The 212,506-nt window shown below is 42.3% G+C and overlaps 11 protein-coding genes and 1 long non-coding RNA gene across 17 annotated transcripts; 7 read left to right on the forward strand and 5 right to left on the reverse strand.

The window, feature by feature from the left end:
- Nucleotides 1-10,628: 10,628 nt before the first annotated feature.
- On the forward strand, nt 10,629-14,364 carry LOC142996078 (high choriolytic enzyme 2-like). Its single transcript, XM_076146968.1, has 5 exons — nt 10,629-10,746; nt 11,513-11,630; nt 12,207-12,385; nt 13,014-13,095; nt 13,332-14,364. The coding sequence occupies exons 1-5, from the start codon at nt 10,629-10,631 to the stop codon at nt 13,465-13,467; spliced, it is 633 nt and encodes a 210-aa protein (XP_076003083.1). The 3' UTR covers nt 13,468-14,364.
- Nucleotides 14,365-19,588: 5,224 nt separating this feature from the next.
- Nucleotides 19,589-31,231, forward strand: serinc4 (serine incorporator 4). The gene is made up of 11 exons (XM_076146972.1): nt 19,589-19,705; nt 20,955-21,122; nt 22,050-22,228; nt 23,434-23,513; nt 24,029-24,122; nt 25,208-25,419; nt 26,270-26,365; nt 28,686-28,812; nt 28,985-29,097; nt 29,187-29,340; nt 29,920-31,231. Exons 1-11 carry the CDS (start codon nt 19,589-19,591, stop codon nt 30,125-30,127), a joined length of 1,548 nt encoding a protein of 515 aa, XP_076003087.1. The 3' UTR covers nt 30,128-31,231.
- A 2,836-nt stretch (nt 31,232-34,067) lies between these two features.
- On the reverse strand, nt 34,068-60,145 carry adamtsl5 (ADAMTS like 5). Of its 2 annotated transcripts, none has more exons than XM_076147034.1 (14): nt 59,809-60,145; nt 59,307-59,615; nt 51,561-51,636; nt 46,573-46,745; nt 46,394-46,454; nt 45,797-45,902; nt 44,934-45,061; nt 41,998-42,121; nt 39,376-39,462; nt 38,452-38,615; nt 37,112-37,307; nt 35,616-35,726; nt 35,205-35,276; nt 34,068-35,124 (listed from the first exon to the last, which is right to left on the reverse strand). In XM_076147034.1, the coding sequence occupies exons 2-14, from the start codon at nt 59,324-59,326 to the stop codon at nt 34,790-34,792; spliced, it is 1,653 nt and encodes a 550-aa protein (XP_076003149.1). In that variant the 5' UTR covers nt 59,327-59,615; nt 59,809-60,145; the 3' UTR covers nt 34,068-34,789. The 2 variants fall into 2 exon arrangements, with proteins under 2 accessions (XP_076003149.1, XP_076003150.1); XM_076147035.1 differs by having other exon boundaries at nt 59,803-60,145.
- Nucleotides 60,146-67,739: 7,594 nt separating this feature from the next.
- crtc3 (CREB regulated transcription coactivator 3) lies at nt 67,740-95,017 on the reverse strand. 2 transcript variants are annotated; one of them, XM_076146868.1, is made up of 15 exons: nt 93,782-95,017; nt 91,102-91,212; nt 89,563-89,693; nt 86,454-86,513; nt 81,232-81,294; nt 79,415-79,518; nt 75,857-75,895; nt 75,502-75,587; nt 75,113-75,162; nt 73,523-73,743; nt 72,423-72,658; nt 71,998-72,177; nt 71,771-71,854; nt 71,000-71,207; nt 67,740-70,491 (listed from the first exon to the last, which is right to left on the reverse strand). In XM_076146868.1, exons 1-15 carry the CDS (start codon nt 93,911-93,913, stop codon nt 70,286-70,288), a joined length of 1,911 nt encoding a protein of 636 aa, XP_076002983.1. In that variant the 5' UTR covers nt 93,914-95,017; the 3' UTR covers nt 67,740-70,285. The 2 variants fall into 2 exon arrangements, with proteins under 2 accessions (XP_076002983.1, XP_076002984.1); XM_076146869.1 differs by lacking the exon at nt 81,232-81,294.
- A 295-nt stretch (nt 95,018-95,312) lies between these two features.
- iqgap1 (IQ motif containing GTPase activating protein 1) lies at nt 95,313-131,384 on the reverse strand. 2 transcript variants are annotated; one of them, XM_076146856.1, is made up of 37 exons: nt 131,171-131,384; nt 129,522-129,624; nt 117,661-117,817; nt 117,261-117,338; nt 116,258-116,334; nt 114,609-114,676; nt 113,744-113,857; nt 112,866-113,044; nt 112,315-112,411; nt 112,031-112,188; nt 111,843-111,927; nt 111,588-111,751; nt 110,439-110,599; nt 110,200-110,324; nt 109,785-109,948; nt 105,979-106,069; nt 105,698-105,865; nt 105,354-105,496; nt 105,099-105,269; nt 104,896-104,979; nt 104,738-104,809; nt 104,196-104,265; nt 103,491-103,855; nt 103,181-103,344; nt 102,826-103,050; nt 102,006-102,146; nt 101,829-101,913; nt 100,601-100,833; nt 100,320-100,452; nt 100,073-100,175; nt 99,360-99,495; nt 99,150-99,237; nt 98,594-98,803; nt 98,353-98,513; nt 98,071-98,178; nt 97,397-97,505; nt 95,313-97,282 (listed from the first exon to the last, which is right to left on the reverse strand). In XM_076146856.1, exons 1-37 carry the CDS (start codon nt 131,214-131,216, stop codon nt 97,169-97,171), a joined length of 4,950 nt encoding a protein of 1,649 aa, XP_076002971.1. In that variant the 5' UTR covers nt 131,217-131,384; the 3' UTR covers nt 95,313-97,168. The 2 variants fall into 2 exon arrangements, with proteins under 2 accessions (XP_076002971.1, XP_076002970.1); XM_076146855.1 differs by having other exon boundaries at nt 112,315-112,414.
- On the forward strand, nt 129,817-132,309 carry LOC142995992 (uncharacterized). Its single transcript, XR_012961713.1, has 3 exons — nt 129,817-130,381; nt 131,431-131,535; nt 132,137-132,309. It is a non-coding gene; the product is annotated as an uncharacterized LOC142995992 (long non-coding RNA).
- A 1,327-nt stretch (nt 132,310-133,636) lies between these two features.
- Nucleotides 133,637-135,287, forward strand: cartl (cocaine- and amphetamine-regulated transcript-like). The gene is made up of 3 exons (XM_076146997.1): nt 133,637-134,003; nt 134,416-134,493; nt 135,098-135,287. Exons 1-3 carry the CDS (start codon nt 133,683-133,685, stop codon nt 135,203-135,205), a joined length of 507 nt encoding a protein of 168 aa, XP_076003112.1. The 5' UTR covers nt 133,637-133,682; the 3' UTR covers nt 135,206-135,287.
- Nucleotides 135,288-145,427: 10,140 nt separating this feature from the next.
- cart3 (cocaine- and amphetamine-regulated transcript 3) lies at nt 145,428-146,650 on the forward strand. Its single transcript, XM_076146970.1, has 3 exons — nt 145,428-145,643; nt 146,018-146,101; nt 146,237-146,650. Exons 1-3 carry the CDS (start codon nt 145,458-145,460, stop codon nt 146,342-146,344), a joined length of 378 nt encoding a protein of 125 aa, XP_076003085.1. The 5' UTR covers nt 145,428-145,457; the 3' UTR covers nt 146,345-146,650.
- Nucleotides 146,651-150,277: 3,627 nt separating this feature from the next.
- Nucleotides 150,278-155,028, reverse strand: cdkn2aip (CDKN2A interacting protein). 2 transcript variants are annotated; one of them, XM_076146867.1, is made up of 4 exons: nt 154,947-155,028; nt 153,419-153,668; nt 153,054-153,169; nt 150,278-152,484 (listed from the first exon to the last, which is right to left on the reverse strand). In XM_076146867.1, exons 2-4 carry the CDS (start codon nt 153,664-153,666, stop codon nt 151,904-151,906), a joined length of 945 nt encoding a protein of 314 aa, XP_076002982.1. In that variant the 5' UTR covers nt 153,667-153,668; nt 154,947-155,028; the 3' UTR covers nt 150,278-151,903. The 2 variants fall into 2 exon arrangements, with proteins under 2 accessions (XP_076002982.1, XP_076002981.1); XM_076146866.1 differs by lacking the exon at nt 154,947-155,028 and adding an exon at nt 154,675-154,939.
- On the forward strand, nt 154,949-161,683 carry tubgcp4 (tubulin gamma complex component 4). Its single transcript, XM_076146865.1, has 18 exons — nt 154,949-155,164; nt 155,645-155,773; nt 156,506-156,628; nt 156,709-156,762; nt 156,864-156,920; nt 157,394-157,473; nt 157,595-157,796; nt 157,892-158,057; nt 158,151-158,275; nt 158,383-158,433; nt 158,513-158,618; nt 158,738-158,845; nt 159,144-159,288; nt 159,390-159,567; nt 159,950-160,084; nt 160,792-160,908; nt 160,998-161,137; nt 161,457-161,683. Exons 1-18 carry the CDS (start codon nt 155,087-155,089, stop codon nt 161,461-161,463), a joined length of 2,001 nt encoding a protein of 666 aa, XP_076002980.1. The 5' UTR covers nt 154,949-155,086; the 3' UTR covers nt 161,464-161,683.
- A 9-nt stretch (nt 161,684-161,692) lies between these two features.
- tp53bp1 (tumor protein p53 binding protein, 1) lies at nt 161,693-174,254 on the reverse strand. 2 transcript variants are annotated; one of them, XM_076146864.1, is made up of 28 exons: nt 174,174-174,254; nt 173,708-173,923; nt 172,894-172,981; nt 172,717-172,801; nt 172,563-172,630; nt 172,315-172,440; nt 171,923-171,971; nt 171,665-171,825; nt 171,421-171,556; nt 171,226-171,320; nt 170,954-171,141; nt 169,467-170,580; nt 169,139-169,255; nt 168,827-169,018; nt 168,679-168,742; nt 167,973-168,062; nt 166,742-167,012; nt 166,564-166,632; nt 166,324-166,476; nt 165,858-166,075; nt 164,616-165,010; nt 164,188-164,379; nt 163,690-163,869; nt 162,772-162,963; nt 162,604-162,698; nt 162,309-162,505; nt 162,091-162,227; nt 161,693-162,002 (listed from the first exon to the last, which is right to left on the reverse strand). In XM_076146864.1, the coding sequence occupies exons 2-28, from the start codon at nt 173,885-173,887 to the stop codon at nt 161,818-161,820; spliced, it is 5,037 nt and encodes a 1,678-aa protein (XP_076002979.1). In that variant the 5' UTR covers nt 173,888-173,923; nt 174,174-174,254; the 3' UTR covers nt 161,693-161,817. The 2 variants fall into 2 exon arrangements, 1 of the variants encoding a protein (XP_076002979.1); XR_012961715.1 differs by lacking the exons at nt 161,693-162,002; nt 162,091-162,227; nt 162,309-162,505; nt 162,604-162,698 and having other exon boundaries at nt 162,866-162,963; nt 163,195-163,869.
- Nucleotides 174,255-179,721: 5,467 nt separating this feature from the next.
- Nucleotides 179,722-207,928, forward strand: map1aa (microtubule-associated protein 1Aa). Its single transcript, XM_076146854.1, has 7 exons — nt 179,722-179,971; nt 180,639-180,740; nt 198,002-198,084; nt 198,694-198,834; nt 199,898-206,831; nt 207,195-207,421; nt 207,773-207,928. Exons 1-7 carry the CDS (start codon nt 179,743-179,745, stop codon nt 207,926-207,928), a joined length of 7,872 nt encoding a protein of 2,623 aa, XP_076002969.1. The 5' UTR covers nt 179,722-179,742.
- Nucleotides 207,929-212,506: the final 4,578 nt, after the last annotated feature.

Here is a 212,506-nt window from a genome sequence, read left to right on the forward strand (position 1 = left end):
TCAGAAAATTACAGCAGCAAAATCTGTGATTTTGACTCCAAAAATCAAAAAAACACATTCATTCCTGAGGGAATGTTATAGCATTACATATATATACAGTATATAAAAAACAATCTGGCCCATCTAATTGTGGTGATTTCTCTCTTTTTCTCTCCCAATGACTGTCATACTTTTTTGATCTCACACCCTTACACACATTTCATGGGAGGTGTTCCTTCCAGGGTGTGCATGGGAGTGGTATCATCAGGGACTGCAATGGATGGATGGATGGATGGATGGATGGATGGATGGATGGATGGATGGATGGATGGATGGATGGATGGATGGATGGATGGATGGATGGATACTGTGTTGGGCTGTGGATCTGACCTGGTTCTAGTTCAAAGGAAAGAGGGGGAAATGAGGGATAAAAAGAGGATGTGTAGCAAGCAGGGATGGATGATAAATCATCTTATAGTGTCAGTCTTTAGGTGGTTCATGTTTCCTCCTTTCTCATTGGACACCTTCATCCATTTTTATAAAAACAACTTTTTTTTTTACTTGTTCTATATTCAAAACTTCAGCTGCATGTTGTCTGGCACATTGTCCACACTGTACGTGCATACAGATCCCATTTCCTTCCAATGTGTAAGTGAGACCAGAGAAATTATTGAACTCCTGCTTTTGCGGTAAAGAAATGAGGAGGACAAGAAATATTGACAGTATGTAAAAAGATGAAGAAGGTGTTGAGCAGTATCTCTCTCCCTCTGGGTGATATAACACAAGAAGAGCGCGTGATCGGTGGCTCTTAAGACTCCTAAGGGCCCAGCATTATTGTACCATAAGAACAGAAGTATTGAATTTGCTGCAGTCGCCCACCTTAGACATTTCTGCACTTTGTTTTTTTAAAGGAAGTGCAAAGGCTAAATGTGTGTGTGTGTGTGTGTGTGTGTGTGTGTGTGAGAGAGCTGACACACAGATACACTCTAAAGTTAGGGGGAGGGGGGGGGGGGGGGGGGGGGGTAGCTATTGGCTGGATCTGGGTCTCGATCTGCAACAGAGCCTGTCTGCTCTCATAACATATGCTCCATAATTGGACTCAAAGGAGCAAGAAGCTCTGCCTTCAGGCTGAGGATTATGCTGATATATGGCATATTTGGCCATCATAACATTCCTCAGTCATACCTCTGTACCTCTGTACCCATGCCAGTAAAAGAAAGAGAGAGAACATCCGGACAGATGGCCATGTTTGAGGAATCGTAGCACCAATCAACTTTTGTTTAATTTCAAAATAAATATTACTACACAGTAACTACCATTTTTACCTGTTTTACAATGACACGTGACTCTACGACTTTGATAGGCAGATATCTGTGTTTCGTCGATGGTTGCTATGGTATTTACTGTTTTTTATCACAGAGGCACAGCATCAAGATTTTTACCCATAATGTCTTGTTACCAGTGTTATGTTAGTGTATGCAGAATGATAGAGTCCACAATTGTCTCTTTTGCCAATGTGATGTAGGCTAAAACCAAGGGGAAAACAGAGAATGAATTCACAAAGCACAACCTTGGACCGAATTGCACTGATTGATGAGCCCCATTAACCCCCATTCTGTCATAGTTTTAATTATTATAATAGTCATCATATCATAATTCATCATTTTGTTTAAGCTTTACTGTACCTCTATATCAACAGAAATAATTAAATCTACAACAAAGCACACAAAGGTTTGGATCACCCACAGCAGAAGAAAACATCTGCCGTGTTTTTCACAGGCTTGATTCTCTCTCTGTAGCTTTCACATCCATTTAAATCACACACTGCTCCACTCCAGAGACTCAGGAGATCAAACTTCCGTCTCATCGTCACAACTAATTTCTGCCATCTTGTGGACACTCATCAAAACTACAACACAAAGTCTTTGATTTCGCCTACCCCGGTATTAAATGCTGCCATTGGCGGGGAATTGTAAATTACAGAGTACCTCATCATTGGCGTGTTTTTATGAAATAAAAAATGTTTTAGGAAATACTTAATCTTAGCTTGGTGTGCCAAACTTTTTCAGATTTTCTCCGCTTCACACTCAAGCTCCGGAGTTTCAAAGTCGCCGTGGTACTGATGCAACAGGACAGCGCAGGTGACGAGGGGGGATGGGTGCATTTGCTGTTGAATATCACACTGACAGCAGGAAGCAGGAAAGCAAACTCTCAACTTTTACCCGAGGAGGCTTGTTTGTAAAACTGTTGAAAGGTATATATTCCTGTATACTTAACAGCTTAACTAAGACTTTTGGTGTAATTTGAAATTGTTAAATTATGCTCAATGTTATTAATACAATGTACAAATGTAATTTTATACTTTAAATCTCGAAATTTTTGAGTCTCTGCTCGAAAATGGCTAATAGTAGCTAATAGCTTATTGGCTACGATTAGTTGTCATTGTGCGGCGTTTTATCAAATTGCAGACAATGAAGAGAAAGTCGACAGACATCTCTTTTTATTTTAAGAAGAGAGGAGAGACCGAGCCGACGGCGGAACGGCAGCAGAGGGCGAGGGTGAGGGGGTGGACGCGCAAACACCGGCAGCATCGGTAGGACGGCACAGTGACGACGAAGAAAAGGCAACAGCAATGGTCACAGTGACAGAAGAGACGCAGGAGGACTCAGCAAAATCAGCTGGACCAACAGGTGAGGTTATTACTGCGTGGACCTGAAAATTATATGGATGGCTCCGCTAGAGAGTAATGCTATCTGAATAAATGTGTGCTTATAGTGTGTCTACATTGAGTTAAGAGTCATGACAAATTCACTTTAAGCTTTCTGATTCATGTTTATTGGTAGTTGAGATTGAATGGTTTGAATAGAATTTTGTATAGGCTGATATTAGAGGTGTTGTCAATAATTACTTTGCAAAGGGGCTAGCTATTCATATTAGTATTATCATTTTTATATCATAATACCTGAGTAATCCTTGTTTCATCATAGATATCTCCCAGTCAAGAGCAGAGCAGCCCATGAAGCAACAACTGAAGAACTTCCCTCGAACCTACCAAGGGGATAGAAGACGGTGCTTCTCTAAAGACTGGTATAATGTATATAATTGCCTACCTATGTTGAACGCACTTATTGGAAGTCGCTTTGGACATAAGCGTCTGCTAAATGACCGTAATGTAATGTAATTTAAGTTTTCATTTACAAAAATATGCAGCAACAGAGAAATAAAGCTGTATTGAACAAAATTGCAGGCCAGTGTGGTATTTTTAAACTTGAATAGGCTTGTTCCCAGTAAATGTTTGGTTCAGTACTATTAATGTACAATACTCCTTCACATCAAGTTTTGGACAACTAGTCTATTTGAAAAACATTGACTTGACTAACACATACAGATACAAAACACATTCAAACAGGATTCTTGTGGAACTGTAAGTCTACTGTGCCGTTATTAGTCTATCTAGCCTTTATACAACAACAGCGTCATACGGCTTTTGATTTTGGTTGGCCCGCCCCTAGATTTTCAGTGGCCCCATCTGGCCCCCCCTGGGCAAAATTACTGCAGGCACCACTGAGGCCATGGTATACAGACGACGGTAAACTAAACCCATCTGTTTGAAATGTAATGGGGTAGGACACCTGGCTCATCAGTGTGCTGACTACCACCAACATGGGGGCAAGCCAACCAACACCCTCAACTCCATGCTACAGGGAAACTGGATGCTTCTACTGCAGTGAGCCAGGCAATAAAAGGTGTGTCAGAAGGCTTGAAGGATGGCATTCTAACAAAAGAGAGGTTCCTCATTTGTACTGTGGGCAAGTGTCCCGAGGTAAACATTAAATAGGTGCCTTTTAGATAATGTGAGAACACTGACAGAAGGGTTTTTCAAAGAAACCTACTACTTCCTACTGTACTTCCAAGTGGCTGAAAATCACAGCAACTAACAAACTACCAGAACAAACTAGACACAGGGGCTCTGTGGTTGACCATTCCCGAATGTGGTTTCCTGGTGGTGGATTCAGATTCGGCGCCACTCGGCATCATAGGGATGAATGTTGCCCAAAGGTGCCGACAAGTAGTCATAGCCAAGTTTGACAACACCCTGGAGGGAGGGCTAGACTCTGTTTAGAGAGAGGCCTTTAACCGAGTGCAAGGTAGTCGGAAAGCTTTCCACAGCGAGGGTAGCCTTTAGGCGCCAGGTTTATGTGCCCGCCTCCTCAGTAACTACCATCTATGCAAGGCAGAATCATGGATTCAATGTGTTGAGGAGGGTCCTTATGAAGTACGGGTTCAGCGTATCTCTGCTATATGTATTTATACATGTATAATGTATAATACACCTGTAAGTAAATGAGAATAACAATAATAGTTCTAGTTGGGTTTGTACTGACAATTTACCTTCATTCATTCTTGTGTAGATTTAACGTCCGAGAGCCGTTTTAAAATTTTTCTGCAACTTAATACCAGACAGAATGATAGGATGGTACAGAGCACGACAGAGAGACGCAGAGAGAGAGAGAGAGAGAGAGAGAGAGAGAGAGAGAGAGAGAGAGAGCTGTGAGTGCGGTGCGCAAAAAGATAAGTGACAGCTGGAAAAAAGCAGCATTTGGATGCATTTTAACAATTGTGACAACATAAAGGCAGAATTTGCAGAATTAAGCCGTCATGTCGAGCAGGGTCCACAAAAAACCATCCAACAGTTCAGATGGAAGAAAAAAGGCAGGCTAGCATGACTGCTACTGTCAGTGCTTCTACAACTGTTGGGATTTAGAAGCTCCACCCAGGCTCTCAATCCAGTGTGTGTTCTTCCAAACAGGAAAACATTCCAAAACTGTACGACAGAGAACGTGCTTCACTGCAAGTACATTCCAAAACTATTTTAATGACTCATGACAATAGTACCACACTCTCTGGCATCTCATTAACATCAGAACAGACGGAATGCATGTGAAATACAGATGACATGGGAACTACAGGGAATTCCCAGAATTAAAGGGAACGTGAAGGAAAATTGTGACAGTGATATGTGGACAGATAAATGTGAAATATGAAAGGTGTAGTATTGGTAAAATAGTAAAAAAAAAACAAAGTAATAACATTGTTTTGTTTTCTGTGAGATTAATATGATGTGAATTTATTAGCGTGAGCTTGACAAGCTGAAAACATACACAGAAAAAACATGTTCATGTTGCTGAGTGCATTTTGATACAAAATGTGAGTCTTGAGTGTTGGATATCAACATTTTGTAAATGTTCAGACAAAAGACGCTTATTCAGCTGGTTTGGGTGGAGAATCAGCCATGTGGATAAATGTTACTAATAATGTAAAACATGGGTAGCTCTGGGACACTTTTATTTTGTAAAAGTAGATCTCAGAGACCAAAAGGTTAGAGACCACTGCTTTAAAATAACAGGTCCAATTTGCTTTATGTTTTACCATTCTGCCTATCCCCTACCTACAGCTAGTATTATAGCTGTTTAACCATTGTATTAAACGGTCAGGGAATGAAGATCCCTAAACTGTAGCCCTGGTGACTGTTATTCTTTCTACATAGTAGAGTCCAGCTGAGTTCAGTTGATTCCAGACAGGATGCAGCTTATGATGCCAGGTAGCTCCGCTAGCTGAGCCTGACAAAGCTGTAACGTGCCTGGACTCACCTGGAAACATGCTGGCTAACAGGGGCTCTTCAAACAATGATTTGCTATTGCACGCGACCTCTAATGAGCACTGACATGGCAACACTTTATTCGTTTACTGAAATGTCAAATTATTTTCACCCAAGTAGTTGATTTCAGCATTACTCCAACAGTCTGAAGGTCAAACTTTTCAAGTCAGCTTTATTTCTATGGTCCCATACTACATACAATGTCTCAAAGGGCTTTTCAGGTCCACAACCTATTTCCTTACAGCCTGTCATGCCTCGTGTCTCCATTGCAGGGTGCTGTAGCAACCTCACAAACTCACACAAACTCTGGTGCAATATGGTAACATATAGTACACTGGCTTTTAGTGCACTGTCCTGCAAACTCTTTGACCTCTTACATGAACTGTGCAGATTCCCTTTACATCAGATTCATGAAGTGATTCAACGGTGACGAGCAGAGGTCTCAAACAATTGATGACGATGAACGATGTTATCTGGGCCTTTAAGGTTGCATGAGTACCATGGCCATGAAAAGATTTTTAAATATATTACTGCAATGTTAAAGTATATTCTTCAATGAAGTGTTATTTATCCCCAAGACCTTGAAAAACTAAAACTCAATTATTTCTTTAAATTATTTTTTTGAAAATGGTATGGGCATAGGACACAAAAATTGTCTCCTGCTATGAACTACATAATGCATTCCCCGACCTGACTCCCATCCCTGTGATCTTTCCACATAAGTTAGACTGCCTGTCTGTATCTTGTGTCTGTCCTTCCCAGCTACTCATGCTGTACGGACCCTCTTAAGAGAACTCTCATTTCTTCTTGGACATAAACGACACGAAAGACAAAGATTGGCTGGAATTCTTTATTCACCATCAGATGAATATTTTCCACGACAATACTTACTGATTGTAATAAATAACATAATAAATAACAGTCACCTATCCTCAGCCATAAACCTCACCCACCAATATATAATCCCCATCGGTGTGTCTCCCACATCCTTGTCCAGTAACCTACCCACTGAGCCCTCAGGGAATATTCATTGGCGCCGTCCTAACCAGCCTTAAGTCCAAAAACAAAAGACTATATTTGTCTTACACAAGAAGGAGGTAGAAAAAAGAAAAACTGCAACTGTTGAATTTGTTTAACAGTTTAGTCAAATTTGAATACAAAAACAAACACATAGTTTGTTTGTTAACTTGAGGCAAAACATTACATTACGAGCATTTGGCAGCCGCTTTTATCCAAAGCGACTTCCATTACATTACCACCCTACGCAGAGGGGGGAGCAATTGAGGGTTTGGTGACTTGCTCAGGGGCACCTTGGCAGGGACTCGAACCGGCGACCCTCCAGTTCCAGCTACTCCAGCTACTGCCTCCCCAAAACATCTAACACTATACACACATAATATACCCTATTTTCTTCATTGCTGGAAGGGAAAATAGTTTTCCAGCATCAGGTGTAATCCAACAAAGTGGATGTCACAGGTCCCCACACACTGATCACAGTAATTGATACACGGATACTAGTAATTAGTGGAGAATAATAAAGCACCGCATCCATTTCTTTTTTTTCCTTTTAATCACTGCTTTGGCCTGTATCCTGTATATTTCAGTTATTTCTCAATGATCTGCCTTAACTGTTAAAATGTATGATTAGGACTTCTTATACATATTACACAGTCGCCCAAAAATCATTCTAACTTTATGGGCGACCGTGTATATTACACATTTTGTTATTTTGCAGCCCTTTAACGACACACACACACACACACACACACACAAACACAGACAGACCCGCAGAGAAAAGCATATGCATATAAAGATGCATGAGTAAAGCTGAATATCTGGTCAAACAGGGAGAATAAAAGTGCTCTGCATCTATCCATGGTTATCCCTGTCGCTCACCAACAAGGTTAAAAACCAAACCATTATTTTATTCTATCGGCACCAAACCTTGAAAATCATCAAATTGATGACCGTTTTTTATATGCAAATATGTTTTTTCTGTGAAAAATCGTTTTGCAACCATCTGCATAAGCATACACCTGGGGTCTTGGGTTTATTTTGTGTTTGATGTCCTTTCCTTTCTCTCTTTGTGTTAAATGATTGCTGAAACGTTTGTCAGGCCCATTCCAGTTGTTATAAAGAGAAATGAGTGAAGTACCTGTTGCCCAATGTGGTGGGGAACTGTGGAGTTTTCCAGTACAGTGCAAAGGAGGTTCAATCTCGAGAGTGAACATTGAAGAAAGCTCAAAGTGCAAGGTCTGACTCTGTTTGGACAGAGGCCTTTAACCGAGTGCAAGGTAGTTTCGAAAGCTTTCCAAAGCGAGTGTAGCCTTTAGGCACCAGGTTTATGTGCCCGCTTCCTCAGTTACTAACATCTATGCTAGGCAGAATCATGGATTCAATGTGTTGAGGAGGGTCCTTATGAAGTACGGGTTCAGCGTATCTCTGCTAACCATGAGCAGGTGCCCATTTACCTCAAAGACAGCCAAAGACATGATAGTGGTTCCCACAGCCTACTAGACAGACTCCATATTGGTGGCTCACCGAAGCAACAAGCAAAGTAAGGTGCACTTTTGGTTCAGTATATAGATGTGTTTGCGGTTCAAGAGGAGGAATTAGGAAACACAGACAAAGTAAAACATGAGATAATAACAGATAACACTCCACATAGGCAACCATATAGATGCATACCACCTAACCAGTATAATAAGGAAAAGGAACACATCTCAGACCTCCTCCGGAGGGATGTCATACAAAAGAGTTCCAGCTTGACTCCCCGGTGGTTCACAAGGGAACCCGCAGGGGGAAAGGTTTAGCCGAACCCTCAGGGAATATTCATTGGCGCTATCCTAACCAGCCTTAAGGCTACTGATGCATGTCCAACAACAACAGGTAGAAACTGTAAAACTGCAACTGTTGAATAGTTTAGTCAAATTAGAATACAAAACAAACATATAGTTTGTTTGTTGACTTGGCAAAACACGCAACACAATACACACATAATATACCCTATTTTCTTCATTGCTGGAAGGGAAAATAGTTTTCCAGCATCAGGTGTAATCCAACAAAGTGGATGTCACAGGTCTCCACACACTGATCACAGTAATTGATACACGGATACTAGTAATTAGTGGAGAATAGTAAAGCACCGCATCCATTTCTTTTTTTTCCTTTTATCACTGCTTTGGCCTGTATCCTGTATATTTCAGTTATTTCTCAATGATCTCCCTTAACTGTTAAAATGTATGATTAGGACTTTTTTTACTTAATACACGGTCGCCCATCAATTTGGAATAATTCCAATTGATGGAACAATTGTACTGTATATATATATACACTGTTGCCCATAAAATTGGAATAAAAAATCATTCCAACTTTATGGGCGACCGTGTATATCACAAATTTTGTTATTTTGCAGCCCTTTAACCACACACACACACACACACACACACACACACACACACACACACACACACACACACACACACACACACACACTCACACACACACACACACACAGACAGACCCGCAGAGAAAAGCATACGCATATAAAGATGCATGAGTAAAGCTGAATATCTGGTCAAACAGGCAGAATAAAAGTGCTCTGCATCTATCCATGGTTATCCCTGCTGCTCACCAACAAGGTTAAAAACCAAACCATTATTTTATTTTATCGGCACCAAACCTTGAAAATCATCAAATTGATGACCGTTTATATATGCAAATATGTTTTTTCTGTGAAAAAACGTTTCGCAACCATCTGCATGAGCATACACCTGGGGCCTTGAAATGTTTGTCACGCCCATTCCATGTGTTATAAAGAGAAATGACCGAAGCACCTCTTGCCTGGGGAATTGTGGAGTTTTCCAGTAGAGTGCAAAGGAGGTTCAATCTCGAGAGTGATCACAGAAGAAAGCTGGAAGTGCAAGGTCTCTTATTTTGGATTTTGGTGACGTATGGATATAGAATGTGATTTAATTAATTGTATGGAATGTGTCCTAATTATTAGACTATGGATGATGTTGTCACCGGGAGCTGCTTAAAGAAGAAAGTAAGAGCCAGATGAGGGAAAGTAAGCTGGTCATTAGTTTACAGATGAAAGAAGAGAAGGGAGAAATTAGAAATGCCTGTATATGAATTGCTTGCACCTGGTATCCCAAGTACCTGGGAGCACACCTAATAACTTGGAATAAGGGATACTTGGATAAGTGGTATAAGGGCCATTGTAGGTCTAGCCCTTGTAGGTCCCTTGGCTAGAGTATTATCATTTGTACTCTATATCCAACATCAGTATACGTAAACGGTAAACGTCACTGATGCTCTTCTTCATGTCCATCTATGACTGCTTTTCAGCAAGAAAAATAACTAACAGGCTTCAAAATGTGACTATTCCAGAACTGAAGTTTGTGTAGAGGACGCCTTCATCATGATTCCGGTTTGCCTCTTTCTCCTCCTCTCGGTTTTGGCTCTTGCTCCGGTAAGTTTGTCCCTCACCACAAAGGTTATGATGTTATGCATATCAGTCCACTAAAAGTTATTTATGTTGCTATGAGACATGATGACAAAATAACTCTGCCAATGTTGTGTCTATGAGTTGCAGAGCACAGCCAGGGTCACACTTGGTGAGTTAAGTTTATATTTAGTATTTTCTCTTTCTATTGCTCTCATTTAATATCTAACATGTGGGTGCTTTAGAAATGAGTGTGCTATTCAACTGTTTCTGTAATGTTCTGACTTCTCTGTGTACTGCAGAACCAACAGATGATGCAATAATAAAAGTTAACGCCAATAAAAGTAAGTGGAATTGTACATGGAAGTTTTGTAGAATGTTGTCTATATAAAATATAAATGCAGGCGCAGAAGCAGCTGATTGGTTTTCCCTTCAGGTAAATTAATCCATTAATGCTGTAAAGCTTTAAATGTATGGTAGAAGCATTTATCAGTTGTGTTTGTGGATGAACATTAACTGTGAGTGTGTTGCTCTGCAGGAATGATGGGTGGTGACATTGCTTTTAGCGGCAGGAATGCGAATCCTTGCGCACTAAAAGGTTGCATGTGGCCCAAGACATATGGCTCAGTGTTCATACCCATCAGTATTTCCCAATCATATGGTAAGTCTACTATATGTACTGTAAACTCGAGAAGTAAAACTAAGCGGTGTGATTCTGAAAGGTAGAGCGATCGTCTATGGATCGTAAGGTTCCTGTTTCGGTTCTGGGAGCATGACGAAATGCTGTTGAGCAAGACACTGAACTCTGTCAGCGCCTGATGTGCAGGTTGGCACCTTGTAAAAGAGTATACGCCTGCCATCAGTATATGTGTGTGTGTATGAATGCATTTAACACCAAAATGTCATACTCCTTTCATGGCACGATATATATAAATTCAGGCTATATAACCATACCCCTAACGATAACCTTTACCCTTAAAGTGAATAAACATTTTGGGAATGTAGGTCTATAAAGTCCTTCAAGAATCTCCCACTCAAACTACCTTTGATACATACCATTGGCTCTAATTGTTCAGTTCTTCCTAACTTTAAACGATAAAAATGCCTTCTCTCCTCAGTCTTCATTACCTTCCTTTCTATTCTTCAACAAACTATAGCTACTACTTCTACTATTGTAAGCATAATTGCTCTAGTTCTCCGGTTTGATTCTGGGATCCTCCTAGGGAGTCTGTTGAAGTATTGTCTAGCAAGCCGCTGAACCCCTAATTACTGATGATGTGTAGATAAGCTGCTTGCATGGTATGCCAGTGCATGTAAGGTCATTGTAAAGTGCTTTGCATAAAGGGCTATACAAGTACAGATCTACAGATACAGTATAATCATCACATACAGTATGTGTGCTGTGCTGTCCTTTTGTGTATCTGCAGACTGGAATGAGCGCTTGATCATCATCAAAGCCCTGCGGAGCATAATGAAAAACACTTGCATTCGCTTTTTTTGGAGAAGAAAAGAACAAGATTTCCTCCACTTCTTCAGTGGTAATGGGTAAGAACACAGACTAATATTACAGAACAATACATATACACACTTTCTCTGATTCTCCAGAAACATACTCCCCATGTACAGCCATCTTTCAGCATATTCCAGGAGTTATTCTTTGAGGAAATGTTGTAATTTATCTCTCGGTTGCACCCACTTTTATGCATAATTAGGAGCACATTTCCATTTTCCATTTTGGAAGCTGCTTCATTTTTGTCACATCAGTGTGGCAAAACTGTGAGGGACACGCTTGTCAACATGACAGTGCCACATTAGTCCCAGTGACTCTCTCACACTAAACCTGTGTATAGGCGTGTTGGTCAAGCTGACACTGCACTCCTTACAGGATGACAGTGTTTCACATACATATGAGCCATGTTTGGTGGAGAGAGTCTCTTGATACAAAACCCGTGCTCTCTTAGTGCATAGACACTTTCTGACCAATTCAATCAAGGAAAAAATAATTTCATATTTCATTTGATTTAAATGAGACAATGAGTAATTATGCACTTTTTTTGCAGGAAGGTGACAAAGGCTGAATTCGGTTCCTACTCATATGTGTGTGCTCTGTTTGTGTGTCAGGTGTTGGTCGTATGTAGGTCGTCAGGGTGGAATGCAGTACATCTCCCTCAAGAAAGTTGGCTGCTTGTATACCGGGATAGTGCAGCATGAGGTCCTCCACGCCCTGGGCTTTAATCATGAGCAATCCCGCTCTGACAGAGACCATTACATCACTATCATTAGAAGAAATCTTTTGCAAGGTCAGATCTCCCTCAAAAACCTTCATACTATTAGTAGTTTGACCACTGTGGCACAAAACACTATGACACAAAGATATTGCTATAGCCACCATCTTGATGAAGCTCATTAAAAATGATGAGCTTTGTGGTTTGTGTGAGTCACAATTGTACCATCAGGTATACCGTATGTGTGAAAGAATCTGTTGAATTTGTTGGTGCTCGGTATCTTGAACATGGGAATGGGGATAATTTTATCTTCACCCTTAAACACACAGTCTGAATGAATTAGATTAGATGGTGATGGGTGTCTGATTAGGAACTGAACTGGTAAAAAGGATTGTCTTAATACATGATGGCTGAGTGGTATAATTGGAGATATGTGTACGAACTTTGTTCAGAACCACTTAATGTTCACATATAACTGTAAAGAAAGGGTGAGGGGATATCCTTGGTTATTAAAAATAACTAAAAATTGTTATCAAGGCATGAGAACTAGTCACCTTATAGGGCAATCATGGCGCTTCACTGGTGACCGAAGTGCAATGAAAAGACATGGTGAAAAGAGTTCAAACCTATTTGATTTCACCAGTGCACCACATAAGATAACTGACAATGCCTTGCTGAAATATTCTGGATCTTCACTTCACAGGAATGTTCAGGAACTTCAGGAAAGTGAACACGAACAACCTGGGTACTCCCTATGACTACCAGTCTATATTGCATTACGGAAGGTGAGTGTGTTTGAATGTATTTAGACATTGTTGCATTAGCAGGCTGAAGAATACTGATATATAGAATCAGAATTTATAGCAACTCACTGAAACAAATGAAAGCTTAAGAGTCAACTGTTAGATATAGAGCAAGCAAGAATTTATGGCAGGAGCTAGTGCCATGCTAAGCCCTTTACTACAGTGTACTTGTGTTAGTATGATTACAGTTGTGTTCATTGCCTTGTGTCTTGTCCTAGATTTGCTTTCTCCAAAGGACAAAATCTTCCTACTATTGTGGCCAAGGGAAATCCTAATATTAAAATAGGAGGAGCCACAGTGATGAGCAACAATGACATCAAACGGGTCAACAGACTCTACGGCTGTCGCAGATAATATAACCATTAGTAACATTCTTCATCATTTGTGTGACTGATAAATTACCCCCTACTAGTGACCAAATGTTTTGGGGGGCATTATCTGATTTTTATGGGTTTGATAGATTCGTCTAGAATCTGGATTCTTCTTCATAACTTTTCTGTAAAATGAGTGCAAATCATATCAGATTATTCATGTGTGATGTGTGATTTCAGAGCGAGTAAAGAGCGGTAAAATGACCTCTGATACGGTCAGCAGAAATAAGGTAGTAATATCACACTTCTCTGTGAGTGACCCATTCTGCGATGAGCACACCCAACATCGAGGTCATAACCAGAGCAGCAGAACTCCTGTGCTATGCTTTGTGTAATTGCCACATTGCTGTGTGCTAACTCCCCATGTATGTTCTGATCCCGGTATCACACATTTATGGTATGTGGGGAAATTGTTTTTCTGCTTCTTTATAACTCATTACATTGTAATTGGCTCTTATTGTCTCTGATTATTCTTTGTATTTTGTTTTGGCCCTAAAAATAGAAAGTTTATAGTGCTGAACATTCACTAACTGGGTTTAAAGATAACTATATGGAAACACTCGTCAAATAAAGGCTTTGCTTTGGTGCATTAAATCAGTAATATGTTTTTTTTACTGTATAAGAATGATTCTAAAAGCAAGAAAAGCTTTTATCTCCAACTGTATCTGGCATCCAGTGCAATGCAAGTATCAGTAGATCAGTGTTAAGATGTGTTGTTGCGTCTCACAGCTCGAAGATGCAGGTGTTTGTGCCCTGATTTGCAGCAGAGGGAGACATTTGTATGCAAGTAATACATAATCCACAGCACATCACACTTTGGTTGGTTTATTTTGATTTAAGCAGGGTTCCTCTTGAGCTATTGTAAGATGCTGTAGTGATGCTATAGTTATAAGGGTACATTACAATTAAGCATTTTTCAGGCCTTCAGACTTCAGACTTTCAGCCACCCATTCAGCGTTTAAAATACTTTGACAGCACTGCACTATAAATTCAGCTGCTGGAGATTTCAACTTCTAAAATATGAAATTTCACAAATCACAAACAACACATTTTTTCCTCTCTCATCTGTTAAACTGTAACGTGCAGTTTTTACTCTTTCTTTCTTCTGGTCCTAAATAAACAGCAGCTTCAAAGAATATGAAGAGGCTATGTTTTTTTTTATTTAATGTGGTCAAAATTGTCAAAAGACGCATCAAAATTCAAAATTCCTCCAAGCCCTTTTTACTTTCAGGCCCTTCTAACTCCCTCGTACTTACAGGTACAGAAACCATCCAAACATTTTCCGGGCCTTCACACTTCAATCAGGCACAAGCATTTGGCATAAATGATCTGCAATGACAAGACATCTTCTTCAGGAAATGCATTTCTAGTTATTCTTTACCTTTTTTGTAAACATGGCTTGGATTTCCTCCAAGTGTTGTTACACAAGCCCTTTGAAACCATACATGAATGCTCTCGCTCAAGAAGTGATTTACATCCTCTAATTTTCTTTTGTTTGCTGGCTTTGGCACTGCCTCCTCTTCCACAAGGCAGCAGCAATTATCTGAGAGTGAACGGGCCCCAAGGAATGCTAGGACACACAGGAACAGCCTGGATCACAACACATGTTTGACAAAGGGACCAAATGATTTATATCTACAGTGTTTCCATGAAAAATGTTTCCCTGGTCATATATGTGTCCTATATGTAGCCTACAGGTTCCATCAGGATGTGCTGTCTGTTGTTCACTGATGGCATTGTATTGTTCAAGCAATGCTTTCTTAGCATTAGCGCTCAGTGGTATATACAAGTGACCATAAACTCCACTAGAGATCAGCATTCTCATATTATCACCATGCATTGTTGGTGAAAACACACAGGCAAGCTTTAACAGATAGGAATGTTACTCTATCTGCTTTCTGGCAGATGTATGCCTATCCAGCAGAATGGAGGTGTCTAGCATGTTGACTTTCAGCCATGTCTCATACAGTCCCTCAGGTCAGTGTCACTCTGTCTCGTTCTCCATAGTCTGATATTATCCATATTACTGACCAGGGGGTGCACACTGGAGAGCAGGATGGTCATGGGAATGCCAGTGTTGGGACTCACTTTAATCCAATCCTGAATGTCTACATGCATCCTTCGATTCTCACAGCCCACCCCCTGTCTGCAGTAGCTGCAGGTGAGGTCATGGTTGCAAGGCCCAGTGCACAAGGCACTGTAGTCGCTGTGGAAGACTCTTACTGTCATATCTGTCCATTCTACCATATCCAACAATAATTGGCAGTGATAAAGTCAATGTGATGTTAAATAAGCTGCTCATGAGTCATCAACAATTATTGACATGAATTATCATTTGGCCCCTTGCACTTTCACTTTATTACAAAAAAACTTGTAAGTGCACAGAAACATAAAAAAATCATCAAAGATATCTGAAATCTTTGAATAAAGACTACACATAGAGCATTAGAGTTATTAGAAATAATAACTTTTCTTTCTAGAATTAGAGAATTTGAGTTCGATTTTGACACAGACAACATTTTTCCAAGCTGCTTGCAAAGACGCAGTAAGCTTGTGTCTCAAGATCACAAAATAGTGTACATGTTAAATTAAATGAGTAGAGAATGGCAGCAATTTTGCAACAAAAACCGAAAAATTAGGAACCATAACAAATGTGATGAAATGGAAGTTCAGTTGTTGCAGTATTATCAAAGCTGTAGAAATATTGCATACAACCCATTGTACAATTTGGTGCATAAAAGAAAAATGCTGTGAACATCAGATTTGGTATTTCTTTACATTACATTACATTACGATCATTTAGCAGACGCTTTTATCCAAAGCGACTTACAATAAGTGTGTTCAACAAAGGTAGATAAAAGAACTTCAGGTCACAAGAAATCGTAAGCGCATTTCCTTCCTAAACCAACAGCTAAGAGCATAACTAGAGCTAGAGTAGAAGTGCAATAAGTTAGGTACTATGATGAATGAGAAAATTAGAAAAGAAAGAAAAAAGGACAAATTAGAAATGAAAGATGAGAAAACAAGAGCATCAGAAGAGCTAGGACAGAGTAGGTGATGTCCTAAGAGGGAGGATCCGGGTAGTGTTTCTTGAAGAGATGGGTCTTCAGCCTGCAGCGAAAGATGGGCAGCGACTTCGCTGTCCTGACATCAGTCAGGAGATCATTCCACCACTGAGGTGCCAGAACAGAGAAAAGCCGTGACCGCATCGATCGCAAGCAGGGGACGCTGAGCGCCGGGGCAGTGGTCGGCCGGGGGTGTAGGGCTTGACCATAGCCTGGAGGTATGAAGGAGCTGTTCCTTTCACTGCCCTGTAGGCTAGCACCAGTCTTAAACTGGATGCGAGCAGCTACGGGGAACCAGTGTAGAGAACGGAGAAGGCAAGTTGTGTGGGAGAACTTGGGAAGGTTGAACACCAGACGAGCAGCAGCTTTCTGGACGAGCTCCAGAGGTCTGATGGCGGAAGCCTGGGCGCCAGCAAGGAGGGAGTTGCAGTAGTCCAGGCGGGAGATGACAAGAGCCTGGATCAGCACCTGTGCTGCCTTGTCAGTGAGGAAGGGACGAATCCTCCGGATGTTGTAGAGGAGGAATCTGCAGGAAGGCGTCACTGAAGCGATGTTTGCCAAGAACGACAGTTGGTCGTCCAGGGTCACACCCAGATTCCTCGCGGTCCGAGTAGACGTCACCACGGAGTCATCTATGGTGATGGCCAGGTCTCGGTGCGAGCAGCCCTTCCCCGGGAGAAGCACCATCTCAGTCTTGTCCAGGTTGAGCTTCAGGTGGTGCTTCGACATCCACCCCGAGATGTCTGCCAGGCAAGCAGCGATGCGCGTCTCCACTTGGGTGTCAGAAGGAGGAAATGACAGAATCAGCTGGGTGTCATCAGCATAGCAGTGGTAGGAGAAGTTATGGGAGTGGATAACCGAACCAAGAGATGTTGTGTAGAGGGAGAAAAGAAGAGGGGGAGGCAGTAGCTCAGTGGGTAGAGCTTCCGCTTGGGAACTGGAGGGTCGCCGGTTCGAGTCCCTGCCAAGGTGCCCCTGAGCAAGGCACCAAACCCTCAATTGCTCCCCCCTCTGCGTAGGGTGGTAATGTAATGTAAGTCGCTTTGGATAAAAGCGGCTGCCAAATGCTCGTAATGTAATGTAAGAGGGCCCAAGACCGAACCTTGCGGAACCCCAGTGGTGAGCCTACGTGGCTTCGAAACAGAACCTCTCAGTGTTACCTGGTAGGGGCGACCTGTCAGGTAGGACGCGAACGTGGAGAGCGCAGAGCCAGAGACACCCATTCCCTCAAGGGTAGAGAGAAGGATCTGGTGGTTCACCGTGTCGAATGCTGCAGACAGGTCCAGGAGAATAGTATATTATTTGTATTAAAGCCCAGACAAATTGTAACATTGTGACAAGTGCATACACAGTGTGAGTACACAGTGTGAATCAGTTGTTTTGCTTTAATGAACTTATACTGTGGAGTACTTAGTCCTGCTATGAATTACAACTTGATTTTCACTTCTGTAAATTAAAACATTGTTAAAGTTTGCCAGCAGGGCTCAACTGACCCTTTGCAACCGCTGTTCACTAACAACACACTCTGCTGTGTATGTCTGCTTAGGTTTGAATGCTCAGAGCAGCCTTATGTAAAGCTCTGCCAATAGTCGATTGTGGTCTGTGTCTGGGTCTATTTGATAGGTAATAAAATGAAGAATAGAACCAAGTCAAAACAGGAAAATTGTTAAATAGACATGTTTGACTCCTTAATCCTAAATAGCCTGGAGTCACAAGGATCAACTTGTACCGGGTTTGCTTTCTTTATGTGTATACATGTATATGCTATATTCTCAATTAAAAGATCAAAAATAGATTTCTACAATGTGATTTGGTGAGAGATTAATGAGGCTTTTATTGTGGCAGTCGGAGCCAACCGGACACACCCCGGCTTGGTGAAGGTCATCCCGAGTGAGAGGAGGACTCCACAATGACAGGATTATCCCGGTGCTCCTGCACACTAACCTAAATCTAATCTGACTTTCTCATGCACTCAGTCCTGTGTTTACTGAACAGAACGTCTCACTCCACTTATTTCTGTGTATATTCTAACCCAGCAACCTGCAACAAAACTGTGCATTTCTACTCTATACCAAGGCCAGCACTTCTCAAACTCAAACCAAAATTCTAGTTTTTCATCATTAATTATTTACTTCATGAATGGATACATATTTTCATTTATCCTCTGAAGAATAACCTAAAAATTAAAACTTAAGTTTCAGTTTAAAACGAATACAAATTTATTTTTTAAATGATTCACTGTCATCACAAACAGATGGATATATGGATTCCTGCCTCGGCACATTTCATCATAGATAGCTGTATATCCAGTCTGCCCCACTTCAACGTTTCTGGGTCGTACTGCAGTCACACTTGTTGGGATTATTATTATGATGGCCTCTTTCTCTGACTAACACATTCACAGTGGCTCAGAATTAAGAGGAGGATCGCTCAGGAGAGTCATGCATCAGAATGTAGAAATGACACCATGTAATTATGGGATTTTGTAACTCTGGATTAAACACAAGTGTTGCCCAATCCCACTGTACTGTGGGGTCTGTGTGTGCTGGATGGAGAGTGCTGGGGGGAAGGGAGGGACAGATTGGACTGACACATGGTCCCCGTCGACCTCCTCCTCCTCCTCCCCTCACAGACTCTCTGCATAATCTGAACGGGTAGGATAGGGCAGGATGGGGGAGGGCGCTGGGCATTCACCACCATGTCTCCCTCTTTTCTGGCAGCAGCCAATGTAGCTGCAGAACCAAAGGACCAGGATATGGACAAAAAAACAACCTATTCCCCTGTGAGGCTGGACGGGTGTTTGTGCTGAATTTCACAGCTACAGGGAGCTCAGGCGGACTAGATTTACTGGTAATCCACTTGACAGCATAAGGATCACAGCTACAAAGTGCTGGACTAAGATTTTTTGTGAGGGTTGTTTATTGGCATTAGACCTGTTACTCGAAAAAAATTCATGAAAGGAGTTGCTCCGGCCTCTAAGGATGTGAGGATTCCATCTTTGCAGGAGCTATAAGAAAAAGGTTTTGGAGCTGGAAGTCCATGGCCAAATGCAGAATCGTAGCGGCCGAGGAAAAGAAGTTTACAGGCACAATGTCCGCCAATCAGGGTATGAACAGTGGCGTCTACAGCTACTTCCTCAACATGGTGGCCTATCAGGTGAGAGCAGCTGAGTGTAAAGCTGGAAGAAGTAGCTGGAGTCCTGCAGGGAGCTGCTGGGGTTGAATGGTTAATGTTGTCAGTTAAATTACTGTTACCTCTTTACTTTTGAAATCAGATGCAATAAGTTGATTACCATAAAATCCTTCTATAATAAAAGAAGTGCCACATTCTTATTACATTATTTTTATGTTAAGTTTTCATTTTACCTTTCTGTACTAATCCACGTCATACCCCCTGGAGGTTGTGCCAGTTATGACATTGTTCTGGTCCCTTCCCCCATCAAATGTTTGTTTATTGGCTCATGGTGGTTAATTTGCTCTAATTATCTTACTTTATATTTTCGCTTGTTGCTGTTGTTTTTGCAGAACTTATTATGGTTTTCTGAACTTTTTGGTGTTATTGAGAGAATCGATTAGATTCATTTTGAACTCTTTGTCTACAGCAACATGAGGTTGACACCTGCCTGGTTAGACACAGGTTAGACACAGTATAATAAGAATAACACACAGGATTTGGTGCAACTGAGCAAAAGAATGACTAAAAAACATTTTTATGGAGTGCTGCTACAACAAACACCAAAACGAATGAAGTTAACCATGAAGTTGAGAAACACCATCAATAATATTATTATTATAGAATTTTCATTAAAAGAATGACGCAAAAAAAAGAGGCGTGTGTGAAGTAGCCAATGTCCTTGATAGAAAACCAATTTTATTCATTTTCAAGCAAAACCTGTTGCAATAGTTAGCATCAGCTGGCTAGTACTATTTACTGATAGCTAGCTAACGTGAATAAAGGAAGGCGGTGAGGACAAACACTGAGGATTCGTTATCGATGCAATGTCGCTATAAAATCACTTGCTCGCATCCTGTGTGGAACTGGCCAAAGACGAATGAGCAAACCCGCATCCATGGTCCTTCTTGGACACATTAGCAAGGCCGCATGTTAAAATGTGAACTCTTTACTTCTGTGTGTTCACCTCTGAGTCAGAGGAAGATCTGGTTCCAAACAAGAAATCACAGGACTTTTTGATCTATGATTTTTGCAGTCATGTGCAAAGAAAATGAACATACAGCACATTTACTGTACAGGCATCATGCGTAAGTTAAGAAGCCACAGTCGTGTGTCCAACTGTTTGTGTTGTAGAGAGTAAAGAGTCTCCCTTCTTCTTCCTGGTTTATGTGGACACATTGTTGCTTGATTGTGCTGTTTGAGCTCTGAGCTTTATTCCTTCTCTCCCCTTTAGATATGTTGCTGTTGTGGGCCTTCTCCCTGCTCGCTCTGCTGTGCCTTCTGTCCGCCCGTCAAATCCTCCACCAGCACTCGGGTTATGTACACCCTCTTCCACATCATGAGCTGTGCTGTCTCTTGCCTCATGTTGTCCCGCACAGTCTCTGAGCTGGTCAGGGAAAATGTAAGTACTGGATCTGACCCCTCAATCGATGATTCTTGCTAGACTACTGCAGTGATTGTCACTCCTTCTGCTGTCAGACACATTGCTTCCTACGACCTTTCACAGCATAATGACCTGCTTGACATAACACTACAGTGTGAGGGTGGTACCTTATTTCGGGTGATAATGGTTGTGTTTGTGTGAAATTATTCTGTCAAAATAAGGATGCCAGCAGCAATTTTTGACGGATGAATAGTTCAAATGGGAAACAACTGCAATGATTAATGCAGTTGATGAGTGAAAATTTGGACCACAGTTTGGCAAATTATGAGTTAGAAACACTTTCAGTTATCATGTTGGTTTAGTGTTTTGATCCCCCTGTTTTCTGATCAATGGGATTAAAACAGTTTGAGGCATTTTTGGAACACTGCCACTACCAGCAATTTGGACCAATCTCACACTGGTAACCACATGATCAGACTCCAAAACATCCAGTATGCGATGCAGGACCATCTTGTGCTTAGACAACCTAACCGAAACCAAACCTAACTTAAAACGAGTTTCTTCCCAACCACTGTTTACAGAGATTAAACTTGTTTGATTCTTTGCATTTTCGATGTCCCAGGGATGAACTCATTATATTTCTGTCCAGATCTGGATCCATCTCTTGGTATTGCTGTGTAGTAGCATTGTTTCTTTGCAGTAAGAAAGGCATCGGTTTGAATTCCATGCTGCCCTTGGACCAGTATATTCAGTGGACAAATGTATGCACTGCAGTGGGGGATCAATAAGAAAATCAGAGGAACAACACAAAGTTTGTCAACGTTTGTTTGGCCTTGATGGCGGTTGATACTGTATTGGGCATCTCCCCTGAGTTGATGCTGTTCTTGCAAAACATCCTATACTGAACTGTACTGGACTGTGAGGAAACACCTGTGTGTGTTTCAGGTGCCTTTCTTCAATGTGGTGTGTGACCAGGCACATGGTGGCGGTCACTGTGAGATGTTGGTGGGCTACTCAGCAGTCTACAGAGTCTGCTTTGGCACTGCCTGCTTTTACCTGATGATGGCGATGTTCCTCATAGATGTGAAATCCAGCCAGGACTTCAGAGCGCTCATTCACAACGGGTAAGTATCGCAGATGCTTTTATTTGCTTAAGTGTGTCTGACTCTCCGTACACTTGCAGGGTGTTATTTTAATGTCTTTTACATTCTGGCACTCAACATTGATTCCCATAAACTCTTTGTAATAATAGCGGACTCACCCTTTAAATACCTTCCTCCTGCCTGTCTTTACTCACCTGACCCATCCTGCCATCTATTTTTAGCTCCTCATTGTCACACTTTCCATTGCAGCTCTATCGATTAGTGCTGTGACGTGGCTGGGATTAGGATTTGACAGACTGGATTGTTGCTTCTCATTGACATAAATCCACAAATAAGACTCTTATCAGGCCCTGGGTGAAAGGTCTTTGGCAAAGGTTACAACTCTCCAGGGTCTAGAGAAGGTCAAGGAGTGGCACGGTGGAACTTTGTATGTTTGTCCAACACCTGCTGTCTTAATAAATATCAGACACAGTCATGTGAACATGCAGGTAGATTTTTTGGTGCTAAACTGCGTGGATCATTTAAGTGATGTGTAATATTTTACAAGCAAGTTTTACAAGCGTCATTCACTAATTAATGATAAAGCTAAAGTTTGAATAAGTGAATAATAATTGCTGTAGAAATGTTTCTTTAGAATGATTGTTACTCCTGTAAGTAAGCTTCCTAGTCTATGTAAATGCTTTCAGTGGGATCCCATAGATCCTAAACTGCCCTGAAAGCTTTGTTTTGATGGGTCATGTATGTCCTTAACATGTTGGAATCAACATGTCACACATGTTGCCAGTTGTCATTTGTTCAATGTTTGACCATCATACACCATGGCAGTCAGAATAGAACTGGTCTTGTCTTAAAAGTCCTAAGACACCCAATCACCACCAGGGTGCTGCAGCAAGGCAAAGGGAAAGTGAATCAGTGTGTCTTTGAAAGCACTGTGCATGAAAGCATTGCAAAATATTTAAAACAAGTCTAAAAGGAACATATTGTTCAAGATGAGTCCAAGAACAGGCACAGGATCTGACAATAATGTACATAAAACAAAATAATACACAAATAAATATTAATAAACCAAATATTAAGACACAAGGGAAGTCAATCAATGGAATGGGACATGAAACTTGCTGTGCTTTTTTTCTTGACCTTTTAATTCAAGGTTTGTTCATTTCTGTTCATTCAACTAATTTTCATGACTTCTCTCGTTTGTTGTCCCTCCTTGTTTTGAACCTCAGCTTCTGGTTTGTGAAGTTCCTCATCCTTCTTGGGATGTGTGCTGCTGCCTTCTTTATTCCCACAGAGTCATTCCTGCACGGTGAGCGCAAAACCTTCTTAAAGCCAGATTTGACCACCCCCAAATGTGGACTCCATAATTTACCTAAACCTAAAATAAAGATTTAAACAATTCCAGTTTTACTCTTGTGGAACATTTGTCATGTATCCCACGTGCAGTTGAAGCACAATCACACAAAAAGAATCAATCAAAGGGACAAGCGAAACAACCAGGATTAAAATTTGGGAATTCTGGATTGAAACAAAACTGACAAAAATCAGGGGAAATCAGGGGAAATCAGGGAAACTAAACCAAGCTCAAATGCACCTCTCTTTGAATCCCACTAGAGGATAGTGTAGAGTCACTGATGAGTCTGCTGATGAATCCCTGCAGGGCCTTACTGGGCCATAAAGCTCTGTAGTTTGGTATCAGTTTGTTTTGGGAACAACCTTTCACTGTCACACAACCTGGATATGAGATGCGTCGTGATTCACAGATGTCAAACCAAGATTACTGTTCTCTCCCCCTTCATTCTCCTCCTTTTCCTTTGCTCTTAGCTTGGCATTACGTTGGTGTCGTTGGAGGATTTGCTTTCATCCTCATTCAGCTTATCCTCATCACCGCTTTCGCACACACCTGGAACAAGAACTGGTAAGTGACGAGTGGCTGGACATTGCATCATCTCTGGCTCACCATGGACCTTTGCTTCTCACACACACACACTCACTCCTCCTCTTCCTCCTCCTCTTGGATCCCGATTCATGTTCTTTTAGGCACAGCTGGAAGATGCCACATTCCTTCCTTCCTTCCTTTCCCTCTTTTTCTCCTTCCTTCCTTCCTTCCTTCCTTCCTTCCTTCCTTCCTGTCCTTATTCTCTTCTCTCAGACTTGTCCTCAGTTAGCCAGCTTGTTCCCAGATGTTGTTTACTGTGTCTCTCCAGCTGTTGCCCTTGCTGCTGTGCTGTGAGCCGCCACTGAGCTCTGCTGTAATATGGCTCAGCTGCAGCTACATCAACTAAGAGGCTTAATTCAGTCTGGAGCTTTCCAGAGACAAACGTTTATTGCCATCACAGTCGCCTGAAGTTATTGTTCCCCCTCCTCCTCAAAAGCCACTTTCTCTGCCCCCCTGGGTGTGCAGGTCAGAAGACAATGTCAGGAATCTGTCCAAAAACACACAGTGAAAGAGCTACGTGTTTCTACTTCCATTTTTACTGTCTTTGATGTTGTCATTGTCATTGGTATGGCTGCCTTTGATTTTGGTGGTGTCATTGTCTCTTTTTTTTCATGTTGTTGCCTTGGTGTGTGTTGACAGTCTTTAAGGATGTTTTGAGCTTTGATGCTTTGATAATGTCTTTGTCTTTGATGTTACAGTCTTACATTTAAAAACAGTGATAGGGAGAAAGACACATTATTATGTCATTATTGTACTGTATATTACATTTCACATATGTGTGATGCAAACAATTGACAACAAACCAAATGAAGTCTGGCACCTGATGTAGGTTTCTGGTCCTTCCCCTGAGTCTCCAGTCATGCAGTCGACTCCCCTTCTACAGTCTGCCACACCCTTGTTGATGGTCTTGTATCTCCCACCATTTAGTTTTGTTCCTTACCCCTTTCTTAGTCTTAGTCCCTGAGATTACGCTGGTGCGGTGGCTTCTGTTTATAGCATGTGGCACAATGAACACACATGTCTGTCTGTGCTTGTCTCTGTCCCATTCTGTGTGCCGTCTTCAGGTTGACGGGTGCAGCTGAGAACAAGCGTTGGTACCTGGCAGTGATGTGTGCCACCCTCTTCTTCTACACCATCGCTACCATGGCCTTTACCTTCATGTACAAGTACTACACACACCCCTACGCCTGCCACTTCAACAAGGCCCTGCTGTGGATTAACCTGGGACTCTGTGGCATCATGTCCTTTATCGCAATCACGCCGTGTGTCAAGCAGAGTGAGCCGTGGAACACACACACACACACACACACACACACACACACACACACACACACACACACACACACACACACACACACTCACGTACACACGAGCAAGACTTGCATCACATCATGCATGGGGCCTCTCACAATTTCAACAACTGTTACTTTTTCAACAGTCTGGCAGTATGAGTTTCTTTCCCACTTTCTACTTTAACTGAAGTGAAGGATTCGAGGGTCTGGCGCCTTGTGTGTCTTTATGTCTGTCATCGATTCTGAGCTGTTAAATAACACTTAGTGCATCTCCAGCTATGCAAACATGGCTGTGTTGAAACTGGCGCAGATAATAATGATTAGATGTAAGCTAATATTATCTGTTTCTCCCCCTGTAAACCAAAGGTTGCCTCCTTTGTCTGTACATGGCAGGTCCTGTTATGAGTCAGAGGTGGTGTTAATCCTGTCTTTTATTCAACTAATATGAAAAGTACTCAAATGCTATTTAAATTTATTTTTCTTTTCTTTTTTTTTTACTATTTGTTTTCATTGAAGCAAACATTTTACATTACATTGCACGTACATTCATAGGATATTTTGGAGATAATTTTTTATACAGAAAGAGGGGGAAAGAAGAGAGAGAGATAGAGAGTAAGTCATCAGATAAAGGCACTAAAGGGCAGAGGATTTTACATGCAAAATTAGCGCTTGGTTTCAACACGAGAATTATAAAGATTTAATGGAACAGAACTTGTTTATTTTACAACATCCTCTGTGTTACTCCTGGTACTTAAGGACAGTTCTTACTATCTATCTCTTTCTCTCCCTCTCTTTCTCTCTCACTCTCTCCAATCTCTCTCTCTCTCTTTGCAGAACAGCCTCGGTCGGGCCTCCTTCAGGCCTCCATCATCAGCTGTTATGTCATGTATCTCACGTTCTCAGCCCTGGCCAGCCGTCCACCAGAGAAAGGTAATGACGACTTACCAAACTCTAATTCTTACTAATTGAAACTAAACCAACTATAAAAAGAGTAACACATATCAATCACATTCTCCCTCACATTTTGCACTATAGACAAAACCAGATGAGTGTTTCCCCTTTGAGTTGTGTGCTGATTTTCCCACACACACGTTTCGAATATCTTACATTTGTACATACAAATGAACAAGTTTGAAGAGTTTGTAGAGCAAGCCAAAGCTTTTTATTACTATTTCACGTGGAGAATTCAGTTTAATTTCATGCTTGATGTCTTTTACTTCATCATCTTGTTCTCATGCTCACTGCATTACACACACGCATGGCGAAATCCTACACATTTGACATTGCATCTGACACACGTAATGACTCACGTCTTGGCTCCAGGTAAGACAAAGAGCCTCTACATGACTGAGACATTAGCACATCGGCTTGACAGCGCCCCCCTACCCCCCCTCAACCCCATCTTATCTAGGGTTTACATCTAAATGGCGCACAGGGAAATATAGATACACATACTGGGATACTGTTGTAGTAAACATGAAAACACAGACACACATGCAAACGGATAACAGATAATCTGGGATGAGATGTGCTCTGACATGCTGCCTGCTGGGCTGGTGGCCTGTGGTGAGGCCGGACTGAAGGATATTTTACATTCCTGATGGATCCATTGACAGCATAATAGCAGAGGCATACAGCGTGGCAGTATCATTACATGTGCTTACACAGCTCATAAAGCGCAAAGTGCAACGTATCGTTCTGTAAAGTGATCACTCACTGGATTTACGGAAAACACTCCAACACTGTGCTGTGTTCTACTGTGACTGTTATGTGGTTGCCGTGGCTTTGGAGATGGTGATTGGTCTGTGAAATATCTTGAAAACTATTTGGATGGACCAGTAAATCTGGTTCAGACACGAATCCAGAAGTTATTTTAAACATTTTGACTAAACATCATGGTCCTTTCCTCAGGCCACATTTTCAGTTTTTTGGCCCCACTTGTGGTAATGATCAGAGTTCTCTTCATTTTTCATCCATCCAAAAAAATGTTACCTCTTAACATGCCGTTATCTAAGTTATCTACAGTATATATAGTGTGTGTGTGTGTGTGTGTGTGTGTGTGTGTGTGTGTGTGTGTGTGTGTGTGTGTGTGTGTGCAGTAGGTGTGTGGGAGTCCTGGGGCAGCACAGGACATTGCACCAACTTGTTGAGAAAATATGCACTCTCAGCCTCTTATAAAAACACCTTTTCAACACACAGTCACAGACTCACACTGTGTCATACAGCTTAACATGGTTGACTGCACTATTTTTTAATATTTAATTTCCAGTTACTGTGTGCATGTGTGTGTGTGTGTGTGTGTATGTGTGTGTGTGTGTGTGTGTGTGTGTTTCCCCACTTCAGCTACTTTAATTCAAGGGTTCTTTACCTGTCATACTATCATCATCCACTTAATCTCTCTCTCTCTCTCTCTCTCTCTCTCTCTCTCTCTGTGTATGAAAACAAAACAATGAGAGCCATCCTTGTTACTGTACTGTGTACTCTATTTTGCCTTTTCTGTCGCCAGAAGGCTTATTCTGCTCTGTGACTTCACAATATCTCACACGTCCACACCCACAGACACATGTACACACAAAAACACACACACACATACACAGGACGCACAAGTTTTGAGGGGACGAAAAATGTATGTGTGTGTGTGTGTGTGTGTGTGTGTGTGTGTGTGTGTGTGTGTGTGTCCTATACTCTTGAGTCCTGCAATTAGCCAGTGTTTTCTCTGAGCTCAGGTTCCCATTTTCTTTACACACTAGCAGTGCTCCTCACAGGAATCCACAGCCGGCTCAAACAGCCCTCTGGAGGTTGGGCCGGATTTGCAGCATGTGTGTGTGCGCGTGTGTGTGTGTGCATGTGCATTCAGTACATATTTGTTCAGTTTCGATCCCCTTGCCCCGGAAAGTATCCAGAGAGTGAGATAGTTACAGAAAGTGTGAGGAGGCCCTCTTTTACAAGAGAGAGAGGAATTTCACAGGAAATGAAAGAAAGAAAGAAAGAAAGATTGAGCTTCAGTTAATCTGAATTTATCTTGACTTTGTCTTTTAAAAATGTTAATAGATAAAACTGACTTTAAGTAAGGAAAATGAAATGAATATGAAATTATCTAAATTCAATAATGATCATATTTAAGCAACAGTGTTCAATGGTGCACTTTTCCAATTGCCAATTCTAGCACTGCAACATTAGCAAACAGATGTCAGTTTTAATGTGTGAGTATTGAACCTTTGCTTTGTTGCTGGTGTCCTCTCTGTGCCAGTGGTGTATCAGGGCATGAACATGACCGTCTGTTATCCAAACGTTGGACAAGATGGAATCCAGAAAGAAGGCAATGCCGTCGCCATCATCGGCGCTGCAATCATGTACTGCTGTGTTCTTTTTGCATGGTAAATATACACTAATGCTCAATGTTTGCTTTGAATGAACTGCACGTGTATGCAAATGTCTGCTTGTTCAAAAGAATCAATGATGTTGAATCAATGATGAAAACATTAATTCATTCTGGGCTGCATTAGAAATGATTTTGATGTCACTTGTTCAAATCTCACATTTCCTCAGTAATGAAGCATCCTACCTGGCAGAGATGTTCGGGCCATTCTGGATGATTAAAGTTTACCGTTACGAGTTCCAGAAAGCTACGTGCTGCTTCTGCTGCCCCGAGGAAGAAGAAGGTTTGTACTAAAATGTGATGAAATAAAACCATTAGTCAGATTGTATATGTAATACAAGAAATGCTCTGCTGATAAATGCATATTTACAGCCGATGAAGAGTTTGTGGTGGACGACGACAATAAAGGCTGTCAGAAGGTGATTCACAACGAGGCGCATCGAGTGGCTTACAGCTACTTCTTCTTTCATTTCGTCTTCTTCCTGGCTTCGCTGTACGTCATGATGACCCTCACCAATTGGTTCAGGTCAGTCAATGAAGGGCATGGTTTCACATTCTTAATGGCTTCATCTACACAAGGGTCTGCAGGTAAACAAGAATCAAGCAAAATGTGGTTACTTAGAGGGCCCAAAGGCTTGTAGTTCCCTTTCCTCTGTGAATCTTCAGCTTCTCTCAAGCTCAAGGTCGTGCTGGGCCACTGGAGATCATCTATAGACCAAGTCCAGTTAGGGCTGCTGCTGTTTTGTTGTTTCGGACCAGATTAAATCGACTGCAGTGTTAAATATCAGTATCTGTCATGTTCTAGTAAATTTTCCTAAACTTTTTGGGTTAGATCTTAAAGTCATTATGTTAAAGAAATAAAACAGGACTGTTTCCTGTCAGTTAAGGAAAATTCTTCTTTATGAATAATACTTACAGTCACATTGTCTCATGTAAATGCAAAATAACTTGAACTGAAAATATTTCACTAAAGTGTAGTGGAAGAGAAGTAGGACATCTCCCAACTTGAAGTAAACCAAGTACAAATATCACAAAACTGTCCATTAATATATGCCATAATATATAATATATATAATATATAATTAAGGCTGTGCTTCTCCTGCAGCTATGAGTCAGCGGTGCTGGAGACCACCTTCACCCACGGCAGCTGGTCTACCTTCTGGGTGAAGATGTCGTCCTGTTGGGCCTGTGTTATCCTTTACCTCTGGCTATTACTGGGCCCCCTGTGCAGCTGTCAAGCTGAGGCCAGACCTCGACGCTCACGCATCAAACGGCGCACCGCAACGCCTCGCCACGTCAGTGTCAGTGTATGACAGCGTGTGAAAGACTACACATGAGGGAGGTGGACTGAGAGGTCAGATAACTTCAGTTCTCCCTGCTGAGCCCTGCTGGAGGAGGGTTTTCAGGAATGGAGGTCAGAGGGATCGAGGTCAAAGACTCACAGTCCTCAAAGAGGGAACAATCAGAGGGCTCAGTGCTCTGTGACAATGTGGAGAGGAGGACAACATCCTGATGACATATGACAGAGACTGAAATTAAACCATCGAGGACTGGGGTTTGAGAACAGACTTACACAAATTGCCAAAGTGGGTGAGCTCTCAGTAAGGTGAGAGTAAAATAGATATAAAAGTGGTTGAATCTCTGAGTTGTTATTCTTACATTTTAGCAGTCATTTTTAGGAAATATTTTCCCTTATTGGCTGTCACAATATTTGTATTTTCATCTTGATAGGTGAAATAGTAAAGCCATCGTCCCATTCAGAAAAGATATTTTCAAATATTTCCTGAAGAGCTTAAACTATTTGTCCATCCAGCCTTCATCAGTGTGAGAACACACATATTTAAGAAATCACTCAGGTGTCTAGAATGAGATAGAGTTAGATCTAGAGACCTACAAAGCCTACTGGACAGTGCAGTAGAGACAAATTACATGTTGAAAAGACTGAAAGTGACAATTTTGTGCTCTTCAGTTTCTAACCTGATAATCACTTTCTTAGTCCTAATTTATTAACTTTTAAAATGACAATTCAAGAGAAAAGCTAGATTAGTTTAGACATTAACTAATATTTCCCAAATATGTGCAAAACAATTTGGAGGAAGAACATTATTTGTAAGTGTTGCGTGATAAATTCTGAGCCTGACCAAGGAAGTGAGCAAGGGCTGTTATATTTTTTTTCATAAAGTAATAATATGTTTTACACAGCCACTACACTTCTATGGGCTACACGATTATAACTCCACAGGTCCACAGATACCCAAGCCTCTGTGAGTACTACAAGATGAACAAAGTGCTGCAGCAGTGATTATGTTCTTGTCTGGCTGCTAGCCAAGATAGTGGCTTTGAGGTAGTTCAGTAACCACCATGTAGTGGATCTCCAAGTAGAATTACAGCTCATGCATGATGAATTCATGTAAAAAACAACAGGTAACAGGTAAATAAGCAGACAAAATATTTCTTATTGGCTCCAGCATACCCCATTTGTCAGATTTGGATGAACAAAAAGGCTTTAGTGAGAACGCATTGGCCTCAGATGAATATTTTGGACTTAAATGAAAGAGATAAAATCCTTCTAGCATTATTGGCACACGTGTGTCAAATCGGAGGGAGGTTGTGTTAAAAGAAGAGCAACACCTGTGAGTGTGGGTGGTCTTTGTTGGGCTCAGAACTTATCAATCAGACCTCATAGTTTGAAAATCCAGGCTTTGCAAAGATTTAGGTGTTACAGTTATCATTACTTGAAGATGTCACAATCAGTTGGTGCTTGGAAGGAGGAACATTTAGGTTAAGGTCTACTTTGTTTTTGCTTCCAAAATGAGCACTTTTTTGTTTACAACCTGAATTATAAGCTTCTACCTTATGTCCATCAGTCTTACAAAATGTATACTAATGAACAAGAAAAGGTTTAAGCCTTAACATCTTCTAAAAAGCATTCATACGTCAGCACAAAAATGGAGTCACACCTCATTTATGCAAATTAGCCCACAATTCCAATTTGCAATAAGCGTCTGCAGTGAATGCAGGGAGTTAAATGGTCATATTGTCGAAGCATGAAATAAAGGAAGGTGCTTTTATTTAATTCAATGCTAACAGACCAGAACACAGACAGGCAAAACCATTTCCCATTTCTCATCAATGGAGTAAGTTTTTCATTCATTTTTGATTGAGTCCAAAGCCAAAGAGAGCTAAAACTCGAAACATTCTCTCTGGATTTTCTCTCATCTCACTGAAATGAAATGAAATGCCTGACAGAGCAGCGACGAGGCAGCTAAACATGATGGTCTTATGAGGTCAACACGAGAGATTTGTGAAAACCTTTTTAAAATGCTTGTGATTTGTTGTCTTACAATATAACATGCATTTTTATGTTTCTATATGGTAAGACGTTAGTTGTGACTTTCCTGTTTACAAAAAAACCTGAATGAAGCCTTGAGGTAAAGTAGGCACGTCTGAGCGATGGACTGTATCTTTGTGTTTATCCTGATGTTGCGTATCCTCAGTGCGGTTTAACCCCCCCATGTCTGTCCTGAGATAAACTGAGCTGAAGGTCTGTGATGACTTTCTCACAGTTGATGAGCAAAGATTTGGCTCAAAGGACAGATGTTAGCTACAAACCCAGTGTCACTGTCAGTGGTTTAATGTTTCCTTTACAGTAGATGTACTGTTATTTATGTAAATAAAATGTTTTCTTACAAAGCACAGCTGGCGTCATGTCTGGTTTGGTCTGGTTAGGAGAAAAAAGCAGTTCAGGGGAAACCCTGAGGACCACCAAGGACGCAAACTGTGAAATGTGAAGCGGAAGAGGCTGACACACAATTGGATGCCAAGCTGACTGAAATGAAGGAGGACATAAACCCCTTCCATGAATGGCTGGGTGTGCAATAGGTACTTCCAGTGGGATTATACAAATGTACAACAAAGCACAAAGATGTGAGAGACAGAGACAAGGGAGAGAGACAGAGAGACAGAGTAAGATATAAGCGCAATGTAGTGCAGTCCTAATAGTGAGAGTCTCTCTCCTGGAGCAGCAGGTCATGCAGGCAGTCCAGGTAAGCAGGTAAGCTGATGAAGCAGGTAAGCAGATGGTGGGAAGTTAGATATGTTAGGATGAGAAAAATTGCAGGCTGGAAAGGAGGAGGAGAAGATGGGACAGGGGGAGGGGAAAAACTCTGGAGAGTCTGCCTCTTTAACGAGTGGAGGAAGAAAAGGAGTGCAGTATGAAAACACTCTTTGGGATAACAGGCCGGCCTGCATGCTGAGAGCTTAAGGTTCGCATGGGAAGGTAAGTGGAAATAAGGTCAGAAAGATACACTAGAGCCAATTTATGTAGTATTTTATAGGACTTTGAAAACAGCCCCTTGCACTGACAGGAAGCCAGTGTGGCATAGCGAGTTTTAGTCGGGAATCCTGCTGCAGTGTTTAGAATAGAGCAGAGGAGCTCATGCCAGAGGACATCACAGTGATTCAGTCTGGAAGTAACATACGCATGAATTAGGGTTTCAGCTACCTTGGTACCCAGATTCTTCATGGTTGTGGAGCATAGGGTGGGACCGTTCACAGAAAATTCAAGTTTCAATCTCTTCTTCTTTGGCCCCAAGATCAACATTTCAGTTTTATTGACCTTTTATTGACCTTCAGAAGTGGATATTCCATGACCTCATTCTTCTTTCAGGGAGCTGCTTCTTCCACCATTTTGATCTGTGTTCAATGGTGTGTGTGTGACTGCGCGCTCTTCTCGCCAGAGAAGCAAGACCTGTGAAATGCGTTGTCACATTTTCAGCATCTGTTTAGAGTTGACAAATCATGTGGTGTGTCCCTGGCACTTAAGACAAAGTTTGACAACAAATAAAATGTTTCAAATGCTTAACACATGGCACAAAGTTTAATTAGTAGCGGAGTACAAAGTCAATATACACTTTTGCATATTTGTAGCTAATCAGTGCCACACATAATATAAAATACTGTAATAATCTCTTTCATGTAAAATATCACGAGGCAAACCTGATTCATATGCTATAAATTGAGACTATAGACAGTGTGAGGGATGTTAAACAAGTGATGTGGTATGGTTTAAACTTATGTTAATACATAAATACATTATAAAGCAATATATTGTTAATATAGTATCTTGAGTAAAAGCTAAAAAGAAAAATCCTTCTAACCATGTTTAGTCTGTGTTGCTCAGTGTTTACCAGCTTTAATGGCGATGAGGTGGGTGTCCAGTTTCCACCATTTACTACTATTACACTTTCATTCTTTTTCCCAGAATGCAATCAACCTGAACGTGTTGCATTCAGCTGTAGGTCACATGCAGTGTTAAATAGAACTGGAAAGAGTAAGAAGAAACGAGTCCCCCTCACTCAAAATGCACCCAGAACTTCCACAATAGATTCCGCTCTGGTTTGATTAGTTTAGGAAGCTTTTGTGCTTTGATTTGTAATGAAATACTTTGAGGGTAGAACAAGGAAAATACAAACAGCGAACAAGCAAATGAAACCAAGAATGCAAAGTGCATCACCTCTACCTGTTTTAACAGTGAGAGTTCTGTTGGTGGACTTTTCTTAAGGCTTAGAATGCACACAAAAAAACAATATAAAATGAGAGTGAAATGATAGCTGTAGAAAAACAACAATAAGAAAAAATTAATGTAATTTCAGTCAATGTTCTTCTCTTTGGTATCTGTTTAAAGGTGGGCGTAAACGTCCACCTAAAGTGCTATTATATACGGTACAGTAAGTCGCTCAGGCTTTTAAATAAAGTTGGAGTCTTTTTGGTTTGTTATTGTGGCGAAGTTTGAATGGAGCAGAACTCAAGTTTGCCTTGTCAGACAGCCATCTTTCTCCAGTGTGGAATTCATCACCACATCTGATCATAAAGTCAACGAGTGAACCAAGCAACTGTGGTGAACAAAGCATCTGAGTCCGAGTTTCATTCTCTAACACACGCACACACACACACACACACACACACGCACACACTCATCCTCTCAGCTCTGCAGGCTGTTTGGGTCCTCTGTTGCTGCAGAGCCTTTCCAGTGGTTGCAGCAGTGTGTCCTCTCTGGGTTTGTACGGCACCACGTAGCTGTTTTCCTCTAGCAGGATGCGGTTTAACGTTTGCTCGTGATTAATGTGACGACGCACCATCAGGATGTACTGTCTTCCCTTCTCCACATGGGGGCAGTCACACACATTAGGGGCCCACAGGAACTCCCGGTGCTCCAGGCGGAAGCGGTTTCTGTAGGTGTGGATGATCTGGACGTCGTAGCGTGTTTCCTCGCCTCTGTACAGCTTCCCAATGACTTTGGCTCTGAAAACTAACGGGAGAAGAAGTTTTTATTACTTAGAAATTAAAGTTAGCCGTTTCCTGATAATTTCAAGCAAAGTTCACACTCACCAAAGTCCTTCTGACAATACTGTTTCTGCCGTTCTCTTCGACCTCGAACACGCCGACATTTCCCACAGTGCTCTGCCCCACAAAGGAAGCAGAATTCACAATTAAGCATGATTTCAACCCACAGACAGGGAAGGGCAGCATGAATGCAAGCAGGTTACTCACTGAAGAAACCACAAAGTTCGTATTCCAGATAGTTTAGGCTCAAATACTCACTCAAAAGCTAAACACTTAAATTACTGCAAGAAAAGATCAATTAGAAACTGACAGCAGCATCGTCACTCTGGTTGATCAAAGCTTTGACAAAGTCAATTTGCAATTAACTTTTGACTAAAATCACTTAATTTGAGGCAAAAGTAGTAAGCTGAGGAGTCTGGGACGGGACTGAGTGGGGTGGGAAGGTGGTAAACTTACTTCCTCGTGGGGGCTGAGGCAGCAGGTTTCTCTGGTTGTCCTCCCTCCCCAGGCGAGGCAGGATGGGCTGGTGGGGGTGTGAAGGTCTGACAGGCCAGCCTCCAGGGAAGACTGTGAACCACAAACATCAACTCTCTTCATCAGCTCAATCCCATCGTGCTTTTGTATAAACTGTCCTTCTCAGTGCAGCAGGATCAGAGTCTGGCATGATCTATTTAAATACCAGTAAAGCCATAAAAGGGAGAAAAGGCAGCAAAAACCTGATTATGTAAGCATAACAATGACGACAAAGTGTGAGCAATGAACAAGATGCTGGTGATAGTTAGAAGAACACACATTACTACACTGATTTTGGCATCTGATTTAGGTTTGGCCTGGAATTTCTGCATATTTATTCCAATTTCAACAGAATAAATTGTGACCAAACTCAGTGGGTGGAACACTTCACTGCTTACACAACAAATAATCAACAAACGGTTTCTGGCAACAATAAAAGTCTGTGTCGAATTGGCAAAAAGCCACAGCTGGAAAATATTACATGACAAGCTACTTAAGTTTATTACAGCATGGGACAGGAGACACAAGTCTTTTGAGGCAGGCCATATGGACAACACGCAGGCTGAAGGACACAAGCGGTACATGTGTACAGCGAGCTTATTGAGAGACAAAGCAGTTACATTCCTCTGTAGCTGCACACGCAAAAGCAGGTCGGCGTGGAGACCCATTTAATACTGAATTTAAATAGGACCTGAAGATGGATTGTTTGAATATGGTTAAGATCAGCACAAAGTAAGAACAAAGCTGTGACTCAATTCCTTACTTCCTCCATTTAAATCTCCAAACTATAAGATTCCCTTAACGCTGTGCTAGATTGGAGGTGGTGTCACAAGTGCACACGAGCACAGCCAATTATAAATAGACACAAATCTTATAAACCAGGCTTAACTTTCCCCTGTTCAATAGCTATTTCACTCCAACATTGACATTTTAGCCTAAATTTGATCAAAGTACAATGAAAGATATGGGGAAGCCTTCAAGAACCAAGTTCCCTCATTTATAAATGCCAACTTACGACCTCTTTTTTTCAATCTGTTGGTAGATTTCAGTCTTGTCAGTCTTAGTCATAAACTGTGCTTCTTCATCAACCATCACAGACACCGGCAGTATAAACGTCTCTTTAAGAATGCAGAGCTAAAGCAAAGAATTTAGGCACTCTTTGCCGATGTGACCTTTCCATTTTACTGTTGCAGCAGACCAAAGAAGTATAAAATGTGAAATCACTCCAAATGTGCACTTCTCCATGACCACGCAACATAATCAAAACACTTCATAATCAAAACATTACCAGAACAATCCAACAGTCCAAAATGGACCTCAATATGTCCAAACATGTTCCTCACTTACAATAACAAGACTTGTTGCTTTTTGGGGGGACAATTCACCTGGAGCCTCCATTTGTTTGCTAACTAAAAATGAACATAGAAGTGATGCCTTACACCAGTGGGGTTGGGCAGTGACTGATGGGGGCCTGCTGGTGGTGGTGGTGGCAGTGGTGGTAGGTGGAGCCCAGGGGAGGTAGCTGGCTGTGTGGTGAGCCTGACGCAGTGGACTCCTCCCATGGTAGAGGGCGTAGCGCTCTGGAGGCAGCCAGTACTCGTACTCAATCCCTGGGTTTCTGGCTGTCGACAGCACCTATACCCAAACACAACAAAGACTTTTTATGGACACACTCATATAACAAAGTCTCTCTCTTTAATAAAAGTCCATATTGCTTTTCAGCCCCACTCTGGTCTGAGTCAACAAGTAAGTCGCTATGAACAAAACACTCTCACCAGTAACTGATCAGAATGTTGCAGGTGGGAGAAAGAAAACATTTGCTTCGCATTATGTGAAGATGATGAGCTGGATTCAGATGGTTGAAGAGGAGAAACTCTCTGAGCTCATAAACCACAAGTTAGCCTTAACTCGTGCTCGCTAAGCTGGACCAGGTCTCCCATTTTCACAGCATCTTTTTCAGATAAGATAAGATATGATAAGATAATCCTTCATTCATCGCTCAACCGGGAAATTCATATTGTTACAGCAGCAAAGTGAATAGTGCAAAGCAATTAAGGGCATTAGGATATAATAAGAGCCTAATCAAATAATAAAAGTAAAAAGCCTAACAAAAGTACAAAAATACAACTAAGTACAAAAAAAATGCAATTCAACTCGGCCCTCCTTGGTTCATAGTCATTTTCCAACCACAAATCACATTCCAGAGCCACTCAGAGTTCATGTCCTCTAAAGGTCAATGCATGCAGGTGTTTCCATACTCCAAATAAACTAAACCATGCAGGTGTGAAAACAGCCTCACAAAAGCCCCATTTTGAAAAGACCTCACCTCTTAGAAACACACTTCATGACAAACTGCTTTCTCTGATTGTTTTCGGATTGTTTTTTGGTCTGAGGGAACTTTCAGTCAGTTGAAATATTTGTTTACTAAATAGCAGCAAACAGACTGGGTTTGTTGACAGTTTTGGACTTGTTTTGGAGCAAGAACCAATTTCTTCACAGTGGTTTACTTTCATTAAACAGGCTTGCTAAGATGCTCTCATTATAATCTGGTCTAGTTATAGAATAAACAATACCATGTACGTATTGTAAGCTAAAACTAATCCAAATCAACAACACGCATGAGATATACTAAATGCACACAGTGTTTTCTTTCAGTATTCATGTTGGAAATCAATGAGGATCCCAACTCAGTAGAAGTATACAAATCACCACTGACGTCAAAAGACCAACATCAACCTATTCTCAGAAAGCCTGTTCAACTCCAGGGAGAGCCTCTGACCATGAGATGGAGGTCCTCCTGGGTGGGTCCTGGCACCTCGAAGCTTTCCCAGGTATCTGCTGAGCGTCGGTACAGCAGCTTGGTCCCGGCCACACTGTACTCCCCTGGAATGCTGATCTTCCAGTTACCATTGATCACAAATTGGGAGCGACCATTTTGGAGTGCTGAGGTAATGAAGGAAGGAAAGATGGAAGGGATAAAAACAGAAAAGAATGAGTTATGTTGGTGCTGATAGGTGGAAAGGCTCTCGGGATTGAATGCCAGCGATGCATCTCTGTGGTACATCCAGTATGTGTGGGTCACGGCGAGGTAATGCAAACTGCTGGCATATTTCTGCAGTTTGGGGAAGAAACATGACAGCTGACTATATATGGAAGCCGTCTCCTCTGTGAAAAGGGATTTTCCATGACATGTAATGGAAACAAGTGCCCTCACCTGTCTCGCCCCAGTGGTCAGATACAGCTTTATGAGCTTCCCTTTCAAGATCAGTGTGTGCCATTTCAGGCTCTGTTTTATTTTGGACTCATAAACAAGGATTAGAATAGATGCCTTTGGTTATTATGTTGCCTGGAAAACACACAGCAGGTCCAAGGACCAGATGGGACTGCCGAGCCCCTCTTGTCTCTGGGGAGAGGGAGTGATCGCAAGAAGGGGTCTAGCAGTGGAGCCAGGGAGCTCATCTGAAAAAGACACTGATATATACACCACTGTGTGTGTGTCTGTGTGTGTGTGTGTGTGTGTGTCTGTGTGTGTGTGTGTCCGTGCGTGCGTGCGTGCGTGCGTGCGTGCGTGCGTGCGTGCGTGCGTGCGTGCGTGCGTGCGTGCGTGCGTGCGTGCGTGCGTGCGTGCGTGCGTGCGTGCGTGCGTGCGTGCGCGTGTGTGTGTGTATGTGTGTGTGTGTGTGTGCAACATGCTGAATCTTACCCAGATAGTTCCTGCTGTTATCAGTGACTCGAATGTGAGTGGCGCCAGCTGGAATCATGGTCACTTCATTGTATCCATAAGGCCCCTCTGACCAACACAAACAGTCAATTAGAGGCCTGGTTCTCATAGCTTTTAACTCACAGTTGTTTTTAAAATTCAAACTTTGAATTAAAATTAAATGGTTTTCTTTCAAACATGTAAAGAGTGAATGTGTCATGAATTGATGGAGGCTCAGTATGAAATAGTTGACATGCAATTTACTCCGGCATGTAGACGATCCATTGTAAGTAAGTAAGTAAGTGTGCATGTAAACATCACAAAACAATCAATCTGATCTGATCTTGATCTGAAATGATTGTCATGATACAAATCTACACATATGACAAAACATCTTTACAATACACTAAAGACACAGTGGATTCCTCACATCCAAAATATCTGCAGTAAGTCAGTAAGTGATACGACCAAAACTATATTAAGATTTTCCTTTCAAGCTTGAGTTCATATCTAAAAAGACTGAATTTGACTGACTGCCTTCTCATGGCTTCTTTCCTGACATCTGTCTTATCTCCTTATTCTTGTTTTATTTGATATTATTTCGATATATAAATATCTTTCTACAATACTATACTGTAACAATTTCACTATAATTATTTAGATTTGATCTAGAGAGCTTGCTGCAGGCTCCCTGTTTGTACTGCAGAATAAACTCTATGTTTTAACTTTAACTTTTACTTTAACGATCATTTGGCAGACGCTTTTATCCAAAGCGACTTACATTACATTATATTACCACCCTTCGCAGAGGGGGGAGCAATTGAGGGTTCGGTGCCTTGCTCAGGGGCACCTCGGCAGGGACTTGAACCGGCAACCCTCCGGTTTTTAAGCGGAAGCTCTACCCACTCGACTACTGCCTCCCATAACTAGAGTGTTCAAAGCAAATGATTTTCAACTTATTTGTCATCATCATTTTCCAACAATCAATAACCGATATGCAATCAGTAACGTATGATTTAGTAATTAGGATTCATCATGGGCCAATTATATTCTTTTGAAGACATTTTACTTAACATGGACCGTGGCAAAGTCTGTCGTTAAAAGTTATTATAAACCACTTATAACCTACAATGTCAGTAACTGTGATTAAAGGTGCGTTTATGAATGCAGAAAGACAATTTATGAATAAGCTGAAATCACAGCCTTTCATTAGTGGGCAATATTTCACTTGTGGGCCTAAACAAAGAGGCTGGGACAGCTCTGTTGTTCCCCTGCTGCTCTGCAGTGAAAAGCCACAACATTCATCACGGCTTCTGAACAGTGCACAACTTTGGGTTGCTCCTGCTAACCCATCTCTGAGGGAAACTATGCAAAGGGTTCATCTGCAGGGCCTCAGCTGTGAAGCGCTTTGACTCAACAAATGTCACAGCTACAGATGTGCTTTAGAGCAACATGATGAGCTTCAGACCGTCATCGTCTGACCTTGTGAGGAGCCCATTGGTGCAGCCTATCTCCATCAGTTCCCCTCCATTGGGAAACGCAGCTGCAGGAGGAGAGAAAACCTCCCAAGGCTGTTCAGTCACCCAAACAAAGCAGCCATTATCAGCCTGTTTTCTTCTTATTCAATCTGCGCTATTGTGGCCAGCTCTCCATCTGTCAGCTCCGCTCTGCCTATACACAGAAAACCATCTGAGGCAGGCAGTGGCAAGAGTTGAACCTGGGCCAAGTTGCACGCCAGAGGTGTCGACTAGGTTATGTTGGTAGGTTTGTGTTCCGACAGCGGGAATTAAGGAAACATGTTCATCTCACAGCTCAATTTGATTCACCATGATGACTGAAAGGGGACTGAAGACCCAGATGATCCTCCTTCATCTCTTGTTTTCCTGTGACTCTTGTTATGGCTCACATCATCCTGATTCCCTCACATTCAGGCCCCATTTCTACCTTGATATTAAAATGTGATCATATTCTAATCTATCACTACAAGCGCGGTGTAAATGCATCTCCAGCAGCTGCGACACATCTGCATTTCCCACTCCTTGCCTTTGTTCATTAAGTAATTTTGAATCGAGATTTGCAATGGTAACATGGACAGTTTAAAAAAATGCATTTAGAAAACTGATTTCTAATAACAGATTCAAAATGCTTGAGGTGTACCGACTGTAATAACAAAACTGCTTGCTGTGGACACCCTGACCCTGACTGAGCATTTCAAATAGCTTTCATGGCAATACGCCAAAATCTTGACTTTATGATGAAGAACATTCTGTTTCTCTGCCGCCAACTTCTCTTCACATGAAGCTCTTACACTGAAAACATAATGACTGCAATTGTAGAGGATCTGTTGTTAGTTGAATTTTCTTCTGGACGGCAGCCACGTCATTTTGTTTGGCAAAACTGTTACTGTGGTTAATGTTCACTTTATCAGAGCACAATAACCTCCGGACTAACACTCAGCAGGGAAAGCAAGAAGAGTTTCTGGAAAATACGTTGATCTAAAACTGCTGCAATCGATTCCTCATGGAGATAATGTTGTGATGATAGGTGTGTGTGTGTGTGTGTGTGTGTGTGTGTGTGTGTGTGTGTGTCTGTGTGTGTGTGTGTTAAAGTGTGTCACTGTCCTACCTGCCTCCAGATCGTTGCTCTGGTAAATGCTCTTGTGGTGCATGCAGGTGGTGTTTTGTCCTCCACACACCATGCAGGCATCCTCTTGCTGCTTTGAACCCAAGACAGAATCACAGCCAGGTCTCTGTATGACACACACACACACACACACACACACACACACACACACACACACACACACACACACATCACTATTTAGAAAATAACAATTTGATCCAATTAGATGTCTCTGCTGGAACTTGTTTCTCAGTGTGCTCTTACACATGTTCTAACCTTTCAGCTGCTTTAGTCTTTGCTGTAAAGTCGCATTAGCCCCATTCAGACATGGAATCTGTCACCTTGCTGTTCTCATCTATCTGTCCATGTACCTCTTGCCTGTCAGATATAGCTCTCTGTTATGGAAAAGCTCTTTAATAACTGTTTCAACATGACAGGACTTTGTAGAAAGAGCTACAACACTCAGAAAATATTTTACATCTGGCACACAATGCAGCAAGAGCAAAAGATTCCTAAATAGCAAGCATTTTGTAAAGAGAATCTCTTCAAATACCTTTAGCAGATATGTCATCAGATCCCTGTCATCATTGTCATTTGAGTGACAGGCAGAAGCCATACAGCAAAGTGCATATAATATAATATCTAATGTTTGTTGTGCATTATTGCATGTTTCTATGCATATGAATCAATTGCACCTACAGTGCAAGCAAGTAATGGCACACACACCGACTCCCAAACACACACATTCATAATCTAAACTGTGCTGCCTTTCCGGGAGGGAAGACTAAAAGGGACTCCACATGAAAACATAAACATGGAAATCTGTATATGTCCCCTAAACATAAACTGTGGACCAAAGCTTGTTTGATGTGATGCGTGATTACACAATCAGAAACCTGTTATTTTCTGTAACTGGCGTAAAAAACATTATCATATAATCACATAATCATCTGTTCTTGTCTTATATCATTATGGTTCCTAGAAATGTCTACTAAAACATTTTAAAGGGGCTTTTCAAAGTTTGGCTTGCATTTATGTTTGAGAAAAACAGTGACGGGAATGCGATCGTCAATGCAAATGCAAATCATATAAGAGAGGCACATATGGGCGACTGCCACCTTAAGACCTTGCAGACAGACTTGTCTTAGTCCACACACTCTTTAACTTTTTCTCTTTCTCTCCAACATTTACTTTGGGAAAAGGACAGCTTGGTCTTAAAGAGTGGAGGGCGGGCAGGAGAAGCTGTTTTTGTGAGGGATTGAAAGCCACGAAAAGGGGAGAGGGGATGAACCCAGTGGTTTATGGTGTGTGGAGAATCTGGTCGCTTTACAGATTACAGTGGGTGCTTTCTTCTCCTGCCTTCATCTGCCGCTTTGCAGAGAAAACCAATCAAAGGGGACGTTCCGTGGCAGGAGAGTAACAATCTAGAGAACCTATAATAACCCCCCAAATACCACTTAAAAACAAAAAAACACTCTCAGCATCTGTGTGTGCACAACAGGAAATGAATCCTCAGTGACTGGGTAGCAGGGAGCATGAGGGCCCCACTGAGAGGCCACCAAACACACTCATATACACACACAAACAGGCATGTAGGCAACATCCGCAGAGTTCACTTATAATAATGTCAGTATAGTATAGTCATATAGTATAGTAATGTTGTGGCAATGTTTGATACTGTACAATGCAAGGACACCATACCATACTTTTCACTACCTTATTTTCTCCTACCAAGAAGCATCACCAAACTTGCATTACAACCAGTGGCAGCCAGACAATAGAGACAATAGGGAGCTAATATCCCTGATCCCATTGATGTGTATGCTGCATTTTCCATACGCATTTCTTGTGCCTCGCCAACCAAAACTCAATATGCATGCACTGATGGGTGCAAATGTGCAAACATGTTGGCAAGACCAATCCAACTACTTTGACAGAGTGAGGAGCAGCGCGCTCATGACAAACAGAGATAAGTCACACACCCCTGGCATAGACAGACTGTCGGGCAGAGACGCCTTGTGTTTGCCTTCTCCATCAATATCGTGGATAATCATATAATTTAATGCTGAAAATACAGCACTTGCACACGAGAGCATCTCTATGGACACCCATCCCAAACACACACACACACACTCGTGTCCAATCTCAGTCTATGACCTGCACCTCTGGACGCCAGCTGCATGCTGCATCTGCTTCCTGTCTGTTTCCGGCCTCGAGCTGCTCTGACCTCAGCACCAAGCTCACAGGCCATAAATCTGCTTCATGCACCACACGCCACACATCAGCAAGCATACACTCACACAGGCTAATGCAAACATACGAACGCCCATCACTCCTTTGTCGTTGGTGTAAAAATAACATTGCCTGCTATGTGGGCCCTCATGTAGCAGACGTATGTGCTGTGTTTGTATACGATTACTCTGCGTGTGCTGGAGCACCCAAGATACATGAGTTCATGTGCAGCCAGATACATCTGTGTGGCAGTGAAAACCCAGAGAGGGACAAAGAGAAGGAAAGATTATACGCACGAGAAAAGCTTTTACATCCTTATTAACAAGAGGTCAGTTCTACATTCATCACTGGCTGAAAGATCTGATGTTTACCTATCATTTCATATTATGAGCTTCCTTTGATAAATAACATTAATTAGTTTATTTTAATGCTTTCAACATTATACCCTAGCTCCATCCAGAGTGAAATATCTCCACAACTACAGTGTGGTTTGTCGTGACATTAGGTTGAGAGAGTCATGGTCCCAGGGGGATGAATCCTACTGACTTTGGTGATCCATTTGGTGATCCTCACCTGGAGGTACACATTTTCTCTTTAGCTAACAACATCAACCCATCCCCATACATGACATTCCAATATGCTGTGCACACACACACACACACACACACACACACACACACACACACACACACACAGTTGTCTCTCACCAGACAGTGCCCATTGACACACACAGCTCCAGGGTCTTTGTCGCAAGCCGTACCATCCAACACTCGGCCAAAGTTGTAGTAGAAGTTATGACCCAAAGCCAAACAGCTCAGCTCGCAGGGGTTGGAGCCTGACGGGAAAAACACCTTGGTTTGTGTCTCATTACTTCATTATTAGAAGGCCACAAAAGCAGCAGGACAGGGAGGGAGAAACAGGCAGGGGTGAGAGGGGAGTCGAGGGCAGAGGAGGAAAGACACCAGGAGAGAACTCATAACACAGGAGCAATTACCCAACACCCAGCAGGCCCTCACAGAGTGGACATGAATGGCATGGCCACATGGAGGATTAATCAGGTGACATCAGGTGAAAACTATTTCATCAGGAAATAGTAGGAGAGTAGTGACTTTCAATCATAACAAGCCAGGTTACATCAGAGTCGAGTGTCGTTGGAACAAGGTTATATCTTCACACACACACACACACACATCTGTTGGCTTGGTTTTTTGGTGCAAATCCGGTTCCAGGGGTGGATTTCTTAACATTGTGACATATGGACTTTTATGTAGAACAATGCAGAAAATCATACATAATGTGTGCTATGATAGACTATCAATAGGTGGGATTCCTATGAAAAATAAAGCGATTATCTCCTGTAATTATTACCATCTATGTTTGATATCATCTCCCACTATCATTATTCTAATCATGGGACAAATTCTGTGGTGGCCTTGGTGGAGGTATGCTCTGCAAGTTGAGCTCAAGTGATTCTGGTTATTAGTGAAAAGAACATCTCTGTGTAAATACAGCTGCTGTCTATAAAGCCTCGTCTCTCCTCTGGAGCTGGAGACTCGTGTGTTTTACTAACCTCCATGGAAGGTCGTCCATCTGAAAGAGTTTCCAGCCACCAGCGGCCTGTCGTTAAAGGCAGCACACTGCATCTCTCTGAAATCCTCTGAGCCTGGAGGGCATTCCTGCACACACACACACACACGCACACACACAGGTGAGTCCCACCAACATGAGGCAGAGAGAATCAAGGGATTTGCATTCATTCACAAAGAGCAATGAGTTAATCACACCATGTAAACTGCCTCATGCACACATACACACATTCAAGTCGAAACATGCTGCAACCCATCTGTGTGTTTTTCCTTTAATCAATCTGGGCCATGGCGACTGGCTGTCCAACCACACCCACACACAGCCCAACACGTCTGACACACAGCCGCTGACCTCACTGCACATCTCAAATACAACAACTGCGGCTCAAACGCAGGAAATCCCAGCATGCAGTGCAGCAGAGACAGGTTAATAAATTCCTGATCACACCCTGGAGCCCTCAGTCAGTCCACCTGCCCTGAACACACATATATGACCAACCAGAGTAAACACCAGCCCTTGTTCTTTACAGTAAATCTTTCATACAGCAGAGCAGACGCAGAGGAAGTTCTTCCATGCTGACCTTGGTGTTGCAGATCTTATACTGCCTGGGATCTCCAGCACATGGCCCCCCGACAGGGTTCCTGGGACACAGAGAGGAGTTTTACTGGACTCAAAAAGCAAGAAAAGGTCATCATCTTATGTCTTATGTAGGAAGAAAGAAAGAAAAGTCTCATTCTCACACTTCCTTATCTTCCTCACCTGGTGATGCAGGTGCGTGTCCGCACTGAGGCTCCGCCCCCACAGCTACGTGAGCAGACTGACCACCCGCTCCAGCTTGCCCACTCGTTCTTGAAGTGCAGCTGTCGACGGGCACGCGCCAGACGTCTCAGCAAAGGCCCGGTGGAAGGACCCCACACAGACACCCAGGAGGACTGAGGAGGACAGGGAGCGATAGAGAGACACAGTCAGCTCTACCTGCTCTACACACAGCTGAGGAGCTGAATCAGGCGTGTTCACTTGATAAAGAGCTGGTGTCTCCAAGATCATGATTGGCTTAACACACTAGGGACCCATTGCACTACAATAGTGTTTCAATTTCAGTGTTGACTGCCAGAGTCTATTTAACTGCATGCTATAACTGAAAAATGTGGAAATTTCTTCAGATTTGCGTCTTGAATGCTGTAGATTAGATCACATTTTTGCGCGGGCGTTCGTGTCTGTATACATGAAGAAGAAACAGTGAGTAAATAGAAGGATTCAGTACTGAAACAAAGAAAACATGTTGTTTACTGCAAACTACACCATGTGTGTGCATTCTTGCCTCATGCCTCGTGCCTCGTGCCTCATGCCTCCTGATCTTGAGTCGGCTGAATATCGTCCAGAGTAAACAGATCACTTGTTACAGAGGCAGGCTCCTGAACAATTTTTATATCCCGCCTAAAGACGCATCTCTTTTCCTTACACTTCGAAGCACAGTGTCCTATTTGCAGGAGAGTGATTAGCCAACCCAGGTTTAGTTCAGGGCTTAGATAGACTCTGTCCACTCCTGGTCAGTGATAGTGTCAGTGTAATATGGGGCACATTAGCTGATTTTCTCTCTCCATCCTTCCTTAATCCGCTCATCTAACATCCCGTGACTGTACTGATCGCCTCTTTGGCCCATGGGCCCCACACCCTTGAGTGTGGCGTCCAGGGGTCAGCTGTTTTTCAGCTCGGTGGCTCCTGAGCCGTCTCGGCGATAAGATGGCTTCTATCCCAGAGAGATGCCGGGGCGTTCCACAGCTTCCTCTGCCCTCTACCATCTGCTTTGCCAAGCAAACCATCCTGCAACACCATCAGTTTACCTGCATACCTGGACTGCTCCCCCAAATACCTGCATGAACTGCTGCCCAAGGAGAGAGACTCTCAATAATCGGACTGCACTGTTTGGTGCTTTATCATTCTCGTTCTCTCTTTCTCTCTCCCTCTCTCTTGCATACTAATTCCTAATGCATGACTGGTTGTCCTTACTGCATTGCATGCCTTTTCTTGTACCTTTGTATAATCCCACTGGAAGTTCCCATTGCACACCCAGCCGTTAGTGGAGAGGGAATCTCTCTTGGAATTGCCTCTGTTGTGGGTCTGTAAAGCCCTTTGAGACATTGTATATGATATTAGAAAAGAAATATAAAGAAAATTGACTTGACTTGACATCAAACGTTGGCTCATCATTTTTTTTAAGGAGAGGACAGTTGTATTACATGTGATGCACATGTTCCTCACTTCACTACCTCCGTCACTTCTGACATTTTTACTGCCGCAAAAGCTGCAACACAAAGACCTTGCTTAAGCTGGAGCTCCAAGATTGAGCTTTCCACTTCCACTTTGTCTTAACAGGTACTGGCAGTCTTACTCCAACAAGATTTTGGGCATTTTGAGACAAGACATTGTGACTCATACTCTTGAGTCATAATGTAATGATATAATCAGCTATCATGAGTGAACATGAGTGAAAAACAGTGACCATGAAGCACAGTAGTCTAGTGTGATACTTCACTCACTAAAGCCTGTAACTGTGTCCTAGTGTGGCCCCACCTTAACAAACCTGATGTTATTTATAACCATGAATCAAACGTGGCCATTCGAATCTGTTTCAAGAGTCGCTGGTATGAAAAGAGAAAATCACTTGAGCCTGGAGGATCAGTGAATGAAAGTGATTAGAGAAATTAATATGGAGCATCTCGACCAGATTCCAGAATTCCTGCCCTGGAGGAGGACTGAAACAGGCAGCGTTCCCACCAGAGCTGCCGCACACACACACACACACACACACACACACACACACACACACACACACACACACACACACACACACACACACACACACACACACACACACACACACACACACCTCTTTACAAACACACCAGAGGCTGTTTCATCAGGAAGCGTGCTGGTTTATTGGTTTAGGTATGTTTCACCTAACAAACTCTCAAATAACTAATGGAATATTTATCTGATGCTTTCTGCACTGAACCTCTGTCTCCATTAATGTGGAAATGTTTGCAGCAAGATCCTCCAAAATCTTAAAAAGCACCTATAGAAATCACATGATAATCAGGAGTGTTCAGTAGGCTTTAGCTGCTCTCTCAGACTGCCCTGGTTGCAAATTCAAATCTAATTATAACATAATCTAAAAGATTCCAAAGCCTCAATAAAACATACAACACAACATTGCTGTCATTTGCTTGTTAACTTCTTTCACGTCACAGTGCTGACGGGTTATTTAGTGTGTCTTAGAAAAAACTCTTTCACTTCGTGACTCAGGCACACACACAGAAACGCACACACAGAAATGCACACACACATACGCACATGATCCATCATTTTCCATGGCAGGCAGGGTCACCTGAGGTTGCCCTCATTAGTTTTTACTGCTGGTCAAATTAGCGCTGACAACAGTTGGAGATGGAATGACTCGCATTCTGAATTAACACGACTGACCTCTCACCTTTACAATGCCCCCCCCCCCCCCCCCCCCCCCCCCAACCCTACAATCTCACATTAAGACAAAAAAAAATTCTCAACACTACAACAAGCGGACAAACGAAAGACCTTGAGTTCAGCTCTGAAATTCCCATCATGCCTTTCTTCTGTCAGCACTCTGAAGCCGATGACTGACAGAAGCTTCTTTGACTCTGAGGGACACAGGTGGACGACCCACAGCCTGTTTGGTGCAGTGGAGTGCAGACAGTGGTCACATTTACAACCATAAACAAAATACGTTTATGTGCATGATTAACATTAAGCTCACACAGGCTGATATAATCCATCTGCTAAATCTTTCAATGAATATCAGCAAACAACACGTGTCATATTGTCACCTAGTGTTTTGTATTACTGCACTGTGTAATTAACTTTTATTGTTTTCAATTTTCCCTAACAAAAACTTGTAACTTTACTGAGATTAACCCACTATACTTTTATGTCCTTACACATCCAGAAACGAGTCCCATGTGTCAGATGTGTGTTTATTGTTCTTTTTCTTTTACTTGGTTCTATTTTACATTTTATTCTTTGCGTTTCCCTTGTGGCACCACAAATGTGGCGCGACGTGAACTACATTTCCACATGGGAACAATTACAGTGCTGGTAGAACAACTAGCCACAAAGACAATAACACCATTGGTGTGAGGGTTTCCAACACTGGACTATGGCTTAAAAGCTTATTTTGCTTTGGTATATTTGTGTTTTTCCCAACAACAATGTAACTTGCCAAACTTCAAAACACCATCTCTCCCAACTGCAATTCTGATTAAGATTTCAAAAAAACAGCCAGGGTTTTGTCTAAATTGTAATTCAGACACTATAGGCAGATCACTAAAATATCACACAGTGTACATATAGAAAAGGCTTTAAATGTAATACCAGCTTGTGGTACCTTCATGTTCACCTGGTTTGCCTTCAGCCACGTTCTGTTAGCTTCAAGTTTCCTTTGAAGCTAACAAAGGTGTGTCTCACTGGTGGAAGGTAGCTTGTTCAATACACTAAAGGCTCTAATCGAGAAGGTCAAACGCACAGGTGTATAAATTCAAATCTATTTCATAAAATAAAATAGTAGGCACAGTTTAAAATGTAAATCATTTTCATTTGCTTTTTCCTCAAAGCAAGAAATGAAAACTTTAAGCATGTGTGAGTGTGTGTGTGTATGTGTGTGTGTGTGTGTGTGTGTGTGTGTGTGTGCGCGTGTGTGCGTGTGCATGTGCATGTGTGTGTGTGTGTGTGTGTGTCGGGGGGATTTCTATGCCCTTAGGCTCAGCCTGACAACAAGACAAACAGTGATGAAAGATGGACGCTGTGCTCGGCGGAGAAAGGCTGCAGTAGCAATCAGAGCATGGAGAGACAGAAAGATAGAGAGAGGACAGACGTCCCTTTCCCAGGCAAACTCTGCAAAAACAATCTATTCAGCACACAGACCTGAGCGACCAAACTGACTTGCTCACATCTGACACCAGTCAAAGAGCTTGATTATCGAAATGAGCTGGATATTCCTCTTTGGAACTTCACAGCAAAGGTTTTCCCAGCCCAAATTAGCCTAACTACCACATTTAACTCTGTCAAAGGTGAGACGGGGAGGAAAAGGTAAAGTTTAGAGGTTGTGAGAAAAGGCCTCATGTTCTGACAGGTCCTCAGTCTGGTGTAAATGCAGCACGGTGCCACTTGTTGAGACTGTGGCACCGTAGCTACTCACTCTGTATATTTGCTCTGAAAACAAAGACGGACATCACGATTGCTCACCGAGTTACGTACAACTTAAGACCTCCACTTATTGACATCAATGTTTAATAAAGACAAATATCATTGTTAGCCTCAGCACAGCATGTCTGAAAATAGTAGGTCTGGGGTGACTTTGAATTTTATTTTCTCCCGTGAAAGATGCTGGAGACGACCAGTATTCATGCTGTTAACATTTTGTAATGAAATCGATACCTGCAAACACAAGTAAATTGATTGTGTGCTTAAAGTCTGTGTGTAAACATCCAAACACAGTCGCCACAATCTCTGTATTGAATTGAGAATCGATTTTAAATCGGATTGTGATCCCAAGAATCAATCCCAATCAAAGCAAAGGTTTGTGTTAACAACCTCCAAAAGCTGAATCATTATGAATCAAACAGGGAAATTAGGATTGTTGAAGGTTCCATGAAGTACATTTAGCTGAGCTTGTTCTGTCTCTACGCGTGCTGATGTGAGCAGTTCGGACTTACACTCTGCAGGGAGGATGGACAGACGGGAGGGACCAGCAGCAGGATAAAGGTCAGTGCTTGGCACACAGTCAGTTTCCTGGAGACACGGAGAGAAACAAACACTGTTGTCATTCTCGCAGCTTACATAAGTCACACACACAAAAATGCCAAAAGAGAGTGGAGAAGAGTACGAGGAGAAGAGAGGAAAGCGAGGATGAGAGGGAGAAGAAACCCAGAAGACAGCAGACAGACTCTTCAAGCAGCTGCCTGAGCTCAGAGGTCTTGGGGTCATTGATAATATCTACAAATAAGCTGCCCTGCTACTGTGAACCCCTGTGGACAGGAGCCAAGGTCAGGAATGCCCCCCATCCTGCCTATATCATTAACTCCCTCTGCACAGCCTCCCCCAGCAAAGAAGGGCCCTATTACACAGCCACAAACCCTCCCTGTCCATATCAATGATCACAAGTACTCATATAAACATCTTCATCTGAATTGATGATTTGGATCTGGATCTGATCCTGATCATTTTTGATCTGAAATGTAATGGGAGGGACATTTGCTGACATTGGCACAAAGAAAATTACAACAACAAAAGATGCAATGAACCGCCAGTCATGTAGTCTCATTGGTCAGAAAGTTCAGCAGTACATTCTGATAAAACAGCTCCGCAGTAAAGCAGTAACAGACATTTGGCTCTCGGTGGAGAGCTGAATTCTTTCTGAATGTTTACCGTGGAGCATGTAAACAGGAAACATTTACGCTATCACTTCATTTAGTGCACATGTGAATACTTTGATGCCAATTGTCAACAGGATTAATCACATCCAGAATGAAATGTTGATATATTTTACTTTGAGTGTCTGTGTTGTGTACAGTCAGTGTTGTCAGTATTTTGAGTAATATCTTAACTGTAGACAAATATTGTACTCTAACGGATCTTTTGGCTTTTTTCTGTAAGGCTGGATGAGCTCTTTGTCCCCAGAAGAGAAGGCAGCTCCTCAAACAACAGGTACAATATGTGGATTCTACTGTGAACCCAAGAGCGAGATCTGCCTCAATTTGATTTTTTGGTGTTTTTGGTTCTGTGTCGAGGTTGAATTCGAATAAGATGTGAACACACTGGCAATATATATAGGACCACCATAAGGTTAGGCTGAACTCCAGAAAGGGCCAGTACTGCCCGCATTTACTGCTGATCATGTGTCAGCAGCCTGAGTCTCAGACCTGTGTGGTGCCTTGGTGGTGGAATGAGTCACCAAGATGGTATGTAGACATAACTACTCTGGGTACACCTTCACACTGTACTTGGACCTTTGCTTTGTCGCATTGACTCTCTCGTTGATTGTTGCTTTTGGAAAAAATCACTCATATGAATCGCTCATAGAAGCTCGGACATCTGAATAAATCTAAGCTAAATGTGAATATGATAGCAGAATAATTTGAGTGTCAGTGAACATTAGTGATCATCATATAGATCTGTTTTGGAAAAATGTTACATTTTTCATGCTGTTTGTGATCGAAGCCACAAGTGGAATAAATCTACACTGACAGGCTCAAAACAACCAAAACTGTGAGCCACCTTTAAGCTACAACCAGACGTTCAGACTGTGAGGATTGTCTTTGTTTGCTCAGATAATTGCCTCATCTCCTCTCTGTCCTCTTTCACCTCCAGGAGAACATAGTGAGTAGATGGATTCTTTGTCCGACTCATCAAAGGACAAGGGTAACTTCCCAGAAGTGCCAGTGAGTCTTAAAAGAAAAACCCTACTTTGACTGCTTCCTGGCATGGATTTGCTGACGGTGTGTCATACGTTTGAGGGCAGAGCAGCACATGTGCAAATGATATGGTCCATTTTGTGACAGCAGAAGTCTCTTTCCTTGACGTTGGATCTGTGTGCCCTGATTCAGTCTCATTAAGTCTGTTCAAACTTGCCAGCCAGAACACAGACAATCAGTTCAGATTTACTGCCAGATTTGTAGCATCATCGATTTAAATCAACTAGTATTGGACAGCAGAGAAGCCAAAAATGATGAGAAACATTTCCCAAGACAGGAATTTCCCAAACTATGCCAGGGTAGATGATGAGAGATGCACCCTCGTACGAAGCGCTGATGCACACGCTTACAATCTGCAGTGAGCTGTTCAGATAAAGCTTGACCAATATTGCTGATAAATACAGAACTCGCAATGTTAAGAATTCAAAACAAAAATCTGGATACAAACCTGCACCAGCCCTCAACTTCTTGAGTAATCCTGCTAACAAGCAAACAAACAAAGCAACAAACTGACAATGGAATCTCACAGAGCAGCTCCAAAATGACAACAAATCCCCCTGGCTCCCATCAGTAATGTAAGTGCCACGTGCGGAAGGATATTCTGTGTTTTGCACACTGTGATGAAGAGTATCTTGGTTGCAGATCGAATGGATTGAAACATAATTACCTCACCAGCACATTCATGCTTCCTCTCTCCCCTGCCCTCCTCTCCTCGCCTCTCTTTGTCCTCTAGCTTCTGATGTCTCTCTCTTATCTGTACCCCGACCGTAAACACAGCAGGTCCAAAGCTCTTGAAGTTGACTTTTGGCACAGTTGCAGGTCAGTAGCTGCCCCATCCAATTAAACGATAGCCATCGTGTTCACACTTGGCTGAGCAGCCCCTCCCTTCAGCTCCTGTTCTGCCTTACACCAGTGAATTCATCAGAGGCTTAGAGGAAGGACGCTTTGACCCAACCTCTGAGACACAGGCCTCATTTTACCTCCAGCATCTTATCTGCATGACTGACAATTACAAGAAGATCAAGGGAAAATATTGTTCCACTAGCAGCAACTAAGTTCACTTACAAAAGAGCTGTGCTTTTGCCGGTACTTGGAGTATTTACATTTAGCAAACCTTTTTTTTCCATTTCAGATATATAATTCAGTTATAAATAAATTATATATAAATTGTTGAAATGAAAATTCTCACTTTGCTGATTTGAACAACAGTGCATTTTAAAATCATAAAAGCAAAGTGAAAACTGCTACACGGCATTCAGATGTTTCCAGATCATCCCACAACCAAAATCCTTCAACATCCAACAACAGATAACATCAGACTTCCTCTCTTCCTCTCCTCTCTCGCCTCCTCTTCATTCAGTTCCTGATCTTTGGCTTCATGGGAACAGGAGAGCTGATGAAGTGTTTGGTCCCTGGCTGGTTGGGCCCCTAGGAGGTGAGCAGGGTCAGCCCACCTCCTCCAGCTCTCATTAAGACCATAGTAGCACATTAGGGAATGGCTCGGGGGCAGGGAGAGGGAAATGGCTTTAATCAATACGAGACCACTTGTTTATTTTGACTGACATTAGTGGCTCTGATGATGGAGGCCCCACCCAACCGAGCCCCATCCCCTGAACAAAGCAACGCTAAACTGCTGTGGGTGGGGGGATTTAGAAGGAGACTGGAGTCATTAGGTAAATGTGCTTTTATCTGAACTGAGTTGCACTTCAAAAACAAAGTGAAAGAATTAATTTTCTGCAAATCTTTCTGCATCTATCAGATGAACTGCATTATTTCACATCACAAACTGGATATTGAACATTTGTTTACCGAGTAGTAAAATGACCCTTGAACTGGGGGCAGGTGGGACAGATGGTCAGACAGGTGACAAGAAGATTACACACTCTCCTACACTGTGTCGTAATGTGACCGAACCCACAGACCTTTGCTGAAACAGCCGGGCTCTCACATTCCCACCCTGCACAAATAAACAACAGTTCCACGTCGTTATCATGCAATTAGATTGAAGCTATTATGGTGCCGAGACTGCAGTGGGAATCTGACCTTTAACTCTACCATCTAATCAGGAAGGAGTGATTAATTTTGCTCTGAAAAATACTTATCAGGCATCTCGGAATCTGCTTCCAAGAATTTTTGCAGACCAGCAGCTGCCATGTACATGCTTAATTAACCATGAGCGTCAATACAGCACATTGCAGAAATACACATTGAGTTTGGATTAACAGAGGGGATGACACCCCTGCTGCTATAACGCTGAGGGACAAATGATACTTTCCACATCATCTACACATTGTTTTTGTCATCCTGCAGATGTCCATGCACCTTGCGGATTTTCTTGGTGTAGATTTGTACACACAACTGCATATTTGCTGGAATAAACACTCTATGTTTTGGAGGCCAAACCTAAAGGCCAGCATCTGAAAGTACCTGATGCAAATGCTTCTCCTCGTCTATGCATTGCATCTCTAAAATCAATGTACCTTATATTCATGGTCCTTCTTTTTACTCAATAAGATTTTTACCACCTACTCGTTGCTATGAATACGCTGCCATGTCGGAATCCTTGCTGGACAATAATCAAGCTTTAAGGTTAATCTGATTTGTGAAAAACCTCTGAGCCCAAAAACACCCCATGGGAATCACTGCCTGAGTTGTTAACGGTGTCAGGTAGGAAAGAGTATTTTTCTGAAATGAACTAATATAAAATGTCTTACTTTAATTTAAAGTTAGGACAAAAAAGACGTGACTCACAATTTGGGGGGATTTAGGCCGTATTTCCTCCTCTGAGGGACTCGCTAGTTAAAAGCTCCAGTGACCCTGTCTTTGTCCTGCACTTGCTCTGAGTGGGATCCACAGAAGTCCCTTTCAATTGTCTTCTTACCCACTCAGTTAGTAAAAGCAATACGCCCTCCAAGCAGGGGCCAGTTTTGACCTTTAACCCCGAGAGATTTAGCTCTGACCCCCCCAGCTCAGTGGAGGGTCTGACAGTTATATGGAGCATGCTGCTGAATGAATTGACACAACCTTTAACAGATGTTCCCCTAGAGGATACGTGCTCAGCTCTGGCCCCCAACTGTGTATGACTATGAATGAGGCAGGAACAATCGACCATTTTTGACTGTGGTCACAATGAGTTTCATCAAAAACGAATGGAAAAACAACAAGTCTAAATTAGCTCCTGCACGCGAAGACAGTGAACAATTTTAGAAAATAGAGGCTGAATCTAACGATCAGAATTATCTGTAAACAAAGATAACGAAACCACTACATTAAAAACAGACATTGGCATCATAATGTGTTCATGTTGTCACACTGTCTAGACTCAGGCTCTTGCTCAACCATCCTGTACATCATCATAGCTAAGGGATTAGGAGATTATCTTCTTACCACGTTGACTGACACAGAGTCTCTCTCAGGTCATCTACTCTCAAAGTCTCATAACATGGGAAAATCACACAGATGCACGCAATAGATAGCAGATCGAACCATGAACAATTTGATCTTTTAAGCCTCAGTTTCACTACAACATGTCAAAAATACCATGACTGCAGTACCAAGGCAGTACCAAGCTTGTTAAGATGTCCCATAATTGAACCTTTCATTACTTTAAACTATGAAACCTTATCTCATCAAGTCATAATGATCCAGGAGTAAATTCAGACCCGTGCAGAGCAGTAAATTCTTATCTGGATGAACCTTGAGACTATCAAGCAGGGTCCTTCATCAGTAAGATCTGCCTAATAGTCCTCATTTACACCCCTCCATGGAAATTCTCTACTTAACGTATACTTAAGTATTTACTCCAACGGAGATAAAGGTTCTGATTAAACAATAACCTGGAAATAGCTTTGGTGGAAACAGGAGTGTGTGGTGGGACACAACATGAGGAGGACCTGGCTGAACAGAATGTCAAGAGTCCAGAGTCTAGAACATCCATGTTTTTCTAAGCGAATCCAGCCACTGAGATGAAACAAGGGCTCAGCTAAATATGGATGCATTTATGGTTTATATCCTTAGATAAAAAAAGTATATATGCTGAGTGAAATAAGATGGTGTAGAAATGTTCTCATACCTCATGGTTTTCATCCTTATGCTGTGGTAATGTTCTGACATAGAATACACTCGTCAGTAAGATTTCTGTGATGGAATTACTGAATGGATTGTTCAGGAAGTGAAATCAAGTGAATTTTGTTATTGTTCAGGGGTACACGAGGAAACAGCTAATTAGTTAACTAGGTGTCTTATGTTAAAGCTCTGATGGCCTTCTCTGGAGCACATAGTACAAATCCACAGGGAAGCAAGGGATTGACATTCCTTCCCGCACAAGAAAGTGACATCATTGCGTGTAGCACCAAATTAGAGTCCTCGTTTTGAAGCTATATGCTCAGTGTTCCATGGTAAGTAGATTAAATCTGTTCATGAGGCTGATGGCTCCTTCCTAAACAAAGAGGTCTATCAGGCAGACAGAAATGTGCCCCAAGCCAAAACCTGTCCACTGTTTTCTCTTTCTCTCCCTGATGCAGACAAACAGACAGACTGAATCATGCTGAATACACAGAGTATCGCACAGTAATAGAGATTTAGAGCACCTCTGGAAATGTGGTGACCAGATCAGATTTATTTTAGGAGATTTAGGATTGAAGAATAATGGGGGGCCTTCCAGTGAACGATTGAGAGCCCCTCCAACCCTTTTATTTCTCTATAGAGCGCTCTGTGTTTCAGGGATTAGATAAAATATGAGCAAGGTATTTATAGCCCATGACATTTCGGAGATAAAGGTAGTGTAGAGGGACGGCTGGAATGTGGAGCCAGGACTTGCAATATCACAGATCCAGCAGTGGGAGAATTACCTCACTCACTGGCAGGAAGCACAGTGGATTGGACCTTCTGCCCTGAGAGAAAACTGGCTACACACACACACACACACACACAAACACACACACACAAACACTGCAAAACGGCCACGCTGCTTCACTCTGAGCAGGAGCAGGGGCCAAATAGTGACTTCTTTCTCAAATCTGTAAGTTGTTGTTAGTAAATTCTTAATTGATTGAAAAAGACGAATACTAGATTATTAAAAGCTTTGTTCTCCATGAACTGAATATTTTATAAATGATGGCATTTATGGTATCTATATGGTAAAAATAACTCGATTCAGGTTTTCATAATTCATGCATGAAAGGGGTGTTACAATACAACACTGTTTGTGTTGTGCACAATGGTAAAGCTGCATCAGATTGTAGTACATCAGAGTTACAATACACACAATTCAATACAACACAACCTGACAGTGCACAGAAGTAAAGCTGTACTGTTTTGCATTGTAATGAAAACATGTGAAGTTTGCATATGTATTCAAAACAACTTGACTTCCAGTATTGTATTGCATTAAAAGTTACTTTTTGGTCTTAATTATTGATTTAGCCTTTACCATTAATGTATCAATGATGCTGCAGCCTTGAGAGAAACAACTTGAACGCAGGTGCAGTATGAGACATCTGTGTAATGTAAACAAGTAAATGCAATAAGAATGAACCCAAAACAACTTTAGGTAAACGATTCAAGCCTCCACACAAAACTCTATGACCCGCACAGTGAGATGGAGTGAATTATAGAGCAAATAGCTTCCAACTGGGGTGGGGGGGGGGGGGGGGGGGGGGGCTCGACCTGGAATTTATCACCTGCCATCCTTCACGGCACTGCATGAAAAATACATCTAAGGCTTTGACAGTTAATGATTAAAGTTCATAATGTGCCACCGAAAACGCCTCCAGGTTTTCGGGTGAAACGCATGTTGATCCATTTTATCTACATACAAACTGCCGCCATGTAGGAAGAAAATGGGAGTTTTGTATGAAATTCATCCCCTCCCATGGACGCTCTCATATATCTCCTTAATTCAAATCTCCTGCACGATGACTTCATCATCTAAGCGCGCTGTCACATGTCCACCCCCCTGAGAGACACTTTAAAAGGACAGAGACTTACCTCTTCAGTAGTGAGGACATAGTAGATCCTTGTGGAAATGGATCGGCTCTGTTACATTCGCACTCAGGTGCAGTTTAGTCGCTGGATTGATGGTGGGAAAGCTGCGGCTCAGATGCACAAAGCATCCCAGCGGCACACAGCGCACACGGGGACACCGCAGAATCCAAAGCACCCATACTGGACCGCGGGTTTCCTCTTTCTGCTTCGATTGTTTTCCTTCTGTGAGGGGAATCTTTCAAAATGTGTGCTCCTCCAAGCCGACAGCAGCTGTTTCTCCTAGTGGCTCCCAGCGATTACATGGGTCTGCTCCTTCGGGACAGAAGCATGGAAAGTGGGGAAAGACGCATCTTTAAAATGTTCTGGTCTCAATCAAAGCATCAGCTGGAAGCACACACACACACACACACACACACACACACACACACACACACACACACACACACACTCCGATTGGGAAACTTCAAATGTGTCCATAAAGTGTTTGTAACAGTCTTACTCTAACCTCCAGCAGGTGGCTTTCAATTAAGACCGGAGGAAAGCAGCAGCTCCGGCGCGGATCTCCTCCTCAGCAGGTAGCTGCTCCGGTGCTGCTTCTCAAAGCTCCAAAAGGGTCCGAATCGTGCGGAAAAAAGCCCAACAGCAGCGTCCAGGAACGGGGAGATGTGTCCGTCTGTGTGCGTGCTCGCTTTCAGCTCGGTTGTCTGTTTTCCACCTGAGCTGCATTCCTGTACTGAACACGCCTCTCTGCTTTAATCTCAGCCCACAGACGGCAGCGTCTCCTCCGCATGGGGACACAAAGACACCAGGACGGACGCGCTGGTGAACTTTATTCACTCTACTTTGAGAGGTGTGGGACATAAAATTGCCCAGGATTGATTTCCTACAGTATTTGATGCAACGCTCAGAGGCGGACTTAGTGATTCGGGGGCCCGGGGCCAAAGCGGGCAGGGGGGGGGGTTGACTGACTCCTGCCATGACTGGAAATGATGTTGGTACTAAAGGTGTATTGATTGTGTTGTTGTATTGTTTGAGAGTATGTTTACATGCACATTAATACTTGATTGTGCTCTTATGAAGGCAATAATATTGTGTATAAACCATGATATGATTGAAATGGGCACATGAATTCAGATATGAAATTCACACTACTTGACCCAAATGAGTAAATTCAACAGTGGTGTTCTGATGCCTATTGTGTTCAATATCAGGGCTTATTTGGGGACTGGATGTTGTGACTGGCACAGGGTGTGACACTGGGATACATCCTGCGTGTGGTCCATCATTATCCCTGTTCATTTTCGTGCGATACCTTTGACACGTGATACTCACGAGGATAGATCACCCAGTGGCTGTTCCCGTGTGGCAGAGTGTCATGTAGAGTGAACACCTCAAGACATAAGTTGGAGTAAGAGACCTCCACATACAGTACATTGTTGGGTGAAAAACATGACTAACAATTATGATATATGTATAGTTATAGGAGCTTATATGCGGATAGAGCAGCTGTTGTTCTGTAGAGCCCATAGTATTACTATAATATTCCTTTAATATTCTTAACTTTGTGTTTCCTGCTGCTCTTTCTTGTCTTCAGTGAATACATGAAGGCTAAATGAGGAGATTTCCTTTTCTTCTCTGCCACTTTTCCTACCAGGTTTATGTTTTCCCCCATTGCCATGATTGTCCTTTGCTTCCCCTCATTCTCTACAGGAGACAAATCCCATCTCTGTCTACATGTCAGGACACCTGTCCATGTTAATCACTTCATACCTCCTTTTTTACAGAGAAGTGTGAGATTTCCTCTTTTTTCCTGAGTGTGTATAACCATAAACCCTCAGGCGTCTTCTTGTGCTTCATGTTTGAAATCCCATATCCTCCTATTTACAGGTTTTGTCTTCCAGTTCGGGCACATTTGGTGATGTGTACATCATACATCCATCAGACTCTGGCGCAGAACAGAGGGTATCTCCAGTTTCCTCCAATGCCGTTCCAGCAAGGCGAATGGGACGACTTAGTGATGGCGAAGCAACAACACGGCCTCACTGTGAACTCAAATAACTACTAGTCTGTCACAGTCATTTTAGGCAGAAGCAAGGCAGCGAGGACTCACGCGACCTTCAACTATCATGTGGAGCCGTGCAGACATAACAGAGGACACACGGTCAGGATGGTAGCGTGTAAAACACTCTTTAGCCGTGTAGGGCCTTGTGATCTTTGCAGTCAGCTACTTCAAAACTATTTGTTAGGTCACTGGTGTCACAGGATCATGTTGTAAACACTCCGTCTGTTTTAAAGGACAACATTCTATAGGCAGACCACTTACTCACTAACTAGTAAACAGGACTCGATGATGTTGTCCTGTGAACCGTCAACGATGTCAGCCGTGCGATTTATTTACAAATCAACACCTGGAGGAGTATATTTCAAGGTGACATCTACATTTCCATGTTATTATTTCACCACTGTGCACACAGAGTGAAAACAGCTGGCAAACACCCACAGACAAGGATGCAATTGGTCAAACGCTATCATCTCCATCAGCATGATCATAATCTTTAGCCTACAAATGTTTAAACTGTGAGTATTCATAAGTATTACTTCTTCAGTAGTGACTACAGACTTGTGGACTTGGACTTTCTTTCACCTTGAAGTTGTCTGTTTCTCCACCCGGTCTGAATTAACAGATACTTAGTTACTGTGCATGTGGTGACCATGAATGAGCCCATGTGGCATCCTGAGGGTCTGCATACCCGCTCACCAACCGCTGCCCACTGCACTGATGCACACCAAAGTAACGGCCATCTTGTTTTTATCTGAATGTTTTCGTTTTTTCCCCATCGATCGCCTTAAGTGGGCAAACTGAAGCCTAGCTCCTGACTGGTCCACAGGAGCAGCGCCTCATCAAAATACCACTTCATTTCTTGTCCTAGCTTTCAGAAACTCAGATATGGAAGCTGGGTGACAACCAAACTAGGATATTGTGCCACGTTAACACCTGATCCAGCCATCAGATTTCATTTTGATTGATCTGTGCACCCTTTGTGATTTCACCAAAAGATATGCCATCAGACGGGATGATTTGCATGCTGAAGCAGAAGTCATGACAGCGGTAACATGAATGATGAGTTTATTGCAGCAGCACTCAGACTGCTGAACTCTAGCGGGTAACGGCGATCACAGAGATAAAAACGTGCCTGCACAGATGGACGCAATCAGAAAGCTTGATAATCGTAAACATCTTTCACAGAGGAATATGTATAAGCGGGTTACTCTGTGTTCCATGTCAACATCGTAATCTGACCACAAATGTCACAACCAGGATAAGATTCATAACACAGCGTTTGAACACACTGATTGAGGGAAAGATGGAACTATAAGCGCTTGAAGTGTGGTGCTAAAAGTTGACCATAAACATAGATTCTTCCGGCAGCGTTACCTCTACACACATACAGTATATACATACACACAGTGTAAACACAAACTGTACATAACCATTACCTAAGTGCTCTGCGGCCTCTGTGCTTGTCCGAGCCTGTAGAGACATTTACCTCCGCCCTCTCTGTAGTACCCCCATCATTACTAAACACGCTCCACTGTTTAGTGCTGTGTGTGTTTACTAAGAGACCGAGTGTGTGTACAGTAATCATCACATTCAAGCTCATGTGTGAGAGAGTGTGTGTGTGCAGTGTATGTCCTCTGTAATAAGAGGCTTTAGAGCCAGAGGAGCACTTTACTGCCTCTCAAAGACATTAGGGGGAGAGTTTGAGGGGTTACACACAAACACACACACACACTCACACACACACACACACACACACACACACACACACACACACACACACACACACACACACAGTTCAGGTTTTTTTTACTGAGCTTGGCAGGCTGCCAGTGTGGATGGAACAACTTTGATGGGCAGGCAGAGTTTCACACACCGGCACTGATGAAAGACAGCAGTGCGAGTGGGAAAAGTCATACATCACAGTCACACATAGTGTATGACTGCAGTAACACAGCTGCAGCCATCAAGTGGACCTGTCTGTCTGTGACCTGTCTGTGTGTGACTTGTCTGTCTGTGACCTCTCGGTCTGTCTGTGGACGCTCATCTCAGTAGCCCAGGTAAAGTGCTGCTAGACCTATTCTCTTATCAGTGTGGGAAAAGATTCCGATATTTATTTTACCTCCCAACCCTCCCATCACATGATGCTCTATATGCAGGAATGTTTATGACCACAGAGTGTGTGTGTGTGTGTGTGTGTGTGTCTGTGTGTGTGTGTGGAAGCTTCTTTTATTTTTAGTCTTACATGTTAAATAAATGTAAACAGTCAATCAGGCAGCATCACTTATTATCAATGCGATGAGTATGAAATGGCACCCGGTGGGGTTTGATCAAGTACTTATCTATGTGAAGTAGCTGTATGTCAAAACCAAATTGTAACAGTTACTTTTTGAGTCTGCATCCTGGGTGGTTTTGATGAAAGGTGGGAGGTTTCTGTCCTCTGGGTGACACCACAGGCTCCAGGGCACTCAGGACACTCTGCAGGGACTTCCTGTTTGCATCAAACTGCTCCCCGGTCACCTAGGAAACACTGAGGTGTTATGTTATGACATGTTTTGGATGCAACATTTGTTTAATGGCAGCAGCAGGATTACGCCGCTGCAGGTTTTGACGTATGGGGTTCATAAAGTTCATAAAATAAAAAGGAACAAAGCTTTGATTTACTGCAGGCGGGGAGGTGTGAGAGAGCTACACCCTCACACACAGCTATGGAATCCTCACCAGGATCTTACGCATGCTGTATACCAGCAACCAGCAACGCAACCAATCAGGTGATCATTTGGACTAATAACAACCAGGTGGTATTCCTACAAGATCAGATCCCATCCAGCTCATGTGATCAGATCCCATCGGATCACAGCAAACAAACAAACTCCTCAGTTACTGATCCAAGTGAACGCTTGTGATGTGTATTTTTAGCGTCCCGTCTCTCAGATAGCAGCATTCTAACAGCTCTGGTGTGTGACAGAAATAACCTAAAACAAAAACAACAACTCCATACAACAGGGGCAGGATCGGAGCTCAAAGGGCCCACTAATAAAGCTTCTTCCCAGAACGGGAGTGGCAGCATCAGGTCTGAGCCCGGCTGCATCAGCGGGAGATTGGATGGTGTGGTTTCAGGTTTTTGTTTACAAGCTTGATGTGCTATTCTCAGCCACATTTATACACAGCAGGGTTTGTCCATCTCCATCACCTAAAATATATGGAAATTACATGTTGTTTTTACACACACACACAGTGGCAATGCCCAGGGGTTTATTCACCTCTGCAGATGTGTTTTTGAGGTTCATACACAGATGCAGATCAAAGCTTAATATATCTTCCTTTCTTAGACTACCGTGCAACTCATGTAAACACAACTTGCAAGTCACTGCATCTGTCCTACCTCAGCCCAAGGACGGGTGTGTGTGTGTGTGTGTGTGTGTGCGTGTGTGTGCGTGTGTGTGTGTGTGCTTTCCTGGACCTCACGTCATCACGCCACACAGGTTTGGGCAGATGTTTCCCATCCAGACGACATGTTTACGCCGACAGCTTTGGCTCAGTGCGACTTTACAGGAAAACCACATGGTCACTATCTTACAGTAATGTCAACCTCCTCAGATGTGTGTGTGTGTGTGTGTATTTAGTTCAATTTAGTTCTATTTTTATCATTGAGGGAAAAGTGATCAAATCCACCCACTGCTTGCTGTCATTAATGAGGCTGGATCTCTTGGATTTGCCCAGTAATATGTAATGTGTACATAGTAATACGTAAATTGTTCCTGCTGCTGATACAAATTTGTTGAACAGCAAAAATGATGTACTTTAAAAGGCTGTGCATGCTGTGATGAATGAGATAATTGTCTGTGAAATTCAGTTAAAAATGTGTGTTAATGGCTGCTTTTCTGCTAAATACCTAAGCAACATCTCACCCGATGCCTGCTGGGGTCGACCCTGTTTGCAGAAATGTTCCCGATTTTCTCTTGACAGCAGAATGTTTGTTTCTGATGTACACATGTTGAACCTGTTTTCCAATTTTTATAAAATCCAGTAAATATGGATGCTAAATGCCCCACTGCTAATTACCACAGTTTTAGGTGGCGTGGGTGTGTGTTATTTTCTCTTTTGGGAAGGCAGCTTGTAACAAGTGAGGAACATCTCCTACTATGATGTGGTCAAATCTAGTGATTGCAGTGCTTCTTACTTTCATGTAAACTATTTCATATTGTGAAGAATCCAGTTCAATCTGCAGACATTTTGTTATTGAATATAGAGGACACAGAGTGAAACATGGGACTAAAGACTGAAAGTAAAAGATGCTGCTGCTCCTCCTTACCAGGTGAACCTTCCACAACATCTAGAGCCATTTGATTTTTCATCACAACTGATTTATTTCTTTATTATTTCACTTAACTACTTGTACATATACTGGCACAGCTCTAACCAGGGTCCTGTCGTCCACCGAAAATAGCGACTGTCCCTGGAAAAACCCTAATATTGATCCACTTTCTACACTGCAGTGAAATAGTCAGTAAATTCACTAAATTCTTCTTCTGCAGTTTGTTGCTACACAGTTTGGCTGCTAGTCAACAGACTTTGTTAATTACTTTCAGACAGTGGTTTAGCATGGCACTTCTTCAGGTTCCCACCAGCTGGCCAACAGACAGAGAGAGAGAGAGAGAGAGAGAGAGAGAGAGAGAGAGAGAGAGAGAGAGAGAGAGAGAGAGAGAGAGAGAGAGAGAGAGAGAGAGAGAGAGAGAGAGAGAGAGAGAGAGAGAGAGAGAGAGAGAAAGAAACATCATCCTCAAAGGAATTTCATGCTGGCTTATTGACAAGCCCAGACTTACAATGTGGACTGATTCCAACTCTGACTGATGACTGTGATTATCTGTTCAGCTACCCCATGTATGTGTATGTCTGTGTGTGTGCGTGTGCATGGGTGTGTATCCGTGTGTTGTTGTGGGAACCCTTCTCTTGTCCAGATTGGTTTCTATATTTGAGGTCTGGACGATTTCCAGGAGCCCACACTGCCCATCTGCCAGAGTTCATTCAGCACACACAGTGTGTGTGTGTGTGTGTGTGTGTGTGTGTGTGTGTGTGTTCTGTTGCCTGTTTCCAGAAAGTGTGATCTCTGGAGCTCACATTCCCACCCACTGAGCACCAAATGTTCCTCCGATTTATTAATCTGTTTAATATCACATTTTACAAAGCATTTAAGCTAATAGCTTGTCCATGTCAATCACCAGATTCACTCAACTCATTAAGAACCGATCAAATATCTTAACTGCTATACGTTAATTTTATCAGCTACAAAGGTACATTTCTGATCCATGTAAACATTAATGACAATCCACTGCACATTCTGCATGTTCATGTATGTACAAACCTACATCCATGACTGATGGCACGAGTATATTAAAGTTAAACACAGATATACACATCATTCATTTCCAGATAGGAGCTTTTGTTATCCTTCCACACTTAAGACCTGTTGAGTTGAACAGTTAGTTGTGGAGTTGGATTTCCATTTGAGTCACATATTTGTCCTTCACCTAGGAGGGTTGTGGTGCAAATGTGTTGGTAAAGAATTTGTTGGTATAGATTGACCACATACGGCTGATGTGAGGTGGGCAGCGGATCCTCAGGTTTCACCAACTGACCAATACTGTAAACACTATGCATCACCATCTCAACTGTGAGGTCATTCTGGTGACCTTTGGTTCAGCTGGAATAACTCAATCTCTATTTGGCAACTTCAGATTTGGCCTCAATGTCATTTTAAATTAAAGTCAAAGTGAAATCCTGTGATAACAATAAAGGAAGTCAGCATGGTGAGGACAAGTGGTTCTCTAAAATTTCAGAAGCGAGGAAAGGGCTTAGAGGGAGAATGAGGAGAATGTAAGTGTTGTCAGTGGAGCGAGAAGGAAAAAGAACTAAATGTGCTGAATGTAATCAGACTGTAACGAGCCTCAGTCCCCTCATGAATTGATGGTCTGAAGCTGACCTGAAGTAAACACTCCCCCTCTGTGAACAAAAGGATGAAAGTGTTAATCATTTACTTCACATTAAGTACAAAAGTGTGACATTGTAACTATGTCCGTGCTGCGAGGCTTGTAGGATTAATAACAAACATAAAGACTAACTAGATGAGTTTCAAAAAGAAAAAAATACACAATGGCAAACTAGGAACACTTCACTACAATGCACTGCTGCCATCTACTGGCAGGAAGAGACACTGCATCCTCAACAGCTTTAAACAGAACAGTTTTATTGTTGATATTAAATCAGAGAGATGAGCACTAAACCATAACATTACAAACAATGAAAAATGTATATCTTTAGGGGGGAAAATGACATTTTAAAAAGTAGTAACACTAGTGGGAAAAATCTTTAAATAACATAACTGTACATTTTAATATGTAACAAAAAAAGTAAGACACCAAAACAAAGAAAAAAAACATCTGAAATCCTTCAGTAAAAATAAAAATATTGTCAACAATATTAGCTCTAAGGTTGGCATTAAAAAAAAAGAACCCAGAGAAACAAGTAGACTAGAAAGAGCTAGTTTGTAGCAAACAGAGCTAAAGCTAAAGGGAAATGAGCAATTAATTCAATCTGATACATGTTAGTGCTGGAATATGAAAAGTACGGTAAGGTAAGGCAGCAGAAGGCAGCGTTTAAACAGGTGGGGAGGGCAATACCATCAAAAAACAGGAAAATTACAAACTGCAAAGTGGCTCCATCACTCATCTACTTGGACAGGAAGAGAGCAGACACACATTTACACCCATGAGCCGCTTCACTTTGACAAATCAACACACTGAAACTCTTTCATGCATTCAGACACCAAAACACCTCAAAGTGCAGACCCCTTCTGACAGAAAAGTACAAAGAAGAAACAAAAATACAGTGCCGTGCAGCAATGTACCTGCCATCAAAAACCTCACACACGTTCTTTTACACAACTCACAACATCAACTGTTGTTCTCAAATAAATCCGCCTTGACCCTGCAGATGTGTTCAAGTACACACTGTGGACACTGGACACATGTAATATTGAAATCCATTCCATTTGATCCCATGCATTGTGTACATATCCAAAGCAGCCTGAACGCCCTGTTACACTGCATCATGTAGAACAAACACCCGGTCAACAGGCTGCATTTCAATTATTGATGAAAAAGGTTGCATAGCTGAAGGAGCAAAATCAGAAAACTGCTTTAAAAATGTCAAAAATAGAAGTTCTGCCTTCTTAATATTTGACTTGCAACATGATTTTATCTAACAGACACTAGGGGGCACTCAACGCCCCAAATGGCCACTTATTATATAATCATCTGTTAAATACATGCTTCTGTTACAAACACACATCACCAAAGGACCAAATGGCCAAAGCCCAGATCAATATAAACCATATAAATTCTTTTATATACCATACAAATTGAACAGAACTTGTCACTAGTGTGTCAAAACTGTGTGCTTGCAAGTGCTACACAATAAGTCTCAAATTCTTTGTAATGGCTCCTCTAAACATCTTTGGGTTTTTGGTTGGTTAATAAAACACTCTTAACAAAGATGCAGATGTAAAAACATCAATGTACACAATGTGAACCAATTAGTGCAAAACAGCCGAGTGCAACATTACATGGGTCCAATGTCCATTACAGTCAGCTCCCTTTGACTTCATCAACAGGGGCGGCGGTGGCGAGCCTGATGCAGAGACAGACAAGCCTAATGCAGAGACGGACACGGAGGACGTTATTCATCCACGATGGCACAGCGCCGGACCTTACTGACGAGAAGTACGAGTGCCATAACAAGTCAGTAAAAAAAAGTAAAATACACAATATGCAGTGATTACACAAGAAGTAGATTGGAGAAAAAAAACAAGTCAAGAATGAAGTAAATCTTTTTTCAATGGCTCACAGTAAACTCCATCAGTGAGCAAAGAAGAGGAGGTTGCCATCCACATTTAAAGGGAAAATATAGGATTTATAGTAAATATATCTTACAATTCTTCTTGTTTTTAACCCAGAAAGTCAAAAATCCATACTATTTACTTTTTAAAATCTCATCTTTGTAAACAGTTTACCCTTTTTGTCTTTAGTTTGAAAATACATTCTAATCGGACTGAAATCGAGGCTTTCTTATATATTGACATTTACAGAATGTGGCAGAACATCTGCCAAAAATATTCAGAGACTTTACGAAGAGAAATGAATTGAAAAGAAATGCTCCCTCTGGCCTTCATTTTGACCACAATTGTTGGAGAACCAATGAAGTAGCCATTGCACAGCCGCCTGAAACAGGGCGACCAGATGTTTCAGTGTGTTTCATTGTGCCACCACTGGATGACCGCTCAGTGCTGAACTGTGCCATTCTGGGTTCCCATTTGCTCACCTGTGTACAGAAGCTGTGAGCTGATTAAATTTGTCAACATTACTGCTGCTGTTGAGCATAGTGATGCAGTTGCTATGGTGTGTAACCATAGTGATGAGGTTGCCATGGCTTCAGATGGCTGTGAGCTCCACAGAGAAAGAAGCGAGAGGACTTTGGTTCTGTGCTGGATCTCTGCGTCTGTCTTTTGGTTCTGCTGTGCCGTGTCTGGGTGCTGGACTTGGACTCTCAGCTGATCCTGTACCGCTCCACCACCACACTACACAACATCTACTAACAGATCTGTTAGTAGAAAAGTTTGTGTGACACAGGTGTGTCAACAGTGTTTGTTCACAAGTCTCCTACTTAAAATGTGTGTGTGTGTGTGTGTATATCACGTTAATGTCGGTCACATTGAATGAATGGTAGTGGCAGTGGATGCATGCACAGTGGCCCAGTAGATATGCTTTGCATGCATATTTAGATATGTACAGTTTTTACTGCAAATCCACGTGTGTGAGATGAGGAGGAAAAGTCACTTCCTTTAAACCAGGAATGCTCTTTTCATTTAGAGTCTGTCACTGCGGAAGGTATCCTCCACAGATGGGTCTGGCAGTACCATGTCAGGGTCACTGAGCATGCTGAGACCATCCAGGCTGAGAGGCTCAATGCGGAGCTCATCCTCCAACGGGAAACATCCTTCTGAGTCAAAACATTCGGGCACAGTGGAGAGTGCACTGCTGATGTCCTTCGACAGACTGGGGTTGGAGTCATCTAGAGAAGGGCAGGGGAGAGAGAGGAGGAGGTGGAAGGAAGAGAGAGACAGACAGACGATAGTGGGTGATGAATGTTTTTTCCAGTTTGGGAAAATGGTGGAACTTCCTGTGACAGCTGACAGTCCCCTTGCCTTGGCAACAGGGCAAGGAAGCTCAGAGGAAATCTGGCTATACACTCCACTCCATACACAACCTGTGGTGATGAAAATAGCCCCCTGATGTACCATTAAAACTCAGGGAATGGTTCCATGTTCAGGAGACGCTGGCATGCTGCTATCACCAAAAACTGTGCCAGTAAAATGCCTTTAGTTATATAACGAAGTGAGCAAGTGTGACTATGGAAAACACCCAATCTATTTATTATTGAACTTGTATTTTGTGTGTGTGTGACCATATTCAGCTTTTTACATTCAAAACACAAATGACCCCACAGATTCTTTTTTCTACACATCACCTATGGCGAAATTTGCCGAAATGGTTACAGCCAATGGCAGCGTCAGACTCACCTGTGAGGATGATGTTGGGGAGCCCTGCACTGCAATTGGAGTAGAACATGTTGGACCTCATATTCAGGGGGTCCTGCAGGTTGCCATGGCTACCGCCCAACCCGGCAAGTGCTGCCTGGGAGTAGTAGATTGAGGAGGAAGAGGGGTCCAAACATGAACCCCCCAATGTGGAGCCCATTGCATTTTCCAACAGAGTGAACTGGTCCAACTTACAGGCAGATGGTGGAGACAGAAGAGACATGCAGGTGAGCTGTGCAGCCAAAAGTGGGTGAAACACTTTAATGTGCAAATACTACACTGACCTACTTCTTGTCTACAAACACAGGCTCAGAGTTTTACTTTTATTTTAAGTCTGATCAGGTGTGTCTGAGACCAACCAAAAGCAGTTCAGCACTTTGTCTGAACTGAAAAACCTAAATGTTGCAACTTTGACAATGTTCTGCTCATTCTTCACATTACAGGATTAGGAAGAGGCAAATATGTAAGCCCAACATGTGCCCTTTAAGTATTTTACAATTACAAAAACAGCAGGATTTTCTATTTATGTATCAGTACTGAAGGTATTGCAGTAACATATTCTTGGCTGTCACTTCTGTGTTGGACTACAGAGACAGCATAGCAAACATTTGCTTTGTTTGTGGTGACCCAGGGAGTTAAGCAAACGACTAATCAAACAAGCCGACCTGTTAAAATGCCCCTTCGGAAATAAATGTTTTGTACACTCTCCAGTAATGTGACTCGAGTGTTTGTGGAGCGTACCACCGCCTGTACCTGGTAGGGGAGGGTCTTGCTCTGGCGATTGGAGTACTGTGGCTCCATGAAGGGGTCGCTAAAGAAAGCAGCCATGTTGTTGTGCTGTTAGGGAAAAAAAGACAAAAACAGACTGAGCATCAAAGATACTAAAAACACTGATGCAAAACTGTGTCTGTGCGTGTGCGTGTGGTTTTGTGATAGCAGGCATTGACGCCCTCATGTTAAAAGTCTTAAAAGACACTTGCATGGCTCGTGTTGAAGTCTAGTGGGATATTGTGAAGGGGAGAGATGGGCTGCTGTTGCTGCTGTTGCTGTTGCTGCTGCTGACGCTGTTGCCCCTGGCCCACGGCATGCTGGGACTGTTGGTAGAGTGGATAGGGTGGGGGTGGCTCCCTTGGCATACTGCTGGTATCCAAGGCAACTCCCTACACAAGAGAGAAAAAGGAGTCACCAGAGGCTGAATACAGGCAGCCGTTGGGAAATGGGCATCCAAGTTGGAAATGTATTGTTCTCATTGGTAAGCAAATTAAAATTCATCCATCCAAAAAAAGAGGGTCAATCAATTCTACCTAGTGTAAACTGCACTGAATGCGTTTGTTGCCGGAGCTTAAGATGAACATTAATCTTTACAATGGCAGCAGTGTGTCTGGAATCATCAGAAGGTGCATACCTGTGTAATGGGGGACAGTGAGGGGGACATGGTGGGCGACAGCTGCTTGGCTAGACCCCGCCGCTGCTCGGCACCGGGTGACAGGGTGAGAGGGCTAATGGGAGCGGGCCGCCGCCGGGGGGAGTTGCTGGACAGACGCAGGGAGGAGTTGATGGAGGGATTGCTGTGCGATGACTGCATTTGGCAGTTGTTGAGGGACGCCTGTATCGAGGGGTTGCTTAGAGAGGAGGAGAGACCTGCAAGAAACAGCAGAAATTAGACGCTTACAGCTAGAAAAACAGATTCTAAGGCGAAGCGCGTCAGAATGAAACTAATGCGAATTCAGAGAGGATATGAGCCCAAAGGGAACACGTGCAAGTAATGATGTAGCATGTATTCATTTTCCAGCATACTCTGCAGTCTCACCCAATAACACTGGACTTTTTTGTGCGATTGTGCAGATGGAAAGAGCAAAGGAAAGGAAAAAAGAAAGAAAAGAGGGAAGCGGGGAAAAGAAAAGAGCTGTTTGTGGCAAGCCAAAGCAGGGTCAAAGTTCCCCTGTCACTTCTGTGCTCGGCCAAGCTGAACTGTGCTTAACATGGAGGGAGAGGGAGGCGGCAGGGAGAGAGGGAGAGAGAGCGTTGGGAGTGATCAGATCAGGCAGCAGAGTTCAGAGTGAGAAAGCTGGAGACAGAGAGATCATTCTGTAATCCTCCTGTAATGTGCGACTGGCAGAGAAAGGAAGCTGGAACAAGCTCAACACTGGAGCAGTGTGGCGCTCTAAACAATGGGGCCTCCATCAGTATCAGTAATTAATAATAAACCAAGTCCAAGACCAACCAGTTCATCAAAGTGCAGACTTAATTGTGCGCACAGTGAGCTTTTTACATGGTTTTGCATCAAAAGGAAGTCCCTGCAGAGTGTCCTGAGTGCCCTGGAGCCTGTGATGTCACCCAGAGGACAGAAACCTCCCACCTTTCACCAAAACCACCCAGGAAAGGGACTTCATACATTTACTCTGTTACAATTTGGTTTTGAAATACAGCTACTTCACATAGATAAGTACTTGATCAAACCCCCCCCCCCACACACACACACACAGAAAGATGAGCTGCACGCACTCTGTGAGTTTCCGATGCCTAAGTGCATCATGGCGGCTGGCAGGTTTCCAGTGCTGCTGCCCCCGCTGATGTTGTGGTATCCCCCGTTGTCGTCGGGGTCCAGTGGGGTGGACAGTGGGGAGGGGAAGTGCAGGTTGCTGAGATCGGGCAGGGAGCCGCCAGTGTTCAAAGAGCCCTGGTAGTGGGACAGGCTGGGATTTGGCTCCGGGGATGGGAATATACTGCAGGGGAGACAGATTGGACACAAAGCATAGACTGTGAAACTATCAAAACTATTTCATTACATCGTTTCCTATTGTCTTAATGTCTCATGTTCATGTTTATAAGTATCTGACTGCATGTGTTCACATTCAACAAAACACATTTGCAGAGCAGTACAAAAATTACAATGGAACCTTGCTCGAACATTAATTTAGCAATGTCTTAGAAAACTGCCCAGTTATGATATCGATCTTCCATCATAGCTCGGATGGTAGCTTCACATTACATACAGAAACTACTGCTATGTATCTACAGTGCTGATGTAGCTCTCCTCCGTGTCTGTTTTGACTGGGCAAGGTGCCTGGATAATGATGATAATGATATGCGCCTGCACAGAGAAGTGAGATGAATTCCAACCATACCAATTTCACAGCAATGACACATTCAGACATCCGATATGAATCAGATCTGGGATCACATAGGCAAGTGGCCCAAAACCTGATTTGGTTTGTTCTCGCTGCTTCGAAAGTAAGTAGATCTGCATTAAATACAGGCCCATAATAACAATACTACTTCAGCTTTTACAATAATGCGACTTTAGCTGTATTGCCACATTTTCTTCCCTTCAATCCACTTGTTCTTCTCCCCCCCTCACCATTTTCTGTATTCTTCAGTTGTTGATCATATGCTGCCATTGCCCAACAACTATGACTCATTGTGTTGTCTGTCCACACACAAGTATGCGCACACACACAAAACAATGACAATATGTGGCATGAATGTTTGCTTCCACAAACGTGTGAAAGAAAAAGAGAAAGAATTCATTAGCAGCCGAAGAAGCTTGGCACTTTCTGCGTGCATGATTATTTGCACAGGGGTACATCGGTCCCAATGTTCTGTATTTCTTTTTAATACACTTACTACTACTATTATTATCTATGGTTTACACATTAGACAACAAGGTTTCTTTCCTGAAAAATCAGAGGAGGCTCTTCAGAAGACAACATTCCTGTCCATTGGATGTACTGAAATGCAGATGACGTCACAGTAGAGGACAGTAGTCTTAATCAACGGTTGTTACAGAATTTCAGTGGAAACGTGTTGTAATAACCGTGTTCCTCTTATTCTAACAGGCTGAGAGGTCTGAAGAGGAATACAGAAGAGGAATACATCCTGTTTCACGTCGAGGGAATGTATGGCATTTCATTTCTAACGTGTCATTGTTTCCTGGCTACTGATCTTAATGATCCATGGGGAAGGCATGTATATTTAGAGAGGAAGTTGTATTGTATTTTGGGCGAAGAAGTTGTTAAATGTGTGGAATATGGTTACATTAATGGCAATTTGGGTATTTAATAAGAAAGAGGATGTGCTTCTCTGAATACTTACTTAATTCCAGGCACTTCACAGGATTTAGGCCGCGACGCCAGAGACTGGACCTGAATCAGAAAAATGACATATAGCTCAGTGGGGGCTGTCAATGTTTGAAATGGATTAATGCCATAAAACACTGGACAGAATAAAAAAAATAAACCCAGGCCATGAAGATAATTATAGATGTAGAAATGATGGAATCAGTAAGGGTCAAATAGGACTGATTGCAGTAGATTATATTGCTTGAGATCTAAGAAGCTAAATCCACTAACAGTCACAGGGAGTTTTTGAGGTCACCATTATCAAAATAAGTGCTTATTTACACTTTGATCTGGCATGTACGGCAAGTAGCACAGAAAGCATAAAGCAGGCATTCATTTAATCAGTAAAAGCAAAAGTCTCACCTTCTTGGCTTCCCACAGCTGCTTGGGCAGGGGCTTACTGACCCCCATCAGACTCTCCTCGTTAGATAGAGGAGGGAAGGAGAAGACTGCAGAGAGGGGGGACATTATTAAATCATGAGCTGTGCAAATAAAGCTGTGTCTCTTAATGTAACAGAATATAATGTAACAAACTAATATATATTTGCAATATACAGTATAATTGCTTCAGGAAATGAAACTCAAATCATTTTGCGAATTGATGTGAAAAGCCAGATTGGAGCTTTGGTACTAAACACCTAGAAAACACCAGCGAAAACATGAAAAGGTGGCAAGAGATTTGATCTTGCGTGATCTCGGAACAAATGGTGCAACTCACCGTCTCCTGAGCCGTCCAACTCGGCCTCATTTAGACTGGCTGCATGCAAGACACCGTGGGGAAACGCACAAAAGAGGGAGGTGGGGGGAGGGGGGAGAACACAGAAAGGGGAGAGTAAGAGAATATTCAATATTAACCAGCTGTTTTAATCAACAACCCCGCCCCCCCCAACACAAACATGTTTCTGGCACAATAATCTGACTTGGTAATAGCAACGAGCCCTTTGGAACACACGCTACAATTATTGTGCAGCTTCATGAGCACAACAGCTGGGCATCTGGCATCATGTTATTAGTGATCAGTCACCAAAATGAGGAAAGGGAAGAGAGAAGCTGGGTGGGAGTTCACAGACTGTGGCACCAGAAAAACAATGGCCCTCTCTTCATCTCTCATCAAAGAGTCTCTTTCTCTTCCTCCATAATGTAGAGCCAAACCCAGATACTCGCTCCTTTGTCTTTGCCCCCCGGTTCTTGACTATTCTGTGCCTGATGCTTCTGTTAAGCAACAATGTTTCCTGTGCACTGTGTTTTAGAAAACACTTTTTCATTCTCTGATGTCTCCTTCAAATCTCTGCTTTGTACTGACTTGACCTCTACTCATTTATAATCCTTTGTGCAACGATTCCTTCTCTTTCCACACCGTCATTCTTATGAATCTGCCATTCTCCTCAGACTGACCAGCAGGAGTTGCTGGTGGAGCGCCAAGGATTAGAGCCTTCCGTCCGCTTGCGTAGGTATCACTACTGACGAGCGAACCTGTGCAGCTTTGGGCAAGTACTTCATCTGGGCGCCACAATGCTCTCATTCTGAGTGCAGTTAATTTAGAGAGGCAGCATTTAGGAAAGAACAATGAAGCGATTCAGCGGTCTGTCATTGTTTCGTTTCCCTTCAAATGTGTCAAGTCAAGTCAACCAGGACAGAAACAGGACAACTGTGACAGAAAACTTTGCCTGATATCCCTGGCCGGGTCACTTATAGCATGAAGTGCACTCAGAATGAGTCTGGGCTGAGAAAATCATAGCAGAAACTACAGGTCTGAGGTCACTTAAGGCCTCCATACATCCATGCTTCTTCTTTACCAGCTGGCAGCAAAGCCAGCTGGTAACGATGAAACTGACGCTCCATGTGTTTCCACCTCGTCAAGGTGAGTCATACCTGTAATTCCTGGTTAGATGGTTCTTCAATCAGTCAGGATTTAACACTCAGAATACAACTCAGAACCTGCCAGAAACGTGACAGGTGTCATCAAGGCCCTGAGAATTCGCAGCTCTCTGCAATGTCGGCGCTTTCACACTGGCAGGGCGGCAGCGTTGAAGCGTTGCCAAAATGTGGCTGCTGCGGCCAGACAACATCCATCTTTCACATTATAAGCTTTGCTGCTGCAGGACCCAGCGAGCATTTAACCACAGAAGGCCGCCATATCCACTTGAAGCTTGTTAATGTCATTTACTTTTTTTAATGTAAACATCAATAGCCTGGGGTCTAGAGAAGAGGATTCCTGCGTGAACAACACCCAAAAATGACTGACTTGAACTGTGTTTTGTAGCCTGTAAACAGCTGTAGTTTATGTTTTCATAAATCAACAGTGTGTTTGCAGGGCCCCACAAGCCACAATTATTTTTTGCCCTATTCAATTTGCAGCACAGAAAAAACACCATAACAAAATCAACCGCAGGGCAATTTCGAAAATGAGCGCTCTCACTACGTCCTGCTGTTGGTTGGGCTGTGAAGCTGTCAGTGGGAAACAGACCTGAGGCAGCGCTGCTCATCTCCTTTCATCTTAGTGTTTACGGTTTCCTCTCTAGGCTATATGGACAGCACAGCTTTGTGTAACAGCCGATGTTTAACTGTGTACAGTAACTATGCAAGATGGTGGCACACACAGTCCGCTCAGTTCACCTCTGAGGAAATAACATAACATTATAATGGGCTGTTACTTGCACTTGCTGGAGCAATTATCTAACTCTCCATTTAGGTCACCCTGACATTAGGGGGCAACCAGAAACACAGAAATACCTCATATCTGCCTTTTTCATGGTCAACACTCACATACAGGTCTATGTTTCTACCTCGGTTTAAGGTGGGTCATTTAAAACACTACATAACAGACTCTGGGTTGAGCCATATACCAACACTGTTGATACTATTTGTATTTAAAATTCATATTTGGCTTAGAGCTTAAGCCAATATCCTGTTTAAACTTGTTGGCTAAACATAGTGAGTAATAACATGTTGAAGGAGGACTTCTCTCGTGAGTTTAACACCCCATCAGCTCTAAGATCAGACAAACACTGTGCCGAAAACACACTGCACTCCAAAATGGGACAAGTGGACAAGATAGCAAATGGGTGAGTCATTTTAAGGAAAATAAATACATGAAGAGTGAGTGACTTGACTTCTCTCACCTTAATTTGCCAATTATTTATTACATCTTTTTCTTTGGGGGGGGGTGTCAATTCAAATTTTAAATCGTAGGTGTGTACACAGAGCTGATGTTTATTAGTGTCACAGAGCCCAGAATGACTGCCAGTCTGAAAACGAGGTGCTAGGTGGACTGTGTTCTCTGTTAATGAATGACCGCAGGAACAGAAACACAAACATCATAAACTGTCAAGATTACTACACCATCAGCCGATCAGAGGAGCAGCCTGTCCACTGTATGTTACTGAACACGTATCAGCAGGCTGTAGGTACGCTACCAAATGTGTGTTTGGGGAGGGCCGATCTTCACACGGATACAATGACACTGCCTTGGGTGTTCAGTATGTACAACCCCTTCTGCCACTATGCCGTACTGCGTATTCCCGACCTGCTTTGTAACTTTCGCCTGTGACCGAGGTCATTCACCTTCACTCCATGAAATAAGAAAAATAAAAAAACACCAGAAGCTGTTAAATTGGAGGTACTCAAAGCCAGATATACTAAACCTTTTGTGCTGGTTTGGGGCACAAATTTGACGCATTCTGCTCTGAAATACATGAGTGTTATGTCTCAGGCTCATGTTTTATGGATTGTATGAGTTACACTCTAACAGTTGACGTTGAACTGTGTCCCTGTAAAATGTTTTGATTGATTTTTGTACTCTAATTTGGATTTCAATATCACTGAATTTATATTTTGAATTTTCCAGGTTTGTTGAGGGCTCCATGTTGGCCAGATTCCACTATTCAACTGTGCCTTACAAACTCTTTGACACTCCAAAGTAGGTGGGTACATCCGCTGATTATGTTATTATCTGCAACCATAACAAATTAGATGTTAATTTCACACTAATGCAGGCCCAGCACCATACCCATCTGCCCGCAATTTGCGCAGCGTGTTTCATGTATACACATCTGACCCTCAATCTGCTTCTCGTGATGAGGACAAAAAGGAGAGAAAATGCAAATGAGCTATGGATGCCTATACTTGAATCTACATTTACACCCATATGGTAGAATGACTCATTATTTAAATCAGATTTTCACACGCAACACAGAATAAAAAAAAACCAACAAAGTCATCTCTCTGGTGGGTGAGGTGAATATCTTGTGTAGTGCGCATGTGCGTTAACTCTCACCGTTGTGCTCAGGTGGAACTCGACTCATCTGCTGGTTCATGCAAAACGGGTCCTGAGGGTTTGGGTTCATAACGCTCGTGTGAAGAGCAGAGTCAGAGTTGGTTCTTTGTAGGAGGGAGAGGAAGACAAGAGGAGAGAAACATTATGTTAGAAAACCTTGAACAGAGGCAGAGGATTTCTGAGGGCCAGAAGGTCAGTGAATCATCCGCCTTCTGCTCTGCCTCTACACCAAGCTTCATTCATCTGGAGCCTTACAACTCCACGCACACATGCACACCCTTACAGCACCGACTGGAGTAGAGATTTCTGTGCCTAACAATTGGATCACGGGGGAAACAATTAAATCTAAGCACTCTATATTCACACGCTGCTCATGGTTATCCACTAAAACCCACATACTCAACAGGAGGAAACACTATCACAAGTGGCTGTCCTGTCGCTGTTATCTTTAAATTGTGAGAGCCGCAGTTAGAAAGCTTGCTGCTGCTGGCAGGATCTTGTGTTGAAAAGGTGACAGGGCACGTCAAAGTGAGTTGATACAAAGAAAAGAATGAAAACCGCATTTAAGGATGAATGGAATGAGAACTGCAGCTTCATTCTAGCACTTGACACCCATGTTTAAAAGCCATTCACACAATGATGCTTCTTCCATGAATGCACTGATGCTTCTTGTGTACAGACTGTAGTTCTGTTTTTGTATGATAAATATCACTTCATTTGTGGATGTTTGACATTGGGATAAGTTGGTGAGTAAACCTAGGAGTCACATGACGAGAATAATCTTATGATGGTTGTGAATTGAAATGTTTTCAAAAAAAGATCAAATTTCAAATCATGAAAGTACAGTTACAGTAATCAAACTCAGACAAACCTATTTGTCCATATAAATGGTTCGCCTTTCACTAAAACACACATGCATGCACAACCTACACACACACACCGTCCTGTATAAATCCAGCTGAGGGCTTTTTCTAGTGCTCTCTGTTAACCATGAGCAGCTCCTTAATGCGTCACGCCTGCTTTATTTGTAGTCCTCTGAAGTTTGTGGTTACAACCACTTTTCAGTTTGATTCATGCATTGTAAAGGAAACGTACATTTGGTAAGCAGTTGTTTGCTAGAAAAGCTATGACATTTACTTTTTATTCCACCAGTGAAGTAAAAAAACACAAGATCAGCATTTCATTAGTGTGGAAATGACCTCGGCCAAGTTATTCTATTCTACAGCCTACATTACTGTCACAATTGAAAGAATAATAGGCTGAGAATAGACGGTCGTTGATATAGTTACCGTAACTTCCACTGACCATATGGTGTCAATATTATACAACACCTGGACATCCAATGAATTCAGAGAAACATTTTTAAATAACCGTTTCAAGAACAATACTAGGTGTAAGAATGAAAGAGAGACATGAATGGGTGAGATACGAATGGAGAGGCTTGATGTCAGCTGTGAGGAAGAAACCATGCAGAGGAGCCGTGCATCCTAAAGCTGGGTTAGTGAAAGAGTAACTATTGATTAGTCCTTCAGAAAATATAGTTGGAACGTACAGTACATTGCAAGAAGGTAAATCAACCATTACATGACAACTGACTGTGTGATCTCAGTGCATCAATGGAAGAAAAGAGGATTATTCAAATGTTATAAATCAGATTTACGGACCTTTAAAAAGCACAGAACCCTAAATGTTAAAAACAGTATGGGAAGAGACTGCAAAAAGATGAAAAACGGTTGTTAGCAAAATAGGAAGAAGAACAAAAGGAGAGGATTGAGGGACTGAGGGAGAAAGACTGAGTGAGAGGTTTCATGGATCACCTGTTGAGTTGTGAAATTAATCTAAACCCAGGCCGTTTTTCCTCAGTCCATGGCTGTTGATCCCTTCAAAGAGAGACATAGGAAAAGCATGACAGATAAAGTTAGTGGGTGACAGCCACCAAGACCCTTTTACTGCTGACCACAAGAAACTCCAGCTCTGAAGATTGAGGAAGAGAAAACCTGTCTTTTTTGTATCTTTATTAGTGTATAGTTGGAAAAAAGAAAGACCCTGGAAACACTGGAAACAGCACAACACTGTTGCCTGAACAAAGGAAAATGGAAAAGGGACCAGTTAGGCAGAGGAAGCGCAAAAGCGGACATTGGCTCTTAATTCGAGACTAAACGCAACATGGTTACATTACACCAGAAAAAGGCCTACAATCACAGCTACCTTCCTTTGAACTACTATTCAAGTGCACCCTAATGGCCTTTGGTGGTCAATGCTTAGTCCGAAACGCTCCAACGGCACTTAAAAGCCTTACATAAAGCCATCAGAATGAAGGGTAGGGATAACAAATATATTGGAACGCAAAAGGTTGACGTTATGATCAAAGCATGCTGGTCTTCAGTGACACCGCAGGGGGCCATCTCTGACAAGGGCGTCATGTCACCTGCAATGTGACGCCCAGCGAGCTGTAAAAAAGAAATCAAATAGCATGTCACGTCACCTGGTGGAGTTTCTATTCTTGTCACACTTGGGGTGTAGTAGCCTATATTTAGGTGGAGGTATTTGACGTAGGCTATGGAATGCCGAAGAGCTGCGGCACTCCACCCATCCAACCTTGAACAATAATATCAGATATTACAAATGCATTTTATTTTTCCTTTTACTGTCCCGATTCCTGCTCACCTCCTTTCCTGAGCTTTCCTGCTGGCTTCTCTGAGAGAAAGGTGCAATGAAGTACAGGAAACAAAAGTTAGAATATCAACTAACTAACATGCAATACACATGTAGCGACGAGGCTTTTCAGAGTCCACATGTAGAGCAGAGGGCCGAGGCTGTGCTCTAGAATATGCTGGAGAAAAAACACCCAAGAATCGTGAACTCCAGTGGAGATGAACTTCAGAATTGAATGATTTTTCTTTCCTGCAGCCAGATAAGTTAGTTTTATGAATTATATCTTTGGATCTTGTCACGCTTTCCACAGTCAATCTTCGTCTCTTGGTTTGTGGTTTGGAAAATGATTCAGGTTCATATTCAGAAAATCTTGATATTTCAAGTCTAGTAAGAAATGCATAATACAAAACAAATACTTGTGATGCACAGAAACAAAGACACCGCGTGTATTACGGATGTCTACAGCAAACTACCCTTGTCCTGACACTTAATTTCAGTTCTCCTTTCAGTTCATATTCTAACCATCTGTTTTTTTGTATATTGGTCTTTGCTTCTGCTTTAACCAGCAAAGTCTACTCGCATCAGGCAGTAAACTATTCAAATATTACACAAAGAATGCTTGTTTGAACACAAGCATCTGACACTGTTATGACACCAATAGGCCTGCTTTATTTTTAGGGCACCCACTCTGAAATTGATTTTAGAGTGAGAAAGGCGTACACACCAGCAAAAACACTCTGTTTTTTTATGATGGAAGCGATCAGACCACCTAGTTGGTGGATAAAAGCCCGCCACAAAGACCAAACCTCATCTCCCACTGAGGCAGCAGAGGAAACTTTTAGCTCTCTCTCCTCTGTAAGGACTCTCTCCAATCCAGTCTCTTGGGGGCCTAGTCTGAGATTTAATCCCAGGAGAGGCTGGTGCAGGAATAACAGGCCAAAGATGGGTGAGTGGACGAGAGGAGAGCGTGGGATCGAGATTAAGGCTGTGACCCTAAAACATAGTCTCTGAAGGGATGCACACAAGGCTGTACTCGGGTCTAATGGATCAGGGCTTCAGGAAACAATATCTTATAAGCACCTGCCTACTTGGGACACCAACACATTTGACAAGCCACACTTCCTGGCCAGAAACATAGACAGACAGAATCAACACAAACACGGAAGGTCCAGAAAAATGCTCAAATCTGTTGGCCAGACAGCTGGTCGTGGTGTGGTTAAAGGCTATGTGAACATGCCTGGTTCCCCTACATTTCTGTCGTGCCTGACAATCCCCAAGCACTGGCCCACTGCCTAAAAGTTCATTGATCTAAATCAGGCTGGGAAGCTTGACATGAGTCTTTTATTACAAACTGCAGCAAAATATTTGTGTTATTGTTCATATCCCCATTGGCAGCATTATCACAGTTGTACCAGTAATTCTTTATGGGTCCACTGTTATGTAAAGCAAAATGAAAATATATGTGACATTGCAATACAATAACATAATTGTCCAGTCCATATCATAATACACATTCTCATGGTACATGGCTAGATATAGATACTTCATTGATCCGACAAGGGAAATTGTCAAATCGTACTGTAGAGACAGTAGTAGTAGTAGTACAGCAGTTAGAAGATGAACACACTGGGTGGTATTTAAAGGGTTAAGGAGCTCTGTGGCTCTCATCCAGTGCTGACTGGCTGTAATGCAATGCAGATGTGGTTTGGCATTGTAAACATTTACCGCCCTGCTCTGCTCTGTGAAGGGGAATCTGTTTCCCATCGCAACAGGACAAGAGGCCAAGATCATTTCCATGGACATCATGAGACACTTGTCCACTGAGCTGACGTTTGGACGAGACACAGGTTTTTAAACCTACATATAAATACTTGTATATGAATATAAAAAGAGTAGCTCTTGTAGATGTCGAACAAGAAATCAACCCTCTATCAAAAGGTTTAGAGAACCTTACAAAACAGCCAGATAATTTAGATACCAATTAATTTGTTTTGCTCAGCATCATAGGAAACATGGCTGAGACACACTTGTGAAATCTTGCGCCAATAATGCTAGCATCTGTCATTTATCATGATGATACAAGGGTTCAGTTCTGTTTGAGCAGTGATCAATCAGAGCACAATGACAGATAAATTTCATGTGCGTTTGCTCAGAATGTCTCGCCACACTGCATCAGGCACTGATTTAATTGAAAATTCTCGTACAAGTTGCAAATTTTGTGCACACCCAATACTGGTAAAGCAATTGCTGCTCAATTAAGCAATGTCTGACCCGAGCTACTTCATTTCCCCTTCTGCCAATAAATGTAAATTAGCATGCAATCATGAAAATCTCACTCACTTACGGCCTCCTGCCGTCATTTCAGGGATGTTCATTTGCCAATTTTTCTTTTCAGGAGTACAATAAGCTGCTAATAATGAGTAAAAGTACCCAAAAGCAAAGAAGCAAGGCAGGTATGTGCAACAATGCTCCAGGTCCGATTTAAAATGAGCAGCTCAGACCTGAAACCAAACTTAGTTTGGCAAATTATCAAATCAATACTAAAATGCAACCCAAAAAACAATGAAACACTTACAAAATACTTGTGCAGCTACAATTATAAGCAGGGAGGAGTTGGAGGGTGAGCCATTGTGACTGGCAAACCTGCACTGACGAGTCACTTGTACATCTCTGCCTGTAACACCATGGGCCAGAATGCACTAGTGAGGAGGAAATGTATCCCTGTCTCACACTGTGACACCAATCTGCTGCAGGTTGGAGCATGAGGTGAGGCTTGGCATACAGACACTTGATAGAGCATATATTGTGTAAGATGTTACATTCAGCAATGAAACAACCAAAGGGAGGAACGAGCAATAATAGTGTTGCATTGTATTTACATGCAGGCGTATAGGGAAGGCAAAGAGCAAAAAATACCAGGAATTCTAGATGAATGACTGTATATGTGGCCAAGGTCATATTGTGCTGTAGACTAGCACTCTACATGTACGGTCACACACAGAAGCATGTATGGCATTCAATGGATGTCAATTCTCTGCTACCTAATTGATAAGAAATACTACAATCTAATGCTCTCCTGGCAATTAATTCTGCCTTTGTGAATCTTAGAAAGTTAAATCTCTTTTATTGATGGGGGTGTTTGCATGTGTGTGTTTCTAGTCTGTGAACATGTGATGTATATTAAAAAAAACAACCGAGAGGAAAATAATTTCCCTCTGGGTATCAATAACAGTGTTTCTGTCTTTCTTTCTATCTATCTATCCCCCACCAACCATCACCCCATGTTTATTAACCGAAGAGGGCAAAACTTCTTTCTTCAGCGTTTACATTTGTGATTTAATAATAATAATAATAATAATAATAATAATAATAGTCTAAAACACCCCACCCAACAAAAACAGAATATTTAAAGCTTCACAAGGGAAGGATTTATTGCAGGACAGGGGAACAGGGATATCCAATTAACAGGTAACTTAGTAATTATTAAATCATCAGAAATGTTTGGGGTTTTCATTACAGAACACACTTTTGAGTGTTGCAATTCCACATAAGAAGCACCACTCTGCCACATGGCACTCAGAAACAGAAACACACCCACTCTGAGAGCCATGATGTCTGGTTGCCCTGTGCGAACGTTTGTCAGCCAACCTGTTCTGTGCTATCAACAAAGACAAGAGGGTGTGGGCCTTATTCACTTTTACAATCTGTTGCAGTATAGTCAACACGAAGGCTGGCAAATGTCTGTCTGTGCCCCTGAAGAAGATGAGGCAGGCTGGCTGCCAGCCGGCCAAGCTAGCACACAAAACACAACCATGGAGAAGGAGCAAGAGTGAAAGAGAGTGAGCGGGGAGGAGCTTGGCTGAGCTTTTTATCACAGGCCATAACTCACTCCCTTGTAAACACTGAGGGAAAACCATCAACTAATATACTGACTTCTCCATGTAGGCACTGGGGGAAAGAAAGCAGCCAATTTCAGGCCAAGCAAGTCTAGCACATTTTTTTCAACAGGTATTGCAACTGAATTCCTGGTACAATGGGCACACCACAGCGTCAGGGTGCTGAAAACATCAAATAAGTCAATAGAAAGGCTTACTGCTGTTGGGTGTAACATTTAAAGCCAATGTGTATTTGTCAAAGACTTCCCCATGGCTAAGACGCTATCCTGACACCCGGGCATTTTTGCAGAAACCAGGACTATGTCTCGAGCTCGACCACACACTGAATACATACATGTTTGATTTGAGTTTGATTAGGATAGAAAGTGTTTGGCAGAAGAGAAACAATCTGGGTAGACAACTGAGACGACACGGGAAAAAGTGCTGTAAAACACTGCTGTAAAACAATCTAGGTGGAGGAGGAGGGGAACAACTGTTATGTCACTCACCTTCTCCAGTTGTTGTCCGGCGGTGGGGACAGGTACACTGCTCCATATGGAGAGCTTTCCATGTGGGAATTAGTTAAGGAAATTATTGGCACAAACACCTAAGTATCCTGTGTTAATACATTCATTTCATTTATATGATTTCTACGTTTTTTGACACAGCTAAAAGGGAAGCCACAGAGGGAAAGTCTCAACAAACTGGCGCTGACTTTTTTTAGATGTTGTATAACTAAACACAGATGAAACAAATTAAATATGGTAAGAGAGCATAAAGCATTTCTATTGTTTGCACGTTTTTAACTCAAATCCTATTCCAATGAAAGACAAGCGTGAACAATACTGCTGCCCTTTTCCTTTTTTTTTTTTAAAGTTAATGAAACAATGACAGCATTATGATTTAATAATGAATGCTTGTGTTGAGTTCCTGGCATTGTCTGTTGACGGGCAGGACTTCAGACGGACGGAGTTCTGTCTTGCAACAGGCAGTCTGTCAATGGCTACAAATGGAGATCCTCTCTACTGATAAGTCTCCAGTTTGAGTGTATATTTGCTATCCAATTACAAAAAACAAAGCTAATTAATGCAGATATTGGGAGGTAGACAAGGATAGCTACTCTTATGCATGTATCAGTTTAAGCCCTGAACAAATCAACATAGTTGTACAAATTCAGACTCTCACTCAAAACAAAACACAAGCCTCTGGATACATACATAAACATTACCAAGAAGACAGGCAGAGTGGGCTGCAGAGAAACAATCCTGTCCAACAAGTTATTTCATGTGCTTTTACTACAAGACTCTTTCTCGTCCCTTCATTCATTCATTCATCCAGTCAGTCAGGATTTTACCTGTACTTCTAACAGGGGCAGAACCAGCAAGCAGAAGTATCTAAGTGGTTTAAGAACTCCGACTTCATTAAAGCACACTCTGAGGAATCAGCCTTCATTCGGGTCTTTGCAGGAGATTGTGAAAATATTTAATTAAATATTCAGAACTGCATCACCAATAAATAAAAAGTTTGTTGGTCTAATCTTAAAAAAACTTAGATAAAAATGTAATATAAGAGATATAATCTGCCAATTACAAATACTCTAAATGTTGTATTCAGCAATAATGATGTCAATGCATTTACAACTAACAGTAAGATGCCTGTAATGTAGTGATTGATTTTCGTTGGGCTCAAGCAGGGGGGAGGGGATGATGAGTTTTCATCTTATGGCAAGACAATCTTACAAATGTGTCCCGGCTGCTTGGACTACATTTACACATGGCTAGTTGTGATATGATCACAATGTTAGCCGACATCTATATGTGGTCTGACAGGCTGGATTGCACTCGTTGCAATACGTTGTGCACACGTGCATTTTTCTTTATCTGGATAAAGATCACAGTTCTTAGTGTAAAGAGAGTGTAAAAAAGAGTGTAAAAAAGAGTGTAAATAGGATGTAAATGAAAGACAGCAAGAAAGAGATGCCGACCCTTAACACAGACATGCACTGTATAGTATATCTTGTGATGCAGGGCTGACTGAAGAGTCCCTCCTAATTTGGAACCAACAACAAACAACAGTGACCCTTGACACCATTTTGCAGCTTTCATGCACGCCTAAATATATGTGTGTGTGTGTGTGTGTGTGTGTGTGTGTGTGTGTGTGTGTGTGTGTGTGTGTGTGTGTGTGTGTGTGTGTGTGGGGTCTGTGTCAACACCACTCCGACAGATACAAATAGACAAACGACTGCAAAGTTGTACAAGAGAGCATACTGTGAATCCCTGCTGTATACAATAGTGTGTTCTATACTGTAACCCAGCTTTACAGTAGAAGGGAGAACATAGACAAACCACAGTCATATTGCCTAAATGAATTGATATCTAACAAATAGATCAATTGAGGAATCATTTTGTACATTTAGAGCAATTCCATGGCAAAATCTCTGGTACTTTGAAGTTTCCTCAATGTATCAAATCTCATCAATCCCCATGGCCAATTGCAGCTGTGCACCGTAAAAACATGAATGACTCTGTAGTAAGAAAGTAGTCAGTCAAAAAATGACCAGGAAATGAATATGGATATGAAGAATGTTTTTCTTAACATGCACACCCCAAAACTCAGATTGTAACAATGATATCACCAACGATGCTATTAAAACTTGCCATTACATTACGCAACTGGTCTCTGCGGAGCTGTACAGTGGTATGACATCACACACTGGAAAGCAGGACAAATCCTCTCTAGCTTATGTCTTTATAAATCACACACCGCAGTGATGGGGTAATTGGTCATCTGTGTCCTGAAGCATTGAAACATTATGAGTTAGGGACATACCTGAAACTTATGTGCAACAGTGGTGTCATATAAATGTGACATCTAGGGTGTGAACACCGATCTGGCGTTAGACAGGACCAATGTTCCCTCTAAGCTGCGCGCTTGCGCAATCGCGCACTGCTCGCACATTCTCAGCGCACAATAAAATCTATGCAGCGCATAAAATAAAATTCAACATAAACTGTAAATTAATTAGACCAATAACTTTTTTTTCTGTACCATTTTGCAATGTAACTCAGTGAGTGACAGGTGTCCAGCACCTCCCCGTCGACGACGATCTCGGACAGCACCCCCCCCCCCCATCTGATGTTGCTCACAGTGGTCCTCAGTTAGGGAGCTTGTGTGTATGCCCAGACACATGAAAAATTAGAGGGAACATTGCACAGGACTCATCCTGATCTCAGGATTTTCTCTCCAGCACTGACAAAAGTCCAAAACTCTATCCAACTACATCTTTGTCCATTCTAACCATAATAACAATACACTCATAGACAATCGCACATGAGAATATTCTGAGAATCTCCCACAGTCAAAAGTAATCATCACTGTTACTGTTTTATATTTGACAACTCCATTTTGCATAATTATTCCTGAGGCTACTCTGCCCGCACTGGTTCACGCCATCATACTGGTAGAAACACAAACATGAAAAAGCTGCGGCACAGCAGCCACCAAGAAGCGACAACACCAAATAAAATAAACCTGTCAAGGCAATGGCTTGATCTTATGTGGATGGGTCCGTGGGCAGTTCTCTGCAAGGTGATACCTCTAATTCAGGCTTGAAAGGATATCTGCCGTCCGTGCTTGTCGAGGGGTCGGCGATGGGGAGAGTTGATGCGGTTGCGGTCTCTGTGGACCCTCTCCACCAGCCCATGGTGGCGAGTGCCTCTCACTGAGTCGAACCCTGAGGGGAAGCCTCCCTGAGAGGGAGAGAAGGAGAGGCTGTTCACATCTGGCATCACATTTTCAAGTGTGCTGTAAAACTGCAGTTGTATAAGGTTGTTAACAGAGCAGAGAGCCAGGACCCGGGCAGAGCTGTGGTCCACAAGGATCAGGACTGAGAACCACAGCACTACATTAAGTACTGTCCATTCAGTGAATTGAATGAGTTCTTACAAGTGATTATCACTGAGGGGAATCTAGAAGCCACTTAACTTGTGGAGCTTCGTTCCCAGCAGTGACGGTGAATAAGTGAGAGGGGCTTTCTCCCTCCAAAAGGGGATTGATGTCTGGACCTGGTCGCAAAACTGCAATTACAGCTCTTCCTCAAAAGGGCAATTCTTCGAGTAACAAGGGCACTTTCACCTGGACCTTCTGTATCCCAGCATAGCCAGATCCTCTGAGAACTGACACAGATACGGCCCCAGCACTATACAGAATCACTGCTGGATCACTGCAGCGTTGCGCTGCTTATAGAAGTGCTGCAACCAGCAAGAGCACTGATCTTTCCTTCCACGATTTCCACATCTTCAGAGGCTGAATTGCTGAATTATTTAAAAGTCTCACAGGCTCGATTGCACTTCCGACCATCCACAATGTTTTTGCAATAAGTGTAGAAAAACATTAGAAAATGAGCTCATGGGGTCACACAGAATTGGCCTTGAGGAAGCTCCATTTGAAAACAAGTCCTTGAATTACTGTAGATAGGTGGCTACTTCAAGGTGAGCAGAGCTTTCCAGATTCCACATTTTACATGTTTAGTTTTGCAGTCAACACTTCGCATTTGAAGGAAAACTTCACTGCAGTTGTGGGACCTATACCTAGTTCCTTTAGCATATGCTTTTATGTACATATGATGAACAAAACGTGAAAACCTGGACAAAGGATTATGGAATCTCATTTCCTGCAATTACTCTCAAATAAATACATCTTTGACAAACATTTGACAAAGCTGTTTTCCCTTATGACAGACCACTACCACTTAATTCTCTTCCATATGCTTCTCCATTTCTTGGTCATAATTGACTCAATTTCTAATCGTTCTTTTGATTTGATTAAATTACTTTGTCCTCTGCCTTCATAGTCAGACACTCCCTTATCTCTGAATCCCTCCAATTTCTAGACATCTCTTCAAATAGCCGCCATATAATAATAACCTGCTTGTTGTCATCAGGGTGTGGGTATTGCCGGAACAACTTGTCCTGCCTTCTGCTTCATAAGGGGGGGTTGTCACATACTGCTGCCCCAAACAATACCGGGACATTTAGCTGGAAATATTCCTCAATGCCAGTGTGGACAGTACTACAACTGAATTCGAATATACCATCCGTGTTAATGTGTCCAGCCCTTGCGTCTGTCCCAGAAAAAAGAAATGTGATGAGATCCCACCTGAAAGTCAGCACTGACGTGGCCAATCTGATTGACGTTGGGCAGAGAGCCACCATAGTACTGCGCCCGCGACTGAGATAAACGAAGCTGCTGGATCTTCTGAAACTGCACCTGTCGGGTAAAAGGGGAAAAACAGTCACACGATTGTCCATTAGGGTTTAGCGTTTCCATTTTTCTCAAAGCTCAAAATCAGAAAAGAGAAGTTAGCCCAGGTAACAATTTTCTTTGTTTTTGTTTACTTACTCATTGGTCAGATCATCTTTTGAATTGAAAGTTAAGTGCTCAAAATTTCTTTTCTCGTATTTACAGCATCACCATGAGTTAAGGGTCATTTCATAATGAGAATGTACAGCTTTGGTAAGAATGTAAGCAACAAGACGAGGCAAAAATAAATACACCGCCAATCTACATTTCATCTAGATTAAGCACTACAGTTCAACCAGGTGTAATGGTGTCATGTTTACTGTGCTGTCAATTACAAAACAACTAACAAAAAGCTTGATTATTCAATATGCTTCATTCTTTAAATTTGAATAGGAATATCTAGGGAATAGATTGATCAAATAACTGGTGTGGCTTCAAATCGTTTTTTTCCATCATAAATGTGGCAAATATACGCAATTTTTGGGACACAGGTTGTGGATGATCTTTAAGGAAATGGGCAGCTTGTGCTCCAAAAGCAGCACCGTTCCGAGAGATGCTGCAAGGATTAACTTGCAGAAAACAGAAGGCAGCTTATTCTGCCAAGGCGAAGTAACAGAGCCAATAGGCAGGTGTGATCAGGAAGGAACAGGCAAATTCAGGGGTGTTTCTTCCTTTGACTGCTGAAAAGGGTAAAATCAGAATCTCATAGACTGAATTTATTACTGCCCTTACATCAGCTGATATACAGCAGAGGTCTTATCCTTACAGATATATCACAAAGTAAGAGCTGATCGAGAACAATGTAAGCACAATCCATTAACTCTAAGCAAATGAAACGCAGTTAAGTTTAATATCCAGAATTATTAAGTGTAAGCTTAATAACGATGGTGGAGCGTTAACCTGAGACACAATGAATAGATTCACAGTGTGGTTGCCATATCTGTCTAATCTTTTAGACATCCTTACTAGATACAGCGTGTACAATTCTCAGTATACAAGTCTTGGTACTTCTAAAGCCTTCTAATCTGCCCACTCATCTAGAGGGAAAAACTTAAGTCATCAAATTTAAGAGACAACCAAAAGGTCAAATTCATTTCACTGCAAATGTCAGATTACAAATGCCGAAAAAGGACATAAATAACTGGCTGTCTTACACACATTTTTCAATCTGGAACAAACGAAAAGAAATGCATAAATCCTCATTTTTACCCATCAATCCAGTGTTGGTGGTATTAATCATTACATAGAATAGGCTTGATAAAACATACAGACTTTCCACATCAATGCTTCATAAGGCTGCTAATTGCTGGCACGGCAGGTACTGAAATCTGGACTACAGTATATTTTGAATGTCCCTCGTGGCTTTCTAATTCAGTCCTCTGGCTACGGCTGTAAATGTTAAACCAGCTGAATCTAATTCCAGCTGTTTGCCGGCAGTATGTCCTGTGCCCAGGCCAGCCTCCACCTCACTCACTCACTGGACTTTTCTGTCTCACATAGGTCACCGATAGTTCATACCTTACACCACACTTCATTCAGTGTCACCTCAAAACCACTTCCTATAAGACTGGCCCTTCTGCACTCTCCCTCTCATAAAAAGAACACATTGTGATCCAATGGTATGGGGAAAAACGCGAATAAGGCCCTTATGTCCTCCCAGGGAGACACTGTCTGGATTTGAAATTGTCGTGAAATGGGGAGGAAAATCAAATAGATTACAACTGTCTTAAAGAAATTGATATATTAATCGACTTGGGGGGGGGGGGGGGGGGGGGGCTAGTCTCACCCTCTATTTTTCAAGATGAGCCCTCATTTAGATACATGTTAAATTCTTAATCAGAAATTGTCTCTTCATTGCATGTCATCTGAACATTTATAATAATCCCAATAAACTGCAGCTTTCTGAAGCTTTTAGGTACTAATATGGTCTATTGTGTATTATATTGTTTCAATAACAATAAATAGACATATATAACATTCCACTTCTTCAAAGGGTCTTTCAATGATGCTCGGTGTGGAAATCATGGGTGAAATAATGGGACTGAATCACAAGTAACAGAATGACAGGGAGCAGCTTGGAGTGATCACAAACTCTACTAAAAGGCTCTTGCACTGCTTCATCACGGGGCTTTTGACAGGACATGCAGAGAGCTTTTGGCGCGTGGTGGACATACACAAGCTCCAGCGTCCCATTTCCTGTCCCAACTTAAAAACGGCTCATACTGCGAACAAAGCTGCCTCTTTGATAGAGATTGCGCATTTTTATCACCCACTAAAATTGACAACTTTTCAAACATTGTGGCCCTAATTCTGAAGTCAAATAGTGATTCCCGATAACAGTTGTACATGGAGGTTTGCTCATTATATTAGCAGCAAAAGGGGTTTGAACGAACGTCGCTAAAACTGACAGATTGAGATAACACATGACTTCAGAATAGTTGAGGTTTGGTCAAAGATGGAGCATCGTTCCTGACTAACGCACCCATCCGCGAGGACCACCAGTGAATGACAGGGAAAATAAAAACAAAGTATTTACCCGTGAAACAGTGAGGTCAGTCATTAGCTGGTCGAAGGCCCGGGTCTCCTCTGCCTGCTTCTGGTTGTGCAGCGCGATCTTCTCGCTGAACTTCCGCGGGTTGGAGCCACCTGTGCCCGGGGAGCCCGACATTGTGCGGGCCGCGGATTTAACAACTTCAGCTACTCGGAAAAAGTGAAAGCCGTTCCAGAGAGTCGATTCTCTAAATTCTCAAAGTGCATTTCAGTGGATCCATTGCAGATTTAAAACATCTCTTTCTCGTGCGTCCTGCCTGTGTTACTGAACTAGGAGTCACCTCGGTTGACTGAACTGCCGGAATTAAGTTTGTTATTGTAAGCCGCGTTTGTAGCTAACGTAGCTAAGCTAAGGCTACCTTACACAAAGTTGTCTTCTTGTGCCAAGTCAAAGTAGAGGAATAAAGAAAATGTGTGTGGACCAACGGTGCTAACGCGTCAACTTCGAGAACTTCGTGTACGACTTGCGTCCTGGTTAAGCGACTTCAACCGTACAAAACAACTTCATATTGACATTTGTGCAGCAAACCACTTGTTTGAATGTAGCGTCAACATAGCGTTAGCTGTGAGCTAGCAGAGGTGAACGGGGAGCCTCGAACAGCTGAACCAAGCTCCTTTGGCAAAACTGCTGTAAATGTCGTCTTCGTTCTCAAATTCTCACACTGTCAAATTGGTGGAAACTCCAAGTGTATCAAAACCACGCGGAAATGATGTGGAAATGCGACAGCGCTTTAACCACAGGATATAAGAATGCAGTTAGCCTCACCGGGTAAACGTTGCTAATGAGGTTAGCAAAGCTCGAGTAGTTGAGCAAAGGTTTACACACTATGTGAATTTGTGACCGTGTGTGTCTCTCAGTTGCTCCGTCCGTGGGAAAAAAACGAAATTTTCGATGTAATGTTCACAAATGTCCAAAAAGCAAAACCGCAACAAAACGTCACCATGTGATACAGGACCACAGTCAACAATTTCACACTGAAGTTGTCACAGCGGTGTAGAGTCTTGCTTTAATCCACAAAGAGACCAACTCCAAACACCACGGCTCCATGTAGATAAACCACGCAGACGGCAACGCTCGTTCCCTCCTCAATGCTAAACGTCACGACTGTTGACAAACCGATGCCGATATAATTTCATTTCACTCGTCGTCGTTTGACATGGCGAGAAGCCGCAACAAATCCGCTGGCTCGTTTCTCCATACTACTGAGAAAAAAGTCGCTGGTAAAACACAGCCGATTCCTGTACTGTCCACAGGGCGGCGACAAAGCTCGCATTATTCTAATACGTTTGCGCTGATTGGTTTAGATGAGTATTGGTGTTATTATTATTACTATTACTGGAAGTGTTCCCCTTAACAAAATATTATAAAATAACCCGTTGGTGTAATTTTGCTAAAAAACTAAATGACATACACGAGAAGATCCCCCTCTCAGACTATATTTACAGTAGTGGCTAAATGTGTCAGCATCACTTCAATCTTCGAAGCTTTGAAAGTACGCTCAACCCGCACAACAGAATAGGTAGAAGAGCTTTATTCTAGAAAAAAAAAAAAAAAGGAAAGGAAAAAAAAAAGGAAAATACATTTTATTGACTGTGAATGAGAGGAAATGATGCACACGAAGCAAAGTCTCACACACCCCTCATTAGGGCAACTTTACGTGGCACAGATAATCAACACCTAGTTCAATAACTTTGTAAAGAATCTTGAATTGAGGCTTCTTGAAATAAGGCAGATCCTAATACAAAGAATACTTAGAAAAATTCGATGGTATAGAGTGACATCTACTGGACACAAGTGTAATTAACCATAATACTGCACTTCTATACAGGGTTAAAGAGCTCCCTCATACCGTTTGTTTTAAGCTTTGCAACAATTAACTAAAGCATAACATTGACTGACAACATATAAAATATAAATAAGGGAAACTGATTATTTTCAACAATATTTTATAAAAAAAAATCTCCATATTTAATTTCCAGCTTACACAACTAGATGCCATCCTACATTTTGCAGATTAACAGATGCTTTATTTATCGCATTTATAACATCTTTTGTGATGGTCACTCATATTTCAATGATACAGGACAGTGACCCATGAGTTAACAATTATAACCACCTCCAGTTAAGTCCTCTGCGAAGGCCATTGCTTAAGCACATTTGCACAGATCTGTGTGCTTTAAGTGCAAAATTGCCATGTTTCCTCTGCAGCAGCGTCACGAGGAGCAGAGGGGATCAAGGGAGGAGGATATGACCTTTCAGGCTGTAGTCACAGCCACCTCAGTCCACTCCCAGACAAACTATACAGAGGATAAACCTATGGCACCTATTTAATCTGGTTCTGAATGTTTAAAGTCATTCTGCAACTATGCATATTGTTGTATATATGTATAATAAAAAACAGAAAGATGACTTTGATAGATTAGATGTTTTCTGCAATTCATAAACCAAATAGCACATCTGATGGCACATTCCATAGAGATTAGATGTTGGGTCCCAATTCCATACAACATATATACCAATACTATAAATTACTTCTTAACTATTGTGCAAAAAATAATGTACATTACAATTTGCACCAAAAGGACTTGATGCATGTGAAGCATTATTACATGGAGGGACAATAGTGTCCATTTTGTGACAATAGTGTCAATTTAGTCACTTTTACAGAGTAAAGGAACTACACATTAAAAGGAGCACAGAACTGGGACACAGCTACAGAGACAGGCAGGCAGGCAGACAAACAGAGAGGGTGTTTGTGTCAAAATAAAGTACACAATGTAGAAGTGTGCGCCCCCCCAACAATTTTTTCTTTTTGTCCCCGAATTAAGCTCAATCAGCGACACAAAATCAAAACCAAAAAATATTCTAGATAAGGCCAAGTTAGCTCTAAGACCAGGCAAGGTCGCACGTACTACAGCCCTGCTGTAAGGTATGTCACTTTGATAATAGGGGACAAGATGTAACATTAGGCCTTTATCAGCCAGGTGAGCAGAGAACCTGCAAGTAATCTCTTTACATAAAACATATTCTACAATTAATGAAAGCCCATGCACAAGATACTTGTAATATTCCAAGCAGAATATTTAGGAAATATTAAACCTCTGCCCAAGTTGTAGTTACGGAAGACAGTAAGCAAAAGTCTCCAGCTTCTGTGGTGTGCAGGCTTGTGTCTTACAATGGATTGTTCCATTAAGAATAACGCACATATTGTGATGCACATAATTAAAAAGATGCACATAAATTTGCATAGGCACATAAGAGAAGTGCAGTGTGGGATAATGCAGGAAAACCAAGGTGATGCGAGTCAGGGTTTTCAACATTGTGGGTGTTGTGATTTAAACAGTGTCTGTAGCCCATCTCTCCCTCCTCCTTCTATTTCCCATAAAATTTCTTGTTGAGCAGAAAAATGAGCAGGTTGACATTGACGGTGGCTCTGTCAAAGAGCTTCATCACTGCCACGCCTTCATATTGCAGCTGGAGGAGATCCTAAGAGAAAAACACAAAATAAACTTAACAAACTTCACAGCCTTGTTTGTAGTAACTACTGACAGCCAAGGCGGGACACACAGTGGCTTGTTCTTACATAAATAGAAATGATACCTGATATTCTAACTGTAATGTCTCCAAATGCACGCCCACGACCTTGGCTTTCACATCAAAGACGCCGACTGCTTCTGATCGAGAAATCTCAAATATAACATTCTTGAACCTGTATGGGAGGAAGAAAAAACAGGGGTAAAGTCTCCCCCATTTCTTTCCAATTCTTCAGATGCAATGATTACAAGTAAAATGCTGGTTAGTTAGTAAACATTTACAATTTATAAAGAGTGAGATGTCCCATTTCAAACAAGCATTATTTTGCAATTAAATTATCTAAGCAGAACAAAAATAGACTGACAAAAATGTAAATTTAACAACATATAAATCCTATTATTAAAGCATTACAGAGGTTTTAGAATAGACCAAAATGAAAACAAGAATGGAAATCTGGATTATATGTCTGCTTTAGTACAGAACCAAGGTCTGAATGAAAACCAGCGGAGCACTAAAAAAATAATAGTAAATTATTTGGCTGGCTAGAATGTATTCAAGGCATTCATATTTTTTAAGTGCAAAAAACCCAATACATCTCTTTAATCTCTTCATGAAAAGCCCTTCGTTTTCTGTTTGATTGAAGTTTGACACTTTCAACACATACTTCCTAACACTTAACACCTTACAAAAAAACATTGTAACCATTACAAAACGTAAATGCAACTAGCTGCAGAACTCACTGGTTAGGCTGTAAATCCTCGATTGCGATCAGCACGCCCTTCTCATGGAGGCGAGAGGCTGTGTATTTCTGTGAAACCTGTTTCTTCTTCTTATCCGGTTTGTTTGGCCTGAGAGGAGAGAGAGTAAACCGTACAATACATCAGAACACAGCACAGCACAAGGCACCCCCAAAAATTTAGAATTGAGTGTCCAGAATTGCACCATAAACACACTGTAGCCTTATATTGTTATGAGCTGAGATCTACAAATTGCAAGGCGTTTTAAGATGAAGGGCCACTCACTTGATGGCCAGGTTGTCCATGCATGTCTTGATGTACTGATTGTAAGAATCAATCTGCACGTTGTAAAAATTGGTCTTTGAGTTGAGGGCGGCATTAGTCTGCTGGAGTCTCACCAGCTCAGCTTTCCTGCGCTGGCGATATCGTCTCTGATTTCTGATGTCCTGTTATATAGAAATACACAGAAATTGAGTAAAACACACTTGAGAGTGGTTTAATGCCATGACATGCATCGGTGGCTTACTTTGGAGATGTCATTGATGAGATCCTGATAGCGTTTCTCAGGGTGAACCTTCCCGAGCTCTGCCAGCCTTTGCAGGTTGCTCTTGATCTTGTCCTTCTTCCCCTGCAGCGTGAGGCTGTCATCCACCACCGGTTTGACCTGCTTCATTTTCTCTGGCGTTTTTGCATCTCGGATGGCCCTCCTCTGCATGGCTCGCTGGTACTCTGTTTCCTGTTAGCCAGGATGGAAAACACATTAAAGTTTCAGCAAAAACCCAGAGCGGCATTCTAATGGGATATCTTTAAAATTCCAGAAAGAAATAACTTCTTCCTCCCATGTTTGACTGCTTCACATTATGTAGCATTTTTACCACAGTATCACTACGTAAATATAGTTTTGTGATACCTCCATAATACAAATAAATGAGACCACAGTGGGTAATAACACTAATAGCAATGTTTTATACCACTTGTTGTAGCATAATAAGTGCTGGTATTTTAAAATCAGGTTTATTCTGATATTTGGATGGGCTTTATGATGAATGTAACTGCCTTATTGTTTCCTCTGTTTTTCTGACCTGCTCTGGGCTGGCTGTTGAGTCCAGGATCTCAGTCAGTGTCTCTCCAGGCTGGAATCGGATCACATCCACAATGAGCCTTTTGGTGCTAGAAAGAGACAAAATAATGTATACACATCAGAAATAATAATAATATTACGCTCTACTAAAAGTACAGCATGTAATCATCACTAGTGGGCACTGAAGCTTTTATCTTCTTCTACAACTTACTTGAGCAGGAGAGTCTTGGCATCCATCTCAACGTTGGCCTCCCCAGAAACATCAAATTTGTTGGCGAGCGTAAGTGAAACCTCAGTCTTCCCCATCAGCTCTTTGTTGGGGTCATCGGGCGGGAGTGGATTTTCTCCTGAGCAGCAGATCAGTCATGCGAAATTAAATATATATAATATAGTATATATAGTATTATCTATAGTTTCTAAAAAAAAATCAATGAGCTGCTCCTTTAAGGCGAGTAGTAGTATTTCCATAATATATACATAAATTTATTCCCCATCTATCAGTATTAGGGTGAAAATCTGACCTTGCTCTGTTATTTTGACCTCTTTGAAAATAAAAAATAAATAAAAACTCAATAACAAAGCTTCATCCAAATCTGATAAAAACTGTTTGAGTAATCACTGTGATCATCAGACAGAGTAAGACCAGAGATTACAGTGTAATTAACACCCCATTGAACTTTCACTGTAAAAAGTCATCTTGGAAGGCTGAAGGTGTGCCATTGTTTTTTCTACTTCTGATCCCTCCCCTGGATGTAACTGGCTGGTTGTGTGAATGATGAGTGGCCAGCAGGCAGAGCATGAGTTTTGTTTTGGTTCATCCACTACTTCCTCTGCTGTTGGTGCACACTTAGCCTGCAGTGTGATGGATTCTGTGATTTTTTTCTCTACATGGGATAAATGATGCATTTTCTGTACTGTACTCACCAATGAGCGATTCCACAGTGGGAACCTCCCCAAGGTCCTCCAGCAGCTCATGGATGGAGTCATTGTGCTCTGGAGCTATAGCGTCCTGATGCTCCAGCAGCAGCTAACGGGAAAAGAGGACCAATCAGGGAAAAACTCTCAAAAAAAGATGTCAACATAATAGTTTTAGGCTTTAACTGACATGAATGGATGAGGGTACATGGACCTTAATGTGCAAGTAAATGATCCGAGGAAGAAAGTGACTCACTGTGTGAGTGTTGATTATCTCTCCAATAGAGATGTAGATGACAGGTTTGGTGACTGTGACCAAGTCAGAATACTGATCCACGTTGAACTTATCTTCAAGTGAGGGAACATCACACGCTGCCAGAAAGAAACGCCTGTAATGAAAGAGGGAGACAGGAAAATATATATACTGGGAATAAGCACTGTGTAATAATGATAATAATAATAATAATAATAATATTTCCACTACCAAAGTGACAGTTAACGTCTAGTTTGTAGTTTCTATCATGATTAACATCTGACCTGAACTTCTGGTGGGAGGCACTGAGATACTCATTAATGGGGTTGAGATGAGCGTTATCCCCCAAGAACATTTTATTGGAGGCAGCGTGCTGCAGCATCTTGGCAACAGAGCCCAGGTTTCGTCGCTGCTCTGTGGTGAGCTGACCGCCTGCAGACACCTCGATGATGTCAAAGGCATCGGGTGCCACAATGGCTGGGTTCATATAGCGGTAATACAAGAGGTTCCCCACAATCTGAAAAGCAAAAATGACTGTGACAAAACTGTGGACATTGACAATTTAAACACACACACACTACAGTAGCCCATGCAATTACATGTATATATTAATATGGAAAGCTAAAAATCAACTAAGCAAATTGTTCAAAAGGGAAAAGTTGAGTTGATGAGTGTTAGAGCCATCAACATAAAGATCACAAAGCTGAACCAAACCAATAAAACAAGATGCAGCACAAAAATCATTACTGTTAACCTTTGCTGGCTAATCAATACTAAGTTCAATAAAACAGACATTCAGGGCCCCATTAACACTTTTCATTGCATTCGTTATCTGCATAATGATTTCCGATGTCAGGAAGTCACCTTGTACACCTTGCATTCCTTATCTGGGTTACAGATATGCTGCATTTTAATGCAAGGTGTAAATGTGGCTGCATAAGGACTGCATTTCAAATACAAGCACACCTGTCAAGATAAATCTGTTATCTGTTTAGTTGCCCTTTGTCTTTAACATTAGACAGATTAATGATTGGTGAAACGCACAGAGATTGAAGTGTCTAGTTGGTATGACAGAACGAGAAGGAGCATTCTGGAACATGTTAGGACAGCTGGGGAGGGAGAGGGAGCAGAGCCAGAAGAGTGGCATGGCTCACCTTACGTCAGCAGAGAGGTGGACACCCCCACCCTGACGGAGGGGACACGGCTAGGTGGCGAGGAGTGAAAGAAGCGGAGCAGCAGGAGAAAGAAATAAGAAACACAGTGGAAAGAAATGAATATGAAACGGAGCTGTGAAAGCCAGAGCAGTAAGGCAGAAAAACTCTTTCAAAGAAGAGGAAAGATGGGTCTGTATTACCGTGAACCTTTCATGGAGAGAATATTTGCCATGTTTATACTCAATTCAAATTGTGATTTCACATATGGCACATCACACATTGTATGCGTTCTTTAATGAATAGTAAAAAGCAAACGGAATCATCTCGGATTCATTTGGAACTACAGTCATAAACTGACCTTGAGCAGCTCGTCTTCTGTAGCATCTGGAAACTTCTCATGGAGGGTGTCCTTCAGCACCTTGGAGATGAACCGCATCCCATACCTGACAGACAGTAAATATTGTAACATCAAACCAAATGATTCTGCAGCTGTGAAAATGTGACAGAGCGCAGCTCACACAGGGAAGGAACCTACGGAATTTTATCCACCGACACGATGATAGCGGACAGGAACTTGTCTGTGACCGTCCTCATGTTCTTGATGGAGGCCTCCAATCGAGTCCTGACCTCCTCGTGGGACATGGCCTGCTCTGGGGTCACATCGTAAGGTAGCTTGCTGTTAAGGTTAGCAGGAGAGAAGAAATAGATAAAGAGGGAAACGTCAACATTAATCATCATCGCTACAGCAAAATTGTAGTTCTTCAATGCAGCACATCATACAACATTTATGCTTCCATAGTTGTTCAAATTATCAAATGAACCCCCTTTTGACTGTGTCATCACAATCTTAACATCAGAAGCTTCATAAAGGAGGATTTATTGGACTGGACTTAATTAGATGGTTCTCAGGTTGGTTGCACTGCCTTGAGGCATTTTGTGTATTGCTCTTCACAGTTGGCCCGTATTCACACACCAGCACTTTCTGTGATGCTGGGGCTCTGGGTGAGTTGTGATCCTATCCTACACACCGATCCAAAATAAAATAAATAAAAATGTATGCATTCAGTTTACCATGTATTTGGAATGCACCCAAAGGGCTTTTTTACATAATGTTTTGTATCTTCTTTCATTATCCGAGTGAAAATGCTGACAAATGGCACATTCAAGTACAGTTGGGGAAAAAATATTCCCTGGCAGAATTTAGCTTTTGAAAACAATTCTGTAATACAATCTGCGATTACATAGATTTTATAAGCTCTGTCACACTGTTCAAAAAGGGTTGAAGAAAAAAAAACTACACTGGAAGAGATCATCATTCGTCAGCACTGGCTTATAGTTCACAGCCTCCGACTCACCTGGCCTCTCCAGTCTGCGTCTCCATCTGGTTCACCCAGCTCTTGTAGATGTCCACTGGGTCCGTCTTAATGTTCAGCGTTTTATCATCAATGATCTCCTTGACAACCGGGGCCAGGATCTGCCGCAGGGCATTCTGGCCGCGCGTGCCTCTATGGAAACTCACCACCATCTTGATGACTGTCGGATTTCCTGTGACAATCTCCTTCATCTGGTCCACCTTTGATCTGTTCAGGATTATATGAAATGTGTCACTATCGCTAAAAGTGATCATAAAGTGATCATAAATCCAAAATTCTAAGTACATTATCTTGATGACTTTTAAATGTCAATTTCAAGGTCTGATCTGGTTCTCACTTGATCTCCTCCTGCAGGGCTGTTTTGAAGAGCTTGAGCAGAAGGTACTCCTCTCTCTGGTTAGAGGCGTAATTATACAAGGTGAAGATTACAGAGTCCATGAACTTTGTGGATTTATTCTGTGGCATCTGGAAGATCAGCTTGGCAAGGTAGGTGGGGTTGGTCTGGAAGCAGAAACCAAATGAAACTGCTTTAAAGAACTTGAAGAAATAGTCATCTCACTGGAAAATTGTTTCACTTGTGTTAAGAAAATAAGACTTGTGAGAGCATGTGCTGATGATGTAAAGGACCAGAGGCAGGTATGAAGTACCTGTAATAGATAGAAGAGGTACTGGTAGGCCTCCAGTTTAAGCCTCTTCTCCTTGCTGAGAGCCTTCAGGCCTCCCCGCTGCTTGTTCATCATCATCATGTTGGACAGCTGGCCCTTGTTCTTCTTGGTCAGCTTCTTGCTGTGGGACACCACCTCCTGCAACGTGATCTTATTCTTCACCAGCAGGCCGATCTTGATGTCCATCAAATTGAGGTCATTCTCCAGCTGCTGGTTGGAGCGGATGTTGGTGACCACCTCCTCACGGAGCCGCATCAGCTCCAGCTCCTCCTGGAAGTCCTGGTCGCTGTGGTCCAGCAGGTGAACGAACTTCCTCACCACGGCCATTGGAGGGTCTTCAGCACTGACTGTGTGAGCAGTCACATGTTGTTAGGCAGAATGTGTGAGTCCAACTCTGACTGTTCTGAATGAATTTTATGGTTTTGCTAACTTTTACAGAAAAACACCCAGTTAAAGTAGAGCACATCAACTCCATACAGAACATATCAGTTCAGAGTCAGTCAATGGAAAAAAACAACTATAAATTTGTAACGATTAAATAAATACGTGGTTAAACAACAACAACCACCTAGTGTTTGCAACCCCAATTTTATTTTTCAATTGTTTCTGAAAAAGAGACACTAAAAGTAATGAGAGACATGGACGAGCTAGGCATTGAATGGATATGGCCGCGTGTTTCATACTCACTCAGTGTCTTGTAGTCATCTCTGGCCTTGTTGGCTCTAATGAAAGCCTGAATCTTCACTACGTCATTGATCTGCAGAAGAAAGCGGCAATCACTTGGCTGATCAATAGTGCGTGTTATTGCCAATAATGTGGCAATTGGACATTTCAGGGGCTAGATGAGCCACCTGCCACCCTCAAACCACTAATGACCTGCAGTAAACATCATTGGATCTGTCACATGGAAATTTATGTACAGGCAAAATGACCTAAAGCTTTTAACTAGAGTCTACTTCTAAAAAGACAATTTGAGCCAAGTAAACACATCTTAATGATCCAAGTTTTATCTTTGTTTTGTATGGTTTGTGTGGGTAATGTTAGCATTACATGTATATAATTGTTGTATTTGTTGAATTGAGTTTGGTAAAATAATTTTAACCCACTTTGCAATGGTACAGCCAATTATTCGTTCAGTCCATTTTTTAGCACTAAATCTGTTTATATATCTTGACCTTCTGTGAAAATGGATTCACGCTGTGAAATAAAGGCTGTAGAGTTATATTTACATGATCTTTGAAGTACTTCAGACGGTCTCTGTATTTCTTGCGAGCTTGGTGCATCCGAACCATTGCTTGGATCTGAGAAAGAAAGCAGCACATCCTTTAGAATGACCAAAGTCTCTCATAACATTCATATTGTGGATAGTACATGACACCTTGTTTACCTTGACAGCATCTTCACTGTGGTCTTTAAGATACTGCTTACGGTCTTTGAACTTCTTCTTCTGTTGGTATCCTTTCCAGTGTGCCTGAGAGTGAGTGAGTCAGTGAGTGAGTGAGAGACCGAGAGAGAGAGTTTGTGTGTAATATATCAGTAAATATGTATTAACTAAAGCAGCAGTGGCATACAGTCATGTATGTGATCTACCTGTATGCAAGTGACGGATGGCTCTTTTGATTTCAGGAAGTCCATCCGCTCCCCCTGGCCTTTCCTTACCAGGTAACCACGGCAACGTGCTTGCAGCTTTGTAATCAAGCTTTCATTTGCCAGCCACAACTGCTCACGATTGTAGGCTGTGGTTACCCCAGAAACCACAGACTGACCGGAAAAATAAAATAGTTAAGGTTTACAGAGTTAAAAAGCTACAGGCATGCATTGCTGAGCCACAGGACAGCAGTCTACCTGGATGTCCTCCTTGTTGAGCTGAACGTTGTTTTGGAGGAAGCCCTCTGGCTCCTCCCAGGTGCCCTCTTTGGTCTCCAGGTTGTAGTAGTAGTTGTGTCCTCCCTTCACCCAGTGCTTCACCCACACACTGCCATTATCACCTGGGCACGTGAAAGACAAATAAAAATAAGTGGATGTGTGTAGATGTTTCATGTCGGAAGTACAGCATTCTCATGTCGTCAAAAGTGGCGAACATCAGTGAACATACACAGCTCCTTCATTTCCATTTTATTAGTGACAATATCTACCAAGTACCGATAGATGCATACGTCCTTCCCCTCGTTCATAAATCGGTTTCTCACCTTCTTTCAGTTTCTCATTTTTGATTTTGGTTAGGTCCTCCTGGTAGGTCTGCGCACACTCAGAGGTGACACCGTACAACCCTGTCCCAGAGTTACGCAGAGCAGCCATAGTCTGAGCTGAGTCACCGCTGTCCACAGCCTCATTGATGGCCTGGATGCACTGAGAGACTTGAGACACAAACACAAACGTCCTTCAGTGCTTTACTATGCTCTGCCAAATGCTCTGCCATGTTCTAAACATAATGTTCCATAACATGTGACATGCAAGTGTGTTATCTTACATTGTAAGGCCTCCTGCGTGTCTTGATTAGCCTCCAATACGGCATCCTGGATTTCATCCAGCCATAGCACAGCAGAAGGATCCTGGGTCTCCTGGAAAGACGAGGCAAAATGTGCTGAATAAGGCCCACCTTTTAAACAATTTCTGGACACTGCACGTCCTCCGACTGGTCTTGACTCTGTCAGTGTAACAGATACACTGTGGACATATTTTATGCTATAAACTCATCTCCCTGCCTAAGCTGAATAATCCTCTCAATTTGTTATTAAAGTAAGAGTAGTTGGCGGGGATTCCTATTCAGCAGATCTGTAACAAAATAAACAGTGTGTAAGCAATGAGTGTCAATGACTACACTGCAGCTGCCACACACACCCACACACTGGTTTTCATTGCATCCACAATGTTAGTTACATCACCATGGTTTTAACACTGCTTTAGTGAGGATTTTTCCTTAATAGCAGCCAAATCCATTGGCTACACCAACCAGGAAACTACAAAACCTCAACTATGACCACGCCGCTACATTATAGTGACCTGTAGTAGCACATAACTCCATCTAGATGGCGCACTTTGTCTGGATTTTTGTATATGTTTTTGAGTGAGCTGGTCTCTACCTGAACTAATGCTTTGGACCTTCCCTTCTATCTGCCCCGCCCTCATCTTCTTCTGTGTGAGTGTGTGTGCGTGCATGCGTGCATACTGCAGACTGATACCCGATCTTGAAGACTTCTCCTGCAGTGGGGGTGGGCAACGTGCAGTAGGAGGAGTAAAATTGCTTTATAATTCACAAATCCAAAGCAGGCAAGTGCTGATTGGTGTTTGTATGTTTGCAGTTTGAGCTGTAATTGATATTTGTAGGTGATGACTCACTCACTGCAGCTGGCGAGTGGCGCTAGACAGGGTGTGGTGCCAGAGAGAGCAGGGGAATGGTGGAGGGTTTGGGCCGTAACTTTGCTTCAAACACATCATGAAAGAGGAAGTGAAAGCTGCGGGGGTTGGGCAGTTTATAATTCATCTTTCCAAACATGACCTCTCTCACATTCTGCACAATGCGTTTCCCTTAGAATCCATGAGCTCATGCATATGCATTGCTCTTTACGTGCAGCTACAATTACTTTAGATTATTTTGGGTAGGTTGTTTTAGGTTGTTTATGGTGTAGCCTCAGGTTCTTTTAGTACGCACACTTACTCTGGGTTTGTTTTGAGCGTTTATCTTTAGGTTCTTTTAGGGTGTTGAGTGACTTTAGGTTGTTTTATGGTGTAGTGATTTTTTATTTATTTTTTCATGTCTGTGGACACACATTAACAAATGATGATTAAATGAACAAATTTCCGGACTTCTGGCTGTTTAGCCACAGCCCTGAGTCAAAGCCACGGCTGCGTGACTATCCTTCTGACTAAAAGTTTCAATAGTGAAAAGTTAATGAGGCAGCAACAAGGAGTCAATAAATGGAGGCTCAATACTATGCTTTGTTTTTTCCTTCTTCCCCAGACTCACATGACACGTAAAACACACGTCATGCTTTCCTACATGCCTGCCATGTGGGTTTAAGGCCTGGGTATATGTCGTACTAAGTAGGCGTATAGGGACAAAAATTCATCTTGCAAGGCCCAAGATGCTAGGATGTAGCGTCAACCAGATTCTACACTACACGGATGTGATCTTCACTCTCTCAACTCAGCTTGTTCACACCAACAGGAAGCTCATACTGTTCTAATCGGGGCCAGATTAACAAGAAACGGGGCCGTGGGGCAAAATCTGCCATGGGCCCCCACCACTTCCCCTAACACTGCCAGCAATCATTACTTTGTACTAGTCTGACCAATATTTTGCCTCTCTATTATCAGTCATTGGTGATGTATCAATAATGTATGAGATCTATGAACAGTGTAACATATTTGCAGATATGCAACAACCAACAATAGTATATCTTATATTTTAGAACATTATTTTATGTAGAATAGCCTTATTATTTCTTATAACTGTTTTTACATTTGTGAATGTGTGTGTGTGTGTGTGTGTGTGGGGCGGGGCTTCATGTGAGAGAGTTTACTACATCACAGCTCACAGGTTTAGTCTGTATAATACAGTGTTCAGCTTTCTGCCCTTTTATGGAAGCAAATGAGTGAGCTTGTTATTTCCTTTGCCTGTTAAATTGCCAGGAAAATAACTTGCTTTTTTGGGCTCCTGTTCTGAAAGTGCGATGGCGAACTGAAGCTCGTCAGTAAACAAAGAGTTCCCACATGGTGTATTTGAGGATTTGCATGTAACCGGTGGCTGTTGACATTTCAAACAGTGTTGGCAGTCGCTAAGTATTTTGAAACCAACCCCTGATAAGATGAATTTAATCTGTATTTACACTAGATAAAACCAGAATGACAACTTGAAATAGATCTTATGTGGGAGTTTTCTATTTGCAGCCTTGAAGGCGAAGCTTATACATTTCTGGTGAGCAGTCTCACAGATGCAGCTCTGCACACTCGGCGCAACAACATGATCAGCATCTAAGCACTGACCTCACCTTCAGCCCTGTTTGTCTTTGTTCCTCCTACAGCAGGAGACAAGCCCAACAACCGGCAGAGCCTGTGATGTAGCACTATGCAAAAGCACTGCACAAGCTAGGGCGTACAAAAACCACAACCAGCTCACAGCGCCACATCAAGTAAAATTCAGGCAAATGAATCGGAGAGAACAGGATGGTGATCCTACTCTTTCTAGAAAAACTTATCGTCACATTCGGCATTGTCACTGGTGTTAACTAAACTACAAAGAACTGTTAATCTAAGCAGCACCGACACACATGACCCATAAGGAAGGATGAGAGGAAGTGTGTGGGAGAGAAGAGATGATGGCCGGATGACATCAGCGGTGGAGTCATGCGGGGATCAGAGGCCTGAGTCACATGGACTGTCTGCAGCTCCTACAGAGTCTGAGAATGTGTTCGGCTATGACCACACATTTATAATAGCAATAATAGAAATAATGTATCTATCTAGAAGTGTGTGTGCGTGTTTGAGACAGGCCGACGATTCCATGGCGTCATCTCTTCATCTTCAAATGACAGCTGTTTGATTTGATCTTATTGTACTTCAATAGGCACTTAACGGTTCAGATTATTGACAAGATTGGTTCATTATTGAGAATGTTGGGGAGCTCCATGGGCCTTTTGCTTCATCCTTTGCTAGCCTTGTGTGGCCATATCGTTTTGAATAGATTACATTTTCATTGGAAAGCAACAATAGACAAAACTGTCCATTGACGTGGTTCAGTTTAAGCACCCATATTGCTCTCTGGCTTATCACCTGAACCACACAGTTTGAGCATCGACACAGCAACCATCTGCCATTTTAGAGTGAGTGGCGGGAGTTACACCAAATGTACCGACACTACTACTTTAATCTTAGTCTTCTTGCCACATCTGTGTAGCCTTTACACACACTAATACAATAACGAAGCTGTAACCGCATGCCATACCCAGACTCTACAGTGCAACAAGTAACATCCTGCTCATTAACGTGAAACACCGTCAGCTTTCAACTGTATCATCCACAGCAAGTAGCTGATGCCTGTTTGCATACAATTCCCTGCATTTGCATAATGCTCTCTTGAGTATGATGTGGAGAGAGCAGGACAGAAGCACAGTAACAAGTGTACATACTGTATGTTTGTAGTCAGCAGGCCAAACACCTTTGTAAAATCACTTATAACCTTACTAGAGTGTACTATAAATATCAGTTCAAGTAGTGTGTCTGTCTCTGTGTGTGTGTGTGCGTGTGCGTGTGCGTGTGCGTGTGTGTGTCTCTTACATGAGCCTTCTCTCTGCGGGCCTCGAGCAGTTTGTCGTGGTAGTGCTGAGCCACAGAGGGGTCCACGTCTGTCAGTTTGGCTGAGGAGTTCTGCAGGGTGTCCAGAGTCTTCATGGGATCCCCCTCATCCAGCGCCTCATTGATGAACCCAATGGCAGCAATACCTGGATACACGCAAGCAGAAGCACAAACATATATAAAAGGTGAGCAGTATACTTCAGAGGACACAACACGTCCTCAAGAGCTAAGATGAATGAAACAAGAGTGGAGATATAATCGTGTGACAACATCTGGAAATAAACATTTATCTCAATCATCTTTAATCATCAAACATGTGGCCTTTCCAAAGTAAACAAATGCTTATTTAGGCGTTTGAGATGTTGTTTATTTAGGTGTAATTGACTCTGTGTCTTACGTTCATGCTCCTCCTGCACAGTCAGGTTGACCTGGTCGATGCAGGCTTGAATGTCGTTCCACGTCAGAAAGTCGCAACCTTCTTCTCTGGCTGCTGCCTTCAAACGTATCAGCTCATCCATGTACCTGAAAGCATACAGACGGGGATAACACGTCAACAGCCTGTTTCACATCTGACCAAAGGATGCAGAGATACTAGCAGCACGAGACGGTAAAAGCTGGTGTGTGTGTTGCCAATACCTCTGCGCATACTCGTCCTCCACGTTGCTGAGTCCGGTGACGGAGCTTGACAGTTGTTTCCAGAGGGCCGTTCGGTCGCCGACATCCAGCGCCTCATTCATCAGCACCACCGAGGAAAGCATCTCCACAGCAACAAGCAGCTCCGGGTGGGACAAACAACCCTGCAGGACAACGGCAGCAAAATTTACCTCATATGTCAAACTGCCAAAGAACACTACCAGAGGCACAACATTAAAGTCAAGGTGAGAGATTGACTGTTTTGATAGTGGCTTTGCTTGGACTTCCGTGGTAATAAAAGGCATATAGCAGCTATCACACAGTTTACAGCAGGTTGGACAGAGAAAATGAGTCCAAGGGAGTTTTCGCACTTTTGTGTTTTCGCCTAATTCACTGCTGTTCAATGTTTCCCTCCTTGGTACAACTCCTTTGGGCAGGTCTAAACACAGCAAACAGACAAGGGCGTGGGCCAAAACAATCAGCAGATAGCACTTATGATATGCTAACAAGCTCACAAGCAGACTCCAGCGCAATATATGCTGGGTTTGACTGGTGTAGAACCAGAGAGGGCACGTGTATGTGGGTGTTTTTTCCCCCCCTTTCAGCGTGTCATAGAATCTTTATAATATAACACATAATTGATTCCAAAAACGGAATGAGTTAGGCTGCTGCATGGAAACACAATAAGCTCTGCAACGAAAGCTGTAAACAGGATGACTTTGACTGTCAAAACACGCCAGATCTTACAGTGCTCCAACCTGGAATTGCATTTCAACACGATTTGTGGTGGAGAAAATACATAATCATTTTGTGGTCTTTGTTAAAAGATAAATTATCCGACGGCCTTACTTGGAAGAATAATTCAGTGATTAAAATGGTTGTTTCCTGCAAGTTAAACTTCAGTGTCCTCAAGTGTCACTCTGCTGCAGCTTCTCACTGAACTCAATTGTTTAGAATGAAGACAAATCTAATTTTACAAATAGGGAAGCTGAGTATTCTTAATGGTTGTGCTGAGTTTACTTGCACACATTTTCGCTTGATATTGAGCTTGTGGCCCTCTTTATATTCATTCATTCAAGAACAGAAAGCTTATTCATCTGAAGAATATTCTTCATATTGTGTGCGTGCGTGCGTGCGTGCGTGCGTGTGTACCTCAGGGCTCTGCTGCTGCAGGCTGGATAGCTCTCTCTGGTAGAGGTCTGCAGCACTGGGATAGACCTCAGGCAGCTGAGCATCAGGGTTCCTCAGCTCCTGCACTGTCTTTTCTGGAACCCCGGCCCTGATGGCAGCATTGATGCGTTCCACTGCCTTCAGCACTGCACACACAGAAAATGAACAGCTGTAGCAGAAGTATTACTGTAATACACAGAATATATCATCAAGTTGTGAAAGACATTTTGTGCATACTCTTTGCGTAGCCTTCAGCAATCTCATTGGACATATTCACGCCACCCTGCAATTCATCTTTAGTCAAGGCTTCTCCTGGAGAGACCTTCAAAAAATGGAAGAAATCAGAATGGGATGACACCTAATCGTTTTTTTCAGCGTTACAGACATTTCAATGCAGAATTACATTTAGACATTCGATTCCCCACCTGCTCTTTATTCTCTCGGTCAGCCAGCAGCTGTTTGAGGTACCAGCCTTTGTTGTGGGCGTGCAGGTTCTGTATTCCCATGGCCTTGAGTGCCTCATATAACTTGTTCTCATCGCCGCTCAGCAAAGCCTGTTCTGCTGCACTCAGGGCATTGCTCACTGTCAAACAGGTTGAAAGTTCACTGCCTTATCAACAAAACCATTGTGTGCAAATGGATGAACAAAGCAGTACATGCAGCTCCTTGTGTGCCCATGTGTGTGTGTGTATGTATTGACGCGACTTACGATTGACCTTGTTGACATTTCCTTGGATCTCAGCCTGGGTGAGGAGCTCGTCGTAGATGTCACTCTCGACGGTACCATCATTATTGCCAACCATTTGCTGCTGGAGCAAAGCAACAGTACAACCAATTCATCTTTTAGGACACTAAAGTAAGATGGGGGTGAACCATATCACCTGAAATCTGTCACACAATGAATTGACCCGTTAAGCTTAATAAAAGAATTACTCCTGATATTTAATTTTTCACTTGTAACTCGTAATTTTTGTCTCGGTTCATTAGTCTCGACATTTCAGGACAAAAACCGGCACAGCTTTTTTCATGACGGTGGTTTTACTTCCTATCGTCAGGGCGGCTTGTGTGCATTCAGCATTCTATACTCTGTGTGGTGCTAAATATTTCTGGTACTTCAAACACAAATTAAAAACTGCCTGATTTTGTCACACTGGAATCAGATCGATGAATCCCCTCTTGGGCATTATATGAATGTTGGCCCAAGCTGCCATTAAAAGCTCTGAAACCTGGCACATCGTTAATCGCAAAGTTTGCTCATACCCGTTTGCGCGAGTTGGCCACTTTCTCTCCCTTGGCCTGGTACAGCATGTCGTGGTAGTGCCGGGCAGAGTTGGAATCCAGGTTGACCAGCATGGCATTTGGGTTGTTCATGGCAACCACCGTGGCCTCTGGGACGCCCTGGTCAATGGCTTCATTGATGGCGATCACAGCTGCATGTACTGAGAGGGGGAAAGGAAAACATCACAAGCTGCTCCACTCCCTGATTCCCTCCCTGATTCCTCCAATTTTCTTTTTCTCATCTTTTTGTGTTGCTTTCTCTTCATATCTTCCCACATATCTTCATCTATCCACGGACCTTTACCTGAACCAGATTTTTTTATAAGACTAGATAATGTCTGATAATTATTGTAGTCTAGTGCAATTTCCATATCCTTTTTCTATTTGTGGTCTATGTTTAATTTTTTCCAAAAAACACATCCAGCCATACTCTCCCTTGCTGCAGCACCACTGTGCACATTGAGCAAATGCTGGCCATTTTAAGTGTAACCTTTTTAAGCGCCATCTCCTGAATGTGTTTTGTTGCTCTGTTCTGACTTCTGACTATTGATTCTGATTCATTCCACTCAAGCCCCTTTGATAGTCTATGCAATTCACTAATGAATTGATAAATGACTGTTTTCTTCATCTTTGCTTGCAAATGATAGACTTTACTAGAGAAAATACGAGCAGAAATGTCTTCTTTAAGTGCTGAAGAGATGAACCCAACACCTATCCTCATATCAACACCACAAAAAACAAAACCAAAGCGTGGTGAAGCTTTCTTAGAATCAACGACACTGCAATCTGCAGCTGTCAGATGCTGATGAACCCAAGTACTTCACCCCCCACCCCGCCTGTATGAAACCTGAGTGTCTCACATGCAGCTTCATCCACCGAGAGCTCATTGGCCAGGATCCCACCGATCTTGCTGAAGGCGGGCATCTGGATACCATACTTTTCCAGCTCGCTCTTCATGTTGTTAATCTCTTCCTCTGGGGGAGGGACAGAGAGAGAGGAGGAACAGATCCATGACAGAAAAGAGAAAAAAAAGGACCAGAAGAGGGAATTATGGAGAGAGAGAGAGACAGGCAGTTTTGCTGGCTGAGTGTCATAATCAAATTTCTGACTGGCATTAGGACAAGCAAATGAGCGGGAACTCAAATGACAGGAAAAGCTACCGCAGATGCTAATGACTTTCACATTTCCAGCAACAGCACCTCCCAGGAAAAAAAATCCTCCCTGCTCTCAGCATGACACTGCAACAAAATCTCTTTAACAAGTCTTTTAATCTGCTACAAATCTGATTTTATTTTTCTAAATCTGGGTATGGTTTAGAAATTAGTTAACCTGTTCTAATACCAACCAACTGCTTTTCTAGAATAAAGTGTAATGGTATTCTGGTTGATATCAAGGAAGCTGGATTAATCTGGAGTAACATTCTTGAAACAAGTTAAGGAATTATTCCATCCCATTGGCAGTCTTAATGCTGCTTTAAGATAAATGAGCCTGCAGTTCAGAATTCAAGATGAAATGACTCCATAAGATTTTTAATTCTTTTTGGCAATGATACATTTTCGTTGCCAGAGTAAATAGAAATCTGAGGGTTTTTTTCTTTCCTTCTCTAAAAGTGAACACAAAACAAATCTGAGGACACTATTGTGAGTTATGATGACACAGCAGGGTAATGGGAACAGAATGAGAAAAACACAAGGTCTCGTGGTGCAAGACTGTTCAGACTCTTACCAGTAAAATCGACTTTTCCATACAGGTCCTGAATCTGAGGGGCAAGGCCCAGTTTAAACAGGTACAGACTGGAGAGGACAACAGGGGACAAGTTAGGGGGGGAAAGGAGCGGAAACAATGTTCAATGTCAGGCAAGAACACAAGATCATCATGGAATAAAAGCCATTTAAAGCATCTATATGCTCAGCATTTCAACACCAATGCAAAACAATGAATTAAACGGTTATTTTAATAAATAGTTGGGTGTGTCATTCAACAGCTTATAGAGAATTTAATGATGTCGTGGTTGTCTGTGATTCATATTTCCAGTAGAAACAGGATTTTGGGCGGGAGCGGAATGAAAGGAAATAGTGTTCACACCAAGAAAGACAGCATGTAATCCAGTCATGCCAGGACAGAGGAACCTGGTTTTCATAATTAATCATTAAAACGGTTCAGTTCTTTGCGTGTGTCTGCATTATTTTCTCCCGTCACAAAAAAGCTCAATTTCAATGTGACATTTCAAGAAAATACAGATGAAGGAAGATGAGGGGATGAATAGCTAAGTGAGAAGGAGAAGAGATGATGATGAAGCACAAGGTGGAGGAGGTGCAGGGGGAGAAAAATGGAAAGGAAAGTGTAAGATAAGAATGAAAATGAGAAGGAACCAAAGTCTGAAGTCTCTACACTGCAAACTGTTGCTAAGATCAATCATTCCATCATGTCTGAACCTGAAAGGTTTGACACACATTAAATCTGTGCTGAATCAAAGCTGCTTGCTGGCGAACTAAACTTATCCAAAATAGATGCTTCATTTACACCTTGCACTAATGTCATCTACATCCAGAAAAAGCCTGTTCGTCTGTTAGAATGAAATAATGCTGATTTTAATGCAAGGTATAAACTCAGTTCTCAGTAACTGGGCCAGATTCTGGTATCACAATACTCCTGAAACCAAAACCACATAGACCAGTTTTACTCTGGTTTTGTAACAATACTCCTGAAACCTGGTTCCACCTTGTTGGGTGTGAGGATCAACAAACAAACAAACAAAACAAAACTCTGGCTCTGTTGTTTTGGCCGACGTCTCGACTATGAATGCCTCTTCATCCGTTTCACCTGCAGGGGAATGCTCCATTAAAAAGCACCATACCTTCATACCTTCCATCTCTGCATACCGGTCTTCTGAAAAACCACACTGCTCACGTCATAAAAATGTCAAAGACTCGAAACACGCTCACCACAGATGCTGGGCTGAAATACTGTTCATCCAGCGCAGGCGCCTGAGCCGTGTAAACGTGTGAGTGAATGAGGAATTCATTCATATTGCAAACATTAATGTCTGCTTTGTGCTTAAGTGTTTCATTAGCTGAGGGGAATCTCAACAGTGGACTGATTGTGTTTAACGTCAATATTATCATATTACATGCTGCAGGGCCAAACAGGTAGAGGGCTCACTCTACAATCAGAGATGGAGAACCAGAGATTTAAAGCACTTTTCTTTCTGTTTGTCCGTAAGTAGCCCTTTGGCAACACTGTGGGTTTTATATTGTTATGTTAATAAAGCCTTTTTAAAATGAATAGCGGGAGAGAGAAACTGAGGAGGAGAGGGAAGGATGAATAGATAGAGACAGTGATAGGAGTGTGTGAGTGTATGCGTGTGTGTATACCTGAGTGCATGTATGCAGTAGATGCAGCGTGGCATGTTCTTTCTGTCGTATATGTCTGTGGTTTCTGGGTAGAAGATCTGCAACACAGTTTGGAGAGTGAGTCAGGGATTTCACCAGGTTCCCATAGACGGGAGCACACCAGCATGTCCCAGCATGCAGTGCAAGATGGTAGCCCAAATGTGGCATTACGCAACTCAAATATGCATTCAAATGTCATGGTGTCATCATCGGTGGGCGGATTGACAAGATATACACTAAACTGATATTTTGTTGAGTTCATCCCTATTTCTTTGATACATCGCAAATTGAAATCCAGCGGAAAACATTAATACTTCAGGGAGAAACTACAGTTTAAATGCTCATAAAGTATGTGTACTATCAAAGGTGGTAAAACTGGTTTGTTTTTTCTTTTCAGGTTGAGTGGCTGTTAGTGGTGATTTACATTACTGCCAACCACCCTTCAGACAGCACCGTGAGCTCGTTGGTTCCATTCATTTCGCCACAGAATTAAATTCTACATGTGGAGACAAATTATTTGAGAACAATAAGCCATCACGAACATTTTGTCACTCTTAATCGGTTGTTGAAACGTTGCAATGATGTGGTAAACGAAGTTATGAGCAAGGCCGTTATAGAACCTTGCTGCTGTGTTTAAGAAAGCTCAAAGGACTTTTTGCAAGAAAAATATAGCAAAGAATTACACATGTCCAACATAAATCCCTCTACCACATTAAAAGCATATAACTGTTTCATTAATGCATTTTTAAATACTGGAATCAACTACAAATCAATTGACAACAGGAACATAGGAAATCAATCTATAACCTGACGGCGTGCATTTACAGTCTGGTCAGAGAGATGGTGGATCACACAAACTGAAGACGACGAACAACCAAATAATAGGATAATTACTGTCCACAATAACACCACTTGATTTGCATTTGCGTGCGAGTTTCTACTCGTGTGTGTCAGTGCCACAGTAGGTTTGGCTCGCCCTGCTCACCTTTGGCAGTCCCTTCTCAGACATGGCGTTGAGCCACTGGATAACATTGTCTGTGTGTCTGAAATGGAGACCGGTCGCCTGAAAGAGAGGAGAGAAAACTTCAGGACACAACCGCCTCATTCATTCCCTCCTCACAAAGTGAATTCACACCAGACAACAGGCACCATAAACTGAGGCCCCAAAGCAGGAAAATGAACAGTCACATGGGCTTGAAGGAATATTTCACCCATCTCTGAAGATTCTATAATCACCACATACACTTAGCTGTCATTGATTCAACTGAGCCATTTTTACACATCAATTCAATCCTTTAATTAATTTAGAGATCAAACGACTCAGGCAGAAACTAATTGTATGCTTTGGTGTGTGATTGTCAGGAGTAATGGTGTCTGTTAGTCACCTTGTACCGCGTCTGCTCGCGGTCATAGATCTTCTTGAGGGAGACAGTGCGTGGAGCGAAGAAGTTTCCGAGTTTGGCCAGATAGACGCCGTTCCTCAGCCCTTCCTCCAGCTCTGTGGTAGGCGGTAACTCCTCATCCAGACACGCCTCCATCCATCTATGAAGACAAGGGATTAGGACAGATTACTTCAGATGGTTGGTGAGACCTTTGCATTGTGGCTTCATACTGTACAAAGACGTTGGCTATTACCAGCTGAGGACTTTAACTTGAATAAAAAAATTATTATAACTAGGTAAATCTATCATGATCTACCAAGTGATTCATCTGCACTTGACTTGACTTCATTGGAAATAAATGAGTGCACACGGTAAAACACGGTACAAACTTATTAGTGGCGTAAAGTAAAAGGCAGCAATCGACAATGTTCTCATCCTTAAAACACTACGGCATCTCATCAATTATTCGGCACCAATAAAACCTCCTGAAGCTTAAGTATCTGCAGTGGCACAAATTCTCCTCCTGGTTTGAGGAGTTTCCCAGCATGCCTCTGTGTGACATTTCATTTCTTTCAGGTCAAATTGTGGCGTCACATTCCTGCTGTGTGCCAGAGTCAGCCGTGGGCCACAGAGGAGACCTGCTGAGATCTGTTACTGGAAGACCTTATGTTATCATCGCCATCTGGTTACTATGGTCACCACCAATACAGGGTCAAAGTAGCGAACTGGTGTGGTCACCTGCCATAGTTTTACATAGCAGTCTCTGATCTTTCCCCTAATCTGCCTCAGTTACTTCCGTGTCAGATTTCCAAGTATGTCATCCGCGCCATAACAGAAAGGCTGAGTTGGGGAATCATAACAAATGCCTTTATTCATCTCAGCTGAAGGGAAAATCTGCTGAGTATTCCTTTTTTCCAGATTATATTATATTCGGCTATTTATAGGTACAACTGATCTCATTTGATTTATAACCTCCCTGTTTTCTGATCCTTGCTATATTAATTTGCTGCTGCTTCTGCTTGTTGCTAATGCAGTTTCAGCTCTTCCTCCATGTTTCGCAATTAAAGCCCTCCAGAGACATGGGGGTGGGGGGCACAATTACCTCCCTTCTCTGGCTAGCTTTTATTGTGAAACACTGGAACACAGTGCTGATTTTACATCAACAAGTCAGAAAAAACTCTAGCCCTTAGTCTTATGCAGTGATGCGTATCTATCCTGGTTTGATATCAGCTCTCGGGTTATGACAACCTTAAGTTTATCATTGGCAGGGAGGAATTTCACAGTGTGAGGTCAAACGTGGCCTTTTGAAAAAGGTAAACACACACTCTCTCTTTTCATCAACTAAGAAAACACTCCCACAAGTCTGGAACTAAGGCCTTTGACAAAGCAAAAACAAGGTTGACTATAGCATGAATAAGATAAAAAGATTCCTTTCCTCCTACTCACACACACACACACACACACACACACACACACACACACACACACACACACACACACACACACACACACACACACACACACACACACACACACACACACACACACACACACACACACACACACACACACACACACACACACACACACACACACACACACACATTACTGTATGCATGTGAGGACCCTTACAGAATAGATTCATTCCCTAATATAGTCCAAACTCAAATCCTGTCTGAAAGAGTGAGGTCAAGATTATCCTACATTACCTCATCTTGAAAGGAGTTTCTGATTTCTAAACTTGTTGGATATTCATTGAAAGTACATGAAAGCATTAAACACTCTAGCACACAAGCACACGTTGCATTTCAGAGGTCAGCTACCCACCAGCTGAAACAACTCCCTACCCAGGAAGTCGTGACATGGGGTCTCCAGACACAGGCCTGCTATTGAGGCCAGGGCGGCCGTCCCTGAGGCACAGAGCCTGGCTTGCTGGCCGGCCAGGAACAAGCCCCTCCTTTCACTCTGTAAAGCAGGAGTGAAAGGCTCCATAAAGACTCCAGACTAATGGCTCCTTTATCAGGGCTACACACCCTTCCGAGGTAACACAAACACTGACACACCCTACACTTAACCAGTAAGCATTGGAGCTATGACTGGGATTTCATGTGGCAGCCTAAAGAAATGTCAAACTGTGATTGTGACAGAGGAGGGAGTGTCCGACCCAGAAGTTTGAGAGACGTGTTGAAAATCTGGAAGTATTCACACAATCTTCACAAAATCAAAGCAGAGACGTGAAGGTGGAGGAGCTGTGTGAAAGCAGCAGCCAGGTGTTACTTTCACAAAACAAGACAGAGTGAATTAAGTGACATTTCAGAATTTTAAAAAAATCCGTAAATAAACATATTTTGCAGACTTGTTGATCAATTCATTTCAAGGATTTTTTTTGTTTACCTTCTCTTATTATTGTGAACTACTGGGTTTTCTCAGAGTGAGTCAGAAGTAAAAAATAAATCATCTGAAGGCATTACTCCAGCAGAACAAATATCAGTATCTTATCCCTGCCAACAACTCTGAATTCTGGCAGGAAGCTGAGGTCAGTCTCATAGGAAGAGGCCCTGCCCACTGACAACTGTCTGTGCAGGAAGATATACAAACACCTCACTGCTGTCTGATACTTCCTGTGTTCTCCAGGCCAGTTTGACCCCACATACGACCCCTCAGATACTGGTTTTATATTCAGGGATTGTACAGCTGCAGGGAAGGCACACACACACCACACACACACACACACTTAATGACAGCTAGATCCTATGCTGCTTATACTAACAGACCATCATCTTTGTTATTGTAACGTTAGGGGGTTTTGTTCATTAGTCCATGCCTGCAGATGAACCACTGCATGGGCCTGGTTGTCTGGCTTTGGTGGTGAAACAAATGATTTTTGTGTTCAAATCTCAGCTTGTCAAGCAGCCAGTGTTTTAAACGCAAATGGCAATAGTAATGGCAAAAAAAAGAAAATTACAATAAATGATTCAACATGAACCTAGGAAATAAGGCAGGAAAAGCATTTGCGTCACCGACCACTTCAGCCTCGTCTCTGGAAAAACCCTAAAAAGTAAATTTAGACTGTGATGTAAGTTTGCCTAGAATTATATGAAAGAGGCATTATAAAAGAGAAATAAAAATGTTAACACTGAACACAATGCAGCAGACGGAAGGGTCACAGGAACAGGAAATGGCTGAGTGATGACATCACCAGCGCCCACACAAACAAAGTGCCGGTACTTTTTAACAATGTACCGTTCTGTAAAGAACTTGGAACGATATAAATAAGGAAAAACTATGTGTGTGTGTGTGTGTGTGTGTGTGTGTGTGTGTGTGTGTGTGTGTGTGTGTGTGTGTGTGTGTGTGTGTGTGTGTGTGTGTGTGTGTGTGTCTGAGAAAGAAATGATAAGATGTTAAAAGAATAACTGGAAAAGCAAATGTGTGAGGTGGCTTATCTGAACACAGCACAATGTCAAGGTACAGGAACTCTTCATCTCCCTGGAGAGGAATTAAAAGCCTGTTTGCACTTCTACTTTTTAAATCAGGCACGGTGACAAATCCTGACCAGACCAAAAAAATGTTTTGGCTTGTGAAAATCTGCGTTAAAAGGTTTTTACACACAAATGGCGAAATGTCCACAAGCAAATATCATCACATATCGAGCGCTTCAAAATTGTTCTTCAAGTCATTTGGAGGCCTTGTTTCTCATTCAATGGTTTGTTCATAATTAGTCCAGATATTCACAATCTGAAATTTGATGTGGGTGCAGGAAAGGAGCTTCTAACCAGCGCAGCTTTCCAGGTGATGCGCAAAAGCCGAATTGGAACGCTGAAATGAGAATTTACAAATTCCACGTGAAGCAATGATTCACGGACACAGGGGCTTTTTTCGTGGAGGCAAAGCACAAAGGGAGGGATGGAGAAAGGTGACATAAGGGAAGAGAGGAAAAAAAGATGAGTGAGAGCCAAGTTGTCAATTACATGCTTTGCTGCAACACTGGAATCTTTGCACCAGCTGACCTCATCCCTTCCAGTCACACTGAGAGTATGAAATGTGGCACAGTAATCCACTGTTAAGTATTTCTAACATGTTCCCATGACGCCTGATGTGGGACTAGTAAAAGCTTTCCCCTCTGCTTGTAGAAATTGAGGAAGAATACGAGGAATCTTCAGAGTGCAATTTTCTGCTGCTACTGCTGAGGAGACTGAGGTCTGCTCAGGTCATTTTATGACAATGTGGTGATGTTGGCCATATTCTATGCAGTGGTCTGCTGGGGCTGTGCAGGTACAGAGAAAGACAGAAAGGGACTGAACAGGCTGGTGAGGAGGGCCAGCTCTGTCCTGGACGGCCCCCTGGACCCCAATGAGGTGGTGGGCGAGAGAAGGATGTTAGCTATGCTGACCTCCACCGTGTACACAACATCTCTCACCCCCTCCATGATACTTTGGGAGTATCTCACCAGCTCTAACCAACTCCTTAAGTGGCAGTGAGCGCTACCACAACTCATTCATACCAACCACAATTAAGCTGTATAATATGACATGTGCAGTATTGTATAGTATAGTTTTTCTGCAATATAATACAATATAATAATATTTTCTACCTTTTGTACAGAATGTGTATATTGTTTCTTGTGTGTTTCTATTTGTAATCTGTTTCTATAGCTTATGCTGCTGTAACAACAAAATTTCTTATTTGTAAGAGCAATAAAGTCATGTCCTATGTAATGCAAGATGATTCTGACTCTGTGCAGGAACAGAGCCAAACTTCTCCTTTCCTTTCCGACACCTCATCTGGCTGTAATGGATCCAAAGGCTGCTTGTGTCACTGTTGAAGAGTAGAAGCTTGGTTTTGTTTAAGCCGCCATTTATGGCCTCTCCGCTCTGATGTAGAGGACAGCTTGGCCTCCCAAGTAGAGACATCACAGATTTCAATGTTTTAGTTTTGGTGAAGCCACGCCCTGACTAATGGAGGTGACCTTTGGCCCCAACATGCTGAGGTGTTCTCAGGTGTTACTCATCATGTCTTTTCTGTCCTCCAGCCTTTTGGCCACAGTCAGCCCCTGTTGAGGTCACCTGAGACCAATCACTTCAACGACTAAAACCACTCAGAAGATTCAAATCGGGCAAACCAAGGGCACTGACAAATTTCATAATCATCTGTAAACGGATTGCTGCTTCGTGTGTGCTCCCTAAACCAGAAGAGTAACTTGTGCTCTCAGGTTTCACAGGTGAGAGAGTGTGGGGGAGGGGAGGGGGGGAGGGGAGGCGGTGCCAGGCTCCCTGCAGGGTTTGTATGGAGCACTGATAGCTCTCACTTTTCCTTCTCTCATCCCATTTACTGCAGTGAGCACCACCAAAAACAACTCTGCCACTGAGACGTATGTGCAACATTGATCTAGTAATTATTTTTTTACTATATTGATGGGCGTATAAACTGTCAAAAGAAGACACATGTGCTATACGACATTTCAGGAAATACATTTTATATTATTCAGCTTTTCTACTGCTGCTGCCTGTAATACATCCCAAAAATAAGACTTTTGTAGGATTTTTTTTTAGGTAAATTAAATAACACAATGGGAATTCATTTAATGTGACAATGGATTAATACAAACTTCAGCCTACTGTATAATTTTGAATAGCTCTGTTTGTCTGCAGAGATGCAGCAGGTGACAGAAGTCACCGGCACTCCAGCAGTCACCTGAGGACGCATCATATCGCCATCAAACTGTTTGTGCCATTGTTCAGCATATTGACAGGCCTCGCAGACTTTACATAATACTCATTTCACCAGTGGCAGCAGCTATATACCAGAGTATGTGGAAATTCTTTGAAAACAGGAAATTGTGTGCAAATGGTCGCATATTTATGAGGAACTTACTTCAGTGTACTGCAGTCATTTGGTAAAGCATAAAGCAAATAATTGCAGTATTCAAAAATATTGTACACAACAAGACTTCACTATGCTAGACCTGTCTTGACATATGATTAAATGCAACAATACAGACAAACATTCCTAAGAAATCAGTTCCTGACCTGCAGGTTTCATGTGAGACAGGAAGGAGCAGTGCAGCACTCATATGTAAATAATAATACATTTGCTACAATATATTGTATAGTATCATCAGTCTACACACTCATATATGGACGTGGTTTGTAGAAACACCGATTATACTTAAATTTCACAATTTACTTAAACGGTGGGAAAAAGAGAAAGAAAGTCTGCACGGCTCTCAGTTGTTGGTGTCTGTCTTCTGCTTACTTCTCAAAACTGGTCAGAAAATGATTTATTGCAGTTTCCCCAAATCGTTCAGCGCAAACACCGTTTGATATTTGCACTAGCAGGCACGCAACAGCCGTAATTATCAGGAAAACAAACTGTGTGGTTCCTTCCTCACATTCCCACTACGTTTCCACACAGAATGGGGGCCATTGATTTTAACATCCTGATAGTGGAGAAGAGACAAAGTGTTCCAGCGGAGAGAACTGCAAACGTCAGGAAGCACATTACTAATGCAAGAGGCAGAAGGGCTGAAAGGAAGAGGGCTTTTTAATCAAAATTGTGAAACATGACAATGAGAGCTACAAAGTCCTGACTGGGAAAGTGCAAGTATGGCAACACTAAACTAAAAGTTCAGCCCCTCGAGCAGCACACAGTTTCGTTGGTGCAAAATGAATTCCTGAAGTTATGATCCAAGTTACAAGTTATGATTAGGTTTTGTGTGCAACAAGCTTAGTGAGATGACAAACTGTTCCAATCTGTGAAAAAGCCAACACTTTCTCAGATTCATTTGATTTCCAGTGAGAGACATGTAGCCCATCATTGCGAGGAATCCAAAACATAGCAATTCGTTATCTCACTGTCAATGATGCAATCCAGTAATGTTAGTATGTGTGCAGTCTGTACCAAGAGCAGGAATTTCTTCCCTCATGCCTCACTTTAGTTTCGCGCAAGTTAAGTCAAATAACACAGCTGCAGCCATCGAGGAAAAATATCTCCCAATGTAAATCTGCCATTTGTTGTCACTGACGCAAAACAAGTGCATCTTTGTCAGAAGTGGCATATCTGAGCTGTATATACACTGTGAGTGTTGTGAATACACTTTAATATGATTGGAATGGAATTTACATTTATCTTTCAACCCATTAAGACATTCTGTTGCATGCACCAAAATCAAAATCCATTCTCCTGTAAAAACTATAAGAAGTGAGTCAGCGATACTCAACGAGTCATGTAGGCCCCTTTTACAAGTCGCATTAAACTGTGATCTCTGTGGACGGATACGTTATCTGGGTCTTGACATTTGATGCAGAAACTTGCATTTACACATCTGTATTCTGCATGCATTGTGATTGGATGTCAGTAGGTGCGTTGTTAGTGGTTTAATCATTAAAAATAACTGATAACCGAGGGGAATCAAATAGATGCAAATGGAACAAAACTTGTGCAATCATACATCTTTAGCTGCCCTTTTATATTCTCTACTGCCTTTGAAGTATATGTAATTAAAGTACGAGGATTAACCCAATTGGACCACAGTCTGAAAATACAATCTACAAGAAGGAAAAATGTTTTGTCGATTTATCTATGGATTCTTCATTTTAAAATAGTGACAGAAAATCTATTACATGCAATTATTTGTGCAATTTGCAACACCCCTCGTTAGAAATGTTTAAATGTGGGGGCAGTTGTGATGGAGAGAGGCCTAGACAAGGCTTGATTCAATTTAAGATGACGCGTCAGATCCCTTACTCTCCACCGAGTCCTGCTCTGTGGCAGAGGGGATGCAGCATCTCAAAGTTGAGAGAACCAGAATTACGCTTCATCGCTCCTCAGACAAATTTGTTAACTCTCCAGGGACTCAACCTTCCGTTCATCAGAGCAGACAAGTTGATTGTGATACTAAATAAGACCAACAGCAAACCATATCGTAAAAAATACCAATTTGCTGAAAAGTTCATTAAAAGGGGCAGTAACATTCCTTTAGAAAATGTCTAGTTTTAAATAAGCTTGGATAATGGCTACAATAAATTTTCTTCTAACAATTGTGTAGGCCACACAAGACACATGGTGAGCGGTTGCCATGGAAAAGAAGCTGAAGGATTCTTTGCAAAAGAAAATCATTTGCTTTAAGGTTCTCAAAGTAAGCTGGACATGAAACTCTGAAGTGCTTACAATGACTTTCGTGGTCTCATCTGGTGAAACAAACTGTCAATTGTTAATCCTCAGATGGGGAGTTCTCTGGCATAATAACAGTTTGGTACTTTCTACACAGTAATTTTCCAAAATACGTAACTTTTCTGAAATTCAAGGTTGGTGGGAAGTTACCCTGACATTTCATTATTCAATGCAAAACACTAATTAGACACAATTTTCACTCTAAACTGTTTATCGTATAATCTCTCTGCTGTAAACAGACCCAAACATGCACAACCCTCTCAAGAAACAACTTCATCACAGAAAGGACAGATCACGTCTTTTTCCTTTACACCAAAACTACTATTAGGTGCAAAGAGAGGATGAGTATTTTCTGTATATCACAAGTACATCCAGCAGGTAAACACTAGCTGTAAATCCTATTGATGTGACAGTCGGAACAGCTCTGACAGAAGCAAAGCAAACATTTACCTGACCCTGTAGTTGTGAAAGAATAAGAACATTTAAACTAAAACTCATCAATATTACCATTGGCCAACATCAGAACATATCACATATACACACACAACAATAGATTAGTGTATTACTACTGAAGCCACTGACAACGCATTGTGCCAATCATATAAGCAGGCATATAAAAATAACCACATTCCTATGCCTGGTTTCCAGTGCTTCTACGTTCCATTGCTGCACATTGCTGTACACAGTACAAATGCATTAATTAATTCAGTAGACGCTTTAAGCTGCACCACTTTAACCCTACAGGTGCCGCAACAGTCAGTGTGTAGGTCCCTTTACATCTCAGTATACACTACTTTAGGTGAGATCAGCAGAAACCCTGGGACACACTGCTGCCTTTCAATGGCCTGGGTCTCATTTTCATAATTTTGCCTACCATTCCTATCAGTTATTTCACATACAAAGTTAACTGATCTGTGTGAATGCACCTCATTAAGTAGCAAGACAATCATGCATTTTAAACAAAACCTTTCTGTGGCCATATCCTAACTATGCTATGGAGAAAAAGTATGTGCTCACATTGCCATGCTACAAGGTCATAGGAAGCTGACTCTGCAAAAATCAACAATTTCTTTTGCCCTGATATACTCCAAGTCATCGGAAATGTGGCTGTTTTGAGAGTACAATGAGACGTATAATGGGGCGACATCATAAACAGTAATTAATAGTGGCCAGAACTACAAACCAAGACATGAAGTCTGACAGGGACGTCCATTACGCTCAATCATTTCAGATAGTGTAAAAGTTCAATGCAAGTTTTATTAGTTCAATATCATCTTTAAATATATGCAACTACACTCACACACACACCCTCCTCCCTCTCTGAAAGGCACTTCAGACATGCTGTCAATAGGCTTTCAGCTCTGGAATCTGGTTCAACTATGGCATCAAAACCGTTCAGCTACGCCCACATGTTACTACATCATACAACAACTACTCCTGAGTGAGTACAACCTGGAAATAAGGAAAAACCAGGAAAGTGGATAACCAAGATGGCAGAGATGACACACTGACATCAGATTTGGCAGGTTTGGCTGTGACGATGTGAGGAAGAAAGAATGTGCAGCCAACCCCTATGGATCAATAAACAGAGGTATCATTCCAAAGACATGCCTGACTGCATTCCCAGAGAGGAGAAAGTGAATCAGAAGAGAGGGACAAAGAAAGACAGGGACAAAGAAAGAAAGAGAGACAGGGACAAAGAAGAGAGACAGACAAACAGACAGACAGACAGGCAGACAGGCAGACAGAAAGAAAGAAGGAAAGAAAGAAGGAAAGAGAGAAAGAAACTCCTTCTAATATTCTGTTGCCATAGTTTTGTTTAGTACTTTGGAACTTAAAACAACTCAGTCATTCTTCTCCTACAGCCAAACAGTATATTTTTCCTTTAGTTTACCATTATCAGGTTTTTGGGTCGGGCCACTTTAAGTCTTATATCGCTGTAAAACTGAAGATAAACTATTGATTGGCACAGAACCTCAGAAGAGGTCAGACGAAACCTGAATTGACCCATTAACTAACAGAGGCTGAAGTATAGCGGCTGACAGCGAGCCGAGCATGGCGCATTCAAATCCACACAGATAACATGCACAGCAGTTTACATGAGTATTGGCCCTTCCCACTGCATCCACCTGTGAGAGAGAGAGTGGAGAATGGAGTTCTGACAGCAGCCAGGCACATAAAGGCTCAAAGTCATCTTGCATTCCTACATCTGTGCATCTCCAGGCACACAGGTACGCTCTCACACCCTCCCTTGCACCCGTCACAGACATTCCCATCATACCACTAAGCTCATCACACACGCCCGGCATCCCCCACCCCCAGTGTTCTGCTGCAGGCTCAGGTGTTCAGCACATGGAGCTCATCTATCTGAAACTAATTTTCAGTAACAGGCACTTCAAAAATACAATTTGGGACTTCAATCAGTGAGACAGGAGGCTTACGGTGTGGAGGTGCAGTAACACCACAATGTGAGATGTCAAGAGTGATAAAAAAGTCCTCCAGGATCTGGTTTGACAAACTAAACGCCTAGAGACTCTTCACTCTTTGGTAACTGGTGTTTGGTGATTTCAGGCATTACTTCACTGGTGTCAACACATATAACCAAGCAACACGTGCAGGAGTAACACCATTCCCAATAAGAGGAAGCAGAAGTCAAAGATTTGTCAGGGACATAACGGCCATTACTGACCACTGCTTCCCCTTTTCCACCATAGTGCCATATTCTGTACTTGATACAGTGAACAAAAACAGCTAGGACTGACAGAATTCCACAAGCTTTCCTTCCATTTTGTTTACCACTAGCTGGTATGATGACTACCTGTCCCTCTGCAAGTCTTCCACTTCCACGCCTGCTGGCTTTTGGCAGAACTGGTCTCAAAGTGTGCGTAGAAAGCTACACAAAAGAGTCTGCCCCGACCAGCAACCTGGTTCCAACCCAATTCAAAGCCAGGGTGAGGAATCCTGGCTTTAGAATTCCCTAAATGGGAATGTGTGACACCACTTAGTGGGATAGATGAGGCAGACTGAGGGGAAAACTTAAATCAAGCCTGAAACTCACCGATTGATGACATTAACAGGAAAGACCATGAATGCGAGGCAACACAGCAATATAACCACTTTACTTTTTATCAGTACACACTCACACACGCACACGCACACAAACTCTCACACCGGAACCCGTTGCTATGACAACTGGGGGTTTCTGTGGCAACAGTGGATGATACTAAACTCAACAGGGACTGAGTCACTTCCTGCCTTGCACAGACAGTCCTTCCTCTTTCAAATGTGTGAGCCCGGGCCCATGCCAGAGCAAACAAACATGGCTGATTACATGTCCTGGCCTGTTTCATGTGTAAATGCTGCCTATAGCACTGCATCTGCTGATCTACAGAATTTTCCATTAGTTTTTATATTTTAAAACACAAGACACCAGATACTGCAACAACTTACCTTTAAGATACTTAATTGATGAACGATGAACAGAAACACTACTACTACAACTTGCCACATTCAGCAGCCACTGAAGGCTCGTCTCTGTGTGTTTGTGGTCTGAATGTGACATTTGGTCTTTATCATCAAGGTGCTGTTGCGGCCTGTGTTCGTGAGGTCTGCAGTCAGCCTATACACGACGCAGCATTGTGTGTTTGTGTGTGTGTGTGTGTGTGTGTGTGTGCGTGCGTGTGCGTGTGTGTGACCTTTTAGCCTCCTCCAGGTGACACAGGTACTCGTAGGCCATGTTCTGCTGCCGCCGCTCGTCCATCTCCTCGGCCGTGAGCCGCTCCACACCATCCAGGACAGCTGGAGAACACAATATACACACAGAGTTACAGGCGACAGCAGACACAGAAACCGAGAGAGATGAAATGAGTAGCAGTTGAGTCAAGCAGTAGATTGGGATTGACACCCTAAAAACAAACCGGTATAAAAATGTGTGCTTCTGATATCTTCCTGCGCCATTCTGTATCACTGGACATTAAATATCTCTGAACTCTGACTGTTGGTCACACAAAATAAGCAGTTTGAAGAGTTGCAATGGGCATTTTCTCTTTATTTGTTTGATTTAGTTATTTGTGATGAAATCAAAAATAACAATTACCAGATTGATCCTTCCGTGCATTTCAATTTCATAGTTAATGTATCCTCACTCTCTTTTAGCAAAAGAACAGAAAGAATGTCAGCAATAATTACTGATATTTCAGTTGCAGTTCTGGGTTTTACTGATTGCATAACTCTTCCCCTTTTTCCCGTCTTTGGCCTGCTAAAGGTTCCTCATAGTGAGGAGGAAACCACCTTCAGGAATCACTCATCTGTGCCTGTGAGACAGTTTCACAGTACATGACGTGGGCCTTTCTTTGTCTCTAAACGACAGCTTATTCATAGACGGAAAACAGTGCAGGAGAGGTTACGATTATGGGGCGACTCCTCGTAGAGCAGAGCAGATCCCGCCTGCAGAGCAATCCTGCATGCTTTTCCCCTCTAAGTTATGGAGAGGGGGATGGGACAGGAGGGCGCGCAATACAAAGACTCCCCTTTCCAGTCTCCTGTCACGTCTGAGGTGAGGAATCAGGCCTGTATGACATCACAGGGAACATTCATCCTGAAAAATTCCGATATGGCCCAATGACCACACAGAGCCTGCGAATGTGCTGATCTTCACCAATCTGGCTTGGTTACATACAGTCTGATTGATTTACACATTTGCTGGAGTGTTGAGATGGATGTTGTGCAATCAAATGAAAAGTAATTCTTACCTCATACTTATTTTCTGAAGACTTTGCCTCATGTTAATGTAGAGAACAAATCCCAGAATTTCCCTGGGTTTCTATAAACTTGGATCACTTCAGTCTTTCTGTCTTGTTTGTATTCTGTAGGTTCATACCGATTTTATTTTAAAACATCAAACAAAGCTCAGAACCTTTCCAGTTCGTGATTTTGAGTTCATTTATCTATTCTGACTTTTGTGCATTGGTCCGTGTGTTCTTTATTATATATCTGTCAATCAAATGTCTTTGGAAAACACGTTGAGCTGCATTTTAAGGAGGCAAAGTGCTAAACAAATGAAATGAAGACGATTGATTGACTGATTGATTGATTGGATCTGAACTTATTCATGCTCACTGGTATGCGTGGAGGAAAATTTCAAACGTGAAGCAAGCAGGCCTCGGCAATGCATCAGACTGATATAAAACGCGGAAGTCAGAAACATAAAGCAAAGTTAGCGGGATAAATGTCCCTGTGAAGAGGATTTGCGTGAGGATCTGGTCCGCGATACGGATCCGTTTCGGTCTCTGACGGAGTGAAAGTCTCCTGTACGGCATGTTAAGGTGAGTAAAGTTGGACTTACAGCCATATCTGGCCCGGTGTCCGTCTGTCTCATCTGAAGTGGACATCCTCTTGGAGAAAAGTGTCTCTGCCGCTTCACGAAAACGTTCCACGGAGTTTTGGAAAAGTTTGCGTCCGAAATAAAAACCCTCAGACTGTGTCACGAAGCTGAAGGACCTCTCGGCCCTCCGGTTCCTTCTCTGCAGATTCAAGTTAGAACTTTTTTTTCTTCTCCAAACCTCACTGATGTCACTGGGTGTGTTCTTAATCCTGAACTTTCAGGAAACACAGGGCAACCAGGCTACGGACACGGCGCCCCCTGCCGACGACTACAGGAAGGACACCCAGAGAGAGAAATGGAAGTTTGACCATTTGTCAATTGTAACGGTGTGTGGCAAATAAACTTAGTATTTGAAGTTCGCTAAGACCTAAATGTAGGACCGAGTCATTGTTTTATAAGTTACAAGTCAAGTTACAAGTTCTTGGAGTAGTATAGGTATGTGTAATTGCAGTATAGATATATAGATGTAATTGAGTAAAAGTAGAGATTATGACAAAAGAATTAGTCAAATTCAATTAGTTGCTGCTTTATTTTACTTAAGTGTCATCACTATGTGGGGATACCATCTGTACTTAAGTCTTAAAAGTAAAATAAGCTCTCATTGTGGCATTTGTATTTGCTATAATGTTCAGATGATTGAAATGTGTATTCTAGGCCATTACACATTACTGTATCTCTATGACAAAATACAGACCACGAGGAAAGGTAGTTTCCAATCTAACTAACCACTTAAATGAAACCTTTTATTTTATTTTATACATCATTTAGGTGATGACTCTATACACAAAGTACCACAGGAATGTACTGTCATTCTACTTCTATATAAAAGGAATTGACGATGGATTACTAAGGAAATATTTTGACTTTATTCTGGTGACTTTTTGTCTTGAAATAATACAACTCAATATGTCTCTTCCTTTTCAACAGTGGCTCTGATCCTCTGGCTTGTGTACCTTTTAAATTATTGACAATTGGAAATGCAGTTTTATTAATGCACATGCAGGCACAAGTTGACGCCTTGCATTATTACAGGATGTTCTCTCACGATGAACTGACATTTAAACAAAGGCAAAAGAAAATAAAGAAGAAAAAAGAAAATATGAGCCCATTCTTGTTAGTTGGCTTCACTAGTAAATATCCCTTCAAAGTTTGTTTTTAATGTCACATCTGTTCATCAGTCCATTGTATTCTATATAATATCTTACAAGATTAACAAACTGTGCATTAGGTTCAAAGACTCACTCACAAAATTGAAGTTAACCTCTGTTAAGTATCCCTCTTCCCCATTTAAACCTGCAGGCACACACGTTTGTGTCATTATGATCATGAAGACCTGAGAAAGGATTCTAAAACTAAATTACCTATTTATAAAAGCACCAATATGGTGTTGGTTTAAAGATATTTGCTCATTTGTGAGAACAATTAAACACAATAATTCTGGAAATAAAAGAAAACTCCCTCTCTCTCACACGGGCACATACACACACAAACACATTGCCTGGAGCAAGGCATCATGGAAGCTGTAATGTAATGATCAATAAGTTGAAGGTGTGAAGGAGATGGATGTGCTGCAGGATGGATGTGCCTCTGTCCTGTAGGACAAACAAACATTCATGCTTAATAGTGCAGTCAGGACGGATCATGTTTATGAAACAGGAGCGATGAAAAGCAACTACAATGTGTCCATAGACTTTAAGTCAACTTTGTACAGAACATCTCTGAGGTAAAACAATAGAAAACTACTCGTATAGTTATGTGATCACATCCCAGTTAAGTCCTGTAGCCCATTCTCGTGCACTTCATTCGCTTTAATTATCACAGTAAAGTCAAAGATGCTCTCACTCTGGTGTTGTTGTTGTTGTTGTGCATCTCCCTTGCCTCATTTGTTCTTCCTCATTTCTTCTAATGAAGCACATTTATTCTACGTCTAATGTTGTTGTGGACGATAATATGATTGGTGGAGAGTGAAACATCCAGCCTGAAGCTTCCAATAACTGAAACTGTCACCATATATAAACATAGACAAGTCCAACAAAATCAAATTTACTTTAAGTGATGCATTTATTTATTTGTTCGTCTCAGATTGCTACATCTTTTTAGGATACTTAACGTTAATTCCATCCCATTTGGGTCTATAGATGTTATACAGATGTTTTTATTGCACTTTATTGAACTACATTTTGAGTTACAACATCATGGATAAGATATGAGTAACTTTTGTTCCAGTATACTTCAGAGAGAAATGTAGTATTGACTTCACTTCTGATAACTACAGGTTTTTAACAGATCAAGATTCAATAAGACATCATAAAAGAATATATAGATGAAAAACAAAAAAAAACAATAAAGATCATAAAATTCTGAGCCGGCACAAAAAACGTAAAAAGGAATGTAATTTTGTTTCCCATTAAGTGTTAATACAGCTTTGAGTTTTATTTCTATCACATGGACTCAAACCTTGAAGTACCCATCTATGTGTCCGTGCCTCTCGGGCGGAGCCATGAGTCCATATAAGACAGCAGGAGGGCCGCTGGGTGGAGGAGAGCGTCCTCTGGATATCCCCGCGACCCTTTGCTCCTCCTCCTGTCCGCTCCCAGCCGACTCTTACCGAGACCACCGCCGCCCTCCTCCCCCACCCAGCACCGTGACCAGCACCATGGACAGCTCCAGGATGTTCCGCGCGGTGCTGTGCGTGGGCCTGCTGTCCGCGCTGTGCCACTGCCAGGCCTCCAAGGAAGTCTCCGCCGAAGAGCTCGGAGCGGAGAGACCCGAACTTTCCACGGACAGAGACCTGGTCAGTACCTGCACGCGCACGCACACACACACACACACACACACACACACACACACACACAGGAGATTATGCACAGGTCACAGAGTTTATATGCTTATATTTGCACACCGTTTATGTTTTATTTGTATTCTCATATTTGTATATTTGTATTCTAAATATACCAATTATTCAACTTTAAACAGACAATTGAAGTAAACGATACATACATAATAATACGTGAAAAATAATATAATTTACGTCTTTCCTGGTCTTTGAAAGAATTAGAAAACATTCTAATAAATAAAACGTTTACCATTGTTGCAGATTTGGAACTTGACTTGTTTGGTGCTCTTCGTTCCTGTGTGTGTGTGTGTGTGTGTGTGTGCGCGTGTGTGTGTGCGTGTGCGTGTGCGTGTGTGTGTGTGTGGAGCAGATAGAAGCTCTGGAGGCTTTGCTGAGCAGGGTGCAAACCAGGCTCTCGTCTACAGAGAAGAGAGGGGTCATCCCAGTGGTAACTTCCCTTTAACTTGCCTCTCACACCTTTCTGTCAAAATAAAGAAAAAATACTTAAAAACATGTTTCTCTTAAAAGGTAAGGATTTATGTGATATGACTTCATGCATGTCTACCTTGGGGCTTGTATGACAGTAACCCAGAGGTTTGGTTGAGTTCCCTCAGTCAGCTCTGTAACGCCATAGCTGCATAATTAAACACAATGCCAGTAATTAAAAGATAAGAGGGGAAATGCCAACAACAGTCTTTTGCTGGGTGCAATTAGACAAATCAAGATAAGTCCAATTAGCTTGAGAAGAGACGCTGAAAGTCCTTCTGTAAATTATTGATTGAATTAAACTCAAAATCCTTTTACCTGGAGGCTCAATATGAGTCTGGGTGATGAATAGGCTTTTAATGAAAAGTTCTGCTATAATTAGATAATCAGGTTCTCTGGCATACATCTAACTGTCTGTGACAAGCAGATTTGCTGAAATTGATCACAAATTAAAACGATTAAACAACCAGAGTGAAATGAATTGGAAATATTTGACCCCCACAATATTCCTCCTCTCTCTCTCTCTCTCTCTCTCTCTCCCTCTCTCCCTCTCTCCCTCCTCTCAGTGTGGGATGGGTGAAAGGTGTGCCATGAGATTTGGGCCCCGCATTGGGAAGCTTTGTGACTGTGGCAGAGGATCCAACTGCAACTCGTACTTGCTGAAGTGCATTTGAACCACTGCAGATTTTTTGGACTTTTTTCACAATCACCTCAGGCGGTTCTGGAGTAGAAAATGCCTTTCCAGACCTCCACAGACTGCACACCATCCACCTCTGACCCAGTTTTTAAGATCAACATTTACATCTGTTATTGTTGATGTTCCCTGAGGAAGAGCATGCATTTGCCTGATTATGTTGCAGCATGTCAATGTTTCATGTCCAATAAATGAATCGTCCTATTTCTGTTTGCAATTTTCATACTTTCAAGAATGCTGTTGAAGATTTTTGAGAATGATTTCAAAGATAAGTTACTTGTGAATTTGCAACTGTATGTTCTCCAAAATAAATAGACCCATCAGAAGCCTTCAAGTGTTGTCTTCTTGTCCATGTTAGATTGATATTCTTGCATTCTATGGAATCAGTGATTTATTCTGACTACATTAATGTTATTTAAAAATCAAATTAGAGACAGCATTGCAAAGCAAAATGCAGATTGTTTTACAAGTTTTACAATTTGAATTGTAAAGTGCCCTTTAAAGAAAACTGTGGAGTTCTTTAACATGTGAAAAGACACAGAAAATACGATCAAAGTGAAGATAAACTGAAAGGAACAGTTCAAGCTGGCATTCAGAGCCGACATGACGCACAAACATCTGAGCAATGTGAACTAAGAAAACATTGCAGAAATTATTTCAGACAATGACCTTTCAGAAAATCTCCCCCTGCCTCTTTCAGAGTGTGCACCCCACTGCTGCACATGTTCATTCACTGCTCACACTAAACACAACCCATTCAAGATTTTAGAAGAATCACAAGTATTCAGCTGTGACAAATGCAAAGTTTATAAAAAAAAAAGTCAAACTCAGAAAAGCAGAACAGATGTGTCCCTGTGACGTGTGGACCTGCAGAGTCCAACTTACCATTTGTCGAGTGAATCTGCAGGACCATAAAAGAGAAAGGGTTCAAATAAAGACACCTTTAGGGAACAATGGAGGGGAAACAGCTATTAAATGTTTCCTTAATCCAATGCCTAAATCAATGAATTGTGGAGCTTTTTTTGCTGAGTGATCGTTTCTGACGCACACATCAGTTTGCCTGTTGCTGAACCAGTTTATGACTTTGAAATGAGAAGATAAAAAGGCACAGTTAAACAAGAATTATAAGCAGTGCACAATTTCGTTATCTGGGCATGCAAAATAAAAACAAAAAACAATTACACTTACTTCATATAGGAATAAATATGAGGACATGTATATAGAATAGAATAGAATAGAATTTATTGTCATTGTACATGATAATACAACGAAATGCATTTGTGCTGCCTGAATCTTTGAACAGTGATAAATGAACAGCAATAAACTATAAATAAACAACTATAAATAAATAATAAATAACAATAAATAAACAACACACAGTTCCATTCATGCATTAAAACATAAGTGGTCCCAATAGCTCAAGATGTCTCATATGACATGTCTCCCCATCATGACATCATGACATCATATGACATCACATGACATCACATATGACATCACATGACATCACAACATCCCACATGACATCATGACATTCCATATGACATCATCACATGATATCATAGTTGAAGATGATCATACCTCAAGATGCCCAATATGTCCTAATATGTCCCAATATTGCAATTGACTTTTGTGGTGCTAACTTGTCTAATGTTTGATTTTGTTTAGCTCACTTACGGCCCTTACAAAGAAGCTGTTCTTCAGTCTGGTGGTGCGCGTGTTCAGTGATCTGTATCGCCTTCCAGAGGGTAACAGACAGAACACGGAGTTACAAGGGTGGGATGTAGTATAGCTATATATATATATATATATAGCTATATATATATATAGCCATGTAGTATACGACAATAGTTCCTTGCTCATCACCATATTCTCCAATCAGGCCATAGTATACTAACATCGTCATTATACCTGTTGTCCTTTGCTTTCATTTGTAATATTTTCCCTTGGAGTTCTTGGATTCCCGTTCCTTGTTTTTTGTGTATTTATATAGACCTTGACTTCACCATTGGAATATTCACCCCTGTTTTGATTTTTGCCAGGGACCCCCCCCCCCCCCCCCCCCCCCTCACATGTGGGATCCCCAAGGTGTTCCCAGGACAGATGTGCTATATCATCCCTCCAGAGAATTCTGGGTCTGCCCCTCCTCTCAATGTGAAGGTCTGAAATGATGAGGGTGTTTATCAGGTGAAGTAGTGCCTGGAATGGATAGCACTAAAAATATTTGGAAATCTTTTGGAAGTGGTGTCAATAGAAAGTCAATAGTGGGAGTTTCAAAATTGAGTGGGCGGATCTGAATGGGGTCTTAACAGTGTTTATGTACTGAAGAAATGATGTCTAATAAATCAGACAGCACTTCCCTGTATATTTGTTGCAAACATTGACCTCATTTCACAGGTTGATATTGATTATTGGAAGTTTCCCATGTCAGTTTCCCAGATAGACAGCAGATTTTAACTGTTCCCGAGAGATATAGAGATCTATGGAATTAATTACTCCCACTGACTTCATGTGACTTTGTTAACAATGTTTCTAATATTGAAGAACTGCACGAGAGAGAGTGAGAGAGTCAATCAGGTTGCACCCAGCGGTAATGTTGGGAGGATAGGTCATTAACCTATCACCCGGCAATGAAATACTGGAAGAGCCCTTATGACTTTTGCTCCCTTGTTTGCTGTTTTCCCTCTGGTCTCAATAAATTCCTTTGTATCCATTGTAGTTGCAAATCTGGTGGTTTAGTTATTTGTGCATTATTCAAATATGATGGTTGTTTGTTTTTTAAATCCTGTCAAATTCCAACACATTGGAATGCTGCTATTTGACAGGGTTTTCCTATTTTCCAGTGGCAAATGAATATACTGAAGGCAAAGCTGTTACACACTCAGGTGTTAAGTAAGGAGAAACCACAGTCTCTGTCTTTAGATACAAAAAGTGATTGTCTCTGTCTCTGTGTGTAAATCATAGAAACACTCCGAGGTCTTGCTAATCTAATCGTGATCCCATTCAGATTCTGCCACCGACCTTTATAAAGGGATTCATCATGCATTTCTTTGGGCAAAATATGAAATTGGGTTCTGTATTTTCAATATGAATGTCTCGAGTAATGCGATAACACAGTGTTATAAATGTAATCTATTCGTCTGAAATGTATTTCAAGTATGTCTAAAGGCGTCTTTTATTTTCATTTGAACATTATACTGAATACGATTGGGCATGTTTATGGATGGATACACACCGAATCACCGATATGCACAAAAAAGAAAATGCAATTACTCTAAGATCACCTCTGTAATGCTGTAGATTGCAAATCATTTTATTGGGATGCCAATAACCCGAGGGCAGGCAGGAACAATCTGTAGATGCAGCAGCTGAAGCACTCATACGACTGGATGCTAATGAGTTTTCTCTTTATTAGGAGTGGAGTAGTTAGTGGAAGGAAATAACAGACTGGATAAAGCTGCTCTTAAAGCGCTGTAAGGGTATTGTCCAGGTCAAAAAACAGATCTTTGAGGAGACTAACGATTACTTTAGGTGTGTAAGTGCCTTCTTAGGGTGTCGTTTGAGAACATAAGGAAGGCCTACATGTAAATTAATGTAACATAATATGGTAAAATGCAACATCTACTCCTGTCTTTATTCCTTTACTTATGAGTTATCAATCCAAATGACATCACATCATCTTCTAAACCTGATTATGTCTTTTCACTGATGAATGCGAACTGTAGCTATTCTCCTGCTTTGCACACACCATGTTAGACTTCTGTAGTTTACTACCAGTAGATGGTGATGTTTCTTTACTATTATTCAATGAAGTAGAGACACTGTTGTGCCATTTATCCTGCTGTGAGACTCAGAAACACAAAATAAATGAATTAATGAATGCACACTCTTTGATGAAGTCACACACACACACATTCACACAATTGAAATACAAAAAAACAACAGTTAACTGTCAACTCAAAGCTGCTGTGACTGATCATTTTAAATCCCCCCATTTATAACAAATCTGTAAGTGAATAAATACTTTAAGTTTTTGGAAATGCTGCTGTCAGATCAACACATTTAAAATGAATCTTTGTTCTAGATGTTTTCATGCAAATAGTATTGCATATCTTTTTATAGTCAGCAGATTCAACAGTATGTGTTTGTTCAGTCTTGTGTTTGTTGTAATTTTAACCCTGTGTGCCTGCATTTCTTCACATTAGCTCTCATGTTGGTCCAGCAGCAGCAGTCTGACATGAATGATGTTTTATCAGTCAGCTACAAGAGATTAAACTATTGACCTTTAGACCTCAAGTAATTCCCCAAACCCAGAAAGTATTTGAGTTGATTGTGAGGCAGAAAAAACGTTACCTCTATATCTGGGTCCATCAGAGAAGAGGGCCTCTGTGACTGATGTGACTCATTACAGCAGCTCTCCACCAGGATTAATTATTTAGCATCTAATTGCTTTTGGAGGCTTGTAGTACAGAAAATGGGTGGTCTGCGATATATGTCCAATCTAAGATGAACAAAAGGCTGGACAGTAACAAATCATCTTAGCCTCCAATCAGGTGGTAAGATGTCAATATCAAACCACCTAATTGAATCAATTGCTGAGTGGTCCTGATAATTGATGATTGTAATGAACTCTATGACATATGTAAGGCTTAGCAGGTATGTTTATTTACACAGATATAGCATTAAGGTGCCGCTTTACTTCATATAAAGCAAGCAATAAAATGTGGTGAGACAGACTCTATGGGTGTTTGTGCAGAGAAGACTAGCCAATGCAGAAGAACATGGAAGAACCATCCTGGAAATGAAGAAAACACACAAATACACCAAGTTTATACATTTCAGGTTGAGTGTTACACAATTTTCCCCGAAATGTGTTTTATCATTTCAAATAATATGTGAAGTCTTAAACTGAAAGTTCTTTGTTCTACCGCATGTATAAAAACATAAAATAAAGAGTGGTGGAAATCAGCCATTTGTCCATTTCATATCTGTTCAGTGAAAATTGTTATTCTCTTTAAAGTGGTACGGTAGAATGTGACTCACTGTTCATTAAAGGCTCTTGAAAATATTTTAAAAGAAGCTTCGTTGAACCTTTTAAACCATGCTGCAGTTGAGAGATAAATGCTTCCACATGGTAATAGTCATTAATTCAAAGGCGTGTCGGTGGTGCTTAGAACTGTGTGTGCCTGTGCATTTGTGGGAAATTATACACACACACATAGACATGCAGAGAGCAGGAAGAGATGAGGAAATTCTTATTAGCAAAAACCTGTCAAGGGGACCCTTTCTCTACACTGCAATTACAGAAAAGAATGTGCATTATTTAACAACAAATGTAAGCCGTGTAGGCAGACGGAAGCAGAAAGGTCCCGAACCCACAACCCTTAATTACCTCACAGTGACGCACAAAAGCTCTCTTGAAGGATGGGGGGCTGACAGAGTGAACTTGTCCAAGAATATGTTATTTACCCATCCAATGAAGTCAGTGCATCGCCTTTGTCCTGAGGAGTTCAGGAGGAAAGGGTGGAGCAAGGTACTGTTCCACATGAATCCTTTATTAATCAGACAGATGTCATTACCTCTGCTCTTCAGTAATCACTTATTTGATGAGTTTGAGAAAGTTACAATATTCATTTGAGTGAGGGAGGATCAAAGCTCCTTCCTCATCCTTTCAACACGCGTCACAGTTTCAAACGGCCACCACGCCAACCCACGCACAACACATTTCACAGGCTTGAATTTTGGGTTTGCCCCAGGCAGCTTGAAAGGGCTCAGCATTATGACTTAATGGTGGGAACTGACAGATTTCTTTTAATTAATCATCTCCCCCACCTACACTGTTTGAAACAGATGCTTTTCTTCCTGCTTGTTGTGCATAAGAGCTAGAGATACAAGATCAAGTCAAATGTACCAAGAGATTATCACAAACAGGGATTCATTTGGACAGCAGCTTGAGCACATGAGTGATTACAGGGGAGTGGGCTGAATAGCTGATTAAGAGAGATTAAGTAGTGAAATGTCAAACCCAGAAATTGCACTTTGAGCTGCAGATGCATCACGATATTGGGAACGTGTTGTGTTACGACAACTGGGGCAGGAATCAGCCTCACTGTCACCCTGAGCAGGATAAGTGTGTATAGAGAACAGATGGATGGATGTTTGGATGGATGGATGGATGGATGGATGGATGGATGGATGTCATGATACTCTTAGAAAGAAAGTCTTGTCTGTTGGTCAGTGATGCAGAAAATCATGGAAAATTGGCAGGTTGTGTCAATTGAATCAGACATTCAATTAGTGTGACTGGAGAAGCAGGCTTCTGCTGTGTCAAACACATGCTTACACCTGAATAAGCTGCAGATTGTGATTGACCCTCAGTAAGCATGATTCATCTACAATCACTTCAACCTGAAGAGAGTGAACAGAGTGACTCCCACACCAACATATCAATAATACTCTAAGTTAAGATCAACCTTTAATTAACAGCAGCAAGGAGTCACAAAAAGAAGCATCTGTAGGGAATAGATCATAACATAGCCAAATAGCCAAATAGCCAAAGCTAAGACAAATAGCAACCACAAATACTCAGTCCTCCCATAATACAGCTTAAGAATGCACCACGTACGGCAAAGAGGTTATGTTTTAGCCCAGTTTGTCCTATTGTTTGATTGAGGACAATTTAGCTGTCAGTTCAAAAATGACTGTACACCTCAATGGAAAAGGTCAAAGCCAGAGACGAGGTGACTGTATATTTGTGCAAGCCGACCTGCCGGACCACATAAGATAAAATACGTTAACATAGGATAGGATAGGATTTTATCGGTTCCCAGAGGATAAGTAACAAATCACTAGGTAGATACTGCACTTAGCAGACTGACAGTTGATGACTATGAGGTACAAAATGTAGAAAGGCAATTGCAAAGAAATCTGCCTTAAATAAGATAAAAGTACAAGCTATGCCCACTAGGGTACCCATACAAGTGTTGGTGCAGTGCCCATAATAAAGGACAGACATGCCGTCCATTTATGTACAATCATTGCAATTGTGTGATGATGTCATATCAGCCGTGGAGGATTTTAGGGCCACCAAAATAAATCATTACTGCAAGGTTAATAGTTTGTAATAGTAATGCTTGGCTCAGAACTCAACCCTCAATATTCTTTCAAATTTTTCATGCTGTTTGTAAGTTGTAGTTTAGTCGATTACTCCAGAATTATCCACCCGTCATACTTTTCTGAAAGAAAATGAATAAAACTAAAATAAGGCAGACAATTGATATTCGTGTAAGACGAGCTCAGAGAGGAAGAGCCACTTAGATGGTGACGCACTCATTCATGAAATTGGATGTGACAGCCACCGGCGGAGTCAAACTCAGAGAGCAGAGATTCGGTTTGTGTTTTAAAAGCATTATCTTAAATCACATTTGCTTGACAGCAGTAGCAATGCTGCTCATTAATCATGAGCTTATTCTGTTCAGATGACTTGTGTGAGATCCATAATTATCCATGAGTCACTGCTGGAATTAACACTCGACCCTGGTAATGATACTTCACCACAGGAGCTGGATCGTATGCCATCCGATGACCAATCAGATGGCATACAAATACAGCATAAGAGCTCTGCAAAGTTTGTAAATGTGTGTGTGTGTGTGTGTGTGTGTGTGTCTGCTTCATCTTCCTCCTCTCCTTCCCCCTCATCTCCTCATGCCTCCAATTGAGGTGTTTTCCCGGAAACAGATTGCACTTTGCTCACAAGGCAGCTCAGTGGCAGTTGTATTGGTGTGTGTAATTAAGTCTCTAGATAGCGCTCTCACTGATTTCTTCTCTCTCATCTCTCTGTCCTCTCTCTCACTCATTCCCTTTACATTAACTTCCAATTTAAGACAAAAACAAATCAATGAATTGGATGACGCTCGTTCAAGTAGCCGCCTATAGACCCTATAATGTATAAACATAATTCCGGATTTCGGCACACATTATAATAGTGGGAGATGGGATAGAATCATGAATGATGTCATAGATGATCAATCACTTCCAAACTTGAAAGAATCATTGCATATATAGGGGCGGGGCAGGGGGAAAGAGGGTCAGAGGTGCTTGGGGTGCAGGGGGTACATTTTCAGGAGGAAGATGTTACTGGAAGATTGGCAAGAGGCTGGATTTGTTTGGATGTTTTGTTGTGGCTTGATTTTTATAATAGCTTCAACTCTGGCACCAGACTTTACAATAAACACTGCTCCCAGTGACCACATACATACACCATGCACTAACAAGTTTGTAAACTACTAAAGGTTGATCTTATCTTATTTTATAATACGTCAATAGAAGGAAGAAACCCAAACACAGGAACCAACAGCAAATTCCAGCAATTCCACCCACTGTGTCAGAGTTACTGACTTGGAAACTTTCTTCAGTTGTTTTTCTTTTTGTATTTTCCTTTGGCTTCTAGGAAGTGATGACAACACTGTAATTTAAGAGGTACAAAGTGCAACACAATAAGAAATGGGGTAAAGTCATGAAAGTGAATTACTGAAGTACCATGAGAGCTTACCTGCAGATGTACCCTTCACACACTCACACACACACACACACACACACACACACACACACACACACACACACCTTGATTGGATGCACCTTGGACTAATGGCTGATGGGAATATTGGAAACTCATTACAATCGATCATTTACCTCATTTAATGCAATTAAACGGTTTAATTTCACTACCATGGGTTTAGTACGGGTTTTGTATTTGATTCATTGATTAATTTGTAATCCTTAAACCTTTGCTGTTTCTACAAGGGGAGGACTTAAATTACTTCATAAATTGTCATCACTGGATTGCTCAGCTAGACAAATATAATATGTTCCATGGATTAATATTCATGCTTATGAACACACACTCTGAGGGCAGATTGAACCAAGTGACCTGAACATCACACCAAACCTCATAACAGAGAAATGACCCCTATGGCAGATGAGTGTCAGTGACATGGCACAAAGGCTGATTTATCTGCAGTTGTGAATGAAATTTCAAATTGCTCTCCAAGTCATTAAAGGTAGAAAAAGGAATGAGTCATGCAGCTGCCGGCACAACCAAAGCTTCATGCTCGTCCATGTTTTCAGATGGATCAGAAATAACAACACTGAGAAACAGGATCAATGCACTGAGCCTACCCTTGAGCCAGAGTGGATCCAGCATAACTAAGCATGACAGGCACAGGCACAGGATTAAGCATTTGTGCTCTACAACCCACTTTGTCTGTCTGTGTTGGGCAGAGATTTATCCTGTGCTTTGTGAACAGACTGGATGTTGTCTGTGAGGTATAACGACTCAATGAGTGGGAGTGTGTTTATTGTTCAGTTGATCACATTGTTATATCTCAACAAAATCTGTGGTTTCATTCAGCAGTGATGTTTGCTCAGCAGTGTTATTTTTTGCATGTTATTTCCATCTGTTTCTACTTTCATGTTTGCATCATATTTGTAACAGCCAAAACAACTGAAACATGCAAATGTTTTCTAAATGATCAACAATCTCGTGTCACAATAGTGTTGTGATTTAATTTAGTGTTATGATTTAATCAAGTGATTTAATTTCAGCTTTCAGTTGTTGAAATCTTGCTCTTGAGTTTTGCAAACCTCAGACTCCCACTTGGCTTAGCAGTATGGATGGGAGGTTTCCTCATTGTTTTGACTGTTCAGTGCAGGCATTGTTTGGGTTTCCTGATCGATTATGGCACAGAAAACCGACTGAGTCACCAAAAGTTTAAATGCAAAGGGGGTACAGACGCCAGTGTGGCTACTAATGGAAAAGTAAAGGCGGGCAAGTCACAAACTGCTGACATACACGGAATACTGATGCTCTCAGACCTGCTGCTAAGTAAACACATCACTGCTGTCACTAAGGTTCACAACGATTTATGGGAGTTTTCCTCCGTCTCATATAATTATAATAATTATGAATATTAATGTTATTGCACATTCCTGTGAGGCATGGATGGACCCATTGATCAGTGATGAACCCCCGCTGCTGCTCCTGGTGTTGTTGACTTTTTCCAGGCGGATTTTGCCCAGCAACTTTTACGGGATGACTCACCCGCGGGAGCTCTTACGTATGACAACAAGAAAAAAAAAAATCAAAGGATAAGGTGGAGCGAACAGATGGCAGCAGTCACATAAAAAGGTGTTTGACGCGGGGGAGCGACTATTTGAGCCAGAAAAGGGGCCACATGCTGCCGCGCACCGGGACCATGCAGAGCTGCAGGATGCTCCTCTGCGCCCTGCTGCTGCTCTCCACCGCCGCCGCCGCCGCCGGAGCACAAATGCTAGAGCCTGAGTCCGGAGAAGAGCTGAGCCCCAGAGCCCTGCGGGACTTCTACCCCAAAGACCCGAACCTGACCAGCGAGAAGCAACTGGTAAGAGATGCACATGCACTTCATCTGATTTGGTCCCATCATTCTGTAACATTTTTGCATGCAACTTCTAAAACTGATGGGGTGATAAATAACAAAAGAAGTATAATTGACAACTCAACTATTTTACTGACTTACTGGATTGAACTAACTAACTAACTAAGTAACTATGTAACTAACTAACTAACTAACTAAATATATGCTATATTATGCAAACAGGTCATATCTGTCTATTGCTGATGTAATATAGATGACTTTAATTTATGTGATCTTGCTTATGTGACTTTCTCCTATAACGTAATTTGTTTTTCAACTGCACACAGTATGTCCATGTCTGCTGTATTTACATTCATTCATGTTGTTATGTCCGTTTTCAGCTCGGTGCCCTACAAGAAGTTCTTGTAAAGCTGCAGGCTAAAAAAATGCCAATGTGGGAAAAGAAATTCGGCCAAGTCCCAACGGTAAGAATAAGAATAAGAATAAGAATAAGAATAAGAATAAGAATAAGAATAAGAATAAGAATAAGAATAAGAATAAGAATAAGAATAATACATGTGTGTGTGTATGTCTGATGAACCCTTGTGGTTCTCCCACAGTGTGATGTTGGGGAGCAGTGTGCGGTGAGGAAGGGCGCTCGGATCGGCAAGATGTGCGACTGTCCCCGGGGCGCCATGTGCAACTTTTACCTGCTGAAGTGCTTATGAGCCTCCACGGATGTGAACGTGACTCTGTGATGACAACAATCACAGCATTCCTATGTAATATACAACAGTCATATTTTTATGATGCTATAGCAGAGCAGGATATATTTTGGATGGCTGCAGAACCTTCAGGAAGAAATAACCATAGTGATTTTATGGTGTATTTTCAGGTCTAATATATAACACCGGAAGCCCCAACAATCTCTTTAATGCTGCTGGTATTACAGGGGATGACAATGTCATAAATAATACAATATTTCTTTAAACACGGAGCACACCCACTTCAGGCTCACTGAGGAAAATTAATGTGATGCAATGGGACCTAAAATATTTCACAATAAGCCAAAAGATTCACCTCAGTCTCTATCAATATGATGGGAATATTGTAGTGATTTGTCCTTTGAGCAAAATCCAAAACTGTCAATTGACCTTGAAATATTTATTTGAAATGAATGTTTGTGTATATGACACATAATGATAATTAAATGTGTAACATCTTGTTTTGTAAAGCAGTGGCTGCACATTCTTTATCCATGCACATAAACACACACACACACACACACACACACACACACACACACACACACACACACACACACACCAAATATTTGCCAAACACTGCAGGCCTCATTATATTTGGAATGTGTTACATATACTCACCTTATATCATGTTATGCTGACCTTACAGTCATTAGTTGGCAACAGGAAAGACATGAATCTGAAAATCAAGTGAGCTCCTTGGGGTGAGCTCGTCCGCTGACAATAACAAAGAGAGAAATGATACCTATTATTGCTGCAGAGGAAATGTTAGGAGGCAGACGCCAGAATGCCACGTCTCAATCAATCTGAATCTCCACAGTGAATGGAGCAGCTTGAGGCATCAAATGCATTAGAGAAGCTTGACCTGCTGCAAGTGAATAAAGCTTTAGAGTGAAAGAAAGCAAACAATATGAATATGAGTATATGATGCAGTGGCATCTTTCTAAGCACTATACTAAACAATATAGCTAACCACCTAACCTGTGTGTCTTTCAGGATGAACACTTGTTATGCCTTTTAACAATTGAACGAAAGGTCTGTTTCTGAATTAAATATAAAGTTCTTCTTCATCTGTCTCAAAAACAGAAGAGACACTGGCAGTAAAAACTCCATAACTTTGATTATTATGTCTGAAATGGTAATAACCACAAAAGCAGATTGAGCTATTACCTTCTCAAGCAGCATAATTACTGCTCAGCTAAAGCCATATTAGAAAGGAAATGTAGGGCTACGATGGGGCGAACCAATGATTGGTTTCAATAAATGAACATGAGTCAGCATGACCAGGCATCTGCTGATTGTATCGCTGTCTTAAATTTCCTCTGTGACATAAATGCGTCATGAGAGCAGCTGATACTTTCTCTCGCTCTTAAGATGTTTTTAGATTGAACGTTCAAGCGGCCCTGAGTGTGGTGAGAAATCTCTCTCCATCCTTCCTGCCTGCTACCTGCCAACGGTTATCAATAATGCAGAAGAAACAAGAAAAATGTTGGCATGGTTTGTTTTGGCATGGCTGTGTACGTGAGTGTGTGTGTGTTTTAGTTGGTCAATCCAACTGTCCTCACACTCACTGGTTTGCACTGTAATTTCCTGAAAAGTGCTGTTATTACCATTAATATTTCACAAGCAGATGGGGGTGGGGGTGCGGCTGGGGGGGCCGGGGAGTCTTATGCTGTTAAAGTGACAGTTATAAATTTCCACATATGCCAGTATTTGCTGCCCCTTGCAGGTCTAGTAGATCCTCCCAAGTTGTTGACTCATCGACGTGTTCCCTGCCTTGGGAATGTGCGCCACTGAGAGTGCTGCTCCAAAATTAATGCGAGTGGTTCCAATCCCCAGAACAACACAGTGTGTGTGGCGATCCAAACTTAAATAAGTTTTGAAGGATGCACAACAACATGTTTGTTTATTGCCAATCTTCAAAGGCCCCTTGGTTCCTTAAATGGCAGATCTGGCTGAAATGCACTCCAGTGCCATATTCATTCTCCTACCTGGTGCATGAGGTAAACAAACCGAAGGCACTCCTTTCACCTAAGCCTTAGGTGGATTGTTTTTACACACCTAAGGCTTGGGTAAAATGAGCAACTTTTTGGCAACAGAGTGTAGTTCAGCTGACAAAAATTGTTCTGCCATCCATCTTCATTTTGGAGCAGCACAGGTGAAGTGATGGGTCAATGTTAGAGGATTGATTACGCTCAGAAGGGACAGCAAATACGAGTCCATGTGTAGAATTCCAAACCCTCACTTTAACATGGACAGCTTTAACAGAAGAATGGATCTCAAACTAATTAACAGCATCTTCACCATACATTGAATTTGACATAACGTTGTTCAAAGTCATGAAGGAGAGATAATTTCATTGTTCCCTATATCTTTGTTCAGAGCAGGATACTGTATCTGTTTAAAGACCCCTGACATTTTACCTAATGCCACTACAAGGTAAACAAATATCACAATCTAATGGGCAGGCTGCAGTGAAATCCAAGCACATTCATGCTCCCCAGAGGTTGAACTCCTTCCATTTTGGACTTGTGAACTTGTGTGCAAAACCCTCAGGTAAAATTACCTATGTTATACATAAGACATATGTAGATATCTAATGGCTGGATTGATATTCACACTGTTGTATAAATTGGTGGTCGCAGAAGCTAAACCCTACTGATTGTGGTGACACTTAATCAATTTCTCTGTTCAGTCTCAGAACATGCTGTTGACCCTCTCTGTGCCTATAGTACGCTGGTCATTGCATGTATTAAATACAATATACGCAATGGTCCCTATAATGAAAACCAATAATAAATTAAGAAATGCCCTGATCTTTTGTCTAATATAGTAATTGGATAAAAAGATTCAGTGGTATGAAATCTGGCACATAGGTACCCGAAAATAAAATGTATTTTTCATTATTATTAGAATATAATAGAAAAGTCCCCCAATAATATACTACTGTATATATTGATTGTTTGTCCAATAAACAAGGCTTCTGTTCATGTCCAGATCCAGAACCACTCCAACTCCATGTTTGGGCGTCTTGGATTTAGTTTGAGGTTATTACTTTGATTCATTAGCAGCTCAGCTTCACATCCCTTTTCAAAAAATGTATCATGCCAACACAGTGTCGAAAGACCATGCAATCTTACTTCTGTTGCTATTTATTTTTAGACAATAGCATGATACTGTACCATCACTGTGGCTATAAATTACCACCATCGTCATCATGACAAGTACAACATAGACGTATTTTAGGAAAGCTAGCACCGTAGTACCATACACACTTATTATGCTGCATGAACCTATTAAGTAACAGACTACACCAAAAATTCAGGTGTCTATGCTCAATGTCTCATTACAGACTATTTGTTTGAATCCCATACATGTGTTTAAAGGGTTTAGTGGACACAGAAAGCAGAAAGAGAGCATGTTGCATTTTTTTTAAAGAGAGTTGGAACAGCAACAAAAGACAATTACACATACCTACTGTATTCGATGAGGACAACATCGCAATGAGTCACTCATACCTGACACTGTTTGTGCTCGTATTGTATTTATTAATGAAGGGGAAAAACTCATGGTGCACTCCAGCAAATTCACACCGACTGTGTCAATGAGGCTTAAGGGCACCTGCTGAGTGCAGGAGATCCGGCATGAATGTCGCTGAAATTAATTTGTTTGGCACTGCTAGCTGCTATTAACAATGCCTAATGAGCATAGGAGTCGCCCACTGCCATGTGAGCTGGTTCATTAGTAAGGAAAGCAAGTGGCATCATGGTGAAGACAGACAATGCCAACGTTTACAAGTATTATTTTTGTACACCTGTATACCTCTGTAGCTGGATTTAAAAAGCAGTTATAGCCTTTATCAGAATATTCAGTGGGTATAAACCAACAAAACTCTGCTCTTGGTTAAATTATGTTTATTTAAAAAAATATATAGAAACAGGACCACTGAGGTAAACATACAGCAACATGGTGGAGCGTGGGTATGTACACACACAATGCAACACATTTCGGTCAATCCAGATTGGAGCAAAACACACATCTGAGCAGCACATCACCGTCAAACACATAACTATACACATCGCATCGTGTAAAAGGAAATAATCTTGATGAAGAAATCACAATAATTTTTAGAAGATGTTTCTCAGTGGTTTTGCAATCAGCCATTAACAAAATCAAAAGAAAGCCTTTCTTCTTTATGTGTATATGGCTGCATAAACACCACAAACTGTAAAGATGATGAACACATGAAATCAAATTAAGCTCAGGAAGCATCAGCTCAGGACCTCAATAATCTAAATGGATCCTAACATCACGTTTGATAGACAGTAGAGTCGTATTGAAGTGTGTACTGTTATAGATGCCTTAGGCTCACAGATTACAATCCAATCTGTTTCAAAAGAAGCTGAGGAGTGCTCACTAAACTTTGCGTGTGTTGGGTTTGGGTTCTGATCATAAAACTATGGATCATAACATGGATAACTTTGGAGCAGTTTCTTAAAATTTGAGAACTCCTCAGGTTAAGTTGAAGTTGTTACATGGAGCCATGCCATTTAAACCAAACAGTTGCATGTATGAATATATCCATACAAATTCAAATGTGAAGTGAAACTTATCGAACCTTAAAAATGCCTATGGGAACAAGATGAGTCATATTCGGCTTTTTGCTTATATCTTATTTGTCAATAACATCAGAGAAGAATAGAAACACAATTCATCACTGCAGGCTAGCAAAATTGCAGAACAACCTAAGTTGTGAGCCCTCAGACTCACGTCCAGGTTCTTCTGAACATAATTATTTGTTCTTCTGAACAAATAGTGTGAATCAAAACAAACCAAAGTATCCAAGAAAGCAAAGGTGCAGCTTGCATTCATTAAACTTCTATGATAAGCAGAATAAAGCTTTCTACGAAAGGAATGACAAAAAGGAAAATGTACGTTCAGTACATAAACTACTCACAATACCATCCATGCAATTGAGTTGCATGTCATGTCTGTTATTGCCATGTTATAAGCATTTCATCGTGATGCGTTATCCTGTGATGCTGAGGAAGAGGAATGTCTTTCCTTTATTTACCAGACGTCTACTCTTCTACTTTTTAACTGTTCTGCTTTCTTGCATCTGTGGTCATCTAACATTTCAATAGTCGCACATGAGTCAAAGTTTCTGTGAATTTGAAAGAACCGGACTCTCTTTGCTAAACATTGCTCGCTCTGCTGTCAGAGGTTCTGTTAAACTGAAAACCAATTCTAAAGTCATGAATATGATCATTGCCCAATTATTGTTTTGCCGTTATGTGGGATTTATCCTTGTTTGTTACACAGACAGGGCGATATATCAGGGATGATAGTCAAACCAACATATAGTGAGAAAAAATGACAGTAATACAATTACCAAACCCACATTTTTTATGATTCCCATGACTACAGCTGTTTGACACACGTGACCATTGATCCCTTCAGTAGCTGCATTACGTGAATGCGCCAACAGGCACCCTGCAGTTTGTCTGATTGGTCTTCCTCTGATCAAGCATCTTCCAGCTGCTCGGCCTGAAAAGGGTAGCTGAGTGCCGGAGGGAAACCTTGGCTCCGTGGCTGATCATCCATCAACGTCAAATCCTCCACATCTCTCCCTCTGTACCTCCGTCTGCAAATCTTCACTGTCACTTTACGCCCCTGAAAGACTTTCAGAGCTTCTTTGGAAGCCATGGCTCTGGCGGCGGGCTCGTCACGGCCATACCCTGTGCCCAGGTAGACAGTCTGGCAGCGGAGCTCACATACATGGCCTTCCTTCTGTGTGCGGCCAGCGGGCAAGTCTGTTATGTCCTTGAGTGGCACTAACACACAGGTCAGACTCTCTTTACACGACTCCACGCAGGTACGGAGGATCTCATAGTGGTCCAAGTTGGGACCAAAACCACCTGCTGACACCAGCTTCCAGGCCACAGCCTTGTAGAGGCGGTTGAAGAAGGGTTGGTGCTCTGCTGGCGCCTGCGGTGGAAGTCCTGATTTCTGACTCACCTGCCGCGCGGCAGTCCTTGACGTGGCTCGACTGTCCGTCTCATTAGATCCTCTGGCTCTTTTCACACAGCTGTCAGCATCGCTCTCTGTAAGCAATCAGACGGCAGGCAGGGCCATGAGGGTCGTACAGAGCGCCACATTTTAATGAGGAAACACTCCAGCCCAGGGTGTGGGCGGACAACAGACAGAGTAATTAGATTCAAACCCAGCTGGAATAGAAAGCACAATGAAACCTGCTGCCTTCACAATAAGCTGCAGCAGCTTTGTTTGCAGCCAGGCTTACAACAACATTCAAGCTAATATTTACAACATCGCCAACACAAAATGAGTAACAATGTGTTTCCCTCAGTTGTGTACAAAGAAAACTTACAATAAACCCCTGATGTCACGAATCACAGAATTCTAACATTGTTTTTGGAGTACAACACATGATCGGCACACACATGTTACTGTGGGAAGACAGATGTAAGGAGTGTGTGGTTTATCTGCCGTGTATAAAATGGCCCAGATCGGATTTTGTTCACAGTATGAACAACAGAATACACAGGAGATCAGATCTTTACTAATCAGATTTGGGCCATTTTCAATACCGCCACAGTCTGTAAAGTTAGTAAAGTTAGTGTAATAAGCAGCTTGGTAATTTGCATTGCATTACCGCCTGTGCCGCTCCGCTTCCCTTTCACTCCACCTCTTGCCGTGTGAGTTGGAGCATCAGGAACTTCTATCCCGTCCCCCATCTCCTTGATCTTGTCCATTACAGCCTGTGGATAGCTGGTAGAGGAACATAAACATGTGTCAATCTAGATACATTCTGGGGATAGTTTATAGTTGATCTTAAAACTGGAGTGCAACTATCATTTTAACTAATGTATATATTATATTTATTGTGGCATTCACAATAATGTATAAAGTGAGAAAAGCAGAAAATGTTCAGTGTGTAAATATTCACTGGACTAAAAAAAAAGTGTCCTAATGTAAATATATAAATAGAGATCTTTGCACACATGTGTTTCCCTGTACCTGCAGCCCAGGAAAACGTGATTGGCCCAAGCTATAGACAAGGACAGCATCCGGTCCAAGCTGCTGCTGGAGACCCCTGGTTCCACTGTGGGGAATGCCTCCATGTTTCTCAGGATGAACTCTCTCCGAGCAGTCCACTGCTTGTTGGTCTCAGAGTAACCCCTGAATGTCTCCACCCACTGGGTCAGCTCGGGATTCTGACCCAGGTACTCTGAAACTATGTCCTCTCCGCTCCTCTCCCCCGCCATCCCTGCAAGAGAAACATATGGAAGAAAAGTCAAGCTTTGGTCTAACTAGCCAAGGGAAAGACACAATATGTCCCAGACTCTGCTGATGAATATTGAGGTTTCATGATTGTTTGAGCGTTGCATTCAAGAGCTCAGTGGGTGGAGATACATACCAGTTGCTAAAGTGGCAGATTCAAGTTCAGCGTGTGTGTACGCAAGAAATAGTAAATTTGTGTGCGTCTGTACTTTAGGGTTTATTCGTTTGCAATTTCCACATTATAACTTAGGTGTTTATCAATTTCCCCTAGTGCAACAGACATGGGGGCTCAATGATTAGAACTGTGGCTTCACAACAAGTCCTGGGTTTGAATTCAGCTTGGCTATTTCTCTGTAAATTCAGATGTGTGAGTTCTTTCTACAGTCCAAAACATGTAAAGGAATTGGTTTATAATCTAAGTACATTGCCTTTGACGAAGCAAGTATCTGTGATTGAAGAGCAATAGTCTCTTCCAAAACCGAAGCAGATTCATGTCTGATATTTGAAGGGTTCCAGCCCACACACAGCTGGTGAAAGTTTGTTTTAAACAGTTCTTTAACGACGTTAAAATATACACGTTCACGGAAACCCCAAAAAGGACAAACACAAGCTAGAAGATAATGATGCACACGTGACTGAAACCACAATAAATGTTCACTTCGTTATGCGTCAGCTAGTCACAAAGTTTTCTAAGTTTGTTTTAGGTTGAAGTCGACGTATAAGAGACATTGTAGACCTACCAGTTGGCTTTTTCAACACACCGACTTGTGAAGCTAACTCGTGTTTTCCCGAGTGCCGATAACACGCTTGTTTGAACAAATAAAGCCAAGCTAGTATCAGCTAGCCGTGTAACGACAGAAGTACCCGAAGCTACGCAACAGGCAACTTGATTACTTAATTATGCCAGCAAGTATCACAATAAACAATGATGTCAATAGTTGGTATAATCTGTCGGCCGTCGTCATTTTATCTCGCAACTACAGAATACTAACCTTTAAAATCTCTCTTCTGCGAGGTGTTCCTGGTTAGCTACATGACCAAATGATGACGCTATGATAGCTTGCTAGGCGTAGGAACTACACTTCCCATTCTGCAACGCTGTTTTCTCTGTTAACTTCCGCTTTATTTTGCTGACAAATGTGAAGTAAAGCCGCCGAACGATAATTAGACAGTAAACCGGTCACAACTTATAACAGCCAATCATTCATTTTAGCGAATTGTAGTTAAGACTAAGCTACAAGTGATGGTCAAAAACAGTACCGACCTTCCGTAGCCGCAGCCCACAATCCACCGCGTCACACCGACGAGACAACACTGCGACAACTTGGCGGCAGTTTGTTTTGGTGGATGAATGAGACGCAAATCATTGCAATTTGAATGTTAATGCTTCATTAGTGAATAAAGATGATTCATGAGCTCCTGTTGGGATTAAGTGGATATCCGGGAACTATTTTCACATGGAACAAGCGGACAGGTTTGCAGGTAACACAGCAGTCTTAACGTCAAAATGAGCTAGCTACAGTAGCTTTGTGTATGACATGTTTGTGTCTCCCACTGTGTGTTTAGCTTTTCATGTAAATTCAATAATCACATAGCCCCCTCTGAAATGTACACACACACACACACACACACACACACACACACACACACATACACACACACACACACACACTCACACACAGCGGCGCTATTCGCGTTGAAGTTAAAAAAAATAAGCAACATTTGTATTTTGCTTGTCCAGTCAAGTGACCAAGACGTTTATGTATTATTAACTCTTTATGTTGAAGCCGGTGGACATTTCCGAATGACTGTCAACTACTTATATGATACAAAATCATTATTCTTATATAGATAACATAAATGCTTATTGATGGTGTGTGTTCCCCGTAAAGTAGCCAGTCCATAGATTGAGGAAGTGTTTGGGCACGTACATCAACAAACCCCGCTGGTCTTCCCCCACAGGTGTCCCAGGAGCTGCCCTTCCTTCATCCCAGTGAGACCAGTGTCCTCAACCGCCTCTGTAAACTGGGCTCAGACTACATCCGCTTTACAGAGTTCACAGAACAACACACTGGCCATGTGCATCAACAAGTGAGAACACAGCCCATATTAGCTAGAACACACTTTCTGAAGAATTTCGGTAGAATTGATAATTGACCATACATTGTTAATGTTAACACATTGATTTTACAAGATGAAAATTGCATTATTTGGGACATTATGTTCTTTTCATAGTCTTAATCAAATTTTTGATGGCAATATTTATCAAATTGCAGAATTCACATTTGCTTATATTTTTACTGAATACAACTGCCTGAAAGAGAATTGAAGTTCTATATTTCTGTTTTGTCCGTGAGACTTGCAAATGGCATTTTGTGAAAGTGTGGACAGGAGAGCTTAAGGTCTGTTCAGTGGTCCAAGCTTATAAACAGTAAAGAGCACAGAGATCCCCTAAGTGCTCCATCTAGTGCTGCTACATGGTTACAGTGGTTGTAAACCTCCTTGTTGCCCTAGAAAGTGGTTGTGCTTCTGACGTCTGCAGCACCAGGACACATTACTGCTGCCTCAGAGGAGCTGATGTTGAGTTTCACATTGCTGCACCTCATATACTTTCTTGTCATTTGTGGAAAAGTGACAACAAACTAACTACCTGCTAAATATGTTCCCGCACATGACACATACAATATTCATGAGAAACAATATACATGAAAGAGATTTACAGAATTCTTCTTCCACGGGTTTAGATTCATGTGTCAGGTTTGTGGGGAATGCAGTCTAAATAAATGAATATAATTACAAATTCAACACATGATCTTTACTCAGGAACATCACACAAATCAGCCTAACCCGACTGGACTCCATGGGATTTACCTGCGAGCGTTTTGCACCGGGCTGGACTCCATGCTGCAGCCATACAGACAGGCTCTGCTCGATCTGGAACAAGAGGTGAGACAGATACTTGCCAGGAGGAATGCAGGGTCAGGTAAGGTGATCCAGTGCTTTAAAGAGTTTGTTCTTTGTTTCAGTTCCTCGGAGATCCACATCTGTCAATATCCCATGTGAACTATAAGCTTGATCAGGTAAAATATGAATACAAATCCTAACCAGATAATATTAGTATTTATTCAGTTGGGTTCAGCCTTTCTGTGTCAGTTTAACGCTGCTCTTTTTCTCTTTGAAGTTCCAGTTACTATTTCCCTCTGTCATGGTTGTAGTGGAGACGATAAAGTCACAGAAGGTAAAGATTGCTCATGGAGTAGCACCACAAAATGTACCTTCAGGCTTTTGTTCTGAGAAAACACAGCAGAAACATTGAAACAGAGGCAGTGGGGCAATGGACCTCTTGTTGCAAAGCATAAGAGGTTGCTTTCTGACATTCTATGTTTTGTATGTTTTAAAGAAATCAAAACATTGAAAGTAAAGCTATAAAAGAAACATGATGCTGTTTGTTGTCAGATGATGTCCTTCAACCAAACCCATCATATGGTCCATGTACTAGACTTTGGGGTTACTGTTTTGGTTTAGCTTCAAAATCTGCTTAGGTCCCCCAAAGTGCCCTAAGTTAGTGACATGTACATATACAAATATTGATTACTTGATTGCCAATGAAAATGCTCAGCAGAGTAATCCATAGGGACAGTCGTAGTAATATTGTACATGTTACATGAAGAAAAGGTGAAAGCTGTGTGCTCTTCCTCTGTGCTGCTGTAGATTCACGGCTGTCAGATCCTGGAGACGGTGTACAAGCACAGCTGCGGGGGACTTCCTCCTGTACGCACCGCCCTGGAGAAGTAAGCTACTTTCATTTACCTTTTTTGGCACTATAGCACTACAGTAAAGTGGTGCCATGTATTTCTGTTTTTGTAACCCTGTGATTTAAAATAATCATTTGATCTTCTGTACCTACCGTAGGATTCTTGCAGTGTGCCATGGTGTGATGTACAAGCAGCTGGCAGCCTGGATGCTACACGGGTTGCTGCTGGACCAGAGTGAGGAGTTTTATGTGAAACAGGGTCCCAGCGCAGGAGGAGCTGCAGCCAACCAGGAGGACGAAGACGATGACCTGGGACTGGGAGGTCTGAGCGGGAAACAGCTCAGAGAACTACAAGACTTGGTGAGAGCTGCAGCCGAGTACACTGACCAACGCGTCGTTGGGTCCGTGTGTCTCAGATCAGAGCTTTGATTGCACACTGCTGTGTTCCTCTGCAGAGGCTGGTGGAGGAGGAGAACATGCTGGCTCCCTCCCTGCAACAGTTCTCCCTGCGAACAGAGATGCTGCCCTCTTACATTCCCATCAGAGTGGCTGAGAAGATCTTGTTCGTTGGAGAATCTGTCCAGATGTTTGAAAACCATAACCACAGTCCATCCAGAGCTTGTAAGCGTCTACCTGTGACATGCTGGACTGGTCTCCTCTCTTTCTTTCTTTGTCAGATAATGGGAAGTTGTTGCTCTGTTTCCACTATTTAAGGTTCCATACTAAAGCACCAGGAGGACTTGTTTGCGGCTGAGCTGCACAGATTGAAACAACAGCCCCTTTTTAGCTTGGTTGACTTTGAAAATCTCATTGATAGCATCAGGAGCACAGTGGCAGAGGTGAGCTCAGGGTTTTCTTCTTTCACCAAAGGATAATGAATGCAACTGCCGTAAGGAGACGATGATGATACTGAACATTCTCTCTCTCTGTATGCATTGCCTCGCAGCATCTTTGGACACTGATGGTAGAAGAGTCAGATCTGCTCGGACAGCTCAAGGTTTGTACCAAGACTTCATCCTGGATCGTAAATGTGTTCAGAAACAGCTGTTGCTTTGAGTTTTTTTACTTTCTTCCAGATCATTAAGGACTTTTACCTACTGGGCCGTGGGGAGCTCTACCAGGCCTTCATTGATCTTGCGCAACACATGCTGAAGACTCCACCAACAGCTGTGACTGAGCACGGTGTGTGTGCATGCATACATTGCTGTACTGTGAACCTATAAAAGGAGCTCCCATAGATTCTGATGGATACATTAAGTCCAAAAGATGCACTGTTCATGAAACGTATTCATACTTTACAGACGTAAACGTGGCCTTTCAGCAGGCAGCTCATAAGGTTCTGCTGGACGATGACAACCTCCTGCCTCTGCTGCATCTCACTATAGACTACCAGAGCAAAGACAGCAAAGGTGAGCTGCTTCTTCAACCATATATCAAATATTCCAAATGAAAACAATATGGTTTATTAATAGTCTCACTCCACAACGCCAGTAGAGGCAGATCTACCATTATCGTGCTCTTGCCTCTCTTTCCATTCATTTGTGGTAGCTGAGCTTTAATGTGACTTTACTGTCAATGTTCTTCACTGGAACAAAGTAATGCTCTGTTATACATAGTTGGTTTCAGATCCCTATGGACTGAGTCAGGTGGTACTGAAAGCAACATAATTCACTTTGATCAGGTTAAAGGTCATGTTTATGCTTTCAGATGCCACAGGCCCCAGAGACTGTGCCACTCCCCCGCAGGACACTTCCCCTCGCGAGGCGCCCCCTACTGGCTGGGCGGCTCTTGGTCTCGCCTACAAAGTCCAGTGGCCGCTGCACATCCTCTTCACTCCTGCTGTCCTGGAAAAGTTGGTACACCTTTGGTTTCCTGTCGCATGTTTTCTTCCTTTGGTCCGTTACGTACAGCTGTTCAGCATCTTCCTGTCCTCCTCTGTTCCCGTTCTGTCAGGTACAACGTTGTGTTCAGGTACCTGCTGAGCGTACGGCGAGTGCAGTCAGAGCTGCAGCATTGCTGGGCTCTACAGATGCAGAGGAAACATCTCAAGTCCAGCCAGACAGACGCTGTTAAATGGAGATTGCGCAACCACATGGCTTTCCTGGTGGACAACCTACAATACTATTTACAGGTAACCAGTGGTTAAACACCTGTAGTGTTAAGAACTATTTCATTTTTCCAACCAATGTGTTTTCTCCCTGGTTGTCTAGTAATTATGATTCGGTGCTTTCACTGCCACTGTACAGGTGTGATTCCCTGTCATTACCACTGCGTTGATCATGTTTATACACTGTTTTTGTATTTAGTGCTCATCCAGTGTGACTTGTAATTGTGCGATTACTCCTGCACTCCTACTCCTGATTACTCCTGTAGTAATTACTGCAATGAATTGAAGCTCGTAAATATGTGACATCTAACAATACACGAGTTAACCAAGTTGTTTCCATCTTAAGGGGTAATTCAGAGGACTGCTTTGTGCTGGACCTTGTTCTCTTGATGTGTGTTGTGTGCAGGTGGACGTGCTGGAGTCTCAGTTCTCTCAGCTCCTCCAGCACATCAACTCCACCCGGGACTTTGAGAGCATCAGACTGGCCCATGACCACTTCCTCAGCAACCTCTTGGCCCAGTCCTTCATTCTACTTAAGCCGGTTCGTCTCTATAGTCACTGCACCCTCTGTCATACAATCTATTCTCAAATGCTACTTTTCTGACTGTAGTTATGAGGCAGTGCAGTATTGTCTGATGTGCTACACATGTCTTTCTCTGAGTTAGTTTTATTATAGAGAAAGAAGTGTTTTCTTCTGTACATACATGACTGTGTCAGGCTAAGATGGCAATGTTTATCATTCGGTTCCTCAAAGATTTTTATCAAGGGCAAGCTATCGTCACAACTTGTCCTTAAAGGCCAACATTTCCCCATGTACACTGAACTGTTACCACAGGTTGAGCTATTTCACACAATTCCACAATTATCCAGTGCCACCTTAAGACCAAGGTCAACTCTGCAAACAATGCAATTTCATAATCATTTCGTAACAATGAAAAAAGTACATATCTAATGAAAATGAAACAGCCGCGTCTTCGTGGTTGAAGCCTTTTGACCCCTGGCTTTTCTTGTAGCACCACCTTCAGGATAAAATGAACTGTGACAGCTACGCCAGTCTTTTTTTTTTTTTTTTTTTTTTTACATAGAACACAATATTTCCTGTCTGATGTTGTTCAATACAGCCTGTGGTAGCCAACCAGTAGGATACATTTGCCCCAAATCTACTCAGCCATTAGAAAGGATCCAGATTCTAGAGACTGTTTGTAAATGAGTATCTGTTAGAGTAAATGCTCTTCTCTCTGTCTTCAGGTATTCCATTGTCTTAATGAGATCTTGGAGCTGTGCCATAACTTCTGCTCACTGGTGAGTCAGACGGTGGCGCCACTGGATGAGAGAGGAAGTGCTCAGTTGGAAATCCTGGTCAAGGTGAGGTCACTGTCATCTGGCTTTCTGATCAATATTTATTCGTTAGAAAATGTCTAATGTTATTGATTTGTATGTGTTTGTCATGTCAGGGCTTCAGCCGCCAGTCCTTCCTTTTGTTCAAGATCCTTTCAAGTGTTAGGAACCATCAGATCAACTCTGATCTGGCTCAGCTGCTCCTCCGTCTGGATTACAACAAGTATTACACCCAGTCTGGAGGCACCCTGGGCAGGTAGGACTCACAGCCAGATCCATAGAATTCATGTCCAAAATGTCCTATAACTGTATGCGCACTGTCATGTCAAATGTTTGCTTCAATAAAAACAAAAAACAGTGAGAAAAAATGCTAGTGTTAAAGCATTAATTATCTATCAGCAGAATATCCCAAACATATGAAAAGCCATATGTGAAATAAGACAATGGCTCATTTTGGTCAAGGAACAATATGAGATTTGTTAATTGACATAAGATGATGAGCCAGAATGCCAACTGAATTGCCATTTTAACCAATAGTTAAATACTCTTAATTTCAATTCTTTATTTCATTTCAGCTTTTGAGAGGATTGGGGTGTGAAGACGAAACCCAACAACCCTGAGGTCTCACAGCAAACGGAACAAATTTGTTTCTGTGTGCACTTCCCCAAAGCTTCATTTGTTGTTGTCCAAATGCTTACTGTGGCATGTCTGTTAAAATCCTGTTTGTAAAACACATTGTATAAATTGTATATATGAAAACTGCATTGCATGTTGAAGTTTGTACAGAATAAATCAACTTAATGCATCAAAATGAGACAAGAGTCACAGTTTATTATTCCATAAAAACAGACAGGTTAAAATTATATACAACAGAGGCATGCAACATAATTAATACTGGACATAATTGAAGGCATTTTGATTTAACATGGAGTCAGATTAAGAGGAGTAGTCATGGTGATACTGCGGCTTGCTATGGAAACCCATGCGCTCCCCAGAGATCACACTCTGGATCAGCCACTCAGGAGACACTAGTGGGACTTCCTGTGAGGTCACATTCTTCTCCACCAGTGGTGGGCATGTCTGGTCTGTTATCACCACATCAAACTTTCCCACGGGAATGTCTGAGGACAGAAGGAAAAAACAAAACAGTCAAACACTAAGTAAGTAGGTAGATAAGATCTTTAGAGGGAAATCTTATAGATTTTGTACCCGAGCTATCCTTGTCTGCCTGGAAGTGTCGGACAGACGACGCTCCACTCATTGTGAGAAGCTGAGCCCAAAGCTCCTGTTGCTTCTCAAAGATCAGCAGGATCCTCAGGGTGTTAAAAGGGCTGCAGCGTGGATGCCTGGATGGGGGGGAAAATAAGAATAAAAGGTGACTGCCTGCCGTAACACCTTAGGGCACCAAAAGACAGGCCTCCTCTCACCATTCCACAATGCTGTCATCAGGTCCCATTCCGGCAGGCAGCAGGTAGTTCCGATAGTTGAGCAGCTTGTTGTCTTTGCAGCAATCTCGCACCCACATGTGTGACACACATGGCACACCGCTGGCCAAACACAGCAAGTACTTCCTCGTACGGCAGTGCTGGTCTGCAATGAGCAGGCTCTGATAGGCTGCTTTACACTGAAGCAAGAACCAATGAGTTAGGGAAGATTTAACAGTCAAACTGGATCTGAGTCAGTAAGTATCTGCATTATTCTTTAGTCATAAGCTCAACAAACCTGTTCTTCGTTGAAATCTGGAAGGACGAAGCCTCCACCTGCCTGCAGCTGGGACTCGGTGTAGCCTTTGTTATATGGACCTGTCTCCACATAATCTGTTAAAGTACATTTCATTAGAAGACTGGAAATACAACTTCTTTTGTCATCACATACTGAATCCCGCCTTACCGTCCTCATCGTCTTCACTGGACAGCCTGTTGGTCAGCCTGTCGGTCTCCGACGAGGCCGTCAGCATGAAGGCGAAGCCCATGAACAAAGATGTGTTCTGTGGCAGCGGGCCCTGAGTCTCTGCCACGTCACAAGACTGACCAGGGAGATCTGTGCCGCTCCCGGATGTGTTACACACACCAACCCGCTGACCTGGTTTAAATAGGTAGACTTTTATTCACCCAACACTGTATTGAAGTCACTCAGTCACCAGAGCCCAAAGGTGCAGTAATTACACCTTCAACAACAAGGGTGAAATCTTGTTTGTGTGTTAGGCAGCTACTTAAAGCAAGAACACCCATGACTTTAAAACTATACGCATTTCCAATGTACCCGCCACCTGTGCACCAACACCATGATACTGAGGAAGATGCTCGTAGTTACCAATTCAGCCTTAGTAGCAGTCAGAGAGCAGCAGAGGACGGACACAGTCAACATGGAGGTCAATAAGTCTTAATTCTACTCGGTATAAAATGTAAAAATATTGATTTTATGTCATCATGCAAAATATACAATCTGAAATCACAGCGCATCCATCATTGTTAATGTCAATTGATGAAGTACAGATCAATGTAAAATGTATTAGGAAGTTTAAAATTTCAAAAGTGTTGTAAAAATCCCATCCCAGTGTCGGACATGCTGCCATAGAAAGTGATGACAGTGTATGAAAATGTTAAATATTATATATCCAATATCCAAGGCCATTCATACCAAAGTGATGAATGATTAAAACTCATCCGCAGCTTTTGAGGATGATAAAATACAATTGTGGGGGCGGGTTTTTTAGTCCTCAAATCTAAAATACGTAATAAAAACTGTTAGAATGGGAAAGCTGCATAGGCTCGACTGGTGAAAAGCAGGTCTAAGCATCATGGATACCGGCTCTGGCGCCTGGTCCTCTGCGCCCTCTCTTAGCCGGTGACCTCTCGTTCGCCGAGGACATCAGCTTCCTCTTGCCGGAGGGGCCGGGGGTCCGCGGGCTGCCGGAGGAACTGCGATTGGGAGTGACCTGGCCACTAGGGACTCCCCCACGCCTCCTTTTCCCCTCAACCAGGTTATCTGTGGAGAATTAAGGTCATGTCTTATTAATGGTAAAGGAAAGACAACAGGAGAGGACAGAAGTATCTTGTTCTTAAAATGCCGGCGATACACACTGTTGTCTTTTTTTTAGCTGTTTTTATTTTCTCCTTCCACCCAGGGACCTTTAGCAATCTCTGGTGCAATACTGTATCAATTTTGCACCGCCCCTGTTAAATAAAGTGACTGATATATAAATGTTTATTTTCCTGACTTTTTTTGTTGTAAAACATGAAAGAGTTTGACCACTTCCAGCGGCCCTCTACACTCTGTGACTGTTCCCAGTTTTGGTGGTCATACCTAGGCTGATGTCGGAGGCCTTGGCCACGGGTGTAGAGGGTTCGTAGGGTCCCAGGCTGTGCTGCTCCCTCAGCTTGTTCCCCTGCTCCAGGGACAGAATGACTGAGTTCCTGTTATACCAAAGCCTCTGGCCTTCCTTCTCCACACTGTAGAACAGATCCTGGCCCTCTGCTTTATGGCCCTTCACCACACCTGCACAGATATATACAGACACACACACACGCACAAGACGACAAATTAACCTTAACAGGTTTAGATTAAATACACACTTTTTTTCATAAAAGAGAGAAAGAGTGAAATGATAATCAAACAAGCAAGTGACTCATAAACTGGGTCAAAGCTGGTAGCTAAACTTAATGCATCCCAAAAAGTTCACTCTTTGGAATTTGATTTTGAAGTTACACAAGTGCATCCCTCCTCTTCCTCACCTATGCTGAAGTACTCATCTTCCAGCAGAGCAGTGACCTCAGTCTCCAGTGGAATCGGATCACACAGCAGGATGTCCCTCCCTGCCACCTCGCACTCATAGCCGTCGTCGAATCGCAGGCGGAACCCTGCCTCACCGGCATCCTTGATGATCCGGCCGGAGTAGAAGTAGCCGTTGGAGGACCACTTGGCGACCACTCGCAGGCCGACGAAGCTGCTGCCTGCCGAGCTCGCCTCCGGCGATGACCTGAGGGAGTCGGAGTGGCTGGGGAGCTCTGTGTCTGTGGGACTGAGGGGGAGGCGCGGCGGGTGCATGTGGGAGAAGGGCTCGTCCTCTGAGGAAGACTGGGGCTGGCCGTGAGCACTGAGCCTCTGCAGCGTGGCCACACCACCCCCCCTTAGAGAGATGTGGAGAAGGGAGTACATCGTCAAACTTCAGGTAAGATGTCCGTATTGCCTCCATATTATAACCACCACCAACACGGCATTTATATTCAGATCCAGTTCTTGATACACAAAAACACTGTGTCAGGCTTGATCATGAACATATTTGGAAAAACTACAGTAAAGGGCAACTAATATTTTACTGTTAGTACAGATGCTCAGTGAGAAGATCAGAACGTGAAAGGATAAAAGAAAGTGTAAGGATAAGGAAAAGATATTAGGAGTGTGTGTTCCAGCAGGTGCTTTAGGTGCAAGGTGAGCCTCAGAGAGGACTCACCTGGATGGGGAGGAGCGAGATGGGGGTCGACCCCTTTTGGCCCTTCCTCTGGGGCTGAGTGGGATGAGGACCCGGGACCCCAAGGTTCCATGGCCTCTGTCCTTTGTGACCACCGACCCCGCCTTTTGACCCCTGTAACCCCTCTGTTGCTGCCCACCTCCCCTCCTGGGACTGCAGACACACAGAAAGGAGCCGGTCAAGTTGCACAAGCATCAATCTGGGGATTACCTTTTAATTCAAACGCCTCTCCGTTCAGCCCGTTACAGAACGAGAGGCGCCAAGTGACCCCCAGATTCATGCCTAGAGGCAACCTGCACCTGATGCAGGCAGGGCAGTAAGCATTTAGAAGAATTAAGGTGTAAGGAAGTCGAAGGAGGTGAAAGGGCGACAAGAGGAATTGGCATGCAATCAATGGAAGACAGATTAAGTGAAAGATCAGATCAAGATCTACAGGTGAGGGAGAGAAACTAAACAGCTGTTTAGGCAGTAGTGAGGCGGTGGTGGCGGGGTGGGGGGAAGTTACCTGATGGATTTGGCCCCTCGGCTGGGTGGCATGATGAAATCAGGCCGGGTGAATCCTGTGCTGCTGCTGGTTCCTCCTGAGCTGTGCTGCAGACTGGAGGCTTTGGATGACAGAGAGCTGACGTCCCCGAGGTCACCGGAGGTCATGGAGCTGCCCGTACGGCACGGGGAGACGTCGCTGTCCAACACCTGGCAGTCCACCACTGGCTCCTCGCTCTCCTGCTCACAGCCAAAAAAAAAAAAAAAGAGTGTTTCCACCTAATTTAGACACAACACAACATCTACCATCTAACAATCCACCAATCAAGATAGGATAAGAGGGAAACACCTCAGAAGCAGCCAATACGAGCAAGGATTTGTGGAATAAGCATATACACGTACAGTTATGTCATGTATGTAATGTGAATGTGTACTTTTCTATCAATATAGGATTAGTGGCACAGTTTAATCTCAACTCTTGTGGTTACCTCGGTGACTTTGCGCTCCACCTCTTTGCCATCCTCATAATACACGTCCGTTATGATCCGCGTGACGGTTGTCCGCACTTCCTGAATGGTGCGTATGTGTCGGCGGTGGGAGGGTCCAGAAGCTCTTCTAGAGGAAGGAGACACTGGTTCGCCCTGTCGGAGGAGACGAAGATGTGTCATAATTGGACAACACTGACACAGACTGTGATGTACTAATTTGCTCCTGAAAGATCTCCTCACTCTGCCAGCTGGGGAACGCAGGCCTGCTGCATCGAAGCTGGTCTGCTGAGAGACGGTCTTCTGCCGGAGCTGAAACACACGTCAGAGTGAAGCAATAGCACAAAGTTACATTCAACTTTTTAGGAATCTGTGGAATTCATTCTTTTCATTACAGATGAAAACGTATACTTTGACAGACCTTGTTGGACAGATTGGTGGTGACGGTGTCGCCAGTTTGCTGGGAAAGCTTCTGCTGGGAGTCTGTCCTTTTAGGTGTGGACGGCTCTGCAAATCCAGACTCCTCTCGCCTCCTCTCCCCGACCACAGCAGACAGAGTGACGGCGTCGGGGGTCTCCTGCAGTGTTGCCAGTACTTCCTCTTGTGAAGGCCCCGACTGGCTGTTAGGGAGGCTGCTACATCCTAGCGATGAAGTCTGGGAGCTCTTCTGAGGCGAGGCGAACATTTCCCCCCTGCAAAGATGTTCAAACACACAGCTCAAACACTGCAGAAGTAAGTAATAGTAGTAGTAGTAGGCTTTAATGCGGCACCTTTATGATTTTAACTCCCAAACTTGTGATTGCTTAACCCTAAACTCACATGGAATCAAGATATTGCACTCTGGGCGAAACTGTTGAACATTCTCCTCAACCACTTACTGTGAGAAAGCAAGTGGATGAAAGAGAGAAAATGACCACAGAAGTGAGTTGATTGTACGAGTACTTTAGAACAAACCAGAGGATGAAACTTCACCCGAACGCCCTGTACGCCTCCAGAGAACATCCGCACTGTGCAAAAAATAACCACCCGTCCCACCTTCACACTCAGAAAGTAGGTCTCATTGTCTCTCACGCCCACCAAGTATGTGAGACCTATTTCTGTCTGCTGAACTTCATAACGGGGGCGGGGGGTCTAGTCATATGTCCCCTAGGTCAAACACGGGAGCGTCCTTTATTTTCTTTAGCAGAAGAGATTGGCAATCACAAAATAGAATTTACAACCTTAATGTGTCTTTCACCCCATGAGCCCTATTTGTTCGGGTCTATCACCCTGGGATCTGCTGTGAAATGAGATAATAGTCTGTGATCCCAATCCTGTGTAGATCTGCCACATTTCCACTTTGTGAAGTAAATTCCAACTCAAATAACAGAAATTATTTCTTAAAACACAACAATATGTGATATACAATATGTGTTTTCTTTAAATGAATTCTGCTTGTGCTTCCAGTTAAAAAGGAGAGTGCAAAGCAGATCATTGAGTCAGAGGGGGAATTCCAAAGTTCAATACAACTAGACTAAATCCCATGACATCCCCAGGTAATGCAGGTCCAGCGCACATATATGGCATCTGATGGCATTTTTGAGACAGCTGTTGGCTCTAACTTGTATTGTAGCCGTGTGTGTGTGTGTTTGCGTGTGTGTGCACATGATTACCTGACCGGTGTGGCGTTGCCTCTGGGCTGGCTGTCCTCCTCCGCCTCGTGCTGTCGGTGTACCTGTCTGACACGACTGAACACCGACGGGCTGCCAGCACACAAAACAATAGAAACAGCAGCGTAAACAATCTTGATTTTTAGAAACGCCACACAAATATCTTCTCGGTGTACCTTCCTAACACGCCATTAATCTTAAAGTGCAAACAGCATTTTACACGCTAACTAGGACACAAAGTACCAGGAGTCAGAAGGGTGACACCAACCTGAGGATACTTTACAGGATTCATGAATAATCTGCACTAAGGAGACGTAAGAACACACACTTTAGAGACACCTTTTCTGCTGAGGCGATGAACCAAGTGTGCTTGTGCCAAGTTTGATAAATAAAGCGAAAATGAGACGCTCAACTAGAACGGCTTTCAGTATGGGACAATTAAGTACCAACACATTAAAAGAGAAAGTAAGCGTTGCAAAAACTGCACTGGGAGACAGAAATACAGTGATGCTTGGGCTGTGGCTCATAGAGCAGCCATGTTGCAGGCCCATTAAAAATTTAGAATAATTCCGTTTCCCACCAGCCTACAGTTTTGACAGAAAAAATTAAAATCAACCGCTGTGTGATGTCCCTCAGTTTCCCATCATTGTCTGGGTGGGAGGCAATGATATGCTTAAAATACACACATAGAGGAAGAGTAGCGGGTTACCTGGTTACAGCCTTGGCAACAGAGGTAACCTTGACAACTTCATCTTCGCCCGACAACGCTGGTTCTGAGGGGAAGATGTGCATTACTGAGATGCCCTGCATGCTCTAGCGCGAAGGTGTCAACGGCTGCTCTGAACGCCAGCACTTACTCTGCAGGCTGAAGCGCTCCGAGCTGCCCTCATCTACAGGGGTCACCAGCTTCATCCGCAGACTCAGCTTTCCGTCTCCCCTATCCGTCGAGTCCTCCACGCTCTCTCCCAACACGATGTCACTGGCCGCCATCGTCTCGTCCGCAGAGATGTCTCCCACCACATCGGACTTTTTGGAAAAGGGAGTGTTCTCTGCACAAAACACAAACATTTGAAATTCAAGTTGGCGTGTGTCAGTTTTGGTGAGTGCAATGGTGTATGACACAATGTAGACATATTGTCATGCAGCTCCAATTCAACACAAGGACTCACCAATGGGGGTGCTGTGTCTTGGCGTCTGCTTCAGCTGTTTGATTAGAGGGGGTGTGACACTGACAGCAGGACCAATCAGCTCTCCTTCTTTAGGGAGCGTGAAGTGAAAGGGGATTTCTGCAGTAAAAAAGTGTCTCCTTCAGTACATTTTCACAAACAGGGCTGATAGAACTTCCCAACTACCTGACTACAAATGGCACAATTCACTAATGTATACTCACACTACTTGCATGCACAACCTTGCTCTTTACTGAATCATGTCATCTGCATTACTCAGTAAGGAGGACACATTAGAGTAGGACAGGGTATGTGTCGGCACCCAGCTTACCTCCAGAGCTTTCACTGAGGCTCTTATCTTTCAGCCCTTCGGGTTCAGGCCCCACCTTCTCAGCCTGGGAGAGCCGAGCAGGAGCCACATGCTTTTCCTTGAACTGAGCCTGGGACCCATGACCATTAGTAGAGGCAGACACTTTGCCTCCCACAGGCTGGGAACTGTTGGTCTTGGATTGCGAGGTGGTGTCTTTCTCCAGGACTTGAGAGAGTCTCTCGCTCTCTTTAAGCAGTATGACACTGTCGTTCTCCTCCTCCATGGGCTCAGGAGATAACGCCTGACTCTGAGAGAGGATCAGATCCAATCCTGAGGCACCGCCTCCTACTGTACTCTCCTCTGCCCCCTGCTCCATCAACACTTCTTCCTCTACTTCGCCATCATCCATTCCATCCTTATCTGTTTGAATATTACCCAACATCACATCTTGTGACTGACTCTTTGCTGTTCTTCCTCTTTTCAAGTCCCCAACACTCTCCACATTCTTTGTGTCACCCACACTAGATGTCTGAGAGATCACCGACTGCGAGAGCAAACTGCTATTTGTTGTGTCTGAGGGGGTCTCCTGCACACAGCTGTTAGTCAAATCTATGGAATCAGACTTTGGTTGAGAGCAGGACACACTGTCAGCAGAACGCACCCCTTTGCTCTCATTTTTACTGCCACTTACATGCACATTTTGTACATTCAAAGTTGTTACTGTGCGTTTTCCCACATCCGACTTTTGTGACAGATTGGACTCCTTGATCTTGGCACGTTCGTGATGCTTTGGTGAGTCAGTGGAGGTGGAAGCTCTGCTACTGGTGGCGGTTTGGGATTCTGGGGTGATGCTGTTGGCCTCGCTCTTCTGAGGGCAGCGTGAAATCACACAGTCACTGGTGTCCACACTTGGCAGCTCTTCCACATCCTCTATCTGCGTAGCCTGACTGTCCTCAATTTGCTCTGAGGTTTGCAGAGCTAAGCTACTGTTGTCCGTGTTTACAGAGAGATGCAAAGGCAAAGTGAAAGCAACTGACTCCAGAGCTTGGGACTGTGTCTTCTTCTCTGCCTGCTGTGGAGCAGCATTGCTGCTGCTGCTGCCAGCCTGCTGGCTCTGAGTTGGGACAAACGCATCCTAGAAACAGAATAAGCACATTGCATATCATGAAATGTGCCTAATACATAAATCCCATAACATAGCATAACACCGACATGGTTGCTGGCATGTAGTAATAATAATAAGAATATAATGTGAAATGTTTCTGAATCAGGTTACTTATTTCAAAATACACAGAATAACAGATTATCATGACACCTGCCAGGTATGAATCAATCAAGTGAGAGCCTTAACTGGCTATGTTCACAAATCAATGATCGGCACCAAAAATGTATGATATGTCATTTGGCCCATGGCTCTGTCTTATCCAATTTCATTGGAATCCATTAACAAGTTCAGAAAATACTTCCTTGGCAGAGGTAATACAACAGAAATAAAAAGAAGCAAGTACATGAGAGAACTCCGGCTGGGATGGTAGAGAGAGAGTCCTCTCCAAAACAAAACTAGGGGAATTCTGGGACACAGGAGTTGATGCAGATGGGAGTGACTTTGAGACAGCCTCCGTCTCCATGGGCTCTTCGTCCTTTTCCCCCAATCGGTCATCTGGGGGCAGTGAAGTGTCCATGGATTCACCAGCATCTAATGAAGCAAACAGCTGAGTCATCCTCTGATTCACCTCCTTCGTTTACATTCAACTTTAATTCAAGTAGGCTTTCTTGTTACCGTGTTCACTGTCTGGTCCAGTCGGTGAGCTGGGGACAATTAATGGAGTCTCTGTGAAATTATCTGGGGTGGGAGCGACATAATCAACAGAGCTCCTGGAAAACAAAGGCCGAGATAAGGAGACCTGCTCATTTCTCTGGGTAGTGATTGTGTAAGAAGGCAAACTGATAGTACAGGGTAACACCAGTGACTTACTGGGAAAGGCTCTCCTGAACCAGTGTGCCCTGTGCGGACTGTCCAGAGAGATGCAGCAGTCGCAGGCTTTGGGCTGGTGTGGAGGTGGGCAGACCCTGCGGCTCTGGCTCAGACACTGTGCTGTCTACAGCAGCGCCTGAGACAAACACAGAGACAACAAATAATATGAGGCGAGAGAAACACAGTGGTGAAGGTTACAATCAGTGTGTTGCCAATTTGGCCAATGTGGGTACATGAACATCACCTGTCTTATCCGCATTGAACATGTCGTCTTGTGAGGACAGGATTTCAGAGTCCTGTTGCTCAGAGCTCTGTAAGCCCTGTGAGTGAAGCAGAGCCTGGACGCTCAGCTGCTGGCCTGACTGACCCAGAGGCTCCGACGAGCTGCTGGAGCTCACCTCAGACCTGGAGGAGGACAAAACAAAAAAACACTGCTTCAGCAGGAGGTGATCATGTGCAGCTCTGAGGGATGCAGAGAGTAAAACAGCACACAAGGCTCTACCTCACTGCTTTGTTGTCCTGACTCGCTGTCCTGGAGGTGATGTTCTGCTCTGTGGGGACAAAGCCAGAATGAAGCAGATTAACTCTTTACATCACCAGCAAATATGACTCGCGGCAATAACAGCCACAAAACAGAGCCCGGCTGTCAATCGAGTTGAGCTGGGACCAGTGGACATGAACATTTCCCCCCACTATCCCTTCACACGTCTTGACATGACCAAATAACAAAGAGGCAGCTAAAGCACTCAGTGTTTCTCTTGTTTCTCATATCAGAGATTTGACCTTAGATATAGTTTGTCAGAGTTTGTTAATGTGCAGGTTGTGTTCTTTGAATCATAACAAAGGACACTTGAGAAAGCAATATAATTACAACATAGATAAAATCCTTGATACCTATTTTGGTCTGCCGCTTGCTGTCTGGCTGAGAAACAATATCATCCTCGTCCTCCTGACTGTTCACTTCACACCGCAGTCCCTGACTCTCGGAGAGCTCAAGAAAACCAAACTGAGAGGCTCCCTCTGAAACACAGGCACACATGTGTCAGCACATTTTCTAAAGCACTTTAGATTAGATACTGCTAAAACAAAACGCTATCTTGGATGTGGAAGACGTTTTTCCTTAATATAGGAGCAGTTCCTACCTTCAGACTGAATGCAGTGTGTGGTGGAATCAGCTCCAGAATCCATGTCTGTGTTCTCGGACGCACACCTACAACACAAAGAACAAGAGGGAGAAGTTTTGTATTTTTGTTTGACCCTGTGAATCATCTTAAAGACAAATCGTGCTGCACATACTTTTGTTTTTTTGGAGGAGGGCAGACGTTTAAAACTTGACTCTCTTCCTGGAATGCTGAACTGGTGTTGGCTGCTGCCAGAATGCCTATGTAAAGAAAACAATTACAGGGTTTTTTCTTTCCTTATATATGGACAGTATGCACATGCACACACATGGTTACACTGAAAAGCACTAACCGGGTCCAGCCTGGCTATTGGTCTGGGAGCTGTCCGATTGGCTGTCTGTCTGGGAGCACCTGCTTCCTAGCGGTGAGGATATTAGTTCCTGGAAAAAACACAGAAAAATATGTTACATTGATATAGGACCAAATCAACGTTTCCTACACAGTTTGTAGACATTTAACCTTTAGAAAGGAGTCCAGTAATCCGGGTCTATCCAGCTTTTAGCATCCTTTCTAAACACATTAACAAAGTACTTTGACACTGTCCCTGAACACATCACAAAGGTTGCTTCAAGTTGGTGCTGATGTCTGAAAATTAAAGCTACTGCTCTCCATAATCACAACAAGCACAAGGTCCTTTTCACATGCTGAATAGTGCTACCCATGACCACTACATTTAGTGGAGCGAGCTTTTGTTGGCTGACAAAGGCTTCTACCGCCTCAATCAAACCACATTAACTGTTATAACTTTATAGCTCAAGAATAAATAATCAGAGACTCATTGATGGATGCAGGCTGTGGGTGACCTCATTCTACAGCTAAACGTGAGCTACTGTACCTGTCTGCAGAGTGAGGCTGATGAAGCAAAAGTAAACCCCGTTGCCATGGGCAAAAGGACAACAAGAAGAATGGCTGCGGTCAAAATGGGAAGGTTACTGTTAATGCTCATCATCTAGATCAATAAACCTAAAATACAGCCATCTGCAAAGCTCGCCTGGTACGGACCCAGCATGTTAAGCATTCCACAGTCTCCGAAACTGCGAGGGAACTGGGTCACGATCGCAGCAGCTGAAACCGTAAACTAGACAGAGAGATCGTTTACTTCTTACCAGAACCGGACTGCGGGCGGTGGGATGCAGGTTGGACAGACGGCGGGCCAGCAGAGCTCGGTAGCTGCTCTCTGGGTCGTCCTCCAGAGCAACACTGTCCGGCTGGGAGTCCTCCACGATCAGACACGGGTTCTCGGGTTGTGGCAGGCTGGAGTCCAACTCACTTCCGCCTGGTTCCATGTCAGGTCAGATCAAGGAATGGAGACGGGCTGTTAGCTAACCGCATATTAGCCCCAAAGCAGAAGGGAGGCACGTTACTTATTGTTAGCTGTCGCTAGCAGGTTAGCATGTAAGCAAAACTTAAAGGTTCCTTCCTAAGCTCCGCCCCTCAACAAAGCGTGGAGCACCTCCGAGAAACCCTGAACAAAAACACTCCAAAAACAACCATCATGTACCCATGTACCTATGACAACATACATATGCCTTAATCAATACGAATTATTCCATATTCGCATATTTCACATACCTTTAAAACGCGTCCAGTCGTTTCCACCAAAACAGAAAACACGCGCACACCCCCCACAGGCTCGGCTATGAACGAAGCCCGGCAAAACTGCCCCGAAGTGATTTCATTGGTCCAACCGTTACAGTGACGTCACACAAGAAGCACTTAGTTTTATGGTTGCAGGACAACGTTGTAATTTTTTGAGACGCTATTTGTAAACATTTTCATTAGGAATACCAAATTAAAGAAACTGTCCAAGTCCAAGTTTGACCTGAAAAGTCCATGATAAATGTTTATTTTGTAAAACGCATTCCCAATGCTTGTTTTAGTTATTGTTTCCTGTTTGAATATATCATTTTGGGTTTCATTTAACTATATAGTTAAATATATATATATATACACAGTATATTAAGTTATATATTGTTATATATATATATAAACTGTATATCAAATAATCGTTAAAATACCCTCTGATATTTTCTTAATCATATGTACAACTATAATTGAAGAGTGCATGTGTGTATGTACATGTACTCATTTAATTTAATTTCATAGATTTGAATTTTGTATTTGTACATTTACATTTATTTATGAAATTATAGTAGTGGACACGGGAGGCATGAATGAAATCATGAATGATATCACAGTCAATGACATACACACTTTGGAATCATGAATGATATTAGTGAATAACATTGTAAATACTGTCATAGTTGTTAATGACATCATTGACATCATTGACATCGATGACATCGTTGATGGCACAGTTGACACACACACACCCACACACACACTACTATGAGAACACGTTGGAGAACAGCGCATGTATGTAGTCTATTAAGTCTATAATTTAATGGTATTTCCACGTTTAAAACTGCTTCATTTGACATGTTATGTTTTATTATGGAGTTTTGCCCCAAAGAGAGAAATCTAGGCCAGCGTATCTCTCTGTGGGATCTCAGAGACCTTCATGGGTCCTTGATGGGTTCCAAGGGACTCCACGGATATAGGTTGAATTTTTAAATGTAATTTCCCTCAACTAAGAGTGATTGCGAGGACAGCACTTGTGTGTTTTGATGTGTTTAATACGACCACACTAATAGAGTGTCGTGGAGTAATCCATAATTAGATTTTTTCAGAATTACAATACTGGGACTGGCTGCATAAGGGTAGCATGTTCCTGGATCAAAGAACACTCATACTTATTTACCAATTCAGCTCTTTCATTGGACAGATTACACTTTATCATCAAGCTTGTCTAGCAGTTTCACCCATTATTGTCTTCTATTTCCATAATGTACTGTAAATGCTTGAGGTTTGCACTCAAAGCCAGCACATATAAATGTCCTCTGCATTGTCAGTGTGATTGTGCTGATTTTAATTTCTAAACGGAAATGAGATCAGGTCAGATTTGAGGTTATGCCTTGATAATTAGATGCATTTTTTTTTACGAGTTTCCAGTGCCAACGGTTCTGATGTCTGCTCACAGTTTGGTGGATAAGCTGGCATCCTCTCAATTATTAATTTCTTTTTGCCATGACTTGACAGCCTTAGTTTCCATGGAGACACCATAGTCTCTAGAACACCAAAGTGAAAAGAGATCAATGAAGACAGTGAGAAGTAAAAACCATGATTTTTCTTTTTGGTGTGTACCAGTGAGCTGCTGGGCAGAAAGGCTACAGAATGACCCCAAATCTACAGACTAAGCAACACTGATGCTGATAAAAGACCAGATCCATCACCATCATCCCCAAAGGTCAATGAGCCCCTAAGCAAGAGTCAACAGGTATGAAGGTATAACTTAAGACAAATGCCAACAGATACACCACCACCAGGTAAGTTGGGATCAATTAAACTTACTGGACACACTGCAACTCCATAAAGCAACATTACAGTGATTTGTATCAATGGTGGATGGTTTCAGAACCATGCTCCCCAGAGTGCAGGGTACCAACCTGCTTGACTATTTCATGTCTATGGAGCATCTCTACGGTTGTGAATGTGTGTGTTGCTGTATATACAGCAGCTATTAGGGCCTGGCCAGTGATGTAACTGAGTAGCGGTACAACACGAGGCTTGCAACAATGCAATGATGACTCCCTGCATAAACAACATGTCCGATGTGCAGCTCACTTTGAGGATCTATTTCCGTAAGATTGAATAGATCCTCACTGTATTGAAAGAATACAGTGTGCATGCTCCAGCTGCGTGGATGCTGCCGGGCATTAACCTCCTGCAACCTCACCGCCTGGCACCGCAAAGTTCAGCTCCGTCGTCACGTCTGCAGGTCGGCCTGAGACGCACGTTGAGAAATGCGCAACCACTAGCCAAAATGTCTAAAATGAGCCACCTCTGCCTTAGCAACACACACCGAAACACAAGGTGGAAGCCCAGAGCCGCACGCTGCGTCTTCCTTTACATCCGATCAGCAGCTGCTCTTTTATTTCGTCCACCGCAATGCAAAACAAGATAAATAGCGTTACCTTGGAAATCAGTGAATCAGCTCTCGGATTTTTCCAATTTCCTTCGCCGTCCCCTTGATGCAATAATCAGGCGTCCAGCATCGCTCGGTGCTTCCTGCCTCTGTTTTTGCTGAGAGACAGGGTGTGGAATACACGCATGGCACGTAAAGATGCAAAGGCATTAAAAAAAAGTAGCTACATTTCCTCTTTGTTCAAACACGCTCCGGTCGATTATCACGATCAGATTCGTTAATAGGCGTTAGATTAATAGTATTATAGATGCCACCGTCCACCTAAAAATAACTTTTAAATAAAATGGTGCGTTCAGTATTCATTCTACATACTACTGTACTACTGAGGGCGCGCGTGTGTGTGTATGCATGTATGTACGTCAGTACATAGAGCCTCATCCCTCCAAATCGTCTCCAAACTTGCCAGAAACATCGTTCAGGGTTCGGGCATTTGCATTGGGTGCTTTTCATTTCATTTACATTTTAGAATTTAGAATTTAGAATTAGCATTTTGTATTTATTTGCATCACCAAATTATTTTTCATTTGCTTTACCAAATTATAGTACTGGGACAAAGGAGACATGAATGAAATCATGAATGATGTCACAGTTATTAATGGAATCATTGTCACACACCACTAGAAAATCATAATCATGAATGATTGCACATGGCATCATGAATGATGTTTAAAGGGTGTGGCAGGAGGGGCAGGTGGCAGTGTGTGTGTGTGTGTGTGTGGTGTGGTGGTGGGGGGGGGGGGGGTATGGCTGATGGTAGGGCTGGGGTGCAGGGGGGAGATATCAGGGGCACGATGTTACAGGAGGGTCACTAAGGTTGGATTACATAGTTACCATTAACAAAGGTCAGGGTCAAGAGAATGAGTGAGGTGGCGTCTACTATAATGTAAAGGTATAACTATCACCATTCTATGAACTCAAACATTAATTTAAGTCTGATTGCTTGAGACAAGGAAACAGGCAAGGTGTAAATCAAAAAAAATATTAACCCATCAAGTGCGGTGCAAACGTATAAAAAGGAAGCACAATTCTTGTTCCTAGTTTGCAGAACTCAACATAGGTAGATGCTGATTAAAAGATTAACAAAAACTTTTTTTCCTGTCTGCATCAATGTTCAGTTACAATGAAACATAAGCACAGTGAATTAGATTAGTTGATAGCAACTGAGATTGCTAAAAAATTAGCACATGTAAACACATAAAGCTTCTGACATGGATGTATACTCGTATGATACGATATGATGTAATCCTATGTTTAGTTTAATCATCAGCTCTGCATATGTTGACTTGGTAAGTTTAATTGTTGTTCTTTTTTAATTGTGTTTGCAGTCAAAAACAAGTGCTAGTGTCAACAGTACAGAAGTGAATGAAAAGCTCCAAAAGCAAAAACCTATTTGTTCTAATCTGTAACAGAGTTCTTGGGTTGGAAACAGCGAGTTTAATCTGTTTTTTGCTTTCAGAAAAAACAAGATATAAGTCATCCTCCTTTACTGATGTCCTCTTTAATCTGATACACCTCATTTTGTGAAGCATATTCCAGATAAAATCAACTTTCCTCCAGCAGAGGCCAGCAGAGACTCTGTAAGGCATGTGGCTGTAGTGCTGACTCACCCTTGATGTACTACATCCTGAGGAGAGGGATTTACTGTCGGCATAAAACGAGCAAATTAAAGCCCACAGTGCTCCATCACCGCACAGCAGGAGGTGTCACTGCCTGCTGCCACCATTCAGCCACCAGCATGAACTGACTCATCAAGCATAGAGCCATTCAAATCCTGTACAAATAAAACACCCAAAACAATAGCTAAAAACGTTAAACGGATTCCTTTCACAGTGGAGACAATGATTAAACATTTCCACAGATTAGATTTATGAGGAGGGAAAGGCAGTGGGTAGGAGGATTCAGTATAGGTTTAGGATGTCTTACAGAGGAGATATGAGACAATCATGTTTTTTGCTGGATCTTGCAGACATGCAACTCACTGTATTGAAAGAAAGATTTGGAGAAATAGAATCTGAATCCTGCCTCTCTTCTCTTTGCACCAAACTGAGCCTATTCTCAGGATGCTTCAGTTAAACATCAACCATTCTCAAGATACAATAGCAGTATACCACAACAGATGAACAAAGTCAAACACAAAATAAAGCATGCAGATAAATGACAAGTTTGATAATATGTACTACTACTACTACTACTGCTAACCAAGATCTACATCCATATTTTATAATGTAAAAACGTCTTTCTGCAGAGCTCTGCATGCTTTAATGTTCTCTCTCCTTTGCTCGTGCTTGGAGTTTTGCCCAGTTTGCCCTGATGTCTGCAGTGCAGAGCATCATCACCCTCACCATCATCCAGCAGCAGCATTATGCCAGGAATCACATAGTCCAAAATGTAATTGCATGTGTAAAGCATGTGTGTGTGAGATACCTTTACACTCACTTCACTATGTCTTTTTATTAGACTTAGATACTGGTGCCTCATATAATACCAAATTGCACACAAGGCTTCATGTTGGAATGATCAAATGCATTTTGGAGCCTAAAAAAGGTTTTTATGTTTTATTTTAAGAGTCCTCGTTTGTTGTCAGAATCAATCACAGCACAGATGAAGCCTTGTTTTGCTCTTGAAGGGAACAAAGAATGTCAGTTTGGTAACTGAGGGACATTGCCTGGTACTCACAAGTACACTGATATAAACAGAACCTTTTGTCTGTATAACTATAATATAACAATGCCATGAGGTGTTTGCAAGTGACACTGATTACCACTAGTAGTTATCAAACATTGATATAATCTCCATATTATTTCAAACATTGTTAACAGAAATTCAACAAAAGTGAAAATACAAGGTAAAACTTCTCTCTCTTCAACATCAGCATGATTATCTTTATCCTGACTCCAGCTCCAAGAGCTCCATAAAGGAAACATGATACACATAAATTCCCATATCCCTCATTTAATTTTATCCAATGATATGCTGTGACATCAAATAGCCACATAACCTGACAGCCAATCAGATATTCAGCATCCACAGAGCCATGCCCAAACTCCTCCCTCCTCATCCTGCACTGTCATAGTGCTTGCTCGGGATGCAGTTGTCATGGAGATGGAAAAGAGCTCAGCGTCCACTTGTGGCACTGTTACCATGGAAATCCCTATTGCTGCAGCTGTCTCAGTGGAGCGAGGAGAGTTGGAGGAGCCCGTTCAACACCCTGGACAGTACCTAGCCACGTCCACATTCCAGCACAGGAACTATCGCATGCTGATCGTAATCGGGGAAATATCGAACAGCCATCACCTCGACTCGGCCAGGAAACAGATCACAAAAGGTAAGATGGCACAGGAGGTGTCGGTGTCAGAGCCCAGAAGAAGTCACTGCAGCTGAACATCTTTGACCGTCGTTACAACTTGTTGCTCTCAAATCCATATGCAATTGAATTAATATAGTGCGTAGCGGCTATAGCAATATGAAGCATTTTATGATTAACGACAAAGGAAAAAAAAGGTTTCACCCATTCTTGCTTCGGAGCACAAGTTGTTGATAGGATCTCAGCTCTTCAGTTATATTTACCTCCAATACACCCCATTTGTTTCTGGCTTATTTATGCCTCATGATTATTTTCAGATAAAAGAGTGATTTATGTCAAGAAATGATTTGCTGTTCTGAGGTAGGTGGTTAGTTGGACATCAACATGTATTGTCACTGTCGGTGTCTTTACACAGGATAAAAGAGTATAGCAGCATTTCAGATGAATTTATATTTAGGAGGAAAATTAGAATTAAAACAAGAATTTGCACAAGATTCCCAGTATGCAGATGTATAATCTGTATTCAGTTACTAAACGTGAAAGTTATTTTCCTTCTGACTATAAAACTACAGGGGGGCTCTAAATGTACAGATAATGGTGATACAGAAATGATATTTTAATATCATAGAGACACTGACAGATTGGTTCTTATGTATTGTTGCATCACTGATGGTGGTTTGTTAAACAGGTTTGTGCTCCTGGAACGTTGATCTGACTGTTTGTGACCTGAACAAAGAACTGCAGCTGTTTGAGACCAGACACACGGCCCAGTTTTCATCACAGGTCAAAGGTCAGTCAGAGTTAATTGAATTTGCAGAAAAATTAATAGCACACAGCACCTGTTTGTGTGACTGTCAACAATAACTGCTGGCTGTGAGTTTAGTTCACTGCACCATCTGATGTTCATGCAGCCAGACTGTCACAGATTCATTCTGCCTTGTTGCAGTGATGAAAGAAATACTCAATGTCTTTACGTCTGTAAAAGTACTAATGTAGTGGAGTAATGAAAAATACCTTACTACAAGTGAAAGGCCTGCTTTCAGATTTGTCTAACTAAAAGAAAATACTGTAAGTGTTGGTGGTAAACTGTACTCGGATCAAATGTATTTTGTGCATATTAAATGCAGCAATAATCCAGTTTTGGCGACTTTGGAATGAAACAATGAAAGTTGGGGAATAAAACGAAAAATGAGAAATAGAACAGTTTGAACAATTTTGGTAATTGTCCTGAATTCAAGTCAGTTAAAAGATTGCACAATCTGTTACATTAGATTTAATTCTCCTTTAGCTCTCAAATTGTTTAGAATGTTTTCATTTTACAGCAGCAATATTCCATATATTTAAATGTGAAATGTCATTGAGTAAAGGTTATATTATTTCCATTTGAAATGTAGAGTGACAGTAAGTAGAAAGTAGCACAAATATTGTATATTTGGATACACTTTGCATCTCTTTACCCTCCAAACCTCTTTCTTTATGTGACGGCTCCTCTATCGATCAGGCTCATGAATTCAGGCTGGATGTCAAACCTGGAATCAATTGGCTTAATGTGGGTGTGAACAGTGTCTGCTGGGGGAGTGTGAGCTCTGCAGACAGTGAATGGAGCCAGTGTTAATGTGGAGCCAGCAGGGGTGGTGCTCTACTGCATTCTGGGTCTGACACAAACACAACACTTGTATCACCAGCAGCTATAATAAGATTCAGATTCAGATTCAGTGTTTGCTGCAGCTTTGTGGTCCTCGCTGAGGCACTGAAGAGAAAACAAGCAAAGGTTGAATACATGTGGGAGATGAGCATCAGTCAGTAGTTAGATCCTTTTCATCAACACTCCCACACAGTGTGGAGTGGTCCTGTCCTGGTACTGATCATGAAGAATTAAGCACAGTTTGTTGACATTGATGCTTTACAAATTACAGATGGGCTAAAACCAGTGAAGGCAAATATAGACCATAGCAGATATTTACTACCATCACCACAAAATCATGCAAACTCATTGTACAGACACCCTATTCTTCTGATCTACACCCACAACTGATGAAAACATGTTAACCTATTATTAATCGAACAAGTTCATCTGGGCTATACATGGTTGTATAAAATGCTTCTAGATTTATCATAAATCATGTATGTATGTATTTTAATCAACACTTGGATCAACACATTCCTTGATTGTCTATCACAGTACACGCATGCTCAAAATGTTGAATATTGTGTCCAAATCTTTCATGGAAAACATTCATGGCAATCCGCCTGTTACCTTTGAAGATGCACTGACAGGGAGCATCATTTACAACAAGTATCTTTCATATTGATTCTAGTCTAGTGTAGTGTAGTGTTTATTGCTAATACTTGACTGAAGTTATAGCATTCCATGGCTTCTTTTGTTGCTACTATCTAGTTTGTGTGTGTATTTCTGAGCTTAAACGTTTAAAATGCGACGCCATTTGTGGTTTGCAAGATATTTTAAGTACTGAGTAATTAAAATCAGACTTGCATAAATTCACAACAACTCACACTCTTTATAACAACCCCCTTGATCAGGATGCACATATTTACTTTGGAAATCTCACGTTTCCAATGCCACTAAACCAACATCTTATCCCAGCAGAACAGTACTGGCATATTTAACAGTTTAATCACCTTGTAGCAACTTCATGAATAATGCATCATTCCCCATTGATTATCCTCCGCTGGTAAATAATAATTAAATCCACGTTGCTGTACATTTCTTCCATCCCATTCTATTGGATTCATCCTATTTCTCTGCAATCTGAACACTCTGATCTCTGTTTTCTTCCTATTTATTCCCCCTCCTGCTGTGATATTCATTTGAAGCACACAAAGAGGCTCGGTGATTGTAAATCAGAGCTGCTGCAGATGCAGAGATGCAGAGATTCTGACAGAGAGCATCAGCAGCACTGCAGCTTAAAAACAAGCTTAGGGGTAGAATATATTCCTCCTGCTGGTACTAACAGATAATGACAGATAACCCTGGTATTTGACAATTCAGAAAAACAACACAAAATGGCAAATCAAAATTCAGATGCAGGATCTGGATGCGGCATCTTTCCTCAGCCACGCTCCACCCTTCCACCAAGGTCCTTCAAAATCTGTTTTTAGATAATTAAACATTTGCTAGGGGGCCACCTAGTGGTCATTAAGCCCCAAGTAGCCTCTTCTGTGGCATGATATGAAGGGTGGCTCTGTTATATTATAGCTGCAGTCTGCAGAAAGTCTGTAGATAGGTGGGAATCGTACTCCCCTGCCATTTGAGAGTCGAGATAGAGATTCTCCCTGTGGTGAATGCTGGTATTTTTGGGGATAAAGGGTTTTGCTCAGATTAGACTCTATCAGTAGGAGTACTGCAGAGACATGAAACGTTATATAATGTAGCCTTGACAATACTTTGCTTCATCCTTGTATTTTTCACATTCAAACCAAATTATACTATGTAATGCATGATCACATTCATGCAGTGCACAGATGCTATTGTTTATCCCTCCTTGTCTCCAAGTGCTGGTTCAAATTTATTCCACCTGACTACAGCTCTGGAAGACAGAAACTGGATCTAACATACAAGAAATAATTTAAATACAAGTGTAAAACCACAGAAATGGACATGCAGAGATGTTTGCAGCCTAAACCAAATGCGCAGCGTGTCTCTCGGGATCACAGGCAGACTGCTGCTGTCTGCACACAGCAGCCACAGCATCACGTTTCAGCCAGGCTCCGTCTGGACTCATTATGGATGCAGCACCAAAGCTTCAAATATCAACCTGTCAAGATTTAATAAGATTGTTGCAGGGGATGATCCATTCACTGCTGTTTAAAAACATTGCAGTACAGCATTTGAATCCAGTTTAGAGCTATTCAAAGTCTCAGACCAGACAGAAGTGAACAGCCTCTCGTGTGGATGAAGTTGGAGACGGTTTGCTAAACAGGAACACTTTGATTCCTGAGTGCTTGAGCGCCTCTTTGTGAACTGAGGACATCAACCGAAGACACATACTGAGAAAATGCCTCAATCTGGAAAATAAAGAAGTTTGAATAAGAAACAGACTGAAAGAGAGAGAATATTGAGAGTGAGGCTGTGGAGTCTGTAACCATCTAACTGAACTGTGAGAGATTGGCAGCAAGCAGATAAAAAAACTCTTCAAACAGACTCAAAATTACACCAATAACCTCCCGCCTTAGAGTGTCTTTTATTTTGTGGGACACAGAGGAGGGCTGTATTCAAGTAAATCCAGAAATAGTTAATCTTTCGATTCTGGTTGCCTGCATATTCACTGAACCGAGACTTCAATCAGTTTCCGTTTGTGTCAGGAAGGGAGAGGTGAAGGTGCACTGAATTCACAGAGGGTAATAGCTTTGTCACTGTCGTCATAAAGGCACCATTAGAGGCTGCATGGTGAAGCCAATAAAAAGAGGCTTGTTTCCTTTATTAAAACAATTCACTCTGCTCTCTGTTCCAGGAAATACAACGTGCCTTTATGGTATATTGGTTTCTATATTGTACTTAAGCTTGGCTGGCTCTCTATCCAGCTGAAGGATACATGTTATTTCACACTTCGGCTGGCAGGGAATGAAGTGGTATGAGGCGTCCGGGTGCTGTGTCCCCTCTTGGCACACGGAGGTCACAGATCATGATCATAACCGCCCTGTAAAAACAGAGTGCACTGTCCCCTTAATGGTTCAGATATCCAGCACCAGTCTGCTCCCATGTTCCACGAAAAGGAGAGGCTCATCCCTGCTGTCATGCTGTGGACCCTCCCTGTCTGTGCCTTGAATACTGATACTCAGACAGCGGAGGAGTGCGCAGTCATCATGGCCGACAGCTTCACACGTGAAGAACACAGAGGACAGTCTGTATTTAAAATAAAAATCTATAAGAGCAAGAGGAACACACATCATGGACTGGATCAAGAGAAAAAAAATGTAATCAGGTGTAATGATGTGGTGTAGGAATTAGAAGACCACAAGCCAGGATCGTCATTTATGATGACATCATTCTTGTCCATTGTTGTGTTTGTGTTTTGCATAAGTTGATCATTTAAAAGCAATCAATGAAGGTTCACGAAGAAGGGGAACATTGACTATTGAATACTAGAAAGAGCACATACCCCCACCAAGGCTGACTAGTCCTCCAATTATAACTGGTTATTGATTAAACTATGAACCCCCAAACACACACCTTTCCCAAATCAGTTTCTATTAGTTAAGGTGATGAAGAGACGTGATATTTTTCAGAGGAAATAGTTTTTTACTTTAAATAACTTATTGTAGCTTTAAGAATCCTTAGCTTGATCCTCTCGTTTTGAACAACATCAAAACTGAATTCCAGGACTTATACTATGTAATGCACGTTCACACACATACCACATAGACCCTATCGATTCTCCTCTCTTGCTATAGTAAGTGGTGATTCAGATTTGTACCACCTGACTCACTGCACAGACAGACAGAAACTGTATCTAAAATACAAAGCAGTTATTACAGCGCCATCAATCAGCCATACCAGTACTAAGTTGCATTGGAATGCGTCAATAAGTTTTTAAGCTAGTGTAAACCAAATGTAACCTCCTTCTTCCAACAAGGAAACCATTTGTGGCCTCTTTTTAACGTCCCTGAAGATGTTAATAGAGGAGCAGTATCGACAGACTGTTACGTCATGACTAAGTGGATTCATAGGACACACAGGTCGTCAGTGCATCGATAACTGTACGTCCATTAGTGTGTCTCTTGTCTTCAGCAGATCCTGGGCTCAGCCACTGGAGGGTTTCCTTTTGCAGCAATTGACTGATAAAGCTCAGGGACATTCTGGCAACATGAAAGATCACTTTTCATCCCAGGAGAGGAGGAAGAGGAGGCAATAATGGTGCCCAATGAATGCAGCTGTCGCCCACACTAGGCACTATGCAGTCTTGGTGCTGATTTGCTCCAAACTATTAGTATATAAACACAGCCAGGGGCTCTTTATGAGAGCTCTCATGGGAAACACTGTCAATAGAAGATAATGAAGCTTGCTGGATGTCGTCGTATGGCTATGCACACACACGCACGCACACACACAGAAACACACACTTTCAACTCAACACAGAGTGCATGTATTCATCTTAATATCTGTGCACCCACCTGTCTGACTCCTGGTACTGAGGGTCATGTGTTAGTAACTATAGGGCACAGGTTTGTTTCTTTGTTTGTAATTTTGATGGAACTTGGTAGAAGGGTGGGGCACGGCTCAGGGCGACTCAGATCCATTCCATTTTGTTGATGATCTAAGAATGGTTAAGATTAATTTTTGAAATTGTGAGAGATGTAATTTGATATGTTTCTCCAAAAACCCACGTGCATATTCATATTAATCCATATATTCCCCTGATAAGGGCTGGAAACATGCAACAACCACTCACATGTAGCAGAGACGATGCTAAGAAGATGACTGTTTCATTCTCGGCCAGTATTTTTTGGGAAAAAGACAAATTCCTCAAGCTCGTTGTGATTATTCTGGACTGCATTTCGTTCTTCACAGTGAATTGGCAGGCATACCTCAACTGTTCACCACTTATTCTTTGGCAGCTGCTAAGAATTTTCCTCAGCAGATTAGAGGATGTTACCGATTGATTTCTCCAACAGCTCATGAATGGAAAATGCATTTATGCGTGACACACTCCTCTACAAACACACTCCCACAGGCTGACTGGGTTTTGCCAGTGCGTGACTAACGTGACAAGAGGCAGAGGTATGAGTGATGGTTGCACACAACACACACACACACTTAAGAGTTAATATCCGCCTCACGTACACGTAGCAGTTATGCTGGCAGCAATCAAAAAGGGGAAAAGGGCAGCGTAGACAGTATTCACACAGGGATGGAGGCAGGTCGTCATGAGTGGGCAGTAACATGATGTTGCACTGTCAGCAGGTCCAGGTACTTCCTGTTGTTTACTATGTGCTGAATGCATTAATACCACATTACAGCAATAACACCACCGACAACCGAAGTAGTATTCAGATAAAAGTACTAAAGCCACGGAGGGAAAATACTCATTATCAAAATTCAGCTAGCAGCTAACAGCTAGGTTATTAAAGTAAATTAGTTTTAGCAGTGAAATCTAAAGTATCCAAAAGCAGCTCTTAGTGATGAGTTACCACTGTCATCGTGATGTTCCCTATGAACAGAGATACACACCTTTTTACTTATCCTTTCAGCTCATCTATGTACCTTGTAAGCAGTACAATATCTTCCTCATCAATGAGGTGGAGTATATGTTGAAATCTACACCGCAGTTCTATAGGAGTGAATGCACCATTCCAGCTGAGCCTTTTTGTTCTCCCGGGGCCTCTTGGAGCTGTGCTGTGCTGGCAGTAGGTCTGATTATCACACCAATATGTTTCTCTATTGATTTCTCCTACAGACTGCCTCATAGTATGTACAGAAAATCACAATGCTGAGATGCTTTGAGGCGTCATTCCTGCAGGTCACACCGACCACCAGTCTATTGATTGATGTGCTTCACAGACTATCTCTACAATCTGTCTCAATGTCAGTTATCTAAATCATTAACATTTTTAATGGCCTGCCTATAAGATTTCCAGGCAAGGTAAACAGTGCTCATCCCGGGCGTGGTCCGGAGACTGTGTGCTGATTAATAATTGAGCAGCTCTTATTGATCTGTCCCTGGGCCTCTCTGCAGTGAGGGCTGCACATCAAGGAGGAAGGTCCCCTTGTTCAGTGTCTCTCATCTGTAGGCTGGACCTGACCGCACACACACTCACACACACACACACACACACACACACAAGTGAGTGTGCACATGTAGAAGATGGGACAGGCTGTAAAATGTGTACTGCAGTGTGAGAGTGTTGGGATGTTTGTAATGTTCTTGAGAGAGAAAAAAACACAACACTGACGCATTCATTCATCTTCATTCACATTATTATTAATAGAATGAAATTTGCGTTCTTATGTGATGACAATGGCAGTAAGGATACAGGAGGATACAGAATGTGGTGGAGATTACACATCCACTAAAACCACTAAAACCGAAGTAGACAGTAAGCTGGAGTGGCTGACCTAGATGGGGTACTAAGAACAACGGTGAAACCTCTACGATGCTTGAAGGGGCAATCACAACACATTGATCGATATCTGCTGCAGCCCTGCTCTCTATGCTGAGTTTAAACAGGCCATTTACCGTCTCTCTAATTCGCTGGTGGGTGTTTCTGACCAGGTAGGTTGGCAAGTAAATTCCTGTCATTTAGATGTTGAATTCAATGTAACAGAAGCAAAGGACCAATCAAAAATTAAGCTTTTCCGGCCGTTCAGGAACACTGGGCTTTGTTTTACAAGAGGCATTTCAACCTCAAGCTTTGAAACTTTAACAGTGTTCAACATATGCAAAATCCAGATAACACAGATTATGTCTGCAGTGGTGGTGCAGTATTTCAGTGCTGCACAAACACACTGAGATACAATAAAAATGAAGCATTACTAGGTGAGAGCTGTGTTCACCACCTGTGTGATGCTTATCATATTGACCTTTTGCACCTTTTTTGTGCTTTTGCACATCATAACATAATGCAGTCTAGTCCAGTACCTCTTGACTAAGGAACTGAATCAAAAACGCTCTTGTGTTTTCAATTGAATTGGATTTATTACAAGTATTTTTAACACAGCTAATGAATAGTAAAGTGAACTGAGCACCTTCTTATTCCATCCACGCCCCCACACAACATGGACAGGATGAAATCACTCACAGGCTGATCCGCCGGGCACACTAGTGATTCTTTCAGCCATGTGACCTTGAGCAGCAACAACTGGAGGGAGGGCCTGTGTACGAGTGAAAGAAAACAATGATGTAATGAGTGGAGCAGGGAGGAGAGCAGGGTCGGAATAGCTGAGGTATTCGGGGGAGCGAAGGGCGTGGTAGAGCGGCAGAGCAAGCGGTACGCCAAACAGCTGTCTGACATTTAGAGGAGACTGAGAGTCATCGGAGAGGATGCTGTATCAGTGCTGCGCTAACAGAGTGAGCGTAATGCACTGCAATATCAGTTACAGGATCTCAGCATAGGCAATTAAAATACCAACAATGCATTTAGAATTAGTGGCTGTGGTGCTCTTACCTCCTTAGATTACCATGCTATTGTTGCAAACTATGGGGGGATTTAATGTATTTCATTACCTCGCACATAATGGGGAAAAGCAGTAACAAACAGGAGATCGTTTGTAAATGTCTTTGGGGCAATTACATGGTTTACACTATTTTCAAAGGGGGTCCATGTTCTTAGTTTCATTTAGGGCCAATTTCAACACCTCTGTAATGGTTTAATGAGGAATAATTTAAAAAAAATCTACACACTGACTCCCGCTAATGCACCACTGTGCACCCCGAGTGACAAGAGGCTATTTTAGGTGACGTGTTCTGATTAAAACCACTTCTGTCAAAGCACACTCTCTGTTCTGATGGACGAGCTGAATCAGGCCTGAGCTGGAGACAACCACAAATTCTATCATAGATATAGATATAGATAATAGAATTATAGATTGTAACACTGGCTGACTGGCCTTGTACTAGATGTGTTTGCATGGTTAAATGTGTTAGGTATTGATGGAAACATGTTATGACATAAAGAACTAAACAGAAAAAAAGCTTTCATCAGCATGTTTGTGAATGGTTGCACCAATTATTAAATCCTTACAGAAAAGCTGAGGGGTGAAGCTTTTCTTTCCTTTATCTTAAAGAAGATAAACGAGAGCAACATCACATTAAAACTCCTTTATTTGTGTCCTCAACTGTGTGAGCTATTTCTATATGAAAACCCACTATTTTCACTGCCATCCAAAAAAAGCAGAGGCAGTATTTGAAGGGGTGTTATGAAGAAACGTCTAGACTAAATTGTGACGCTACAGCTTATTAGAATGATGACCTCTTCATCTCTGAATTATTATGAATCTCTCTCTCTCTCTCTCTCTCTCAGATGTCGATTCATGGTTTATAGTGGGTCTGAGTTCTATTTTAGTTTGGTTCTGTCCCACCCAGCAGCAGCTGTTTGAGTCACAGCTGTGTGAAAAGTCCCTTTCCCGGAACAAACCAGTTCCCACAGCAGAATCATAACACTACACATTTGGAACTCGGCTATACTCTTCCATTTCCCAAGTAGACCTGGTGTAACATTTGCAGTTTGCTTACTCACACATTTTTATTTCATCTTGGGACTGAGCTCCCTTTACATACAGTACTTTGGGTTTAGTGATATTTGATAACAGATTGTCTTACATTGGATGGCAACCGAAAATGCACTCAGGGAGATGCTACACCAACACTGCCACCTCACTTTCCATTTGGCATCTCCCTTATCAGCTTTGTTTCTGCAATACAAGCCTGAGTTATTTTTGAGAAGTCTCAGGGCACAGCCATAAGGATACATACAGCATGATTCATATTTCATGGTGATTCGTCAAAGTTACAGCTTCATTTCCTGTTTGGCATAGTCACTGCAGCCGTTCTTATATTTCAGGCATTTCAGGCCAGTTGCCTTTGCCCAGTGACCTCCACCTTTGACTGATTTGAAAACAAATTGGTAATGATGGTCCTTACTTGGACTTACCAACCAACCTATCAAGTATGTTCCATATTCTGTCTGAGTTATTTCTGTAGGTGGCACTGGTGGTTACAATACAAGTGCGGGTAGATTGTAGGAGATGTGATTGATAAGTTCTGAGCCAGGCATTACAAACTTCTCACACATTTCAGCAACAGTATTTCATACTAATGAACATATTTCAGCACTTGTTAATTCACTTATATGTCAGTGACATCACTAATCAATCAATAGATGTAAAAAAAAATATACAACATGATTTTATTTTATCTTTTTTACTTGGTAATAATTTCCCACATTTGCCACAATTATTTTGGTTTGATCTTCTTGATTCAATTGTCATCTGGCCTCCGAAAGAGGGCGCTTCAAGTAACACCACTCAGACTAATCCCACAGTTTGAAAACCAGTGGGTTATATATAGGAGTCTAATATCATTCAGGAGGATATGAGGCAAACATGTCTTCTCTACACAACTGACACTGAATGTGTCATCAAAAGCAAAACAAGTCATTTTGTATCGTAAATGATGACTTCTCAACATGGAAACAGGAGCGTACGGGGGTTCGTGAAGGCATCATGAACCTCATGACGCCGCGGTGTAGCGTTCGTGTGTACAGGCCGATCCTGCCTCCATCCTCATCCTCATCCGCAGCGAAGCAGCAGCAGCAGCATCAGCGCCCCTCCCTCCGGTGCATCCAGCCCGCTGCCCTCTCTGAAGGACGGTAAGATCACTCCACCGTCACCATCGTCCGGTTATTACACACACTTCACTCTTTAAAGACGTACTGGCGGCTGTCGCTTGCGTTTCTATCCGACGCGAGGGACTGTATCAGGCGGGGAAAGGCTAAACCGGAGCCCGCTGATAGTGCTGCGGGTCCGCCGCTGGTTTTATAACCGGAGCGTCTCATTAATTCCACATAAACGTGGAAGTCACTGACGGAATCCAGTTACACGAAGAGGGGGATTTATGTGATATGACAGCAGCGAAAGTATCAAGATGCTTTTCAGGCTTTGTGTTTGCAGAGGCCGAGGACTAAAATAAGAGTAAGTAAAAAATCCATAAAGCAGTCATAGCCACCTGGAGTGATTTACAGTAATTCAATGAATGATTATTTTGTCTATCGATTGTCGTATCAGTTTAGCTTTTTCGACTAGATATATCAAATGTGAAGAAATGGTGACGTATGCCCTTCAAGTTCTCAAAAAGTAGCATCTGTAAACTGTCAACAAATCAGTATTTTATGTTTACATTCGATGAAACACAGAATAGCAGCCAATGTTTAGTATTAGAAGCGGGAGCCATCAATTCTCTACAATTCTTTATAGCAAAACGAATAATCATTTCTTATGATCACACAGCATGTTTTAATTATTATTATTTTTTTTACTTATGCACTTGCTGAGCCTATGGCGTGTTGGAAGTGTGACTAATCAATTAATCATCCGACCCTTACATATGCTCTCACTGTAACCTCAACATGTTTATTTACATTCTTTTACATTTCAAAAGTGTAAACCGGTGTTTTATCTGATTGATTACTCAATCAATAGACCGATTATTTAAATCATTCTGTAGAATCCAGTCTATTTTGATTATTTCTAAACATTTACCATTGCACATTAGTGCAGTTAGGTCATCTAATGCATGTTTTAATGAACTATTATTAGCTCAAATTGTTCTATGTACCGACTAATTAACCAGTTCAACCGTGCAGCTGCACTTGTGCTCTGCAGCTGAAACTTCAAAAACAAACTAAGCTGAAACTATTTTTCTTCATAAATGGCAGAATTAAACATTACATTTTTATCTGTTGGTGATTATTGATCAAACATTGTTTTGATTAGTCAGTTAGTCATTTTGATATAGAAAATACTAGATTTAATTTAAATCTGTAAGACCTAACGTCTATTTTCTGTTCATTGACTAATCGATTAATGGTTTCAGATATTACTTTCTGTCAATCACGGTTGTCTCTTGTCACGTTTGACCTCAGGGTTGATATGTTTTCAGTAGTATTAAAGCACATGTTTGCTCCTTTCTCCCTGCATTACTACATAAGCTGCTCTTAATTTGGTTGCATAGAAGTGGGTGACCTGATTTGTAATGTGGGAAAGGAGCAGCATCTCCTGAGCTGAAGGCAACAGCTGAGGCTGCCTGCGAGTCAGAGACGCTGGTCAGGCCACAGCAGCTCATTGGCTCATGTGAAAATTGTAGTAGGGATGGAGATCAGACTACAGGAGCCTTTTAACATCAATCTCACTTGACCAAAATAGAAAAGTACTAATGATGAGCCAAACAGCTGCTGAAATATTGAGAATTAAGTTTATTTCTCTGAGTTGATAGCTGGGCTATTCTAATGTATGTTTTTTCTTATGTTCTACTATCTTACCCAGTGGAGTAACTAGAAGGACATTCCAGCTCATTACTCCACAAAGGCTCGCTTTAATGAGCTGAATGATGGGAAACACAATTTTGTGATATATCTCTGCATTTAAGATACAACACATCAAAACTGTTTGGATGCTACTGAGTCAGAATCATGTCAGCTACACATTAGTGTCAGCTACACATATGTTTGAAGGTTGATTTGTCACTGAACAGCAATTCCACAAATGTGCCGGCTGTCCAATTAAGCAAATATATAAGTCCACCAGGTCCTGATCCTCATGTTTAGTCGGACCAAATTGTATTGAGTCTATTTTTACCATTCTATTTTAGTCTGTTTTTTAATCAAATTTCATTCATAATGTTTTGATTAATCCCTATAACAAACTCCTCCTGGAGCCTTACTTGGAGCTACTCATGTTATCTATATATATATCTCCTTATACCCTCCTCTCTGACCTGCAGTGTGGTTATAAATTCCCAGGATGCTTCTGCTTTTGTGAGCTTAAAGAGAAAATCTGCATTCCAGTCACATGCAACATTTAACATGCAGTTATTTGCAGCAACCACAAAGTCAGACAGCGTGATAGGATAATAGTGCAACTCTACTGTTGCACAACAGGGTCTCATTCAAGGCTTTGTTGGACTATTTCCCTCAAGGTTGACCTCCACACTCCATCAGTGTAATACATCAGACAGTGAAAGGAGCAGGTACAAATCACCTGCATGTCACAGTTACATCACTCGAAGGAAATACACAACACAGGGCCCTTTCATTAACTCTCCCTGCTGCTGGGACTCATGATTACTCATCATCGTCATGTTTGGTCCCATCTTATTTCTGCAGAGCTGAAATTACAGCTTGATGTATGAGGAGTTTATTGATAAATAAAGTATTCACAGTTATTGCAATCATTCATGTTACCTCTGAAGAAGAGACAGCACCCCTGCTTTAATAACACACACATCACACACACAAACATCATCAAACACACATCATTACAATCCAATTGTACTTGTCAGTGCTTGGGCACTACTGTGCACACTGATTGAAAACAGACATTAGAAGCACATTTTCTTTTCAAAATCTATTTCTTTTGGTTCCTTCTCTTCTGTGTGTGACTTTCGCTAAATTTATGTTGATATATGTGCAGTTTGTCACTTCCTGTCGAGCATTTCCCTGTTCACTTCAGAAATCTGAGTTGGTCCCATACACATACAAGCACGACATGGGACATCACAGTCCAATCATTGTCCAATATGCTAATACATGCAAACACACAGGCACTGTAACATGCACATACACAGACAACAGGCACTGGCACTGGACTTACTCTGTGCAGGCTGTGTGTGTCTGTCTGATTATCATGTTCAGAGAAAGGTGTAACGGACAGATGTTTGTGATTGGGTCCATATGTGCATATCTTTCGATTATGGAATTCTTATTGAGGTAAAGATAATATATACACGGATAGGATAATATTATTCATGTCTTTGTGCAGAGACAGTAACTCCTCTTCTATCTGATCCCTTCTTCTTGCTCTCTCGGCTCTGGAAACATTGAAACATTTTCCTTTCATATTTTAAACAACTGTGGTGAGTCAATGCTGCCACGTGGCGCCTCACAGAGAGATGTGTTTACAGCAGCCAGTCCCAAAGCTTCAATCACAACTTTGATCAAAATGACATATATGAAAAATAATAGTCATTTAAACCCCTTGGCTTTGTTTAATAGTTCTGATGACGTTATGAAAATATTCAATAAACAATAAAATAGGGTCAAACTGAACTTATTTTTTAATTTTAAAAACTTTTACAATTTATTGTAAATAACCTCCGATTGCCCATCTGCAGTACCTTCATGGCCCAACAGGGGGCTGCTGCCCACACTTTGGGAAACCCTTATGTACAGTATATATAGGACACGAAATGCGTTTGCCACTGAGGTTCCTGTACTCACAGCTGATTTATCCTCCGTGTGGTGTTTTTGACCACATGAAGCTGTGGGTTCTGCTTGAGTGGGCAGAAAATGTTTGTCTCTGCCGGTTTGGAAGATAGTGGCTGCACATCACTTCCCATCATGCACCACAGGCACAAGTGTGTAGGCTTTGCTCTACCTTCTTCCCTTAATGCAGCAAAAACCCACCCACTCTCACATATCTCACTTACGGTTTCAAGTGTGGCTTTGTCACGCAGCTCACAGAAACAAGATGTTTTCTGATGGATTATACTTGTAAGTATACTTGTGTGAATGACTAATTGGAATCCATAAACTGAGCCCTGTGTGAAACACATCATACCTCTGTAGAGCTGCCAACCGATGCAAAAACATTTGAGCCCAAACAATACCACCAGTTATTACGAAGGTCATTAGCTCTATAATCAATCATAGACCTGTGCTTTTTATATTTACAGTATATATATTGTTGTCAGTTTTGTCCAAAGTACCTCATCAGTCTTATTGAAAGCTAAATGTATTGCTGTACAGTAACAACATGCAGCGGAGACGAAGTTGATTCTGTAGCGTGCTGATGATTTTGTAGCTGTTGTTCCAGTTTGGTTGTTTCTTTCTCTCTAGGCAGGTGTGTTACTGTGTGTCTATTAATAAGACTTTTTTTTATGCTTTTGGACTTTGAATACTTAGTGGCTAATACTGCCCTGATTTACTGAGCCTGATTTCATGTTTAACGAGTGGCAGGAGCCACAGTTGAGGATCCAGCTGTGGCACATTTGTTTCTGGTAGTAGTCTGAATGATGACTCAGAGGACATTTTCCTCGCACACGATAATAACTTGAATTAAAGATGAGAGGGCAGAGAAGTTAATGGGCTTTTCAGACATCACATTATATCGCTCAAATGCTTGTTTGGAGTGGCTGTATTGTATCATAACACATGGGAGTAGCTGAGAATTGTCTGCCCCAGACGCGACTTGGACCCACAAATCTCTATTATTTCATCTCACAAACAACCATGACACCAATACAGAGTCATGCTCGCTTATTGTAATGATTATTTGGATAACCTAACTTATTGCACTTCTACTCTAGCTCTAGTTATGCTCTTAGCTGTTGGTTTTGGAAGGAAATGCACTCACGATTTCTTGTGACCTGAAGTTCTTTTATCTACCTTTGTTGAACGCACTTATTGGAAGTCGCTTTGGATAAAAGCGTCTGCTAAATGACCTTAATGTAATGTAATGTAATGATAATCAGCAGCAATTCTTATCAAATAACAATTTTAGCTATTTAGCAAGTAAGCAAGAAGCAGTATTTCAGGTAGTTGTTGTCAGACATTCAAGTTCACTTACTAACCTTTAAGGCGTCACTGCCCCCTGATTTTTGCACTTTTTGGACACGTTATGCTACACTGAGTGCTGACAGTGCTTTGTTCCCATTCCTGTCTTTAGTGTTGAAAGCTTTAATATTTTTGTTCACCCTTGAAAGGACGGGAGTGACTAGACAGTATTGTTAATGTCTCCTTTTATTCTTCCAGCACTCGTTAAATCTAGCTTCTGCTTTGTTATTATGCCCCCAGTTTCACCCTTGTTTAAAAAATCCACAATGATTTCCAGTTTACTTGTTTGTGCAGTGGCTAAACCGTTAACCTATTTCAGAGGAGACTGTGACAGTGAAACAGCAGCAGCATCTACAAACTGGGCCACAGATTGTTTACTGACTAAACATATGTCTGCTGATCTCATTTGAGCCGTTAATGTGCATGAATTGCCTCGTGATCCTGACCTCTTTGCTGATTTGTGGTCTCAGATGCTGTAAGAACAATAACAGTGTGATGCACTGCTCTTGACTGGGGTATCTTTGACCTGTTTATGAATGTAATGCACCCTGACATTACATGCTGGCTCAGAATATTAAAGCAGGTCATTTTCCTTCAGTTAATACCGCTTGTCGCCATCGCCTCTCTCCTTCAGCAGAGAAAGCCAGGGAGCGAGATAAAGGAGGCGCAAATAACATCTTTTATTTTGCTAAATATAGACTCCCAGATGAAGCGCTTGCATGCTCAAAATGCTGCTGCTGGTGCTGTCTTGGCACTGAGCTTCACCTCCCTGTGCAATGCTGCGTGCACACTCCCATGCAGTAGGAGCCTCCTCTTTCTCTCCCCTCCCTCTCACAGAAATTGCTGCAATGCGTCTCCCTCTGCCAAGACTGGGTCAGTGTAACTCGTCTAGCAGCAACAGCCAGATCAGCATCCCCATAGCCCCATCAGCCAATGAGGACTGCCACTGAAGGATTTTAGCATTTTTGTTGCGATTTTAAGGGGGGAAAGTGTGTATTTACTAGGATTAAAGTCAGCTTAACGCTTTCGCTCAAGCTTGTGTTTAAATAAGATGGCTAGTGAGTGGAAGAGGAGAGGGGGTGGGGTTGAACCCTTTGCACAGCCATATGTGCAGAATCACTGTGTTGGCCAATGATGGAAGACGGCGTTGTGTTGTTATTTTAGTACACTGGTCATATTTACATGGTTCTTAGGGTGTGAAACATGTTATGCTTGTGATTATTTCCCCTCATGTTATAGTAGGAGGCTGTATATGTATGTGTATGTCTTGAGCATTGTAAAGTGTCTAAATTTTAGGCTGACACCTACAGAACGGATCCAGGAAGACAAATCTGTAGGTTCTGAACAATTCTGACAGCTTAGTTTTTGATTGGTCCTTTATTTTCGTCACATCGTTGTGTTCAGACACATCCACCAACATGCAAGGCCAGTTCCTGTAGATTTCTTGGTGCAGCGCTTTACCACATCATAGAAGGCCTCTAAAGATATAATATGAATCCCACAAGGGTTATGGGCAGAATGACCACAAGAGAAGGTTGAAGTAGAATCATGGAGAAATGTATGTTTAGGTTAAGGCTGATGAGGTTAAAGTGGGAATTCCTCCCTGCCCAGACCTGCAGTGGTATCCATAAGAACCGGATCTATTACTAACTATAACTCACTGCTTTGATTTGTTTCCCCAGCAGATAATTATTTATCCCGCGTGGAATCAGCCAAGACCTTGATGTGGTAGTCATAGAGCTCATGTTGTCATCTGTTCTATCGTAGGCCAGCGAACTCTACAGTATCAGAGTGATGTCCTGGAGACTGTGGTGCTGGTGAACCCATCAGAGGATAGCACCGCCTCAGGGGTCAGTCACACCAGGAGGATGCAGACAACACACATCACCACCATCACATCTGTTTGTACTGTGGGAAAGCAGTGAAAATGTTCCATATTCTCACTAAAACCACTGTGATTAGATTCAGACAGAATGTTAAGTCTTATGTTCATTCTCATTGGGCACAGCAGCTGTTCACTACTTGGCCCAGTGGGAGGATTTGTGTCACATACGAGTGATCGTCACTGCTTTGATGAGTCTGTGAACGCTTCACTCCAGCTCATCTGAAGCACAGCAGTGTGAGACACAGAACCAGCTTTGATTTTCTGCCTATAAATAAACTCACTCTTGTCGCCCCAGATTTCTATCTACGCTTCGTCAGTGTAAAACGACTTGAAGTTTGGAATTTGACATCTGGTTTAATAATAAACGAGAGGAACACTCTGAAGTTATTTTATCTTGTCTAGTCAGTTCTACAATTTCTAAAGCCCAATATCACATACAATATCTCGAAGGGCTTTACAGGCCTGCAACATCAGGAAAATTCCAGACTTTTGACTTTTTGATTTGATACTGATACCTTATTGATTATTTATTCTTACCTTCATCTCACTGGTTGTCACTCTGTACTCTGCACAGATCCGCTCTCTGATCACAGACTCTGCAGGACACAAGCTCCTCATCCTGAGTGGCCAGAGCTCCGAGCAGGGAGGTGATATCCTACTTCAGGACGGAGCTTTCACCTGGCAACACTTCTCTGACATCATCTCTGATCCTCAGGTAATCCCCTGTGCTTCCTGTCCATTGACTCACATCCAGTCACACGGATGTTCTCCCAGTTATTGAATTCAGGACTATGAGTGGTTAAAAATATGCTCAATAATCTCACTGAAAACACAAATGACTGTATGTCAGATGTTAAAGCACATTGTTTTTTGGCTTTATCGTCACTCAGATGAAGGTCAGACCTCATTTCATCACTAAATGCAGAAATCTGGAAAATTCCAATGATGCTGCATTTTTTTCCCTGCAGAGGCTTAACGTGTTTTTTACAAGAGCACAAGCAACATAACACAGACCCATCATAGTGGAAGTATTTGTGTGGGAGTATTACAGTAGGATTAAAGATAATATCATGAAGTAGCGTTCAGATCTATCCAAAGTATTGAAAACCAAAGTGAATAAATGTAGTTTGCAGAGCTGAGTCAGCAGGAGCTCAGTGGGGGCAGCAGTAGCTCAGTCCATAGGGATTCAGCTTGGGAACCGGAGGGTCGCTTGCTCGAGTCCCGTATGGACCAAGTAAGCAGACTGGTAGCTGGTGAGTTGCCAGTTTGCCAGAGCACTGCCGAGGTGCACGTGAGCAAGGCACCGAACCCCCAACTGCTCCATGGGCGCCGTATAATGGCTGCCCTGCACCCCCTCTGTAATGCATGTGTTTGTGTGTGTGTGATATGAGGGGGTGCAAGATAAGTTTCAGTTGCAGGCGATTTGCTATGTATTGCATGCAAAATGATGAGTAGTAAAAGAATCTTAATTGGAAGTCGCTTTGGATAAAAGCGTCTGCTAAATGACTTTAAATTAAAATTGAATTACTTGTAAAGAATATGTAAATGTGTTATATTATATTGAATATTACTATACAGGTTTACTACATAACACAACTTTCAACTTAACTTTTCAAAATAATCTGCCACTCTTTGCTCCAGCAATATGGAAATGAGAGGTGAAATCTGATTACTGACCAGATTTTAGAGTAATGAGGTTAAGCACATAATGCTGTTATCAACCTGTGATTGGATGTCTTACATAAATGTATTTTAGGTGGACTTTTTTGTGTTCCCAGGTGATTGACGTCCTGTCCAGGGCCTCTGCCCAGCAGCAGCCCAGGCTCACTGTTTGCTCTCAGGGTGACAGTGACTGGAGCTCCCTGGGCAATAGCCAGGATCAGCAGCCACTCCAGAACCTTCTGGAATATTGCCTGAACCCTGAATCCCATCTCTCCGTCATGGAGGGAGTCAGAGAGTTCACAGAGTATGTCTCAGAGACAGTCGATGTCCCATCACCTTTTGACCTCCTGGAGCCCCCTACCTCTGGTGGCTTTCTGAAACTGTCCAAACCATGCTGCTACGTCTTTCCTGGTGGCAGAGGAGACTCTGCTCTGTTTGCAGTAAATGGATTCAATATCCTGGTGGATGGAGGGTCTGACAGGAAGTCCTGCTTCTGGAAGCTTGTTCGTCACCTGGACAGGATCGACTCTGTCCTAATAACACATATTGGGGCAGACAACCTCCCTGGTATCAACGGTTTGTTCCAAAGAAAGATTGCTGAGCAGGAGGAGGAGAAGAACCATGGATCTGGCTCCAGCCCCAGTGGTGAATGGATGAAGAACCTAATCTCTCCTGAGTTGGGGATTGTTTTTTTCAACGTTCCAGAGAAGCTCCGGATGCCTGAGTCCACTCTGAAAGTCAAGCGAAGTATCGAGGAAGCATCACTCACACTGCAATACCTCAGCAAGCTTGGTATCACACCTGAGCCTCTACACAGGGTCGTCAGCAACACCATTGAACCTATCACACTGTTCCATAAACTTGGTGTAGGAAAGTTAGACATGTATGTTCTAAACCCAGTAAAAGAAAGCAAGGAGATGCAGTTTCTAATGCAGAAATGGGCTGGAAACAGCAAGGCCAAGACAGGTATTATGATGTCCAATGGAAAAGAAGGAGAGATATCTGTTCCTTATTTGACATCAGTTACAGCCCTGATTGTCTGGATTCCTCACCGTCCCACAGAGAAAATTGTCAGGGTGCTCTTCCCAGGAAATGCACCCCAGAATAAAATATTTGAGGGCCTGGAGAAGCTGAAACATCTGGATTTCTTGCGATATCCTGTGGCAACCCAAAAAGAAATATCATCTGGTGCGGCGCCTCCCATCATCAAACAAACTAAAATGAGATCGAGAACTGATAGCAAAGAGAGCCTCAAATCCTCACCCAAACCACAAGCCAAAACAAGCAAGAAAGAGGTAAGTGGGCAAGAGGAAGAGTCCAAGGGTGACATCATCAAAGAGAACAAAGTAGAAAAGAAAGAGGAGAAAAAAGTGAAAAGCGAAAGTCTAAAAGCCACCAAACAACAGAAAAACAGTGAGACAGGCAAATCAGAGAAAAAGAAAATATCAAAGGAAAAAACTGCCAAACAGGAAAAAACGGCAAAGATGGATGAGAAGAAAGATAAAGAAAAGAAAGAAGGCAAGACAGAGAAACGAGAAGTCAAGAAAGACGACAATATCAGGAAAGAGGAAAAAAAAGAGATCAAAGCCAAGGAGAATAAAAAGAAGGACCCAAGCAAACCAGAGCTGAGAAAAATGACTAAACCCGACTTAAAACCGCTCACGCCAGAAGTTAGAAAGACTCTGCACAAAGCCAAGACTCAGGCTAAACCCAAGATGGACAAAAGCAAAGCAGTGAAAGAGGAAATCAACGAGAAAAAGCCTGTGACAAAGAAAAATGTCCCAAAGCCGGCAGCAGCGGCGGCTTTGCCAGACAGGTCCATTGTGTCCTCCCCCGAGGACCTCACTGAAGACTTTGAGGCTCTAAAACGAGAGGAGCTGTCCAAAGTTCAGAATGAATCAATCCAGAATGATGTGATTTCTGGGCATCCAGAGTACACAGAAGCTAAAGTCTCTTCCATGAGTTTCCCTGAGGTGACAGTCACATCCACAGACATGGAAGTTAAACCTGCTGTGCCCAAATCCCCAGTAAACCTGGAAGAAGACAGCAAAGACAAAGACAAACATACAGCTGGTCAGGTCGCAGACATGGAAAAGAAAGAAGCGAGCAATGTTTTTGACAAGAAGTACGAAGAGGAGAAAATGGAGAAATATGACAAATACCCTGGAAAGGATGACATAAGAGACAGATCAAAGAAAAGTGACAGCTCAGAGGAGGAGGATGATGTCATTGAAAAAGCTGAACTAGAAGGAACAGAAGACGACGAAGTGCTGAAATACAAAACCGAAGAGGTCAAAAAAGACAAATTTGCGAAGGAGTGGGACATGAAGCCAACTGAGCATAAAGCGTTACCAGCTGCGCTCTTCTCCGAATCTGCAGCTCCCTCTGCCTCTGAGCAATTTTCTTACATTCAAGATGAGACAATCCCAGGTTATTCTGAGACTGAACAGACCATCTCAGATGAGGAAATCCACGAGGACACAGAGGATCGGATCCCACCACTGCGCTACAATGTGGGTACCTTTAACATTTCCGTCCCCGATGTGCCTGGCACCTTTGATTCCATGCATGGCATAAAAGAGTTGAGGAGCTTGGCCGTATCCGATGTCTCAGACGTGAAACCAAAAACATTCATGGGAGTTCACGAGCCTGAACTTGCAGCTTATCCTACCATCATTGCTGCTCCACTTGCAGAGGAAGAGCACATCTCCTCAGCGACATCCATCACAGAATATGACAAACTGTCTTCTTTTGCCACATCTGTAACAGAGGACCAGTCCATTGCCTCAGTGACGGCACCTCAAACCGAGGAGGCTGGGAAGAACTCTTTTCTGCTGGACACAGCCAACAGTGTCCCATCACGTGCAGAGATCAACCTTGGGAAAGACTATCTCCACTCGGCAGGAACAATCTCTCCCACCTCCTCTCTGGAGGATGACAAATGTTTCAAGTCACCTTCATCCGATGAATACCAGGCCAACTTGGCTGAACTGGAGGTGGATACAAAGATAAAATCAGTCCATGAAGAAGAAGACGAGGAGGAAGATGAGGACGAGGACCAGACTCCCAATGTTGACATTCCTCTGGGTAAACTCCAAGAGGGCTACAAACAAGCAATGTTCCAGGAGAAGCAGAAATCTCCCTCTCCTGCCCCTTCCCCTCCTGCTGCCTTCGCCACGGCTCACTTCTCTCCCACAAAGCCACCGGAACTCTTTAGCAATGAGTTTTTAAAGACCGGTGCTGACATCAAGCCCATTTCACCCCCATCGTCTTTCTCCCTTGACATAGAATCCCACTCCAGACAGGAGAGTGAGGAAAGATGTGTAAGTCCCGATGACAGCACTATGAAACTGGCCTCGCCAACGCAGTCCGTGCCTACGAGCAGCGGCTACTCTCCCACAGAGGAGAAGCCATTTAAGACAGACGATAAAGACGACATGGCCACCAGTGTGAAAGCTGACACACAGAAAACTGAAAAATCTGTCTTAGACAATGCCCCATTTATAGGTCTGTCTGGTGACCTGACAACCATGGAAGGATCTGAAGAATCAGGGGAAGATGGAGATGAGGTGGACGAAGGCGGCTTTTATGCCAAAAAGGATCTGCAGCCTACTGTTAAGGCTAAGCTGATGGAGGCAAAGGAGGGCTGCTTCTTGGATGACGACTACACGTTCGAGGCAAAGAAAGCAGATGTCAAGGACTCCGACAAGACGGCAGTCACCCTACGTGCAGATGATAAATTGAGGCCACAGGTTATGTACTCAGATGACGATGAAGATGAAAAAGAAGAAGAAGATGATTTTCCAAGTGGGGTGGAGTCTAAGGCCTCGCCTATGGATGAAAGCAAATTAGACTCAAAACTTGCTGGCAACGAGACAACAGATGAGGTAGATGAAGTAGAGCAGGAGAAAAGTGTGCACTTCAATCTCTATAACTTTCCAGAGAAGGAGACCAAGGAAAGGGGCTCAGAGAGATATATGAGGCAGGACACACCCTATGTTCATGGCAAAACCTTTTCTTACAGCGACATTTATGACAGCAAAGCAAGCTCGATGGACTGTGAATTCTATCAACAGGAGCCTTCAGATAAGATGGAGAAGGACAGCGGCAAGAGTGAAATGGATTTACAGAAACAAGTGACAGCGACAGACAAGATGTCAGAGGAGAAGGGATCAACCGGCATGTATGGGAACGAGTTCTCCACCTCTCCATGGCTTGATTCCAAGAGCACTTCAGCTGTGCCTCCCTTTGAAAAAGAGGTCAAGGAAGAGGAAGGTTTGGAGAACCACAGAGATACACGATTCCCTTCTGTTGCTGATCGACCGGAGGCCTCCTCTACCACTCTGTCATCTGAAAAAGACTCATTTTCCTTTAAATACACCGCAAAGCCTCCTTCATCTTCTTCACTGTCTGCATCTGATACAGACAAACCCATCGGTACAAGCCACAGCGAGACAGGAGCATGTTTGGAAGTGGACATGCGAAAACTCACAGCGAGAGATGAAGAGGACTATGATGACGATCAAGTTCTCATAGATGATGACGATGATGAGGACGAGGATGAGGAAGAGGAGGAAGAAGAGGACGATGACGATGATGAAGTGGCTGGTGATTCCGATGTGGAGAAAGGTGCCAAAGAGAAATCGGAAAAGGAAGTTAAAAGTCCAATCAGTGCAATGTTTGGGTCAAATCGGCCCGAGTTTATGGTTTCTATGGCTGGTTATGGTTACAACAGTCAGGGGAAGCCAAGTATGACAGATAGCAGGTCGCTCCTCAAGACTGAAGAGGAAGCCAAAGCCGACCCCTCAAAGCCTATGGATTTAGGGGCTTCAGGCTTCTCTGGCTACTCCTCAGGGTTTGCATACTCATATGGAGGTGAAGAGAAAGACTCATTTTTACTGAGTCACACCACAGACAAAGACAAGGAGGGCTTCACTCTGAAGCCCACAGAGGACAGTTATTATCAGAGTGAGAGAGCTGAGTCCGACTTTGAGAAACAGAAGACGCCGGACCTCCTCAGTAAGAAAACGCTGGACACGGGCTTTCAGTACACCACCACTGCTGCTCCTCCTGCTGCCTACTCCTCCTCCTCCGCCTACAGCTACTCCTCCTCCACCTCCGGCTCTCTCTCCACCAGCCGTCAGTTCGGAGATGAGCTGGAAACGCCTGCCTCTGCCGAGCCTCTCTTTGAGTACTCCTCCTTCAAAGAGGAACAGTCACTAGGCATGTACTCTCCCTTCTCCGGCTGTGGCGGTGCAAAAGACGACTACATGGAGGTGTCTGACAAACAAATCACCACCACCACCACCACCATGGCTCCAGAGTCCACCTCTAGCTTGGCACGCTTTTCACCCCTTAGCCCATTCGAGGAGGTCAAATCATTCCCCTCACTATCCTCCACTGCCTTGACTGCTGAGGACAAGAAAGAGCACACAACTTCGTTAGGTGGAATCACGGACAAAGGCCCTCAGTCAGACTGCTTCTATAAACCTGAGTGGTCTGAAGGCTCAAAGCTGGACACAGCTGGTGGGTTAGGAAGGTTTTCTCAACCCTCTGAGTCCTCAAAGGACAAAGAGGCTGCCAGTGCAGCACTGTTTGGTATTGCTTCCTCACCACGACCAGACACAGAAGGCAAGCATTACTTTGAGGAGACTGACAGCAGTGAAGAGGATGATGATGATGAAGGTTACATGCATGAGATAGCTCAGAAGTCCAAGGCCAGCAGCCTTGTAGGCCTCTCATTCTCAGACAAGCCAGGTGCTCCACCTGCATTTGGAAAGACAGATGGTTCACTTCCTGATGTTCCTGGCTCTTACCTGCCCTCAGCTCCTCAAGCAAAAAAGCCAGACACCACCAACGGCCCCACAGAGGTCAGCACAAGCTCCCCTGCCCCCTGCAGTGCACCTCCAGGACCAGCCAAGGCTGAGCCCAAAGAGGGTGCAGGTTACAGAACCTCGTATCAGTGGGAGATGGTGAAGCCCCAGATGGGTATGGTCCCTGGAGACTCCCCTCCTCATTACCGGGATGAAGATGAGTTTGAAGAGGAGTGTGAGATGGAGCCGGAGCGCCCTGCTCGCCCCCTCTCCCTCTCATCAACCGATCAGTCATTCCGCTCTCCATTCTACACAGAGGAGTGCAGCCGCGGTGGGAGGGATGAAGACGATGACAGCGACAGCGACCAGGACCAGACTGCTGACACACGTATGGCAGCCGCCTCCTCTTATACCAGCCGCACCTCCCCGGGATACTCATCCTCTGAGTACAGGCAACGCAAAGAAGACCTGTCACCTTCCTTCATCAACCCCTCTACGCAGCACCTGTCAAGCGACGAGGACGACGAGGGTCAGGGATGCAGAAGTGACCAGTCGCAGGAAGGCGATGAGCATGACCTGTCGGTGAAGAGACGGGCTCACAAACAGCCTCACCAGCAACAAGCCCAAAACAAGGACAGCAGCTCTCTGCACCAAGCTGGTGGCATGTCAGCAGGACTGGGTCTGGCTACTGAGGACACACCACCCACCTCCATCAGTGAGTCTCTGGCCTCCCAGTCAGACTCTGATGTGCCACCAGGAACTGAGGAATCTCCATCAGCCACTGGCAACATGGACTCTGATGAGGATGCAGACTACATGCCTTTTGATAAATTGTCTGCTGCGGGAGGTGGCGGCCATCACTCTGCTTCCAGGAGGAGCCACGACCCTCCTCCTGCTCCCCTCATGGACCCCTACCCACACCCCCCACACCCAGATGTTTGCATGGTGGATCCTGATACTTTGGATAACGTCACAGTTAAGAAAGAGCCAAAACCCAAGAGTTTGAAGAAGACCTCAGGAAAAACCAAATCTGCATCCCCGGCCAGGCGTAAGCGATCACCCATGCCTGTCAAACAGACGTCATCTCCTCGCAATGCCTCTCTAAAAAAGAAAGAGGCGGACAAGAGCTCACGGATGTCTCGTCTGTCAGATGGACAAGGATCCAAAGAAGATGACCTGTCCAGATCGAGCTACAACCCTGGCAAAGGCCTGACCAATGGAGTCAAGAGCAGTTCTGGTGAGTGGAAATTACTAAAATGTAGGATGATCTTGAAAACTCAAATGGCAGCATTAGATGTTTTTTTTTTTAATCTGAAATTGTTATGTTTGAAATATTACAACACAGCTATGTAACCAAAGTGATTTCCAGGTTTAAGGTAAGTTGTAGTGTTCACTTATCAGGTCTGTAGGCCTTTGAATGGATTGTTATGGAGCCACAGAATGTGATCCATGGACGTCAGAGAAAAGTCTCTAAAAGCTCCTCTTCATGATATTATAGGCCTATTTAGAAACAAATTTGTGCGCTGTTGACATCTGGTACTAACGAGTTTCAACACTGTATTTGCATAACGAGAATTTGGCTTGTTTTTCGCCGAAGCAGGTTCTCAGAAGTCTGGCTCTGCTGTGGCCCCTGGCCTTCCTATTTATGTGGACTTGGCCTACATCCCCAACCACTGCAGTGCCAAGAATGTGGACCAGGAGTTTTTCAAGCGCGTTCGGTCGGCGTACTATGTGGTGAGCGGGAATGATGCAGGAAGCGGTGAACCCAGTCGAGGAGTCTTGGATGCACTGTTGGACGGCAAAGCTCAGTGGGGATCAAACCTACAGGTGAAGTTTGAGAATCTGCATTATCATCAAAATCATTCCACATGCAGTCTAAATAGTAGCCCAAGGTCTTATTTATGTTGTGTTTTAAGGATCAAACAAAGAGCTAAACTGTGTCCTTTTGTAATAGTAGGGCTAATGTGTTACTGGTTAACGTTTAACTCATGGAGACAGACACTATTGAAGTTCTTTGACAAAACAAATATCAGGAGTCCAGACCCCAACATTATAAATCATTTGGTCTTCATATTGTTCTCAAACCTCTGGCTACCTTCAGTCAGCGTTGTGTCACCGCAATCTGCATTTTAACCCTGAGGAAAGTTTCCATCCCTCTGAATCCTTGCCTCTCCTCAGGTGACGCTGATCCCCACCCATGACTCGGAGGTGACTCGTGAGTGGTACCAGCAGACACACGAGAGACAGCAGGAGCTCAACGTCATGGTGCTGGCCTCCAGCAGCACTGTCGTTATGCAGGATGAGTCTTTCCCTGCCTGCAAGATTGAGTTTTAAATCCTTTCATTCCTCTGATACCGCACCCAGCTTACCCGGTGTAGATTTTGTTTTTAATTGTTCTTTTCTATAGCCTGATATGCAAATCTGTCTCTGCTTTGGGCACCAGAGTTATTTGGCCTAAAACCGAAACTGATCTGCATAACAGTCTACTACTCTTTTTTCTAGAGTTATATTAATTTATAAGCTTGTCGTGGCTGCCACCATTTGTTTCACAAAGGTAGTTCCTTGATGACTACATCCTCCACTGCGTAGTTTTACTCGGTCCTTTCTCCTGACCCTTGGAGACAATGAATTTCCTGTCTACTGGCTGAGACAATACTTGCCCACTGTGTAATAATGGGGAAGAGCTGGTTTCCATAGACAGTATCATATTGATGTGAATATAAAAGCTGATGCCTGGTCACTTGTCCTCTAATTGGCTTCAGTCAAAGCACAAGTTTGCGCACCTTAGAACCAGCAACAAACTGACAACTATCATAGCGTTTGGTCTTTGAAGCCCAGACACACAGACACACCCTGTGTTACAGTTCAACCTGTATCCAGATTATCCAGGTGAGGAAAACAGAAGTTGATGCAAGTTGTGGATGTCCAAAGAACACAATCCACAAAGTGCGTGGAACCGTAAACTGCCTAACGACCTATGAGAATCCGATCACAGCACAGGCAGAACCAAATCATGAAAACTCTTTTGAATGCATCTCAAGATGTTATCTGAAAAACAAAAATTAGCAGTTTTGGCTTCTAATTAAGATAAAATAATCCTTCATTCGCCCCACAACGGGGAAATTTCCAATTGTGAACAATCCCATATTTTCTTTCAAAAATGATGAGTCCCAGTGTTGAACATTGTGCCTAATACTGATGTAGTGAGGTAGAAAGTGTCCCAAAGTAGATTCCTGCAGTCCTTTCAATATGTCTTTTGACTATATTTGCTGTAGCATAGGGAAAACCATATTCCAAAGTTGTAGTAGTGACTCATGATATTTCTGCAGTTTATCTTCAGTAAGAATTCCTCAGTGGCCATTCTTGCAGTGAACCTGACTAATGAGTTGTCTATAATAGTTTCTGTCGTCCTTGGTGTATTTACCAGTGTATTTTTGAGTTACCATAACATTGCAGTGGATTATGGGGAGTATTCTTGGCTAAAGCGGCGATGTTGTAAGTGCAAAATTGTGCGACGTTTGGTTGGAATCTGTCGAGATCAGCCCATACAGATCAGTGCTTTGTGTTGAAGCTCAAGCACATGAACGTAGTACCAGTGTGCTGCGTCGGGTTAGGACTTTTATATATAAAGGCTGTGTAAAAGAACAAAGAATGTATTCCACTGCAGCAATAGGAACATGTGGCTGTGAGGAGAGTTTGTGTTTGCCTGATGGAGATGTTGATGTTAGAGGTTAGATTGTCACACACACATGTGCCTTTCTGTCCTGGTGTGCTGGAAGGGAAAACGTGATGTGATTCATGCGTCAACCGGTCGGGCCAGAGGTGCAGAAATGTAACGTCTCGGCACTGAGCAGCGTGGCTGAAGGTGAGCTGAAGGTGAGCTGGTCTCTTCTACTGTGAGTTTGGTTGTGTAATCACTTAACAAAAAGGTCCTAGTTGTACATATTAGAACGTAAACAATGGCACTTTTGAGCACCAACTCAGTATTTCACTCATTTAACATTTTTCCCCGGAGCTCCGAACTGTCAAGAAGCACAAACAACAAATGAACTCAAAGCCTGTGATCGATCTTTCTTTACATCACAATTATCATCGGGATAGCAGTAAAAGTTGTGCTATTTTACTCTTAGTTACCTTTTAGTTCTTGCAGAGGATCAATTTCATCTCGACTTTGCCTTTAGCTACAATCATCTCAAGTTATGGCGTCACGGTTTTAATTCTACTACTTAACTGGGTATTTCTCTTACATTTCATTGGTACTTTGGTGGATATTTTTACGTAACGCTTGAATAACTTGCTCTTACGCGTTGATGTGTTTTAATTTGATATTGATGATTTTATATTTCAATGGTTTTAGTAATTTAGTACATTTCTAACAAGATACAAAACAACTTTCTAACAACAAACAGGACCAATAAACCCCGCCTGGGTTGCCATTTTAAAAACCGCTATGGAAATCCAGATCTCTTTTCTTACTGCATTTTGCGACTCATCCAGTGTCAGATGCATAAACACAACGTGGGTCTGTGAGGAGGTTCAGGCTGCAGAGTGCGAGAGGGACCCAGAACTCAACATGTTTGGGTTGATATGAATGTGAAGAAGCAGATTACCTTTACTGTATGTTCTCCATGGAGGACTTTGAGCTCTTGGTTGCCTCAGTCACTGTGCGTCATAAACAGTAGCAACATAAATCCTTTCTTCGGATAACAGATTAATGATACGACTTCTCTCAGATCTTAGGGTGACAGTTTGCTTAAAGGGTTTGAGGTGAGGTTGCTATTTCCTGATCAGTTCCAACAGAGAGCAGAGTGCCTGTTTCACTAGCATCTGCTTTCACAAAGTATTTTGGCATATATACATCATACACACCGTCTTTCATTGGGTCTTCCTGGAAAATTGAAACACGATATTCTCCCTATATTGTAAGCTGGGTTACGCTAAACCAACATAAATAGATCAATAGCAGCTGGACTCACTTAGTTTCCTCTGTTTTGTCTTGAAGACATTTCGCCGCTTATCCTCGTGGCTTTCTCAGTTTGGAGTCGAAGTTGAAAACATTGTTGGATCATTTCCTGACCCCGCTCTTCCTCGTCAGACAAAGGGAACCAAGCAGTGGCGAGCACTGCAAGGGCAGAGGGAGTTGGGAGAGTTCAAATTTCCAAATGTCATGTTAGCCTGGGCCAAGGTGTGAACGACTCTCAGCCACCATGTTGAGCAGCAAATGTTCCTCAGGATTTCACAGCTCGTTCAGTTGCGTTGAACAACTGCGGCTAGATACAAAACTAATGAAGCTACTATCAACATGTTTCATTCTCTCAGAGAGACCACAGTCAAAGATATGGAGTTAAAAGAGAAAACAGGGTTAACCATGACATGCGTGTTTCCATGACAGCAGAGGGCTCCGCCTGTTGACCCGCTGTGCTAACCAGACAAGTTAATAAGTCATAATCTGCATTTCTATTTAACTCTGCATCATTATATAGGCTAATAACGCTTACAAACCAGACTGCCAGACACGAGGGGCACCGCTCACTCTGTCAACGCATTTTTACCAGGAGGAATTCCCCCATGGACTTTTTCCAGAGAAAGCAAACAAAAAAACGGCCGCTACATATTCTTATTGTGCAACAAACAAAAAAAAATGTATGAAAAAAACGTGGGTGTGTGGAGGTTAGACTCTAGAATCTAAACCCCAATGTGGACTCATCTTCACACAGACTGTTGGTTTCCAGTGAGCCCTGCTTGTATGTGCATGTGTAAGTTTGAGTTCTTCTCTTATTGTAACTGCATAAGAAAACTGACTTGCTCTTTAAAAAAAAAAAAACAAGCTGTGTAAGAAGCTGAGCACATGTAACCGGCTGTGCTGTGCTGTAAAGAAAGCCTTGTGATCTTCTCTTCTTTCCGCTTCTCGGTTCTACTTTCATCTTCTTGTTTTAAGTGCAATATTATTCTCTCTCTCTCTTTCTCTCTCGCTCTTTCTCTCTCTCAATTTAAAAGCTTAAAAAGGTAAAATAGAAAACAGATTTATTGTTAAAAGGGAAAAGTGTGGTGAAGACAAATAAAACATTTACTGAAGAAAAACATCTCCTTCGCATTTATTTATGTGACTACGTGAAAATGACATAATAGAAATCAGGGTTGAATGAAAAGTCCTGAGACTCACATATAATGAAGGGAGCACGGACGTCATTCATCCAGAAGTGAAATTCTTTCATTGTTCCTCTGATGATTAAGGGGTCTTATCAGGTCATTTCAGGATGAATTAGGCACCTGGTCACTTACAGCATTTTAAAGCTTTACAGAGCTTTACACACACACTGTAAATAAAGGTGCGTTTATTATTAGTGACTGTTTTCCACATTTACCATCCCGATGAACGCATGGCATCATTTTACTCAAGTTGATGTCAACATTCTGCAAGATTTGGCCAATGATGAAGATGAAGACGAAGAAGGTTCAAGTCCAATCACAGATACAGACAGTAATTATTTAAACATATTTCATTTTTTCTTAAAACATGGTGAAGTATTTAATAAAATGTGAAATCCTACAAGCGAGATGAAAACAGAAAAAACAAAAATCATGTGTCACACTCCCATTTATGTTTAAATAAAGTTCCTCTATAACAGTTTTAATGATAAAATGTCTGATGTGTTGTGAAAAGGTAATTATGGATTATTTCCTGTCTGCATTGAATTGGCTAAAGCTCTTAGTTCTTTACAACTACTCAGAATAAGACAAGATGCCTAAAGAAACCCTTCTATTCAACTACCCAACCCCTTCATGTTAGGCATGATGTCATATGGGGAGGGATTGAGACAAAGCAGTTTTTGTCCTGGCAGCACAAAACATTTTTGTTTCTACACATTTCTACAAATCCAAAGTATTTCAGAGGTGAGGCTTGGAGTTCGC

Source organism: Genypterus blacodes, unplaced genomic scaffold (assembly GCF_046128005.1).
Source record: "Genypterus blacodes isolate CSIRO-AG114 ecotype Tasmania unplaced genomic scaffold, CSIRO-AGI_Gbla_v1 ptg000036l_1, whole genome shotgun sequence".
Taxonomy (NCBI): Eukaryota; Metazoa; Chordata; class Actinopteri; order Ophidiiformes; family Ophidiidae; genus Genypterus; species Genypterus blacodes.

What these genes read in the sequence shown, in the direction of transcription:
- iqgap1 (XM_076146855.1), bottom strand. Translation starts at nt 131,216, where the DNA reads ATGTCCACTTCAGATGAGACAGACGGACACCGGGCCAGATATGGCT. An exon ending in CTCGGTGGATGAAGCTGCAT is followed by an intron (nt 113,045 to 113,743) that starts GTGAGACACTCA and finishes TCCCCCTCTCAG; the next exon opens with TACATGCAGCTGTGATCGCC. An exon ending in ACCTCTTCTATCTATTACAG is followed by an intron (nt 103,345 to 103,490) that starts GTACTTCATACC and finishes TTCTGCTTCCAG; the next exon opens with ACCAACCCCACCTACCTTGC.
- serinc4 (XM_076146972.1), top strand. Translation starts at nt 19,589, where the DNA reads ATGGCCAAATGCAGAATCGTAGCGGCCGAGGAAAAGAAGTTTACAGGC. An exon ending in CTGAGCTGGTCAGGGAAAAT is followed by an intron (nt 21,123 to 22,049) that starts GTAAGTACTGGA and finishes TGTGTGTTTCAG; the next exon opens with GTGCCTTTCTTCAATGTGGT. An exon ending in CACAGAGTCATTCCTGCACG is followed by an intron (nt 23,514 to 24,028) that starts GTGAGCGCAAAA and finishes CTTTGCTCTTAG; the next exon opens with CTTGGCATTACGTTGGTGTC.
- map1aa (XM_076146854.1), top strand. Translation starts at nt 179,743, where the DNA reads ATGGAGATGGAAAAGAGCTCAGCGTCCACTTGTGGCACTGTTACCATG. An exon ending in AGGATAGCACCGCCTCAGGG is followed by an intron (nt 198,085 to 198,693) that starts GTCAGTCACACC and finishes TACTCTGCACAG; the next exon opens with ATCCGCTCTCTGATCACAGA. An exon ending in AGTGGGGATCAAACCTACAG is followed by an intron (nt 207,422 to 207,772) that starts GTGAAGTTTGAG and finishes GCCTCTCCTCAG; the next exon opens with GTGACGCTGATCCCCACCCA.
- cartl (XM_076146997.1), top strand. Translation starts at nt 133,683, where the DNA reads ATGTGTCCGTGCCTCTCGGGCGGAGCCATGAGTCCATATAAGACAGCA. An exon ending in TTTCCACGGACAGAGACCTG is followed by an intron (nt 134,004 to 134,415) that starts GTCAGTACCTGC and finishes TGTGTGGAGCAG; the next exon opens with ATAGAAGCTCTGGAGGCTTT. An exon ending in AGAGAGGGGTCATCCCAGTG is followed by an intron (nt 134,494 to 135,097) that starts GTAACTTCCCTT and finishes CCCTCCTCTCAG; the next exon opens with TGTGGGATGGGTGAAAGGTG.
- tubgcp4 (XM_076146865.1), top strand. Translation starts at nt 155,087, where the DNA reads ATGATTCATGAGCTCCTGTTGGGATTAAGTGGATATCCGGGAACTATT. An exon ending in AGACGATAAAGTCACAGAAG is followed by an intron (nt 156,921 to 157,393) that starts GTAAAGATTGCT and finishes GTGCTGCTGTAG; the next exon opens with ATTCACGGCTGTCAGATCCT. An exon ending in CCTTCATTCTACTTAAGCCG is followed by an intron (nt 160,085 to 160,791) that starts GTTCGTCTCTAT and finishes CTCTGTCTTCAG; the next exon opens with GTATTCCATTGTCTTAATGA.
- cart3 (XM_076146970.1), top strand. Translation starts at nt 145,458, where the DNA reads ATGCTGCCGCGCACCGGGACCATGCAGAGCTGCAGGATGCTCCTCTGC. An exon ending in TGACCAGCGAGAAGCAACTG is followed by an intron (nt 145,644 to 146,017) that starts GTAAGAGATGCA and finishes GTCCGTTTTCAG; the next exon opens with CTCGGTGCCCTACAAGAAGT. An exon ending in AATTCGGCCAAGTCCCAACG is followed by an intron (nt 146,102 to 146,236) that starts GTAAGAATAAGA and finishes GTTCTCCCACAG; the next exon opens with TGTGATGTTGGGGAGCAGTG.
- crtc3 (XM_076146868.1), bottom strand. Translation starts at nt 93,913, where the DNA reads ATGTCGGGCTCCCCGGGCACAGGTGGCTCCAACCCGCGGAAGTTCAGC. An exon ending in AGCTGTGGGAAGCCAAGAAG is followed by an intron (nt 75,163 to 75,501) that starts GTGAGACTTTTG and finishes TTTCTGATTCAG; the next exon opens with GTCCAGTCTCTGGCGTCGCG. An exon ending in CCCCAACATCATCCTCACAG is followed by an intron (nt 70,492 to 70,999) that starts GTGAGTCTGACG and finishes GCCCTTCTCTAG; the next exon opens with ATGACTCCAACCCCAGTCTG.
- tp53bp1 (XM_076146864.1), bottom strand. Translation starts at nt 173,887, where the DNA reads ATGGAACCAGGCGGAAGTGAGTTGGACTCCAGCCTGCCACAACCCGAG. An exon ending in TGGACCAGACAGTGAACACG is followed by an intron (nt 171,142 to 171,225) that starts GTAACAAGAAAG and finishes TTGCTTCATTAG; the next exon opens with ATGCTGGTGAATCCATGGAC. An exon ending in AGATGAGTACTTCAGCATAG is followed by an intron (nt 164,380 to 164,615) that starts GTGAGGAAGAGG and finishes ATATCTGTGCAG; the next exon opens with GTGTGGTGAAGGGCCATAAA.
- cdkn2aip (XM_076146867.1), bottom strand. Translation starts at nt 153,666, where the DNA reads ATGGCGGGGGAGAGGAGCGGAGAGGACATAGTTTCAGAGTACCTGGGT. An exon ending in CACGTTTTCCTGGGCTGCAG is followed by an intron (nt 153,170 to 153,418) that starts GTACAGGGAAAC and finishes TTCCTCTACCAG; the next exon opens with CTATCCACAGGCTGTAATGG. An exon ending in GAAGCGGAGCGGCACAGGCG is followed by an intron (nt 152,485 to 153,053) that starts GTAATGCAATGC and finishes GATTGCTTACAG; the next exon opens with AGAGCGATGCTGACAGCTGT.
- LOC142996078 (XM_076146968.1), top strand. Translation starts at nt 10,629, where the DNA reads ATGGGTGGTGACATTGCTTTTAGCGGCAGGAATGCGAATCCTTGCGCA. An exon ending in CACTTCTTCAGTGGTAATGG is followed by an intron (nt 11,631 to 12,206) that starts GTAAGAACACAG and finishes TTTGTGTGTCAG; the next exon opens with GTGTTGGTCGTATGTAGGTC. An exon ending in TCTATATTGCATTACGGAAG is followed by an intron (nt 13,096 to 13,331) that starts GTGAGTGTGTTT and finishes GTCTTGTCCTAG; the next exon opens with ATTTGCTTTCTCCAAAGGAC.
- adamtsl5 (XM_076147034.1), bottom strand. Translation starts at nt 59,326, where the DNA reads ATGTCCTCACTACTGAAGAG. An exon ending in ATAAGATCTGCAACACCAAG is followed by an intron (nt 45,903 to 46,393) that starts GTCAGCATGGAA and finishes GTGTGTGTGCAG; the next exon opens with GAATGCCCTCCAGGCTCAGA. An exon ending in GCCTCAGCCCCCACGAGGAA is followed by an intron (nt 35,277 to 35,615) that starts GTAAGTTTACCA and finishes TTTGTGGGGCAG; the next exon opens with AGCACTGTGGGAAATGTCGG.